Genomic DNA, 263,229 nt, shown 5'->3' on the forward strand with positions numbered 1-263,229 from the left:
ACATTCTGAATCAAGAGTAAATTATGCAAATGCCTTTGTACAGACAGCTTCCTTATCTTGAATAATGTCTCATCTTGCATGCTGTTTAATTAGTGGCTCAACTTGAGCACTGGAGATTTTGGACAAAGCAGGGTGCAGTGCCAGGAGGCATGTGGGATGAGAGAGGCCGTTGTGGGCTGGGAAGGCAGCCGGAGGGCAGCTGGCAGAGAAAGGGCCCAGATGTTTTCCCCGCCACCACCTTAAACTGCAACGCCTTCTGAAGACCTTTTGTCTCCATGTTCTCTAACCGCTGGTGAAGGCCGGTAAGTTTCCTCCCCCTTTTTTCAACACCAATGGAAATTCTCGGCGGTTTAAGACAGATTATCGGATACTGTGCAAAACTGCAAACACAGAGAATCACAGGAGATAAAAGGGCCGCTGTCCTTCAGCATGAAGGTGATCCTGTACTTACAGGTCCAAAATTATCTGGGGCAGGAGGACATTTTGAGTTGTTGTCGGGAGTTTTCTGCTTGGCCTTGGTGGGTTCATACACTCCTTAGATTTTGTCTCCAGGCTAAGCAAAGGCCCTCTGTTTTTAAAGCCATGATCCATCTCAATCGCACAACACCAAGGAAGCCAACCAAAGCAGCCCTTAGAAATTTGGCTGAATAATTTGGCAGCAAGCACAGAAACGCGTCTGTAGATGCGGAGGAATGCCAATGGGATCTTGCCAGTAGCCATGGAATCCCCAAACGCTCTCAATAGCAATGCCATCCCACTGCAAACTCTCTATGCCATCATTACTTGGTCCCTCCACTGTCTGAATCCTGCCTTGTGCTTCATCCTAATGTCATGACAAGACCTAAAGCCAACCGTGATGCAAACACGGACATTCTATGCCCACAATTTGTTTTATGTTACCACTATAGCCACAGAGCCACCCGCCCAAGGGAGAGAAAGCATAAAGGGCACCATCATCCATGTGCCTGCATTAGGCAAAGAAGGATGCCTCACTGTTTCAGCCATGCCTGTGCGCTGTGGTTTATTTCACTCTATCCACTGGCCTACCAACTCTTCCCAAGTCCCCCTCTTCTTCAGGACACTATGTGGTCTGGTACAACTTTTCGGTAGACCAGCAGCTCTTGGCTATGTTTTAAAGCAGCCTTCTCCAAAACGGTGGCTCCTACCAGATGTGTTGGGACTACATCTCCCATCATCATGCCCAACGGGGTGCTAAGAGTTGTCCTCCAATACATCTGGAGGGACCCGGGTTGGAAAAAGCTGTTCTAAAGGCTTCCTGGTTCCACCATCCATTTATGTTCTCCTCTGGAGATGGAAAGCCAACTCTGACATGTGCCACAGCTAGACAGGAGACATTGGACTGTGTCGTACCAGGGAACTCCAATGTTACAGGTTCTCTGCGGAAGGCCAACCTCAAATCAAATGGTCTGAGCCAAGAGACTGGTCATAAGCAAACCTAGAAAACGCAGGATTGGTTTTGGCCTCTACCCGTCGGAATGCCAAGAAAAGAGAGTAAACCCGGAGTAGGCAGCCTTTTGGGGGGCCTGTGGGCGGATTTGGCAATTGGAGAAAGGGTCCTGGGCACCACCACAAAATGGGCGCACTGCAGATGAAAGCCTCAGCCTGTCATTTCCTAAGAATCTCTGAGTCCCACATGTGGCCCAGAGGCGTTCATGGGAAAAGAAGATGGGAGCAGCTACCAGCCCTCACTTTGCTGCTGGTAAGACATTTTTGTTATTAAAAAAAGAGAGGGAAAAAACTCCTGCGAAACAAACTTAGGTAAGAAAATGCATTTGGAGTCATCTCTGTGGCCCGTGGAGCCAGGGAGCAATTCCTTTCGCTCTCCAAAACCAGTTGCCGTAGTTAGAGTTTCCCAAACGGCCACTGTTCCACCCATCTCTGAACGCGTCCCTCGTGGAACTTTGGGCGGTTCCATGCATTGACAAAATCCCTGCATGGAAGGCACTTCTGAGCAGGAAATGAAATCAATCTGCGCTCCTTCGCAGCCACGGGGGATTTTTCGCTGCGTGTCAACATGCGCACGCAGAAGCTGCGATCCGCCAAGGCTTTCCAGCATGGAGGCGTTGCGTGAAGCCAAGAGCTCTCCGCCGACATTGTCTCTGTGCATTTAGACCATGCGTAGGGGAGGAAGCAGGATTGCGCCTCCTAGAGCCCCCTCCTCCAACTCTATGGATGCCCCCAGCCCCCTTAACTGTATGTGTGTTTGGCAGGACGTCAGCAAAAGGGGACCCTAGGCTGTTCATGCATGAACCCCTATTTGCACTCATTGCACTGAACATGTGGGAGGGCAAAGCTCTCATGGGACACGCAATGCCACAGGGTGGTGCCATCATGCGTGGTCCCACTCCTTTCTCCACACCCACGATGTTGCTAGGCAGTTAAAAGAGTCAGGTCCCACGCCCAGGGGGAGGGGTCACAAATTTGCATTAAATTTGCATAAGCTCACTTATACCTAAATATTCATATTTAGAAATAATTGCTAGGATTTATTTACATTCCCCAAGCGGCAAAGCCGGCCAATGAACGTCTCATCCAAATCAGCTCAAATAAAATATATTATTCAATTAATTTGCACCCTGTTTGAGATTATCCCAATTCCCCTCCTGGCTTTTTCTCTCTGTCTCTCCCTCTTGGAGGAAAATTGCCCTTACCCCCCCCCCCCCCCCACATAAGCTTAGAAGAAAAGCTTCCATTGGAACCAATGGAAATTGGGTTTTTTCCTAAGTTATATTGCCATGCCGGGAGAGGTTGGGGGGGGGGGTTCCAGCATGAAAATCACCCCCTGCCCTGCATGGCAAAAGGTAAGAAAGCAATCTTCTGGCATCAACGCACCCTAAGGACTCTGGGTAACAGATCTGGAGCCCTGGAAAATAGATTTCAGGTCAGGGATCCATTGGCCCAGCAACGGTCTAAATGCACAGAGACAACGTCTGCACACGCCTAAAATGAATAAGACATGTGTACAACGGTCACTTATGACAGCAATATGTGGGACAGTCCTGTGTTTTCCAATTCTGCTTGGCTCTCTCTCAAAATGGTGTGTTGAAGAACTGCAAGGTACCTTAAGAATTCATTCATTCATTCTCCCTCTTTCCCCTCCTCCCTCCCTCCCCCCCCTCTCTTTCCATACAGTAGAAAACTTTAGTTCTTCAACTTCCTGGCAGATGTGAAGGACCACCCTGCCCCACGCCCTGCCACAACACCCTCTCCCCACCAGGAAATGAACAAGACATGCCAACTCCATCGGAGAAAATTCAGTAGTGCTACCCAAAAAAATAAAATTAAATCTAGTCTGTGAAACACCCCCCTCCCTCCCACCCACCCCACACACACACTCCTCCAACAGGTGGGTTTTCCTTGGGATAGAAGCTGGCCGGATGTGGCTTGTAGCTGCCGGCCACCACAGGATCCAGTCCCCCGCCTTCCAGTCTCGTTGCGCAGAAGTTCCTGAGGCTCGGCTGGAAGGGAAAGGGGACTTCCCGACTCCTCAATGGCAAGTTTTCATCCCTGATACATACGGGGATTCCTGCGGTCGGCAGTTGCATTCTTGCTGTTCAGGGTAATCTATAAAGTCCGGGGCGGGAAGACCCGAGACTACCATTAAAGATTTGTTCCAAATGGTGAAGGTGGGGCAGACGGGCAGGATGAAGCTGATCTCGAAGGTATGGAGATGCAGGGAGTTGGCCGGGTCGTAGAAGGAGAAGACGTTGTTGTCGTAGTCCAGGAGGACGCCCAGGCGCTTCATCTGTGGGTGAACGTCCACCAGCATCTCCTTGTTGTTGTGCCGCACGACAAAGTTGTTGTTGCAGCGGGAGAAGACCCAGGAGGAGGAGTTCTTACCAATCCACTCGTTCTTCGGGGCGGATTTGTAGGCGATACCGATGGCGTACCTGGAAGTGGGGGTGAACAAAGAGGCAGGTTCAAGGAGCCAGCCAGGGCAAGAGACAAGAACTGGAGCTGAGTAACTAATTTGACTCAGCCAGTGTGGTGTAGTGGCTAAGTACTGGACTTCAACCAGGGAGGCCTGGGTTCAAATCCCCACTTGGCCATGATGCGCATTGAGTTACCTTAGGCCAGTTGTTATCTCTTTCAGCCTAGTCTACACTACAGGGTCACTGGGTGGGTAATAAGCAGGAAGAGGAAACATGTATCCCCCCTTGAGTTCCTTGGATGAAGGGATAAAAATATCACAAGTAAGTCCCTGGTGAGTGGGCATCCTTGCCATTTGAAGTGTGGCAGGTGGAACAAGGAAATACCTACTTGGCGGCGGCACCAGACTGTGACATGCTCTCCTCAGGGAGACTCACCCAGAACCTACCTCAATGTCATTTTGGTGCCAGGCAAAGACTGCTTGTATTTCCAGGTTTTTCAATTCTACGTGCATTGCTTTTACACTGCTCGAGTCTGTTTTAATTCTGCTGACTGTTACTGTGGTATTTTCAATGTTCTCAGCTTAATCATAGAATAGTAGAGTTGGAAGGGGCCTCTAAGGCCATTGAATCCACCCTAAAGCATACCCAACAGATGGTTGTCCAGCTGTTTCTTGAATGCCTCTAGTGTGGGAGAGCCCCCTACCTCCCTAGGTCATTGGTTCCATTGTCGTACTGCTCTAACAGTCAGGAAGTTTTTCCTGATGTCCAGCCGGAATCTGGCTTCCTGTAACTTGAGCCCATTATTCCATGTCCCACACTCTGGGATGATCGAGAAGAGATACTGGTCCTCCTCTGTGTGATTAATACTTTGTTTTAATTTGTTTTATTGTAATTTTAAGTTCTTGCATGCCGCCCAGGAACCTGTCAAAGGGCAGGCTGTTAAACAACAAAGCAAACAAAGAAACACACAGAAATGCTGGGTTTTCTTGCAAAATGAAACTGCCCACTCATACACCCCCTCCTACCGTTTTCCTGCTAAAGCAACTATGGACGATTCCTAATTTCATGCTGCATCAAGTGCAGATGATGAGAAGACAATGGAGTGTGTCCTCGTGTTTCGCAACCCAGCTATGAAGGGATATCCTTCATCTGTAGGACTTACATTGCGAAGTTCAGTCGTCTTCCGCAGTGTCTGAGGAGTGGAACCTACCGTCTCAGCTCCCGTGGAAGCAGGCCTCTTCTTGGAAAAAGCTTAGACGTCAATAAAACGGCTAGCCTCTCCAAGGTGCGACCGGACTCTTTCTACAGGTTTCTTTAGATCCCAAGAACTGCGGCCCTCGTTACTTTCCATTCCGAGCTCTTCACTTCAGCAGGACGGCAGGGATACACAAAGAAAGAGCCACTTTGCAAAATCCTGTCCTCTTGGTGACTTGCCTGAGCACCTGCCTGAGCACTGAGATACATTTTTAGAAACTGAGGAGAGACATGAGAGCACTCTCCAAGTCCTTGAAAGGTTGTCACACAGAGGAGGGCCAGGATCTCTTCTCGATCCTCCCAGAGTGCAGGACACGGAATAACGGGCTGAAGTGACAGGAAGTCAGATTCCGGCTGGACATCAGGAAAAACTTCCTGACTGTTAGAGCAGTACGACAATGGAACCAGTGACCTAGGGAGGTCATGGGCTCTCCCACACTGGAGGCATTCAAGAGGCAGCTGGACAGCCATCTATCAGGGATGCTTTAAGCTGGATTCTTGCATTGAGCAGGAGGTTGTATGGCCCTGTGTGCCCCTTCCAACCCTATGATTCTATGATTCTATGAAACCCATGCAACAAGAGACTTCGATGGACTGTGCCCATACGTGTAGGAGATTGAATGTTCAGTCCTCTCCTATCATGCGGAAACCTTTCTGTGAGCAGAAAATGAAAACACCTGAAGCCGTTCCAGCCTAGACCTCTCTAAATGTGCTGGTTCTCTATGGCCAGGGAGGGCTTGGAACGCCATTCAAAAAATGTAATTTCCCCCCCATCCCACCCTTGCAGTCTAAAGTGGTACAGGCCAGGAAAGACTCTAGCCCTGGTTTTGCTGAACATGCCAGGCCGAAGTGTGTTCCGTAGGGGTTGGGAACCTCCAAGGGCTGGATTCAATTTCAGAGCTCTTGGAGGCCACATTTCAGTGCAGGCGGGGGCAAAACAAATTTTAAAAATCCAGCATATTGTAGCTTAAAGCACTTGCTGCCATTGCAGGATGGCTTTGTCAGGCCAAGTATTGGAAAAGAAAGGAAATAACTAGATTAAAACAGCGGTAGATTAAAATGTGGCAACCCTAAGCAAAATTACACGGGCTCTTTGGTTTAAGCACGGAAGATTCAAAGTAAATCAATTTGAACGGGGGGATATCAGGCATTTAGGAGATTTTGGTATTATGAGCAAGGTGGGATGCATGGTAATCCATTTCCTTTATTGTAAGTCCAAAGGTTATTTATGTCTAGATGTTTTATTGTGGTAAGGCGGGTCTCACTGCTTTTTAACGTCTATTGGAGTTTTAGTGTTTCCACTGTCTGAATAGAATAATGTCTTGGTGTTCGCAGTGATTTCTTTTGTAAAGAATTCTGTTTAAAGACAATAAATACATTTATTTTTTTTAAAAAAAGCAAAGAAGAAGAAGAAGCTGGCTGCCAGTAACTGAGCCTTCGGGGAGTCATTTAAACCTTTTAGAATGGGGAGAGGAAATGACACAAAAACTAGGAAACAACTATTCAATTGGCAGTTGGGTAAATGGGAAAGGTTTGCGGCCATCTTGGATACTTGGAGGGCTCAATTGGGATCATGGGGGTGGAGGGTGGGGGTGGCAGAGGTTCCCCCATCCCTGTAATGGAAGCTACAGAAGCTCCTTCTGGAATGACCTCCCCTCTGCAATACACCAGGTAACCACGAAGATATGCTTTTGAAGATTATTTAAAACTTGCTTGTTTACCTTGGCTTTTCCCAACCATCAAGTTATCTAAACACCGTTGTGATTGGGGAGAGCAACCCTATGGCCCCTAGACAGTGTGGGGTGTAGAATAGGATTGTCCAGATTCCTGGATCCGAGGCCGGAAACAGCGCTCCAACCTTGGACCCAGGAGTCTGAGCTCCCCTTCTCTTCCCCCCCACCTAATTGCAGCCAGCGTGGAGAGAACCGCGCCATCTGCCTCTTGTAAGAGTAGGGAAAGGGGCCGTGCGAAGCGGCCTTTGAAAACACTTGTCTAGCTAAATTGCAGGGTGCGGAGGCTTACGAGTCCCAAGGGCAGATCTAATAGGATTGCTCCCTTGACAATACCAATGTTGTAAAATATGTTGTGAACCACTTTGGGATTTTTAAAATGGGAAGCAGGATATAAATGTTCTAAAATAAAGAAATAAAGAAAGAAGACCTTTTTAAAATAATAATAACAACAACAACTGTCCAGAGAGCTTCGGCTATTGGGCGGTATAGAAATGCAATAAATAAATAAATAAATAACAACAGAGAGAGAAGGCTAGAATGAGGATCAGGCTTCAACATTACTAGACACTTTGTGCTTGAAGCATGCTGTTATGCATTTGGAGTCTCTGGGGCAGGCTAGGAGTCAAAACGAACTGATCGCTTGAGTTCTGCTACTCTCAACCACCAGACCAAGGTTCAGAGACAGCAACCTTGCAAAGCAACAAGAGGCCTGAGAGCCGAGCAAAAGCAACAACAGTCTCGCACAGGCGCTAAAGCGACTCTCTAGAGCTACCAGGTGGAGCCCCTCCCGCAGCCCCCTGCAAACCAAACCCAGTGCTTCGTGGGGGCAAACAAAAGAAGAATGGATGGCGGGTTGGAGAAGGGCAATTGGGGAACCGTGCGGGGGCCGGCCATGTTTCAGCTGCCTCCGCTGGAAGTTGCAGGTCCCTGCTGTGTCTTTGATCAATGCATTTCTGTGTGACACACGCCCGAGGCTGGTTCTGAATCGCAGCCGTACCCTAGCTCAATTATCCGCGCCCTCCTTCCCTGCAGCGCAGAGTGAGCGCCGGGTCTCTCGCACGTACCTGGAAGGAGTACACACAGCCGGCGCTGTTGCTGCTGCCGACGTGTATTTTTAAATGAAGCCCTCCAGCGAAGGAGACCGTGCGCAGACGGCTTTCAGAGAGACATACGTACACGTTTGCAAAGCAAGAGCAGTTCTCTGCAAGATTGCGCACTAATGAAATCTGTCCATCGCCTGGGCCGGCCATTTGGCATGCTGTCCTGTGATGCTTCACAGGACACGATCCCTCTGTCCCCATGCCAGGGCTGAAAGGGGGCCTTGGCTAGCAAGGGCATAGGTGGGGAGAGAAGGAGGTTCCTTGCAGGATGAACACAATAAGCCAGCGATCTACTCCTGGTGTTAACCCTGGATATTCTGTCCCCACTGCCGTCAGTAATGATCATGTTTTATACAGTGGTCAAGGCAGGTGGATTCCTGCATTGAGCAGGGGGTTGGACTCGATGGCCTTATAGGCCCCTTCCAACTCTACTATTCTATGGTTCTATGATTCTATGAAATGCATTTGGTCTTTTTGGGATCCCAAATTAAACTCACTGAAGGCTGGTCGTTCAGCACCTTGGATAGCTTCTTCAGAATTCTGACCGAAACCCAGAACGGATTCACCACCCCCACTGACTTCAGAGCCACTAGCCTCCACTTGACCAAACGACTTGGCTGAAGCGGGCCGTCACTTTCAGGGCTGTGAGACTGTGGGCCTGTTCAGATGACACGCTAACCCACCGTGGCCTGCTCAAAAATGTGATCCACAGTGGGTTAGCATGTCGTGCGGCGGGAGAAACCCCTTCCTGCGATGGTCAGTTACCCACGGCTGCTAACCGTCTTCTGCCAGATGGTTAATGGGCATCCACGGTGGTTCCATGTCATCTGGCAGGAAATCTATGGGCATTTCAGCCCATTTTGGCGAAAACGTACACAGAAATGGCGATGACCCTATAGTCTGCCAGCAAGAGCGATCGCCACTTCTGGCAATGCTCTTGCTGACATTTTCCCCCCCATCAAAGTAGCTGCTGGACACAGAGGATGTTGGGATGCATGAATTAACTACACAGAGCTGTACAGCACCATGTACATTGATGGTGCTATATAAAATAATAATAATAATAATAATAATAATAATAATAATAATAATAATAATAATCCACGGAGGGGTGAGTAGGGGAACCACGTGGCACCATGTGGTTCCCGTTAGTGCGGCGAGACCCTTTGTAGTGATTAGCATCCTGTTCTGCACCATGGGGTTCCCCTAACTACCCACCCTGCATATCTGAACAGGCCCTGTATATTAACCACAAAAGGGGTTCTTGTAGTCCCTGCCACAAGCAAGGGCTGAGATGCCCAACAAATACATGGATGATAAAAACAGCTAATAACCACAACAGCTAAAATAGAACTGCCACGTTCAGGAACAGTGTACCTCTAACTACTAGAGGCTGGAGACCAGCAACAGAGGAAGAGCCCTGCTTATAACCTTTCTGGGAATGTCTGGGCAGTGGCTGGCTGGAAACAGAAAGGAGGTTCCTTTGTGATCTTATGATTTTAAGCTCTTGGCTTGACTTTGGCTTCATACAGCAACACCAGGACTCTCTTAAATAGCTGTCTTTAAATTCTGTGGTCGGGGGCTGGGTGGGAGGAAAGGTCATACGCCAGCAGTGCAGAACAGCAGGCCAGGGGGCAAAATCTAGCTGAGTTTTCCCAGAAGGCCATGCTCCACACCTTTCCGCCACCCCCAAGCGTTTCATGTTTTCTTTTCTTTTATTCAGTTTTGTTCCCCATTGTAAAAGCTCAAAATGCCTCTCTTAATGCTTAGTTACTGACAGTAAGAGCCTTAAGCTACAACGTCTTGATACTTTAGCCCCGCCCCTTTGCCTTTGGCTCCTCCCCCTTTGCCTCCACCCACCACTGGGATGTGGCCGAGAGCTTCTCCGAAATGGAATTTGGCCCTCAGGATGAAAGGGGTTCAACACGTGCCAGACGTAGATGGGACTCCAAGTAAAGCAGAGGGTGGGCAATTTTTGGCGCTCCAGGTGTTTTGGCCTACAAGTCCCATCAGCCCTAGCCAGTACAGCTGATGGTGAGGGATGATGGGTGATGGAGGCCAAGCCTTCTGTAGTACCAAAAGTTGCCCACCCCTGGAGTAAGGGAAAGGAGCCCAACCAGCACTGGTGACCCACATCTGCAAAAAAGACTGCTTGTAGGATAGCCCAATGGTCTTCAATCAGTGGGTCGCGACACAAAAGTGGGTCACGAGAACAGTCCAGAGGAGTCAGGGCAAAGCTGTTGCCTCCATATTGGGCAGCTGGGAAATGGTGAAAGTGGGTCCCGTGTTTTGCAAGCTGGGAGTCGGAGGTGGGTCTTGGGTCTGGACCATTGAAGACCACTGGGATAGTCCATTTGTTCTACACTGGCTTGGCATCAGCAATGCAGGCACTTACCAGGTGGAGGAGCCCAGCGTCACCTCCCAATAATGGCAGCCGCTGTCGATGAAAATGTTGCCCGCTGCACCATAGCACCCTGTCCCGCTGAACCGCTCGGGCGTGTGGCTCTTTTTCAGGGAGCTCTCGTCCTTCTCCATTTGGAGCCCATCATTGGAGATCTTGAGTTTTTTGTGAGCCATCTTGGGGTCCAGTTTGAAGGGCTGGCCTGCAAGGACCAGAAAGAGATTGAAAGTGCAAAGCAGAAAACAAGCAAATGAATAAAAATGTTCCTCTTTCAAAACAGCTTACTTGCTTTTTTATTTATTTATTAATTTATATATAGGGCGTTTCCCCAATCTCAGGGTGAAAAGAGTTTTCCCCATCACCTTCCACCTGAGCCTTTTAACTGGAAACGTCCAGGATTGAACCTAGGACCTTCTGCCCCAAAACAGGTGGTCTCCCATGGAGCTATGCCCCCCTCTCCACTTGTTTCCACAAGTTGTGACTCAGTGCCGGCCTGCCTTTGGAAGTCTTTGACCCTTCTACAAAAGGCAACATCTTAGAAAAAGACTCACTGTCATGCCTCCACTGGAGGGATTCTCCTCCTTCTCTGAACAGCTAGAAATCCCTGAGACAGATGAAGCCATGGAGCCACCTCTATCAGGAGACCCGGGGGAGCCTGAGCCCTCAGGGGAGGAGGCCACGGATCTTCCTCTGCCAGAACAGGGGAGTTTTGCTTCAGAGGTAGAGGCTGAGTGTCCACCCAATCCCAGAGAACATCATTGCCTTAAGAGGCAGATTGGTAAGGTTTCTTTAAGATGAAACACCTGACTCCAAGGAAGAACTCTTCAGGAGTAAGGATTGTCATATACTGCGGCTGAGCTGTGGGTGAGGCTCAGGAGGCCTTAGGAATATAAGCCTGCAGTATCCATCTGGACTTTGCTAAAAACAACACCGGTTCTCAGCTACAGCTTCTGGTAGGAGGTTCAGGACAGATCAAAGGACTTCACATAGCACATCATATTATTATTATTATTATTATTATTATTATTATTATTATTATTATTATTATTATTATTATTTAGCACCATCAGTGCTGTACAGAGTAAAACAATAAAATAGCAAAATTATAGTCAAATTATAGAATTCACTTCTGCAAGATGAAGTGATGGCCACGAATTTGATTGGTTTTAAAGGGGGATTGGACAAATTCATGTAGGATAAAGCTACCAATTGATACTAGCCCTATGCTACCTCCCATATAAGAGGCAGTATGCCTATATACACCAATTGCTGGGGAACTTGGGTGGGAGGGTACTGATGTACTCGTTCACCTTGTGGGTTTCCCATGGGCACCATGTGAACAGAATGCTTGTTTAAATGGACCGCTGGTTTGATCCAGCATGGCTTTTCTTACATTCTTGTATCCTGACCTTAATTCATGTTTGGACCTCTGTATTATTGACCTTGGGCTTCTTCCTGATGCTGCCTCTGGATTCTCATTATACTTGCCTGTTATGCTGTACACTTGACCTTGGCTACATCCTTGACATATCTCTGGAAAATCTGTGTTTGCCTGTAAAAACTCTGTCTCACTCTTGACCTGCTTAATTGAGTCCTCCGTTGCAATTAACTGTGTGTGTGTGTTTGCATAGCAAACAGCTGAATAGGACACTCACGTTCCCGGTGATGGGACAGGATCAACTCACTGTCATAGAATCATAGAATAGTAGAGTTGGAAGGGGCCTATAAGGCCATCAAGTCCAAGCCCCTGCTCAATGCCTGGGAAGAATAGTAAGTCACAGGAGATGCTTCTCATAAAAATAAGGAATATGCTTCCATAAAATGGGCCTGTTCAGATGACACACTAAGCCATAATGTTTAGCTCAAAGTGCTTAACCACCATGGCTTAGCATGTCATCTGAACCGGGCCTATATAGGCTTATAGCACACCTTAAAGGGTAGAGCAATATGAAACCTTCTTTCATTGTATTTGTATCCTGTTTCCTCTAAGGAGCTTAAGTGTTTTCTCTCCCCCCCACCCCACCCCCTTTCATCCTCACAACAACACTGGAAGGTAGATTATGCTAAGAGACAACCATTGGCCCACAGTCAAGCAGTGAACTGCATCACCAAGTGGGGATTTGAACCTGGGTCTGACCCAACACTCCATCCACTATGACTACACCCCACTGGCTCTCCCAAACTTAGCGGGTTACAGGGAGAATGCCAAACTTTCATACCAGTTATATTGGTGGCAGATTTGTTTCTGGGCTCAATTTAAAGTGTTATTTTCCCCCCTTTAAAGCCCTAAACATTTTGGGCTTTACATGAAGGACTACAAGTACCCAAACAAACTTGCCCAGGCTTTAAGATCGACCTTAGCGGCTGTGATGCCTAGCCTGCTGTTGAGAGCGATCAGATTGGTGGGTACCACGGACGGGGCCTAGTCAGTGGTGGCCCCACATCTTTGGAACTCTCTCTCCCAGAAAGTGTGCATGGCCCTTAATTGGATTTTGTTCTGCTTGGCATTTAACTGGTGGTTTTACGCTGGCTTTGAGATATTTTTAACAGCTGCTGCGGTTTGAGCTGTAGATCTGTTGATCTTGTTTTAAGGCTCTGTTGTTTGATATATGTATTTTATTGACTTTTATTAGTTGCCTTGGGAGGGCTTGAGCCGAAAAGGTTGGATACAAATACACTAAATAAAACAAACAAACCATGCTACAATTTAGGAAAAGCAGCCGCCTGAGTTTCTCCTGCAGAGCAGCGTTCATGCCGAGCGTGCGAAAGGCTTGAGGGTCACACATGAAAATCGCCCAGATGCCTTCTTGGGATGGTTTTTGGATGCTTGCCTAGATGTGTCTGTGTGAGTTGTTGTTTTTTAAAATGCAACTAAAGAAATTTCAACTTTGCCGGCGGCCTACGGAGGCATTAACTGGAATGGCCCCGACTGGACACCGGCTCCAGTTTCACAGTTAAGAACGCATCCATCTGCTCTGGGGTTGCTAACAGACAGTCAGGGAGATGTTTCGGAGAGGGGCGGAAATGGAGCTGAAGACCAGGCAAAGCAGGAGAAATCAGATCTAAGTGGTTGGAGTGCCTTGAAGGTTTTATTCTCTATTAGCATTAATGGGAGTCCTCCAGGCACATTGCAGGGAGAGAACCAGCCCCCTTAAGTGCTGGTATAACAGACGCCCATGCATCCTTGAGTCTCTCTCTCCCCCACATCCACAGCCAGCACCAGTCACTCCCCGCAGCAAACGCTCTGTTATTACGCGGCACAAGAAAGCACGCCCTCGCGGCTTCACAGTAATTTTTCCACCACCGATGGAAAGTCGCAGCTTCAAGGGGGCTTTTTCCTCGCGCGTGGCTCGGGCTGCAGAAACCAATCAAAGGCAGAAAATGAGGTTTTTGGGAGCCTGCCGGGCAACGGTGGCGAGATTCAGCTGTCGGAGCGCACATTTCTGAAGACGGAGGGACGCCCTCCTCTACCGTTCCAGACAGTCAATCAACGTGTACACACACACACACACAGCTGAATTGTAACAACTGCATCAGGCTCCCATGCATTGTTAGTTGTGAGACCCCCTAATTCCTCGTGTTGTGTATCAGCTGGAGATTTTACTATATGTTTTTTAGGGCTTGACACAAAAGCCCCCCCACCCCCCCGGGCCAGAAACAGCTTCCCTGGGCCACTAACTGGAGGGAAGCACTGCAGCCACCTTAATCACGATAATGCATTTTAGTTGCCGCTGCCTCAAAAGACGGCTCGGAAACTTTTTTGTCGCTGCTGGGCTTCTAGTTGGGACCGGGCGATATAATCCGGCTTCCAGTCCATTTCTGAGCCCAATTCAAAGCAATGATGTTGACTAGGGATATCGCGGACGCCTGACCAGGTCCAGGAGTCCGAGGGACAAGCCAACATCAGCCCCTCCCTGGGATCCAGTTGCCCCTCCCTCCCCATAGCATGTTCATGGGCCCCCGGGTCGAGTGCCTGGCAGCAGTCTGCTCTCATCCCAAGCCTCTGCTGTTGTGCACAATGGAGGCTCCAGAAATTGTGCATTTCCCCCATTGTGTAAATGGGGAAGCAAAAAAGGAAAGGAACCTCCCGTGCAAAGCACTTGAGTCATTGCTGACTCCTAGAGGGACGCCTGCTTTCGCTGACGTTTTCTTGGCAGACTTTGTAGTGGGGTGGTTTGCCGTTGCCTTCCCCAGTCGCAGTTACCTTTCCCCCAGCTAGCTGGGTACTCATTTTACCGACCTTGGAAGGATGGAAGGCTGAGTCGAACTGAGCTGGCTGCCTGAGAACCAGCTTCCGCTGGGATCGAACTCAGGCCGTGGGGAGAGTTTCGGCTGCAGTAACTGCCACTTACCACTCTGCGCCACACGGGGCCTTTACGTAATTTCCGGAGCCTCCGTTGTCATGCACTATGTGGGCTCCTGACTAGGGCGTAGGGCTGCCAGGCCCTCACTGGATGCTTGCCAAGCTGCCAAAGCTCACACAGGGGTGAACAGCTGCAGGGTGAGCATCCCATGAGTCAGACCTGAGTGAGTTCGCCTATCACTAGCTGTTGGCTTTTAAAGCCCTAAGCGGATTGGGACCAGAGTTTCTAAAGGACCATCTCCACCCATATTACCTGCTTGGATGCTTAACTACTCTTCGGAGGCTCTGCTGCAGGTGTCCGGCAGGGGGCTACAGGAGAGAGGGTCTTCTCAGTTGTGGCCCCTCATTTATGGAATACCCTCCCGTAAGAAGTCTCACCTGGTGCCTACATTGTTATCTTTCCAGCCAAGGTCATCTTGTCCAGCCCCCTTCTCCATGTGGGATCCGCAAGGGATCTTTGGCCTGACCCAGAAAGGCCATTTCTTACCACATTCCTTACAGTCACTCCCCAAGCTGCAAGCAGGCCTGGAAAGGTTGTTTTTATTTTATTTTATCTTATACACCACTCTGAAATTTTGAATGGGGAGCGGTATATAAATATTGTAAGTAAATAAATACAGTGGATAAGAAAACGGGCCAGAACTGTTCTGAGCAGCCCAGGGGGTGGGGGAAATCGGTGCCCCACTGATCAGCCTGCTTTGCAGATAGATCTGTGACTCCACGTCCCTGAGTTCCTCAGAACCTGTTTCAGTTAATCTGCAACTGACTGTAACAGGCAGGCAGGCAGGCCAGCTTCCCCTCCGGGGTGTTCTTGAGCTTTGTGGCGTTACCAACTTCAATCTCTTAGCAAGGTTTAAGGAAAACGTTGAACAATATATGACAGAAGAATGTACACTTGTGTTGGTGTGTGTGTGTGTGTGTGTGTATAACAAATTGACTTCTGTTCCTCAACAGAACTGCAGAAGTCACCTGTTGGCGTTCAAGGATGGGATGAAGTCAGATTCGTCTAGCTCTCGAACCATAGCACAATTGATTGGTTTTTAGACACCTTTCAGTGTTTTAAGTGCTGTTGTGAAATGCCTCCAGGGGAAGCAATGTTTTAGAATGGAAATAGAAATATTTTCAATACAGACACCGGAGGTGTTGAACCTCCTTGAGTCTGAGGGCCGAATTCAATTGAGAAGAAGCTCTTGGGGGCCGCATTCCAGTGGTGGGTGGGACTGAAAGCACAAGGGGGTGAAGCCAAAGGAAAAGGAGCCCGGGGGGCAGGGATAGCCAATGTAATGTAGCATAATTTTTTTACTGCCAATAACCAAAAGTTAGGAGAGGCATTTCAACCATTCAGAATTGGGGGGGGGGGGACACGGAAAAACACAGAAAAGCTGGCAAAAGATGGGAGTTTGGGGGAAAGGGGTGTGGCCTTCTGTGGAACCACAGACAGTCAGATTGGGCTGGGTTTGGCCCACGGGCCTGAGGTTCCTCATCGCTCATGTACTATGAAGAGAGACTGAAAGAACTGGGCATGTTTAGCCTGGAGAAGAGAAGATTGAGGGGAGACATGATAGCACTCTTCAAATACTTAAAAGGTTGTCACACAGAGGAGGGCCAGGATCTCTTCTCGATCCTCCCAGAGTGCAGGTCACGGAATAACGGGCTCAAGTTAAAGGAAGCCAGATTCCAGCTGGACATCAGGAAAAACTTCCTGACTGTTCGAGCAGTGCGACAATGGAATCAGTTGCCTAGGGAGGTTGTGGCCTCTCCCACACTAGAGGCCTTCAAGAGGCAGCTGGACAACCATCTGTCGGGGATGCTTTAGGGTGGATTCCTGCATTGAGCAGGCGGTTGGACTCGATGCTCTGCTATTCTATGATAGATTCTATGATTCTATGACTGCACGCAAGGCACAGCTAGGGAAAGAAAAGGAGGTAACCACACAAATATTGCAGGATTGCACTCTGTGAAGATCTGTCCTGAATCTCCCACCATTCAGCTTCATGGCATGACCCCACTGGATTCTAGTAATAAGGCCTTCTGGATTCTGGAGCTCCTTCTGCTGGTGCCTCCCACAGAAGTCCACAGGGCAACTTTAATGAGAAGGATGGGTTATAGCTGAGCACCACAATACCGACTGCAAATATCTCTATCTGAACGCTCCCGGCCCTTTCATTCTCCTCCTCGGAGCCGGGAGATGCCGGCAGTTTCAATAGTCAAGCAATCTTCCCAGCGTGGAAAGGGCCGGGGCGGTGGAGGAGGCGCCGCTTCTGTTCACAGTCTCGTCTTACAAACCGGCAATATAATCAGAGGACTTCAAATTTCCGAGGCATTTCTCCCGAAATCCCTGCTCTGCCTTTGACAAGCGTAGGAAGCCAAAGGCTGACAGATCCACAGCGAGGGATCCAAACGGAGTCTTTGATTGGGTGCTCGGTTAATCTAGCAAACGGGTTTTTTGCTGTGATGCAGAGCGCTAAGCTCCATTCTAATAGCTCCGTTGGCTGACATAGGGAGCTGGTCTCACTACCCCACTTCCCACCCCCTGTACCCCTCGTTCCTTAGTAATTTATTGACATGAGTGAAGTCCCCTCCAAGGGAGAGTGGTCTGCAAGCAGTCAGCTAATCTGTCAAGCCAAAAATGCATCCTTCTTAGAGCCCGCACAAATATCCGAGAGAGAGAACGAGAACAGGTCTGGGCCTCAGCTTTCATCAAAGCTGAACCGCGCTCCCCCAACGCATGGGCGAAATTTGATTTGGTTTTCATTTTCACACACACTGTGCTTCCCAGAGAGCGATGGCAGCGGTGGCGGCCATAAATCATTTTAAACACCCAGTCAAGTGCGGAAGGCAGACGGGATTGAAACATCAAGGCGAGGAGAGAGAGGCAGAACTCCTGGGATGTTGGAGAGTGGGGGTGGTTCCCGGGACCTGTGGAAATTCAGGTTCTGCAGGCCCAGCAAGGCTGGGCCAGGTTATTCCAAACAGTAGGTTCGTGGCCTGCCTGTAGAGTGCACCTTAAGTGCTGGATCTCATTGCACACCCTTTCTCCCTCCCTGGAATCCAAACATGAGTTAACTGTAGGGCATTCAGCGAAGGAAAGTTTCCTGTCCCTCTCCTGTAGCCTCTCTGGAGGGTCCACCTGAATGTTGCAGAGTGAGCCATGCGGGGTGGGGGGGGGAGAGGGTTGGGGGCAGGCTGCCAGGTGGAAGAGGGGACAGGGAACTTTCCTTCCGTGAACTTCCTTAAGCTAACTTATCTCAGGATCCAAGCTGATGTCGTAACACCGGGATCATTCGCCATCATTTGCACACAAACTCCTTCCGTCAGCTTCTAAGCCAGCTTTTCCCAACCTTAGATCCCTGGGTGCCATTAGACTACAAGTCCCATCACCCCCAGCCAGCATGGCCAACTATCAGGGATAACAGCAGTTGTTGTCCACCATCTGGGTTGGAAAAAGGTTGCTCTAACCCTTTCTGGCCAAGAAGGACCGAACACAAAATGGATGGGGCCAAAAATACCATATATATTTTTACTTATTTCCCCCGTTGTGTAAATGGGGCCTTTACAGTTACCATTTGCACAATGGGGGAAATGCGTAATTTCCAGAGTGAGGGCGGACAGTGGGCGGGTGGTGGCAGTAGCGACAGGGCGAACTTCTGAGGACTCGAAGGCAGGTGATTTGCCCATCCCTAGGTAGCCATACACAGCAGGGAGAGTTTGCAGTGGAGGCAGCAGCCCCGAGCATGCCTTACATCTGCAAAGCAGCTTTGGCAACACAACCATATCATCATCATCATCATCATCATCATCATCATCGCATTTATATGCCGCTTTCTCCTCCAAGAAACCCAAGGCGGTGTACATAATCCTCCTCCTTTCCATTTTATCCTCACAACAACAACCCTGTGAGGCAGGTTGCGCTGAGAGTTTGTGACTGGCCCAAAGTCACCCAGTGGGTATCAATGGCCGAGCAGAGACTAGAACCCAGATCTCCCAACTCCCAGTCCAATATCTTAGCCACTACACCACCATGGCTTCCCCTCCCCGCTTGCGACCCGCTCGCAAGGCCCAGGCCTGGAAAACACGTACTGTTTGTCTTGAGCCTGGCCGGGTCACTGTTCCGGCTGCCAGCCTGGTTGATCGCCTTGACGAGGAAGATGTACCGCGTGCCACTTTGCAGCCCGTGCACCGTGTAGTGATTCTGCTTGATGTTGGGGACGATCATCCAGCTGTCCATGGAGTTGTACAGGCCTGCAGCAAGGAGGAGGGAGAGCACAGAGGGTGTAAGGAAAAGAGAGCAGGAACTCAGGCATGGGCCTGGGGGTCAAACTGGGCTGGCCTGGGGTTCCTCCCATGGCCCCTTTTCCCTGGCCACTCATCATTTCGTGGGTTCTCGCACTCCCCCATTTTGAAAGGCTGAAATGCCTCTCCTAAGCCTTGCTTGCCAGCAGATAGAGCTTTCAGGTAAAATAGGCCAGTATTTTCATCCTGGCCCTTTGGCCACGCCCATTTTGCCTTTGGCCCCGCCCACCACTGGCATGAACTTCTCCGAAATTAAATTCAGCCGTCGGGCTGAAAGAGATTCAACCCCCTTGGACATGATGGACTTTTGGCTTCATCTAGCTGGGCACGAATGAGGAATCTAGTACAGAGGTAGGTAACCCAGTGGCCTCCAGAGGTTTTCGACTACACTTCCCATAATCCTTTACCCCTGACCATGCTCACTGGGGCAGATGGGATTTGTAGTCCAAAACAGCTGGAGGGTGCTGCTGATCTGCTACAGCGAACCCGGCAGACAGGCAACAAAGTCAAGAACAAGATAAGTTGCACAAGTGAATCCCAGGATGTGGGTTATCTGGCTCTTCTTACAAGCCTGTGTTTGTGGAGATGCCTTAGTGATGGAGCAGCAGGAGATAACAGCTGTTGTTAACCACCCCGTTCAGCAGGACCAACATGGCATGTATCTCCTTCCTCTTGTAATCCCAGCAAGGCGCACAGAGCTGCCCTCATTCCCGGGTTAGGCTTGCACCTGAACATCTTCATCAGTGACAGATGAAACAAAGTGCCCGTTCAGACATTCAGGATATATCTCAAGAATGCAGCACTTCAAAATCACGTGCTAAAAATTCCCTGTGCATGGAAAGCTAGCATATCAGGGTGAGGCCAGGGCCCTTTCCCCCTGACCTGCTAGCTTTCCACAGGCAGGGTAAGAATTCAACCCTGATTTCTCCTCACCTGCAATCTAAAATGACCCCGGAGGACTATTCCACGCACTCTAAAATGATCCAGGAGGACTGTACCATGTGCTTTTCTGAACACTGATGCGGGTTTTTTTAGCTAGTGAATGAAATAACTCAAGTGATTTTGCTCTCATCGCTGTTGTAAGAGAAAGGATTAAGGGCCGATGGGAGGAGGGGATAAAAGGGACCCACAATGATAATGAGGCCATGATGGAATTTGAAGCTGGTGCTGCACGGATGTGTTTCATTACCTACAAACAACAACTGTCTTGGGAAGGCAGCTTCCCTGCAATCTCTATCACATCACATTAACCTGTGGCCGCTACACTATTCTGCCCTGCTGCTTAAACTCCATTGCTTTTCCGACCGGTTGCCTTGCAGACAAGCTATTACGAACCAGAAATAAGCCAGCCCACTCAGAGATTTGCCTTTACTGTATGGAGTTAGCAGGCTTACACACAAAGAACACCCTTCCCTCTTCCTCCTGCTCTGTAACGGCATCCTGTTATTTCCTGCTACTGTTGAGTCTCAATCCTTATTGCCATGCCAAGAGCTCAGGGTGAGTGCAGAAGCCGCTGGGTGGTGCCAGCTGTGCTAGGCATGAGTGGAGCCCAGTTGACTATAGCAACATTCAATTTTCAGCAGCTCAGAGATGGCGCAGTAAGCACAGATGCAAATGCCCACAGCCTACATCTCCTGCGCCGTCTGCTGAACTCTGCATGGATCCACTTCACCCACTTCCAGTGCACCAATTTTGCTTGTGAATTTGCTTCTGTTTTACACAACATCCAGCAAGGAGGTTCCCACCCACAAGAAGCTATCTTTTAAAAGAAGTCAATAAAGGCATTATTTATGACAGTAAGCCGATAAGTCCCTAAGATAGCATTTTCAAATTCTCTTCTCAAGAGCCCTGGAAAGAGAAACACAGAGGGAGAGGGAGGGGGAGAGGGAGAGGGAGAGGGGGAGGAGGAGGAAGAGGAGGAGAAAGAGAAGCTTTCCCACCCCAAAAATCTTTGCCATGATAATTTCCAGAGGCAAAATTTAGGAGAGTCCTAATTCCTATACCCCCTTTCCACCTGTTTGGTCAGGGGAGAGAGAGAGAGTAAATCCAGCACTGATGTTCCCAGTGCCGGATTTAGAAACAAGCCAAGTAAGCCATGGCTTGAGGCCTCTAAATATATTGGAAATAACTAAGATGTAAGGTAACTAAGACGAAATCACTTTGGCTTAAATACGTTGGAATGTCTGGTGTGTCTTACAGCAGAGTTGCCTTATAGAGAGAAATTGTGGCAACGCAGCATTTAGCATTGGAACCAGTTTTTAAAAGTTCACATCAACTTGCTTTATTAGTCCTTTTATACACATCTTCAGAGAAGGCTATGTAATACTGTTTAACTACAAGCAGCCCCTAATGTTGGGTGGTACTCTTTCATTACCCTTCCTTATATAATGTAATACACCTTTTCTCTTTAATTTTATGATATGGGGCCTCTGAAACTTGATAAAGTTTAGGGCTTAATCCAGCCCTCATAGAATCACAGAATCGTAGAGTTGGAAGGGGCCTTCCCCCTGCTCAATGCAGGAATCCACCTTAAAGCATCCCTGACAGATGCTTGTCCAGCTGCCTCTTGAAGGCCTCCAGTGTGGGAGAGCCCACGACCTCCCTAGGTAACTGGTTCCACTGTCGTACTGCTCTAACAGTCAGGAAGTTTTTCCTGATGTCCAGCCAGAATCTGGCTTCCTGTAACTTGAGCCCATTATTCCATGTCTTGGATGCTGTAGCATTCACTGAGCATGACTAAGATGCCATATTCCATTGGGTGTGGATACTTTTAAGGTCGCTGGAGAAGTTGGGGATATAAGCTAGCCTACAGCTACTTACTGATGAAGTTGGCCTGACCGGTGAAGATGGTGTACTGGAGCTCATATGAGCTGACGCTGAACTCATCATCTGAGATCCAGTGGACCGTGATGGTGTCATGGGAGGCAGTGCAAAGCTCTTCACGGACCGACGGAGGGTTGGGCGCTGTAGGGCACATAACAGACCCAAGATGTTAGCAGCTCTCTGGATGTGTGCTTTGGCCATGCCTTATAGAAAACATGAGAGTTTTGTAGCCATTTATTTCTTATTTACTTAAAATATCTCTTGGCCGCCTTTTAGGCCAGAAGCCTTCCCAAGGCAGCTCACAGCGCTAAAATTCATAAAACAGCTAAAATATTAAAAAGAGATAAAAAGAGAAACACAATAAAATAGAATATAAATAGCAATAAAAGCCAACAACGAAACCAGCCACATCAACAACAACAATCACAGCAACGACAGCAATCACGTCAAGAGAAAGCCAAGATAAAAAATTACGTTTCCAAGGCCTTCTTAAAAGCCTCCAATGATGGAGCAAGGGGGACTTCCGGTGGCAACTCATTCCAAAGGTGCGGGGCCGCTGCAGAGAAGGCCCTCTCACATGTGGTCACCATGTTAGCAGCTACAGATCAGAAACTTAGAAAAGCTTCAAAATATAACTCGTGGGAGGGGCAAGCACATTATCCCAGAGCATGGTCTGAAGGCGCATGAGGCAACCACCGTGCTGAAGTTAAGCAGTGCTGGGTTTGCTCAGTGCTTGGAGGAGAGAACACCTGGAAACCACATGTAGCCACCATGAATTCCGCAAAAGAAGAAAGGTGGGGAAGGTAATGGCAACCCACCCCAGTATTCTTGCCATGAAAACTAAATGGATCAGTACAACCAGAGATATGTCGGTATACCATCGGAAGATGGGACCCCCAGGTCGGAAGATGGTCAAAATGCTACTGGGGAGGAACAGAGGATAAGTTCAACTAGCCCCAGATGTGATGACGCAGCTAGCTCAAAGCCGAAAGGACGGCTAGCGGCCGACGGTGCTGGTGGTGAACAACGAATCCGATGTTCTAAAGATCAACACACCATAGGAACCTGGAATGTAAGATCTATGAGCCAGGGCAAATTGGATGTGGTTATTGGTGAGATGTCAAGATTAAATCTGGAGGTGACAGACTTGACCTTGGGGGAGCTAGGGGTGGCAACGGCCGACAGAAAGCTCTGGCGTGGGCTGGTCCATGAAGTCATGAAGAGTCGGAAATGACTGAACGAATAAACAACAATGGGATATAAACGAAATAAATACATAAATGAACAGTCCAGCCACTGCAGAGGTGCACTCACTCAGTCATGTACAGATCAGCAATGTCCGCTTCAGGACCAAGCTTAGAGAAATCCATTTCTCTCAAAGTCATTTGTGCACTTTGCTGCAGAAAAAGTCATTTGTGCACTTCGCTGTTGGTTTGGACCCTGCACCAGAGTGCTGATTGGCTGGCACCTATATCATAGCAATGGAACCACCCACCCTGCAATGCTTTTTCGAAAGGCTGAAGCAGCAGCAGGCCATTTTACACGTTCATATGCAGTTGCCTTCATTCAGAACTGTCAAAAGAGCACCTTTACACAGTGCTGCTGTATGTAATTACATGCTACTTTAATCAGTTAATTGACAGACTCATCTGCTTAAAAGCTAGACATCCAATTTACTGATGGTTGATGACCCAACTTATCGGTTCCCCAAAAAACCTTGCATTATACCGCTGTTAACGATTCTATGCAGAGACGACCCAGCACATTTGGGGTCCGGATGAGAAATGCCTAATGGCACTGTGCATGCGTCACTAAATACGCAGAGAGCATAATCCATTCCGCAGGCCTTGGTGAAACGAAAAAGCCATGCGTAACAGCACTATTTGAGAGAGGAACAGTGGCTCAGGGATGGAGTGAACGGAGCTCAATAGTCAGGCACCTGTTCTGCACTCTCACGGTCCCAAGCTCACTCTGACATTTCCAGTATTATTATTTTTAAAAAAAGATCAGGTAATAGGTGATAGGAAAGACACAATACCTCAGGCCCTAGCAAGCTGCTATCAGTCAGGTGAGAGAATACTGGGCTAGCTGGACAAGGAGTCTGAGCTGGTAGAAGGCAATATTCCAGTGGTACGGGGCCATCACCGAAAAGGCCCTTTCTCTTGTACTCATTAGAGTACAGTATTAAATAACCAGACTGGAAGGGCAGTGAGGGATATTCAGACATCAGCTGGCCACTACTCTCTGTCCCCACTCCCGGACAGGGAAAATTATGGCCATCGCCTGGCATCTTCTGTACCTTTCCCAGGATGACTTATAAGCCACTTATTTCATTTCCTGACCCGTCTTTAGATCTACTACAGGGCATTGCTGTGCAGCTTATGCCCATCAAGAGATTTTGCCAGAGCAATTTGGTGGTCCTCATGCATAAAGCGACAGATGGCTACACGGGGTGCCCATCCACAGAAGACAGGGAAATTTGATCTTGGTTATAACAACAAAATCTCATGCACACATTTGGATATAATAAGGTTAACAGACTAATTAAAACCAAGCTGCCCTGTCAAAACTCATGTGTATGTGTTTTCATTAAAAAAAAAAGTGGGGGAAGGGAGCCTAAATAGTATTTTAAATGGGAATCCTGGAAACAGGTCACATTTCTCTGTGGAATGTTAAATTTTAGTTAAACTGTGCTATGAGAAGCAATTGGATTTACAGACTGAAAGAGCAATTGTTTCCCCTAAAAGGCACGTGCTTGTTGGGGAGAGAGTTCTCCCATCTCTTTTCACAAGCTTCTGTAGCACTGAAGGAATGGTAAAGCAGACCAAGGTGGGGGAGGGAGGGGAGAGGGGGGAGAAGGAGGAAGGACCGGGGGGGGGTTGGAATTGCAGAATTGGCACAAACCTGTTAGATAATCCAACCCCTCCAGCAGTTTCTTCTCTCTGGAAAAATCTAAAGCAAAGTTTTCAAAGGCATCGTTAAAATTGATATCGGGTATCAAAACTTGAGAGGATGCGGTTGCCATGGCGACCCTGAAAGACAGAAGAGAGCATCAATATACATTAGGTGGTGTTTGCAACTCCCAGGTGGCACTTTGATTTTTGATTAAAGAGCTGCAAACAGCCTTCGAGCGATGTAACCTCCAGCAAGGGGGTGCGGGGTGCGGGGAGACCTTAAAATGCAAGATCTCAATTGCCTACGCAAGGGACTGGTGGTTGAGCGGTGATGCACCCACCCCACAATTCCCAAATCCTTTGTTGATCTCCGTAACAGCCATACACATCCCAACCTAACCCATGTTTTACTTCAACGTGTACCATGGGACCCACCTTTAATTATTATTTTTTACCGTCCATGTCAGGCTCGCCTCTGGGATTTTCTCTCTCCCACACACCTTTGTTTCTCCTGCCTATCTATATCCTTCCACCTTTTTCTCCTTTGCTTAAAAAACACACACTTCTAAAAGAGGAAGTAGTCTAGGCCAGCACGATGCAACCCACTTTAGGAGTGAATGGGAGTCACCCAGACTTTTTACGCTTTTTGATTGTCTGGTTCTCAAAGTAGGTTACGATGTTTCAAAACACAATTTTAACTATTGTATCTCCTTCCTGCAAGTTTCCAATACCTTAAAATGAGGAAGTGACTAGTTCTGGGTTCAAGGGGCTCAGGACCCGAATTTATTTCACAATGCCCAGAGCTTTTGCCCTAAGCTTAATTGCCCTGTTGGAGGGGGGGGATTAACATGGAGATCCAAGCTGGGCAGTGAAGGGTTTATTTATTTATATTTGTTTACCGCCTCACATTGGAATATTTCACAGCAGTGAACAGAAGAATAAAAACACTGTGTTAAAATAATTAATATTTTTAAAGAGAAACAGAGTTAACCCTGCCCTTCTCATTGGCTGTACCCCCTGTGCCCCCAAAACCAGCCTCCGTGGCACATCGCAGTTAAGTTTAAGGGGAAGCTTACGGCAGTGCCAATGGGAAGTTTCCCCCCCCCCCAAGCTTATTTGTCAGGCAGGGGGGTGATTTACAGGGGAGGCACAGCTGGCAAAAGGAGAGCCAACCGGTGAATTGTAATCCACCCTAAAAATCTCTCCACCTCACCTGGCATGACAATTAAGATGAGAAATAACGCTTCGAACAGTGCTAATGAAAGGTTGTTTTCTAAGCTTAAACGCTGAGGTCCTGTGAACTGTGACCCTTCAAAATTGCCCCCTGCATGGCAAATAAGCTGGGGGCAGGGCGGGGTGGACTTCAATTGGTGCAATGGAAGCTTTTTTTCCCTAAGCTGAAATGCATGGGGTAGAAGTGATTTTCTTCCAGCAGGAAGAGAGAGAGAGAGAGAGAGAGAGAGAGAGAGAGAGAGAGAGAGAGAGAGAGAGAGAGAGAGAGATGGGATGGGATGGGAAGGAAGAAGAGAGAGAAAGAGAGAGAGGGAGAGAGAGAGAGAGAGAGATGAGTGGTGGAGAAAGAGGGGAAAATATGGTGATTGCAGGAGAATCTTTTCCACGTTCCCCAGTAGTTCCTGTATAAGTTTATGGTTTGGCTCCTCGTGACCTCTGTGTATGTCCTTGCCCTGAGTTGTGGTGCTTGGAGAGTTGGTGCTCTGGTTTTGTCTTCTTCTGTGTGTGTCCATATGTGGGGGGAGGAAAAGCTATGGGTCCCCCTCCTTGGCTGTTCAGGTTATTTAACAGCCTGGAAGGGGGAGCCACCACCACCACCGCAACCCACATAGAGGGACAACCTCAGAAAGTCTAGGGCAGAGAAAGTAAGAAAGCCATCTCTCCAACCCTCCTGCCTTGACTCCCTCTTTCTACACTCCCTCTGGCTGGGTTCACACAATGCGCTAACCCAACAAGTGCTGGTTGTTGTTGAACCACGGGTTATCATGCTGTGTGAATGGGACGGCTATATGCTACCTTCAGTATCAGAGGTAGTAGGCCTATGTACCCCAGTATATGCTGGAGAACATGATTGGGAGGGTGCTATTGCACTCATTTCCTACTTGTGAGTTTCCCACAGACAGCTGGCTGGCCACTGTAGGAAGAGATCGCTGGACTGAATGATTTGATACAGCACAGCTCTTATGTTCTAAGACAGACGAAAGAAAGAAAGAAAGAAAGAAAGAAAGAAAGAAAGAAAGAAAGAAAGAAAGAAAGAAAGAAAGAAAGAAAGAAATCCTATGCATAAGTTGTACATAGGATTACAGCCATAGCTGCATGTCCCAAAAGAGCTAACACCCTTAGCCATCATCTCCTCTTTGCATATGACTAAAGCCTATTCTCCCTGCAAAGGCCTACAGAGCTCTTCCCGTGTCCCAGGAGCCGAAGAACACAGGTATTGTTCTGCTTCGGTTGTGGGTCAAGCCCACCAGTTGAAGACAACTGGCCCAAATTACACATATAGGGTTGTCAAACCAAGGGTCCATCCAGCCCAGCGTCCTGTTCACACAGCAGCCAACCAGCTGTTGAGCAGGAACCCAAAAGCAGGACACAAGTGCAACAGCACCCTCCCACCCATGTTCCCCAGCAACTGGTATACATAGGCTTACTGCTTCAGATACTGAAGGTAGCACATAGGCATCAGGACTAGCAGCCCTTGATAGCCTTCTCCTCCATGAATTTGTTGGGTCTCCCTTCAAAGCCATCAAAACTGGTGGCCAGCACTCCATCTTGTGGTAGCGAATTCCATAGTTTAACTATGCACTGTGTGAAGAAGTCCTTCCTTTTGTCTGTCCTGAATATCCCACCAATCAGCTTTATGGGATGACCCCATTGGATTCTAGTTTTTTGAGAGGGGGAGAAAAATCATAGAATCATAGAATAGCAGAGTTGGAAGGGGCCTACAAGGTCATCGAGTCCAACCCCCTGCTCAATGCAGGAATCCACCCTAAAGCATCCCTGACAGATGGTTGTCCAGCTGCCTCTTGAAGGCCTCTAGTGTGGGAGAGCCCACAACCTCCCTAGGTAACTGATTCCATTGTCGTACTGCTCTAACAGTCAGGAAGTTTTTCCTGATGTCCAGCTGGAATCTGGCTTCCTTTAACTTGAGCCTGTTATTCCGTGTCCTGCACTCTGGGAGGATCGAGAAGAGATCCTGGCCCTCTCTTGCTCTTGCTCTCCACTGGGTTGCAATCCCTCTTTAATGCAGGGCTTAATTGGGACAGGGCTCACTCTTGATTCAGCCCCAAGGCCTGCATGTGAAGCTCAGACCACCGGTCCATCAAGCCGTGTCCTGTTCTACTCAAATTGTCAGATGCTCTCTTGGGAGGTCTTCCCCAGGATCGAAAACCCTTTTAAACCGGGAGATGCCAGCAACTGAACCTGGACCCTTCTGCATGCAAACAGCATGGTGTGCCACTGAGCCAAACCCCTTCTCATATAATTCATGATTTCACACTAAGCTGTCTTATGCTGATTCGGAGCATGGACTCACTTAGCCCAATTCTGTCGGCTGTCTCAGGCAGGAATCTTTCTCAGCTCCTGCTCTTTGCAGTTCTTTTAGTCAAGAGAAGTCCAGGGACTGAACTTGGGTCTTACTGTATGCTCCACCAGTGTCCTGCTCCATCAGGGATTCCCGTGTCCCAGTGAGGCGATGGCTCGGGCAAAGAGGGAACAAGGTAAGGCAGCCAAGTGGTGCAGATGAAGGTTCAGGACCTTGGACAGGGCTTCAGGTACTGGCCCCAGAATGCTTGCCTTTGATTCAGGACCACGGCTAGCAACCTTGCAATGAGGCCAGAGACAAGTTACCCCAGCACTGGCCTGGAGCTACTGCCGGAATTTTATAGCCTGGCCAGGAAAGTCCTTCTAGGAGTTCCACTGCCTCACGTTTCTTAAAAAGCTAGTGAGTATTTTGACAACTCACTGGCTTCTTGGGCAGAGACGACAGCCTGAGGGGGTGAGATCTAGTTGAGGAATGCTACCCGAGGCCTTTCTGCTCACTGGAGGTCCGAGGTCCACTTCTCAGAGGACACTGGGATTTAGTGGAGAGTGTGCTGGATCCAAGGTTACTTAAGAGCAGGAGCATGCAACCTTTCGAGGCCTGTGGGCAATTCAAGAAACTGTCACAAGCACAGGTAACTTGCCCCAAAGACTGAAGCCAAGAAGTCCCAAAACACAACTCCTTTGAACCCGACACTTCTCAGCACCAGAAGAATTAATTTAATGAGGGAAAGGAAAGGAACCTCTCGTGCCAGCACTTGAGTCACTGCTGACTCCTAGAGGGACGCCTGCTTTCGCTGACGTTTTCTTGGCAGACTTTGTAGCGGGGTGATTTGCCGTTGCCTTCCCCAGTCGCAGTTACCTTTCCTCCAGCTAGCTGGGTACTCATTTTACCGACCTTGGAAGGATGGAAGGCTGAGTCGACCTGGGCCGGCTGCCTGAGAACCAGCTTCCGCTGGGATCGAACTCAGGCCGTGGGGAGCGTTTCGGCTGCAGTAACCGCCGCTTATGAAGTAATAAGAAAAACAGAGCTTCAGAGCCTGATGCTTCGCAAGCCACGGAATAACTAGCACCAGCTCATAGCAGGATTGGGAGGCAGAGTTTCTTTACAAGAGGGCAAAGCTCCCGGGAGAACCTGAGCCCTCACTTTCTCGTTGTTTGAAACTAACCACTGGTTACCATGGGTTACACATCTGATCCAGTTTGGCAGCAACAATCCGAGCGCGTGCCGTACGATATGAGCTTTTGCTCTTGTCCCTGGGCTGATGGAGCGGGGACGGCCCACTTCTTTATTCTCTCTGATCTCTTTCGGGGAGAGGAGGCCTGACGCTGCAACAGCAGCTCCCATTCCCAGCTGTTAATTTGGCTGAGCTGGAGACGCTGGCGTGTACTTCAAGGAAAGTTCTCATTAAACGGGTAAATAATTGAAAGCAACAAAATCCCAAACTCCTCCCTCTCTTGTGATGATGTTGGGCGAGCTACGCTGGGAGAAACAGGAGCAGAGACAAGACAGGATAGAGAAGCTAGCCAAGATTCAAGGTCACACAGAGCAGCTCCTCGCTGGGGAGCATGGCCGGGAGGGTGCCGTTGCACTCAGCTTCTGCTTCTGGGTTGATCCAGTTGGATGGCCATTGCGTGAACAGAATGCTGGATCAGGTAGACTCTTGGTCTGATCCAGCAGGGCTCTTCTGATGTTCTTATGGCTAGCAAGTAAGTGAGCTTCTGCTCAGAGAAGCCTGCTGTTGTCCTTGTTTTCTCCACCCATGGATGAATCCCTCCCTATAATCCGAAGCTGCTCCGGAAGCTGGAGCTAGTGCAGAATGCTGCAGCTCGGCTGTTGTCTGGAGCTGCCCCTTTCCAGCATGTAACTCCACTGCTGAGGGAACTGCACTGGCTGCCTATTCACTACCGGGCCAGGTTTAAGATTCTTGTACTTGTGTACAAAGCCCTAAACAACTTGGGACCAGGATACCTGAGAGAGCGCCTTCCAACCTGCCTGGTCACTGAGGTCATCTGAGGGCCTGCTCCTGGTGGTTCCACATAGATCCATCCTCCGATTGGAATCCACCAGGGGCAGAGCCTTCAGCGTGGTGGCCCCCCTCCTGTGGAATTCCCTGCCTCTGGAGGTCAGGCAGGCACCAACCTTGTACTCCTTTCGGCGCCTCCTGAAAACATCTTTATTCCAAGAAGCCGTTCTCTAACATGCAGCCTTGGATTTCTGTTTTTGTTCCTTTTAAAATTTTGTTTTAACTGTTTTATTCTGTTTTTATTTTCATTTTACCTTGTACACTGCTCCGAAATTTTTCTATGGGGAGTGGTATATAAATATTCTAAACAAATAAATAAATAAATAAATAAATAAATAAATAAATAAATAATATAACCCCAACAGGTGCATGTAATGCTGCCTGTATATGGAATATGGGTTCAAGGTCATCCTGGTAAAAGGCAGAAAATCCATCTAATCCCGTGTTGTCTACTCTGACCAATAGCTCTCCAGGGTGACAGGCAGAGGTCTTTTCCAGCACCTGCTACCTGATCCTTTCTTATCTAGAGATGTTAGGAATTGAACCAGCAGGGACTTTCTGTACGTGTTTCTGCAGGTGTTTGCCCATTGAGCTACAAAGAAATGTGGCTGAGAGAGCAGTGGTGGACAACTGGTTGCCCTCCAGATGTTTTGGCCTACAGCTCCCACGAGCCCTAGCCAGCACAGTCAGTGATGAGGACTGATGGAAGTTGTAGGCCAAAGCGTCTGGAAGGCCGCAAGTTGCCCGCTCCTGGCAAAGATGCATGGGGGATGTAGGTAGACTGGATTAGCGGCCTACAAACATAAGAACTGTGATGCAGGGTCAGACCACAGCTCATCCTCAACCCCAGTATCTTGCCTCTGACAGTGGTCTGCCAGACAACTATTAAAAGACTCACAATGGAGAAAGTCAAGAATTTGCCCCCAGCTTCTGATACTCTGGGTTACTTTTCTTTCAGTTCCATACTTAGCTATCATGGCTATTGGCCACTAACAGATCTACCCTTCAGGGTACGCCATCATCATTTTAAAAGCCACTTCATGCTTTTGTGAGAAGGGGTTCCCTAGGGCCCTGAGCCTTTGCTCTACAGCAGTACTTCCGTTGGCCTGTCCTGGGCCCATTGTGAATCACCTTCTTTAGATGACAGAGGTTTAATGTATCGGAGAGAGGATGAACGAAATTGCTCTCAACAATGCCATGAGTCACACTGCCTTGGGAAGAACAGCATCCCAAGGACCAAATAGTGCCACCTCCCCTCCCAATCCCTTTATAGCGGCACGATACCTCTCTGCCACGTTCTTTGCTGTCTGCAGGAACCGGGCATGGTCATTCTCCTTCAGGATGTGCTCGGCTTGGTTGATGAGGACGGTCGACCGCTCCAGGCACTGTCGGCAGTTGGCTACCTGTTGGGCCAGCTTCCTCAGCTTCATCACCTTGAAGAGGAAGACATAGGATGCTTAGCTGGAAACCCGTCAGCACGCAGGGTTTGAAGGCAAGGGCGGATGCCAGCACCAACAGACTGGCAAACGCATCTATGATGTTTCATTTGTTTGTTTATCCTGCCTTTCTACCAAGAAAAATGGCACCCAAGGCAGCTGAGAACCATAAATAAAGTTTGATTACAACAATAATAAAACTAATGCATTAATTTTTAAAACAACACAACCACCAGGGGGGAATAGCCAACCCAACAGACTGGCTTACTGGCCAAAGGCCACCTTGAATAAAGCAGTCTTTGCCTGCCAGTGGAAGGACAGCAGAGAGGGCGCAAAGCTAGCCTTCCTCAGCAGGGAGTTCCACAGCCTGGGAGCAGCCACCAAGAAGGCCCTCTCCTGCGTCACCACCAAACAGGGATCTGGAAACGGTCTGGAAAGACATCTCTTCAAGATCAAGATCAAGGGAAGAAGGGTAATGAAGTTGTAACAGGGTGGGCGGAGAAGGCTGTAGAATGGGAAAGTGCACGAGAGAACTCAATGGCAAGTCAGCCTGCCACTAGGGAACCCTCCTTGCCAAGCAGACAACAGGAAAGGAAGCGTTGTGGCCACCCCAAGCAGGCTCCGTCACTGTGGGGGATTTAGTCTTCTACAAGCAGAAATCGAGTGCAACAGCACCCTCCCGCCTATGTTCCACAGCAACTGCTGTACATAGGCTTTGTGCCTCTGATAATGGATACAGGATATCCCCCCGCCAGCCAACAGATCGGAGGGCACAAAGTTGGGGAAAGACTGACCTAGATTGTAAGCTCACTGGGACGGGGGGGGGGGGGGCTTGTCTTTGATTTGGCTTTCTGTTATTTTGCAAAGTGCCACGTGCCTCAAGAGCATCTATCTTGCTGCCAGCCACCAAGGAAAACAAAATCAATGAATCACTAATGATGGCTTTCTTGGACAAAGGGAAGAAGAAGAAGAAGAAGAAGAAGAAGAAGGAGAAGAAGAAGAAGAAGAAGAAGAAGAAGAAGAAGAAGAAGAAGAAGAAGAAGAAGAAGAAGAAGAAGAAGAAGAAGAAGAAGAAGAGGGAATGGTCTGGGGGAAAGCTGGTTGCTGCCTAGAACCAGATTCTGTTGCCAATTTCTTGCCTATCTTGGGGCCAAAGTAGACGTGATGCCACTCAAGGAAATGCCAGGGGCTGGTGTTCTAGTTCAGGACCCTGTGCTGTACAGGTGGGGAAGGAGGACTGTAACGCTTTGCTGTCCAATCTGGATCGTGCCCCCCTCCCCCACATCTGCCATTTACCAAAAACAAAACCCCGAAACACTGGCACATGTGCGGATGGCGTTAGTGGCAGCATATCTTGATCCGCCTTCCGTCAGCCTGCCTGGACTGAGCAACCTTCGCGTTTTATCCTTCCTCGGCTTCCTTAAAGATAGAGCATCAGAGCCGGATCCTTGTTGTTTGATCTTCCTCTTTTATCTTGCATCTCCTGTATTAATTATGCATTACGCTCCGTTAATTATGTACATGCGCCCAGAGGCGTTTGGTCGTATGGGGGTCTGTTCCAAGCAAAAAAAGATTTCAAAAAAGTTTGGCCACTGTGTGAACAGAACGCTGGACTAGATGGACTCATGTTCTTTTGTTCTTCTATCTTGGCCACAAATTGCTCTAGGTGGCCTTAGGCGAGCTACTCTTCTCCCAACTTCAACCTCCTATCTGCCATGTGGAGGCATTAACATAGAGATGGAAGGGACCTCAAGGGTCATCTAGCCCACCCCCGTTCAATGCCAGTTCTGCAATACAGGATGCAACTACAGCGTCTTTGACAGCCATCCAGCCTCAGCCAAATCACCTCCAGTGTAGGAGAGCCCACCTCCTCCCGAGGCGCTCCGATCTACTGCTGATCAGCTCTTGACACAAGGAAGGTTCTCCTAATGTTCAGTCAAAATCTGCCTCCCTGCTATTTCTGCCCCTTGGTTCTTAATCCTGCCCTCTGGAGGAACAGAAAACAAGCCTGCTCCATCTTCTGCCTGGCAGCCCCTTCACAGATGTTTGAAGACCCATGATCAAATCTCTAGGGGTGTGCTCCACTCCATTACGGATCACCGGATCCGAAGCGGAGCAGGCCAATCCAGACCGCCAAAGCCCTGTTCTGCAGCGGATCGGGGGAGGTCCGGATCAGCCCGAAGTGGCTCAGACAATCCAAAGCTTTGGAACTGGCCAGGTAAGTCGGGAGGAGAGCTTACCTGGCTCCCCCGTCCACCACCACTGCGGTCCGTGAGGCGACGGCGGTGGAGCCAGGTAAGGGGGAGGGGGGCTTACCTGGCTCTGTTGCGGTCCGGGGGGCAGCTTCAACTGCGGCCCAGGCCTGAGGCCTGGGCCACAGTTGAAGCCGCTGCCTGGACCGTGACAGAGCCAGGTAAGGGGGGGGACGGGGGCTTATTCCACCGCAGAGGCAAGTAAGTGGGGAGGGGGGCAAATATTGATTCGGACCTCCGGATCTCACTCTGGATCCAGTTCCGGAGCAGATCGGGGGAGGTCCGAATCGACCCGAATCAGTTCGGGATCCGAAGCAGTTCAGGGAGGGGTTGCACAGCCCTACAAATCCCCCTTTTTAATTTTCTCTTCTCCGGGCGAAACATATCCAGCTCTTTCAACCGTTCCTCAGAGGACTTGGTTTCCAGACTCTACACCATCCCAGACACCCTCCTCTGGATATGGCTCCAGGTTGTCCTTATTAGAATGTGCTACCCGGAACTGCACACAGCACTCTAGAAGTGCCTCTGACCAGTGCAAGACAGAGTGGGACCATGACGTCTTGCTAGACAGCAGCCCTGTACGGATTACCAAAGCAACGCATAGGAAGCATTTGCACTTCTTTTTGGAAAAAAAAAAGCATTTATTTTCTTTTTAAAAAGTTTATCCCTCACCCTTCTGCCTAAAAACGAAGAAAGAAAGAAAGAAAGAAAGAAAGAAAGAAAGAAAGAAAGAAAGAAAGGAAGGAAGGAAGGAAGGAAGGAAGGAAGGAAGGAAGGAAAGGAAAAGAAAAGAAAGGCACTTTAGGCAGTGATCATGCACTATATAAATGCTAGACATTACTCTCTTGCTATGGCCTTTGGCTGACGCAGCTGCTCAATAAGTCGAATGTAACACGGCGTATTATCCAGCTATTGCGCCAATTGGAAAATCAGAATGCCACCGGGCAGAGATGCATCCCTCTCTCTCTCTCTCTTTACCGCCACCGCTGGTGCTCACGTAGGAGACGCACCACTGGCCCTTCAGCCCACGCAGGCGGCTTGGCCCAATTCCGTCCCCAGAAATATTTGGGCTCTCTGGCACTCCGTGCTGAGCTCAACCGAGACGGCATGACAGCAGCTCTTCCTCATCAGCTTCTAAATCTGATCTGTAGAAGCTGCCCTGGGGCAGCTTGTCAGTTTGAAGTCCCGCTCTGACAAGTGATGGGAAGATGGCAGAGCCCTGAATGGGCCATGGGAAGAAATTCCTCTCTCTCTCTCTCTCTCTCTCTCTCTCTCTCTGTCTCCCTCCCTCTCTCTCTCTCTCTCTCCCTCCCCTCTCCCTCCCTCTCTCCCCCCTCTCTCCCTCTCTCCCCCCTCTCTCCCTCTCTCCCTCCCTCCCCCCCCTCTCTCTCCCTCTCTCTCTCCCTCCCTCTCTCCCTCTCTCCCCCCTCTCTCCCCCTCTCTCTCCCTCCCTCTCTCTCTCCCTCCCTCCCTCCCCCCTCTCTCCCTCTCCCTCCCTCTCTCCCCCCTCTCTCTCTCCCTCCCTCTCTCTCGCTCCCCCTCTCCCTTTCTCTTTCTCTCTCCCTCTCCCTCTCTCATGGTGCCTGTCACTTCCATCAAGGATGGCACAATTAACCCTCGCCCCGAGACAACCCTCAACACCTCCAGTACCATTACTTCCCAGAATGCAACCCCATTGCATCACTCCATCTCTTCCCTAAATACACCACCGACTTCAGGAATCAATATTCAGGCACCCAACCTAGACAAAAGCAAGAATGAACAATCCCAGTCTGGATACAAAGCCCTAGGAGGAGAGACTGAAAGAACTGGGCATGTTTAGCCTGGAGAAGAGAAGATGGAGGGGAGACATGATAGCACTCTTCAAATGCTTGAAAGGTTGTCACACAGAGGAGGGCCAGGATCTCTTCTCCATCCTCCCAGAGTGCAGGACATGGAATAATGGGCTCAAGTTACAGGAAGCCAGATTCCGGCTGGACATCAGGAAAAACTTATTGACTGTTAGAGCAGTATGACAATGGAACCAATTGCTTAGGGAGGTCGTGGGCTCTCCCACACTAGAGGCCTTCAAGAAGCAGCTGGACAACCATCTGTCAGGGATGCTTTAGGGTGGATTCCTGCATTGAGCAGGGGGTTGGACTCTATGGCTTTATATGCCCCTTCCAACTCTACCATTCTATGTTTCTATGATTCTAGTGAACAAGCCCTGGTGTTCACCCAGGAGCGCAACATCATTTCTCCTAATTCCCACCACCACCACCACCATGGATGTTGGAGGAATCCATCCAGGGGCTGACGTTCACCAAGCTTTCAGCAGCTTGCCTCCCCCCCCAGATTCCACCTTGCTTACCTGTGAGGTGACCCTATCTCAATCTGTATGGAGTCATGCCAGCTCATGGATTTCCAACTCTAAAATCGTCATTTATGCATATTTGCTGAATTTGTGCAAGCAACGGTTGTAATTTGCTTAGTTTTGCACAAATTTGCAATTTGCGCGAATTAAGCCTATTACAGATGCAATTCACACAAATTAAGGGCTGAAATGTGCCCATTCAGGGCTGAAATGTGCACATATTACTCAAATAGCAGTTGCAATCTGTGTAAATGGAAATTTAAGAAGGGAGGGAACCCTGAGGAAGTTCCCAGGTTTTGGAGGAGGAAACCATGGCTCGGTTCGCAAATGCAAGCCAAGCCGGGTGCTCTGGGGAAATCCGGTGAGCCCAGTCTTATCCCTATTCACCCTTTTTCTTCTATTTTGTTGCTTTAACATCAGGCCAAAAAAAAAAAAAGGTTTGCAGAACACGGAAGCTGGCTGAGACAACAGCTCTTCCTAAGTGAGCTCCACTGTAGATCTGTCCAGGGTCCTGAAAAAACATGCCTGGTCTGACTGTGACCTGACTTCTAGGAAGGGCAACTGCTTCATTTTGGACTTCCCTGAGAAACATGAGCCTAGAAACCTTGAGTTAGACAGGCCAGGAAGTTGAACCTTACCTGAACCAAGAATGGGACTCAGCCTTCATCTTTTCTGAAGGGGCCCATCCCAAGCAGTGAATTCCCTTGTGCAAAAGGGGTGGGGGCACGCTGGAGAAGCAAGTGCCGGAGAATTCATAACTGTGACTTCAATACGGATAAAATCTCACGCGGCGTCGGGATCCTTCTCTTTCAGACTGAAGGAGGCATGCAAAGCAGGCTCAGCTCGTGCTGATGGCAGATATGCTCTGCGATGGAGCTGCGCACTTACACCCGATGACAGCTTGATTTATGACAGATATTTCTGCCATTACTCTGGCCTGGGGTAACCGTGCTACCCAGTAATGGGTCCTGCCAAATGCAACTAGCAAGAAATTCACGCACACGCAAACACAGTTAGCCACCATACGTCAAAGCTGTCTTATTCAAACTCTGAGATGGAACAAACGCCGGTGTCAAATGCACCGTGAATTCATAACTGCACACTGAAATACCCCCGAGGGTGGCTGCAAAAGCAGGACTATAACAGGCTCCCAGGAGAAGATCTTCCAGCTGCAAACGCACCCAGCAACCCAACAGCGGTGGATTCCAGCTGAGAAACGGCAGGTGCAGGAATGGATTTCTCACTGGTACAATGATAGCGGAACATGCATTGCAACCAGGAAGTCCTTTGTTTGGACACCTCTGATTAAAAAAGGATCAGGTACCTGGAGTCAGGAAAGCACATTCTATGCCTCAGACCCTGGAAAGCTGCTAAAAAGAGAGATCAACTCCGGTGCTTGATAAAGTTGATAATGCTTGATAAAGCTTGATAAAGTTTCTCCGCTGTGGCACCCCGATTGTGGAATGAGCTCCCCAGAGAGGTCCGCCTGGCGCCTACACTGTACTCCTTTCGTCGCCAGCTGAAGACCTTTTTATTCACTCAGTATTTTAACACTTAATTTTAACTTAAATTTAAATTATACTGTTTTAACTCTGTATTTTAACCTTATATCAATTTTGCTGCGTGGTTTTATCCTGGTTGTGCTTTTTATATTGTATTTTGTATTTGTATTTTTAACTTGTTGGTTGTTTTATGATGGTTTTAATTTTTGTGAACCGCCCAGAGAGCTTCGGCTATTGGGCGGTATAAAAATGTAATAAATAAATAAAATAAATAAATAAATAAACGTGTTAAAAACTATTTTATTCTTTAAATCCAAAAATGCTCTGTAGAGCATTTATCAAGCACCAGAGTTGATCTCCCTTTTTAGCATCCACGCTTATTGGTGCGTTTCCCCCCCCCTACATTGGCATACCTGGAAAGCTGCTGCCAGTCAGAGTCATTAACAGGTGCCTACATGGACAAACCATCTGACCTGCCATAAGGCAGGAAGCTACTGTAGCCATGCATGGGGTAAGTGGAAGAGGTTGTGAATGGTTATGGAAATGTAATAGTGAGGTAGAGAGGCTCTTTTCAAAGGTGGGGGCCTGCCTAACCCCCTTACTCAACAGAAGGCAACAGGGTGTAGCGGAAACGTGGGAGACAATTACTATTTGGAGGAGCTGGTGGTGCACAACGCTTGCTCCTTCTGTGCCCAGACCTCCAGTTGAGGCTGTTGCTTTTAGTGGTTAACGGGGCTTCTTCTTGCCATGGCCGGTTACCTGTTTCAAGACTGAACCACTTGATTGGGTAGTAGATAAGCCTCTGGCAAGATCTCAGGATTAGCCAGAGTAGCTGGAATGGAATTATCTATGCTTGCCTACTGCCAAACATTCAAAGTCACTGGAGTACAGCCAGGGGAGCGGTTGGGATTCATATGAGCATAATACTAGGTATGAATCGCTTGGACACTGCCAGGATGGATCCAAACACAGGCTGATCCAGAAATGGACATTGGTATTGGAGTTGCACCCGGTATCGGAACCATGCCCATTGCCGTATTTTGAAGCGACGAAGCAAGCGTACGATCTTGCTTCGTAGCTGCTTGTTGCAATCCCTGCATTGCAGCATTCTGCTTTTCTGGGGCATTTGTTTATTCTTGCTTAATACAATCTTTAGCCTTCCCCCACTGGTGCGGTCATTCTATTCTGAATCCTTAAAAGATCCATTGCCTCTTGGCAACGCACGTGAAAAGCGCCTTGGAAATTTAACAAGTGACGCAAGGGATTCACAGCACTTCTCTCAAAGCCAATTCAAACATGAGTGGGAAAGTATGTGGTGGAATGCCACCTGGACAGTGCCACCCCAGTTTGCAGGTGAGGGAATGAAGTGTGGTAGCAATGGTTTGAAGCACCTTCATTGCTCTGAAAATACAACTGATTTTAACAGACTGGAGCAAAATGTTTGGGTTGTTGTTTTTGTTGCGTGTTTTATAAAGCATATCAGGGTAATACCGGCCAAGGTCAGTGCCTATTGTCCAGCAACCATGATGTCATTAACATAGCTTCCACACACATATAGTGCCCAGCACAGTTTTACAACGGTTTTGATGAAATATATTTGTTTTAAAATGAAGGATAAACTTATACTAGGAATGGGCGAACAGGCAATGTTTGAGTTCATTAAGAATCTCTGAGTTTATTAAGGATCTCCAAATTCTACCTTGAAAATTGTTTTGCTTTATTCGCATTGGGGGGGGCACTCGAGGTGGTCTTTTCCGAGAAGCGCCTCTCCAGAAGGTCTTAAAACCCAGAGACATTTTTATGGGAGAAGTTGTTTGGTCCCAAGCCATATAGGGGAAGAATCCACACATGTATTAATACCGTTTAAGAAGAGTCCTTTCAACGGTGAATTGAAATGTTTCAAAAGCACTAAAATGCTAATAAAGAGACATACCCTGCTTGGTGTGCCCCGCCATGCTGGCTGCAAAACCGAGGCGTTCACTCTCTTTTTCCTCCCTCCCTTGGCAAGCCTGCGGCGAGTGCTTTGGATTTTGAATAAATATTCAATTAATTGTTACTGTTCTGAATTGTATTGTTATTATCTTCCTTAGTGGGTTGTTGAAAACCGCTATTCTGAATAATGATTTTTATAGTGTAGGGTAGGGGGCACTGGGCATGAGTTTGTGGAACCAAGGGGGCAGTTACCTGAAAAAGTTTGGGAACCACTGATCTAAAGGAATGCCTCCTGCCATATGCACCTGCCCAGACCCTAAGATCATCTTCAGGGCTCCTTCTCCGTGAGCTCCTAACAAGGAAGCGAGGCAGGAGGCTACCAGGAGGAGAGCCTTTTTCACTGTAACACCCGGGTGTGGAATGAGCTCCCTAGAGAGTTTTGCCTGGCATCTACATTACCCCTTCCGACACCAGGGGAAGTCCTTTTTCTTTTCCCAGTATTTTAACATTTCGAAATAGCTATATTTTCAGCAGAAGGTCAAGGCTTTTCTCTTTTCCCAGGCATATGCAATGAGCTTCACCGATCCCGGATCTGTTTTTCGGTTTGACTGACAGCTTAAAGTTGTTTATAGCTATTTACAGTTGTATGTTCTTGTGTAGGCTGCATGTTTTTGTGGTTTAAAATTTTGTATCTCTCTTTTAATTGTTTTAATCTTATGTAAAACACCCAGAGAGCATGGGCTATGGGGGTGGCATAGAAATGCAATAGATGATGACGATAATGATGATGATGATGATGATGAGTATTTACCATCCTAGGCCTTAGCTAGACCTACCTGTTAGCCCGCGACAGAGGAGGGAAGATCTTGAGTGGTGTGTAACACGAGATCCCTCCTCTGTTTACATGTGACGCACGACGACCTCGGAAGGAGAGGCATCGTGCCTGACATTTTTTATTATTATTAAAGGACCAGCAGCTCACGAATGCTCGTGCGCCTAAGGAAAGTGGGTTTTTAAATTCAAATTACTTTCCCCGCTCCCCCCACTCTACCCTGATGGGTGCAGCACTCCCGAGTAGCGCTGCGCCCCATGCACGGCTCCCGGCTCCTCACGAGCAATCGTACAGAGCTGGCTCAACCCGCAGCACCCAGCCACACATTCCGCAGTCTCGGGCTCAGCCCGGGAGCACGGAAAAACCAGGACCAAAGAGGAGGGCGAGATCCCGGGGCAAGGGAGGGATCCTCCCTCCCTGATCCCGGGATCCCCTGTGCGCCATGTGGACACACAGGGACGATCCCGGGGATTGCTATGGCCCTAGTCTTTTATCTTGCTGTTTCTAATCTGCTTTTTAAACCTCCGCATTGCCGCTCGGTTTTATTTTGTGGTTTAAAACTTGATACTTAAGTTGTATTTTAAGGCGTTCTTCTTTGTGAACCGCCCAGAGAGCTTCGGCTATTGGGCGGTATAGAAATGCAGTAAATAAATAAATAAACGTGGTGATGGGAGAGAGAGAACAGGAAGCTAGTAAAGTGCAGCTGTGCAGAGCAATTAGCACCTTTCTCTCCGCCGGGCTGCCAAGCTCTGTTTGCTGGCATTGTCCCTGCCAATCTTCCCCTGCCCACCTTCATTCATTATGACCGGGAAACGTCAAGGCTGATGCCAAGCAAGACAGAGGCGCTATCGTTCCAGGGAGCAGCAGGCAGACTAAACTTCAAATGGCTGTTTGCACAAGGAAATGACTCTCCTGCTGGGACTTAATGGGCTGATGGATGGTTCGTTTATGCCCAGGCTCATCAAGAAAATGATCAGAAGAAAGGAAGAGAAAGGGGGGGGGGGGGGAACGGCTTCCAGATAGGAAAAGCTGCAAACACCTGGCATGGCAAGAAGGTGAATGGCACGATGCCCAACAGTCCCTGAGCACCAAAGAAGGGCGGATGGGCAGGAAAGGCCCCTGTTCTTTCCGGAGCAAGATGGGATTTCAGACATTCTTGACATCCACATGGAGTCCAACCTACAAGGGAGCCAATCTCAGATTCCTTACTCAAAGGCTGCCCAGTAAGCTGCTATTCAAATCTCAAAGCCTGGGGTGCACAACCTGAGCCCCCAGGGGCCGCACGTGGCCCTCCAAAGGTCCCAATCCAGCCCTTCCAGCATCGGAGACTTTCTGAACCATTTCCCATGCAATTTTCGAGCATGTTTCTGCAGGCTTAAGGACTAGAAACTTGATAACGGTGTGGGTTTTTGTTTGTTTGTTTAAAATGAACACTCTAAATTCTAACCCCAATATATAATCTGCAATTTTTCTGTGCTTCCTTTGGACTTAGGACATATACACTGCTCTACTCAAGGCCCTTGAGAGCAATTTGGCCCTACCAAACAGCCCACTTAAGCCCTGGGGGTGAAAACCACTGGGAAATAACTCTCACCCTTGCAGCTTCAGTATTCTACAGCTCTGGTTAAAATATCCAAGGGCCAAGTTAGAATTCGTTTTGCCCCTGTTCTTGTTCTTCCACATGTTTACTTGTCACCAACTCCTATCATGTTCACTGGAACTTAGGACCAAAACAGACATTCCTTTAAATGTGCATCCTCTGTAGTAGTTGACATTTTCTCTCTTTTATTTCTCATTTTTATTCTAGAGAAACTGCAGGGCCACAAATTCAAATCTTAAAAGTCCCCCTACTCCAGTGCTAGGGTCCTGATCCGGATCAGAGCCCCTGAGCGTACTCCCGAGTAAAAATCGGGGTGGGGAAAAGAAGTAACTAATAGACACATATTTAAGGGATTTTTTATTATTATTTTGGGCCCTTACACACAAGGAAGCATGCAAGGGAGCATTGGAGACCTGCTGGCTTCGATTTTGGTGAGGCTGTGAATCCATTCTGGGTTTCAGTCAGAACCAGCCGAAATTCTAAAAGAGCTCTCCAAGGTGCTGAACCCATTTTGCTGCTAGGCTTCAGCTTTGAGAGCTCCTTTAGGGTTCCGGCTGGTTCTGGACCCAGAATGGATTCACAGCCCCACCAAAATAAAAGCCACCAACCTCCACTGCAGGGGCGTGGAGCCCAACAGTGTAAGCTTAGGCATCTTTGTCCCTGGGGGCATAAGACCCTATTGAGTGCATCTAGGATTCCAGCCTATGTCCGTCTGATACGATCGCCAACAGTCTTTTGAAACTGTGGCTTTTGCTAATAGAATCCTCCATTCTTTATTCCCATATTTTATTTATTTATTTATTTATTTAAAATATTTATATACCGCTCCTCATTGAAAATTTTTTGGAGCGGTGTACAAGGTAAAATGAAAATAAAAACAGAATAAAACAGTTAAAACAAAATTTAAAAAGAAGCAAAAAAACAACAACACAGAAATCCAAGGCTGCATGTTAAAGAAAGGCTTCTTGGAATAAAGATGTTTTCAGGAGGCGCCGAAAGGAGTACAAGGTTGGAGCCTGTCTGACCTCCAGAGGCAGGGAATTCTACAGGAGGGGGGCCACCACGCTGAAGGCTCTTCCCCTGGTGGATTCCAATCGGAGGATGGATCTAGGTGGAACCACCAGGAGTAGGCCCTCGGATGACCTCAGTGACTGGGCAGGTTGGTAAGGGAGAAGGCGCTCTCTCAGGTATCCTGTTCCCAAGTTGTTTAGGGCTTTGTTCACAAGTACAAGAACCTTAAACCTGGCCCGGTAGCGAATAGGCAGCCAGTGCAGTTCCCTCAACAGAGGAGTTACATGTCGGAAAGGGGCAGCTCCAGACAACAGCCGAGCTGCAGCATTCTGCACTAGCTCCAGCTTCCGGAGCAGCTTCAAGGGCAACCCCACATAGAGCGTGTTGCAGTAATCCAATCTTGAGGTTACCAATGCCTGTACCACCGTGGTCAAGCTATCCCTGTCCAGGAGAGGCCGTAGTTGGCGAACCAACCGAAGATGGTAAAAGGCACTCCGAGCTGTGGCGGCTACTTGAGCCTCCAACGACAGAAACGGGTCTAAGAGTACCCCCAAACTACGAACCTGTTCTTTCAGAGGCAGAGCAACCCCATCCAGAACAGGCAATGAGCCTGTCTCCCGGACTCGGGAACCAATCGCCCACAGGGCTTCCGTCTTGCCAGGATTCAGTCTCAGTTTATTGGCCCTCATCCAGCCCATTACTGAGTCTAGGCACTGGTCCAGGACTTGCACAGCCTCACCTGATTCAGTTGTCACAGGGAGATAGAGCTGCGTGTCATCAGCGTATTGATGGCATTTAGCTCCAAATTCCCTAATCTCCAAATATCACCTTAATACTATGCATGGTTTCGTTAGAGCTCCCTGAAGTGTTCAAAATCACGCTTTATCATCCTTACCTCATCTAACCTCATGATAACCCTAGAAAGAAAATTACGGGTTCTCCCAGCAAGAGGGACCAAGGCTACCTTTAAAAAGATGGGTGCATGCAATAGGCACAGAGAACGTTGCCCTCTTTGAACTGAATCAGTGTGGCACAGCGCCTAGGATGAGCAAGACCCGGGTTCAAATCCCCACTTAGCTCCAAAGGTTGTTGGGTGACCGTAGAATCATAAAATAGTATAGTTGGAAGGGGCCTACAAGGCCATCGAGTTCAACCCCCTGTTCAATGCAGGAATCCACCCTAAAGCATCCCTGACAGATGGTTGTCCAGCTGCCTCTTGAATGCCTCTAGTGTGGGAGAGCCCACAACCTCCCTAGGTAACTGATTCCACCGTCGCACTGCTCTAACAGTCAGGAAGTTTTTCCTGATGTCCAGCCGGAATCTGGCTTCCTGTAACTTGAGCCTGTTATTCCATGTCCTGCACCCTGGGATGATCGAGAAGAGAGCCTGGCCCGCCTCTTCTCTCCTCCAGACTAAACATGCCCCATTCTTTCAGTCTCTCCTCACAGGGCTTTGTTTCCAGACCTGTGATTATCTTCAGTGTCCTCCTCAGAACCCCGCTCCAGCTTGTCTGCGTCCTTCTTGAAGTGTGGTGACCAGAACTGGACGCAATACTCAAGATGACACCTTACCAGTGCCGAATAGAGGGGAACCAGTACCTTGCACGATTTGGAAGCTATACTTCTATTAATGCAGCCCAAAATAGCATTTGCCTTTTTTGCAGCCCCATCACACCTTGGGACAGTCACTATCTCTCAGTCTAACCTGCAGCACTGGGTTGTTGTGAGGCCCAGAGGAAAGGTGAGTGGCCTTCTGGGGAAACACAGAGGCCAGACTGGGACCCCAAGTCTGAGATACAGCCCCCTTGTTTTTGATTCTCAGTGATAAAATGTTTTGTTGGCATTCATAGCCACTAGCACATAGGTAGCCACAATAAGGGCGTTATTTTTAACTATCTTTTGGCAAACAGCCATTCCTATTTCTGCTGGTCGGGCCCATTTCTGTAATCCCGCAAAACAGGACAAAGAAATCTAAGCCGTAACTGTTTTCATTCACTGATGGGACATTCAAAGAACTAACGGATTATGTCTTTTGCATCCCGATTCCCACAAATACAAAAGGTGAGATTGTACAGAGCATGATAGTAAAACCATCCAACTTCATAGAAGGATTACATTTAATTAAACTAGAATTATAAAGTTTTAAGAAAGAAATTGGGGGGGAATAGAATTCTGCAAACCCAGGGTAGTCCAAATAGTTGCTTGTCTTTTTTTTTTTCCTGAAGAAATTTTATTTTATCTTGAAATAAGGTTAACAAAATAAAGGTAACAAAAAGAAAAAAGATGTACATAATAATTAATCACAATCACTAAAGAAACAAAGAAATCCCCTAATTATCAATCTTCGTCTACAACTGATATTTTTATGGAATATTTATAATTAAATTGCCTAAGTAGGGCCTCAATTCTTAATAGTTATTTATTTATTTATTACATTTGTATACTGCCCAACAGCTGAGGCTATCTGGCAAGTGCACAATTAAAACTATAAAATACAGCAGATGAAAATGTAATATAAAGCTTTAAAAGTTTAAAAATATCACGTAAAGCCGAAATAAACCCAGCAGCAGTTATATTGTAGCCCGAAGAAAGTCTGTGAAAACAGACGCATTTTCGAGAAGCGTTTAAAAGATGTTACATAGTGCTGGATTTAGGAGCAAGCCAAGTAAGCCATGGCCTAGGGCCTCTAAATATGTTACAGGTAACTAAGATATATCATAACTGAAATTACTTTGACTTAAATATACTGGAAAGTCTGGTGTGATTTACAGCAGAGTTGCCTTCTATGAAGGAAGTGTGGCAACACAGATTAGCACAGATTAGAGCCAGTTTGAAAAGCAACTTAATTACTGCTTTTATACATATTTTCGGAAAAGGCTATTTAACACTGTTTAACCACAAGCAACCCTTAATGCTGGGTGGTACCTTTTCATTACCCTTCCTGTTATAATGTTGTTGTTGTTGTTGTTTACATTTATATACCACCCCATAGCTGAAGCTCTCTGGGCAGTTTACAAAAGTTAAAAACAGTGAACATTAAAAAGAAATATACAACATTTTAAAACCATAAAAAGCATAAAATACAAACAAAAACAGACAATGCCCATTTAAAAACAACTATTCTGGGGTCTGTTAAAAAAACTCAGCATATGCTGTTAAATGCCTGGGAGAAGAGAAAAGTCTTGACCAGGCGCCGAAAAGATAACAATGTTGGTGCCAGGCGAGCCTCGCCAGGGAGATCGTTCCACAACTGAGGGGCCACCACTGAAAAGGCCCTCTCCCTTTTTTCTCTTTATGGTATGGGGCCTCCGAATCTTGGCATGGCTTAGGGCCTCAGCATGTCTTAACTCAACCCAGAAGGTGGGTGCTGCTACAGAGAAGTCACTTGTATACGCCTGCCAAAGCTAAGGAAGGAAGAGTCAAAGTCGGGAAAGGAAGAGATATGTACATCCTGTCTCTTTGGGGAATTGCAGCCCATCCTATCCCAAGAGCTTGAGGCGGATCTGAGCAGATTCATTATTCTACCCCAGGGCTGTTGAATCTCTTTCGGCGCATCACGGTCTTACCTTTGTCTCTTTGATCTTGACAGCGATGACTTGTTTGCGCTGACGGATTATCTCCATCAGCTCATCACATTCCTCCATCAGTTTGGCCTCATGCATGGCTGTGTTTACCTAGCCGAAATATATACATACACATTTGTAAAATGAAAAATCAAGGCAAGCTGCATGGAACAGGATGGAGACTTTGGATCCTAGGGAAGAGAGATTGTCTGCGGTCTGTGGGCCAGGGATGGCATTTGTTAAATTTAAATGCTACAAAGCCTTGACATTTTTAGAATAGGCAGATGATTATTTATTTATTTATTTATTTATTTGTTACATTTTTATACCGCCCAGTAGCCAAAGCTCTCTGGGCGGTTCACAAAAATTAAAACCATAAAGAACATAATAAAACAACCAACAATCTAAAAATACAAAATGCAGTATAAAAAGCACAACCAGGATAAAACCACGCAGCAGAAGTTGATATAAGATCATGATAATAATTAATGTATATACCCTGCCTTCCTGCTAAAACTGTTTCTCAGGGTAGCTAGCAATAAAATACAGGCAATGCAGAATTATAATTAAAACGCAAAAACATTATTTAAAAAAAATAATTACACACATATCCAGCAAAACGCATCAATAAAAAAAGAGAAATTAATAGAACCCACCAGATTAAAACCTATTCCCACAATAAATCAACATAGAAATCAAATGCCTGCATGAATGTTTTTGCCTGCCAGGAACAGGACCAGAGATATGGGCTGCACAGTAGAGGCTGGTGACTCCGATGTCAGTGGATTGATGAATCTGCTCTGGGTTCAGTCAGAACCAGCCAGAACTCTAAAGGAGGAATCTAAGGTGCTGAACCCATTTTGGGGACAGGCTTCAGCACTTTGGACAGCGCAATCAGAGTTCCGACTGCTTTTGAAGGAAACGGAGAGCAGATTCACTACACCACTGGAATAGGAGCCACCAGCCTCAACTGGGGAGGGTGTTCTAATGGCTGGGAGCAGCCACCAAGAAGGCCCTCTACAGACAGACAGGCTAGATCAATCTCATGAGGTTGCGATTTTGAGCAGAGGAGTAGAAGGGCAGGGTTGGGAGAAGGGCTGCTAAACTCTTTATCTGCTACCTATTTTTGTTTTCCCAAATGTGTCCCCAGTTGATTTCCACTCACCCTATGAGATTCCAGGTGCGTGTGTGTATGCGTGTGTGAGAGAAAGGGTGGATGTTGAGCCATGAGGATAATTAAACATGCCCTCCACCCCTACGGTTCCTCCGTTTGCAACTGCTGCCTCCTGAGGATAGTTTTCATCATCTTCTTTTTTTAAAAAAAAAAGTTGGTTCATTACGCACACAATCTTCGATGCAGTGTTTAGTCTGTCCCTTAGCCAGAGTTTCTCGCTGGTCTACTTATCAAGACTTTGCTGATCTGAGTTACCAAGCAGCTCATAGTAACCAGTTCATCTGAACAAGCTTCTACAACGGCCGATGCCTTGTAAAGCGACTGATGTCTTGCAAAGGACTTAACTTTGATCAGACTAGACTATGAAGGCTCAAGGGTGACCCTGCTGCATCAAAGGAAGGTCCACGGGAGTAGAAGTCAAGCTTTCCCCCCGTAAGCTATCAAGTGTGAAAAGGATCTGAGCGATATGGCCCTATGTAAAATTCAGTTGCAAGAAGATGAAACGACGCCTTGCTTTGATCTAAAAAAGCTCAGCTCAAAGATGTGCTTTAATTGTCAGTAATAACGTTAGGATGGCTAAGGTGACGCTGACTGCAATTAAAGCAATTTTAATGTCTGCATCTGTTGAGGTTCTTTTCTTAAATGTAGACTAAAGGCAAGAATAGAGTTGGGTGATCAAATTTAAAGGGTGTCAGATCACATTTCAAAAGCAGGAGAGGGAGAGGGAATGAGTTCCAAAACCGAAATCTCCTCTACTCGAAACATTACAACTAGCAGGCTTGTAAAATTGCATGGGACCTGTAGGCCATCCATTGTTCTGGCGGGGGGAGGCGGAGAGGTGAGAAGCTATTCAGCTTCAGCCTTTTCGCTTGAACTTGTAGAAGTAGGAGGAGTAAAACTGGCCTCAAAGATGGCCAACGAGGCAAGACCAAACTATATCGCTGATTGCAATCTGAAGTTCAAACCCAACTGTTGATTCTTGGTTTGCTTGGTGTGCGTTTTTTCAAGGGCAAAAAAGCTCCAATGAAGGCATTTCTTTCTGGAAAACGAAGGCCCCAATGCAGCCAGATGTACCACAAAGCTCCCAAAAGTGACCCATAAGGAAAGTGTCATGGACCTAAACCCCAAACCCTCATCCTAAAAGGATTCTGACCTCTCATCCGCAGAAGAAAAGGCCCCTGAGTTAACTGTTCAGGGAGAAGTCAGGGTTAAAGAAAAGTGTCATGAGGCTTCTATCTCTTCAGGATCCAGCTCTCCAGAAAGACCCCAGGAACCTGCACCTTGAATCCAGAGGAGTTGACACTGCCGTCCTCAACTCTGAGGATTCCAGCCATAAAGACACTACCATGCCACATCATCACAGCCTGAGAGTAATAAAACAGACCAGGATTCTTTAAGAGAAAAGGCCTTAGTCAGTATGGAGGCTGGGATAACCAACCTAAAAGAATCTCACCCACCCATACTTAAGGCTCAGTCACAATCTGCTGCTTGTTGGAGCAACATACAGACAAGCCTGTCTGGCTTTCATCCTGAGCATCACTCGGAGCTTTCCATGGTGCTGTCCTCTTTCTATTCCTGCCTTTCTCGGAAACTTGACATGCCTCAATTCCTGTAAAGACCCAATCCATAGTAGAATTCTGAAACCCAGGCCTCACTAGTGTCTAACCATGCTTAGCCCTCACCCTGACAGACAGACCTGAACACAAAGAGACATGTGCTGGGCCTTTCACAGTCAAAACAGGGAAGATGCATTCTGAAAGTCTTCACTGCTTGTAGTAATGCAGCTAGCTAAGTTTAGATTCCAGACTTCATTATCTTATGTGTCTGTGTGGGAAGGGGGCTCATTAGATGGTAATGTCTATTACTTCATTTACTTTAAAATATTTTAATAAGCTTCCCTTCAGTTTTAAAGATTTCCTGAGCAGCTTGCAATTTGTAATAAAAAATAATAAAAATGCAGATGCCACAAGGTAATTGATTAAAACAGCAGAATTCTTGTGCTCTACTCAAAGGTTTTATGAATGGGGCATCTCATAAGAGCCTTTTACTATTCCGTGGAGTTTTATTTTCTAGCACCGTTTTGAGGGGTTCTGCTCCTTTTTGGATTTTTTGGCTTCCTTGCGCGGTTTTCTTCCTTCTTAAAAACCTCCTGACAAAGCTTACCATTTATAGTTAAAAAGCAATAAAAGCACAAAAATGGCAAGGAATTGCTAAAAGAGCAAAACAGCCTTCAACGGATGTAAAATACATTAAAAGTCCTGAGCAAATAAAAAGATCTGCCATAGAGGAGGTCCTCCTTCTGGTCACCACTCAAGCCACTTCCAAAGGTGGAGGCACCTTCAGGGCTTCTGAAGATGGCCTCAAAACTCAGGCAGAACAGTGTGACATCGGGAAGTCCTTTAGAGCAGGGGTGGTCATAAGGTAGATCTCTAGATGGTTTGGACTTCAACTCCCAGAAGCCCTGCCAAGCATGGTTAATGTTCATGAATGCTGGGAGCTGACGTTCAAAACATGTGCAATCCCCCACTCTTCCATTCCTTCTCTCTCCCCCTCATTCTCTTTCCTCATTGGATCTCTTTGACTTCCTGTCTCTCCCCCTTCTCTCTCCCCCTTCTGTCTTTTCCTCTTCCTATCACTCCACACCTCTCTCCTTCCTTCTCTATCCCTTCTCGTTCTTTCTCTTCCTGTCTCTCTCCCTTCTTTCTCTCCCCTTCTCTCTTTTTCCCCTTCTTTTTCTTCCTGTCTCTCCCCCTTCTTTCTCTCTCCCCTTCTCTTTCCCTTCCTGTCTCTCCCCCTTCTCTCCCCCTTCTTTCTCTTTCTCTTCCTGTCTCTCCCCTTCTGTCTCTCCCCCTTCTCTCTTTCTTTTCCTGTCTCTCCCCTTCTTTCTCTCTCCCTTCTCTCTTTCTCTTTCTGTCTCTCCCCCTTCTTTCTCTTTCTCTTCCTGTCTCTCCCCTTCTTTCTTTCTCTTCCTGTCTCTCCCCTTCTTTCTTTCTCTTCCTATCTCTCCCCTTCTGTCTCTCCCCTTCTCTCTTTCTCTTCCTGTCTCTCCCCCTTCTTTCTCTCTCCCTTCTCTCATTCTCTTCCTGTCTCTCCCCCTTCTTTCTCTTTCTCTTCCTGTCTCTCCCTCTTCTTTCTTTCTCTTCCTGTCTCTCCCCTTCTTTCTTTCTCTTCCTGTCTCTCCCCTTCTTTCTTTCTCTTCCTATCTCTCCCCTTCTGTCTCTCCCCTTCTCTCTTTCTCTTCCTGTCTCTCCCCCTTCTTTCTCTCTCCCTTCTCTCATTCTCTTCCTGTCTCTCCCCCTTCTTTCTCTTTCTCTTCCTGTCTCTCCCTCTTCTTTCTCTTTCTCTTCCTGTCTCTCCCCTTCTTTCTTTCTCTTCCTATCTCTCCCTTCTTTCTCTCTCTTTCTCTTCCTGTCTCTCCCCTTCTCTCTCTTTCCCTTCCCCTTCTTTCTCTCCCCTTCTCTTCCTGTCTCTCCCCTTCTTTCTCTCCCCTTCTCTTCCTGTCTCTCCCTTTCTTTCCCTCTCCTTCTCTTCCTGTCTCTCCCATCTTTCTCTCTCCCCTTCTCTCCCTTTCTCTTCCTCCTGCTCATCCTTGTCTCTCTCCCTCCCCATTCCCACCCAGCTGCTTCCTCTCCTTGCCCTCTCCTGCACAGCAATAACTGGGGAGGGGGGAAGGAAAGATCCCAGGTGAGCCAATGGAAGCAATTTCTTTCAAAGCTTTAATGCCACACATGGGGATTTGGGCAGGGAGGGTGCAACATGTGGGGAGAGGAGGCTTAAGTTTTCCTTCTCTAACTGTGACTTCCACCCCAAAATCCCCACCCCTTGCACAAGCAAGAATTATGTCTCTAAAAACACTGAATGCGGTTTATCAGCGCTCAGCTTGGCCCATCCTTTCCCCCCTCTGTCCATCCTCCATAAATGAAACAGAAAAGCAAAGGCTGGCATTGTTACCAGGAGGAAAATGACTTCAGAAGCACGGCTAAAAGCCAGAAGCAGTTAGAGAGAGAAACCATTCCCCCCTCCCCCTTTGGGTAGGCTGCCCTTTCAGCAAGGCCAAGAAGGGAATCGTCTTCCTGGATGCCTTTCATCTGCCTCGCTTTTGATCAAGCTGCTGGGTAAGCAGAAACACTGTGCTGCCTTCAGTGGCATTTCATGGGCCAGGACCTGGAGCAGCTGGAAAATGATGTCTCAGCAGGAGGAAGATTAACCTCGTAGGCACCTCTGAAAGTGGCTGAGTATGAGGTGACCAGTCATGAGATGCATGCAACGGGGACCAGAGAAAGGAGGAACCAGAGCAAAGGTGACTAATCTTGGATGGGAGCAACCAGGGTCAAAATCTTCACTCAGCTGCAAAGCCTTGGGCAAATCGCTGTTTTTTTGCCTTAGACAACATAGCTTGTATCAAGGATAATACTGGGATAATAACTGGCAACCCTCATCTCTATGTGCAGCTGCCCCATGTGGTGATCCATGGAACTGCAGGTTGGAGCATCTTCTACAGTAGTGTTCTCAGTACATACACCCTGATCTGCTTCGGAGGCCGATTCGGAACTTTTGAATCTGCCCTGATCCTCCTCGGGCTGCTTTGGGCAGGTCCAACCAACTTCGGATCCTGATCTGAAGTGAGATCTGCACATCTGAAGCAGGGCAGATGTTGCGCAAGGCCAACCAGGAGTCTATCAGGCTTCCTGCTCGCTCCCCCTAACCTGGCAAGCCTCTGCCCCTTTATGGAGGCTGTAGTTTGAACATTATAGCTAGAAAACAATGGAGCCTCCATCGTCCTTAAAAATGGCGGCTTTCATCAAGGATGGGCGACTGCCAGATGAGTCAGGTAAGTCCCATGGGTAGGTGGGGCAGCGGGGTGGGGGGTTAGTGTGCAGTTGGACATAAAATGTGCAGCTGGGGAAAAATGTGCAGTTGGAAATCTAATAATGTGCAGTTGGAAAAAGTGGTGACAAAAAAATAAGACATGTGTTACATGTATGTGTTTATTAAGAACTTAACAATAGACAAAGTCAGGGATGGCATGTAACACAAATTATATAAGGATGCAGGTGAAAGAGCCCTTGATGGTGTGACTGATGTTTTTGGGTCCTGTGACAGTGTTGCCTGAATAGATGTGGGGGCAGAGTTGGCACTTGAGCCTGTTGCATGCTCTGGTTCCTCTGTCTGTGTCTCTGTCCAGTGTACTGTTGCTGGTTAGCATCTGCTTCAGGTTGGGAGGTGGTCTGTAGGCCAGGTCTGGCCTGCCTCCCAAGGCTTGTGTGAGAGAAGTGTCTGTGCTGATGATGGGTTGGAGTTCACTGGTGATCCGTTGCAGTGGTTTCAATTGGGGGCTGGAGGTGACAACCAGTGGTGTACTGCTCTTGGTCTGTCGTCCTCCCTGGGTATCCGTATGGCCCTGTCAATCCGTCTTTATGTTTAAGGTGCTACTAGTGTTGGTGAGAATCTGTCCAGTCATGAAAAAGAAATAATGTGTTTGGCTTGGGCAGGGGCGTGGGAGGAGTCTGACAGGGCATTTGTGCAGTTGGAAATTTTGCTTTAAAAATTTTTTGCCTGTGGGGCAGTGACCCACCATTCCTCCAGATTGGGCCAAAGCAGTCGAAACGCTTTGGGCTCAGTCCAATCTGATCCAGACCGCTTTGGCCGGATCCAGGCCCAATCCGGATTTGGGCCAAGGAGGGCCAAATTGGCCTGCTTCGGTTCAGGATCCAGATGCAAGGCAGTGCCCAGCCCTTAGTTCTCAGGCTCTGGATTGGTCCTACCCAGGCTGGGCAGGATGAGCTATACAGGGCTTCATGTTTGGCCGGGGACTTTGCCAAAGCAACAATAGTCTTCCTGGTTCTTCTGGTGTTCCGGTGAATGTGTTGGCTCTTTCCTTGGCGAAGGGCGGGCAGGCAGACGCTCTATACATTCAGGGACACATCTCGGGCAGCGGCGTTTGGCTGTTGTCACCATGCTGCTGAATGAAGCCCCTGATCTCCAGAGACCACTGGGCTCACTCCATATATATTTTTATAAATTACATTGCTCCAATGGCACAGCCGTCCTCCAGCTAGTAGCCTCTTGGGGCCAATAAATTCCTTTGTGAGATTTAAACGCCGCGTTCCTTCCCCTTGCTTCAGGGCTGGTGCTTATGATTCTCTTTACAGCCCTGCCCCAGGGGCTGGGGACACCGGTTCGGCCATGATAAGTGGGGGGAGGTGGGGTGGGCAGAGCAGGGGAGAGGAGATTGATCCCTCTCCCACAACGAGTGACATTTGAAAATGAAATTGCTGTGAACAAAGATCAAATCTATTCCCAGAGGACAGATTGGCAGAAACAGGGAGATATTCTGGGAGCAGAAAAGTGTGGGGAGAGAATGGTACTGTTTTGCAGGCCAAATGCCTTCCCCAAGGGACACCACTATCTCTGGTGGGCAGAGATAGTGGGCTAAGGCTACCTCGCTGGTGTAGTGATTCCAAACCCTCCCACCGAGATGTGAGGCAACAAAGAGGCCCTCCGAGCAATCCACAAAATCTTTATTCAGTAAAAAAAACACTTCTTCACACCTGAAAGGCGTGTGAATGCTAGGAGCCATCTTCTAAGCTTAATTAGTCTAACAAAGCAAGGCAGTTGCTGATCAACTAATTGGACCGTTTCCCGCAGTGCCCAAAAGGCTTTTACCAGACTCCTCTTTCAGGGAGGGTTCACACTGCGAAACTTCTGACATGTCACTTGTCTGGCGGACTGCCTCCCACCAACTCTCAATTCCACCTGCTTAACCTTGCGGCGGACTGTGGGCTCTGTCAATTCCGATGTTCCCTCCCCTTTCGACAAAGACGGATGCTCCTGCAGGTGGGAGAAGATGATCTCTGAGCCTGGGCCTCCCGTTCGATGAGCTGTTGGAAAGCTTCCTTCCTGACTCCTGGAAAGTCTTGCGGAATTTCCTTCCCAACTCCCTTTCCTTGGCTGAGCTCCTTCTAGTCCTGGCTCCGAGTCTGACTCAGCATCTGAGACCAAAACAGGGAGCCTGAGCCTTATCCTGATAGTAGGACCAGACCAAACATTCTTTGCAAGACTTCTAACAAGCAATGAGCCAAACGTAGCCACATTGAAATTGGCAGCTGGTCTACCAGTGGGCCGTAACTACCTTCTGTCCATCCCTAATATCTAGCTCTGCTTTCAGTTATGATGGAAAAACAGAGTTTCCAACCCCCAAGGCCTGATGTGGAGTTTAGAATGCACTTGCAGGGAGAGTCAACATATAATTCCTTTGCTGGAGGAACTGCACTGGCTGCCTATTTCCTACCGGACCAGGTTCAAGGTTCTAATATTAGTGTACAAAGCCCTAAACAACTTGGGACCAAGGTACCTGAGAGAGTGCTTTCTCCCTTACCAGCCTGCCCAGTCACTGAGGTCATCTGAGGGCATGTTCCTGGTGATTCCACATAGACCTGGGCTCTGACTGGAGTCCACCAGAAGAAGAGCCTTCAGTGTGGTGGCCCCCTTTCTTTGAAGGTTAGGTAGGCATCAATGTTGTACTGCTTCTGGTGCCTCCTGAAAACATTGCTGTTTCAGAAAGCTTTCCATGAATGAGCAGCCAGACTGAGACCCAAGTTGGGCAAAATTTAGCCCATGGGCCTGAGGCTCAATGCCCCTGAACTAACTAAATAACCAATTATAGATCCGGCTGCCATAGATCAGTATCTCTACTTCCATTATTAAAAGAAGAAGAAGAAGAGGAGGAGGAGGAGGAGGAGGAGGAGGAGGGGGGGGGGAAGAAGGAGAAGAAGAAGAGGAGGAGGAGGAGGAGGAGGAGGAGGAGGAGGAAGGAAGGAGGAGGAGAAGAAGAAGAAGAAGAAGGAGGAGGAGGAGGAGGAGGAGGAGGAGGAGGAGGAAGAAGAAGAAGAAGAAGAAGAAGAAGAAGAAGAAGAAGAAGAAGAAGAAGAAGGAAGAAGGGAGGAGGAGGAGGAGGAGGAGGAGGAGGAGGAGGAGGAGAAGAAGAAGAAGAAGAAGAAGAAGAAGAAGAAGAAGAAGAAGAAGAAGAAGAAGAAGAAGAAGAAGAAGAAGAAGGAGCTTGTTCAAAGAACCGCTTCTTAATTTAGTAACTGAAAATCAATAGCCCATTAAGAAGAAACTAATTGCTATGGCTTCTCCCCTTGCACTGCCTTGGTAAACAAAGCAGCGAGCTAATTCACTATTAATTGTTCGCCTTTGGAAGGAATAAGGCATTAAAGTGCTTTGTTGCCTTCAGATGCGCTGGGCGAGGGCTGGTTGTTGATGGAGCCGCTGCCCTCGTTGCTTAATAGCCACCGGGAAGCAATAATCTGTTGGCATCTGCTTTTTACTGGGCGTAATGAGATGGCTGGGGGTGGACAGGAAGGGATGAGACGGCACCCTTGGGAAACCAAACAAAAAGGTGCTTGATTGGGTTCTTCGGAGATAAAGAGTTTCAGAGACTGCCTGGATAGGAAGGGGGCAATTTTCCTCCATGGGATTCAAGGCGAGCTCCTTGCTCCTTTGCTTTTTCGTTCCTGCCGTGTGCAAAGCCAATCCACCGCCCTCGAAATGTTCAGTGCCTGAAGAGGCTTCTGCCTAGTATGAGACACAGCCCCAACCATGCTCCATAACCACAGTTTAAACACGCCCACTAACCATTTGCTGCAAACGGAGTAGCGGCTTAACCATGGCTTAGCGTGTCGTCCGAACAGGCCCAGTGAAGGAAAATGAGCAGGGAGAGTTTGTCAAGAAGCAAGCTACCAGAGACACAAAAACGTGCAAGACGGCTCAGCGGGGAATGATTTCATGCATGTTTCTGTTTGTCAAACAGTCTGTACTAGGTGATGTACAAAAACGAAACGAACAGGTCCTTGGCTGCAGATTCACAATCTAAAAAAAAAAGATGTAAGGGGAGGTGGGGAAAAAGAGGGGACTTGAGAAAGAAAAAGAAACCCTGAACGAGCCAGGAGCTAAGGCTAAGACTAGAAGGAAGGAAACAGGTGGGTGCGATTTTGGTGGGCCTGCGGGACTTCAACTCCCATGATTCCCAGCCAAACTGGCCAATGGTGGGAGTTGCAGTCCAAGACCTTTGGAATGACTAGCTTGGGAAAGGCTGTTTTATTAGACGACGCTGAACAGCTGCCCACGCTGCTCCACGTTCTTGCATCACCTTGCAGAGGGTTTGGTAACCAGCACCCAACGACGGAATTCCCTCTGGCTGTTCTGCCCCTCACCCCAAAGCATCAACTGCTCCCCCACCCCACCCCCAGCACACAGGTACCATCATCCCCTCACCGCCACCGTGGATCCGTAAGCCAACACGTACCTCCACCTGCTGGCAGATCTGTATCAGTTTGGCCATCTGGTTTTCTAGCTCACTATTGCGCTTAACCAGGTTCGTGAGGTTCATCTCCAGTGTTTGCTGCCAGCACAGAAAAGAGAGAGAGGAGACAAGGAGAAGGAAAAAACAAACAAAGAATAAACATCAATAAGCTATGGAGACCAGATAAGGCAACCAAAGGGTCCCCAGTAACACAAACGCAGGGCATACAAAAGTCGGGCACGTCAAGGCAGCAGCAAAATTACCGCCTTCGCTGCCCAGGGCCAGATCTACAGTAGTCTAATAACGTGGTTATTGTCCATTCCTAACGTTGCTGTCTGTGTCGGTTTTGATAATCACAGGGCACACTATGGGGATCTAGAAGTACTTACATTTTCCCTTTATGTTATAAATTCATTAATCCAAGGCACACTGTTTGTTCTTCCGTTGTAGCTGTTCTCTGTCTCCTCTGTGTTTAGGCGAGCTTCTCAGTTTGCTCCGCCCACTTCCTGTCCCCCCCTTTGCTAACTCCGCCCACTTCCTGTCCCCCCTTTGCTAACTCCGCCCACTTCCTGTCCCCCTTCTTCCCTTCCTGTCCCCCCCTTTGCTAACTCATCTGCTCATGCTCGTAATTTCAACATGTGGAAACCAGGGTAGCAATTGGCTGATCACTCAATTCAACATTTTCGGAGAAGAGCTAACGTCGTTAGAACAGGGCACATGATTTCTAAATAAGCGCTAGTACTCAGCAACAACGAACTGGGACAACGAAATCAAGGAGGTAAGTACAATTCATTTACAACTGAAGATACAGAGGGTCATGTGATGCTTTGCGTCACAGTTGCTGATTCATAACGTTGCCTCGGCCGACTATTGCTGGACTCAGTGGAATGAGTGGTTTGCACCCATTATTATTATTATTATTATTATTATTATTATTATTATTATTATTTATTACATTTATATACCGCCCCATAGCCAAAGCTCTCTGGGCGGTTTACAAAAGTTAAAAACAGTGAACATTAAAAAGAAATATACAAAATTTAAAACCATAAAAAGCATAAAATGCAAACAAAAACAGACAATATCCATTTAAAAACAACTATTCTGGGGTCAGTTAAAAAAACTCAGCATATGCTGCTAAATGCTGTTCAATGCCTGGGAGAAGAGAAAAGTTTTGATCTGGCGCTGAAAAGATAACAACGTTGGCGCCAGGCGAGCCTCGTCAGGGAGATCATTCCATAATAGAGGGGCCACCACTGAAAAGGCCCTCTCCCTGGTTGCCATTCTCCGAGCTTCCCTTGGGGTAGACACCCGGAGGAGAACCTTAGATGCTGAGCGTAGTGTACGGGTAGGTTCATGTCAGGAGAGGCGTTCCATCAGGTATTGTGGTCCCAAGCCATGTAAGGCTTTATAGGTTAAACGTGTTATGGTGCTGGGGTGAACCGTGAGCCAGAAAGCCAAAGCCAGTGGGGGAAACCAAAGGGAAGGTTCATCTGAAGCTATTCCCCCCACCCCTGAGGTCAGATCTAACTAGCAAAGCCCTTTCATTGGGAAAACCAGGACATGCTTCACTAAGCAAATAAATGGGAACAAAACACATATAAATTGGTAACTCGTTGAAGATACATACTCAAAACACCTATGTTTCAAGCCAGGCGGGTCAGGGGGAATAAATCCTGAGTGGTTTGAAAGGAGCAGAATGACTTCCCGTCTAAAACAGGGTCATTACAGATCGGATTAGTGAGGCCCAGGAAGACCAGAGCAGACTAGGTGAAGCCTGTAAAAGAGAGCAGAGTCTTGCAAGGGGGTGAACGAGCACGTCAGAGTTCCTGTTGGTCAGCAGATAAGCTAATTCGGGATTGGAAGAACGGCCTGTGTTGAAAAGGGTCCTTTCTCACAGTTCTAGAGTGCTCCTGGATTGCTCTGGGATATGCAAGTGGTCACTATATGACCGGGACTTCCTGTGATTAGCTTTGGTTGGTATGCCAGCTGCCCCCATCCTGGAAAAGGCAGACTTGGCCCCAGTGAGACATGTCTTAGGCCGAGGGTTTAGCCCGGTGCGAGGCCCGGGCTCCCTGCTGTGTGTGCAGATGACGCACAGGGGATCCCGGGGTCAGGCCGGGCTAAACCCTCCCTTGACCCGGGATAACCGGATCCACTTGTGGCCCGGTTTTTCCACAGCCCAGGGCTGAGCCCAGGGCTGCGGAAGGTCTAGCTGGTTCCGTGGCTTTTCCCGGCTGCTCGCTTAATTGCGAGTAGCCAGGAGAAGCTGCGCACTGGGCACAGCGCTGTGCTGGGGGGGGGAAGAGATGGGGGCCAGGGGGGAAAGAGCGGACCCGGCGGGAGAGATGGGGGGAAGAGCGGAGCCAGGGTGGGGGGATCACGGACGGGGGGGCAGAGGGGGCATCGGACATGGTGGGCAGGTGATCAGGCAGGCGGGTGATCAGGCGGGCATGGCGAGTGGGCGGGCGATCGGACAGGGGGGCATCAGACATGGCAGATGGGGTGAAGAAGAATGGGGCCAGGGCAAGGAGATCGGGGACGGGGGGTGGAGGGGGCATTCCCCTTTAGCCCCTGTACAGGGGGCAAATTGAGTGGGATTAGTAGTAGCTGGGAGGAAACTTTAACTCTCTACATACAGTAGTCCTAATACTGTTTGGGGGTCCTGAACGCTTATCTGGAAGTAATTTCAAAAGTTACGTTCAGCTACATGCTAAGCATTTAAGCAGAATGTAGTTTAACTCCCACACACATTACAATCAGAAAGACTGAAAGGTTAAGCCAAGAAAACTTAAGAGTTTGTTAGGAAATCTGACTGTGCTTCCCATATTTAAATAAAGGATTATGTGCGGTTCTGTTGCTACACAAAATCATAATAATCTCCAATTCGTTGCTGCAGAAATTGCTAAGTATTCATGCTTTGTTGCGCCAGTAAATATTCAGATTATGCATTTTTATTCCTGTTTTCCCCCAGCTACCAGAATGTGGTCTTTGCATGCCTAGTATTTCCAGTCAGGGATATATAAACAGTGTGCTAAAAAGGAAAATAAATACATTCTCTGCCAAGGCAATCCAGCATTCAGGTTTCACCTTGTTAACTTGTTTTATTTTCCACTGAGCTGTAACACACCACATTTCACTAATCAAAGTCATCTCATGGATTAGCAGAAGGTACATTTCATCTACCGATAGATCTCTGTGTGTTTTGCAGGGGATCCGCTCAGCAACAGCACCAATAAAATGGTGTCCCTCCAACCCCCAAATTAGGCTGCTGAAATTAAGACAGCTTTAGGAGGGTGGGGTGAAAAACCAAGAATGGATTTTTATATCAAAGAGCTTCAAGTGTGGGCCAAGACTTTCCATTCCTTAATTCTACAGCTTTGAGCCACTCTTTTGCACCTGACTGACTCCAGTTGGTGGACCTTGAGATTCCAGTAAAAAAAAAGTAGATTCCAGAAGCCTGAAGTCTGTCACGCCTGATGGATCTGATAAAGCAGGGTACAATCTAGGAAACCTTGCACTGCAGTGACCCAGTTAGTTTCTTCATACTAATTTACGCAATATTAATTTTAATCGCATACACATCAATGGAAAACTGTTCAAAACTGTTTTAACCCTGCACATTCTTTTCTCCAGTCCGTTTTTTTTAATGTTGACCTTACAGCTTCAATCTTTTCCCCATAAAAGTCCCTCCCTGTTAGATACTTGATGTTAGTCTTTTATACGTTCAGCCATATATTCACACCCCCAATACACACAATGAAATTTAATCTAATCTGCAAAAAAGCAGGACAGAAGAAAATAAGGGAGAAAGGGCAGGCAATGTCAACCAATGGCCATCAACATAACCCTGCCTGTAGGATGCAAGCATCTTCTGACGCCTTGCTGTATGTCCCACCCTAAAAAGAGGTCCTTTTGGTGAGAATGCCGGACAGGGCCTTTCCTGTGGCAGCACCCTGGTTGCGGAATTCCCTCCCTAAGGAGGTTAGACCAGTTCCCATCCTGACATCTTTTCAGCAGGCAGCAGAAACATTTCTGCTCTGCCTGGCATTTAATCGTTTATAATTTGAGAATGAAGTTTTTAACGCCATGTTTTAATTCCATCATTGTTCAAATTGCTGTTGTAATATTTTGTTTTGTAGACAAGAATTAGGGTGACCATATGAAAAGGAGGACAGGGCTCCTGTATCTTTAACAGTTGTATTGAAAATGGAATTTCAGCAGGTGTCATTTGTATATATGAAGAACCTGGTGAAATTCCCTCTTCATCACAACAGTTAAAGCTGCCCTCTTTTAAATCTGGTCACTCTAGTATAGCTCCTGCACTTTAACTGTGGTGATGAAGAGGGAATTTCACCAGGTTTTCCATATATACAAATGACACCTGCTGAAACTGTAAAAGTTACAGGAGCCCTGTCCTCCTTTTCATATGGTCACCCTACAAGAATACAATTCACAAGAACACAAATACAACAATCTTACAAGCTGTACTGCACTGTTTTCCAAGATCAAAACAAAACTGAGTTACAAAGTACACATACCGCAGAGGATACTCCGAACTATAAGGACAGGTGTTCTTATGTATGTAGCCAAGGCACTCAGCATGTGGTGACCTGCAGCACTTTAAAGGGATACTACATTTCTTTTAGATAGCAACAGAAGTTCAAAGAATACTCAAGAGCAAGCTTATTACCAGGAGACCAGGATGCAACGGGTTCCTTATAATAGTAGAACCTGTTACAGTAAAGTTATAACTTCCAGATTTTCATGACGTCCCATAACTAAGTGCAGTAGAGTTGGTAAGTTTGGTGCTTTTGTATCCTTTCTGTTCGTGAATTGTATTCTGGTCAAGAGTGTATTTGTAGACTCTGGGGAACTTTCAAAGTGTGTTTGATTTGATTTTGTCGTCCGCATCTCTTTAGAGGCAAGGAGCTGTATAGAAATGCCTTAAATAAATATCAGACAAACAAAAACAAAAACGGGTGAACTAGAATATTTCTTTTATTGTAAGTTTTTAATTGTGTTTTTAATTTTGTGTGTGTGTGTTAGGTTTTAATTCAGATTTTATTGCTAGCTGCCTTGAGTTCCCCTTTTTGGTGGAAGGGCATGATATAAATAAAAGGAAGGAAGGAAGGAAGGAAGGAAGGAAGGAAGGAAGAAGTATAATACGAAACACTAGATATTCTTCCTGTTCCTTGTCCTTCTCTTCCAGCAGGCCTATCCAGAGGAATTTTAGGATGCTTTTAGGATGTTTTTAGGGTTTTTTTTTAACAGTATACTATGTTTTTAATCAGTATTTTATGTATTTCAGTATTTTATGTCTTTTATGCTTGCTGTTGTTCCCCGTCTCTATATTATTATTATTATTATTATTATTATTATTATTATTATTATTATTATTATTATTTGACCAATGCCAACAGTCTCTTTCCCATTCAACTAGCATCGGCACTGCAAAAGTCAACAGTGATTAATAACTGATAGCCCTGGAACAATCACCCTTCTTCCAAGCCCATTCTGTCTCGTGCTAACCGTTGGTAGGTTGCCATCTCTCCCCCTGAGTGCTCCGTGATGCAGTATTTATCAAGCAAAAACACAACCCAGACCAGCAGAGAAGCAGCCCATTTGAAACTATTTAAGATCTCGGCGGACGCACGGTGGACGAGTATTTCTGGCTATCAATAATTAAAATGACACTGCAATTCCATTTAAAAAAAGAAACCCCAACATGGTTCTGCTCCAAGAAAAAGAAAAACCCCACTCACAACCTGTTGTATGACGTGTCATGAAAACGATCTCTCATTAATATTGCAATTTCTGAAGTCAAAGGAGGGTTTTCCCCTACGGAGCATTTTTTTTTGTTTTTTAACTCAAGCTTGGCATGAAATGGAGGCTTCCATCTTTTAGCCTACAACTCGCAGCATTCCTGGCCATTGGTCATGCTGTCTGGAGGTGATGAGAGTTGAAGACCATGTATCTAACAACTGGCTAATCCATCCCTCTATCTAGAAAATGATTAAACCATCCCTCTATCTAGAAACTGACTAATACATCCATCTATTTAGAAACTGGCTAAACCATCCATTTATCTAGAAACTGACTAATCCATCCATCTATCTAGAAACTGACTAAACCATTCATCTATCTAGAAACTAACTAATCCATCCCTCTATCTAGAAACTGACTAAACCATCCATCCATCTAGAAACTGACTAATCCATCCATCTATCTAGAAACTGACTAATCCATCCATCTATCTAGAAACTGACTAATCCATCTAACTAGAAACTGACTAATCCATCCATCTATCTAGAAACTGACTAATCCATCCATCTATCTAGAAAATGACTAATCCATCCATCTATCTAGAAAATGACTAAACCATCCATCTATCTAGAAAATGACTAATTAATCCTTCTAGAAACTGGCTGAGAACCTTTGAGTGTTTAGAACAGCCTTCCCCAACCTGGCACCTTCTGGATGTTTTGGCCCACAACTCGCACTATTCCTGGCCATTGGTCATGCTAACTGGTGGGAGCTGAAGACCAAAATATCTGGAGAGCAACCGGTTGAGGAAGACTAGCTTAGAATTTCTCTTAAAAGCCTAAGTTTGAATCCCTATATATTTGGCCATGTTTGTAATGCTGAACTGGGTTTGCCACCTCTTTCTTTTCCTGACAGGTTCCTCATCTTTAACAGCTACATGGCTGGAAGGTAACGCCTGGTCCTCTCCATGCTGGGAATAGTTGTACCTATTGAATTTGGATGGTGCAGATGGGTTAGAATTTAGTTTAGTGCGGGGGGGGGGGGAGGGGGAATCTATGCACTTTCCAAACTTCTCTGATTTCTTCATAAACGGGATGGAAATTGATTGTTTTTAAAATCAAATGTGGAAGGAAACAAAACTGGCCAATTGGTCCATCCCTATGTTGGACACTAATCAAAATATTGTCAAGCATTCCATGAAGTCAAATATTAAATCTATCCTGGACTGAGGAAGCATGAAACAAATGCATATGAGCCATCATCACAGCGATACAGGTGCCAAGAGGTCTGGGCTACTACTAAGTCCAGTGCATTTGTCATTAAGAGGGGAAGTTTCTGGGTTATCTTTCACGAGGGTCTGTCAAGCTTGAAGGGGCAAGGTGAGGGAGAAGAGGAAGACTAGGGCTGTGCATTGCTTCAGGCCCAAAGCCCAAATCTGAACCAAATTGGCCTGCCTTGACCCAAATCCAGATCAGGACCAGATCAGGTCAAAGCAATTCGAAGAACTTCGGGAAGCCTCAGTTTGACTCGGAGTGATAGTGAGCTGCCACCCCCACCCGCGGGACTTACCTGTCCTCAAGGAGAGATGCTATTTTCAATGACGATAGGGGCCTGAGTCTAAGGTCTCAAACTACAGCAGCCGTAAAGCAACATTTCTGGCTCTCAACGAGGACAGGCAGCTTCTGGGCAGCTCAGGTAAGTCCCATGGATGGGCAGGTGCGGCAATAAGTCCAGGTTTGGGAGTGATCTGTGGGGAGTCCAATGGACTCCCAGTTGGTGGCATGCCCGGCTGATCAGTGGGTGCCCAAAAACCCACAATGGCCAACCCACTTCCTGTGTCCAGATCTCACTTTGGATCTGGATCTGAAGCTCCCCTAGTCGAATCAGGGCCAATTCAGAACTCCCAAATCTGCCTCCAAAGAGAATCGTGTGTCCGTGTCCATACACAGCCCTAATTGTCTCTGTAATTAGCATGATTCTTTCTATCCTTTGTTCCTGTTCTAAAATGAATGCTTTAAAGACATCGACAAGTTTAACCAAGTGAGCTTGTTTAAAACATGTCCCATGCAGGCATAAGGGTATATTGAATATTTGCTGTTTTCACAGAGCTAAATCTGCTATTCTAAACAAACTGCTATTGATCTTTTTTTAAAAAAAAGCCAGCTGGTTACAGCCCTTTACTATCATGTTTTCTTACAGCTCAATGCTATTAAGAGCATAATTTGACTAAAAACACAGAACATTTCACTTGCTAATTATCTCTCTCATCGGCAGCTTGGCAGTTCTGATATTCCAGCTTTGAAACAGGAACAGATCCTCTTTAATGTTTTAATGCAGCTAATGAAGGAAAATTAGCGGGGAGATTTTTCCAGGAAGCGAGCTACCAGACACACAAAAATGTGCAAGACAGCTCTACGAGAACCTGCGTTTCTTCCCGAATGACTTCATGCGTGTTTCTGTTTGTCAAGCAGCCTGTTTGATTTATGCTGAATGTCAATTCACAGAGAGCCAACAGACATTTTAATGAAAAGCAGATTCCTCCAAGTGGTTCAGAGGCTCTCAAAAATGTGAAACAATAATGGCAACAAATCTCTCTTTGATGTTCGCCTTGGTGCCAGGGCTGGCGTCAAGGGTAAACACAGTGGGGCACCTGTCAAGGGCCCACACCCCAGCAGGGGGCCTCCTGGAATTGTTCCTCCTCTTCTCCATGGTGACTTCCTCCTTCATCCAGACAATGGTGGTGCTGAGAAGGAGGAGCAGCAGATCCCACTGCCAACTTTCTTGTTGGCTCTCTGCCTGCCCAGCAATCACCTGCGGGATTGCCTTCTCCCATACAGTCCGCCCCACACACTCAGGTCCTCTGGGGCGAACTTACTTCAGTCAGCCATGACTAGGCTGACATCAGTTTCCCAGAGGACCTTTTCTTCTGTCGCCCCTGGATTATGGAACGGCCTGCCAGAGGAGATTCGTAATATTAACTCCCTCTGTGATTTTAAGGCAGCTTTGAAGACTAGCCTTTTCCGGCAGGCCTACCCAGATTAATGTTAAATCAAGAATTTTTAAAAAATATATTGATTCCTGCACTAATGTTGTTCCCCGGCTCGATCTAAAGGGAGAAGCAGGTAAGAAATAAAATTATGATGATGATGATGATGATGATGCAACTGGTGGCAATGAGAAAGAGGATGAGAAGCAATAGCACCTGGTGACAATGGTGGTGAAAAGGTAAACTCACTGTCATGTCTAGCCCTGCTCCCCTTGGGTTGGAAGAAGGTGTTTCAGGTGATCAAGCAGAATCAGACTCTGAAGTAGAGGAGCCGGTGCCAGACACAGGCCAGCCTGTACCAGTGGGGGAGAAAGCTCTCATGGGCTCTTCACCAGCTGGGAGTGAACCCTCTCCAGAGCTTATCTCGTCAAGGGCAAACAATACACAGTCAGTGGGAAGCCAACATTCTTCCAAAAGGGAGAGCATGGAGGGGTTAGCCGATCCTAGAGTACGCCGCAGATTAAAACAGATGGAGTGAAACGCGAGAGAAAGTCAGCCCGGCTTGCATCACATCAGAAGCCACCTCAGAACTACTCTCTCTGAAGTTAACACGTCTTGGGAAAAGGCTTTCTATTCTGCTTGAAACGGCAATTGTCTCACTTAGTTTGCATAGTTTTGCCTAGGGAAAAGTTCCTAGAGATTAGACTCTCTTCAGGTGGGAAGGAATGTTTATTGCTTAAATAAACTTTGTGGATTTCTTAGCAGGCCTCGTGATTGTCTCCCAAGAAGGCAGGAGGTTTGGAGAAACACGATACTCACTGAGGGAGGAGGCCTATTGAGGGTGTCTTGCCCAAGGGCTCTCAAGACACCAAAAAGGACAACACCCAAGAGTTTACCCCTATAAAAGAAAATAGGCCGGCTGCAGGCTGGCACCAACCAACAGGTTGAGACTCGGGGCATTACAAAAGGGCAAAGCTAAAGACACACTTGCCTTTGTCTCTTTTATTATTATTATTTATTTATATAGCGCCATCAATGTACATTTTTGTACTTTTGCGAGGGTCCTTGAGAACCCAGAGCCAGCCCCCTTGCCCCGGAAAAAGTGAGGATGCTCCAGCCCTTATTGAGTTTCATTGCTGCCAATCACAACTCCACTTGTGAAGGAGGACTGGGTCTGAATACCTTTGATAACTACCTAGAAGAGGACCTTTCTGCAGGTGCTGAAGAGCTGAGAAACGTTGCATCAGCAGAAATGGCCTCTGCGACACGGTGAGTGGTTTTAGATCATTGGTAGAACTCAGGGTTGAAGAACGTAAGAAGAGTCATGCTGGATGAGATCAAAGGTTCATCTAACCCAGCATGCCGTTCCCCACAACGGCCAACCAGAATGCCTCTGGGATGCCCACATGCAGGATGTGACGGCAACAGCCCTCTTCTGCAGTTCTTCACCAACAAGGGGTATTGAGAAGCATACTCCCTCTGATCCTGGAGACAGTATACGGTCGACAAGATTCCTAACCATTGGGCAGAATCCAATAGGGCATTTAGGCCCTTGGCGATTCCTTTCTGCCCCACCAATTCCCTTCTGCAAGCGATGGGTCCCGCCAATGCCATTGCACAAGCAAGACTCACTGCTTATGCAATGGTTCTTTATAGGACAATCTGAGCAAGTTATTGGACAAATTCCAGCAGACGCTGATAAATGGTAGCAATATTTATAAATGTTAATTAAGAGAATTGAACTTTTTATGCACATTAACCGCAAAATTGAAAGTAGCCTAATATCCCTGTAACATCTAATAACCCTTTAACTGTTGTAGCAGCTCACTTTCTGGCTTTCCTGGTCATTCAAGATCTGTATCTTGTTCTTTAAGGCAGCTCATGATTTGTGTCTTTCTTTGTCTTGTTCTTTAGCTGTAGACTTTCCAATCCACTTGCTTCTTGGGACCATTCTGTCTGAATCTGATATCATTCTCTCCAAATCCAGTTCTTTCACTGTCCCACTGACCAACACAACACCCTCTTCACTGGACCAGGCTTAACTCTTCCTCCTCCCTTTTCTAACCGCTTCTTAATTGCCCCCCCATCCATCTTCCTCCTTCCCAACATTCCATAATCATAGTACTATTGTAGTTTTTGCCACACTTACCCATGGGAAATCCAGCGTTTTCTAGGCAAAGCCCCAAAACGGGCAGAAACGTCCATTTCTGGAAGAAGCCAGGTCAGTGCAGCTCCCTTACGTGAGTTCCACCAACCTGCCTCCTTCCAGAAACGAGCATTTCCACTCCTTTCACATTGTTCCAGAAGCACCAAATTGCCGTTGTGCAATTGCCGTTGCGCAACAGAACTGCCAGGGAGAAGAGAATCAGCTGGGGCAGCCGTGTCCCATTGAATCCTGCCCATTGATAGCCTTATCCTTCATGAATCTGTCTAATCCCCTTTGAAAGCTGCCCAAGTCAGCAGCCATCACTATGTCTTGGGGGAGTGAGTTCTATCAATCAAGTACGTACCACACTTCCTCTTGTCATGAATCTCTAGTCAATCAGATTAACCGAATGACTCCCATGCTCTAATATTATGAGAGAGGGAGGGGAAATTGATCTCTAACTCCTTTCTCCAATACACAGTTTTATGAGCCTCTACCATCTCTCTCTCTCTCTCACACACACACACACACACGGCCCCCCTCTTTTTTTAAAAAAATGTTGTAGCCCAGGTGCATTCCATTAACCATGGTTAAGCAGCATGGTTTAGCGTGTTGTCTGAATGGGGCCACAGTGGTGCCATGGGCATCAGCATGCCCTCAGAGAATTTTCTTGGGGTTTCTGATGTCCCCTACCCTTCCTACGTTTGGGTGGTGTTGTTTTTTAATACCTACATGTTTTCCCGGCAGCTGGGTTCAGCTCAAAGCAGAGTAAGGTCCTGTAGCTCTTTCCATCCTCTTTTCCCATGAGTGTTTCTGGGCTCAGAAGCGTTCCCACAAAATGATGCTGGCTGGTGGCTGCAGGGTGACGCTTTCACCTGCAACCCGCCCATTTTGGGGTGGTGCCCGGGGCACTTTCTCAAATTGCCAAATATTTTTTCGCGCCCTCTTGACCGCCAAAAGACTGATTCTACAACATTGGAAAGATAAAACCACACTCCCTATAATGCCATGGATTGGAGACAAGGGCATTGCTAGACCTGCCGGGATAAGCCGGCAGGGAGGCGGGGCGACGGCGCGCTAACCCAGCCTCCTAGACGGCCGACGCGCAGGGACTACGGAAGCCCTGCAGCGTCTGCCATTTTTTTGTTTTGTTTTAAAGGGGCCACGTGCGGCCCGAAGACTCCGGACAAGGTAAGGGGTTTTTTTTTACTTAAGCTCCCCCATCGCCCTCCCTCCCCGTCCCCATCCCGTGTGTCGCCCTCCGCCCTCTCGTGTGTCGCGTCTGTCTCCCTCTGCCCCCTTCGCTCTCCCGTGTGTCGCGTCTGTCACCCTCTGCCCCCCTCGCCCTCCCGTGTGTCGCGTCTGTCTCCCTCTGCCCCCTTCGCCCTCCTGTGTGTCGCGTCTGTCTCCCTCTGCCCCCCTCGCCCTCCCATGTGTCGCGTCTGTCTCCCTCCGCCATCCCCCTCTCCTGCCGGTCCGGCCTTCCCCCCCATCTCCCCCCCTGGATGCCCCTGGCCCAATGGCCACAGTGCTCATAAGAGCGCTGTGCCAGTCCGTGGCTTTTTGCGGCTACTCGCGAGTAAGCGAGTAGCCGCAAAAAGCCACGGAAGTCTCTAGACGTTCTCTAGACGTTCTCTAGAACGTCTAGACATTCTCTAGACGTTCTCTAGAACGTCTCTAGACGTTCTCTAGAAGTCTTCCGCCGGAGCTGCGGAAAAGGCGCACCATAAGCGACTTCGCTTATGGCGCGTTAGAGGAGGCTTCAGTACGGCCTGGGGCCGGATTCCCCTGTGCGTCATGTGGACGCACAGCAGGGAAACTGGCTCTCAAGGCGTGCTAAGGCCTCGTCTAGCAAGGCCCTTAGCAACATTAGCAACATTTGAAAGAGTGGCATACAGGCGCCATTTATAAATCAACTTATACTCAGACATTTGGTCTGCCTTCACGGACATTTATGTGTAATTTATGCTATTTTCCCTTTCTTCTTTTTTGATTTAGAACGTTGTGATATTTGAAACTGAGGCTTTTGAAGTATGTTGTTGCATATGTCCATACTTTTCTTTTCTTTTTTCTTTTATGCTTTTTATTTTGTTCAATAAAATTCACGATTTAAAAATTGATTAAGAACATAAAATTGCCAAATATGTCAAAGGGCCTAAAAAAGTTGCCTGCTCTGGTTGTCACATCAGAAAGGCGCTTCAGCGTTTTCTGCATTTATTTCCATAATAATATCCTTTTTTCAGATGTGGTGACCAGAACTATGTAATATTCCAAGTCTGGCCGTAGCATAGATTTTCAAAATGGTTTTGTATGCAGAATGTCCCCAGTTCAACCTTTGGCATCTCAACTTCAAAAAGAAAAAGGTCCGAAGTAGCAGGGCTGAAGACCCCCTAGAGCAGTGGTCCCCAACCTTTTTGGCACCAGGGACCAGTTTCGTGGAAGACAATTTTTCCATGGATCCGGGGGGGGTGTTGAGGGAATGGTTTTGGGAAGCCACGCCTGCCCGCCCCCACTCCAGCATCCTGGCTTTGCTTCAGCTGGGTGGGCGCCCAGCCGAAGCAAAGCCAGGACGCTGGGACAGGCAGGCGGCTTCGGAACGGCGCACCCGGAAGTCGCTCTCCCAGAGCGGCTTCCAGCTGGGTGCGCCGTTCCGAAGCTGCTGCCCCACTCCAGCATCCTGGCTTTGCTTTGGCTGGGCAGGCGAGATGGCGCCCGGCACCCAGGTACGCTGAGGTGGGGTGGGGGTGGGTGGGTGAAAGCAGCTCACCTGCGCGGCCCGGTTCCTAACAGGCCACAGACCAGTACCGGTCTGTGGCCCAGGGGTTGGGGACCCCTGCCCTAGAGAACTTCCACCAATCAGAGTTAATAATGCTGAGCAAAATGGACCAATAGTTTAGTCTGGTATAAGGCAGCATCTTACAGCTATTAAAGACACAGGAACACTCTCCGCTCACCATCAGAATTAGGAATGTATGGAACTGCCTATACCCAGTCATTGGCAATTTCTCCTGTATCTATTTTTAAGTCCATTCCATCCTGTTTCCATTAATGCTTGCGTGTGTGTGTGTGTGTGTGTTTAATTCCAATAAAATATGTATATAAATATGTATTTAAATATGTAATTTTGAAGGTCCTTGCTCACAAAAATATGCATTTAGAAACATATTTATCTAAACGGACACATTTTATCAGCATTTTAAAACACGTCAGTACTATTTCTCCTTCATCTTTTAGCCAAATGCATTGCAAAATTTGGAGCAGTGAGAAATTGGAAGAGCAATTGCATTCTGATCCACAAATACGGAATCCCTCAAGCATCCCTCATCCAAATTGCCAACTCTTACTCTTTTAATGCTCGTTGCCAAGGAAAGGAGAAGGAGAAGAAAGTTCCAGGTTCTGTAATGATGAGAATGAACTTTTAGTTCTTAACACGGATCTTGGTTCTCTTGATTACAGATAAAAGCTCAAAAGCATGGTTCCAGTATGCCTGAAGGCAAATAAAAGAGAGACTGATATCTGTTTCTGAAATCTCATTATTTGGGGCAGGGCGTGGGAGTCTGCCTTAGGGGTTTTGAGTATTTAGGAGTGATAGCAGCAAAAGACTGCTCTGCAGGCTCAAGGGAGACAAACAGATGAGAAAAACATATTCCAGTCCTTGAGACTACACTCAAGATTTTAAAATGAGAGCGCTGCTTTATAGGGCCTAAATAATATTATATAAAAGAGCTCATGGACTGGCTACCGATCCATTTCCAGGTTCAATTCAACCTGCTGGACACTCATAGTACAAACCAGATGTGGGAAACTTGTGTCCTTCCAGATGTTTTGACCTTCACCTTCTATAGCCAATAGTGATGGATGGTGAGAGTTATAGGCCCAAAAAACTCCATGCCCTAAACAGTTTGGACCCAGAATACATACAGGATTATGGTAGCATTCCTGCTGCGATCCTAGTGAGAATTCCCCTTGTCCAAGGCCTTTCTCACCCCAGCAGGAACCCCCTTCCCTCACACACATTTCGTTTCACTGCCACCAGGAGTTTTAAGGCTCAGGTGCAAGCTTTACTCAGTCCTCTCTCTGTATGGACACACAGGCCGTTTCTACACCAGCTTAATAGTCCGGGCTGGTCACGGACGAGTCCCTGTGCATTCAAATGATGCACAGGGATTCCTGGGGGTGGGGGGGATGGGGACGGGTTTTCCCAGGGATAAATAAACCCTAGGAAAATCCGATTCTTCCCGCAGTCTCGGGATTGTCTGCCCCTGCTTCATCCCACCTCCTCACAAGTAAACGTGAGGAGGCAGGAAATGAGCATGGGGGAAGGAGCTCTCCGGGCACTCAGTGCCCATCGGGGCGGGGAGCAGGAGCAGGATGGTTTTTTAAAATAATAATAATAATAATAATACAGTTTTGTTGGAGCACAAGTGCGCTCATCTCCACTTTTTTTAAAAAAAGAAAATGGCGGGCGCGACATCCCTCCTTCCTCCCGTGATGTCGCCCGCCGTGTGTGAATCCAGGGGGAGGATGTCGCGAGCAGAATATCATGAGATCCTCCCCCCTCCCTCCCGGAAGGCCGGGAGGCATAGAAAGGGCCACAGATTTATGCTTCAACCTTATATTCTTTCTTTATTACCTCCCCGTTATGCAGCCACGAGCAGGAGGCATAGGATTTTATAAACAAAGAAAGCTTTATTACCGTATTTCTTCGATTTTAAGACACACTTTTTTCCCCATATAAACATCTCTAAAACCAGGGTGTGTCTTAGAATCGCGGGTGTGTTTATTATTTCTTCAAATCAAAGCTTTTTTTTCCTGTTGGTGGTAGTGAAATTAGTGTGCGTCTTACAATCGATGGCGTCTTACAATCGAAGAAATACGGTAATTACAATAATACATTGCTGAATAATAAACAAATAACTCTTAATAATTCTAATGATTACCCAATGTTTCCTAACGTTCTGTATCACACACTCGAATGGTCCTTGTTCAAGCACCACAGACCTTCACTGGGTCCTTAACTCCTCCCCTGACTCTATCAGTGCATTTCCCTATCTCTGATCTAAACCCTCCATCATCTTGTCCCGGTCAGCCTCGCACAGTCACAGCACCCAGGTTATATAGCATGCATACACTTTACCCCTCCTTCTCCCTCTCTCAGCCAATCAGCACCCACATGCAAATCCACCATTCTCACCCTAGAGATACTTAACCAAACCACAGATTTATAACAAGAACGCACAATCATAATCATAAACTCGGTATGTGCAGACATGTAACGTCCCAACTATCTCCTGCCTTTAAAAGCCACTTGCCCCTTAAAACCGACTGAAGAAGGTCTCCTGCGTATCCTGTCTGTATCTGAAGCACAGTTTGCTTTCTCTGTGTCGGCGCCTGGATTGTGGAACTCTCTGCTCTAGCAGATCCATCTGGTGCTCTCTTTAATTATCTTTCTCTGCCTTTTGAAGATTTATTCCGGCAGGCATTTTAAAATTGATCTGGCTCATCTGTGTGGGTTTTTGTTTGTTTCTCTCTCTCTCTTTCGTTCTCTCTCAATATTGTTTTCTAAAATTGTTTCTCGGATTTTATATCGTTCCGCCACCTTGGGCATCTTTGGATGAAATGACAGGATATACAATTTGCTAAAATAAAATAAAACACAGCAAGGGACTCTCCTTGTGGTTCCAGGCCCTAGTGAGAAAAGAAGCAGAGATGACAACTTGAAAGGCCTGGAAAACTTTCAACTATCCTAACTTTATCCACTGTAAGTAGGATGTGTCTTAAAGAAGAGCCATGCTGGATCAGACCAAGGGTCCATCTAGTCCAGCATTCTGTTCACACCGTGGCCCACCAGCCATCGGCCAGGGACCAACAAAGCAGGACATGGTGCAACAGCACCCTCCCACCCATGTTCCCCAGCAACTGGGGCACACAAGCTTACTGCCTCGGATACTGGAGGTAGCACATAGCCATCAGGTCCAGTAGCCATTGATAGCCTTCTCCTGAACAGCTCTTTTTTTTCCACTAGAAACTTGAGATCTGCTAAGCAGAGCCAGACACAAAATCAAGGCTCAAGGGGTGAAATCAATTCTCTATTGTCATTGTTCTTATTGTAGATTGTTACAAGGGCTTTTGGGTATATGTGTGTGTGCATAAGTACGTCTGCTTATATGTTTGTATGTACACATTTTTTATAAATTGTACAGTTACTGCACTTTTAAGGTTTTTAATTTATGTAAAGTGCCTAGGGAGCTTTGGTTATTGGCTATCAAAATGTAATGAATGAATGAATGAATCTACATCACCCCATAAATATAAATCTACTTCTAAATGGTCAGAAATTCGCACAACTCTAAAACTGGCCAAGCAACCAATTAGTACTCCTTTTTAACAGATGAGGAACATTGAGACTGAAAGATAATCAATTAGCACAAGGCTGGCTAATCGAGAGACTTTTCCCCCTGCAATTTTACTTGCTCTCGTTAAAGTAGTGGGAATTAGAAGCCCTTGTAAGATCTACTGCAAATCATCTAGAGATTTATCAGTAGATGTGAATTTACCTTGTCCCTGTTCCTGGGCTGGTGAATTTGTGGCTGTGATGAGATTTGAGCTAGGGACTTATTGGCTCATGCAGACATGAAATGGCAATAGTTCTAGCATGGTTACCAACTTCCAGGGTCCAGTTAGATGACTTCCCAATGATAGGGTGACCATATGAAAAGGAGGACAGGGCTCCTGAATCTTTAACAGTTGCATAGAAAAGGAAATTTCAGCAGGTGTCATTTCTATATATGGAGAACCTGGTGAGATTCCCTCTTCATCACAACAGTTAAAGCTGCAGGAGCTATACTTGAGTGACCAGATTTAAAAAAGGGCAGGGCACCTGCAACTTTAACTGTTGTGATGAAGAGGAAATTTCACCAGGTTCCCCATACATACAAATGACACCTGCTGAAATTTCCTTTTCAATACAACTGTTAAAGATACAGGAGCCCTGCCCTCCTTTTGATCAGCTTGCCTTTTGGCTACAGATGGGGGAGAAATTCATGCACACTTCTTGAACCAATACACGAACTGAACCAAAGTTACCTTTCATTATTCACTTTTCCAAATTTTGTGATGCAATTCTCCGTTGTTGTTTTTTTAAAAAAATGCATACAAACATACATATATGCTAAGGGAACATGCACACAAAAATTCATGAAAATGAAGTTTTCAAAATGCATAATATATATGGGGAAACTGTATGCAAAAATGCATGTATTAATCAAAGTACAAAAATGTAGATAATTAGGAGGAATTTACAAGAACATGCATACGAATGTTTGTGCAGGCTTTTTCAAAAAGCAAACTTATGCAGAAATTGGACAAAAACAAACTTAAGGTTAGAAAAGGGTGAGACTGAGAGATTCTGAAATTGGCAATTTTATCCAGCTCTACCTCTGATACTATGGGTTGGTTCAGACATAATGACAAACCCATCCCTGGCTTGCAGCAAATCACAGCTTTGCTGTTTCATCCAATGCAGAAAACTATGGAAACTACTGATCCTGGCTTGCTCTGTAAGCCAGGATCAAATTGTGGTTTCAATGCTACCAAAACAGGCTAGCACAAACTACAGTTAACCAATTAGAATGAGAAAGGAAGGTATCGTTTTCTGCAAACGAAGAAGGGAGGAATGGAACTGTGGCCTATGAGGAGAGTGCATGAGCCCACAGGTCCTTAAAAGGTTCACTTCCATAGTGGCAAACCATGGTTTGGCATTACATCTGAACCAAGTTCCATAAGTGTTTTGTCCTGGAATGCTAGTCTAAAACAATGGTGGTGAACCTCAGGCCTGTGGGCCAAATCTGGCCTGCTTGGGGTCCCATCTGGCTCCCTGGAGTTCCCCAGATGGCCCCACCCCCTTTCCTTCACTGATTATTTGGCACCTTCCCAGCTTTTGGAACTGGGTTTCTTTTCTCCATTCTAAAAGGCTGAAATGCCTCTCCTAAGCTTAGTCACCAGCAGTAAGACCTTTAAGCTAAAATATGCTGCTGGCAATTTTGTCTCTGCCCCCTTTTCCTTTGGACCTGCCCCCTGCTGGAATGTGGCCCCCGAGAGCTTCTCTGAAATCGAAAGCGGACCTCAGAGGTTCAACATGCCTGGTCTAAAATGATGTGCATACAGAAATCCTTCTAGGTGTCATTTCCTGTCTACAGAAGTACTCCAAGCCGCTCCGAAAACATGTACTAAGAACTGCCACTGATAAAAGAGCCCTGCATCTCCCCAGGTGTTAAACCCGCAATTAGCACATCGCAACAAACCCTGTGGAAGAGGAGACCATTGCCCATGTACCCTGCACCATCGTTGCGAGTAGGAGAACAACAAAAGCGACCGATATTAATAAGCCGCCGGCGACGGAAATGAAAGAGGTTAAAGAGAAGTGCCAGAATTAATGCTGAGAAGGGCTCCGAGGGGACCTCGGCCGAGCTATTCCGGCAAAATTACCGGGAGGAAGAGATGGCTTTAATAAATGCAGTGGTAGGGCAAGGAAGAACAATTATTTCACAGGAGCAGAGAAAAGCATATTTGGCTCATCATTTAAAGAGGGGAAGACTTGATGCACCCTCCAGAAGCTCACTTGGGACAGGCTAAATGCACAAAACGAAAAGCGAATGTAAAGGAGAGACCAAAATGCGCTGTGTGCTCTAAGACAGGGGGACATAGTGTGAGCCACTTTGAGCATAGGGCATCGCTAGACCAGCCCTATATCACGGGATTGTCCCGGGATTGTTCCTGTGCATCCAAATGCCACACAGGGGATCCTGGGGGCAGGCAAGGACGATCCCTCCATTTTCCTGGGATAACCCTTAGGTGTAGAAAGGGCCAGAGTTTACCATGAAAAGCGATGCAGAAGCAGGGATGGAAAAACCAGGGATGTTCAGGAAAGGAAAGGAAAGGAACCTCTCATGCAAGCACTGAGTCATTACTGATTCTTGGAGGGACGCCAGCTTTCGCTGATGTTTTCTTGGCAGGCCTTATAGCGGGGTGGTTTGCCGTTGCCTTCCCCGGCCATTATTCCCTTTCCCCCAGCTAACTGGGTACTCATTTTACCGACCTCGGGAGGATGGAAGGCTGAGTCGACCCGAGCCGGCTGCCTGATACCAGCTTCCGCTGGGATCGAACTCAGGCCGTGGGGAGAGTTTCAGCTGCAGAAACTGCTGCTTTACCGCTCTGCGCCACACAAATTCTTCAAACCTCACTTCGAAGCTCTGTTCAGCCCGCTCCCATTTTTGTTTGCAACTGTTTTTTGGGGGGTGTTGTTTGAACTGGAAAAGTGCACATTTCGAATGGGCAAAGTGGGTACTCCTGTGCACCTTTTTCAAAAGTGCACACTTTCCCTCCACTGACTAAACTGTGAAAATGCAAATTCTGGGGGAAAACACACATTTCAAAATGTGCATTTTTCATATCACTATCGCAAGTTCATGAGTGTTCAAATGTTTTTACCAAAAAATGTGTTCCGGTTCACATTCACCTTCGGGGATGCGGGTGGAATAAGTTCGGATGATCTGCGAACTGAAACAGAATTCTTGTATATTCCTACACATAAGTAAAATGGAGGACGGCACTGTACTGCAGAAAAAAAGCAGATTTTAATTTGTCATTTTTTTCATCTCTGAAAAGGCATTTTCATCCGATTTTGGTTGTGGTCGGCTAGATCACCAGAAAGGGCACCCAGAAGCACAGGGCTTGTAGGACCACAGGTCCAAACAACTGGAGACAGGGGTTCCCAACTTTTGGCGGCACATTTGGATTTTGAGAAAAGTCATGGGCGCTTTCACAAAATGGCCTCCAGGGTGCAGCCAGTCACAAAACGCCCATTTCACAGAAAGGGAATAAGCAAGTAATGTGATGAAGAAAATGAGAACGAAGCAGAGGTTGGAGTTTACTGCACAGCTGCTGGGTCACGATTGTTACAGTGCCTTAGGAATTAGACTTTCCCATTCACTTTGGAAAGCCGTGTGTACCTTGTCTTGTCAATGAAACGTCATTGAACTGGAATTGATTTTAACAGGAGAGACAAAGAATAGGAGCCCAAAGGACTGAGCAGAACTGCAATGTTATTCAGGGGCCATCACTGGACTTTTGGCAAATTAGCACATATTGGATTTTTGTCCCAATAGTGCTTTCCATACACTTTCTAACAGAGAATCAGACAGAAATTCCATGCTTCATTCTGCTAAGAGGGAGGGGGAGGGAGGGAGGGAGAGGAGAAACACATGCCAGTACTTAACTATGGGGGAAGATATTTGATTTGGGGAAAAGGTAAGGAGTCCAAGCCAACAGACCATAAGAGGACAGACATCATCTCATTTACCACAGTGTCTAACACGGTAGGCATGTTCAGACACTTGTCAAAAAGAAACACACGTAATAATAAATCAAGCTCAATAAATCAAGGAATAAAGGAATTCACTAATTGTAATTCTTATGTAATCGATATGCTTATGGAACATCTACATAAAACAGCCTAAATAGAAGCTCAATATCTAATGAAAGAGTAAAGGCATAATCCTATGGGTTCTGCCCCTGTTGACAGTCATCCCCTGAACTAGGAGGCTTACATTCCTTCTATGCAAGGTGGGAAGAACAGTGGAAGCAATCTTCTCAACTCCCCATCTTTCCGCAGTGCATTTTTCACTAGACAGGCTTTTTTGCACATCTAGCAAAGGCATTTTGGAGGGGTAGAAAATGAAGCTGATAGAGACTCAGGAGATCTTATATCCTGCCCCCTCCAGTCTTCTCCCCTGCCTGCCCACTGGAATGCTCCCTTTTCCATCTCTCCGAGGGAGCTTTTCCGCCCTGCATTTTTCACTAGACGGGCTTTTTTGCCCATCTAGCAAAGGCATTTTGGAGGGGTAGAAAATGAAGCTGATAGAGACTCAGGAGATCTTATATCCTGCCCCCTCCAGTCTTCTCCCCTGCCTGCCCACTGGAATGCTCCCTTTTCCATCTCTCCGAGGGAGCTTTTCCGCCCTGCATTTTTCACTAGATGGGCTTTTTTGCCCATCTAGCAAAAGCATTTTGGAGGGGAAGAAAATGAAGCTGGCAGAGGCTCAGGAGATCTTATATCCTGCCCCTCCACTCTCCTCCCCTGCCCTCCCACTGAAATGCCCCCTTTTCCATCTCTCCGAGGTAGCTTTTCAGACCAGTGTGGTTCTTTCCGCAATGACTGTGAGGGGGAGGTGGGGTCAGATCTCCAATTCCCCACTCCCAGGTCGAAGGGCTATGTCCAGCCTCAGAGCCAGGAACCCAAACTATCCTATTGCCCCTTAGACCGCCCAGAGAGCTTCGGCTATTGGGCGGTATAAAAATGTAATAAATAAATAAAATAAATAATAAATAGACACTATCTAGGCGCTATAGGATTGCTCCCTAAAAACACAATTTATCCAGCATATAAAAGGAGGGCATGAGAGTGTGTGTTATTTTGTGAGCGTCTGTGTATTAGACAGGGGGGGGGGGGGATTTAGGCAACTATATGCTATTGCAAATGCCAGGTATAAAAGTGAAGGGCTTTCCCTAAAAGCCACCAGTGCTACTTTACAAAGAGCACAACATCCCCACTGCCCAAACGGCAGCGCCTTACGCATTCCCCGTTGGGGCACTCGGCTAATTAACCACACTGCTCTCAAACAGTGCCAGCGAAAGCAGATGGGCTGGGAGAACCAGACGGTGAAGCTCCCAAGGCGCAAAGCACAATTTATCTCCTCCATGCATGGCAGCAAACTAAGTAGTTCTCTTCGGCTTCACTTCCCCCTCTCTTCTCTCCCCCGCCCACTCCCGACCCGGCCCGATTTCCATTGTAATACCGGGCCTTGCGGTTTCCCACACCCTCCACCCACCCACTCAAATTAGCAGCACAGAAAATGACATATTGATCTTGGCTCCATCTGAGCCCCACCAAAACAGAGGGGTCCGTCTGACGTGGGCTTATTTTTTCCTCGTCAAAGTTCCCAGGCTTCTTGGCAGGAAGCCAAATGCCGATAAACTACAGCATCAATAATCTTGCTTTCGTTTCCCAGTGAAATCCCGATGCCGCGCAACAGTTTGCTGCTTTGGTGCGTGGCCACTTGCTCCCGGGTACAGCGAAGGAGCACACGCCCGGGACGCAGACGCAGGGAAATGGCCCCAAATGCAGGGCAAGATGAAGACGGGTCTTCACCCTCACCGACAAATATAGCTATTTAGATGGCCATTCCCAGGGCTCTTGGAACATCGCAGGCAAAGAGAGCACCAAAGAGTGCGGACAAAACCCGAAAGACGGAAAGGGGGCTCAAGTGACAGGAAGCCAGATTCCGGCTGGATATCAGGAAAAACTTCCTGACTCTTAGAGCAGTACGACAATGGAACCAGTTACCTGGGGAGGTGGTGGGCTCTCCCACACTGGAGGCCTTCAAGAGGCAGCTGGACAACCATCTGTCAGGGATGCTTTAGGGTGGATTCCTGCACTGAGCGGGGGGTTGGACTTGATGGCCTTATAGGCCCCTTCCAACTCTACTATTCTATGATTCTATGGAGTGTGGTATTCCTGCCCCTAATGAAAGGAAAGGAACCTCTCATGCAAAGCACTTGAGTCATTGCTGATTCCTAGAGGGACGCCTGCTTTCGCTGACGTTTTCTTGGCAGACTTTGTAGCGGCATGGTTTGCCGTTGCCTTCCCCAGTCGCAGTTACCTTTCCCCCAGCTAGCTGGGTACTCATTTTACCGACCTCGGAAGGATGGAAGGCTGAGTCGACCTGAGCCGGCTGTCTGAGAACCAGCTTCCGCTGGGATCGAACTCAGGCCGTGGGGAGAGTTTTGGCTGCTTACTCCAGGCAGGAATCACCTTCTCTTTCACAAGCTTGGTTTCACTGCCACCAGGACTTTTAAGGTTTTGTTAATTGTCGTAATTAATAAAAACTGCAATGAAATTTGGTAACGCAGCAGTGGTGGCAGGGGGCCTGCTCCTGGCCTTAAAAGAACACCCACACAACTGCCGTAATACCTGGATCGATTCTGGGGTACCTGTATGGATTCTGGTTTGACTTAGGTAACAGTCAAACCAGATTGGAGAGTTTGGGCAACCCTCCAATCTGGTTTGACTGGGACCAAAGTCAATCAGGATCCCAGAATCAATACACTACCACGGAAGTCTTCATTCACTTCCCCACCCAATACACAGAGCTGCTTTTAGGAGCCAGGAGATACAGTTACAGGTTCCAAAGCCAGGTTGGCCCCAAACCGGTCGTTGTATGTGCAATGCAGGCGCCCTCTCACCTCCCCAACTGCCAGGCGTTCAATAGATATTTGTTCCACTCTTTCTTCTTTCCACCACTGCAGGCAGAATGCAAGGTTATTAATGGCCCTCCCAAATGGGTTATGTATAGCTGCAGGCTCAGGAAGGATCCCCGTCACCCAGCAGCACAAGCTAGATAGGAGCAGCTTTAAAGCGGGGAAGAAAGCCTGCAAAGTTCCAAATATTGAAGCTCTTGCTGTTATTCTGGAGCTGGGAGCCCTGAGACCAAGAGGCAGAGTAGGCGCTTCCCATCAATGAGCAATCTCATCAATGGCCCGCCGAGATGGCGCATCCGCTATTAAATAAATTAGACCATCTTTGCACACCAGGAATGTGGTCGATGGATCGCCTCTCTTAAATCCAGCAGCACTCCAGGGCTTCGGCGTTTGATACACAGACTTCTATTTGTCTCAGTCGTCGTTGCAGAAATACATGATCTTGAAAAATCAGAGCAAGGATTCGTAACTTGGTAGCAGCAGAGCACACGCTTTGCACGAAAAGGGTCCCAGGTTCAGCCCACGGTATCGCAACGTCAAAGGACCAGACGGCAGGTGAGGATGGGAAAGAGATCTGCCTGGACAATCGCAAGACAAGACTGGGCTAGATGGAGAACTACTCTGTGCTAGTAGAAGGCAGATTCCTACGCTCCAATGAGAACAGGGGCTTCCGATTTTGCCAGATTGTGAACACGCTTTCAGCCTCCGCTGAACTTCCTGTTACATACATACGTCATGTCCTCAATCTGAAACATACAACCGGTCAACTCATTGTGCCTCCCATCCACTAACAAATCTATGAAGCAGATGAAGGGGGTGGGGGTGGGACCCATGACTCTCCAGTTGGTGTTGGACTCCAACTCCTATCATCCCTGACCACTGGCTCAGTTAGAACGAGCTGATGGGAGTTGGAGTCCAACTACATCCAGAGGGCCACAGGACCCTCATTCCCAATTTTAAAGACAAGGATGGTGCAGGGATAATAGCCGGAGAAGCACATCCGTGCAAAGAAATAACTGTTGTGTTTCACAATCTACACTACTGCTTATGACAGTTTATAATGGTTATGACAACTGTTCAGGTCCAGGACACATTACATATAGCGTTTTCATAATGTTTTTAAAGTGTTATATCCTGCTTGGTGTAGATCGGGCCTCAGAGAGCTCCTGCTTTCAATGGGAGGCAAATGATGAGGCTTGCTAAGTAATCCACAAAGCTTTTATTAAGCACCAAACATCTCTTCTATCTGAATAGAGTCTAAGCTCTTAGAAACGTCCCCCTAGGCAAAACTATGCAAACTAAGCAAGACAATTGTCCGCTCAAGAAGAATAGGAAGCCACTTCTCAAACACCTGTAACTTTACAGCACCTGGCGCGGAGGCAGGTTCTGGCATAATCGAACCGACTTTCTCACGCCTTCCTTCCGTGCCGTGCGTTTGAGCTTCAGGTGGACCCTAGCATCAGCTAGCTTGTCAGGACGCTCACCTCCAGAAGAAACCTCACTTCCCACTGAGTGTGTAGGATATGGCCTTGAGGAGATAAGCTCTGGAGAGGGCTGACTCCCAGCTGGGGAATCATCCGTGAGAGCTTCCTCCCCCACTGGTCCAGGCTGGCTGGTGTCTGGTCCTGCATCTTCTAGTTCTGAATCTGATTCTGATTGATTACCTGGAACATCTTCTCCCAAAACAGGGGCAGTAGGGTTAGACATGACAATAACCCACATTCCAGCTGCTTCTCATAAGGCAGCTGGGGAAGGGACGATGTCAAGGACTGCGGAGTCCTCATTCTGGAAGGTGATGCTAGCAATCTTGCCCTCTCAACAGAGATGTGGCTCAGCACCATGGTGGCACTTGGAGAGGGTGCACCACTGGAACAACAAGCTAAGTGTGTATGGGAATGCCGTTTTTGTGAACATGCCCTCTTTATTTTATTTATTTATTTATTTATTATTTTATTACATTTATATACCGCCCCACAGTCAAAGCTCTCTGGGCGGTTTACAACAATTAAAAATGGTAAACATTAAAAGTATACAAAATTTAAAGACCATCAAAAACATAAAAACAGTATAAAAACAACAGTATCCATTTAAAAACAACAATTCTGGGGTCCATTAAAAACAAACTTAATATTGTTAAATGCTGTTAAAATGCCTGGGAGAAGAGAAAAGTCTTGACCTGGCGCTGAAAAGATAACAATGTTGCACATGCTAGCATGCGCCCCGCCAAAGTATTCGTAAATCGCCAAACATGTGGTAACATTCGATTTGCACAACTTTCCCAGTTCAACTACTTAAATTCTGCAAACTTTCCTAAATTGTGCAAATCTCCCCCATACACTGAATCAGTCCCGTTTTAGTCTATGGAGGAAAGTTGCAGGAATTAGGAAATTTGCGCAAATTTGCACAAATTTCACCCTGGACGGCAGCCGGATTTGCACAATCTTCCTGTGCGTGCAGAGCGAGCAGTGATCGAATCGCGGATGAGAATCGGGCACGAGACAAGCTCCAAGATGATTTTCGGAGTTCGCTCCTTCACAAATCCCTACAAAGAGCCACTTTAGATTGAAGGCACGTTATACGTTTTGGCTCTGCAAGGCGCATTATGCCATCAAGCTCTTTGCCAAGAGTTTTACTCACACTTCAGAAACTGCACGGTAGCAGAGCAACAGATTTACACCTCGGAGGGCCAGAGTCTGAGACATCTACAGATGGCAGCCCAAGTCCTCCAAATTCCTTTGGAAGTCTTGTCTCTTGCTAAGGTTTGATGCATGGCCAGCTATTTTACTTTTTTTTCTTTTTCAACACACACACACACACACACACACACACACACAGCCTTAACAAAGTTAAGGCTTCATCCTTTCTGATGCTGCAAGATCTATAATATGAATTTGGCCCAAACAGAGATTTGAAGCCAATAATAATCTGATATAAGAATACAGTAGTGTAGTGGTTCCCAATTGGGGGTCCACGGACCCCAGGGGGTCCGCATAACCCACCCAGGGGGTCCGTGGCACCATTCACATATTCACCATTCATTTCTGGAGTCCACTGACAACGAATTCCTACCAGAAGTAAAATATAACATCACTGAGCACCTGCGTGATTTACTTCCCTGCACCTAATCCTGAAAACTCATGGATAAGGAATCCTTTTGAATGTGGTGATGTACAACTAACAACTCTATCTGCGGAAGAGCGAGATGCACTTGCTGACGTGACTTGTGATGGTTCATTGAAATCGTTTTTCAAAGAATATAGACTGGACCAATTCTGGGTGAAGGTTTTTCCTGATTATAAGAAGTTAGGTGAAAAAGCTTTGAAACATCGAGTTCCCTTTTGTTCCACATATCTTTGTGAACAAACGTTTTCGACACTTTGTTATATGAAGAACAAGCGTAGAAATCGGCTTGATGTTGATCCAGGTTTGAGATTAAAAGTAGGAAATACTGAACCGGATGTGGAAGGGATTGTTCGGGACAAAAAGAGACATGATTTCTCCCATCACATTTAGGTTTAGTAGCTGCTCAACATGTCATAACGTGTTCAATTGTAAACTAGACGTTAGTAAAATTAAATTCAGCTTTATATTCCTAACTAAATCATTGTCATTTTTGCGTGGTAATATCCCAAATATCGCAAATTTTATGGTCTGTTTTTAAGTATAACTAAAATCCTTTGCTTATTAGGGGCTACCCCTTATTTTCTCAAAAAAATTGCTTCACACAGGTAACCACCAGAGAGATAACAATTTTTTCAAAAGTAGGGGCCATGGCTTGGCATTTGAAAAACAAGGGGTCCACAGTACTTAGCTAATTGGGAACCATTGCAATATTGTAAAGCTTATTACTTGAGATCTACTGGGCCAATTTCACTCATTTGTGTTTTAAACAGAAACTGGAGCAGTGCAGATGTGCAGAAAAAAATTAAAGTTTGAAAAAGTGAAAAGCTTGAGTTTTAGTAACAATTAACTTCCTCCACCCCAAAGAGGCAAATCAGCCCTTCCATCAGTAGGATGACTGGCAGCCCTGATTGGCCAATCAGTGTGGCGCGAAGGCAGGCCCTGGGCACAACTGCGTCGTTACGTTGCCGCCACCAGCAGGGAGGGAGGAGGCGACAGAGGCGGCCAATTGGGACGTGCAAGGGAGGGGTGGAGCCGGGCTGCATGCAAATTTCAGAAGTGGGGATTCCCTATGCATGAGACACATTTGCATTATTCATGATTCCCTCTGTGGTGAAGAGATTGAGGGGCAAAACAGTGAGAAAGGAGAACTACTAGCGCCCGCGGCGACATGGGCTACATAACAACAACTACATTAGTATTTGTATTTTTAACTTGTTGGTTGTTTTATGATGGTTTTAATTTTTGAGAACCGCCCAGAGAGCTTCGGCTATTGGGCGGTATAAAAATGTAATAAATAAATAAATAAATAAATAAATACAACAACAGTAATGATAAATCCTGTTTTAATGTAGATCTACCATCAGCATTATCAGTTAGAGGCTTATAATTAGTGAGTTCCTTTGTTTCTTTGATAATTTTGATTTATAATTTTGTACATCCTTCTTATTTTTGTTGCCTTTATTTTATTAATCTTATTTCGAAACAAAATAAAATGCCATGATAAAATAGCAACAGAAACAGCCTGCAGACAGGCAGCTGCAGTGACTTCCCAGCACCGAAAAGGTACAAGTAACGGAACAAAATGCAAGCTAAATCTCACTTGGGGCAACATCCATGCTGCAAGTGTACCCTGGACCTTAGCCCAAGCACCTGGGCCAGGGAACCGAAGAGCTGCCCATCACTTTCTCCCCAGCTGCACACCCTTGGCAGTTAACAGAGTGTCCCGGGCAAGGAGGGTTTCATCAATCAGCCGGAGAGACAGGCAGAACCGGCTGGCTGGCTGCAGCACAAAGGGACCAATTATGCTCCTCTTAAAGTCTGCTCATCCTTGGGCTTATTGGGCGACACGTCAAAGACGCGGGAAGCCCGAGGGAGCCTTGGCAGAACCTCATTACCCAAAGTGTGGCAGATCGGATAGCGAGGACCTCCAACCCGCCTTCCCCTAGACAGTTGCTATTCTCTTTGTGTTCTGGAACGGCACATTGCTAACCTTTGAGTTTGGGTTTGCTTTCGTGCGGGTTGTGCATGGGTTTTGGTTTGTTGGTTTTTTAAAAAAAATCCGTCTTGGAAAAAACAAGACCCAAATTAGTTGCAAGTTTAAAAAAGAAAGAAAGGGGGGGGAACCCAGGCTGTTGAGGTACGATAAGCAGAATCTGGAACACCAGCCGCCGTCGCAAAACCTCCCGAGGTTCTGGAGAACATGACAAAGTGTTTGCGCTTGTCAGAAAGACCAAAGCGAGATGCCGGCTGCCAATTTATGTGCAGAAGAGGCAAAGCGCACGGTAGAGGCCAATGCTATCATCTCTTGCCATGCATCCCTCCGGCTCGGCTGGTCCAAACACGCCTCTAGGAGTCCCATTCTGTCCTACTTGCTTTACTTTCACCCTGCACATCAAAGAGGGAGTGTCCCCGTCCAACTTAGCTGGGCTGTTGTGCTCTTTTCAATACCGAGTTCCGTCAGAGTAGGTCAACCTTCCCCATTGCTGAGTTTTGTCAGAGTAGGCCAACTTTCCCAACAATGCACTGCGTGAAGAAGTCCTTCCTAAATTCTGTCCTGAATTTCCCACCAATCAGCTTTATGGGATGACTCTGGTTCAGTTTCTAGAAGAATCATAGAATCATAGAATAGTAGAGTTGGAAGGGGCCTAGGAGGCCATCGAGTCCAACCCCCTGCTCAGTGCAGGAATCCACCCTAAAGCATCCCTGACAGATGGTTGTCCAGCTGCCTCTTGAAGGCCTCTAGTGTGGGAGAGCCCACGACCTCCCTAGTATTATGACAGAGGGAGAAAAATGTCTCCCTGTCCAGTTTCTCCACACCATGCACAACTTTGTATAACTTTCTCATTTCTCCCCTTATTTTTCTAAGCTAAACAACCCCAGAAGCAATGGCAAGGAGGCAACGTGGGACCAAGGGAGCCTGGAGATTGGACATGGTGGCTAAGGCAGATGGGAGTTGCAATCCAAAACATCTGGAAAGCAACGTGTTGGGGGGAAACTGCCCTAGAGCAGGCCTGGGTAACTCCAGATGTTTTGTCCTGCAACTCTCATCCATCCTAGCCAGCATAACCAATGGCGAGAGATGATGGAAGTTGCCATTAAAAACATCTGGAAGGGAACATGTTGGGGAAGGCTTCCGTAGAGCAGGGGTAAGCAATTCCAGATGTTTTGCCCTAGAACTCCCATCAGTTTGAGCCAGCAGTTTGAGTCAACCAAAACATCTGGAGGGCCACAAGCTGCCAGCCCCTTTACTAGAAGAACACCAACTGAGCACGTACCCTTAAAAGCAGCCCCAACATCATTTTAAATAAATAAAAGTAAATAAATAAAATATCTGGAGTGTTGACATCTCACCCACTGCAGCCAAATGTGTCTGAACAATTATATGTGATCAAGATGGTTAGCATCTAAACCAGTAGATTGTTACAACTCAGCCAAGTCTCCCAGACCGATGAGGGCTTTGGAGCACCACAGCACCTCAAAGCCCGTCAAGACTTCCAGCAGGCAAACACGGCTGTTCTGTTGGGACGGCAAAGAAACGACTCCTTCTAGAAGTGCTACTTTAAAAAATATCACAGAAAATTGGGAAGTGGGTGAATTGAAGGTCACTGCCGGGCTGGTTGTGGGTTTCTTCCCCCACTCGTTTTAATTTAAACAGGCCTCGAGAATGTCTGAAACCTCTCAAACCAGGGGACTTTAAAGCGGGGAGGGATGGAAACGTATTCAAGGAGATCAAACCCGCCTTCATGTCGTTTAAAATGCACAGTACGAATGGGAGAGTATGGAATCAAAGGTATGAGTAAGACAGCTGGAAGGAGCCAGTCAATGATGAAATGGTTTGGGTAATGAAAGTGAAAATCATCTGGGTGGGTAAAGTCAATGAAATATTTAAAGGTTTTTCCCCAAGAAAAGTGTGTGTGTGTGTGTGTGTGTGTGTGTGTGTGTGTGTGTGTGTGTAGAACAGAAGAGCAGCTTTAAAGAAGTCCTCGTTGCTCGGCATTAATAGCCTCTTCAGCCACAAACTCTCCAAGTTCAAGATGTTTACCACCTCCAGGGGGGAGCTTAGAGATTTGCTAAGGGAACCGGAAGGAGGATTCAGTAGAAGAAGCAGCCATTGATTAGTACATTCGGGAGTCTTGCACGATGTGCAAATCTATTTCCCAGTTAGACCGGAGTTCGCCGCAGAACCTGAGAAGACAAGAATCCGAAACGCCAGCTTGGGCACAAGCTAAGGCAACGTTCGAAACGTTACGGCAGCAAAATAAGCTAAACTGCGCAGCGCAAGGAAGAGGTGGGAAATATTTGGAGCAGACGCTTAGAGCGACCGAGGGATGCCGGCACATGACGACTCGTAAAGTAACAGAAAGATTACGACCAGGGACGGTGATCCAAGTGGCCTTGAAAATATGCTCCACTCTCCGTCACTGTGATCTTACGCTGTATTATCCAGTGAAGAACAGATCAATTCATTGAAAACCCATCAGTGATCAAAGCATGTGCAGGAAAAAGGGGAAACTCAAATATAAAGGCTTGCAAGGAGGCATTTGCTTGCCAGATGTTTTGGACTACAACTCTAAAAGGGGCCAGTCCCCACACCCAAAGGCTGGGGATTATGGGAGTTGCAGTCCAGAACATCTGGCAGGCCTTATGCGGTCTACTGCTTTAACTGTTAGGGTAGAGCAGAGCTGGGGAACCTGCAGCCCTCCAGATGTTAGACTACAATTCCCATCATCCCTGACCATGCCAGCTTGGGCTAATGGAGTTCAACAACAACTGAAGGAGGAAGGTTCCCCAGCCCCGGAGTAGATCTATGTTGCCTTGGCAAGCATGTGCTCCCAAATGTGCAGGGTTAGGGACAGGGAGAAATACTGAACCTGTCCCACAGCTGATTCTCCTCTCCAGATGCCCAGTCCACTCCCAGGCTGAGTATCCCCCAGGTGGCCTTATTTCCAGACTGAAAGCCAAAGTAAAGGAGAAAAATACGATTTGCAGGGGAGAAGCAGCAGGCATTGAACAGGTTAAGCACATACCCCTCCACTGATTCTCTCCAGCACAACCCCGAAACCCAATGATTCTCCCCTGCAAATGTCTACTTCCACCCACTGATTTTCCCCTGGCAACATACACCCCACCCATTGATTCCCCCTGCAAATGCCCACCTCCACCCACTGATTCCCCCTGCAAATGTCCACCTCCACCCACTGATTCCGCCCTGCAAATGTCCACATCCACCCACTGATTCCGCCCTGCAAATGTCCACTTCCACCCACTGATTTTCCCCTGGCAACATACACCCCACCCATTGATTCCCCCTGCAAATCTCCACCTCCACCCACTGATGCTGCCCTGTAAATGTCCACCTCCACCCACTGATTATCCCCTGCAAAGGTCTACCTCCACCCACTGATTCACCCCTGCAAAGGTCTACCTTTGTTCACCTCTACCCATTGATTCCCCTGACAACGTACAACCCACCCATTGATTCCCCCTGCAAATGTCCGCCTCCACCCACTGATTCCCCCCTGCAAATCTGCACCCCACCCTGTGTCAGCACACCAAAGCAAAGAATGAAATCTGATGAGTAAGCCCTATAACTGACATCTCCAGCCTGAGAGATATAAATATTGTGAGTAGTAACAGGCTGAATGGCAGCTGCAATTATATCCAAGGGAGCATTATTTTATTTTTATTTTATTTTATTTTCCTCGGCTGCAGATGTTACAATTTGCTGGAAATTTGTGCTAAAAGGAAGGTGGGAACACTCTGCAGATCAATCATCCTCGGACTATTCGGAGCAAAGAGTGACATTTTTAGAGTTACAATTTGGCTTTCAAAGACGGTTCCATAGCGTGATGGTGTCAGTAGGTCTATTTTATTTTTGGCATCGTTCCTGCCTTTTCGACTTCAACTAGATTTAATAGATAGCTTATCGCTCGCAAATTGGCATCTCTTCCTTCTTATGATATTTTAATGCGACGGCCTCGTGGCTTAAGCCATTAATAAATGAACTGAACGGTCTCCCCACCTGAAACGGACAAATTCTCGCACTGTAAGAGCCAAGAACTGCACTGGGTGCAAAGCAGAGTAGGAGTTATAGATAGATTTTAATCAAAGGTATGCTTGTATTTCTTGCTTGCTTTCCCCTAACACCCAGTTATGGCCCATTATGGCGAAGAATGGTATGTCCACCCCGTTAAACATGTCCACCCCACCTCATCTGGGGCATTAGGAGCTGCCCCATAGAAATGCTGGACAGTATGGAGATGCACCCAACTAAATCTCTCTTGGGATAATAAGCCAGTGTGGCGTAGTGGCTAAAGTGTTGGGCTGGGAGTCGGGAGATCCAGGTTCTAGTCCCCACTCGGCCACAGAAACCCACTGGGTGACTTTGGGCCAGTCACAGACTCTCAGCCCAGCCTACCTCACAGGGTTGTTGTTGTGAGGATAAAATGGAGAAGAGGAGGATTGTGTACGCTGCCTTGGGTTCCTCGGAGGAAAAACGGCGGGCTAGAAATGCAACAAAAAATAAATAATTAGGTATACCAGGGTGGGTGGGTGCTCATATGCAGAACCAAAGGACTGGTAGCCTCCACCTTGGCTGCTTTCACATTATTGTGCCAACTAGAAGTGGGGCAAAGAGGGCTACCAAGCCATAAAAGTTTTTGCTAAGACGGCGCTCTGACAAACCCAAGTTTCGCTGATTCGCACCTTTGACCATCATAACACCGTGTGCCAAAGAATGCAGTCGGTTAACCAATGTGCCAGATGACTAAATGCTGCATTTTATCCACACTGTGATATAAAATATCGGTCAGTGCATCTCCTCTGCGCCCCCAAAGCCACGCTTACCCCAGCTGCAACACCACCACCCATCCCCCGAGCTGCATTTCATGAATGGATCTGAGCTTTAAAATGTGCTTGTCAACATGAGATTTGCCAACAGTGCTTGTTCGAAAACCCCAAAAAAGAAAAACCCACACATGTCCGGAAGATGATTCAGAAAGTATAATCAACTCACAAACAATAGGAAGTCGCTATGGATGAAAGACGCAGATTTCGCATGGGAGAAACGTAACGCTCATGCATTTTAAGCAGCTTCGGCCGAGCGGCAAGGAACAAAAATGCCACCCTCTGTTTTAAGTGCCGGTCACAGATGCTTTGAAAGGAGCTTCCTCGCCAGGGGAGCCCGGATCCTGTTATGATCCTGGCCCCGAAGTTCACCTTCCATGGACTTGGCGATGCCTCTCTTGAACGAGTCTTTCATAGACTAATTAGCCACCGATGGCACCATGATAGCTCCTGCCTGCCTTTTCATTAATATTACTCATTAACTCCAGGTTGAACAGAGGCAGCGTCCAGGCCGCATCTTCATCAAAGTAACTGCTTCGTAGTCAAAGTAACTGCTTCGTAGCTGGAAACAGGGAAGCGCCTCTCTGTGCAATTCGGAACCAGCTGGGTTCCCTGCGATATCTGAAGAAGGAGCTTGCAATTCACAGGAATGACCGAGCTGCTGGGTCTCTCTGTGTTATTTTCTTTTTCTAGAAGCAGCTGCAAGGGAACCAGGTCGGGATTCTCCCCTACCAACTCAAACTGTCCCCCCCCCCAAAAAAGTGACGATTAGGGGTAACGTATAAGTACGATGTGAATACTCATTTATTCCCTTACAGTACATGGCTAACAGCAGTTTCTGGGGTTGGGAGTGGGGGGTTGCAAAGGGTGGAGCCGTAGCTTGGTGGTAGAGCATCTGCTTTGCATGCAGAAGGTCCTGGGTTCAATTCCCAGCCTCTCCAGGTAGATGGACCAATGGCCTGACTAAGGCAGCTTCCCATATTTCAATGTGGCCCTGTTCAGAAGACACCTTAAACCATGGCTTTAACCATGGTGGTTAAGCCAGAAAGCCGGGTTGTGTTCAGAAGACACCTTAAACCACAGCTTTAACCAGGGTGAATAAAGCAAAAAGCCTTATTCACAGTGGTTAAAGCCATGGTTTAAAGTGTCTTCTGAACACGGTCTGGCTTTCTGGCTTAACCACCATGGTTAAATCCATGGTTTAAGGTGTCTTCTGAACACGGTCTGGCTTTCTGGCTTAACCACCATAGTTAAAGCCATGGTTTAAGGTGTCTTCTGAACACGGTCTGGCTTTCTGGCTTAACCACCATAGTTAAAGCCATGGTTTAAGGTGTCTTCTGAACACGGTCTGGCTTTCTGGTATAACCAGCGTGGTTAAAGCCATGGTTTAAGGTGTCTTCTGAACACAGCCTGGCTTTTTGGTATAACCAGCGTGGTTAAAGCCATGGTTTAAGGTGTCTTCTGAACACAGCCTGGCTTTCTGGTATAACCACCATGGTTAAAGCCATGGTTTAAGGTGTCTTCTGAACACGGTCTGGCTTTCTGGCTTAACCACCATGGTTAAAGCCATGGTTTAAGGTGTCTTCTGAACACGGTCTGGCTTTCTGGCTTAACCACCATGGTTAAAGCCATGGTTTAAAGTGTCTTCTGAACACAGTCTGGCTTTCTGGCTAAACCAGCGTGGTTAAAGCCATGGTTTAAAGAGCGAAGGCAAGGAGAAGCAGAAATTCCCCCGCAGCAGGGGGTGGGGAACCATCTGAAGGCACTTCCATTTGCAGTCTTGGAAGCCAACCAGGTGGGATCAGGCGGGAGTCCCCAGAGCTTTCTCCTAGGCATTTCTCCTATTGGGCCTCTCCGATGACCCGTCACCTCCTCCCCGCCCATCACTTTCTCCCCTGCTCACTGCCGACACTCACGTGAGTGCCCCATCAGCATAATGGAGCAGCTCAGCCGGCTGCAATTGGGGCGTCGGCAGTCATCGAGAGCAGCAGGTGCGCTCCACAGGTGATGGCCCCCAGGCTGCAAGTCGAACAGGTCTGCTGACTCGTCTGACAACTGAAAGTTGAGTAATGCCGCCTCAGGGGTCCCAGTGGCAGAAACATCAAAGTCAGGTTTCCAGGAAATCTCCGAGTATCCAGGCAGAGGGTCAGGCCAATAGGGGGCATTCCTCCCACTGGGAGGAACCAAAGCTCCAGGGTGGAGTATATGCTTTGAACACAGAAGGTCCTAGGTTCAGTCCCCAGGCCCTCTTCTTCTTCTTCTTCTTCTTCTTCTTCTTCTTCTTCTTCTTCTTCTTCTTCTTCTTCTTATTATTATTATTATTATTATTATTATTATTATATAAATTGGAGAGCAGGTGGTAAAAAAATTCCTCTGCCTGAAACCCTGAAGAGCTGCTGCCAAGATAGACCAAGTCAGTCCCCTCAAAGGCAGCTCTCTGACACTCTCTCTCTCTCTCTCTCTCTCTCTCTCTCTCTCCTTCTCTCTCTTTCTCGCTCCCTGTGCAATAGCTGCTCACCCCCAGCAGGGGCTCTCTAGCTTTCTCTTGTGGTTTGTTTTAGCAGGCTGCCTGCTGCGATCTGGGCTACTTGAGGAGGCGGCTTCGGGGCTGGGGAGTCGGGAGACCTGCTGCTCACCAGCTGTAAGGCGCCTGGTTGGCAGGGGGAGAAGAGAATGCAATCAGCCTTGGGAAGGGGAGCCCAGGAGGCAACAAGCCATTTCACGCTGGAGCGTGTTCAGAGGAGGGCAACCAGGATGATCAGGGGTCTGGAAACAAAGCCCTATGACGAGAGACCGAAACAACTGAGCATGTTTAGCCTGGAGAAGAGAAGATTGAGGGGAGACATGATAGCACTCTTCAAATACTTAAAAGGTTGTCACACAGAGGAGGGCCAGGATCTCTTCTCGATCCTCCCAGAGTGCAGGACACGGAATAACGGGCTCAAGTTACAGGAAGCCAGATTCCGGCTGGACATCAGGAAAAACTTCCTGACTGTTAGAGCAGTATGACAATGGAACCAGTTACCTAGAGGTTGTGGGCTCTCCCACATTAGAGTCATTCAAGAGGCAGCTGGACAACCATCTGTCAGGGATGCTTTAGGGTGGATTCCTGCACCGAGCAGCGGGTTGGACTCGATGGCCTTGTAGGCCCCTTCCAACTCTACTATTCTATGATTCTATGATTATATTTCTAGACTGCCCCACAGCCAAAGCTATTTGGGGGATAGGATTCAGCACCTTGGTTAGCTCCTTTAAAGTTCTGCTGTTTCTGATTCAAACCCAGAATGGATTCAGGGCAGGAATGAAATCGTTGCCACCAGCCTCCACTGATCAAAACTAAAGAGGCACCTTAACCTTTTAAAACGGGGGGGGGGGGGACTGCAAGCTGAGGAACCCCCAAAGCTGGTGACCCCCCCCCCAAACAGCCAGTGGTAGTGGGGAAAGGACTAGGGGAAAGGGACGGGGTGTGTGGCCATCTGCAGACCCTCAGAGGGCCAGGTGGTGACCCGCGTTGGGCTGGATCTGGTCCTGGGGCCAGATGTTTTACACCCATGAGCTACACTACCAGGCGGCCACAAGTTGTACACCCCTGCGCACAACGTTTTGCTATCTAGCAGGCCAGGCGCTCCCTTCCCCCACCACCCTGCACGCCACAAATAAAGCTAATGGCGGGGATAATGGCAGGCGAAATTGCGCCAGTTCTTTAAAGCGCACCGAGAGCACATGCTAAGCAGACGTATAATTACAACTGCGGCGCCTTCATCAGATTATTAGCTAATTAAGCCCACAGAAATAGCAACGTTGGGCTCAGTTTTCTGGGGGTGGTAGGAAGGGGGGGGGACCCTTCCAACCTGTACTCCTCCACCGCCCCACTCATTGTGGGGTGATTCCAGGGAAAACAGCGAATCGCGCTGTCAGTGAGGAACCAGAAAGCAAGACAAAAGCGATCTCCGGAGGGTCACCAAGCCAAGCGCAGGCCGTCAGAGCCGATGCCCTCCGGGCAGTACAGGCCGGCACATGCTGTTCCTGCACAACGTCATCACTTATTCTAGCCGCAAAAATCAGAGCTTGTTCTCATCTGGGCTTTCCTCCCTCTCTCCTCCCACCCCCCCCCCCCACTCCGCAGAAAGCCTCTGCTCATCTCAGAAGCTGTAATGAGGTAGATAATGACCTGATGTGATCTGGAGCTAATGTACAATAGGAATTCTGCCCGATGTGCAGCGAAGCTGAGACAGGGCATTAGATCACTGGCAGCGGTTGATAATCCGCGCCCCTCCGGGCTGCGTTTGTCCTAAGCAGTACAGAATAGGCTGCGTCCCTTCCAGAAACTCGAGACAAGCCTTCAGGGAGGCACGCGGGACGGTGGCGCATCGGCGGACGTCCGGGGAGAGTCGGCATAGGCTCCCCTTTCTCTCTCTCGATCCTCAAGCTGGCTGCTACTGCAAGCGGCGTTTTAATTAGGGTTAGAGGCAGCAGAGGCTGGTGGCTCCGATGTCAGTGGGGTGGTGAATCCGCTCCGGGTTTTAGTCAGAATTCTAAAGAAGCTCTCCAAGGTGCTTGGATTCACCTTGGAGAGCTCCTTCAGAGTGTTGTCTGGTTGTGACTGACACCTGGAGCGGATTCACCACCCCACTGACATTGGAGCCACCAGCCTCCATTGGTTAAATGATGACCGTATCCTTCAAGTCGTGAATTACTATCAGCAGTAACTGCTAGCAGGTGAACCTCCATTGTTATGGGGCAGTAGATTTGAGGAAACATAGGAAGCTGCCTCATACAGAGCCTGACGCTCGGTCCTGACGCTCGGCCGTGGCTCTCCGGGATTTCAGGCAGAAGATTTTCCAGCCCTACCTGGAGATGCCGGGGATTGACCTTGGAACGTTCTGTATGCAAAGCAGGTGCTCTGCCACTATGCCACAGCCCCTCCAGCCCTGCCAAAAGATTGATATATATTCTTCCTCTTCCCTCCCCATTCCTTTTTCCTTGTGTGTCGTGTCTTTTTAGATTGTAAGTCAACGGGCAAGTAAGCCACTCTGGCAGCATTTCTGGCTGAAGAGTGGGATAGAAACATTTCAAATCAATAAATAATACCTTGGGCTATGATGCACCCTTACCATTTCGCAATCGAAAAAGGGAAATGTTAGAACCGACCACTGGATTAGGCATCCTGGCACCTGTATGTAATTTCGAAGGCAAGAGAGGAAGGGCCGCAAGCTGAGTGGTATAGCACCTGCTTTGCATGCAAAAGGTCCAAGGTTCAAGCCCCAACATCTCCAAGTAAGGGAAATGCCCCTGCCTGAAAGCTGTACCGCTGCTGCAAGCCTGTGTAGACAATACTGAGCTAAATGGACCAATGGACTCAATATAAAGCAGCTTGAAACCCTGCCTGAAACCCTGGAGAGCTGCTACTGCCAGTCAGTGCTGAAAATACTAGGGCTGGACGGACCAACGTTCCCACCCAGCATAAGGCAGCTTCCGAGGGGGTGGTGAACTGGTGCTCTTCTGCCCTGTTCCAGGAGTCACCGATCTGGGCACCTTCCTTTCCAGTTTCCACCACAGCGATGCTCCCGCTGGGGGCAAAATGCCAGGCGGCGTGCTCCAAATCCGCCGCGGCTGCCCCAGTCCCGTGCCACTTCCCATCCACGCCGTGATGGGTGCAGGTGGACAGGTTTGCCGGCGGCCTGAGATGAAACCGAGGGCGCCTCGCTCGCTCGCTCGCGTGCACGCATGCACGGTGCAGAAGGGACTTGTCAGGACAGGAGAACGGAGCCCGTGCAGAGGAGCCCTGGGGCTGCACAGCGCTCAGGCAGAGCCTCCCCTGTTCCCTCCCCCTGTGGCAGATGTGTTGCAAGAGCTCACTCGACACCACACCGCAGAAGGGAAGGCTTTGGTCTCGCCCAGGGTGCTCCCCAAACAGCTGCCTGAGCGCCGTTGCGGTTTTCAGCCAGCATCTGTGAAAAGTGTCAAAACCAACACGAGGGCTGTGTTGGGTTGAGGTCAGGCGAGGCCTTTGATGATATCATGGGGTGGAGGTTACTCCCGAGAGGTTGAGAAATGCCCGGGTTCAATTGCAGGTCTCAGGCTGAGTTGATGTGACCAAAACATCAACCATCACGTAGCCAGGAAAAGGGTTTTAATACAGGTCGGTCTGTCTCTCTCTCTCTCTCTCTCTCTCTCTCTCTCTCTCTCTCTCTCTCTCTCTCTCTCTCTCTCACACACACACACACACAGAGAGAGAGAGAGAGAGAGAGGCTAAAAAAATTGTGAACCGCCCAGAAAGCTCCGGCTATTGGGCAGTATAGAAATGCAATAAATAAATAAATAAAATAATAAATAATAAAAGCAACACTGGACTCCAAAATGCAGCATAAACTTTAACTGAACCGCATGTTTGGGCTCGCCAAATGACAGACATTTCTGCCATACTTTTATTCGCCCGGAAGAGCGTCTCCATGGGTGCACTGCCTTAATACCTGCACAGGTGATCCTGAGCGCCTGGTGAGGCAACGGATCCCAAGGCTCCAAAAGCCATGATACAATGCAAAGGCACACATGCAAAGGCATCCGAAAATAATAACCGATAAGAGTGTGGGCAGGGGAATGACAGTGCAAATTGAACATTCCCACCTAGGTTCCTGCTACACACGTACCACCTGTAAACAAATCGTTTCGCCCATCCATTTAGTAATCTGTAAACCTGGAGCCCTCTAGATATCGCTCCCATCATCCGTGTACAGCTCCCATCATCCCTGACCATTGACCATGCTGCCTTGGGATGATGGGAGTTGGAGTCCAACAGCATCTGGAGGACTGCAGTTCCCTACTCCTGTTTTAGAGAGCAAAGACCAAAGTATCAGCTACTGGTCATAAAGAATAGCCAGGTATCGGTGCATTGGTTGTGAGGCCCAAGGAAGGAGGGATGGACGCACCTCTGTCTGCACTGCGCACTGCTCACTGAACCCCTGACAGATGGCCGGCCCTATTTGTCTCACTGGACGAGCCGCCGCGCACTCCGCAGGCAACTGACAAGTGGTGCGACTCGCTTTTCGTCAATGCCCATTTACGGAAATGGTGGCCATCAAACAGCAATTTATGCAACATTACAGGCATGAATGGACCTGGCTGACTGCTGTTGAACAACGCACGGGCAGGTAATCTGGTGCCCTCTAGGTGTTTTAGACTGCAGTATCCATGATCCCTGTCCATGCTCAGCTGGGGCTGATGGGAGTAGCAGTCCAAACCCTTTGAAGGGCACCGTTCTGAGATAGAGAATTTTGGACTAGATGGACTGTGGCCTGATCCAGCAACTCGAAGCTTCTGCTGTTGGGGGCAATCCTCAATGGGCAGGGGGCGCCCAAACCTTCGAGAGGAATTGCGGGAGAGGAAATGTAGCGATACTTCCAGCCACGAGCTCTGACCTTTTCCGTCCTTGTCAGCTGCGAAGCTGGCTCACCAAAGGTCGCCTCTGCCCTGTGGAGGTTCTGCCTCTCTGGCCACCCGTGGTCTTCTTGCTTCCACCTGGGAAGTTGCCAGGCGCATCTTCCAGCAGCAGCAAGGATTGCAGGCAACTGGGAAGGACAGATCAGGAGAAGCGGCCATAGGTCAGTGATGAAGGTTGTGCTTTGCATGCAGGAGGCCTCAGGCTGAATTCCTGGCCTCTCCAGGGAGCAAAGATGGCAAAGACCCCTGCCCAAGGCCCCCAGACACCTGCCATGACCAGCCTCAGCTCGATGGACCAACACTCTCACTCCATGTAAGGCAGCTTCACATGGTCACTCAAGAGTAGAGGTAGGGAACCTGTAGCCTCCAGGTGGTGTTGAACTCCAGCTCCCATCACCTCCAGGCCAGTGATCAGGGATGATGGGAACTGAAGTCCAATATCTGGAGGGTGCCAGTTCTTCCTCCCCCTCACGTTCAAGACTGAGGAAGCACAGCGACTCTGAACTCCACGTTAGGCAAACTCCATGTTAAGCATTGTTAGAAATAGAATCGAGCATCCAACTGCCAGAGTCGTACTGCCTTCATACAAATCTACAGTACAACCAGACTTACAATACTGTGTGCAGTTCTGGTCACCATGCCTATAAAATGGTACTGCCGAGCTGGGAAAAGTGCAGAAAAGAGCCACTAAAATGATTAAGGGTCTGCAGCATCTCCCCTGTGAGGGAAAGTTAAAACAGCTAGGATTGTTTAGCTTGGAAAAAAGGAGGCTAAGGGGAGACACGATAGAGGTGTACAAAGTCATGCATGGTGTGGAGAATGTGGGAGATATTTCTCTCCCTCTCCCATAATACTAGAACCCGCGGTCAAACCATGAAGCTGATTGGTGGGAGATTCAGGCCAGATAAAAGGAAGGACTTCTTCGTAAGGTGCATGGTTTTGTAAACCGCCCAGAGAATTTTGTAACCCGCCCAGAGGTATAGAAATGCAATAAATAAATAATAAATAAAAATAAAATGGTTAAACTATGAAATTAACAAGGTGCGTTGATGGCCACCACTTTGGATGGCTTTAAAAGGGGGGTTGGATAAATTCCTGGAGGAGAAGGCTATCAATGGCTACTAGTCTTGATGGCTATGTGTGACCTCTATTAGCAGAAACAGTGTGCCTACAGTATGTACACCAGTTGCTGAGGAACATGGGTGGAAGGGTTCTGGTTCACTGTGTCCTGCTTGTGGGTTAGAATCATAGAATCATAGAATAGTAGAGTTGGAAGGGGCCTCTAAAGCCATGGAGTCCAACCCCCTGCTCAATGCAGAAATCCACCCTACAGCATCCCTGACAGATGGTTGTCCAGCTGCCTCTTGAAGGCCTCTAGTGTGGGAGAGCCCACAACCTCACCAGGCAACTGATTCCATTGTCGTACTGCTCTAACAGTCAGGAAGTTTTTCCTGATGTCCAGCTGGAATCTGGCTTCCTTTAACTTGAGCCCATTATTCCGTGTCCTGCACTCTGGGAGGATCGAGAAGAGATCCTGGCCCTCCTCTGTGTGACAACCTTTTAAGTATTTGAAGAGTGCGATCATGTCTCCCCTCAATCTTCTCTTCTCCAGGCTGGTTCCCTGGTCGACAGCTCGTCGGCCACTGTGTGAACAGAATGCTGGACTAGATTATCATTATTATTATTATTATTATTATTATTATTATTATTTATTTATATAGCACCATCAATGTACATGGTGCTGTACAGATAACACAGTAAAAAGCAAGACCCTGCCGCATAGGCTTACAATCTAAGCTTTTCACGGTCTAGCTCCTTCCTATCTCTCCTCTCTCATCTCACACTATTGCCCCGCTCGTGCTCTTCGCTCCTCTGATGCCATGTTTCTCGCCTGCCCAAGGGCCTCTACTTCCCTTGCTCGGCTCCGTCCATTCTCTTCTGCTGCCCCTTACGCCTGGAACGCTCTTCCAGAACATTTGAGAACTACAAGTTCAACCGCAGCTTTTAAAGCTCAACTAAAAACTTTTCTTTTTCCTAAAGCTTTTAAAACTTGATGTTGTGCAGACTTCTACTGTTACTTTCTACTGTTAGTTCTACCCTACCCTGTGCCTGTTTACCCTACCCAGTGCTTGTTTGCATTCTCTTCCCCTCCTTATTGTTTTATTATGATTTTATTAGAATGTATGCCTATGCGGCAGGGTCTTGCTATTTACTGTTTTACTCTGTACAGCACCATGTACACTGATGGTGCTATATAAATAAATAATAATAATAATAATAATAATAATAATAATAATAATAATAATAGTAGTAGTAGTAGTAGTAGTAAACAATGAGGAGGGAAAGAGAATGCAAACAGGCACAGGGAAGTGTAAATAGGCACCGGGTGGGGTGAAGCTAACAGTATAGAGTCAGAACAAACTCAATATTTAAAAGGTCTGATTCGGCAGGGCTCTTCTTAACATAAAGTGGCACACTGAGAGAAATCTAAACAGTTGCTTTCCCTTTAGCCATTGTACAGCACATCTGTGCACCGGGGAAGGCGACCTGTCAGCAAAAGGACAGCCCGCCGCCCGGAACATGGAGTGACGATCGTTTCAAAAGTGCTCTCTTCTTAACTGCCTGGTGCAAGCTTGATCATCCCAGCAGGGAACTCGATCAAGCGCACCTCAGTGCATCCAAAAACCCTTTCCCTGGAACTTCTCCACGCCCTCCTTGTTTGTTCGGAGGCAATCTTTGCTCACAAGGACTGTTTTTGTTCTCTCACACGGTGCTAATGCGCGCCCCGGCACGCAGGGCTGCGAGCCGCTGCCTTTGTATAAATAAATGTTAAAAACCCCAACGAGGCTGTACAAAGCAAGTTTCCTGTTCACAAGTCAGGTTTCATTTTCCTTTGAGAAATGCTTAAACACTTCTTCTTTTTTTAAGCAGATGAAACAACGCAATGCATCGCACGCGTTTGGAATATACCTACGGCACAAATTTATATCGGTTTTAACGTCGCGGCTTCTCTGAAAGTACACTGAGAATTACGAATATCGGGGTGGGAAGGAGGGAGGTGGGCGGTTGTTCATCAAACCTGCCAGCTTCTTTTCCCTTTTCCATGTGTATGTAATCGAGGAAAATGTTCTCCAAGTGTTAACGCCGGCAGTAGAGTATAGATCTCTACTGCGATGTACGGCACGCCTTCGGCTGCCCTTTGGTACCCCTTATTAAGAGGAAAGCAGCAATCTCCGAAGGCACATTGTGCCGTGGAGATGCTTAAGGGAACAAGAAACCAAATCAGAGAGATTGCTGTGATTCTCTCCTTGCTCGAGGAATAAAACAGTCCCCTCCAAAAACTGAAACAAAAATCAGCACGCCAAAACATTGTCGTTTGGGGAATAGAACCCAAACTCAAAGGATGTTTTATCCTTAAAGAATCTGAACCAGGGCGGGATTAAGACATGCTGAGGCCCTGAGCCATGTCAAGATTTAGAGGCCTCATCCACAAAACATAAAGAGGAAAAATAATTATTGCATTATAATCGAAAGGGTGATGAAGGGGTGCAAGCCAGCTATAGGGGCTGCTTGTAGTTAAACAGTGTTCGATAGCCTTCTCTGAAGATGGGTATAAAAGCACAAATAAAGTAAGTTGATTTGAACACCTTTTAAATTGGCTCTAGACTGTGCTTATTGCCTCTGATACTAAATGCTGTGTTGCCACGCTTCCTCTCTTTAAGGCAACTCTGCTGTAAGTCACACCAGATTTTCCAACGTATGTAAGACAGAACAATTTCAATTATAATACATCTTAGATACTGTCAATATATTTATGAGGCCACCCATTATATGGCTTATTTGGCTTCTTCCTAAACCTGGCACTGATCTAAACACAACTTTGAGATTGGGAAGGGAGGAAAAAACGGAGAAGGAATCTTCCTGAGTGCTCGAAATGTTGTGGATGTGCCTCACTTGCTTTACTTCCTTCAGCCAAGTACAGTAACAAGCTGCTGGATATACTTTCAGGATATGCTGTTCTCTCCCTTCAGGGACAGCTGATTTGTCATCTCCAGTGTGACAACTGCAAAATTGCCATGATTTACCAAGAGGAGTAAACTAAATAGATCAGGCTCCTCCTTCAACTGCCAACAGGCAGCAGCCATTCCATCAAGCTGCAGCAGAGGGAGAGGTGGGAAGGAGGGCCATTCCATCAGCTGTGCCAAAAGACTCTTTTGGAGAGACCCTTCTGCCTCTCTCCAAAGTGCTTCCATTCCAGCTGGTCATCAGAAGCACTGCTATTTAAACATTAAAAATTGATGCCTCTGAGTTTACTTTTTTTCCTCTTCCCTCCCCATGGCTTTTTCCTTTTGCGTCAGGACATACAGATCAGGAGTGCACAACCCGCCCACCACACAAAGGCTTTGATCTCCCCTACCTTCTCCAGAGATCCTCACGCAGATCTTTCCTTACCCACCACTGCTAGCAACAAGGAAAGAATAAGCAGTATCAGGTTCTTAAAATGATGAAGAGCAGCCCAGCTGGATCACACCACAGGCCTACCTACCCAGCGTCCTACTTCCGACCGTGGTCAGCTAGATGCGTTTGAGAGGCCCACAAAAGCAAGACACAAAGGCACATGTATCTTTAGTATATAATACTCAGAGATTGAGTGTCTCTTAACATGGAGGTTTTATTTAGCTGTTGTGGTTGTTGATAGACCTATGATGGATTTTTCAAATCCCCTTTTAAAGCCATCTAAGGCTGTGGTCTTCTTCGTATCTTGGGGTTTGTTGTTTATTCATTCAGTCGTTTCCGACTCTTCGTGACTTCATGGACCAGCCCATGCCAGAGCTTTCTGTCGGCTGTCGCCACCCCCAGCTCCCCCAAGGTCAAGTCTGTCACCTCCAGAATATCATCCATCCATCTTGCCCTTGGTCGGCCCCTCTTCCTTTTGCCTTCCACTTTCCCTAGCATCAGCCTCTTCTCCAGGGTATCCTGTCTTCTCATTATGTGGCCAAAGTACTTCAGTTTTGCCTTTAATACCATTCCCTCAAGTGAGCAGTCTGGCTTTATTTCCTGGAGTATGGACTGGTTTGATCTTCTTGCAGTCCAAGGCACTCTCAGACTTTTCCTCCAACACCACAGTTCAAAAGCATCTATCTTCCTTCGCTCAGCTTTCCTTATGGTCCAGCTCTCGCAGCCATAGGTTACTACGGGGAATACCATTGCTTTAACTATGCGGACCTTTGTTGTCAGTGTGGTGTCTCTGCTCTTAACTATTTTATCAAGATTTGTCATTGCTCTCCTCCCAAGAAGTAAACGTCTTCTGATTTCCTGGCTGCAGTCAGCGTCTGCAGTAAACTTTGCACCTAGAAATACAAAGTTTGTCACTGCCTCCACGTTTTCTCCCTCTATTTGCCAGTTATCAATCAAGCTGGTTGCCATAATCTTGGTTTTTTTGAGGTTTAACTGCAACCCAGCTTTTGCACTTTCTTCTTTCACCTTTGTCATAAGGCTCCTCAGCTCCTCCTCGCTTTCAGCCATCAAAGTGGTGTCATCTGCATATCTGAGATTGTTAATGTTTCTTCCTGCGATTTTAACTCCAGCCTTGGATTCGTCAAGCCCAGCACGTCGCATGATGTGTTCTGCATACAAGTTGAATAGGTAAGGTGAGAGTATACAACCCTGCCGTAATCCTTTCCCAATCTTAAACCAGTCCGGTCTGTTCTTACCGTTGCTACTTGTTCGTTATACAGATTCCTCAGGAGGCAGACAAGATGACTTGGTATCCCCATACCACCAAGAACTTGCCACAGTTTGTTATGATCCACACAGTCAAAGGCTTTAGAATAGTCAATAAAACAGAAATAGATGCTTTTCTGGAACTCCCTGGCTTTCTCCATTATCCAGCGGATATTGGCAATTTGGTCTCTAGTTCCTCTGCCTTTTCTAAACCCAGCTTGTACATCTGGCAATTCTCGCTCCATGAATTGCTGGAGTCTACCTTGCAGGATCTTGAGCATTACCTTGCTGGCATGTGAAATAAATGCCACTGTCCGATAGTTGGAACATTCTTTAGTGTTTCCCTTTTTTGGTATGGGGATATAAGTTGATTTTTTCCAGTCTGATGGCCATTCTTGTGTTTTCCAAATTTGCTGGCATATGGCATGCATCACCTTGACAGCATCATCTTGCAATATTTTAAACAGTTCAGCTGGGATACCGTCGTCTCCTGCTGCCCTTATCATAAATCTGAATATAAGAACTACCAAGCCAACAGCTTGTTTAGGCCAGTATGTTATTTTATTGCACGCACACACACGCACACACATAAACACACACATCCCTCCAACAAGCAAAAACAAACACTTAAAAAAAAACTAGCTTCAGGCAAGTTTACCCTGAGCATCACACACTATGCACATGACATAAATTATGCAAGTGCTCCTTGATGTTATCAATCAATCAAAATAATTCGTCAAAGTCTGTTCAACATTCCCAGAAGGGCTAATGCTTTATTCAAGACAGGGCCACCTTCGGTAAAGTTAGTCATTTTGTCCTAATTGCAAAAAATTATGGGGGGAGGGGCAGGGGGAGAAAACACCAGAAGGGAAAGAAGAAAAAGTAAATCCACTCTGGGATGCTTGAAGTGCACGATGCTTTTAAGATATTTAAGATTTAAATTAGTTAAATACCCCATCTCTCTCCTGCATTGGCGGGGTGGGTGGGGGCGCGCGTTCCAATCATTTTCCATTTTGCCTGACATGCTGAGAACCTCAGCAGCTTGTAACAATCATTTTTTATCATTTTTATTTTATTTTATTATTACATTACATTCCTGACTGTTAGAGTAGTTCGACAATGGAATCAGTTACCTAGGGAGGTGGTGGGCTCTCCCACACTAGAGGCCTTCAAGAGGCAGCTGGACAGCCCTCTGTCAGGAATGCTTTAGGGTGGATTCCTGCATTGAGCAGGGGGTTGGACTCGATGGCCTTGTAGACCCCTTCCAACTCTGCTATACTATGATTCTATGATCCCACCTTTTTTCCTCCAAGGAACCCAAGGTGGCGTACATAATCCTCCTCCTCTCCATTTTTATCCTCACAACAGCAACCCTGTGAGGTAGGTTGGGCTGAGAATATGTGCCTGGCCCAAAGTCACCCCATGAGGTTCCATGGCCGAGTGGGGACTCGAACCCGTATCTCCCGACTCCCAGTCTAACACTCTAACCACGGCACCACACTTTTCTCCAGCAGACAACTGCAAGGAATCATCTGTTGGGAATCCATCAGGCTTAAGACAATAAATTGCTATGGTGAGGGATGGCGCGGGATTCCGAGAGGGGGGTGGAGTCCAGCCGACTCCCCACCCCTTCCATGGACGGCGCCACTTACCCGCCTCTGTTCAGCTCCCTTGGCAGGCCGCCACCTTGCCTAAAAATAGCAGCTTGTTGCTTTACATAAAAGGCCTTTTATGCAAATGGTGGCCGTGAAGCGGCCATTTCCGCAGGATTAGAAGCGTGAACGGTGCATCCCTCAGTGAGAGACCGGGTGGCCATGCTCCTACCGACTGCACGGCAAACGGGCAGGCAGCTGGTGGGGGGTGTTCAGCGATTGGCGCACAGCACGGACGGAGGTGAATTCTTCCCTCCTAGCCACAGCCACCAAAGCAAACTGGGGCCAACGGCAGCGGACCAACATCTTCTCTCCTTTAGTGACAACTGATGCTAGAATGGAATCCTGGTTTCTACTTGCGGGGTTTGCAAAGCATCGGAACATAGGAAGCTGCCCTGTACTGAGTCAGACCACTGGTCCATCTAGTTCAGTATTGTCGACACTGACTGGCAGTAGCATTCCAGGGTTTCATGCAGGATTCGTTCCTAGCCCTACCTGGAGATACCGGGGATTGAACCTGGGGCCTTCCGGCTGCAAAACAGAGGCTCGATCACACTGAGCCACAGCTATTCCCCTATCGGATGTGTCCTCCAATCACATGCGTTGGTGGCTGAACGCAGGGCTAAAATATATGTGGATCCCCCATGTTCTGAAAAAGTTTATAGCTGTCACAGATCATGCCCCCAAATTAGTATGGCACTGTTGTATTAAGAGAGGGGGTGACCTCCTTCCCCTGTACCATTCCTGCCCTGTGTGGGACAATAGGACACTCTCTGGGCCACGTTATTTGTTCATTTACCCCAATATTGTCTATGCTGACTGGCAGCTGCTCTCCAGGGATTCAAACACAGGACATCCCCATCATCTGCGTCCTGATCCTTTTAAACCAGAAATGCCAAAGGAACCTTCTTCTTGCAAAGCAGGTGGTCCATCACTGAGCAAAGGGCCCTTTCCCTAAAGTTATCCAAAAGTTTTCCCCTGTGGGGCAAACGGCAGCTTCTTGAGGAGTGTGTGTGTGTGTGTGTGTGTCGGGGTGTGGGGGAATGACATAAGGTTCCCTCTCCCGGCATTATGGTCCAGATCTGTCATCTCCCTCCCAGAACACACCACCACTCTATTCATTATTTTGAAAACCACCCATCCTCCCACGGAAGCCATTGTTAATTTGCTCCCTGAGAAGTTGTAATGTTTGTGCACATTCCATAGCATCACCACCAGTTGCTGGGCTGCCCTCTCTTAGCTGCGTCGTATGCTTCCTCTTCCAATTCCTCCACCGCCCTGATGCCACCCTGTCAAGAAGCCCGCGAGTAGGATACAGCCCGAGGCACAGAAGCAGACATGAGGTTTTTTGCGGAAGCAAGGGACCCTTCCATTCCAATCCAGATCGCTCTTCCAGCATGGCCCTAGGCAAAACCAGCTAGCTCCTCTCGACGGAGAAACAAGCACTCAGCTGCCGAGAAGGGTTTGCAAATGGTGAGGGTTTGCTGCGCTGGTTTTCTGAAGAGCTCTGCTGGAGTGGAGCCCAGGAATAGCTTTTGCACTGCGAGTAAATCAGGAAAATTGAGCACAGAAGGTGAAAATGTAGCGCTATCGTCGTAAATTTGGAAGTACGGACACTCATCATAGGCACGTCCCCAAAGAGGGGCCAAAAATGCAGACATGGCCGAGTGGGGATTTGAACCCAGGTCTCACCCTGTTTAATCCAAGGCCTTAGCTAGACCTAAGGTTTATCCCGGGATCGTCCTGGGGTCATCCCTGTTGATCTAAGTGACACACAGGGGATCCCGGGAGCAGGCAGGGACGACTCCAGGACGATCCCTGGATAAAACTTAGGTCTAGCTAAGGCCCAACACTCTATCTATCACGCCATGCTGGATTTTGCCAGTGGGTTGTCTCCATATGCAGGGGGCCTGTTCAAGTCAACTTAACCAACCTTTTCAGGCAGCCATTTTGAGTCTTCCCTCAACTTTGCTATGTACCAATGTGGGTACAAGAGGCGGGAGGGAGGGAGGGAGAGAGGGGTGGAGGGATGGATGGAAGGAAGGAAGGAAGATAGAAGGAAAGTGCCAGTTTTGTTGATAATTTATGAGGCAATTTATTCCAATGATGCGCTTGACTGAAACACCTCACAGAGGGCTCTGCTATCAGCAAGCAGAGAACCATCAAGCCCGATGTACAAACTGCAGCAAAGAATTTCTTCCTTCCTTTTTTTTTTTAAAAAAAAATGTAAATATTGCTGCAAAGATGAGAGAAGCGGCAAAGGGGAGGGAGCTCAGAGCGCCGAAATGGAAATACGAGGTTCCAACGGCTTAAACGGAAAAAAAATGGCCTACATCAGCTTGGAGTGAACATACGGAACGGCCTCGTACAGCGCATTTGGTCTCTCTAGCTCAATGTGGTCTCCAATGACTCCGAGCGGCTCCACGGGGTTCCTCAAATAGTGGAATGGAAAACTTGGGGAAGGAGGGGGGATCGGATCCTGAAGAGGGCGCATCTGCGCTGCAACGTTTAGTTGCAGATCCCATTTGTGTTCCTGTTAAAGCCAGACTCCTAGGGGAAAAGGCCTCCCTGGCTTGGAGCAGTGGAAAAGCAACAGAGGGAACGGAGTGCTCAAATACAGTATTGATGGGGCTTGAACAGCAGCTGGACAATTGTAAGTGAGAGCATTAGGGGAACTCTTGCATCACACGCACATCATCTGCTTGAAGCTCATGTGGCAGACACTCTTGTGATTCTGCAATTAAGAGAACAATTGAGGCACTCAGATGAGTGGCTACTAGGAGGAGGGCTTTCTCTGCTGTGGCACCCCGGCTGTGGAACGAGCTCCCCAAAAGGGTTCGCTTGGCCCCTACAGTGTACTCCTTCTGTCGCCAGCTGAAGACCTTTTTATTTTCTCAGTATTTTAACACCTAATTTAACTTAAATTTAAACTTTGCTGTTTTAATTCCATATTTTAACCCCATGTCAATCTTTGCTGTGTGGTTTTAATCCTGGTTGTGCTTTTTATATTGTATTTTGTATTCGTGTTTTTAAATCGTTGGTTGTTTTTATGCTCTTCGGGGTTTTAATTTTTGTGAACCGCCCAGACAGCTTCGGCTATGAGGCGGTATAAAAATGTAATAAATAAATAAATAAATAAAATAAAAGAGCTGGGTGGGCATACGTCAATTGCAAAACAGGGCTGTTCTGCTTGGAGAGTTTAAGAGCCCCGCAGTGTAGAAATCTAACCCCACAGGCAGGGGCATGTAGAATCTCATTCAGCCTCATTCAGAGAAAGTCTTGGGGACCCCATGACAGTGGTGTGTGGGGCTGAAGGCAAAAGAGACGAGGCAAAAGACAACCCCACCCCATATTTGAGCTTAATGCTCTCACTGCCGGTAACTAAACCTTAGGAAAGGCATTCCAAGCTTTTCGGCACTCCTGCCGAAAAGCCAGGAGACCACTAAACTAGCAGCTGTCAGGGAACAGAGGGGTGAGGCCATCTGAGGAACCCCAAAAGAGCTACATCGGGGGCCCAAGTGGGGCAGTTTTAGCCCGCAACCCTGAGATTCAATACTCCTACATTTTAGCCTTGGAATGGAAGGAATGGAAGCAAGACGTTAACCCAAACATGGTGCGCCCCCGATGTTTTGGAGTACAACTCCCATAAACCCCCACCAGCCTAGCCAGTGGTCGGGGATTATGGGAGTCGGTAGTCCAAAATATCTGGAGGGCAGCTGGTTGGGACGAGACTGCGTTAAGCAGCACACGCTGTAACGTGAACCTCCGAAAGATCTCTCCCCTTGCGTTTGGGTGGTGAAGAAAAGAGGCGAAGCCTCCAGTTCTTCTGCACACAAGTCCACGCTTCGGAAAGCGGCAGTCTGAGGAGGAGCTGAAGACACCGCAGAAGATGCCACAAGAGGAAAATCAGAGCGGGGAAGTGCCGGGTTCCGAGCGCAAGGCTGAAAAGGGCCCTTCGCGACACGCTCCAGGAAACAGGCAGCGTCAAAGCGGGATCCCCAGACCTTTGGAGGGAAGAAGGTGCCAAATCCGCACTGGGGAGTGTCGAGGGCTGCCCAGCTGCCCACCACAATACCAAGGGAGAAATCTCTTCATTGGCTTCCAATTCACTTCAGAATCCAATATAAACTTCTCCTGTTGACCTACAAAGCTTTTCACGGTCTAGCTCCTTCCTATCTCTCCTCTCTCATCCCACACTATTGCCCCGCTCGTGCTCTTCACTCCTCTGATGCCATGTTTCTCGCCTGCCCAAGGGTCTCTACTTCCCTTGCTCGGCTTCGTCCATCTTCTTCGGCTGCCCCTTACGCCTGGAACGCTCTTCCAGAACATTTGCGAACTACAAGTTCAATCGCAGCTTTTAAAGCTCAGCTAAAAACTTTTCTTTTTCCTAAAGCTTTTAAAACTTGATTTTGCTCTGACTTTTATACTGTTAGTATTATTATTATTATTATTATTATTATTATTATTATTATTATTATTATTTGTATCCCGCCTTTTGCCCAATGCTGGGCCTCAAGGCGGTCTTACAAAGTTTAAAATATACATGGGGGGGAGGGAAACAAAACCATAAACAATTAAAAAATACACAACAAAATTATAAGACATTAACATAGATGGAGGGCTGGATTATTCGTCAAAGGCCTGCTTGAACAAAAAAGTTTTAGCCTGCTTCCGAAAGCCCATCAAGGAGGGAGCCAGCCTACTCTACCCTGTGCCTGTTTGGTGCATTCTCTTCCCCTCCTTATTGTTTTATTATGATTTTATTAGAATGTAAGCCTATGTGGCAGGGTCTTGCTATTTATTGTTTTACTCTGTACAGCACTATGTACATTGATGGCGCTATATAATAAATGTCTTAGTGGACGCTCCTTCTGCATCAAACAATCCTTCTGCTACCTAGCTAGAACCTCCTCAGCAGAATCCCTTTTGCAAAGACGGGCACTCGCCTGAGGAACCGAGCCTGGCAGAGAACTCTCGGCTTCTGCCAGCCTTCCCCAACCTGGCGCCCTCCAGAGGTGTCGGGCTACAACTCCCTTCAGTGGCCATGTGGGCAAGGATGATGGGAGTTGCAGTCCAAAGTCTCTCTGGGGTGCATCAGGTTGGGGAAGGCCGGATCATACATTAGGTTCCACTGAAAATGCACTAGCCATTGGCAGTGCCAGCAAAATGACTGGATGGGTTCCATGGCCATGTGGGCAGGGATGATGGGTGTTGTAGTCCAATGCCTCTGGAGCACATCAGGTTGGGGAAGGCTGGATTGTACATCAGTTTCCAGTGACAATGCACTAGCCGTCAGCAGCGCCCCCGAAACGACAGGATGAGTTCAAACTTTGCCCTGCCCTCGATGAAGTGCCCACAAAAAAGGCCCTCACGTAGAGCAGACCGAGAGGACTCCACCGCCACGGCTGGGTGCAACAGGTGCCATTGAAGGGGAATCTCCACTCCAGAAGCAACAGGCCCCTGTGCCCCCGAGGTTCACGCACAGAGACAGCTCTCCAGGAGAGAGCTTTCATCCCATCTGCCCGTCCAGGCAAGCATCCTCCTGAGCTATCATAGGGCGAGAGTGCGCTGCAGATGAGGCTGGGCCTGGAGAGGCAGGCGTGCATTAGAGGGCAGCGGGTGCCCCTGAGCTGTCAGCTCCCATCACAGGCAGCTACATGGTCTACCAGGCGCACCGGAGATGCAACAGCGATGTCTGCGAGAAACGCGCTCTCTGCACCTAAGCAATCGTTCACCGTAGCAAACAGCAAAAAAATAAGAAACCCAAGGTGAAAGCATCCACAAATGTTTCTGGAATGCTTCCGGGATGTGTGTGTTTGCACTTGGTTCTTGCTTTCCCCCTACATACACACACACAGCTACCAGCCTGCACCCCAAAGGAAATCCAGAAGCCAGAACAGAATTCTGGAGGGGCAAAAAAGCTCTCTTGAATAAAGGGTAAAGCAAGACATGCACACCGCGGAAGTCCATCGGGTCAAAAGTGAACCGGACACACACAAGGTTTCAGCAGGATTGAAGGAGCCCAAAGGTTTGCAGAAGTGCAAAAGATATTCATGGGGGGGGGGGGACTCAGGGGGGGTCAAACAGCCCAATGAGGACTGAGCATGCTCAGGGAGCGTCAACTGTTGCCTGACTATTGGGGAGGAAGGCGAGAGGCACAGCTTACAGCCAGGAACCTTGAACAGGAGTGCTCTACGCTGCAAATTTTTGCCGCAGCTCGCGCTTTTTACCAAGGAATACAACCTGACCCAATAGGAGCCAGAGCCCAGCCACGGCCACTGCTGCTCTGCATTTCATCTAATCTGGATCTACGCCAAGTTGGCAGAGTTCGAAAGAGTAAATGAGAAACTGTCGCCAACACCCTGCAGAGGGCCGTGCGGCTCTGCGTCCGATCGATCGCCACGTCAGCCGCCTCGCTTCAAAGGCGGAGGAGCGCAGGCACCCAAACCTCAGGGCTCCGGCCACCAGGCTGAAAACCTCAACAAATGTCACACATCTCTCCTCTCCGCAAGTTCTACTTTGGAGCTAAGTCAGGGGAATTTGGGCTGATCTTTCTATTTAAGTGGAGCAAAAGGAAAACACACACACACATCAAACCAGCAAAGCGCTTGCGGTATCGATTTGCTGTCCAGCTAATTCTGACACCGAAGGCTTTAGGACTCATTTTTTGAAGTTGGCTGCAAGGATACGTCGGAAATCACAACAGCAAGCTGCTTTTCCAAATGCAGGCTGGGCAACAAAGGCTTTCGCCACATCAAAAGGCAGGTTCAGCTGGAAAGTGGGCAGGAGGGCACACAAGGCACAATTCATTAAGCCCGGACTTCGGAGAGGGAGGAACTTGAATTACACTACCGTTGTTAGCAGGGTTATAGAAAGCCTATGATAAGAACACCAACCATTGGAGGGTGGTGACTCCAATTTCAGTGGGGCTGTGATGCCATTCGGGGTATCAGTCAGAACCCACTAGAACTCTGAAGGAGCTGTTCAATGTGCTGAACCCTGTCCCCAAAATAGGGGAAGCACCCTGGATTGCTCCTTTAAAGTTCTGGTGGGATCTGACTGAAACCCAGAATGGATTCACAGCCCCACCAAAATCGGAGCCACCGGCCTGACACAAAAGCCTTTATTCCCTACATAGCTATTCCGATGGGTGGTACTAACATCCTCCCCATCAACAACCCTGAAGAGCCAAAAATGTAAGGACTAGCCTTCACAAGGCTGAAGATCAACAGGACCATCCTATGGCTGCACTGTTTCAGGACTGTACCAGTTCACAGCCCCTCTTCTTTGGAAATGTGCGTGGCTCTTTCCTACGCTACTCAGGTAATAAGAGAAGCCCATTCTGACACTACACCCAATTTTCCCCCTCTTGGAAATTGGGCAAAATGCTGATCTGGGCAGAAGCGAGGGTGTTAGCTGGGACTTTTCATGTTAACTCAGTGGCAAGGGAAGGAACCGGGCTGACACACCTCCCACGCAGCCAACACAATGCAAGAAGGGACCCTCAGACCGTAGCTGTAGGATCTGTATTCTTCTTTTAATCGGAAGCCTTGGGAAATGGAATCCCATGAACCCCAGCAGGAAATGATGCTTCCTGAGCATGCTCAGAAGCACCATTTCCAATTGCTGTAAGGAGCCCATCTGACTGTTAGTACCAACACCCCCTTTGTAAGGGTAAGTTTGTCTGGGGAAGGGCTGACAGCCAGGGTTGGGCAAGACCCACACACACACACTTCTGGCTTTTTTAGCTCAGAAAAGACTCTTTTTGATGCTCCTTTGAGAGATCCAGGACAAATAAAAGGAAGGACTTCTTCACACAGCGCATAGTTAAATTATGGAACTCACTACCACAAGATGTAGCGATGGCCACCAATCTGGATGGCTTTAAAAGGGGGTTGGATAAATTCCTGGAGGCTAAGACTATCAATGGTTACTAGCCCTGATGGCTGTGTGCTATCTCCAGTATTCGAGGCAGTTGCTGGGGAACATGGGCGGGAGGGTGCTATTGCACCATGTCCTGCTTATTCATCCCTGGCCGATGGCTGGTTGGCCACTGTGTGAACAGAGTGCTGGACTAGATGGACCCTTGGTCTGATCCAGCAGGGCTCTTCTGATGTTCTTATGTCCTTTAAGCCGATAGACATTCACCTCTCACAAGGACCCAAATATTTCAGATGCTTAGGAGCCAACATGAAATGTCCAGATGCTTAGGAGCCAACAGGGTTTTTTTCCTTTAGTTCACAGTTTCCTGCAAGACCCCCATCTAAGCGGGGAAAGAGAAAGAACAGGGCCACGCAGAAGGAAACCACAACAGAGCCGGTGGTCAAGACATCAACAGAAGATGCCAACAGCTAGTCCACAGTGGCCACTTGGCTGGGAAGGGGGCAGGGAATAGACCCCCTTCATCTGATTTCCATATTCAGCTGCGAGGTGGCACACCTTCAACTAGCTGGATGGTTTAGCAGTAAACCAACTGGCTGGCAGACGAAAGCCTTAGCAAAACACACAAATTCTTTTGCATTTCCCCACTTTCAGAGCTGAGATCACAGGCAGAAGAGGAAAGAAAATATTTGATTAAACTTCACTGTACAGCGATTTCCTTTGGCAGGTGTTCTCCGCCAGAGGTAGGGAGCCAACGCGCCGTGGTACGCCCGAGTCCCATTGTTCCAGCGCCAGTCGGCACACCAGCACACAAACACAGATCAAAGCTTGACGTGTCTTTGGGGAACTTTTTAACCTGCATTTCCCAACTGGGCCGAGAAACAGCACAACATCCAGTTGATTTCAAAATGCATGCAGCTCGATAATTCCCAAACTTTTAAGAGGGAAAGGGCTTTTAAAAAGGGATAAAGATACATGAAGCTGGCATATTTGGGGTCCTATATTGTCGGGTGGGAGAAAAGGAAGGAAGAGCAAAGCCAGATTTTCCAAGCCCAGCTGGGCATGTTTGCAAAAGGACTCCTAGATTATTCAGGGCTGTAGGGTGGGAATTTTTCTGCAGAAAGTTTTCTGTGGAAAAATAAAGCAATGATGGGGAGGGGGGATTCCAAAATAGAACATTTCCCAGTGCTTTATTTTTCTCTGGAAATTTTTCCATTTCTTAAGTTTATTAGTAACAAGGAATGGGTGGCAATTGCATTGCAATATTAGGCAAATTTGCAAATTTCAAAGTTGTAATTAACATGTTCCAGGTGATTATCCCTAGCAAGTATGAGAGAGAATACATATATCATAGCATCATATAATAGTAGAGTTGGAAGGGGCCTCTAAGACCATGGAGTCCAACCCCCTGCTCAATGCAGGAATCCACCTTAACGCATCCCTGACAGATGGCTGTCCAGCTGCCTCTTGAAAGCCTCTAGTGTGGGAGAGCCCACGACCTCCCTAGGTCATTGGTTCCATTGTCATACTGCTCTAACAGTCAGGAAGTTTTTCCTGATGTCCAGCCGGACTCTGGTGTCCTAGAAATTGAGCCCATTATTCTGTGTCCTGCACTCTGGGATAATCGAGAAAAAATCCTGGCCGTCCTCTGTGTGACAACCTTTCAAGTATTTGAAGAGTGCTGTCATGTCTGCCCTCAGTCTTCTATTCTCCATGCTAAACATACCCAGTTCTTTCTGCCTTTCCTCATAGGGCTTTGTTTCCAGACCCCTGATAATCCTCATGGCCCTCCTCTGAACACGCTCCGTATATCATTGAAATACATGTTATGTCAGAGTGAAATGGAACGAATAAGTAGTGAGAGTGAAACTGAAGGTGCCCCAATAAAAGTGAGTTGAACTCTGTTGAAACAGACGAGTGGTTGTCAGCATGTCATGCACAGTTCTTTGGGCTGCTAAAATTGGCACAACCTTCCCCAACTTGGTGCCCTCCAGTTGTGTTGGACTACAAACCCCAGTATCCCCAGCCAGCCAAGCTAACTAAAGAATGCTGGGAGTTGCAATCCAAAATATTTGGAGGACTCCAACTTGGGGAAGGCTGAATTAGCGTGTCAACACATTTCATTCGCCTCGTTTCATTCTTACATTTAGACAATGTAAGGATAGTACATGCCACGATCTTTAATTTTTTATAAATATCCCAGTAAAACAAAATTCTACAAAGAGCATGCTCTATCTTTTTTCAAATGTTTCAGTTGTAGTCTAAAACCCCTGGAGGGCACAGGGTTGACGAAGGCTGTTCTAGCTCGTAATTGTCTTCAGGGATCAGTGGTTGCACTAGGTGTCTTTTCTAGCCCCACCTGGAGATGAACCTGGGACCCTTTGCTTGCAAAGCAGATGCCCTATCATTGAGCTGTGATCCTCCCCGTAAAAAAATAAAGTAAAATTCCAGTCCTCATGGTTTTGAATACAGGGGCTGGTTCAGACAGGGGCGTCGAAAGCTCCCTTTTACAGAGGCAGGCCTTTGGTCCTTCTAGCCTACCTGGAGATGACAGGGATTGAACCAGGAGCTTGTGCATGAAAAGCGTTGTGCTCTATCACTGACCCTACTGGCTCTTTAACATTAGCCAGACATTTTGGCCCCTGAACGACTCTTTTATGTAAACCCCAGATTTATTCACAGGGAGCAAACTCACAAGGACATCTCCAACCGCAAGAGAAAGCCTAGGCCAAGGCACAAGCAGAAAGGCAAACAAACAGAGAGATCAAGCCATCCGGGGAGGTTGTACAGTCTTATCATAAAATCATAGAATAGTAGAGTTGGAAGGGGCCTCTAAGGCCATCGAGTCCAACCCCCTGCTCAATGCAGGAATCCACCCTAAAGCATCCCTGACAGATGGTTGTCCAGCTGCCTCTTGGATGCCTCTAGTGTGGAGAGCCCACAACCTCCCTAGGTAATTGTTTCCATTGTCGTACTGCTCTAACAGTCAGGAACCTTCTTGTTTGGAGGTTACAGAGACCAGTTTGGAATGACATCCGTCGGGGATGCCCAAGGTGCAAAACACAAAAAACCAAGGCAGATCCTGCAAAACTGGCAAGGAATTGCCTCCCCAACACCAACACCAGCACGTAAGCAAAATATATCCACAGGGAACCAGAGAATTCTCTATGCCAGGCACAAGTATTTCACCATCCCCCAGAGCAACCTGTTATAATGGCAACAGCAAGCATAAAAGGCACTTCCAAGTCACCCCTGACCAATTGAAACCACCCCAAGTGAAGGCACAAGAGTCTACGTACAGTTCATCCTAGTTTGCAGCAGCCCCAAACATTAGGGAGCTTGTAGACTAGAGATGATGCCATCATGAATACATACGTATACACACACAGAGAGACACTGCTGCACCACGGAGGAAGACGAGAGTCATCAGAACGAAACAACGTGATTTGCAGTTTCCGGGTTATAAGGTGGTTCATCACATCAGGCCAGCCTGATGCTTCTAGACAAATCAGCCCCCTCGCCGCATGGTCTCTCCGGAGAGATAAATCAGCAAAACAACAAGGGAGGAGAAATTGGCAAGCATGGCTCCGGAGATGCAAAAGCGAAGCTACCACGGAGCAAGGCCCCAATGCCTGCAGAGATAAGCAAGTCCCAGGGAAATCACCTCTCAATGGCTCAGGCAAATCCCTCCCAGGGGCTAGCATCACACAGACGGCACCCACCCTGGGATGTGCAGCAGGAATTGCACAGTAACGAGTCTGATGCTCAAGCACAGCAGCACCTGGTGACAGAGGAAACGCACCCACACCAAACACCTCTATTCTAGGGTTGCCATACGTCCCGGAAAACCGGGAATGTCACGGTTTCCAAGCATTTCCAAAATGTCCCGGCCGGTCAGTCAAGAATCCCGGATTCCTGTTCCAGCCGGCCGGAGAAATTCCAACCTCCGAAATGGTGCCTTGAGCCTGCTCAGCGGAGTGTCAGTCTCCATATTGAAGTCTCCTCTAGCTTCTGAGAACTAGTGGAGAAATGTAATTTAGTGTCTTTTTTTCTGTTTGTTTGCTTAAACTGTTCTTTGCCTGTTGTTTATTTGCAGGTGCTTAAGTACTTTAGGCTGCAATCCTATGCATACTTACTTGGGAATAAGCCCTATTTAAGTTAATAGGATTTGTTTCTGAGTAGACACACATAAGATTGTCATGTTAGATAACTAAAGCTTAGATAGCTTGCTTGCTTTCCCTAGACCTTTACATATCGCTCAGTTGTTGTTGTTGTTTTAAAAAAACTAGCCCTCCACCCCCAAAAAATTGACCCGGTTTTGTGGATTCAGAAAATGGCAACCCTGCTCTACTCTCTAGTTACAAATCAACATACTGTCAGTTCTCAGCTGACTATCTTTAAGTAGAGATGTCGGAGAAATCCTTTTGCGGGGATGGAATTCAATGGGTTTTCCTGGATTCAGACACACCCACCCACCCATTTCATTCTGGTTCCCACTGCGCCACCTGACTTGATCTGCAGCCAGCTGGACAAGTTTGCGGATTCCCCCCCCCCCCAGGAATTTTGCACATTTTTCCTCCAAAGGTTTTGAGATTTGGGCAAATTTCTGGGCAATTTGCACCAATGTCTGAGCAATATGTGCAAGTTACGGCCGAATTTACGCATTCTGCTCAGAAATCTGCACAAATCACAGAACCTATGTTTCTGGGGTTCAGGGAAAAGCTGGCAGCTCAGCTTGCAAATGGAAATTGAGTCTTACACACCGCGGAATTCTGTCAAGGAAAAAAAAGTGGATTTCCCAGCGACGGACATCCTTACCTTCCGGATGCAGCTGAGGTGGGCATTGGCTTTAAAAACAAAAAACTCACCTAAAGAAATTCCTCAAGGTTTATCCATGATGGCTTAATGGAACCTCCCATGTACATGGGCAGCATACATTTAATTACCGGATAAACAACTGCCCGTCATTCTAAGCTTCCAGAACCAGAATGCCAAACTGAATGGAGCTACAGTCCATCCAGCAACAAAAATCGGACAAGTAGTTTAGAATTATAGAAGCGACCATTTATTTATTTATTTATGACATTTCTATACCGCCCAATAGCCGGAGCTCTCTGGGCGGTTCACAAAAATTAAAACCATTCAAGGTATAAAACAACCCACTTCATTGAGTCCAACCCACTTCTCAATGCAGATCTGCAATGAAGGATGCAATGGGAACAGCAGAGTTCCCCAAACTGGTGTCCTCCAGGTGTGTTGGACTACAGCTTCCAGAACCCCCAAGCCAGCATGTAGTCCAACATCCCCAGCTGGAACCCCCTGCTGCAGGCTTCCTCAACCTGATCTCGCACCCAATGGGTTGAACTACAACCCTCAGCATGTGTTGCACGGCTGGGGGATTCTGGGAGTTGTAGTCCAACACATCTGGAGGGCACCAGGTTGGAGAAGGCTGAAATACAATATCCCTGATAGATGGCCGTTCAGTTTCTGCTTAAAGACCTCCAATGAAGGACAGCCCACTGCCTCATAGGGAAAGCTGTCCCACTGATGAACAACTCTTACCATTAAGACGTTTGGCTTAACGCGTGGCCAAAATCTGCTCCCCTGAATTTCCACCCATTGGGTCCAGTCGTGTACTCAGAAGCAACAGAAAACACGTTTCCTCCTTCTTCTGCATAATAGCCTTTCAGATATACAGTATGAAGACTGATATCATGTCTCCCCTTCAACTTCTCTCCTCCAGGCTAAACAGACCCAGTTTTTTCAACAGCTCCTCATAGGACTTGGTTCCCACCACCACCACCAGCATCCTATCACCCTGTTCTGGGCACACTCTAGTTTGCCAATGGCCTTCTTTAAAAGTGGCGCCCAGAACTGGACACATAAGAACATCAGAAGAGCCCTGCTGGATCAAACCAACGGTCCATCTAGTCCAGCATTCTATTCACACAGTCAGCCAGCTGTCAACCAGGGACCCACAAGCAGGACACGAGTGTAACACTACCCTCCCATCCATGTTCCCCAGCACCTGGTGTATTCAGGCTTACTGCCTCTGATACAGTGTTCTAGATGTGGCCTGATCAGCACAGAATAGAACAGGTCTATTACTTCCCATGTTCTGGACGCTATGCTTCTGCTAAGTGTGTAAAGGCACAATCCTATGCATGTGTAGACAGGAAAAAGTCAGCATTGTTGGCTGGGGAAGGCTGGGAGTTGTAGGACTTTTTGCTGTCTTAAAATGTATAGAGGATTGTGCCCTCAGAGTAGTTGTCTACTCTGAGGGCACAATCCTCCTGGCGCCTACACTGTACTCCTTTCGTCACCAGCTGAAGGCCTTTTTATTCACTCAGTATTTTAACACTTAATTTTAACTTAAATTTAAATTTTACTGTTTTAACTCTGTATTTTAATCTTATATCAATTTTGCTGCATGGTTTTATCCTGGTTTTGCTTTTTATACTGTATTTTGTATTTGTGCTTTTAACCTGTTGGTTGTTTTATTATGCTTTTAATTTTTGTGAACTGCCCAGAGAGCTTTGGCTATTGGGCGGTATAAAAATGTAATAAAGAAAGAAAGAAAGAAAGAAAGAAAGAAAGAAAGTATCACAAAACTTTTTTTAAAAAAGAGGATAGGAGTAGCTCTCTTTGTTTGTCCCAAAAGCCCCATTTTGAGGAGTTTTTCAAATATGTGGGAATTCAAAATGGCTGCCGCCAATTTTTAAAAAAATGGTTGCCTCCTTTGCTATAACAGCAGAGAGCGGTTGAGGAGGCCGCCATACTTGCAGAGAGCAGTAGACTATCTAGCGAAAAAGACACACTTTTATGGAGTGGGCGAATCGTTGCTCCAACAGCTCGTTCCATTGGAGCAGTGCAGTACAGTTAAATACCCCCTCCAAAGAAACGGCAGTGATTGAAGCAGGCTTGTTAAAAATATAAAGTCTCAGCGTGTCGTTCCGCGCAATGCTGCTTTTAAACCTGAATTACTTGGGGAAACATTTGGGTTTCTTTCTTTCTGAATGTCTTGTAAAAAAAAACAAAAAAACACCAAATACACTTTATTTGAAAGCAGACCCAAAGGTTTAAAGGCATCCCATGCGGAGGAGAGAGAGGGGTGGGACGGGGGAAATCAGAGATTAACCCACCCTATGCATGTCTAGCTAGAAGTAAGCCCCATTGAGTTCAATGAGACTTACTCCCAAGGAGACATGCTAAAACATGAGGAACCATTTCAGGAAGCCATGTCTCTTTGAACGATTTGGTCAATTTCATGAATTTGGCCTTGAATCGTTGCTTCTCCCCAGCCCCACGGCACACAGAGACAGATATTAATTTGGTAACGTTGAGAATCCCTCCAAACAAAAGAGCAGGAAGGCTTGAACAGGAGCAGCGTTAATTTGTTTCCAAGTCATCTGGAAGGTACCTACGTGCCGTTGACCCCATTATGGCTGCGCAGTGGTGCTGCGTTGTTTATATGATGCAGCCGCCAACTCACAGCCACATCAGGTTCCCCTTCCGCCCCGGAACTGCGGATTTTTAAAGCATCCATTACCGCAATTTTTCCCTTTGCTCCAAGGTCACCACGTTGTTTCTCTGTGTGTTAGCAGTGGCCTCAGTTCAAGTGAATGATGTGGATGCAGCTCTGGGTGGATCGGGTGTGTGCAGGCATGCAGGGCAGGGCACGGGCTTGACAAACCGAATGGCCGCCAGCACTGCGGTTTTTCAACCAGACAGCCCACAATCCCTCCTGCCATGTAGCTTTATCATTTCCGCTTCACAGCAGCGATGCTGTATAGTTTTGAAGGAATCAGTTGCCAACACAGCATTGTATATATACACACACACACACACACACACACACACACACACACACACACCCTGGTCTTCTTCTATGCAGGGTTTGGATCATGGGATACACAGGGTTTGGGTCTAGGCTACCTGTGGGATCGCCTTTTCCCAAACAATCCACCCCGCACACTCAGGTCCTCTGGGAAGAATCTACTTCAGTCAGCAAAAACTAGATTGACAACTAGGGCTGTGCACGGAACCCCCTGAACTGCTTCGTGGCCCGATCCAGAACTTTTGGATCGGGCCCGAACCACTTCAGGTCGATCCGATCCTCCCCTGCTCCACACTGCAGAGCGAGATCTGGAGGGGCGGATCGAGATTTTGCCCCCCCTTCCCTACTTACTTGCCTCCACGGCGGACAGCGGAGGCAGGTAAATGGGGAAGGTGGGACAAAATGGGGGGCAAATAAGCCCCTCTCCCCCTTACCTGGCTCCGCCGCCGTCGCCACATGGACTGCGGCAGCAGAGCCAGGTAAGCCCCCCTCCCCCCCACTTACCACGGTCCGGCACTGGCTTCAACTGAGGCCAAGTACCTCAAAGGCAGCTCACAGGTAAGCCCCCCACCTACCCCCTTACCTGGCTCCACCGCCATTGCCACACAGACTGCGGCGGCAGGTGAGCCCCCCTCCCCCCCACTTACCTGTGTTCAGAGTTCCGGATGGAAGCAAACCGCTTCGCCTCGATCCGCAGCTCCCTCCACCCGATTCGGATCCACCTTTGGCGGAGGTGGATCAGGTTACTCCACTCCGGATTCGCAATCCGAATCGGAGCGGAGCACAGCCCTATTGACAACTGTTACCCAGAGGACCTCCTCTTCTGCTGCTCCCAGACTGTGGAGTGGCCTGCCGAAGGAGACATGTTAACTTAACAGTCTATTAGCATTTAAGAAAGCAATTAAGACTGATCTCTTCTGGCAGGCCTATCCAGTGGAATTTTAGGATGTTTTTAGAATGTTTTCAGGATGTTTAAACAATGTATATTATGTTTTAATTCAGTTTTATGTATTTTATATTTGCTGTTGTTCCCTGCCTCTCCCCAGAATGGAGAGGCGGGTAAGAAATAAATTTATCATTATCATTTATCATCATTATCATGGGCATGCTACTCAGACCCCACCAGACAGAAAGAGAGAAGCAAAAACAAGAAGGAAGGAAGGAAGAAACCAAAATGCAACCCCGAGGCATGAAAAATAAAGAAACTGGGCATCTATCCACCTCCAGCAGAACAGGGACATTTCAAAACAAGGAAGTCATAACATTAGCAGACACGGAGACAGGGATGCAATATGAGTGATGAGTTGATTTTGATCTTGCGTCCTCAGAAGACACGCTTATGCCCTCCAGAGGTTCAAAACCCAACCCAAGGCTAGGAAACAACCCCCTACCCCGCAAATAGTATCACATCCTGCCTTGAACTAAACATCCCTCTGATAAGCAGAACAAACAATCCTATCCAAAGGATGCACCCATTTGCCAGCAGCCTGCGGAAAGCTTAGCAAAAAAAAAAAAAGCTGAACGGCTTGCACTGCATCACTGCTCAGACTGGCTGCAGCAAAATGCACAAAGCTAAAGCAGACTCTCGCCAAACACAGGATGCGCAGCTGCAAACGAAAAGGTGGAAATTGCGACAGGAACAGTCAAGGCGATGCAGGGAGTGGATGGAGAAGTAGGCAGCGGTCTGATTGAGGAAGTCAAGCAGGATGGGTTTATTTTTAGCGCCGTCTTCTTCCAAAGAGATCGAGGATTTATGCACGGTTCTCGCCTGATTCCTCTTCTCCCATTCCTCCTTTAACCTCATGAAGATTCCTCCAGTAGGTAGCTAAGGAAGAGAGAGAGTTTGACCGGACCCAGGTCGCCCAGGGAGCACCACAGCTGAGCAGGGATTCGAAGCCAATTGTTCCACGCTGCAAGCACTACACCGCACTGGCTGTCTCGGTGGGTCATCTTGACCAGAGACTAGCTGAGTATGGATCTGCAGGATTTACCCGGCATGCTGGGGGAAAAGTCTACTTCTTTATTTATTGCTTTTCTATACCATTATTTTTAGAAGGCTCATTGACCAACCATTTCCTGAGACTGAAAATGAGAGGTATGTGACCTGGAAGCATTTCTTCTCTCCCCACCCCCACCCCTCAATCCCAGATTTGCACTCTGCACATGTGCAAAGGCACAGCTCAGGAGTAGAACACAAACTGGACGCCCACAAAGACATTATGTCCTTTCCTTTGGATGGACAGATTTCAGCGAGGCAGCTAGCCCATGGTTGGTCAAAGGGGGAACCTTTTTAAAAAAATTCCCCAGGCCTTCTAAACTCTTATTTTTTAAAAAAAATAAAATAAATCTAAAATCTGTTTATTTCTTGGTTTGTTTTTTGTTATACCGATTTTTTTCTCTGTTGCTGGAGATTTTATGCAGTATTATATATTATCATGTATAGTTTGTCTCATTGTTCTTGTAAGCTGTCCAGAGAAATCTGGTATTGGCATGTAAATATTACAAATAAACATTAATATAAACAAATAAATATGCTTCCCAAAGCTGGCAACAAGCAATAGTGCATCCACGTGTGAGTTTTAAAGAGCTGACAGTGGTTTGACACTTCCCTGCTCATGATATACCCACCCTTTTCTTTTGCTTCACTGCCCACACTGGTCAAACAGGTCTGGCAGGTTTTTAAAAGACAAAACCTGTTCATCAGAGGCCAGTGGTGGCCTGCACGTACATAACATGAGCAGAGAGACTTCTCCCCAACCACCTTTAATTCATTGGGGACAATTTAATATTGCTAGACTCCAGCCTTCACACTCCTAATTGTGGGGGGGGGGGGTTGCTTGGACAAGGGGGCCTAAGGGGGGACCCTTCCTCCTGGCCACTTTCGCCGCTCACCATTCACTTACCTTCTCCCCTGTGGGCACGATTCACACCACTGCCCAAAAGAGGAGGGCAAGGCAAGCAGAGGTTCCTTCTCTTTGCTCTTGTCACTGCTTGCATGCTTGCAAAACGGAACAGGCAGCAACAGCAAGAAGGGAACAGGAGAACAGGCAGTAATAGCAAAGAGGAGGATGTCCTGGAGGCTCTGGGGAGGTCAGCACTGGGAGTGCTGCTGGGGTGTGCATCTTAGCAGGTGCCCAACAATGGTGATGCCAGAATCTGGTCCTGTGTTTGCATCCCCAGTTAAAATGTTCTTAGATACCCGAGCTGCTCAACTTGAAAATATAGATTTTCTTCCACTGCAAAATGGACTGCATGGACTTGTTAAAAGCAATGAGAGCACACTCATTAGGAAATGAATCATGGGGTAAAAAGATTGGCCTTGTAATGGAAGCTCTCAACATCCAATCTTAGCCATTAGCTATGCTGAATTTAAATAGCTCCCTTGACAGGCTTGCAGAACTCACAGCTTCCCCAACACTCGCTCGTGCTGAGATCTCGTCCAACGTCTCCCAGAGGACCAAACTTTTGCGTCTAATAGATCCAATTTCTTTCTCTCTCTTTTTTCCCAGCCAAGCTTAATACATAAAGTTCAGTCAAACAGATGGCACTGAGGAATAAAGCCAGTACTTTATTCAAGGCTTGTACATTAAGAAGTTACAAAACATTTTCTTTCCTCCTATTGAAATTCAAACACAGCTCTCATAATTACCCTCCAAAGCTTCCTGGGTTACTAGAAATGAGATGCAGTGAAGAAAGAGGCTTTTGCCCTACTAAGGTAGAAAAAAGGTAATGAACATATAGCTTTAAGGCAGAGGCAGGGATCCTTTTTTCTAGCAAGGAGCGGGGCCTGCATGCCAGCAGTGGGTGGGGCCAGAAGTGGGTGTGGCCTCTCTCTCGCTCTCTTTTTTCAACACCCCTTTTCTTTCTTTCTCTCCCACTTCTCCCCACCCAGCAGACTACCAAGGGAAAGACAAATCACTCTTCCCAGAGGTCTGATCATTCACAGGCGGCTTTTGAAATTAGGCTATTCAACCCCTAGTACTACCGATGCCCACTCCAGCTTTCTGCAAACTTCTCTAGAATTTAATTATAACCTTCCTTAGAAGGTCTCCACAGCTCAGAGGCTGCAGAGGGCAGGAATTATTATTATTATTTATTTATTTATTTATATAGCACCATCAGTGTACATGGTGCTGTACAGAGTAAAACAATAAAATCGCAAAACCCTGCCGCAAAGGCTTACATTCTAATAGAATCATAATAAAACAATAAGAAGGGGAAGAGAATGCACCAAACAGGCACAGGGTAGAGTAAAACTAACACAGACTTATGTTGCAATGAAGTTCAGATCGAGTTCAGTATATTTGTTCCGGCCACTGGCCCTAACAAAAGAATAATCATAATAAATAAATAAATAAAAACAGAACACTCTAAATGATAAACCCATCAGGCAGGAAACAAAGAAATACATATGGAGGAACCCCACGGAGTAATAACAGTCTAACAATACGCAATGCTCAGCAGCGAACATCATAAAATACAATCTGGAATCTGAGAATCAAAGTACTTTTCATGCGGCTTCGCAGCTGCCAGGCCAGAAATAGCCTCTTACAATCGCAGGACGTTCACATTCGCAAACTTCAGCTAGCCCAACTTCTATGATTACCCCACACAAAGATCTATATATTTTTGACCCGATAATTTGGGTTTTCTGAAAGCTCTGCACAGGAAGCTAAGCAGATTCATGAGATATCATCAGAAAGGAACCAGATCCAAAAATCCGAGGGAAGGGCCGGCCCCAGGAGGGAGGAGAAGAACACGAAAAACGCCACTAATGGGCTTAAGTCCCTGAAGGGAAGAATTCCGTTGAACCCCAGGGGAAGCTTCTTGATGGAAAGCGTTCAATAATAGAACTGCCTAGTGGCGGTTTCTCTATCGCTTGAGATCTTCATGTAGGTGCTGGGTAGACATCTAAGGAGATTGTCCTACCTCTGGCTTCTTCCTCCATTGACCACAGGGTTGGACTAGATGGCCTGCAATAGGGTGTGTGCCAAAGGCAGCCCTGGATATACTAATACCGTATTTCTTCGATTCTAAGACGCACTTTTTCCCCTAAATTAACAGCTCTAAAAATGGACTGCGTCTTAGAATCGATGGCGTCTTAGAATCGAAGCAACACGGTAAGAGGAAAAGAGGAAGCTCCTGCAGCAGCCTCGAGCCATGCGAGCGAGGAGGAGCTGGGAGGGTAAGCGCCTGGTTTTTTGTTAGGCAAATTTATTCGTAAGTCCCATCGATTTCCATGGGACTTACTCGCGTGTCGTCGTCCCCTGGTGCAGAGACAAGTAAAGAGCGGGACTGGAGAGTTAAGCGTTTTAGCTCCTTAATTGCGCCTTCTCCTCTCTCCCCCCGCCCGAAAACATTGTTTACTCTTTGTTTCAACACACACACCCTTCTTCCTGCGCAAACGGCAGTTTCTTCTCTCACAGAGGGAAAAAAGAAAAGGACACAACCATTAGAAGAAAGCGCGGGGGGGGGAGGAGGTTGGTTGGGCGGTGAGGGAAGTATTTCTTTCATTCTAAGATGACTTTTTTCCCCAAATTAACATCTCTAAAAATGGGGTGCGCCTTAGAATCGATGGCGTCTTAGAATCGAAGAAATGGTAGATCTCTGGATGATCTGCAGTAGGTCGCCCAGAATTTCCGACTCCCACTTGCTGCACAACAGCAATAACTAAACGACTCCCCTCGCACTAAATTATTCTGTTGAAATGAAGATCGCTTGGGGTCATCGGGAGTGCAGTTTTGTGCGGAAGGGCTGCAAAGAATTCAGGTCCTGGGCTCGGAATTCTTCGATTCTAAACAAAAGTCTCTTGCACCATGCTCTGGCTAGAAGATCCCAGGCTTCTATGGGGGGAAGAAAAGTAGATCCTGCAAAGACTAAAGCCTGCCCACCCCAAAGAAATTGAGATGCCCACCCCATAGAAATTCTATGCCCACCCCATAGAAATTGAGAGCATTATCTGACGGCTTGAATACGTGAAAATGATATGGTGATAAACCTTGGAGGGTTCTGCCACGACACAGGCTCTGAACACCAGACCCGGCCGAGGCTACTCCCTGCTCAAGCTAAGCACCACCGCTTGATACGCCTGAGGCAAGGGATAAAGCCCACCTTCCTCCAAACTATCTGGAGAAAGGGGTTTAAAATGGAGAATGGATTTTAATATATATAATAATGCGCTGTGAGTTATATCTGCTGAGGTGAATGATTGTCAGAGTGGGTGTTAAATGTGTAAACTTAAGATGATAAATGCCAAACAGACACGTGGGATTTTTGTGGTAGTTTTAAAACTAAACAATTGAAATTTATTTTTAAAAGTTCGCAAGCTTTGTTTCAACTAAAACAATTAAAAACCTTTTTGAAACCTTTCATACAATCCTGTCACTCATTCACATACACGCTTTCCTTTTTCTCACACAATCACTCTTGAACTTTCTTTATTCTCAGTATTGATTAATATACTTCCACTACGTGCACACCACACTCTAAAGACACCACTCACTACACTGACCCTCAAATTTCCCAGAACTTAAGTACCATAAATACAGAGAGCACTACAGACTCTAAGAGTACCTAACAAGTCTCGCTGAAAAGATCTCTCAATCCCCTCCATCATTCCCTTATATATATCACTCCTCCCCCTCCCAAGACATTCTAACTCCGCCCACTCAGGCCAACATTCTAAAAACCACAGACTTACAAACTGCAGACATACATTTGGAATTGACTTGTGGGGTGTAACGCCACAGGTTCCACTCTAAATGTATAGCCGCGGCTCCTTTTGTGAACCAGTTGCATCCTACTGACGAAGAATTCTCGAAACAGGACTTGTACCGGACTACTGTTTATTAGACACTTTATGAAATTATTTATTAGACACATATTTATGAGATCATTGATTCTTGTCATGAATGTTTAATGGATGCCAACTTATTGTAGGCTTCATTATGAATGTTTGATGAACATCTTGTAAATGTTATCTATATGCCTGTCTTTTGTACATTTGTGGTATCTTTTGAACTATTCATCTATAAAACTTTCTTAGTACCTTTGTGGTTGAGTGTTATCACTCATATTGTACTACACCCCTAACTTTAAACACCTCTCCCAACTCTCAGCCTTCCCCAACATGGAACCCTTCGGATGTATTGGACCACAACTCCCATTCTCCCCAGCTAGCATGACCAAGAATTTTAGCCTGACACATCTGGAGGGAACCAGGTTGAGAAAGGTTGCTACAGAGTCGGGTTTAGGGAACTGGTGGTCCTCCAGTGGTTGTCAGGCTCCAGTTCCCATCCATCTCAACCAGCATGGCCAATGGTGGTGGATGATGGGGTTTGTAGTTCGTCTACGTCTGGAGGGCCACAGCTTCCACAGCTATCAGTAGAGATAGCCCTAGCTGCTTGCCGAAGCCTTTCTGAAAGCATTCAACCAGCGGCAGAGGAGCTGACGACAGCTTGACTAAAGGAAGCAATGCAGAGAAAGGACAAATAATGAAGATCCTTTGAGCCACAGCAGGAGACTGTGTCGAGTTTCATTTACAGCAGAAACATTTTAATTGCATTTAGTCACTCGGAGAAAAGCGGGGTAAAACGTTCTAAATAAAAAAAACATCAACACAAACTTGTCAAGGGAACGCAGATCCCCATGGCGGAGGCCGTAATGCGTATCTCGGCTTCCTTATATATTGGAAACCCAACCACACATTCTCCCGGAAAATTTCCGCTCTGAAAACATCCATTCCCTTTCCCCCACTTCTTAAAATTAATTTGCAGGCAACCAAGAAGCGGCGGCAGCGACGGCAGCAAGAGGAAGAAGGGTGAATAAAGGTCTTTAAAGTGTCAACGGCAGTTTATAAAGTAAGATTAATCAAGGCTGCGAGTCTTGAGAAACCGCCAGTTCACGGCACCTTGGAGGCATAGCCACAATTAAGCAGACCCAGTTAAGGGGGGCAGCAGATGCAGAAGGCCAAATGGCTAAAAAAAGCAAACTGGATAAGCGTTGGGCTTGGCGAGCCATGGAGAGTTTACAGGTCCTGGGGGTCGGTAGGGGAGAAGCACTCTCCAGCAACTCCGCTCAGGCAAAACCCGGAGGGAGCAGCTGCATTCGCACAAAACAAGACACAAAGCCAGAATCCTTTGGAATCCTGGCTTAGCATCCATGAGCAAGTGTGCTGGTGGTGCATAGTGCCCAGTCTCCAAGATGGCACCCATGGGCATCAATCTGTCCATGGACACCTCTCTCTGTACGCCTTCTGCTGCGTAGCGCCTCACCACTCTGATTTGGGTTCAAAAAAAGTGGTTTTGTGCTTCGGAGCTCAGACCTTTCTTTGACTGGGTTCGGATGACACGATAACCAATGGTGGGTTAAATAGTCAACGACGGGATAAATAATCGACGGTTGGCTACTGTGTCACGTGTCGGGACTTTTTCACACCATGGTTGGTTATCTGGCTGAAATAACCAACGCAAATAACCAACGCTGTGCAGAGTTGAATACTTGAACAAACGTTGGTTATTGTGTTGTCTGTTGGGCACCATTGACTATTTCATCACACACAGCTGGTTATTTTCAGCGACTACAGAGTTCCCTGGCAAGAGTGACCAAAGTGTTGGCTGCCGCTCTAGTCCAACTGGCAGAGCTCGCAATGGTTGATGGGATACCAGTGGGAGGACTGGGGGAGTGCCAATCAAACACACCGTTGACTAATAGTCAACCCGATGCTGCCTTAATCCACACCATGGTTGATAATAATGTCATGTGGGGAGTACCCCCTCAACAATCAACCATGGAGTTGACTATTAACCCACCATTGACTACTGTGTTGTCCAAATGCAGTCTTTTAATCTCACCATTTTGGCTTCTGGGACTAGCCATCCCCACCATGACAGCCAATTTACAAATGTGGGCAAGGTGCTCCCGTGGCAGTAATTCTGTGCCCACAACACCCACAATGTTTCAAATATGCCTTCTTGAGTCAAAAAGGTTGGAGACCCCTGCGCTAAACTTACCAGGACACAAAAACTTGGCATTGCATCAAAACCCAGACCCTGGCTTGCTGCTCCACTAACAACCGCAAATCTGTAAGCAACTTTAAACCCTGGGTTCAAGCTCCAATATGTTGGAGAGAAGATTATGCTAGATTTCCCACACACACACCCAACGTGATATTTTAACACTTATTCTCTTTTCAAGCTGGCTTTGTTTGGATTTCTCTTTTGATTCCTCCCTCGCCCCATGTAATTATTTCCCTCCCCTAGATTCCACAAAAGTGCAAAATAATTACAAAATAACATCCACAGAGCTTGACCGAGAAACTGAAATGCGCATGTAGTCATGCCACCCCTCCACATGCATACAGACCAGCTCCCAAGGGTGTTCTGCTAATTGCACCACTTGAAAGGAGATACCCAGCAGGGAGCAACCAATTATCATGATCATTCTCTCTGCAGGCAAAAAAAGGAAGAATTGGGTCTTCTGCCATTATGAAAGAACCCACACACACTTCCCAAATGGGCCTCTGCTGTCGTCCCTCTCCGCACACATGCTCATCTTTGACAGCCATGTGCTGGAAGCGGTGCAGTGCGTCAGGAAATATATATGGCTTCAGCCAAAGATCACCTGCCTCAATTTAAGGTTTAAGGTTTTTGTACTTGTGTACAAAGCCCTAAACAACTTGGGACCAGGATACCTGAGAGAGCGCCTTCTCCACTACCAACCTGCCCGGTCACTGAGGTCATCCAAGGGCCTGCTCCTGGTGGTTCCACCTAAATCCATCCTCCGATTGGAATCCACCAGGGGAAGAGCCTTCAGCGTGGTGGCCCCCCTCCTGTGGAACTCCCTGCCTCTGGAGGTCAGACAGGCACCAACCTTGTACTCCTTTCGACGCCTCCTGAAAACATCTTTATTCCAAGAAGCCTTTCTCTAACATGCAGCCTTGGATTACTGTTATTGCTTCTTTTAAATTTTGTTTTAATTGTTTTTATTCTGTTTTTATTTTCATTTTACCTTGTACACCGCTCCGAAATTTTTCAATGGGGAGCGGTATATAAATATTCTAAATAAATAAATAAATTTGACTGCTGTTCTGCAAAGACTCAGGCCTTAGCTAGACCTACCTTTTAGCTCACAACAGAGGAGGAAAGATCCCGCGATGTGTTTATCACGAGATCCCTCCTCTGTCTACACGTGACACGCGACGACCTCAGCAGGAGAGGCGTGGTGTCCGCCATTTTTTTTTAAGAGGAAGGAGCGCACGAATGCTCGTGCGCTAAAGGTAAGCATTTTTTAAAAAAAATTATTTAAATTCCCGCTCCCCCCACCCTACCCTCGATGGGCGCAACAGAGGAATCGCGCAGAGCCGGGTCAAACCGTGGCAGGGCTACACGTTCCGCAGTCTTAGGCTCAGCCCGAGACCGTGGAAAAACCAGGGCCAAAGTGGAGGGCGAGATTCCGGGGCAAGGGAGGGATGATCCCTCCCTGATCCCGGGATCCCCTGTGCGTCATGTGGACGCACATTGACGATCCCAGAGTTCGCCCTGGGATAAAGCCCCGTCTAGCTAAGGAAACAGTCTTCAAACACCCAAAACCCCTTTCCCAATTGCTGTGCGCGGCTGGCAGATTCCACCTCACTGCCAGCAGAGATGAGGTCAGTTGGAGGAGAATGAAGAACACTGAAAACGGACAGATAGCTTGCATCCATGAACTGGACTCGAACTCCTATAAGCAATGCCCAATGACTGTACAGAAGAATGCTTGCAGGCTCTGCTGCAAGAATGATCAACAGAGCCATCTGCGCATATGCGTGCATGGACAGCGAACATCCAAACTCCTGGTGAATGCCTGACAATATGGACACAGACCAATGAATGCGAGCCATCGTGTATGTGCATGTGTGTGCGCGCATGTTTAATGCAAGCCATCCTCTAAGCATGTCTAAAGTGCAGTATATAAATCTTCTTCTTTATATCAGTCAATCAATAAAAAGACCATTATCCATAAGCGTGTGGTTAGTCCCAAAGGGTTAAACAAAGGCATCTGTGTATTTGCTAAATAGATGCTCACCAGTTTGTAAGATTGCCCAAATCAGCCAAAGTTCTCCAAATTCCCTCTCAACACTCGTTCCTACTCGAGTCTGTATCAGATCATGTTCTTTTTCTTTTCGCATGGAAATATATTAGCATGGAAATATGTGCTAATGCGAATTAGCGTAAGTAGAACATTTTAAAAAATCTCAATTCTATCAATGAGTGGATGACAGAACAAAAGACACCAGAGAATCTGCAAAACACAAAATCTATACTTCTGCCTCCAAAGCATATGCCACACCATAGAGCTCTGCCCCTTCCTAACTTATTGAGATGGGCGGCATCAGAGCCAAGCACGCCCACTCCTAGTAGAAGGATCTCGTCCCCACTATATGAATCCCTGACATTTCTCTCTTCTTCATGCAACCAAGGATAAAGTCAAACCGGCAGCCTAACGCAGAACATAATTTCTGGGCAACTACAGATCCTAGCCAGGGCAAAACAGGCAAGTCTAGGCACTCACGCAAGGTTACACACAGTTTAATTTATTGATGGATGGATTTTCAAAACGTGTATACTGCTCCATATCTGAAACAGGTTCCGGAATAAGAATTAAAACAGTAAAAGATACAAATATGAAAACACCGTTATTATACTAAACAACACAGAATGCTAATAAAATACTTGGCTGTCAGTCAAGGAATGCTTCCTGGAATAAAACCATTTTTAGGAGGCTTCGGAAACAACACAGTGTTGGGGCCTGCCTGAAAGGGGGCCACCACGCTGAAGGCCCTTCTCCTGGTGGACTCCAAATCAGCCAGAAGTCCATGTGGAACCACCACCAGCATGCCTTCTGACAACCACAGTTACTGGGCAGGTTGGTAACGGAGAAGGTGCTCTCTTAAGTATCCTGGTCCCAAGTATAATATCTCATATCTCAAGACCAATGGAACACAGCAAGCGAGACAAAATTCCCCACATCACAAAGAGAATGCACTCCGTTGTGTAGGTAACGCGCACGCATGCACACAGGACTCTTGTGGCCCTTTAAAGTATTATCCTCCAACTTGGCAGCCTCCAGATGTTTTGGACTGCAACTTCCATCAACCCACTTGCTGTGCTGGGGATGATAGGGATTATGGTACAACACACCTGGAGGGCCCCAAGTTCAGGAAGGCTGCCTGGAGAGAATTTTTGACTTAAGAGAGTCTTGTAGCACCTGAAAGACGAACAAATGGATTCTGGCATAAGCTTTTGTGGACTATAATGCACTTCAGATTTCTATACGGCACATATGGTAGGGTGGGAAAGAATTGTAAACACAAAGGTCAGAAGGAAATTAAATGCAATCTAGTTAAATGTCTACAATTCTTTCCCCACGCCCACCACCATATGTACTGTATATAAACCTGGAACAATCCATAATACTCTACAGCAGCTGATGAATTGGGTCCCAGTCCACAAAAGCTTTTGCGAGAATGCATCTGTTGAGTCTTTAAGGTGCTAGAAGACTCTTTGTGGGGTTATCTTAAGAGACTTTTTTTGTATGACAAATGCCTGCTTCATCAGAAGCATGAAGTACTGTTTTCAGTGAAGTCTCTGTCTCTCTGTGTCTCTCTCTCTCGTGCACACACATGCATAAGTATGAGGCAAAGGAATGCAAACAGTAGGCCACAAAAGCCAGGAAATGCAAGAGGTACAGCCTATGACTGTAAGCTCAAAATGGACACAAGTTTAAATGCCGGCATTGGAAGAGAACACCTTTGCCTTGACTGAGTCCTCAATTCCCATTGCCCAGGCTGTGCCTTACCTCAGTCCCCCTCTTCACCACCTTGCCCCATCTCCCACGTGACCATAAACCTATTTCACCCCAGCCACCGTGACACCTTATCAAATTGTCTCATGTTCCCATAAAACAGAGGTGCAGAATCTCAGCCGCCATAGGAATGCAGCCCCCGAGAGCAACTCTGAAATGGAATTTGTGGGCCTGAGATGAAAGGGGTTCAACACCCCTGATTTATTTATTTATTTATTTATTTATTTAGAATATTTATATACCACTCCCCATTGAAAAATTTCGGAGCTGTGTACAAGATAAAATGAAAATAAAAACAGAATAAAACACTTAAAACAAATTTTAAAAGAAGCAAATACAGAGACTCAAGGCTGCATATTAAGGAAAGGCTTCCTGGAATAAAGATGATTTCAGGAGGCGCTGAAAGGAGTACAAGGTTGGCGCCTGCCTGACCTCCAGAGGCGGGGAATTCCACAGGAGGGGGGCCACCACGCTGAAGGCTCTTCCCCTGGTGGACTCCAATTGAAGGATGGGTCTATGTGGAACCACCAGGACCGGGTTGGTAGGGGAGAAGGTGCTCTCTCAGGTATCCTGGTCCCAAGTTGTTTAGGGCTTTGTACACAAGTACAAGAACCTTAAACCTGGCCCGGTAGCGAATAGGCAGCCAGTGCAGTTCCCTCAGCAGAGGAGTTACATGCTGGAAAGGGGCAGCCTCCAACACAAACCCATCCATCTGTCCCCTTCATCTCCCCGCACTCCCAGTACCGTACCTTCATCTATGCTGCTCCACAAGCCTAGAAGAATCTCTCCTACTGTTGTCAACCAGCCGCTTGCCTCTCCTTCATCAAGGGCAGCTTTCTAAGATGCTTAAAATGCATCTTTCTAAGGGTGCTTCCAGAAGAGGCGTTTAGCAAGCCACCTCCCTGCCTCGCTCACCGATTCTTCCTGGGGGTCCAGATGATGCAGCTGAATAAGCGCAAGAACAGAGCTGGGCACCATTAATCCCCTCCCCATGTTCACTTTGGGGATGATGGTCCCTTTTAAAAAGAACTCTTGAAAATGATGATCGCTAGCATCAAGAGAAGGATGCCAAAACCTCTTGCCTGGCCTCTTCCCACTTCCCTGACAGATCCCCCCCTATATATTTGTAGTGGCACAATTTCCCCCTTCCCGCCCCCAGTCCTGCTTTATATCCCCAAAGACCTCTTGCCATATAAACATCAGCGGCGCACCAGGAAAACCAATTGTCTGGGTTAAAATAAATAAATCAATACAAATTGGCAGGAAGGTCTGTTTATAAATGTTTCATCTGCTGCAGAAGGTTATTAGGATAATAAATCTAGCACTGCCCTTTTAATCTCCACGTACAATCTGCAAACTCGCTAAACCTCAGAAGTTCAAGAGTGACAAAATAGATCAAAACCCCGGGGAAAAAATCAGCTCATGGGACGTTAAGTAAATGTGTGATCTCATCCATGCGTTGATTCCTGGTCTCTTTGCGATTCACTCTGCCAGCTGTTAGGTCTGAAAGCTTTGATTTTTTACATCTGAATAGTGTAACTTTCACAGATTCTATCTCCCAATTACTGACTGGGAAACTTTTCCTTAAATTTGTGGGCTGTGATGACTCCAAACCTGCTATGTTTTCCGATGTCTCATGGCAGAGGAGGGTAAGAACATTTTCACGTTTGAGGCTCAAGGGCAAAGTACATCCAAAATGCAAGTACCCAGAGCGGTCTCTTACGCATAGCCGAGAAAGAGGAAATGCCGCACCCCAAAAAAGAGGGCACAGAATTGCATAATTTCATATGTATATGCAAATTGAAAAAGAATGACTGTAATTTACATAGAAATAAGATTCATCTCATCCTAACAAGGAAGACTGGGACCAGATGACCCTCTGCTGCTGTCCAAGTGCTAACTGCGAATGGGCAACTCCGAGCGCCTTGCTCTCCTTTCTTTTATTGTTAAATTGGACATTGGTTGGACAGCCTTCAGCTAGAGGGTGCCTTCGAATACTGGGATGTCCAATGGAAGCCATTCAAATAGAGGATTGTTAAGAATATAACATAAGAACACCAGAAGAGCCCTGCTGGATCAGACCAAGGGCCCATATAGGCCAGCACTCTGCTCACAGTCACTGTCACTCTGCAACAGCATGTAAGGCACCTTGGGTTCCTTGTAGAGGAAAACAACTCCAGGCACTCTTGAATGAAACGGATTATCTAGATCCATTTCAATCGGGTTTCAGGCCTGGTTTTGGAACGGAAACTGCCTTGGTCGCCCTGTGGGATGACCTCTGCCGGGAGAGAGACAGGGGGAGTGCGACCCTGTTGGTTCTCCTGGACCTCTCAGCGGCCTTCGATACCATCGACCATGGTGTCCTTCTGGATAGGTTGTCTGAGCTGGGAGTTGGAGGTACTGCGTTGCAGTGGTTCCGCTCCTACTTGGATGGCCGATTCCAGAAGGTGGTGCTGGGGGATTATTGCTCTGTGCCGTGGCTCCTAAGCCATGGGGTTCCACAGGGCTCTATCTTATCCCCTATGCTGTTTAACATATACATGAAGCTGCTGGAGGAGGTTATCCGGAGATGTGGACTGAGGTGTCATCAATATGCGGATGATACCCAGCTCTACCTTTCCTTTTCATCAAATCCAGGTGAGGCAGTGACTGTTCTGAACCAGTGCCTGGGCACGGTAATGGACTGGATGAGGGCTAACGCTAAGCCACGAATGGTGCAGCAAATGGTTAATGAGCATTTTTAAACCGGAGTTATGTAGCCACTTCTGTCTTATACTCATGTTTATGGTTTTGTGGAACTTTTGTTACTTTCATCAATTATGGATTTTATTATGTGCCTTTTTCTGGTTGTATGCCGCTTTGAGAGAAGTCCTGCCCTGAAAGGCAGCCTATAAAGATTTCAAATAAATAGATAAATAGCCCCAACCATTGCACTCACGGGAAAGTTGCTCCAACCCAGTTCATCCTTTGCATCAACCAAACTGTACACAGAACTCCCAAGTGTGGCCAGACCATGGAACTATATTCATTATACAAAAAACCTACGGTTTACAAAACAACGTTAAGGCTCTACAGTTTTCAACCATGCACCAAAAAGCAGGGAAATTGGGAGTTAAGGCTCACAAGCCTTAACGCCACATCCTCCCTAAAGAGGCAGAAAGTGCCAGTGAAATTCTCATTCTCCCAAATCAGATAAACCATGAGGACAGGATGGAGAATAGGATTTGCTGTGGTGACAGCGGAGTTGTGGAAAACTGATGACGAACAACTTAGGGCAACTTAGGGCATATATAGAGCTATGGAAAGCATAGGTGGACGGGTAAAGAGATTTAGTTCTGGGGTGCCCTGAATTGAATTGAATTGAATTGAAACGACAATTGTCTCGTTTAGTTTACATAGTTTTGCCTAGGGAGAAGTTTCCAAGAGATTAGACCCTCTTCAGGTGGGAAGAGAAGTTTATTGCTTAAAGAAAGCTTTGTGGATTACTTAGCAGGCTTCGTTTTTTGTCTCCTAAGAAGGTAGGAGGTTTTTTAAGAAACACGTCACCATGCATATGCCCGAGGCAACGTGCAGCCCTGCCCTAAAGCAAATAGCAGAGCCAGGTTCACACTTAGGGTGAAGAACTTCCTGCAACCGAAGAACTCTGTATCTTATCTTTGCTCCAAGATGGAAATGTCCCCTCGTTCCATGGCAAGGAGAACCGGAGCCACAACGCAAAGGCGCCATGTGTCCCAGGCTACCTCGCCCTCTTCAGCTTTTGATAAAGCATTTAATATTCCTCCCATAAATAGAATATATTTAATATTCAAGGTGCTCCTTCGCTGGCGTAATGAATATTCAGGTGGTGAATTAGCATACCACAGTGAATTTTGCATGGGGTACACCACGGAGCATTCTGAACACGCCATGTTCTTGAGAGCCTTTCTCGGGGCATGCAGCGGCAAGGATCGCGATGCACTCGGAAGAGGGGGGGAGAGGAGTTCATCAATATGCATTCCCCCACACACACCCCTCACCACTTGTTAATACACTCTGGTTTCCATGTTCGGGCTTTGAGACGTAGACAAGGGCTCTTATTCTGCCATTACAGGTTTTGCAGGTGCCGTTGGGGATTTGTCTGACAGTGAGATGTGCATCTTTAAAAAGTGTAATTTGAATGTCATCGTGACAGGAAATGTTGACATGCTTTTAAAAGAATTTCCCCTGCTGCACGTGAGGAGGTGAAACCTCTGCCCCCTCCCCTTCCCCATTTGGATTTGGGGATTCTAAACCTGCCATTGATTTAACCGCTACTGACAGGAAGGTATGGAATTGCCCCAAAATATGGTTTATTTTTGGCCTTTTCCTCCCACTACTCCACCACCAGCATATGGTTTGCCCCCTGCCCCCCTGGCCCATCTCTCACTTGAGTTCATCTGGTACAATTTGCTCAGCCAAAACCTTTCTCCAGTTTGACTTATTACGAACATAAGAACATCAGAAGAGCCCTGATGCTGGATCAGACCAAGGGTCCATCTAGTCCAGCACTCTGTTCACACAGTGACCAACCAGCCATCGGCCAGGGATGAACAAGCAGGACATGGGGCAACAGCTCCCTCCCGCCCATGTTCCCCAGCAACTGATGCACACAGGCTTATTTCATCTGATCTCAGGGAATCGGGAAGATGGAGGACAGGGTGGAAGAAAGCACCTGATCCTGCTTTGGAACGGTGGTTAAGGGTGCTTCCAGACAGACACAACCATTCAAAAGCCATTGCATGGAAATGGACAGAAGCAGCATTGGGGAAACATGGAAGGCATCCAGATGTGAGACATCCTCATCTGGGCCCATTATTATTATTATTATTATTATTATTATTATTATTATTATTTCTTACCCGCCTCTCCGTCTGGATCAGGGGGACAAGAAGAAGTATAAAATACATAAAACTGAATTAAAAACAAAGTATACATTATTAAAACATCCTAAAAACATCCTAAAATTCCACTGGATAGGCCTGCCGGAATAGATCAGTCTTGATAGCTTTCTTGAATGCTAAAAGACTGTTAAGTTGACGAGTCTCCTCTGGCAGGCCATTCCACAGTCTGGGATCAGCAGAAGAGAAGGTTCTCTGGGTAATACATGTCAGTCTAATTTTGGCAGACTGGAGTAGATTCTTCCCAGATGACCTGAGTGAACAGGGCGGATTGTACAGGAGAAGGCGATCCAGCAGGTAGCCTGGATCCAAAGTTCTGTGAGTGAGGCAGGGCACAATAGAGTCTCTTCTGGAAGCACCTGAACTCTAAATGGATGACCGGTCTCCTCTAGCAGTACGATATATCGAAGGGAAAGTATCCAAAGCTTTTATGGCGGGTGTGTGTGGGGGGGTGTTGAACCTCTTTTCAGTCCAAGGGTTGAATTCTATTTCAGGAAGCTCTCAGGGGCTGAATTCCAGTGGTGAGCGGGGCTTCGATCAATTTATTTATTTATTTATTTTTATTTATTTATTTATTTATTACATTTTTATACCGCCCAATAGCCAAAGCTCTCTGGGCGGTTCATCAAAAGGGGTGGAGCCAAAAGACCAGCACATATTGGCTTAGGTGAGTCATCTCAGCCTTTTAAAATGGGGGAAGGACGGCACACAACACTGCCAGGAAAACACAAAACGATTGGTTGAGGAAAAGGGGGAGGGGCTGGGAATGTGGCCCTCTGGGAAACCTACGAAACCTATGAAATTTACGCAAAGTTCCTGCTGAAACTGGGAAACATACATGGGAGAAAGTTGGGACAGATTTGGGGGACAGTATGCTAAACGCTACTTTTCAAATTACATAAATTCTTGCAAACCCTCTTACGGATTATTTGCACATTTCTCCACACAACGAATTTTTAAAAATCCAAATCTGTCTGTGAACAGCTCTTGGAACGAATGAAAACGCGCAACTCACGGAATACACGCGGGACAGACTTCACAAACCCCAAAAGTCCCTGGTGGACTTTTGCTTTCGGTCAGCTGTCTTGCATAGGAAAAGGTTTGCCTACCCCTTTCTTAAAACGTCCCAGCTATGGTGAGATGAAAAGACACCTTGGACCCAAAAGCGGGTCCCACAAGTCCTTGAAGGGCACATCTACACATTCGAGCAGAAAGCCCCCAGCAGAAGCTCATTCCCTGTGCTTTGTACATCTTCTCTTAATGACTGAGCTGGTTCCTCCTGTTCGCAGGCCGCGTTTAGCTGTGCTCAGCGCTGATTGGCCAGTTCCCTGTGCCATCACAAACCTTCTTCCCTCTGGAGCAATTTCTCAATTTTTAAAAGAGAGAGAGAGAGATCTGTGCAGGTACATACATGCTGTGGTTGAAACAAGGCAAGAAATGTGCTATCAAATGAACGTCAATACTGCGCTTTAAAAATAAAACACAAACAATTCATGCGAGGCATGGTGATGAGGAGAGCGACACAAGTGAATGTGTCCCTGATGGATTTGCCAAGTAATTATGCCTGTAAATGGCATTTTGAATTCCCCAACCCACCGTGATGGAGTACGCACCATGGTGTTTATTTGGCGCATGTCTGTATGCACCCAAGGAGTGCCATAGGTCCAGCCTTGTCCTCTGCTAGCAGCAGTGACCATCTGAGGCTTCCGGGGGGGGGGGGGGATAAAAGGCCTGGAGACAAAAAAGGTAGCTGTCGCTCATCCTTCCAAGCTAACAAGCTATCCCTGCATCTCTGAGGTTTGTGCCCTGCAGCAGGACGAGTGGCTGTTATCCCTCGAAGCGTCTGACCTCGCTATTCAGCTTGGCACAGCTTTTTTTCTACTGCAGGGCTATCTTTGACTTTGAAAGACTTTGTACAAAGTTCAAGCCTGGCAAGCAAAGAAAAAAAGGGGGGGGAACCAGCCCCACATGTAACCTACCAGGCCCACAGATGCAGCAAATAAGCTGAATCGCCTTTGCAAATAAGACAGCAGGGAAAACACGGGAAAGAAACCTAGTAATTTGCCCTTCTTTGTGCACGCTAAAGATGCATGGAGGATCTTGTTTATTTTATTAATTTTGAAGGTTTTTTAACCTGCCTCGAAGGGTGACTTACAGTATTTCCCAAAACACAAACATACAATTTACAATTACACACACACACACACACACACACACACACACACACCAGCTAATGGCTTTAAACACTAGACTGGAATAAATATGTCCCCAAGTTTTTTGAGGGGGGCAGGGTTAAGCCCGCAGTGATGAGGCCATATGTATCTCCCTGGGGAAGGAATTCCAAAGGTGTGGGGCCACCACTGAGAAAGTCCTGTTCCCAGAACCTGCCAGCCTAATGGCTCTTGCTGGCGGACCGGAGAGTGCTTTGATCTTAATAGAGCAAGCTCCTAGAAGTTGAAGTGGTTCTTCAGAAGACATGGTCTCAGACCTTTTAGAGATCTAAAGGCCAGAACCAGTACCCTGAATTAGGCCCAGATACTAAGAAGTGGCCACTGTAAACAATAAATAGGAGTAATACAATCCAAACATCTAGCTCTCACAATGTCCTAGCTGCCACATTCTGTACTCATTGCATTTTCTAAATAGTCTTCAAGGGCAACCCCACATAAAGCACATTACCGTAATCTAACCTGGATGTAAGCAAGGCATGTGTCACTACAGCTAGGTTAGCTTTCTCTAGATAGGGCCGCAGCTGCCGAATAGGGATGTATGAAAATTTTGTTTATGTTCGCAAATCGTATAGACATTTGCCATTCATAATGCTGAATGTGAATTAGCAGGAGTGAATGTTCTCCAGAAATATTCACAAATTCCCAAACTTGAGTTCACATTCGGAATAAGCACATGTCCATGCTTTATTCTATGGGAGGTTGCATTTGGGCACACTCTTTTTAAAAGTGTGATTTTTTCCAATTAAAACAACATTTTTCAAGAACGCAAGCAAACACGGCAAACAAGGCGAACCAAGCTTCAAGGTGGTGCTTCAAGAAACTTGGCGGTCATGAAAATTACTTTCACCCATCCTTACTGCTGAATGGGGCCAGCCCTAACATGAGGCAGAGTGAGGCAGTTGCCTCAGGCGGCAGACTGGGGTGCTATAAAAGGCCAGCAAACTGGTAGTTATTCACCTTGATTTTATTGATTCCTACTGCCACAGATGGGGAGCGGTGCTTGTGGGATTTTCTGCCTCATGCACTGAAATGACTTTGGTGCCTTTAGACACAACAGGTGGGGGTGTCATTTACTGCTCTGCCTCAGGCAGCAAAATGTTTTAGGCCAGCCCTACTGCTGAAGCAGCCTAGGCTGGTCACATTCACTCCTAGCTTGCTTCACAACTTCACAATGATGGACTTACAATCACAGTGGTTCAAGAAAGGAAAAAAATTGGATTCTCACCTCACACACGAATCCTTAAAGTGGCGATCATCTGGTCATAAGCACATGGAGACGCCATTTGCACGAAACAATAGGGTGACCATATGGAAAGGAGGACAGGGCTCCTGTATCTTTAAAAGTTGTATTGAAAAGAGAATTTCTGCATTTGTATATACGGAGAACCTGGTGAAATCTCCTCTTCATCACAACAGTTAAAGCTGCAGGTGCCCTGCCCTCTTTTAAATCTGGTCACTCTAGTATAGCTCCTGCAGCTTTAACTGTTGTGATGAAGAGGGAATTTCACCAGGTTCTCCATATATACAAGTGACACCTGCTAAAATTCCCTTTTCTATGCAACTGTTAAAGATACAGGAGCCCTGTCCTCCTTTTCATATGGTCACCGTATGAAACAAGATCTCCATGTCAGTCACGTACGCATGGCCACCCTTTTCCAGCCCTTGCCCTCAGGAGAAGGCCCCTCCGCACCTGCCACCGAAGGAACCACGGGGACGTGGCACAGGGCGCTTCCTGCCAAACCTAGAAATTCAAAATGAAGCAGTAGCCAGGGCCAGCTTTATATTTTATTTTATTTTATTTTATTTACAGACCAAAGATATACTCAGTCATGTCCTAGATTTATTCCTCTCCTAGCCCCTTCGAGCTATCTAGGCCAGCAAAATTCTAATTTGAATATGACTCACAATGTTAAATAAATTAAAGCCGATGGGTGTCCTCGCCAACAACTTTTCCAGCTTTTGTTGCTTAATGTCAGAGCTTCAAAGGCCAGCTTTTGAATGTTCGTTGGAGGCGGCGTTTCACCACATTAGCCCACTGGCTATGGAGCAGGAGGGGGGGAAGCAAAAAATCAGTGCTGTGCCTAGAGAGAGGATCAGGCTCAGGCTCACGGGCGTCTCATGCTGCAGAACTGATGATAATTGGTGTGCATGTTTCATTCGTTCTCGCTCGCTCGTTCCCACCCCTCCCATCTGCATGGTGTGGAAAGCTGGTGGGTTCCCAGATCCTTATACGTGCAGTTTTCAATGGCTCCGTGCAGATGCAAAACTGGGTCCCTGCAAACCATGGTTTGGAGATCTAGATCGTCTTCTCCAACCCATCTAGCATGAACCAGTCATGTTCCTTTTCTCTGTGACTTAGGCCTTAGCTAGACCTAAGGTTTATCCCAGGATCATCCCGGGGTCATCCCTGTTAATCTAAGTGACACACAGGGGATCCCGGGAGCAGGCATGGACGACCCCGGGACAATCCCGGGATAAACCTTAGGTCTAGCTAAGGCCTTATCATCATGATTCATTATTACATTTGCACCAATGCTAGTCACGGGTATCATTAAACAGGTTCCATCTTAACCAGGATTTGAAGCACAGTCTTCGAAGGAGGCTTGAAAAGCCTAGTTAAGAAGGAACTTGGTCAGTGTTACCCACAATTAGTGTTGGTGCAGACATCTTGAAAGCAAGTCCTCTCCATAGTGGCATCCACTTTCCAGAACACCCTCCCCTTGCGGGAGGGAGAAAATGGGGTGTTTATAAACACCTCCTGAAAACGTCCTTGTTTGTGCAATCTTTCTCTGGCTTGTAACTGATGTCTGGTGGATTCTGCCCAATGTCCATCTATAGCAGGAGGGCGGAACATTTTTCCTGTCAAGGATGGTTTGCGTTAGCTCAGCTAAAACTTGCTGGGATCTAGCAGAGGGTGTGGCCAGAGTCGTAAGTGGGCAGAGTTAAGGATATCTTACTTGTATTCCGATTACATTATTATTTATTAATTAAAATTATTATTATTATTATTATTATTATTATTATTATTATTATTATTATTATTATTCAGAACATTACATTTCTATACTGCCCAAAACCCAAAGCTCTTTTTTGTTCAGTATGCAACAGGGGAAGGAAGGAGATATTTACATCCAGGCATTCGCCTTCCCCAACTCCTTCATCAGCTTTGTAGCTGGGGGACAGAGTAAATCATATTGAAAACCCGGAGCAGGGCTGGTGAAGAGGAGCAGCTGGCGAGAGACCAGGGCTCTGGATTACAAGGCCTGGAGGCCCACATTGGGCTTCCAGGCTTGAGTACCCCATCCTTGACCTACAGCAGGGGTTTTGAACCTCAAGCCTGCAGACCAAATCTGGCCATCCTTCAAGCCAAATCCCGCTCCCGAGGGTCCCCTAGATGGGCCATGTGTTTCCTTCCCCTTTCTCTCTCCCCGCCAACCGCCCATCATTCGGGTGCTTCAGAGCTTTGGCCCAACTTTCCCCCACATTATTGTAAAAGGTTGAAATCTCTCTCCTAAAGCTTCATTACTGGCCGTAAAAGCTTGAGGCTAAAATATGCTGATACTTAGGGTGTTTGGGGTATTCTCGCCCAAACCCTTTGGCTCCGCCCCATTCTGCCTTCAGCCCCGCCCACCAGTGGGACGCAGCTCCCGGAAGCATCTCTGAAACGGAACTCAAGAGCATGGGCTGAAAGGGGTCACTGGTTCACAGAAAGGGGGACTTCCTGATCGGCCCACCAGAATGTCCCAAGCTGGGCCTAGAACGGGGTGCGTGAAAAATGCACACACCACCCCCATTGCTGCGATTGGGTACGAGCGACTTCCACGCATTCAGAGCACAGGCCTCAATCAGGCCCATCACCGCTTCAAAAGCTGGCAGACGAAAAAGCCCGATGAAAGGGGGGAAACAGCAGGTTGTTAACCTGTTGCATTCGGAGGCGGCGTGACGTTCCGAAGAAAGAACCGCCAGCGAGGGTTTCAAGTTCCCCAGCTGTTTCTGCTGGCACAGAATCCACCACCACCACCACCAGGCAACTCCATCCCTCCGCCGTGGTCCCCCTCCGCTTCTTTTATCTAGGTCAAGCTTTTACTTTTACGCATAATCTCCATTCATTTTTAATTTGATCTTTAGCCCTAATTCTTCGTAACTCTGAACAGTAGCCGGCTTTCCGTGCTCGCGTGGTGAGAGGGACCCGTTTTTCCAAGGCTCGAACAATTTGCTGAGCGTGCAAAAAAAGAAAGGGGGGAGGGAGAAAGAAAAACCAGAACTGGGTCGGGAGGGCGGGTGGAGAAGGAAGAGGAGCAGGCAGCAGGCATAGATTGTGCTCATTCATAGAATCATAGAATCCTAGAACAGCAGAGTTGGAAGGGGCCTACAAGGCCATCGAGTCCAACCCCCTGCTCAATGCAAGAATCCACCCTAAAGCATCCCTGACAGATGCTTGTCCAGCTGCCTCTTGAAGGCCTCTAGTGTGGGAGAGCCCACCACCTCCCTAGGTAACTGGTTCCATTGTCGTACTGCTCTAACAGTCAGGAAGTTTTTCCTGATGTCCAGCTGGAATCTGGCTTCCTTTAACTTGAGCCCGTTATTCCGTGTCCTGCACTCTGGGAAGATCGAGAAGAGATCCTGGCCCTCCTCTGTGTGACAACCTTTTAAGTATTTGAAGAGTGCTCTCATGTCTCCCCTCAATCTTCTCTTTGTTTCCAGACCCCTGATCATCCTGGTTGCCCTCCTCCTCCTTCATACACACAGACCCCTAAAAAACCCAGAAAAGGAGCAAAGCCTCCTGCATTCATGTAGAAAGGTGTTCAAACAGTAAAAGCAAAGCGTGAGAGTGGGTAGCTGAACCCTCTTCCCTGCAGTACCTGCCCTCCCCAGGGTTGTTGCCATTATTTGCAACTAAGATTGTAGTGCCTGAATTTGCTTTCCTTTTGCCCCTCCTCCTCCTCCCTCCCAATCCCCTTTCCTTTTGTGTCATGTCTTTTAGATTGTAAGCCTGTGGGCAGGGACTGTCAAGAAATACTTTTGTAAGCCGCCGTGAGAGCCTTTTTTGGCTGAATGGCGGCATAAAAACCCTTAAATAAATAAATAAATAAATTATTTTCCATTCTTCCTGGCTCCGGTGGTGTAGTAGAGCCAAGGTTCACAGGGACACAGTACAGGTACTTTTTAAATAGCAGGGACCCCGACCCCATCTGCCGCCCCCTCAGAATTCCCTGTTCCGTCTGAGCATAGCTACAATCCTCACAATAGCTGGCAGGAAATAAATTTCTTCGGCAACCATATCTTGTTCCCAGTTTCAATGCAAAGTATTTGGGGTAGCTTGGTCTGGAAGAGGCAACGAAGAGCCATGAGCTTTTCCCGAGACCTGTTCCAGGAGGAGATAAAACCTAGTAGAACTGGTTAGGCAAGGCAACGAAACCCTGTGCTCCGGCTACTACCTGCCCAATATATGAGAGTCCGCCACCCACGCACTTTCAAGCCTATCTCTACAGTCTTGAGGGCTAGGAACCTGAGAGGCTCAGGATAATGAATTCTATGCTCAGTACCCATTTCTCCACTGGCACTGTGAAGTCTCAGGCTAGAACCTCAGGAAGCATCTCTCTTACTGTCAATAATGTTACGCTTACTCCAGTCAAGGAAGCTCGTAGTCTTGGCTTTATATTTGACTCCTCGCTCTCCTTTATTCCTCATATTGAGGCAGTAGCTAAATCCTGTCGTTTTTTCCTGTATAATATTGCCAGGATTCAATCATTTTTGTCTGTCACTTCTGCCAAGACTCTTGTTCATGCATTGGTTATTTCTCGGTTGGACTACTGCAACCTTCTTCTCACTGGCCTTCCTTCTTCTCACATCAGTCCGTTGGTTTCTGTTCACCACTCTGCTGCTAAGATCATCTTCTTGGCTCGCCACTCTGACCATGTTACTCCGCCTCTGAAATCTCTTCATTGGCTTCCAATTCACCTCAGAATCCAATATAAACTACTCCTGTTGACCTACAAAGCTTTTCACAGTCTAGCTCCTTCCTACCTTTCCTCTCTCATCTCACACTATTCCCCCGCTCGTGCTCTTCGCTCCTCTGATGCCATGTTTCTTACCTGCCCAAGGGTCTCTACTTCCCTTGCTTGGCTTCATCCATTTTCTTCCACTGCCCCTTATGCCTGGAACGCTCTTCCAGAACATTTGCGAACTACAAGTTCAATCGCAATTTTTAAAACTCAGCTAAAAACTTTTCTTTTTTCTAAAGCTTTTAAAACTTGATTTTGATCTGACTTTTATACTGTTAGTTTTACTCTACCCCTGTGCCTGTTTGATGCATTCTCTTCCCCTTCTTATTGTTTTATTATGATTTTATTAGAATGTAAGCCTATGCGGCAGGGTTTTGCTATCTTATTGTTTTACTCTGTACAGCACCATGTACACTGATGGTGCTATATAAATAAATAAATAAATAAAAATAATAATAGCATCATGCCTGGATCCAGATCCAGCTGAGAGCCCCCTCCCTGCTGCTACCAGCTGTCACTGCTGAGGCTATTAGAGGGAGAGGAAGCAGCACTGTGTCCATGACCTGCTGAACTTTGCAACTAAGAATTTAGTGCCCAAATTTGCTTTTTTTTTCCTCCCAATCCTCTTACCTTTTGTGTCATGTTTTTTTAGATTGTAAGCCTGTGGGCAGGGACTGTCTTAAGAATTATTTTTGTAAGCCACCTTGAAAGCCTTTTTTGGCTAAAGTGTGGGATAAAAGTGCTATAATAAATATCTAAACTTCTGCAGCTTTCTTAAAGGTATGCCATTATTTAAATTGCATGGGTATGTCCCAGTCTTTTTAATAGTTCTCTTTGAATAAATGTTGGGATATTCTTAACTCTGCCCCGTCTGAAGCCTCAGAAATGGAGCGAGGGATAAATATGAATTAAGAGATCACATCACGTTGCCAAACCGGTCCCCTTCGGAGGATAGGAGATGGCACCTCTTTGTTGAGTCACACAGAATTCATCCTTAGGCTGAGATGTTCAAAGCAGGGAAACGGGTTGAAGAGGGGAATCAAGTTGCATTGTTAAGTTGATGTTTACCCAGCTATGCCTTCCACCACAAAAGGACAGAGAAGCAGGAATTGAGTTAATGCAAGCACTGCTAATTAGATTAAAAAGAGAATCTGCTGTTAACATCCCTCTGCAGGACAAAACTGGACATGGGGGCGGGGGGGGAAGCTATGTTCCCAAACGGTACGCACAACAACCAGGAATAAACCAGGATTGTACCATCAGCACCATCTGAGATAGACACAGGCTAACCCTAACCCTTAGAAAAGAAGACCAATCATAGAATTATAGAATAGTAGAATTGGAAGGGGCCTATAAGGCCATCGAGTCCAACTCCCTGCTCAATGCAGGAATCCACCCTAAAGCATCCCTGACAGATGGTTGTCCAGCTGCCTCCTGAAGGCCTCTAGGTCATTGGTTCCATTGTCGTACTGCTCTAACAGACAGGAAGTTTTTTCCTGATGTCCAGCTGGAATCTGGCTTCCTTTAACTTGAGCCCGTTATTCCGTGACCTGCACTCTGGGAGGATCGAGAAGAGATCCTGGCCCTCCTCTGTGTGACAACCTTTCAAGTATTTGAAGAGTGCTATCATGTCTCCCCTCAATCTTCTCTTCTCCAGGCTAAACATGCCCAGTTATTTCAGTCTCTCGTCATAGGGCTTTGTTTCCAGACCCCTGATCAGTTTGCAGACCACTGATCTCTATTGGTTATATAGGCTCAGTTCAGACAACACATTAGTCAACGCAGTGTGAAAACTCCACTCAGCAGTTGAGTTTTTAGGCAGTTCTCCCCCACACAACATGCTCTAACCCCACCGTTGTGACTGTGAGCTACCGTGGAGTTTAGTAAAATCCATCACAATGTTTGATTGACAGTTCCTCCGCCTTCTCCCCTGGTCCTCCCGATGGTACCCCATCAGCCATTGATGCAAAAAAACCAATCCCAATGGCTCTCCTAGAGCGGCACTCACTCCTTTAGCTGCTCTTGCCAGGAAACTCTGTAGCCAGTGGGAAAAGTCAACACAACACAATGGAAAACTCCACGGAGTCCGCCATACAATACACAACACAACAGTTGTGCAGGAACTCTCCTCTGCATAGCGTGGATATTCTGCGTTGAGTGTTTTCCAAAAAAAACCCTCCCCCGTTGCATGGAGTTTTCCCGCCAGAAAACACATTTCTCAATGGTGGTGTAAAAACTCCACCGTGGAGTTCCAAAACGACGTTGAGAAATGTGCTGACTGAACTGAGCCATTCAGTCTTTCCAGAGAGACGGTTCCTAGCGCTTCCAGTCCAAAGGCATTGTGCAATTTTTCTTTCTGTCCTGAATGGATTTTTTACGGTATGGAAAAAAACGGAAGCAGTGGAAAAATGCTGGAAGGGTTACAAATGAAAGACAACGACATCTGGGCCTCCCGTAACGTTCAGTGTTCAGGGCAGGAGAATTTGCACAATTTGGTCTAGAAGAATCCAGAAACAGATGCCCCCCCCCAAAAAAAAATAATAAGAGTAAAACATAATATAAGGTGGCTACCAAGAGGAGGGCCTTCTCTGCTGTGGCACCCCATCTACGTTATACTCTTTTCGACGCCAGGTGAAGACTTCTTTATTTTCTCAGTATTTTAACAGTTTGTCATCTTAGTTTAACTTTATTGTTTTAAATCTGTATTAATCTCTGCATTGCGGCTCATTTTTATCCTGGTTGTGCTTTTATATTGTACTTGTATACTGTGTTTTTATATACTGTTGTTTGTTTTATAATAGTCTTCACGGTTTTAATTTTTGTGAACCGTTCAGAGAGCTTCGGCTATTGGGCGGTACAGAAATGCAATACATAAATAAATTAGTCCCTTGAAATTGACTAAGCCACAAATTAGTTTTGGGAATGCACCAGCCAGGCAGTCAGCTGAAGGCAAAGAGATGGCATTACCTATTGGGTAGCTTGGATGAAGAATGGTCTCAGGTTAAGAACAAGAGCGTAAAGGACCGCAAGTGATTATTTTTCTCATCAACTGGCTAAAAGGGCTGGGACTAAAGTATCTCAAGTATCTTCTCCTCCTGCAAGAACTGGATCAATTTCTGAGGTTGTCCTCATCGCCCCTTCACCAACAGAAGCATGGCTCAACAGAAGAGGAAAAGGGCCTTCTCAGCTGCTCAAATTGGAATCGCCTCTCAAGTGATGTTGGACATCCTTTTTGCCTGTTTATGAAACAGGCTCTTAGGGTGCAATCCTATGCATGTTTAGGCAGAAATATGTTCTTCAATTCCCAACTTGCCCCAGCCAGCCTTTAAGAGCATTTGTCAGGTATAGGCTTTGTACCTAGCAGTTAGATTTATTAGGAAATGCTTTGAGAATGTCAGATGTTCCCTGCAAGCTTATTTATTTATTTAAAATATTGATATCCCGCCCTATATCACTAAGATCTCAGGGCGGCGTACAGATAAAAACATACAGTATAAAACAATAAATATACACAGTTAAAAACAAATTAAACCATGATCCAAGTTAAAACAATATATAATTTAAAAGCTATAGATACAGTTAGAACAGTGAAAACAATGTGCCAGTGAGTTTACCCATCAAAGGCTTTGTTAAAAAGCCATGTTTTTACTTGGCGTCGAAATGAAATCGATGTTGGTGCCAATCGAGCCTCCAAGGGGAGGGCGTTCCACAGTCGGGGTGCCACAACAGAGAAAGCCCTCTCCCTTGTCCCATCTTAAAGTATATGTTGCATTGGTGGGATGCGGAGAAGGGCTCCCCCAACAGATTTAAACGTCATTACCAGCACCTTGAATTCCGACCGGAAGCAGTTCCTATAGGAGTAGCTGGTTCACTCTTTTGCTTCGGCCTGGAAGCAGCTAGTTCTCTGGGAACTTCAAAGTGTTTTGGAAAAGGCGGGGGCCGTTCTTGGGAGTGGGTTGTAACATCCCGCCCTCTTGGCAGGTGGGCTTAGTTTACAGGTCAGAGGACCTGTCTGTCAAGTGGCTTTGAATAGGCCTTATATGCTGGCGCAAAAAGCTTTGCTAGGTTTCATCTCTCGACGCAACGCCTGACCTCCCTCCCGCTTTGGATTCCATCTCTGCTTGGGACTTTGGAAGCACTCTGCACATGGACGCTTTGCTATTTGGACTTTAGATATCTAAGAACTGTGCCATGAAAAGTAGTGAAGCTTTTCATAGACTTGGACTTGCATAGGCTGTGGATTCGGTGTTCTTGCCCAGACTCCGGTGGCAAGGAGTTCTTAGTCCTTAGCAGAAGGATGGGACTTCTGGGCCTGAGGCTTAACTTTTCCTGAAGTCGTGGTAACAAGGTCAGCTCAGTAGTGGTAGGCTGGGACTGACAAGTGCGTGACGGATCTCTCTGCCCGGCTCTGGTGGCTCAGAGCAACCTTTCCTGGGACTTTGTTTTAAGACATTGGCCATGTCCCTTTGAGGAGCCAGCGTATGCGGCATCTGGAGAAGCTCAAAGCTGAGATTGGCGTACCCTATTCACACACACCCCTCCAAGTGTTTGCCTTAAGGATCGTTTCAGAAAAAAGAGCCTAAAGCTTCCTAACCATCGTTCAGCTTTAAGTGTGTTTTGGAGACTCTGTAACCATTAAGCATGTCTACCGTGTGATTTCCTCAATAAAAGAAGTCTCACTGATGTGAGTGTCTCGTGTCAGCTTGCCACCACGTGTGAATGCCAGAGGGAACAAGCAAGAACCCGACAGCATTTTTCTGTCTAAACATGCATAGGATTGCACCCTTAAGAGTAAAAGGGGAGGTGCGGTGTGGCTTGCCCATCATTCAGATGGCAGGTAGGACCAAAAAGCACAAGGTCCTTTGGAGGAGAGCACCGCTCTTCCTATAGTTGCCACCTGCTGTGCCAGCTTCCTATTGCTTCATGTAGGGCCGGCCCTGGCTGTGCTGAAAAATGCCGGAGGACCCTATTGGGACCAAGATGGGCCAGATTTACCCACAGGCCTGAGGTTCTACAACCCGGTAGACGTACTCGCATGTACACAGAAAGAGAAAGTATGCTTTCGGATCCAGACCATGCCATCACACACTTTTATCCTGCCAATTCACTGCACCACTCTTCAGTCGAAGCAAACCTACCCCACCGCTTGTGATGCGACCGCTGAACGCAGACCGGTATAACCACTTTGCAAAGCACATTCCTCAGAAACCAGCAAGATTTCTGTTCTTGGCCTTAAAAGCTTGCATTAACCGCCGTGCAAGGTTCCCTCCCAAGCTCACATTTGCTTAGCGCAATTTAACACACAAACTAAGCGATGGGAATCTTATTTTTATCTGAAAGAGAGCAGAGAGGCAGGCATTTCTTGCTCTTTCTCATTCACAGCCCTGCTAGGTGAGATGGAAACGCACGGCACACAAGACGCTGCTTTATGCTTGAAATGACACACCTGTCAATGTAAAATCCCAACTCAATGCGCGTTTCACCACTTAAAGGTGACACGGAATAAAAATTCTTTGAAATTTGTAATTATTGAAAACCTTTGAAAAGCAAGCTAGGAGAGGAGGGGGAGGGGGGTTGGCTCAGTTCTGATCCTGCCTCCCTTGACAGTATCAGTAATATTTGCAGAGACGAAAGAAGCAGATTTATTTGCCTTTTGATTGCTCCCTTCCCAGGAAGGCTTTTTAAAGCAGGGGTATGACCTTCCTGATCATAGATACACCATCCTACATAACTTAGGCCACAACCCTATTTATGATAAAAAAAAAGTCCTGGAAAATGCTGGGAGATGTAGGACTTTTTTCTGTCTAAACATGCATAGGATTGGGCCCCAAATCAGTTGCAAGCTAGTATTCCAAGCTGTTAAGTTTTCTAAGGAACTTCTGCGAAATTGTTTTCATTTTGCCTTAATCTCTCTTTGTCCTGGAGAAATGTCATCATTGAAAAATTTAAATTTCAGCCTCGTATGTTTGGGGTTTTTAGCTTGGTGAACAGACACTTTTATTAAAAGAATTGTAAATTAGTATTCTGGAATGTTATCTTTAACTAACCTTTGTTAGCTTAGTCGTTTTCTATTATTTAAGTTAAATTTGTCCATTTTTACTTCTGTAATATGTAACATCTGGATCTCTCTGTTCTATTGTGATGACCTAGAGTTATAAACAGTAACACTGATGATGATTTTGACTTAGGCCCTTTCTACATCTAAGGGTTATCCCAGGAAAATGGAGGGATCATTCCTGCCTGCTCCCGGGATCCCCTGTGTGGTATTTGGATGCACAAGATCCCGGGACAATCCCGGCATATAGGGCTAGTGTAGACATGCCCTAAGTCTCTGTTTGAGAGTTAGGAAACTGGCCCGGGTTTAATTTTTGAAAACATTTTGCTCGTTCACTGCGGTTGCAGAAGTTGGCACTGGCCAAGTTTCTAGCTCTTAGCCTCAGTTCCCCATCTGGGAGCCCTTCCTCTCAATTTTCCAACGAAATATGCCACCTCAGGCACAGCCATGCCCCACTATGACCTTGCCGCCATCACTCCTGATGGCATCCAAGATCTGCCATCTGAGGTTGTTGCTTCAACTTACCTCGCAATAGGGCTGTCTCTAAGTGTAAATTTAAGGCATCTTTGCCCAACCTGATCCTCCCCAGATGTGAAGGGCTACAACTCTGTCATGATGGGAAAGACAGTCCAAGACGTCTGGAGGGTACCAGGTTGGGAAAGGCTGGCTGTAGTGATGGCCACCAATTTGGATGTTTTTAAAAGGGGGGTGGATCAATTCCTGGAGGAGAAGGCTATCACGGGCTACTAGTCCTGAGGGTTATGTGCTACCTCCAGTATCAGAGGCAGCAAGTCTATATACACCAGCTACTGTGGAACATGGGTGGGAGAGTTCTGTTGCACCGTGTCCTGCTTGTGGGTCCTTGGTCGACAGCTGGTTGGCCACTGTGGCCTTAGCTAGACCTAAGTTTTATCCTGGGATCGTCCACGGTCATCCCTGTTCATGTAAATGACACACAGGGGATCCCAGGAGCAAGCAGGGATGACCCCTGGACGATCCCGGGATAAACCTTAGGTCTAGCTAAGGCCTGTGTGAACAGAATGCTGGACTAGGTGGACCCTTGGTCTGATCCAGCATGGCTCTTCTTATGTTCTTATGACCATGTGCAGTATATAATGCAGTGATTAATAGCATAACTACACTGATTTGCTAGAGCAGTTGGCAATCTTTACGATTTTAAAATAGGCTCTCATAGTACTCACGTATAACGAAGGTCAGTGCTTTTTTGCTACTAACAGAAGCTAGAACAATACACAGTAATCGCTCTGCACAGTGTGTACTTTTTAGCTGATAAGGGATGGTTCTTTCTGTACTGTGAGAAAAGTATTTTACTGCTAAAGAGAAAAGGGCCCTGTTCTCTTTCTGGGTGAAGGGAAAGGTGTGTGTGTGCATGTGTGTGTATCTTCTAACAACCTGATGAGACCAGTTCTATAAAACCCTGAGCCAATTGCCCTGTTACCTGTTTTCACCTGAGAGGGGGGAAAGGTGTACCACCTGTTCAGGTAAACAGGCCCTGAGCGATGTTCATCAGCCACCACCACCCCCTTGCGAGGGAACCAAGGTGACTGAACTGAGAGTTAAGGACATGTACGTTTTCTTTGCTTTTATTGTATCTGCATCCTTTTTCCATCGATAAGCTCTTGTCATTCTTTCACACAAGTGGACTTGAGCCGTACTGGTCTCCTTGCAAGTGGTTAACGTGGGTCCTGGCTGGGCCAGGCCCAAATGTAACACAGTCATGCTGGTTGAGGATAATGGTAACAGTAATCCAACACATATGGAAGTCATTGGGTTAGGGGAGAGTGCGGCCGAAGTGTTTAACAGGTGTTTTTTGAAAATCTCCAGGCAGCCATCATGCTTCTCTACGTCAAGATTTATTCCACGCCTGGGAGCCATTTTGTGGTGGTGCCCACAATTCTTAAATTCCCAAATAGCCCCACAGGGCCAAAAATACTGGGGGAACCACCACCCCGGCCCTAGGGGGGGCGCATAGGAGAAGGCACCTTGCCCTAGACACTCTCGGACCTAGAGCTGGCCCTAAGCAGGCCTTCCAAACTGGGCAAACCTAAATTCAGTTCCCCACTGGACGCTGCATAGGGTATTCTGTATAAATTGAATAGAATAATAATAATAATAATAATAACAACAACAACAACAACAACAACAACAACTTGCTTGCCTGAAAGAGCGCGAATGGCCAATTAATAATTTGCAAAAATATTGCTGCTCAGGAGAATTTTGCATGCAGAAAGTCCCCCTGTTCGATCCCTGGCATCTCCCAGTAAGGCTGGGGAAATTCCTGCCTGAAACCCTGGAAAGCCATTGCTGCCAGTCAGTGCCAACAATACTGGGCTTGATGGAACACTGGTCTGAGTCAGTATAAGGCGATTTCTACCTTCCTATGATGGGACTACAGCAATTACAGAAACCTCCCATTGATGCCGCTATATCTCCCAGTGCCAGATGTTGAGGAGGCCGCCATGTTCGCTGCCTCACTTGTGGGCTGTCGAAAATGGCATCTGGCTGGCGGCTTGTTGAAGCAAGATGGACTCAGTGTCTGATGCAGAATGGGGCCATTTTAAGTGGGTTCTCCTTTGGCCGCTCCGCCAAGCAGTTGATCTCTCTCAAAAAGGGCTGGCACAGAAGACCTTTCCCACAGGCCCATTTGTAGATAAGTTGCGATTGATTTCAGCAACAAGGACTTGAATCCGGCCCATGCCTTTGGCAGAACGTTGAAAGCAAAACAAACAGAAAAACACACACGCACAAACAAATGCTAATCCCTGACTACTGGTGGATGAAGGACAGGACTTTACAGCGCTCCGTAAAGAACATACCACGTCAGCCGTTTCCTCTCCAAATCCAACTTGCCAAAAGCATCTTAGGCTTGTTTGAATTGAAAACCAGCAACAAGACTCTGGCTTGTTAAGGGAACAACAGTTCAGGAGTCCCAGTTTGGACGCAACGCGAAGATTTTGCTTCCGGGTTAGTTCCTGGTTAGTTTAGCCCAGCGGCAGGGTGACCATAGGAAAAGGAGGACAGAGCTCCTGCATCTTTAACAGTTGTATTGAAAAGGGAATTTTGGCAGGTGTCATTGGTATGCATGAAGCACCTGGTGAAGTTCCCTCTTCGTCACAACAGCTAAAGCTGAAGGAGCCCTGCCCTCTTGACCAAATACGAAAGAGGGCAGGGCTCCTGCAGCTTCAACTGTTGTGATGAAGAGGGAATTTCACCAGGTGCTGCATGCATACAAACAACACCTGGTAAAATTCCCTTTTCTATGCAACTGTTAAGGATACAGGAGCCCTGTCCTCCTTTCTATAGAGTCACCCTATCAGGGGTATTGAACATCAAACTAGGTAGCAAAATCTGGCCCACATGGGGACCAGAACTGGCCTTCCAAGATGGCCATGCCCTCTTTCTCCCACCTCCTGCATCCCGTCACCAGGTGGCGATCACTTGTGGTCACCTGGGCATTCCAAAAGCTTGAAATGCCTCTCCTAAGGCTGGCAGTAAGCTCTTCAAGTTCAAATATGCTGGGGTGGTGGTGTTGTATTTTGGCCCCATCCCTGAGCCTTCAACTCCACCCATTATTAGAATGGGGTACTGAGACTTGACTCTAAACTTGAATTCAGCCGTTGAGCCGAAAGAGATTAAACGCCCCCGGTTAACCACTCCGGCTGGCAAGAGGAAACAAACAGGAGCCATCAGGCCACGTGCCCCAGAACACTGCTCCTGAACGATTCCGACTCATTTTTATGTGCGAAAGCGGCCAGTGCCTCTGGCCATGCGCCAAGTGCCTTCTTCGTGCCACTGAGCGACTCTGTCTGAAACCAGAAGTCAGGGGTTTGAGCTCTCGTTCTAGAAACTGAGGATCAATAGCCCCTTAAATAAGCAGGTACAAACCAAAAGGTTAATTAGCAATGTACAGGCTCTAGGCACACGCAGTCAGAAATAAACGAAGTCTTCCCTGAAACCAGTTTGGAAAAATCCTCTCCATTCGAACTGGCATCAGGTGTCAGCTTTCCTCAAGGCGAGCAACTGAAGTGCATACCAGGCCTCACAGCTTAAAAATCTGACTTGCAAACATTTCCAAGGAGCTGAAATCGAAACAGGCAGCCTGATTGTGCCACAACACTGTGGGGTGTGTGTGTGTGTGTGTGTGTGTGCTATAAAGTCAGTCTTTTACAAATGCTTCTTGCCAGGACAGCTCGGCTCCAAAGACTCCTACGAACTAGACTCCCTGTCTCCTCCATAGCACATGCCCTCCTATTTACAAAATTCAGGGTCACGAGACAACCACGGTTCTGGCTATCAAAGTGCCATTTTTCAAGATGACGGGGAGACCCAGATTTTTTCTGGACCTACCATCATTGTGCAGGTTTTCATAGAATCATAGAATAGTAGAGTTGGAAGGGGCCTAAAAGGACATTGAGTCCAACCCCCTGCTCAATGCAGGAATCCACCCTAAAGCATCCCTGACAGATGGTTGTCCAGCTGCCTCTTGAAGGCCTCCAGTGTGGAAGAGCCCACAACCTCCCTAGGTAACTGGTTCCATTGTCATACTGCTCTAACAGTCAGGAAGCTTTTCCTGATGTCCAGCCAGAATCTGGCTTCCTGTAACTTGAGCCCATTATTCTGTGTCCTGCACTCTGGGAGGATCAAGAAGAGATCCTGGGCCTCCTCTGTGTGACAACCTTTCAAGTATTTGAAGAGTGCTATCATGTCTCCCCATAATCTTCTCTTCTCCAAGCTAAACATGCCCAGTTCTTTCAGTCTCTCCTCATAGGGCTTGGTTTCCAGAGCCCTGATCATCCTGGTTGCCCTCCTCTGCAATGCATAGGAGAGAGCCGCCTGGTTTTATATAGGTCAAGAACCAGACATTCCAATTCCCATCAGATTCAACGGAGCCTCGGTAAACTGCATCAAAGCAAAGCGTGAAAGAATTCCGACGGGAGCCCAGGAAGGATGCACAGATGTCTGATCGTCATCCCAGGACAGGACAGGTGAGATCAATCTGCAGCATGGACGAGTTCGGGGAGATGGGGAGATGTTCCCATGGCTCAATGTAAAAAGGCACTCCAGCAGTGCAGGAAGAAGGTTTACTTAGCTATGCAGACCAGCGGTAGGCCTCCAGGTGTGAGAAGACAGGATTATTTGAAATGCTAGTATCCTATCTTTCCACCCATGTGCAGCGCCAAAGGAAATGACAACTAAGTTAAACGCAACATAAATTAGCCCTCCCTCTCTTTAAAGCAGGAGAGAAAAATCTCTTTTTAGGTCCAAGAGCCAGATTTCATTTTGGAGACACTTTTCAGGGGTTGGGGATCAACATTCCAGCATATTTTCACTTAAAGATTCTTATTTATGCATTGCATTAATATCCCGCTTGTTTTCCTCCAAGGAACTCAAGGCAGCATACATAACCCTCCTCCTTTCCATTTCTATCCTCACAACAACATCCCTGTGAGGTAGGCCGGGCTGAGAGGCTGTGACTGGCCCAAAGTCACCCAGTGAGCTGCCATGGCCGAGTGGGGACTGGAACCAGGATTTCCTGAATCCCAGTCCAACACTCTACCCACTACACCACACTGCCTCTGCCAGTAATTAAGCCTTGGTAGCAGCATTTCAACTGCTACTTGGGAAGAAATTGCACAAAAGCTGGCAAACCAATGAATGATCAGTGGTTGGGGAAAAGGAGGTGGGGCAAGAGGAAGGGGTGGAGCCTTCTGGGGAAACCAAGAGGATCAGATCTGATTCCCCAAAGTCTAGGTTTTGCACTCCTGCTTTAAAGACTCCCCCAAACATCCCCCTAGTTTTCATTAGATATTTTCTTCCACTCCCAGTGGCCACCAGGAAGGCCTGATAGCTAACGACAAAGTCAGAGGGAAGGAGACATGGTTCTCTGCCAGGACACAGACCTGAACGCGCCTTTCAGCTGCTGTCTTTTCCTTGCACTGAGACCATAAGCCCTTGCTTCCTTCTAAAACCATTTCCAGGTCCCAAGTGGAACCCTACCCCAGCTTAAAATTATCACCTGCAAGCGCAGTGCAGCACAAATGACACATACAGAGAGAGAGAGAGAGACTGCAAGCGCCCGGAGACTTACTCTGTGTTTTTGCAGTCAGATCACACAAAACTGGGCCAGGGCTGGGCATGCAGCTCAGCAAACGGTGGATGACTAAGCTCAGAACCATTCTCCTGCTTTTGTGGTTCTGCTTTAACTCCTACAGGCATGCTTTAAGGTGGATACCTGCATTGAGCAGGGGGTTGGACTCAATGGCCTTATAGGCTCCTTCCAACTCTACTATTCTATGCTTCTATCCCATCCCAAATCCATACTAGCCCTCAGGACACAAGCCCTTCCTCTCAGCCAACAGGCAATGCTAGCCATGATTCCCATGCCCAGGGGTAGTACAGATCCATCCCCCCAAAATGAGTGCCCATTCATCCATCCAACCTGCCTACCTGTCTCCACCAACCCACCTGCAACGCTGCCTGCAGCTTCAGACAGCCTCTGCTGTTACCGCAATCTAAATTATACAGCACATGACTAAAGGAACAGTGTATATGGTGGCTGACTTGGGACCATCCAGATGTTTTAGCCTACAACTCCCATCGGCCCCAGCCAACAGAGCCAATGATGAGGGATCGTGGAAGTCATAGGCCAAAACATCTGGAGGGCCATAAGTTGCCCCCCACTGCCCTACAGAACCAGAATATGCAACCTAATGCACTCCAGATGTTTTGGACTTCAACTGCCATAATCCCTGGCCACTGGCAATGCCAACTGGTGCTTATGGGAGATGTAGTCCAAAACATCTGAAGGGCACCAACTTGCCCATCCTTGCTATAGTAGATGCCCATAGAAACAGGGAAACTGTGACCCCAGTTCCCTGGCTAATCCCAGAGCTGATTCACACAACTGAACTGAATGTGGGATTGACCTGGTGGGATTGACTGCTTCACCATAAAGTCAATTCATAACTATACCCACTTTTACTGATAGGAAGGAAACACCACTCACTGGTAGCAGTGGTCTTCAACTGGTGGGTTTGCGCCCCAAAAGTGGGTCACGAGATCAGTCCGGACGGGTCACAGCAAAGCTGTTGCCACCACGTTGGGCATGGGGGGGAAATGCGAAAGTGGGTCTCATGTTGCAGGTTGGGAGCCTGAGATGGGTCTCGGATCTGGACCAGTTGAAGACCACTGAATGGGAGAATGCCTGCTTTGCATGCAGAAGGAACCAAGTTCTATCTCAAGCAACGCAATTTACGGAGAAAAAAAGCATCAGGTAGAAAATGATTGGAAAGACCTCTGCCCAAAACCCTAGAGAACCACGACTACAGCAGGTCATGCTGGGCTACCTGGACAGAGAGTACTTCCAGGTGGACAGCTCGTAGCGCTAGCAACCGAAAGGTACTGGGCAGCTGTTCCCTCTTTCCCTGCTTCGGAGATCTTCGATGGTAAGAAAACAGTGGAAGAACACGGGAGGTTTACGAGTGAGAGACGGCAAAGTGTAGATCCCAGGTAAAACTCCCTGAGTGAGGCAGGGGGTTTGCACAATAAATTGAGAAGCACCCCAATAGAATCTGACCCAATATAAAGCCACTCCCTAAAGAGAACGGAGATGCAACTCAAGTCCCGAAACCTGGCCCGGCCGCCTTCTCCCCAATTCACTTCGGACTTGGGATTTGGCCGCGCAGGAAGCATAGAATCATAGAATCATAGAATCGTATTGTTGGAAGGGGCCTGAAAGGCCATCGAGTCCAACCTCCAGCTCAGTGCAGGAATCCACCCTAAAGCATCCCTGACAGAGGGTTGTCCAGCTGCCTCTTGAAGGCCTCCAGTGTGGGAGAGCCCAGGACGAGAAACCGACGCCGATCAACCCGGCCTCCTCCTCCCACCTCCGGCAGCCTCTTACCTTGAGCTTCTCAAAACGGTCACTCAGCGACGCCACTTGGTGATCCCGGTGCCGCCCCACCAGTTTGCATAAGGCACAGATGAGCTGGTCATCAGCCACACAGTACATGTTCACTTTCTCGTTCTCGTGCTCGAGGCAAGTCAGTCCCCGGAAGTGAGCGTCCGGCACCGGCTCCACCAGCCGGTGACTGGTGAACGGCTTCTTGTTGGGGTGGGTGGCCCGCAGGCAGCGGTCGCAATAGGAGACCTCGCAGGTGATGCAGGTCTTGACGGCGTCGCGCGGCGGGTCCTGCTCGCAGAACTGGCAAGCGATCCGGTCGCCCACCGTCGACATGGTCGGGCTCTGGCGGTAGGGCCGCTCGCGGCAGTTCTCGCCGGGGGAGTTGGGCCCGCTCAGGGAGGCCTTCTGGAAGCGGTCGATGATGTTCTGCAAGGTCACATTGCGCTTGAGGCCCTCCAGGCCCCGATGGTTGAGGGAGATGACATAGCGGCACGTGGGGCACTGGAAGGCACCCAGGGGCTCCAAGGATTCTCCGGAGGAGCAGCCGGAGGCCAGGATGCGGTGGGCGCAGCTGAAGCAGAGGCTGTGAGCGCACGGCAGGAGCAGGGGGTCTTCAAACAACTCTAAGCAAATTGGACAAGTCAGTTCCGACTCCAATGTTTCCATCTTTAGTTAAAACAAGCTGGCTCCGGCATGAAGAACGAGGGGGGCAGGTCAGCCGCCTGCAAGAGAAAACCGGGAGAGGAGAGGAAGAGAAGAGAAGGAATTATTTATCGGCATTTATTCCCCACTTCCCTCTAGCCTGCTTCGAGTGGCACTATTTAGCCTCACATGACCCCAGAGAGAGAGACAGAGACAGAGACGAAGGGACTTGCATGAAGCTCGCCAACAGGCCTCTCAGGGCTAAACCAGGTGCTATCGTAAATATGCTTACATTTGTGCAAATGTGCTGGGCCTCAATCCAGATCAGGACCAGCACACAGTAGGGGTGTATGTCCCTTTCCATGCAGCCACTTCACTCACACACACACACACACACACACACACAGATAAAAGGAAAGAGGAGAGAACTCTATTTCCACCAATAGAGGATCATAGAACAGTAGAGTTGGAAGGGGCCTCTAAGGCCATCAAGTCCAACCCCCTGCTAGATGCAGGAATCCACCCTAAAGCATCCCTGACAGATGGTTGTTTTTTTCACCTTATTCGTTTTGCCCCGGCAGGTGAGTGTGTGAATTTTGGGATGGGAGGAGTAGCTGGGTGGAAAAGTTTAAACTTCCCCCATCCACACGCAGTGGACCCAATCCGGATCAGGCTCCCCACATGCTTACACTAAGGAAAATGAAATGGATCGCCTTTAACACAGAGTCTCAATTAGCCCATAGCTGACGAGGGATTTAATCTGCATTTCCCCACGAGCAAGTCCCAAATTCCAGCCTAGGTGCAGGCAACTGGCATCTGCACCCCGCCCCGCCCCAGAGCATAACTTCGAATCCCAAGGACCTCTCCCTGATTGTGCTCTTTATCTGCTTTCCCCCACACCTCTATGAGTAGTCCTTTACCGACTGCGTGAACTAGCAACAGAAGCTCTAGCCAAGTTCTCCCCTAATTGCAACTCAGCTACCCATTCACTCCAAAGTACAGCCTGGCAAAGTGGGAGCGAGTAACTCAAGGGTCTAAACAGGTGGGATGCAGGAGTCTGGTGCGTGGGGAGGTTGCAGCTTAGTGACAGAGCAGCTGCTTTGCATGCAAAAGATCGCAGGTTCAGTGCCCAGCTTCTCCTGGGAAAACCCTTGTCTGAAACCCTGGGAAACTGCTGACAGTCATTTTAGAGTTAGAGCGTTTCTCCACCAGTGAATTATTGCACACTCGGGAAGTTTGCAGGTCCTTTACACAACAGTGCCAACCTCCAGGACATCTCCCGTGCTTCCACCCTTTATGTCACTTTCAAAAAGTTTGGAAATAAAGTGATAAGGAGTGTTAACGTGATATATCCGCAGCGCCATCTAGTAATGAAACATATGGAATTTACCGAGAGAGGAAGTCTTTGCTTCAAAGCATGTGTCTGCTTGTGTAAAGGAGCCGATCTATTCTGCAAAGAATCCAGAAGCCGAGTGCCAGTAAATTATGGGGTGAAGCCCTTAGTCAACACATTCCTTTATGTATTCCCTTTATTTGATAATACTACTGTCTTCTGTTTGATGCTGTTGTAAACTACGCTTTGGAGGGACAAGCAGGACACAAATAAATTATGATCATTTCCCCCTCCCCATTTTAAAGCGGCCCCCACTTGGGGCAGGGGTGAGGCTTATATCCGAGCACTATCATTGGCAGAGGTTCACGATTCCCGAAAATTCACAAACCCGATTTCCACGCCAGCACCAAAAATCTACGAGCCGATCAAAAGGGTCTCTGTTTATACAGTCAAGACAGTCAACACTTAAGCAGATTTTCCAAAGCCACCACAATATTATATATTCAGATGACCTATAAAATGCACACCATTGAGGACGTCCATTGAGAAAACAGCAATGCAGTTGGGAACGTCTTCATATCTTCAACCACATGACGGGACAATGTTTGTCCCACAGCTGAGACGCAGGTGTGACAAATATGTTCAAACTGAAGAGTCACACTTTTTTTGCGGGGGGGGGGGGGGGGGAAATAACAACAACGCAGCAAAAAGCCATAAAGCCTTCCCTTTGGCTAAAGACGGAAAACTGACAAGCTAAAGAAAGACAGCAAAGCCACTGCCTACATTTCTATAACCTGTGCAAAAGGCTGGCAATGGGATTTATGGGCAGAATCATGGTCTTTTCCCACCAACTCCGGCCCGCTCGCATTGGCAGCCTGTACGTTTTCAAGCCTGATTCAAGATGCTGGTTCTGACCTATAAAGCCTTACATAGCTCGGAAACACAATACCGGATGGAACACCTTTCCCAACATGACCCTACCCATATACAACGTTCAACATCTAAGGTCCTTCTCTGGGTGCCTACTCCAAGGGAAGCTCTGAGGACGGCAACAAGGGAGAGGGCCTTCTCAGTGGTGGCCCCAATTATGGAATCATCTCCCCAATGAGGCCCGCCTGGCGCCAAGGTTGCTATCTTTTCGGTGCCAGGTTAAAACTTTTCTCTTTTCCCAGGCATTTAGCAATATATGAAGAGCTTCATTGATCCTGGATCTGTTTTTACAGGTGTTTACAATTGTTTTTAGATATATGTTTCGGTGTATGTTGTATGTTTTTGTGGTTTTAAGTTTCGTATATTGTTTTTAATTGTTTTAATCTTATGTAAACCGCCCAGAGAGCTTCAACTATGGGGTGGTATGGAAATGTAATAAATAATACTAAAACGCAGGAGGACAAACAAAGTAAGGAGGCGATTAAAATGCTGCCCCTACTGAATTTTAGGAGGGTAAAAAGCTGCCATACGCCAGGTCAGACCTTATAATATTAAGAACTGGTGCCTGAGCTTTCTCATTTTCTTTTTCTCTCCCCATGCCTCCCTTTTTCCTTTTGTGTCTTTTTAGATTTTAAGAAAACCAAAGACAAAGATGGGGGGAAATCGAGGTTCCCTACCGTCGTTTCTCTGCCCCCACTCCTGTCCCACGATGCTTCCTTTTTCTACCCAGAGAAGTAAACAAAGACCACGTGGCCCATTCAGGAGCTGTTTTTATTATGCCGCTTTTCCTGCCCACAGCAGAAATTGCAGCAACATTCCATTCCCCCCCCCTCCCAAAAAAGTCGGATTAAAAGGGGTCCATTTTTGTGACGGAAAAAAAGCAAGAAGGAACGGGAAGCGGACAGTGGCATCTAAAGGACATGCGAAAAACCATGAGCGGACAGTAGCGAGCGTGCGATAAACACGCATCTGATGGATCTCAAACTCAATGGAACTCAGCACAAAATGAGAGGTGTGAAAGTTGTCACTCCTGGGGAAATAACACTACAATTTTTAAAAAAAATAAATAAAAATAAAATGGGCCTGCCAAAGCCAAAAATCACTAATATAAAGTGTACATACATACTGAATCAGAATTGGAGGCTTGCTCTGAGTTGACAAGAACTTTGGATTGAGATCTCATTTCCTTGATTCATCGGAACCACCTGAGGACATTTTCTCAGGGAAGAGAGCGGAAAATAACCCGCTGGCCGCTTGATTATCTCTTCCAAACACTCGCTATCTGACAGAAATCATCCAGAATGTCTTAATCAAGAGAATCCCCACTCAAACAAAAGGGGAGTGGGTTTTTTTAATGCCTCGAAAGTCAATTCACACAAAAATGAGGGGGATTAAGGAATACAGCTCAGCAATAATCATTTTTCTCACTCGCTATGGGTCCCTTTGACTTTAGTCTACGGTTTTCTTGGTATCTGGGACACCTTTTCATTCATATTTGTCATTTGCGGGGTTTAGATTGTAATCCCAAGAGCAGGGAATGCCCTGTTTTTTATTGATCTGGACGCTGCCGGGCCCTGCTTCGTTGGTGGCAGTTTACAGGGGTGAGGGAGCAGTGTCCAGGAAAAGATTGGCAAGCTTCACGACATCTTTGGACTGGTAGCACTAGGAGTCCTCCTTCCGGAAGCAACCTTTGTCTCTGATGACGGAGGGGAAGGAGAGATTCGGAAGAGGTTGTCCTGCACATTCTGAGTCAAATGAAAACTGTATTCAGATGCTCCCAACCAGATGCTTCTCCAGGAGGTGTGCTGATTCAACACACCCACACCGCAACCATGTTGGCCCAGTGACGATTCCTGCTAGTCCAACTTGTCTTACAACCCTATATCTCCTCTTTGATTTTTATTTATTTATTTATTTATTTTGCAGGAAGCACTTCCGGGCTATATTGCACAACCATCCCAGTGAAACTTGTTTTAGGCGTCATCCAAACCAGCAAACCCTGGTTCGTGGTTTGTTTGAAACTAGCCAGCTTGAAATTATGGTTGGCTTGTTTGAAATAAACACTCTGTTTCCTGACTCCTAGCTGAGCAGAGGAGAGAAGAGGAAGCTGCCCCAGCTGGGCTAGAAGGTACATAAGGAAACAAACTCCTTGCAAACAGAGGGCCTCGGGGCCGACAGAAGGGGTGACTGGGCTCCATGGCTTTATCTAGCTCATTACACCCACTTTTTGGAACCAATACAAACCAGCAATGAGACTTTGCCCCAGACCTGCTTATTTATGCAAAGAAGGTCCAATAGGCTATATTGAAAGAGAGGCGAGGGGGAAACAGGGCCATTCCACCAGTCCCGCCGAAATAATTATTTTCCTCTTCCCTCCTAATGCCTTTTTCTTTTTGTGCTGGGTCTCTTTAGACCATAAAAACCTACAGGTAGGGACTGTCCTGATTAATTGATTATATGTTAGCTGCTCTGGGAGTTTTTGTGTTGGGTGTGTGTGTGTGTGTGTGTGCTGGGAAGCAGCATTAAAAAAAAACACTTCAAATAAATAAACAAATACTAATTTTCAACCAGCTAAAACCCCATTTAGAATAGGATATTGGCAAATCAAAGTCAGGATAAAACTGCTATTCACTGTTCCCACGTCCTACACCCATTTTTCCTGGGGAACGACTAACCTGCCAGGCGCTGCGCTATCTTCGCCCTGGGAACACCTCAAAAGAACTGGCAACAGGGGTAGAGAGTACCGAAGGAGGGCCTGCCCAGGGATAGTAGCCGGGCAGGGCCGCCTCGTGCATCAACCACTACTTGCTTGCAAAGCACACCGAACGCTTTCATTCAGAGCCCTTTGAGGCTGGCTTTGATGTCTGCAATTGACGCGCCGTGTGGAATAACTGATTAGATTAAAATCTGCTCTGTTGACAGTAATTAATTCCCCATATATCAAAACGATAAAATATTAACAAGGGCTTACAAGGCAGTGGGATGCACTAGAGATCAACCGTGGCAAAAAGCCTTGCGCTGAGTTGTTCCACAGAAAAGCATCTTAAAGCAGCAGCCAACCCTTTGGGTGGGGGGGGGGGGAGATATTTGGTGTGGGGAAACGAGAAGAGACACAGTTAGTTACCGGAACTTCACTCACATCATCATAAAAGCATAATCATATCTCTCGCTCTTTGACCGTGTCTTAACTCGAGTGGAATTACTCCAACAAGGATTCCACGCTGGGAACAGAGATTTTGGGATGGGGTTAAGCAGCTGTGTGTGCTGACAGAATGACGCCGCCCTCCGTTCAAATAGCATCCAAGGCACTGCCTTACCATTGGTCTGTCAAGGCTTAGCAGCTCTCCAAAGACTTAGGGCCTGCCAAAGGAAGTGAGGCAGGTGGCTACTAGGAGGAGGGCCTTCTCTGCTGTGGCACCCCGGCTGTGGAATGAGCTCCCTAAGGAGGTTCGCTTGGCACCTACATTATATGCTTTTAGACGCCAGGAGAAGACCTTTTTATTCTCCCAGCATTTTAACAGTCTATAAATAAATTTTAACTTGGTGTTTTAAATTTGTAATTTTGCATTGCTGCTGTTTTGATCTGGTTGAGCTTTTATATTGTATTTTATCGTATAGTTTTATACTGTTGTTTTATACTTTGAATGTTTTTAATTTTTGTGAACCACCCAGAGAGCTCCGGCTATTGGGCAGTATAGAAATGTAATAAATAAATAAATAAATAATAAACGTCTACACCATGCCTTATCCCGGGGATCGCCCTGGGATCATCCCTGTGCATCCACATGACACACAGTGGATCCCGGGGGCAGGGAGGGATGATCCCTCCATTTCCCCGGGATAACCGGGACCGCAGGAGGTGTGGGCGGACGTCCCAGTTTCACAAGGAGCCGGGAACCAGGCCCGGAGCTCTTCAGGCGCTCTGTGCCCATCAGGGGGTGGAGGGAACGGGATCAGGTGTTTGTTTTTTACCTTTTACCTTTTACTTTTCACTGGAGTGTGAATGCGCTCCAGCACTTCTGGTTTGAAAAAAACATGGCTGCCGCCACAGGTGCAATGCCCGGGACGTCGCGCGGCCCATGTGGACCGAGGGAGAGGATCTCGCGATCAGCATATTGCGAGATCTCCCCCTCCCTCCCGGATCGCCAGGAGGTGTAGACACACCCTTAGACAGGAGTAGTTCTTAAAATGGCTAACCACATTCCGTTACATCAAAGAGGTCAGGGACTGAACCTGCCTGACACTTTATGTCGGGGATGCAAAATTTCCAGCCTGTGGGTCAAATCCAGCCCTCTGGAGTTCCCCAAAAAGCCACACACCCCTTTTCCCTTAACCGCTGATCATTTCCCGACTTTTGTGCAGATTTTTCTCCCCATTCTGAAAGGTTGAAATACCTTTCCTAAGGCTTAGAAGTTGGCAGTAAGAGCTTTAAACTAAAATATGGAGGGAGGGGTTATTTTGGCCACGTCCCTTTTTCCTTCTAGCCCTTCCTACCACCAAAATGCAGCTTCTCCAAAATGGAATCCAGCTCTTGGGTTGAAATAAACTCTCCACCCTGCCTTATGGGCTCTAACTACAAGTTCAACTTCAAGTGGGTTTATGTTTCTGATAGTTTTTAAATTTTGTAAACTTTTTAATGTTTACCATTTTTAACTGTTGTAAACTGCCCAGAGAGCTTCGGCTGTGGGGCGGTATATAAATGTAATAAATAAATAAATAAACAAACAAACAAACATCGGCTCCCATCAGTCCCAGTCAGCATGGCCATCGGCCAGGAATGCTGGGGGGTCATAGTCTAAAACAGGGCGACCCTATGGAAAGGAGGACAGGGCTCCTGTATCTTTAATAGTTGTATAGAACAGGGAAGTTCAGCAGGTGTCATTTGCATGCATGCAGCACCTGGTGAAATTTCCTCTTCAAGACAACAGCTAAAGCTGCAGGCGCCCTGCCCTCTTTTGTATCTGGTCATGGCTCCTGCAGCTTTAACGGTTGTGATGAAGAAGGAATTCCACCAGGTGCTGCGTGCATGTAAAGGACACCTGCTGAAATTCCCTTTTCTATGCAACTGTTAAGGATACAGGAGCCCTGTCCTCCTTTCTATAGAGTCACCCTATCAGGGGTATTGAACATCAAACTAGGTAGCAAAATCTGGCCCACATGGGGACCAGAACTGGCCTTCCAAGATGGCCATGCCCTCTTTCTCCCACCTCCTGCATCCCGTCTCCAGGTGGCGATCACTTGTGGTCACCTGGGCATTCCAAAAGCTTGAAATGCCTCTCCTAAGGCTGGCAGTAAGCTCTTCAAGTTCAAATATGCTGGGGGGGGGTTGTATTTTGGCCCCATCCCTGAGCCTTCAACCCCACCCATTATTAGAATGGGGTCCTGAGACTTGACTCTAAACTTGAATTCAGCCGTTGAATTCAGCCCTGTCCTCTTTTCCATAGGGTCACCTTTTCTAAAACACCCAGTGGGCAGCAAGTTGGGGAAGGCTACTCCCCGTCAACAAAGTCGCGACTGTTTCTGATCCGTTCGACAGCCAGCATAACCCATCCAAGATCTCTGACTCGCCCATAGCTCACAAACCCAGCTTCCCACACAGTGGCTATTTTGCTCCCAACGTTTCGCTGCCCGAGGCCCTTTTCATGACCTCCCCAACCCAACATCCATCCAGGCTGAGAAAATAGGGCAGAGATTGTGTTCCGTTTCAAGTGCCTTAGAAACAAACAGCGTGGCTTTCTCTAGGAGGACCTCGCCAACAAAGACGCATGCAGAGGCACAAGATGATAAACGCTTATCAACAGCGGCCATTACGGCACACACGGAGTGGATGCCGGGGCAATCACTGAGCATCGATGCAAACTGTGTGCTGACTCCAGACTTTCCGTTTTGTCTCAGCCGTCCCCAAGGGATCCATCAGAAGCTTTCATGCTCTTTGGAACTCTGCAGCAGCAGCTGATCGGGAAGGGGGAGTTGCAGAGGAAGGCTTATTCCCTATGCCTCTTCCCTCATTTGCATCCTTTTGCAGAAATCGGTGAATTCGCCTTCCGCCAACCACATGGCAACCCACCTGCGTGTACGGCTTGCAAACAGGCTTCCTCTTTGTGGCACCAGCTTCACTGAGCTGCCTTATGCCAGCCATTCTCTCTCTCAGTCTCAGCCCCATCAACTGCAAGATTGGGGGCGGGGAGAGAGAGAGCTAATAACACTGACCTACCTTAAAAGGCTGTTGCAAGAACATAAGAAGAGCCCTGATGCTGGATCAGACCAAGGGTCCATCTAGTTTAGCACTCTGCTCACGCAGTGGCCAACCAGCCATCGGCCAGGGATGAACAAGCAGGACATGGTGCAATAGCACCCTCCCACCCATGTTCCCCAGCCACTGAGGCACACAGGCTTATTGTCTCGAATACTGGAGATCGCACACAACCATCAGGGCTAGTAGCCATTGATAGCCTTTGCCTCCAGGAATTTATCCAACCCCCTTTTAAAGCCATCCAGTTGGGGGCCATCACCACATCCTGTTTTAGTGAGTTCCATAACTTAACTATGCACTGTGTGAAGAAGTACTTCTTTTTATTTGTCCTGGATCTCCCACCAATCAGTTTCATGGGATGACCCCAGGTTCTAGTATTTTGAGAGAGGGAGCAAAAGGTCTCCCTATCCACATTCTCCATACCATGCCTAATTTTGTACACCTCTATCATGTCTCCCCTTAGCCTCCTTTTCTCCAAGCTAAACAATCCTAGTTGATGTAACCTTCCCCTCGTACGGGAGATGCTCCAGCCCCTTAATCATTTCAGCTGCCCAAGGATTACTGAGATCCGTTTCCTTCCCTGCCAATGGCCAAAGCTCTCTGGGCGGCCCACAACATACAGTATACAGAGCTTTGAACCATTTTAAACCACTACATAAATGTATGAGAAATGAAATAAAATAATAAGAACCATAACAAAATAACAGCATTTCTTATGTAATCTATTTGTAGACGGCTTGACTAGAAAAAGATGTCGCAAGGCCATTTGCAGCTGAAGAGTTTCAAACACAAAACACCCACATTTAAATAATATTTAGAAGCAAAGGATACAAAATGTCTCAGTTAAAAACACACATTTAAAACGAAACAAAAACAAAATGTTCTCAGTTGAAACATTTCAAATCAGAGAGCTCACAATCCACAAACTGAGCAGCACAATCAGTCAGGGTAGGGTGAAAAAATAGGTCTTTAACTGGTGCCTAAAACATCTCCCCGTAGGCACCACCTGCATACCAGCAAGGGGGAGGTTGTTCCACAAAATGGGTGCCACTACGGAGAAGGCCCCTGTACAATCCACAAGGCCTCCTATCAGGATCTTAGCGATCAAGCGGAGAGGCGGGTAAGAAATTTATAATCATCATCATCATTATTGATCAGGCAAGGCAATCGGCCAGGTAACCTGGTCCCACATTGTTAAGAGCTTTATAGTCGTATCTGCATTGATTGATTGATTTACAGTTATATTCCTCTCCACATATAAACAGAGCGTTGAACAATTAAAAAAACAAAAGGAATAAAACAACATATTAAACATTGTTGTTTTAAACAGAATACCAATAATAAAAAAAGTAAAAACCATGTCTAGTCAATCGAGGGAGCAACAAAACGTCAAACCTGGCCGAGTGGCTAAAATAATCATCACAACAATAACAGCAGAAGAGCAGCTTTGCCAAAAGATGGTGGCAGTCTCTTGCTCACCTTGGGAGAGTTGCTGAATACCCTTCTGGTCCATGCCCTACCACAAACTGTCCAAGGACAGTGCCTTTTTAGTGGTAGCACCAAGACTTAAAAAGTCCCTCCCACCGGAGGCCTGTTTAGCCCCTCCCCTCTCAGCCATTCATAGGTTAGCAAGGCCTGCCTGGTTTAAGTGAGCCTTCTATCTCAATTAATTTTGTTACACCACGAACAATGAGTTCTACCTGGCTCAACAGTCATAGTGCTCTTTGAGCTGAAGATCAAAAGAGAGAGAGAACGCTTGTTGGTTGGTTTGATTGCATTTTAATTATAGTTGAACGCTGTTTGGGGGGCTTTGCCAAGAAGCAGTCTATGCATTTTTCAAAATTTTGAAAGAGAGCCACTGTGGTGCAGTGTTGGACCAGGAGTCAGAAGATCCGGGTTCTAGTCCCTGCTCAGCCATGGAAGCTCACTGGGTGACTTTGGGCCAGTCACAGACACTCAGTCCAACCCACCTCACAGGGTTGTTGTTGTGAGGATAAAATGGAGAGTAGGAGGATTATGTACGCCGCCTTGGGTTCCTTGGGAGGAAAAAAGGTGGGATATAAATGCAATCAGTCAAATCAAACGTGTATGCAAAAAAAATGCAATAAATAAATAAATATGTCGCCTAACCTTCCTCAGAGGGGGGACCCGAAAGGGAAACAAAAACAAAATAGGACAGAACCCCCATGTGAAACTCTAGTTTCACACAAAACTCCAAAAGCGGAAAATGTCTAGATTGTTATACCAAGAACTGGAGGTCCATGACTAGATTGACTAGATGACCAGAGAGGTCCGCCTGGCGCCTACACTGTATTCTTTTCGTCACCAGCTGAAGACCTTTTAATTTTCTCAGTATTTTAACACCTAAATTTAAACTTTGCTGTTTTAATTCTGTATTTTAATCCTATATCAATGTCTGCTGTGTGGTTTTATCCTGGTTCTGCTTTTTACATTGTATTTTGTATTTGGGCTTTTAGATTGTTGGATGTTTTATTATGTTCTTAATGGTTTTAATTTTTGTGAACCGCCCAGAGAGCTTCGGCTATTGGGCGGTATAAAAATGTAATAAATAAATAAATAAATAAATAAATTCCACGTTTCGTTACACTGCTTTCTTTCCTTTCTTTTTTAAAATCACATTTATATCCAGCGGACATGATTCTCCTCCCTAACTTTATCCTCTCAACACCCCTGCAAAGGGGACTAGGCTGAGAAATAGTAACTGTCCTAAACTTCATAGCGGAGTGAAGATTTGAAACAGGGTCCTATTCTGACACTGTAGGCCAGCCTTCTCCATCCTGGGGAATTCCAGACGTGTTGGCCTGAAACTCCCACAATTCCCATGCTGGCTGGGAATTATGGGAGTGGCAGTCCAACACATCTGGAATTCACCAGGATGGGGAGGGATGCTCTAACCTCTCTTGGGAGTATAAGGGCCCTAATGGAAATGAATTATTCTTTAACTGAGTGGTATAATGCCTATGTAACAGATAGACCAGCTTTGCCCCAGCAACAAGAAAGATCAGAACAAACAACTCAGTGCAATTGCCATAAAGTGTTGCGGACATCCAGAAGTTTGAATTAAAGACAGCTCCGTTTGCAACCCTGTCTTCCGTTCCTGCTACGGTGCGAGGTTGGCAATTCTATCCCTTTGTATTACCAGATCGATTTGTTGTAATATGTATTTGCCGTGGCCTTTGGCTGAACAATAAACCTCATCGATCAGGCTAACCTCTACACAGCGGCTCTCAAACTGCAGTGAGGCACCCAGGCCCAAGATCTGTTCATTCTACATTGCCCTTATTTCAGAACGGAGAAAATCTGCCAGTTGAACTCGCCGGGAAAATGAGCCTAAAATTAGAACGTAGGAAAACATACGGAACGGCGGCTTGGCTTGGCCGTCTGGTCTCTGAGCCTTTAGCAGATGTCATCATGTTACAAATGTCTCACTCCAAGCAAGGATACTCAGAACTTTAAAATAAACACGCCATTAGGAGATTATGGATTTTTCTACCAAGTTAAACAAATTTGGGAGATATAGAGGCATCTCTTGAATACTTCCCATTCTCGATTTATACTTTTTTATCCTAATTTGTCTTCTCCTCCTCGCTTCAACTGGGTGTTTATATGCCAAATGCTGCCGCCATCACTCATCATGGGACGTGACGTGCCAAAATTTGAGCCTGTATTCCCAGCACTTTCACACAGGTGTATGAACATAATTAAGAACAGTGCCAGCTCCAGGTTTTTGGGAGCGCTTTGGCAACACCCCCTCAATGGGCCCCTTTCCTAAGCAAGTCTATTGTATTTCAAATCTCTGCATTGCTGCTCGGCTTCATTTTTTTTTGGTTTGCACTTGTATACTGTAGTTTGAAGCTTTTACATTTTATACTGTGTTTTTAATGCTACATTGTGCTTTGAATTGCTGCAAACCACCCAAAGACCTTCGGCCATTGGACAGGATAATAAATAAATAAATAAATAAATAAATAAATAAAATAAATAAGGTGACAATTCAGGTTTCATAGAATCATAGAATAGCAGAGTTGGAAGGGGCCTACAAGGCCATCGAGTCCAACGCCCTGCTCAATGCAGGAATCCACCCTAAAGCATCCCTGACAGATGGTTGTCCAGCTGCCTCTTGAAGGCCTCTAGTGTGGGAGAGCCCACAACCTCGCCAGGCAACTGATTCCATTGTCATACTGCTCTAACAGTCAGGAAGTTTTTCCTGATGTCCAGCTGGAATCTGGCTTCCTTTAACTTGAGCCCGTTATTCCATGTCCTGCACTCTGGGAGGATCGAGAAGAGATCCTAGCCCTCCTCTGTGTGACAACCTTTTAAGTATTTGAAGAGTGCTATCATGTCTCCCCTCAATCTTCTCTTCTCCAGGCTAAACATGCCCAGTTCTTTCAGTCTCTCTTCACAGGGCTTTGTTTCCAGACCCCTGATCATCCTGGTTGCCCTCCTCTGAACACGCTCCAGCTTGTCTGCGTCCTTCTTGAATTGTGGAGCCCAGAACTGGACGCAATACTCTAGATGAGGCCTAACCAGGGCCGAATAGAGAGGAACCAGTACCTCACGCAATTTGGAAGTTTGATTGTAAGCCAACGAGCTGGGACTGTCTTGTTTTTTACTGTTCGTATGTAAGGAGTTCTGGGAGTGATTTCAGCTAAGACTGGCGTAAAATGTACTTTAAATAAAGAAAAGAATATCATAAAATCATAGAATAGTAGAGTTGGAAAGGGCCTACAAGGCCATCGAGTCCAACCGCCTGCTCAATGTAGGAATCCACCTTAAAGCATCCCTGACAAATAGTTGTCAAGCTGCCTCTTGGAGGCCTCTAGGGTGGGAGAGCCCACCAACTCCCAAGATAATTAGTTTGAGCAATTAAATTAAAACAGCTACTCCCCTCTCCACCTCCACCCACAAAACCCCACAAGCAGAATTCCTAGGAAAACAAAGAGCAGCCCAGCTTGTCTACCCAGCATCCTGCCTCCGACTGTGGTCAGCTAGATGCATTTGAAAAGCCCACAAAAGCAAGACGCAAAGGCTCTCCTTCCACATGTATCTCTAGCATACAATACTCAGAGATTGAGGGCCTCTGAACATGGAGGTTTTATTTCGCTGTCATGGCTAGCAGCTGTTGATAGACCTATCCTCTGTGATGGATTTCTCCAATCCCCTTTTAAAGCCATCTAAGCCCGTGGTCTCCTTCACATCTTAGCGTAGCAAATTCCTTATCTTAACTCTGAATATGAGAACTACCATGCCAACGGCTTGTTTAGGCCAGTATGTTATTTTACTGCATACACACGCAGAGAGAGACTCCAACAAGCAAAAATAAACACAGTTTTTTAAAAAATATATTAAGTATACACACACTCATGCAACAATGAAAATTAACCAGAAAGCTAGTTATGTCTTTTGCTCACAATATCGGCTAGACAGGCTGGCCACTAGACAAAGAGGTCATTTTTACACGTCCCCTGCCGTGTGCCTGCCTGTTCTCTCTGGCATTCACACATGCTGGCAAGCTGACACGAGACACTCACATCAGTGAGGCCGTAGCTAGACCTAAGGTTTATCCCAGGATCATCCCAGGTTCGTCCCTGCCTGAGCGCTGGATGCCCTGTGTGGCACTTAGATGAACAGGTTTGATCACAGAACAATCCTGGGATAAACCTTAGGTCTAGCTATGGCCTGAGACTTCTTTTATTGAGGAAATCACACGGTAGACAACCTTAATGGTTACAGAGTCTCCCAAAACACACTTAAAGCTGAATGATGGTTAGGAAGCTTTAGGCTCTTTTTTCTGAAACGATCCTTAAGGCAAACACTCGGAGAGGGGTGTGTGAATAGGGTACGCCAATAGCAGCTTTGAGCTTCTCCATACACTGGCTCCTCAAAGGAACATGGCCAAGTCCCAGGAAAGGTTGCTCTGAGCCACCAGAGCCGGGCAGAGAGATCCGTCACGCACTTGTCAATCCCAGCCTACCACTACTGAGCTGACCTTGTTACCACGACTTCAGGAAAAGTTAAGCCTCAGGCCCAGAAGTCCCATCCTTCTGCTAAGGACTAAGAACTCCTTGCCACCGGAGTCTGGGCAAAAACACTGAATCCACAGCCTATGCAAGTCCAAGTCTATGAAAAGCTTCACTACTTTTCATGGCACAGTTCTTAGATATCTAAAGTCCAAATAGCAAAGCGTCCATGTGCAGAGTGCTTCCAAAGTCCCAAGCAGAGATGGAATCCAAAGCAGGAGGGAGGTCAGGCGTTGCGTCGAGAGATGAAACCTAGCAAAGCTTTTTGCACCAGCATATAAGGCCTATTCAAAGCCACTTGACAGACAGGTCCTCTGACCTGTAAACTAAGCCCACCTGCCAAGAGGGCGGGATGTTACAACCCAGTCCGAAGAATGGCCCCCACCTTTTCCAAAACACTCTGAAGTTCCCAGAGAACTAGCTGCTTCAAGGCCGAGGCAAAACAGTGAACCAGCTACTCCCATGGGAACCGCTTACAGAGATAAGCTTGCAGAGAACATCAGCCATCCTCATACCATTTCCTAATAAATCTAACCACTAAGTACAAGGCCTATACCTGACATCCTCTCTCTCTCTCTCTCTCTCTTTCTCCATAGGAACACAGCAAGCTGCCTTATACTGATTCAGACTCTTTATCCATCTAGCCCAGTAATGTCAACTCTGGCCGGCAGCCGCTGTCCAAGGTTTCAGTCAGGAGTCTTTCCTGGCCCTTCCCGGTGGTGCCGGGAATCAAACCCAGGACCTTTTATCTGCAAAGCGTGGGCTCTTCCACTGAACTATCTCTCCTTCCTATCTCTCCTCTCTCATCTCACACTATTGCCCCGCTCGTGCTCTTCGCTCCTCTGATGCCATGTTTCTCGCCTGCCCAAGGGCCTCTACTTCCCTTGCTCGGCTCCGTCCATTTTCTTCTGCTGCCCCTTACGCCTGGAATGCTCTTCCAGAACATTTGAGAACTACAACTTCAATCGCAGCTTTTAAAGCTCAACTAAAAACTTTTCTTTTTCCTAAAGCTTTTAAAACTTGATGTTGTGCAGACTTTATACTGTTAGTTTTACCCTACCCTGTGCCTGTTTGCAGTCTCTTCCCCTCCTTATTGTTTTATTATGATTTTATTAGAATGTAAGCCTATGCGGCAGGGTCTCGCTATTTACTGTTTTACTCTGTACAGCACCATGTACATTGATGGTGCTATATAAATAAATAAATAATAATAATAATAATGAACCACAGCCCCTCCCTACACACAAACACACACACTAGAAAACAGTCCTGAAAGGAAGCCAATTGATTAAGCTATTTGTCCTGACAACATCAAACCCTTCCCCGTCATCCCTGACCCACCCCAGCGTGAAATGAAATACTCATTTGGTTTGGAAAATTTGCTGGTGTGGACGGGCTCCTGTCAATACAATGCCTTGGCTAATGTTTAAGCCCCACCGCTAACGTTGCAGTTGCGCGGTCTGATTGGATTAGCACTTTACCAGGAAGCAGAGACTACGGCATTTATTTATTTTTTAAGTAGGTCACTTGGCGTACAAGACACACTCGTTAGGAAGCCCTGAGAGCAACGCTCATCGCTGTTCAGGGCACAGAAAAATGAAACAAGCAAACAATCCAACCCAAACATATTATTTTTCTTCCCACGGCGTCAGGTGGTAAGATTTGCAGTACATTTGTTAGGATTTCAAGAAAAACTGCAAACCTCCAAGAGCAGCGGTGCTCAGACAGGCAGAGAACAGAATGGTACTTGACAGCAGTTACCTGCGCATGAAAGTTTTATGGGGAACTGTGAAAGGAGATGGGCTCCCTACATGTTCAGATGCTTTCAAACAGCCAAAGGTGGCCAAAGGAAATGTGCTAAAACCTAAGTTCTGTGTTTAAAGTTCTTGTTTAAACACTAGTAGGGCTTTTGCAATGGCAGTAACCACAGAGAAATTTCCTACTCTCCTCCTTCCCAATAGACATTAGTCTTCAAGCTATGGGACAGCAACTCAAAGCCCCTGGGACGAAACCAAATTCCAGGGAGGATACACACTCTCACAAACCGCCCCAAGGCAAGAGAATGTGGAATTCTATAATGCCCTTATCCTAAAGCAGAATGAAGAGCAGAGCATAAATATGAGTAGGGCTGCAAGTCAATTCAAGATATTTTAACCTATTAATCATACGAGTTTGTCCATTTATCGATTAAACTATTGACTATGGATATAATGCCAGTGTTTCTGAGGGCTCCTCTAAACGAGTGATTTATTGCACACCTGTGATTGGCTGTTTATGGAAGTTTTGGGGTCAATTTCATGATGTCGTCAACAACCAGGACGTCTCCTGCGGAATCCTCTAGGAATCCCAGGATAAAAAAGAACCACTTTTAAAGTGGCAATAGCCGGGAAACAGGAGGAGGGGAAGTATTCAAGTCAAAGCCCTTGTTGCCCTTCTCTTCCCGTGTAATGCAGCCCACAACAATTGCGCCAAAGAACCAGGAAGCAGAAAAGCCCGGGTAAATAATGTGATTTCCCTTAAAGTAAGAGATACTCTGAAGGAAGGCGTTTGTTGTTACGATGATGATACACACATGTGCCAGGGGAGGCATCACCAACTGCAAACTACTGCCAGCACCACAAATGGCAGCCAATGAAGTGGAGCGTGGGGAAACATTGTACGTGATGTCACATCACATCCTTTCCCCAGGGTAATCTCAGGGGACAGATATTTATTTGCAATATGTATATACTGCTAGACATCAAAGATTTTGGAGTGGTGAACAGCAGATAGGATCAAAGAATAAAACTCCATATTAAAATAATCACTATTTTTTAAAAAGAAGCAGAGTTCTGATAAAACCAAATTCTGATAAAACCACGGCCAATCACTCAAGGAAGACTTCCTGAAATAACAATGTTTTCAGAAGGCACCAGAAGCAACACAGCGGTCGTTTCTACATCTGCCTTTTTTTCCAGGATCGTCCCAGGATCATCCCTGTACATCCAAATCACACACAGGGGATCCTGGGAGCAGGCAAGGACGACCCCTCCATTTTCCTGGGATAATCTTTAGGTGTAGAAAGGGCCAGCGTTGGTGCCTGCCTGACCTCCAAAGGCAGGGAATTCCATGGGAAAGGGGGCCACCACACTGAAGGCTCCACTCCTGGTGGACTCCAATTGGGCCATAAGTCCATGTGAATCTACCAGGAGCATGCTCTCTGATGATCTCAGTGTCTGGGCAGTTGGGTAAAGAAGAAGGCACTCTCTCAGGTATCCTGGTCCCAAGTTCTTTACGGCTTTGTACCTGACTCAGTAGCGAATAGGCAGCCAGTGCAGTTCCCTCAGCAAAAGAGTTTCATGCTGAAAAGTAGCAGCTCCCAACAACAGCCGAGCTGCTGCGTTCTGCATGAGCACCAGTTTCCACAGCAGCCTTAAGGGCAGCCCCACATAGAGCGCACTGCAGTAATCTAGTCCGGCCAGATACGATGCCTTCCAGGTGTGTCGGACTACAGCTCCCATCATGTCCAGCCGGCATGGCCACTGGCTGGTGCTGGTGGGAGTTGCTGCCTGATGTCATGCTGGTTGGGGATGGTGGGAGTTGTAGTTGACACATCTGGAGAGCACCAGCTTGGGGAAAGCTGGTGCACAGTTTAGCCCCGGGTCCTCATCCCGAAGCCAGGCGCCCACACTTAAGTAACGTGTTCGCAGAATCGAACAGCCAGCCTTTAAGGGTGTGCGGCTTGCCTCCACTAGCCCTGCTCCATGAGGATGGCGTTGCTTCCAGCTGCCAGGAAACACAACTTTTTATTATTGTCTTCCTCGCCATTTTTACACTGGCCGTTTGTCTCCCGGACGGGAAAGCGACAGAAACAAATAGCAGCTCTCGAAACTCCTTTCTGCCAAAAGGGAGAGAAGCTGATAAACAGACCTGTAAATCATCTCGCCGTGCGCCTGGATGCTGGTGTTGGAAGCGGATTAGAAGCTGTACCATAAAAAAATATTATCATACAGAGGCAGAGTCACAACAATGGCCCAGGGGAGGAAAACACTCTTTCTGTTGCCAAAGGGCTCCATGGGGCAGATGGCAACTGGGGCAGCAGTAAAGGGATCCGCTCCTATCCCATTTCCTATACAGTACAGACCTCTTCCTAGAGAAAGCCCCTCTCATTTCTACTGCTGCTGAACATGAGAAGAGTTGCTAGAATGGCAGGCCTTTGGGGGTAGCAGATGTGGGGGAAAGACGGTGACCTCAAGAGGGTCCTGCAACAAAATGTTGCAGTGCATCCTCATCTGCTAACAGAAATTGTCCTGCTATGGGAGACATTTTTCTCCCTCTCCCATAATACTAGAATCCAACAGGGTCATCGCATGAAGCTGATTGGTGAAGAGGTTCAGGACAGATAAAAGGAAGGACTTGTTCACACAGCACATAGTCAAACTATGGAATTCGCTACCGCAAGGTGTAGTGATGGCCACCAATTTGGATGGCTTTAAAAGGGGTTGGATAAAGGAGAAGTCTATCAAGGGCTACTAATCCTGACGGCTATGTGCTACCTCCAGTATCAGAGGCAGTAAGCCTGTGTGCACCAGTTGCTGGGGAACATGGGTGGGAGGGTGCTGTTGCACCATGTCCTGGTTGTGGGTCCCTGGTCGACAGCTGGTTGGCCACAGTGTGACCACTGGAAGAGATAGACCCTTGGTCTGATCCAGCATGGCTCTTCTTATGTTCATGGTTCAAACCAAACGTTGTTGTTGTTCTTTTTAAAAGGCTTAGGGTGCAATCATATGCGTATTTAGATGGGGGGAAAGTCCTACAACTCCCAGCATGCCCCAGCCAGCATGGTTGGTTGGAGGGATGCTGGGAGTTGTGGGACTGTGCCCCCCTCCCGTCTGAACATGCATAGGATCGCAGCCTTAGTTTGCTTTGAGACTGCAATCCAGCACTAAAAGCATCACCCATCTCCAGCTTTGGCTGAGAAAATAAGAGTGTATTTGCTGGCACATGCATCACTGCATAAAAACAGGGCAGCAGCTCACTGGTATGCAGATCCCCCACCCACTGGTTCAGTCCTGGTATCTCCAGTTAAAAGGATCTCATAGCTGCTGATCAGTAGGCAATGGCCCAGTTCGCCCATCCCCAAAACACAGAATTTTATTTTATTTTTTTAAAAAAATCTGAATTATTGCAAACATGACAGCATGCTCATGCACACTGCCCAGTTGCTCCCGGTGCAGGCATGAGTGACTAAGCAACCCAGGGACGCTTTGTTCTGGGACTGTTTGCCATGACACGCGAACCAGGAACTCTGGCTTTTCTCTCCTCCAGCAAGCCAGAACAGGTCATAAACACAATAGCACTCTCTTGATCATGTTCTCCAGCAACCCAAAGGAAACATACAGCCATCATGACCTGTAGTCATTGATAGATCTATCCAAGGTGAATTTGCCCCCTTTGAAGTCATCCAAATGGGTGACTTCGACCACAGCTTGAGGACACAAAATAATGGGTTCAAGTTACAGGAAGCCAGATTCCGGCTGAACAACAGGAAAAACTTCCTGACTGTTATAGCAGTACGACAATGGAATCAGTTTCCTAGGGAGGTTGTGGGCTCTCTCACACTAGAGGCCTTCAAGAGGCAGCTGGACAACGATCTGTCAGGGATGCTTTAGGGTGGATTCCTGCACTGAGCAGGGGGTTGGACTCGATGGCCTTAGAGGCCTCTTCCAACTCAACTTTTCTATGGTTCTATTCCATAATGGTTCTATTTCATAAGTATGGTTCTATTATGGTTCTATTCCATAAGTATTCCATAATATGGGAGGAACTCATTCCTTTTGTCTGTCCTGAATTTCTCACCGTTCAGCTTCATTCGAGGACCCTGAGTTCTAATATTGTAAGAGAATGCGAAACAAACCTTTTTATCCAGTTCCTCCACACCATGCACAATTTTATAAACCTTTTATTATGTAAACCCTTACTCATCTTTTTTTTTCTAAACTACAAAAGCCCCAAACACTAGATTCTAGTGACTAGAACCTTTTCTGATCGTAAGATCATGCGAACATAAGAAGAACCATGCTGGATGAGACCAGTGTTCATTAGCCCAGGATTCAATTCACACAATGGGCAACTACCATTTCGGTTGACATTTTCTGCACTTTTCCCCCTCTACAATCTCTCTCTGAAGTCAGAATTGGGTTATTCTCTGCAAGTAACAACAAGATATGAAGCAGGTAAAGGAAACACACACACACTTCTCTCATTTCTGGGTATTATGGTTTTATATTTGGCTGTCATCCAACTTGAGCAGAAATATGATCTTAGCAAAGCCTTTAAAAGCCTATGAGAGCAGCAGATAGAATGCTCCACTTGAACCAGGAAGACCTGGGTTCAAATATCTGCTCAGCTGTTAAGTTTATCGGATGGGATTAAAATCACTACCTCAGAGCCTGATCAATCAAACACACTGGGTTTGTTACTATGGCAAAAAAAGTAAGCTACTTGGAAGGAGGGTGGGATTTATTTATTTATTTATTTATTTATTTATTATATTTATATACCGCCCCACAGCCAAAGCTCTCTGGGCGGTTTACAACAGTTAAAAATGGTAAACATTAAAAACTATACAAAATTTTAAAAACCATCAGAAACATAAAAACAACAGTATAAAAACAACAGTATCCATTTAAAAACAACAGTTCTGGGATCCATTAAAAACAAACTTAACGTTGTTAAATGCTGTTAAAATGCCTGGGAGAAGAGAAAGGTCTTGACCTGGCGCCAAAAAGATAACAATGTTGGCACCAGGCGAGCCTCATCGGGGAGATCATTCCACAGTCAGGGGGCCACCACTGAGAAGGCCCTCTCCATTGTTGCCAACCTCCGAGCTTCCCTCAGAGTAGGCACTCGGAAGAGGACCTTAGATGTTGAGCGCAGCGTACGGGTAGGTTCATGTCGGGAGAGGCCTTCCATCAGGTATTGCGGTCCCAAGCCATGTAGGGCTTTATAGGTTAAAACCAGCACCTTGAATTGGGCTTGGAAATGTATAGGCAGCCAATGCAAGCGGGCCAGAATTGGTGTTACATGCTCAAACCTCCCTGTTCCAGCTATCAATCTGGCCACCACATTTTGCACAAGCTGCAGCTTCCAGACTGTCTTCAAAGGCTTCCCCATGTAGAGGGCGTTGCAGTAATCTAATTTGGAGGTTACCAGAGTATGGACGACTGAAGCTAGGTTATCCCTGTCCAGATTCAAATATGATAGCTAAAATAAATAAAGGGAAAAGAATCTACCTTGTGCCAATGTCAAGAAAATGCAATAACCCACAGAAGAGCTTATAAAACTTGTTTCCTGGACTTTGGTAGTGAACCCTATGCCAAAAGAAAATACCCACTTGGCTCCATTGCTGTGAACTTCTTTCTTAAGAATGACACCGTATATCTCTACCATAACAGTTAACAAGATAGAAGTGTATAACTTCATTGATCCACAGGGAAGTGATGTTTTTGGCAAGTGATGCTACAGCCCAATCCGTAACCTCACAGTTAATGATTTTGCCATCCATCTGGGAGAGGGCACGTAATGGGGAAATGGCCCCTTTTCCTTTCCCAAGCCCAGAGTTTCTTTTTCCGCTCAACCGCCTCCTCAGTTCAGAATCTGAGTTTTCTAGTGAGATAAATTTGTGGTTTTTTTGGGGGGGGGTTAATGGGTGCTTGTTTTCAAGATGTCCCCCTTTTCTTTTAGCCAGCTGGAGTTACATGGGAGTTGAAGAGGGCAAAATTAATGCTATATCCATTTCTGAGCTTTCTGATGCCACGGTGTTTAGTGAGACAACACGCTAAGCCACGGTTATGCTGCTAACCATTTTGCAATAAATAATTAGTGAGCATGTTTAAAACCTGGTTATGAAGCCACCATGGTTAGGAATGCTTCACACGACACACTAAATCAGTGGTTACCAAAGTGGGCAGTACCGCCCCCTTGGGGGCGGTGGGATTGCATAGGGGGGGGCGCTAAGAGGCAAAAGGGGGGCAGGGGGGCGCTCAAGGTGGTCTTTTCTGAGAAGCGCTTCTCCAGAAGGTCTTAAAACCCAGAAACATTTTTATGGGAGAAGGTAGTTTGGTCCCAAGCCATATAGGGGAAGAATCCACACATGTATTAATACCGTTTAAGAAGAGTCCTTTTAACGGTGAATTGAAATGATTCAAAAGCACCAAAACGCTAATGAAGAGACATACCCTGCTCGGTGTGCCCCGCCACGCTGGCTACAAAACAAAGGCGTTTGCTCTCTTTTCCCTTCCTCCCTCGGCAAGCCTGCGGCGGGTGCTTTGGATTTTGAATAAATATTCAATTAATTGTTACTGGTTTGAATTTTATCGTTATTATCTTCCTTAGTGGGTCGTTGAAAACCACTATTCTGAATGATTTTTATAGGGTAGGGTAGGGGGGCGCTGGGCATGAGTTTGTGGAACCAAGGGGGCGGTGACCTGAAAAAGTTTGGGAACCACTGCACTAAATCATGGCTCACACAACACGCTAAACCATCATCCTTATCTCAAAATGCTTAACCACCGTAGCTTTAGCGTGTCATCAGAACAGTGTCACTGTCACTTTTTTTTTTTTTGAAGGGTGATGGAGGGATTAAGGAAACTTTTCGTTTAATTGTATCTTTGGGAAATTACATCAATACCTTTCGCAGTTCATTTCTGTGACAATATTATGAGTCGCCGCTACTGAAAAATAATTAAAGCAAGCTGCCAGTGACTCAATAACACTACTTCTTAGGGCCAGTGTCAGGGGTCGGCGTTGTTGGGCAACTGCTGAGGCCCGGTAGGGACCCACTTCCACTTTCAGGAACTCCTTGGCAAAGCGTTGCAGAGTGCAAAACAGAAAAGACAAAGTCCCCACAATGACAGCTCAGGAAAAAAACCTTCTCGGTATACAAGACCTAACAGAACCGCACTAGGCCACTGCGATAATTTTACAGTGTTTCTAAATAAAGTACTTGATGGCACACAAACAATCGTCCCCATTAATTTTATACAGGGTTTCTAAATATAGCACTTGATGGCACACAAACAATCCTACCAAAACCATAACAATCAACTAATATAACCCATATGGTTGTTATGATATCGGTATGATTGTTTGCATACCACCGAGTGCTTTAATTAGAAACACTGGCCTAGTGCAGCTCTGTTAATTCTCTTGCGCCTTGGGTGTTCGGAGCTGCCAGTGTGGTAGAGTACCTGCTTTGCATGCAGGAGGTCGCAGGTTCGATCCCCAGATTCTCCAGGTAGGGGCTAGGGAAGAATCCTGCAGAGCCATTGCTGCCAATATGATGGACTGACTCAGGCCCATTCTACACCTAAGGGTTATCCCAGGAAAATGGAGGGATCGTCCCTGCCTGCTCCCGGGATCCCCTGTGTGGCATTTGGACGCACAGGGATGATCCCAGGATATAGGGCTGGTGTAGACATGCCCTCAGTCTAAGGCAGGTTTCTGTGTTCCTATATTCCTTCTTGCTGCATGTTAACTTGCCCTCTCTGAATGAGCAGGCACTTAGAAGAGCAAGAAGAAGGAGCGGTACCCTCCATACACCTTGCCTCCAGGAGGTGGTGTGGATTGGGCCCAGCAGGCAAGACAAGCAAATAAGCAGCCGCAACAGTAACAAGTAGGAAGTGGATGCACTCAGGAAGATAGGTAGGGGATCCTTTAGTGTAGGGTGAGCATATGAAAGGAGGACAGGGCTCCTGTATCTTTAACAGTTGTATTGAAAAGGGAATTTCTGCAAGTGTCATTTGTATATATGGAGAACCTGGTGAAATTCCCTCTTCATCCCAACAGTTAAAGCTGCAGGTGCCCTGCCCTCTTTTAAATCTGGTCACTCTCCTGCAGCTTTAACTGTTGGGATGAAGAGGAAATTTCACCAAGTTCTCTATATACACAAATGACACCTGCTGAAATTCCCTTTTCTATGCCCTGTCCTCCTTTTCATATGGTCACCCTAGAACTGCCCCTTCCCCACCCCCCTCTGAGTTTGTGCAGTCCCAAGCAGAGACTTGGAAATGGCAGATAGTATGAGACCAGAACTGGGCTAGGAAGGGCTAGACCTCTAGGTGGGCAACAGGTCAAAGGCCAGAATTTGATAAGAACATTTTACCACTAAGAAGGGTGCACTGATGTCAGGCAAGGCACAAAACAATCACAGACCTGAGAAGCAAAATGAAGCCCAAGGCAGGGTGACCACATGAAAGGGAGGACAGGGCTCCTGTATCTTTAACAATTGTACAGAAGGAGGAATTTCACTTGTATGCATGCAGCAGCTGGTGAAATTCCCTCTTCATCACAACAGCTAAAGCTGCAGGAGCCCTGCACCCTTTTTGTAGCTGGTCAAGAGGGCAGGGCTCCTGCAGCGTTAGCTGTTATGATGAAGAGGGAACTTCACCAGGTGCTGCATGCATACCAAGGACACCTGCTGAAATTTCCTTTTCTGTACAACTGTTAAAGATACAGGAACCCAGTCCTCTTTTTCATATGGTCACCTTAGCCTGGGGACAAAAACTGGAAGGTCCTGGTGGTTTAACTGAGGTAAACTACTAGTCAGTGGAACCAAGACACCTCCATGCCAATTAGGAACTAGGAGCATTGCAAGATATGAGCCTTCAATGTTTGTGTGGACATTAAAAACACTTCTCAGCAGAAGGGGGTTTCTGAGGCAATGCTCACAATTACGTAAAATGCAAGAAGGGAAACATCGGACGCTACCTTAAGAGGCCTGCCATAATGAGACCCCTTATCAGCTATTCAACATGTCCAACACAGCACATAAAACGCAATTTCAGACTTTGTTGTCTTTTGAGGCAGCCGGAGGGCGGCTGTTCCATGAGAAAGTTTCCATTTCGTTGAGAAGAGAGAACAAGAAAAAGGCAGAGGGACGCTCCAAACGGAGTCAGAAGACGTTTTCTGAAGAAAAACAAGGAGGCCGCACAAAGGCCTTGCTAGCAGCAGAGGCAAACCTGTCTGCCAGGCGTTCCCTCCCTGCAACACTGGGGCCAACTTGGCTCAGCAAACGGAATTCCTCACAGCTTGTTCTCCCGCATTTTCATACAGGCCCCAACACGGTGGGAATAACAGGCAGCGTTTCTGAGCAATGCGTCAGTGTGGGGCATTTTCGGGCGGGCGGGCGGGCAGGCGGGCCCCTTCACCCAGCTGGGTTCGAGTTTTGGCACCAACATTACCCGCTGCAGAGGAAGGAGGCCTTAGGCTTTTGAGACGTCGAAATCTGGATGTGAGAACGTGCAAAGAACAGGGAACCAAATACGCCAGGCCGCAGACAAACCAATAAAATGGAACAACCTCTCACAGCCTCCGACTAAATGAGCTTTCAGTGTTTAGGGATCAAGTTTAGGAGTGAGACGACGTGAGCAAATGCTACTCCAGGGAGTGTTGCGTCGGAAGAATTTGAGAGACTCTAAAGTGGAAGCTTTAAGTACGTGTCAGATGCTGGAGCATAAACAAAATGCTCTCATGCAGACGGAGGCTGTAAATCTCCCTTAACAGCTCACCATCTCCCCCAGCGTCACAGGCAGCCGGCTGTTGCTCCAGCCCGTTTGGGGCAAGTCAAACATGAGCATGAAGGGCGTTGCCCCAGTGTTCAGCCATGTTCTAGCACACCTGACATCTCTGTCAGAAGTTATTTAAGACCTTCCGTACTCCCCCCTCGGGCCATGTTGATGCAAACCGTTCCTTCTCCCCACCACTATTTTTCTAGCAGAGGGCACGTCTGGATGGACAGCTCCTAGCACTATCAAGCAGAATGTACCGTGCAGCCTGTTACATTTTTCCCTTCTTAACAGATTGATATTGGAGAGAGAGAGAGAGAGAGAGAGGAGGAGGAGGAGGAGGAGGAGGAGGAGGAGGAGAAGAAGAAGAAGAAGAAGAAGAAGAAGAAGAAGAAGAAGAAGAAGAAGAAGAAGAAGAAGACATTTAAGACTACAACATCTGGACCCCCTGTAAAATTCAATGAATGAGGCAGAGTGATTACACAAAAAATCCACATCTGGAAACACCCAGATAACCAAGCTCTGTATGGTGGCCCCTTAGCTCAAGGGTGGGCAGAAAATAAATCTTCAGACGTTTTGGACTTCAACTCCCAGCATTCCTGACCATTACCCATGCTGGCAGGGCCTTCTGGGAGTTGAAGGCCAAAATACCTAGAGATCTACAGCTCTGCCTTAGCTCACAGCACAATAGTTTCCTCTCTAGATATGTCCCAGAGCATGGTCTGAAGGTACATGAAGGAGCAGCCTTGCTAAACCTAAACAGGTCAGGATCTGGTCAGTGCCTTGATAGGAGACCACCGGGGTTCTATGATGGAGGAAAGGCAAGGTATATATGAAATAAAAGTACATTAAAAATAATGTGCTCTCCAATCATCATCTTGTTCTACTTGATTCTACATCTGTTTTACCACATGACTGGCCTCTACAGAGTACAGCCTCCACACAGTGAGATTTTAAGTGTCCACCATGCCAGGCTGTTAATATGAAGATGACACAGCAGAAGGGCTTCACTTTAATATGTCATATTCAACTGTTTTCTTCACATGAAAATTGGAAAGCCAGCTCCTAGTCAGTAGGTGCTCTTGTTGACGACAGCGAGAACTCACACTGGAATAGGAGGACAACCATCTGTCAGGTATGCTTTAGGGTGGATTCCTGCATTGGACTGGGGGTTGGACTTGATGCCCTTATAGGCCCTTTCCAACTCTTACTATTCTATGATTCTATGAATAGGGGCAGAGCACATAAATAGTCAGATGTAACCTCAATGTCTGGTATTAAACTGAAAGCAGCCATTGCCTATGGATGCAAACGGGCATCGCTCTACACCTGCCATTTATGCGGTAATTGAAAGCCTTTTATATTTTGTCCTGGAAATCTTATAGAAGAATACGGGAGTGTAAGGTTGGTTACTCGAGATTTGCCAAACCGATTCTGCTCATTTTTGTTTTGAATTAAAGCTCGAGCAGTCCAGACATGCAGAAAATTTTGAAAGTTCAAAAATGTTCAGAGCTCAAGCTTTAATAGTAATTAATTTCCTCCACGGCAAGCAGGCAGGGCAGGCCCTCCGCCAGCAGGATGACGGACAGCCCTGCCCGACCAATCACTGTGGCGCAAAGGTGGGCCCCGGGTGCAGCCATGCAATTAGGCTCTTGCCACCATCAGGGAGAAGGGGATAGAGGCAGCCAATCGGGGCGTTTAAGCGTGGGAGGCGGGGCCGCACCACATGGAAATTTTGGAGGGCGGAGCCACACTCGCTTTATTCATGAGACCCCTCTGTGGTGAGGGGACTGAGGGGGGAAAAGGCAGGAAAGGAGCAGGAATACTAGCAAACATGGCGACATGGGCTTTATAAAAGTCAGGGTAGAAAAACAATTGAATTTAACACCATGAAGTGCCAATAAGGAACGACTTGGGATTCTTCAGAATAGAAGAGGAAAATGCAGCCTTTGGCTTTGGCCCACCCATGGCTTTTGGTTTCATTTTAAATTGTGAAAATATAAGATAACTAGGAAACCAAGAAAAACAGGAATATGCAGGGCTGTTAAGATGCCTGTGAAAGTAGCCTAGCTAGCAGCTTTCGGTTACCTAAAGGGAAGTGGCAGAACAGAAAGCCAATACTGCTTTGGGTTATACTATCAAGATGCATTATTCAAAAGACCCAGGAAATCATAGTAAGAGCTTTCTACTCAGTGCTGATAAGATTTTAACTGAAATATTCTTGCTCTCTTGCTCTCATTCCAGTCCCTACAGCTCAACGTGGCGACAGACTATCTGAAGCCTTCATAAGAACAGCCCTGCTGTTCAGGCCAGGGAAGGGAAGGAAAGGAACCTCTCGTGCCAGCACTGAGTCATTACTGACTCTTGGAGGGATGCCAGCTTTCGCTGACGTTTTCTTGGCAGGCCTTGTAGCGGGGTGGTTTGCCGTTGCCTTCCCCGGCCGTGATTACCTTTCCCCCAGCTAACTGGGTACTCATTTTACCGACCTCGGGAGGATGGAAGGCTGAGTCGACCCGAGCCGGCTGCCTGAAACCAGCTTCCTCTGGGATTGAACTCAGGCCGTGGGGAGAGTTTCAGCTGCAGAAACTGCTGCTTTACCGCTCTGCGCCACACGAGGCTCTGGCTGTTCAGGCCAAGGGTCCATTTAATCCAGCACTCCATTCACACAGTGGCCAACCAGCTGTCAACCAGGGACACACAAGCAGGACACGGTGCAATGGCGCCCTCCCACCCATCTTCCCCAGCAACTACTGTATACCGGCTTACTGACTCTGATACTAGAAGTTGCACTTATCCATCAGGACTAGTAGCCCTTGATAGCCTTCTCTTCCAGGAAGTTATCCAACCCCCTTTTAAAGCCGTCCAAACTGGTGGCCATCACCCACCCCAGCTAACCACAACCCTCTGGCTACGGTCTGTACCACCAGTCCAGCTTCAGGAAGGTTTGGGAGCTATTGCACACGACTATTGGCCACCAGCCTCAGCAAAAGCCTGGGTGTGAAGCGCAAGCAATCCCAACCACACTGAATTGGTCCTAATGGGATTAGATAAAATGATAGGATTTTACATGCCCAAGTACAGTATAGAAAAGTGTTCATGCAAGGAAGCATTACTCTAGAAATAATGAAAACCTATCACACAATATCTTTACTGGCTTAATCCAAAATGGCTTTTCTTGCTTTTAGAACCATGCTGGCATTCATCTGCACAGGCTTCTTGCTGTGAAGATAAAGCCATTGTTCTGCACATGTTGGGAGATAGATAGATAGATAGATATATAAATAAAGGACAAGCAAAGAACAAGAAAAAAACCAATACTCACTGCCCCAAAAACAGTTATGCAATGTGGGTTGTGTGGAAGAGGGTTACATTCTTCTTTGCACACATTGAAAAAATAGTTTGTATGATTCTTTTTTGAATGCTTTTAGAACCATGGGGGAGAAAAGGTCCTATAACTCCCAGCCTTTCCCAACCAACCATGCTGGGGGGAAAGTCCTACAACTCCCAGCATCCACCCCCCACAGCCGGCCATGCTAGCTGGGGAATGCTGGGAGTGTAGGAGTTTTTCCTGTCTCAACATCCATAGGATTGCATCCTTAAGTGCATAGCAAGACCCCTAAGTATGATCGCCTCATCAAAAAATACATTTCAACCAACACTGGGCTGAAGATTCCCCCTCAATGTTTTAATGTGATACAAGTGCTCAGGGCCGGTGCTACCATAGAGGCCACTCAGGCGGCCACCTAGAGCGCCAAGGTAAGGGGGGCGCCGAACGCCGCACCAGGAAGCTGCTCTCCCACAGCGGCTCTGAGAGGGTGGCTTCCAGGCGCGCCGTTCCGAAGCCGTCCGCCCCAGCATCCTGGCTTCGCTTCGGCTGGGCGCCCACCCAGCCAAAGCAAAGCCACATCCGCCCCCCCCCCCCTCCAGCGTCCTGGCTTCGCTTTGGCTGGGTGGGCACTCAGCCGAAGCGAAGCCAGGACGCTGGGGCGGAGGGGCGGGCGGCTTCGGAACGGCGCGCTCAGAAGTCACTCTCCCAGAGCGGCTTCCGGGCAGGAGCGCCGTTCCGAAGCCACCCGACCGCCAGCCCCACCCACCCCAGCATCCTGGTTTCGCTTCAGCTGAGCGCCCACCCAGCCAAAGTGAAGCCACACTCACCCACCCACCCCAGCATCCTGGTTTCGCTTCAGCTGAGCGCCCACCCAGCCAAAGTGAAGCCACACTCACCCACCCACCCCAGCGTCCTGGCTTCGCTTCAGCTGGGTGGGCGCCCAGCCAAAGTGAAGCCAAACCCACCCACCCACCCCAGCGTCCTGGCTTCACTTCAGCTGGGTGGGTGCCCAGCCAAAGTGAAGCCAAACCCACCCACCCACCCCAGCGTCCTGGCTTTGCTTCAGCTGGGCGGGCGCCCAGCCAAAGTGAAGCCAAACCCACCCACCCACCCCAGAGTCCTGGCTTCGCTTCAGCTGGGTGGGCGCCCAGCCAAAGTGAAGCCAAACCCACCCACCCACCCCAGCGTCCTGGCTTCGCTTCAGCTGGGTGGGCACCCAGCCGAAGCGAAGCCAGAATGCTGGGGTGGGGGCTTCGGAATAGTGCGCCCAGAAGTCGCTCTCCCAGAGCGGCTTCCGGCCGGGCGCACCATTCCGAAGCCGCCCACCCCACCCGTGTCCTGGCTTTGCTTCGGCTGGGCGGGCAAGATGGCACCCCGCACCCTGGTATGCTGGGGTGGGGGGTGTGAAAGCAGCTCACCTGTCTAGTGTGCAAAATAGCCTGGCACCGGCCCTGCAAGTGCTCCATCAACACACTAGGGCCTTAGCTAGACCTAAGGTTTATCCCGGGATCGTCCCAGGGACATCCCTGTTCATGTAAATGACACACAGGATATCCCGGGAGCAGGCAGGGATGACCCCGGGACGGTCGCGGGATAAACCTTAGGTCTAGCTAAGGCCACACACACACACACAACCTTTCTTCACTCTGGGAATACAGCAAGTTAACACCTTCCATTAATTTGGCTCTTTTCTTCAAATATCAGGGTGAAAACAAAGCACTGTCCTCTTCAATTAACCAACATATGGCAAACTTGCTCTCTGCACCAAGAATGTAAAGTAAAAACAGTAAGGGCAAAGCTATCCAAGAGAGCTCTCATTGGGTGATAGGCCTCTGAATGTTTACCATTTATTCCCCAGTCTCCTTTTATGCAATTTTTACGAAAACATTCCCATTTTAGACCCTCTCACTTGTACCTTACAGTTAAGATCTTCCTTTCCCCGACCCTCTGCCTGACTAACTCAAGCGGCTTAGCTTTATTAAAAAGAGATTTTCTAGACCATTAGTACGAGCACAGCCTAGCTAATACAGCTGTAAAATAGAGAATCAATGAGTGGACTCTGTGATTAACTTTGCCATTAAAAATGAATTTTGGTCGCTATAACGGCTCACCAGCCTATGGAAGTCAGATAGGTACATTTAATCCACTGCAGAAATGAAAGGAGATAAGACATGGCCAATCACCAACGGAGACTGTCTCATTGCCAATGCCTGAAGCGCCAATGGAGTATTTCCACAGGGGAAGAACTGCCCACTAAATATATGGGGGCAAGGCCTGCCCTACCATGAGGCAGAGTGAGGTGGCTGCCTCAGGCAGCAGATTTAAAGGGGCAGCAAAGTGTTAGCTATTCAGTTTGTTAATTTTTTATTATTATTTTTACTGCTAGAGATGAGGAAAGGGGCTTGTGGGGTGTTCTGCCTCATGTGCTTAAATAACAGGCCTGGCTTTGCATCCTATGCACCTTGACTCGGGTGGGAGAGGGCGCCATTTGCTGCTCCACTTCAGGCAGCAAAATAACTTGGGTTCACCCTATAAAGGAGCATCTGTCCAAAAGTACAGGGAGCACTCTATGAACATCCGCCAGTCATGAATGCTATTGCCCTGGATGCATCTCTACTGCAACTAGGGGAATCATTTGCAGCCCAGACTGCTATGCAGGAAACTTCCCTGGTTCAGCATCTGAGCAGTGGGGATGATCAGAGCCCAAAGTGGACGTCGCCACCCCATTCTTTCAGACGCCATCCACACTCCCACGCACTCCCATCTGTTCACACAAATCCATATACATATAGAATTACCATACCATCCCTATATCCTCAGCTGATCCATAGAATCATAGAATAGTAGAGTTGGAAGGGGCCTCTTAAGGCCATCGAGTCCAACCCCCTGCTCAATGCAGGAATCCACCCTAAAGCATCCCTGACAGATGGTTCCCCAGCTGCCTCTTGAAGGCCTCTAGTGTGGGAGAGCCCACAACCTCCCTAGGTAACTGGTTCCATTGTCGTACTGCTCTAACAGACAGGAAGTTTTTCCTGATGTCCAGCCGGAATCTGGCTTCCTTTAACTTGAGCCCGTTATTCCGTGTCCTGCACTCTGGGAGGATCGAGAAGAGATCCTGGCCCTCCTCTGTGTGACCTTTTAAGCATTTGAAGAGTGCTATCATGTCTCCCCTCAACCTTCTCTTCTCCAGACTAAACATGCCCAGTTCTTTCAGTCTGTCTTCATAGGGCTTTGTTTCCAGACCCCTGATCATCCTGGTTGCCCTCCTCTGAACACGCTCCAGCTTGTCTGCATCCTTCTTGAATTGTGGAGCCCAGACCGCCATGGCTGTCCTCGCTCGCCAGGCCCTGTCCCCGTCCTTCTTCCCCCCCCCCCCCGGTCCCCGATGCCCGTCCCTGTTCTTCTCCCCCCCCTCCTGCCGGGTCCAGTCTTTCGCCCGGCCCCCATCTCCCACCCACCCCGTGATTCCCCCCCCCCGGCCCGATGGGCACAGAGCTCCTATGAAGGGCTGTGCCCAGTCCGTGGCTTCTCCCGGCTACTCATGAGTAAGCAAGCACACGGGAAAAGCCATGGAAGTCGCTAGACTGAGGCCGGGGCTGCGGAAAAGCCGGGCCATAAGCGAATCCACTTATCCCGGTTCAAGGGAGGCGTTAGCCCGGCCTGACCCCGGAATCCCCTGTGCGTCATCTGAATGCACAGGAGGGAGACCGGGCCTCACAACAGCCTAACGCCTCGTCTAGCAACGGCCTAAGTAAAGATTAGCAAGTGGCAGGTCAAAGGCCTCTTCCCGTGGATGGCCGAGGGTGTGCATAATGTGTTTGCTAGGAGCTGAAGCTGGTGGAAATCAGTAGAAAGGGTTGTGGCATCAGGGAGGCACCTTCCAAAGAACTGGGCACATGTACCCCTAACACTGACATCTATGGATCATGACAATGACAGCTTTATTTCCGCACGCTGACGTGGGCACCTATTTTCCCCAGCAGCCTGTGGGCTTCAAGTCCCCAACCTACATTTCCATGCTGCGCGCATACGAGATGCAGCCACTTCATGTACACCGCATACGGGAAGTGGAGACCCTTTGCCTCCCCTACTGGGTTTTCTGCTCATTAATCAACACAGCCTAATGGAGCTGTTCGTTCAAACAGAATAAGCCAGAGCCCTCATTAAGCAGAAGCGTACGAGAGCTTTCTGGAAGGAAAAATAAAAAACACTAACTCATGCTGCCGTCAGGCTTACAAATCTAGGGAGGGAGGGAGGGAGGGAGGGAGGGGCCCAGCTGTAGCCCCCCACCCCACCCAAACTTCTACATCATTCAGGGAATTGCAAGGGATGAAGAGATCAATGCAGATCAACTGCCTGCTGGCTTCAAAAACAGAATGGGAGACACGCTCTCCTCAGCTGGAGACCACCTCCTGGGCTCTGTATGCATCCTTGGCCAGAACTTAACTAGCCAAAATCCAAGAAGACTTTGGGGAAGGAACAGAACTCAGTGGGAGAGCACATGTTTTGCACGCAAAAGGTCCCAGGTTCAATTCCTGACGTCGCTGCTTAAAAGAATCAGGTAGTCGGCGATGGGAAATGCATCTACCTGAGGCTCTGGAGAGGTCCTGCTAGTCAGAGTAGCACAGCCTTCCCTAACTTGGTGCCCTCCAGCTGTTTCGGACTCCAATCCCCATCATCTCTGGCCATTGGCTGGGGCTGATGGGAGTTGTACTCCAGAATGCCAGCTGGAAGACACCAGGTTGGGGCAGGCTGTGCTACTCTGACTAGCAGGACCTCTCCAGTAAACAATATTGGGCAAGAAAGACAAATGAGTCCCGTTCAAGGGTTAGTCTGAAAGGATGACCGCAAAACGATGGTCACAGAGAAGATGTGGGGGGGCACGAATGCTAGATCCAACTCCCACCATCCCCATCTGCTTCAACCATGCAAAAGTCTGAAGGGGGGCTTCTATGTGCCTGCAGGTGAATGTGCTTAAGGGTCCAGACAATCAGGAATCCTCGTAGAGCAGGGTTGCTGGTTGCATGGAAGCTTCCAAGTATGTTCACCCGAAGGTGCGTGGAAGCCCCCATCAGACTTTTGAGTGAAATGCATGAAGGTCAGGATAAAGCAGAAAGGGACAAGGGGGGGTAGGGGAAGGATGAATGCCAACGCGCACCCCCCCCCCCATCTTCTCTATCCCCACTTTTAGCATCACACATTCAGACAAACTCCTCAAGAGGATTATTGCCTGATCTGGCATTAGGCAGTTCCCTGTGTGCTGTGCCCAATGGTGAAAAAAAGGTACGAATACAATCAGACTATTGGCCCATCTAAGCCAGTATTGTTTACTCTGGCTGGCAGCAGCTCTCCAGAGTCTCAGGTGGAGAGAGGCCTGGAGATGCCAGGAACCGGATTTAGGAACTCCTGCATGCAAAACATGTGCTCCACACCAACCTCCTGAAACAATGGCAAGGAACAGAGGGAAGAAAGTGGCTCAGTTCAGAAAAGATGCTTCTCAACGGGGGTTGTAGAACTCCATGGTGGAGTTTTTACACCACTGTTGAGAAAGGTGTTGTCTGGTGGGAAAACTCCATATAATGGTGGAGGGTGTTTTTTTTTTAGGAAACACTCCATGCAGAATATCCATGCTGTGCAGAGAAGAGTTCCTGCACAATTGTTGTTTTGAGTGTTGTATGGCAGGCTCCATGGAGTCTGCCATTCCGTTGCGTTGACTTTTCCCACTGGCTACAGAGTTCCCTGGCAAGAACGGCGAAAGAAATGAGTGCCACTCTAGGAGTGCCGTCGGGATTGGTTTTTTGCAGCAATGGCTGATGGGACACCAACAGGAGGACCGGGAGGGGGGGAAAGAGAGGGTGGAGGAACTGTCAATCAAACATCACTATGAATTTTAACTCCACAGCAGGCCACAGTCACACAACAGTGGACTTGTGTGGGGAGTACTTCCTAAAAACTCAACCACTGAGTGGAGTTTACACATTGTGCTGACTAAAGTGTTGTCTGAGTGTTCTTCCTCAAGGGCCAAAAGAACCACCATTTAAGGGGCCGGAAAGGGCCCATCGACTTGAACTCCATGCCCATTGGCAAGGTCATCCCACCACCAAAGTTCTATCCATGCAATCAAGACCATAATATGCCCCAGAGAGAGGTGTTGCCCTTCAAGGGAGTAAAGAGGCAATAGCTGCTGATAATGCATGCAAGGATGTTGAGCCACATCCTGGAGGAGGAGGAGGCTTCTTTTAAAAGAAAAAAAACAGGAGCGGTCTGTCCCGTTCTGTGGTTCCTTGAGACTTGCAGGAGAAGCTGGTAACATCTGATGGAATCAGATAAAGGCAGGGAAAGCCCAGTCTAGTACCCATGATCAGATCACAGCAAGCAAGGAAAGATCAAGCAGATATAGTCCAGTCAAAAGTAAATAACACACCAGACAGCACAAGGCAAAAGCCCTCTTAAGCAGATGAAAACAGTACCCTGGATAGCTCCAAGTGGGCCCTGCTGGCTGGAGCTACTAGGACAATAGGAGGATGTTGTCCCAGCAAGGAGCTGAAGTCTTATATAGGCTGACAAGACCTGCAGTGTGATCAGCTCCGCCCCTCCTGAGGAGCTGAATGAACTGTTAAAGGGCCCTTGCCTGATTTTGCAGTCTTAGCCTTCTGCAAGGCTGGAGAGATGGTTCTGCTGGGGACTCACTTTCTGAGTAAGAAGATGACGGCTAGGCTGTGTCATCTAGCCAAGAGGACCATGAATAAGGTACTGACTGTTCTTCCCCTGAAGAAGCAGCCTATATCTCATCATCATCATCATCATCATCATCACCTCCTGCTGTACACTGGAGGTTTTGAGAGCCAGGAGTCATGACACAGTCACACCCTAAGAGCAAGCAAAACCTACCTATGGCTTCATCCCAAAGGAAAATAATTATTTCATTTATTCACCAGACGTGTATTTTCCCCCTTCCCAGAATCACAAGGGCAGTGTACATGAACAAGGGTCCACAAATGTTCTTGCCACTGGCAAACAATGATTTATTCTGGCAAGATTCCCCTGCCCTCCTCCTGAGCCTGGAGATGAGAAAGCTCTGACGTCAGAAAGATTCAAGCCATTGCACTGGGTTTTTAATAGCTTTTTTTGAAGCCTGCATGAGGTTTAAGAGATCCCCCCAACTTTCCCAAGCCTCAGAAGAAGGGCAGGGGATCATGTTGACCTTGCACGGACCCCCTGTGTGAACATGACAAATCACTGGCTTCTAAGCCCCCCCGCAAGGCCAGAATAAGAGGGGCAACTATTATTATTTATCATTTATAAAGCAGCACCATGGCCCTTTACAGAGTGCACAAGGACAGGTCCCTGCCCTGATCTCTCTTCGATCATCCCAGAGCGCAGGACACACAATAATGGGCTCAAGTTACAGGAAGCCAGATTCCGGCTGGACATCAGGAAAAACTTCCTGACTGTTAGAGCAGTATGACAATGGAACCAACTGCCTAGGGAGGTTATGGGCTCTCCCACACTAGAGGCCTTCAAGAGGCAGCTGGACAGCCATCTTTCAGGTATGCTTAAGGGTGGATTCCTGCATCGAGCAAGGGGTTGGACTCGATGGCCTTAGAGGCCCCTTCCAACTCTACTATTCTATGATTCTATGAGTTTACAGTCTAAAATTTATCACATGGGAAATGAAGCAGAGCTGGAAGGTAAACAAGGATGTAATATGCGGTTGCTTCCGTTGCACATCCTTAGGGTCAGTCAAAGGCTGAGATGTAGTAGAGTATGAACTACTAAGGGACAGAGTCAAAAACATAACGAACAGGTGGGTTTTGAGGAGCAATTTCTGGAGGGACAAGCTCAGCTTGGAAATGGGGAGAGGGCTTCCCCTGCAATTGTGCCAAGCCTCCATTCACAGGAACATGGGACATTATTCTCTCAGTATTTTAACACTTAATTTTAACTTAAATTTAAATTTTACTGTTTTAACTCTGTATTTTAATCTTAGATCAATTTTGCTGCGTGGTTTTATCCTGGTTGTGCTTTTTATGCTGTATTTTGTAATTGTGCTTTTAACCTGTTGGTTGTTTTATTGTGGTTTTAATTTTTGTGAACCGCCCAGAGAGCTTCGGCTATTGGGCGGTATAGAAATGTAATAAATAAATAAATAAATAAATAAACTACCATTTACAGCCTAGTGGACCATCTAGCCCAGTATTATCAACACTGACTGGCAGCAGTTCTCCCGGGTTTTCAGGCAGGAATTTTTCCAGCCCTACCTGGAGATACCAGGGATTGAAACTGGGATCTTCTGCATGTCAAACAGGGCCTCTACCACTGTGCTATGGCTCAGCATGACCTCATAGTAAGATCCTACACCTGTCTCTCAGAAGCAGGGCAGGGGCGACAGCCCGCACCAATTTTTCGCTGTTCTCAAGACCAGCCAGGGTTTGACGAACCCGGTACAGGAGGTCATCCCGTTTCATTCTCATATCCAGCTTTGTGGCTGAGCAAGAGTTTTATGCCATTTGTCCCCTACTCCAAGAATGCTTCCGGACGGATGGTTCCTAGCGCTACCAATGACGGGGTATGGTAAGGTTTTTCCGCCTTCATTTGATTATGTGCCGGTAGAGAACAGATGGAATATGCAGAAGGGGAACGTGGGAAGCTTATGAGCCAAAGAAGGCATCATACGAACTGCCCATAATATCCCGTGAATGGGACAAGGCAATGGCACCACTAACGCCTTGTCTGGAAGCACCCCCCCAAGTCCCCTGTCCACTCCATTACGATGGTTCCTGCCAGCATTGGCGCAATTCCACTATAATGGTTCCTGATGCCTGGCAGGAGAGCAGGGCACCCATGTTGACCCCGAAGAAGGTGCCCATACTGACGTCACCAGGGAGCCTGTCAAAATGAATCTGATTCTACCTTGAACCACGGGAGTCTCTTTGCTTCTGCTATTGTATTAAGAAGGTCATTGCAGAATTTCACATCTCTGAATAAGACCTCACGAGACAGGCATGTAAGAAAAACATTAAAGAGAGGGAAAGGGAGAGGCAGTGGATTTAAAGAGCTGGTCATGGGCACATAACATCAGCCCAGGCTTCCATATCGATTCCTCTTTGGCAATGAATTCAGAGGCAGCAGCTTCAGAGTTCAGCCTGAGCAATTGTTGCAAGCCAAAATTCCAAGCCTGGAAGTACTGAATGTGCATCACAAGGAAGCCAAGGCACTAAGGGACCTCTGTGCACTCAAGCAAGAGCTCCTTCCGTGGCTTCCATGGGTAGCATGATCCTTGGCAGAAAATGAGATCCTACAGTTATCAGTGCTAGTGCAGGCCGGTAGCTCCAATTTTGGTGGGGCTGTGAAGCCATTCCAGGTTTCAGTCAGAAACAGCCAGAACTCTAAAGGAGCTATTCCATGTGCTGGACATATTTTGGAGATAGGACTCAGCCTCATGGGCAGCCCCTTTAGCCCCTGGCTGGTTCTATCTGAAACCCAGAATGGCTTCGCAGCCCCGTCAAAATCAGAGCCACCAGCCTCCACAGATCAGTACACAAACCCTGCTCCAAGCACAGTCAAGGCCAGTCATCTCTGATAAAAAAAATTCAGGACCTCGAAACTACAGCAAGGGGGTAACCATGCGCAAATCTCTGAGGCTTGTCAATATCAGAATCTGCTTCTTTTCCTGGAATATTTCAAGTCTCCCGTTTACCCATTCCCCAACCATCACCACCACTGACCGAAAAGCTACACTAGGGACCAGAAAAATTCCCTACAATCCTGCCTGATTAAGCAAATCATCTGCCCTGGAGTTGGCCGTTCAACTGCCAAGCCGGAACAGGCCAGTTACACCATCTGCCGTTGACGCGACAGTCCCGGGTCTTTAAATAGCAAAGGGTCAATCGCAGGAGCTCAGAAAGCATGCATCTCTGTCCCAAAGCACATGCGTGCAGCACGAGCAGGGCACAAGACCATCAGCTGCCACCTGGCCCATAAGAACTGGGGAGAGAGCATTCTTCCAAGAGCTCAAAACAGCTGATCAACAGCAGCTTTGAACAGGAGAACGTCTGCAACAGAACCGCTCCCATAAACGCGAAGCGGCTCCCTTCTGCAACACAGGCTCAGCTCCGTTATGAGAAGCAGAGGGTGCAGCACTGGGCCATGCAACGAGAGCCACCGCCTCTCCCCATGCATTGATTTTCGCTACTCAACATTTCTGCCTGATTCTTTCCTTAACTGCTCATTAATGCTAAGGAATTCGTTGCAGCAAATAGAGGCACCCTGAGCTCTGCACCCGTTCAGCATCAAAACGATAAAGCAGGGTTGTCCAACCTCTCAGCCTGAAGTCCAGATTCAATTTCAGAGAAGATCTCGGGGGCTGCATCGGAGTGATGGGTGGGGCAAAAGGGTGGAGCCAGACTACCAAATATACTGACATATTGAAGCTTAAAGCTCTTAATGTCAGTGACTAAACCTTAGGAGAGACATTTCAATCTTTTAAAAGGGGGGAGGCCTGTGCAAAAGCCAGGATTGCAACCAAGCGATTGACAGTTGGAGGAAAGGGCATAGTCATTTGGGGTAACCTGGAGGCCGGAATGAGACCCCAGGTGGGCTGGATTTGGCCCGAAGAGGTTCAATAATCCAGCAAGAAAGCCAACCGTAAAATGAGTGAGTTTTAAGTAAGAGATAACTCAAGCCATACGGTGAAGGCAGCTGTCACCTTCCTCGCTCACTCCATCTGCCCCTTTATAGGCTCCCGACCATGAAGCAGCCACAGAGCTGCGTGCATCAGAGAACGGCAGACTTCCGGCTTGTCGGACCGTATTAGAACCTCAAGATCCAGCAACCACAGACAGCTGCAAAAGATGTACACCTAGAAGTAAAAAATGGGTAGGGTGTCTCCAAGCGCATTCTGAGCATAAGACTTTGTCGTCAGTAGCGGAACGGAACTGAGCTCACAACCTTCTACACAAAAATCCATTCCTAAGAACGTAAGAAGAGACCTGCTGGATCTATCTAGTCCAGCACTCCGTTCACACAGTGGCCAACCAGCTGTCGGCCAGGGACCCACAAGCAGGACACAGTGCAACAGCACCCTCCCACGCATGTTCCCCAGCAACTGGTGCATACAGGCTTACTTCCTGGTTACTTCCATCATGCTGGTTGGGGATGATGGAGCTGTAGTCCAACACATTTGGAGGTCACTAGATCAGGGAAGGCTGCTCTAAGCTTTTTTCATTTCAGCAGCCTAACTTAGGTGTGGAGGGGTTCGTTTTGTTGTTCCTATTGTTAAAGAACTGGAAGTCAGAAAACCTTGTCCAGACCAATCCAGTAGATCCTTTCTATCCATCCATGGACACAAACCAGCCTATCTGTACTTACTACGTATCACAACAACAACACTTCCGTTGTGATTCTGACAAGCCAGAAGCATTGTTAATTACCCTCGGGCAAAGACAAGACTTCCGGAAAAATTGGCATCCTTTGGGCTCAAAGGTCACAGGATGCTTTGGGATATGCAGCAATTATTATTATTATTATTATTATTATTATTATTATTATTATTTATTTATTTATATAGCACCATCAGTGTACATGGTGCTGTACAGAGTAAAACAGTAAATCGCAAGACCCTGCCGCATAGGCTTGCAATCTAATAAAATCATAGTAAAGCAATGAGGAGGGGAAGAGAATGCAAACAAGCACTGGGTAGGGTAAACAGGCACAGGGTAGGGTAGAACTAACAGTATAAAGTCCAAGCAACATCAAGTTTTAAAGGCTTTAGGAAAAAGAAAAGTTTTTAGCTGAGTTTTAAAAGCTGCGATTGAACTTGTGGATCTCAGATGTTCTGGAAGAGCGTTCCAGGTGTAAGGGGCAGCAGAGGAAAATGGACGAAGCCGAGCAAGGGAAGTAGAGACCCTTGGGCAGGCGAGAAACATGGCATCAGAGGAGCGAAGAGCACGAGCGGGGCAATAGTGTGAGATGAGAGAGGAGAGATAGGAAGGAGCTAGACCATGAAAAGCTTTGAAGGTCGACAGGAGAAGTTTATATTGGATTCTGAAGTGAATTGGAAGCCAATGAAGAGATTTCAGAAGTGGAGTAACATGGTCAGAGCAGCGAGCCAGGAAGATGATCTTAGCGGCAGAGTGGTGGACAGAAACCAATGGACTGATGTGAGAAGAAGGAAGGCCAGAGAGAAGAAGGTTGCGGTAGTCCAACCGAGAAATAACCAGTGCATGAACAAGCGTCTTGGCAGACGCGATGCAGGAGGAAGGGAGTTAAGGAAAAGGGGAGGTTCAATTTAGGCTGCTGCAGAAGCTGGAACTCACCCAGTCACACGAAATCCCCCAAGGGAAACGCAAGCCACCAGCACACACACACACACACGGACCAAACTCTGCAGACAAAGAACCGGCAAAGAATGCAACAAAATTCCAGGCCCACGCAATCCAGAACCACAACCAGGCCACTGTAAGCTGTTGCAGGCATTACTTTGCACAGCGAGATCCCTCTCAAAGCCCCCATTCACTGAACTGTAAAGCTTCAAATGTTGCGGGATGCAGATGTTGCGGGATGTGGCCAGGAAGGCAAAATTAACCACACAAAAGGAAGGAGAGACTTTAATAATATTTTTTAAAAAAAGAACGCTCATACCTGCATTGGTTAGAACAGGGCAGCAGAGTGACATGGAGAAACTCCAGGATGCAACCCTCTCAGCAGGCCTGCCCAGTCTCAAATAATCCAGAAGCCAACATGACCTTAGCTGCCAACAGTAACAGGAATCTATCGGTCTATATAATCAGTCTATTGCTCAACAGAAAAATAAATTGCAGGGTGCTCATGAAACACCTAGTGAGAAAACATCTTGTTTCAAACCTGGGAGCTTCAGGAATTTCTAGATCTTGGGTTAAAACCAGAAAATCCCCCACCTTAGTAGATTTGGGGTGCTGTCAGCGCAAGCAAAGCCCCTAGAACCCCACTGCTAAATCTTCTTGATCAACGTCAGGCTGCACTTCCAGAAATCGATTAATCCAAAGCCGTCCGCTGCAGCCTCGCACGTCCGTGGCGATTTCTTTTGCCCTGCCTTTGACTTCATGGGGGAAATCTGCTGTCAAAATAAAGAAACTTTTTGCCTCAACTTCAGCCTGGCTGGAGGGGGTGGGGAGGAAGTCACATCCCCTGAAACCGCACAAGCCTGTTGAGAGAAGGTTCGACTTTCTCCCTTATGTCGGAGACGAGAGACACGGCGGACCACTTTCAGCGCCTTGCTGACGCAACGAGGAACTTGCAAATGAAATGGAAACAGGGTGAAGATTTAAAGTCTCGGGTGGTCTAGCGAGAGGAGGGTGCAGCCGCAGCCGCACGCACGCACGCAGGCAACTCGGAAAGAAAAGAGAGAAGGGAGAGAAAAGCCAACCCACTAGGGGACAGCTGTGCTAAGCAGGTGACATGAGATGAAGCAAACTACAACTGCTCACAAACGAGGCGAAACCATTCGCGGCAATTACACACGCAGGCATCCTTGCCACTTCAGCATTTCAGTCCGGCAGTCACGCCTGGGAGAAAAACTTGTTCCAACTGGCGTTTACCTGGCATTTACCTGGCTGCGCACCTGCCCTCCTGCTCAGCTCCCTGGCTGGCAGCTTAACATAATCCCCTGGCAGGCTGATAGGCAAATATTGCTGCACTCCCAAGAGTCAGAGGTTTGCAGGTGGGCGAGAGCCGGAGCTTTCAGAAGTGGGATAATAGCCAGGAGGCAAGGGCAGGCGCTCAGGGGTCAGCAGTGCCATGATAAGGGGGGCACTGCCCGGCAGCCCTCCGGCAGGTCAGCCCATGTGTGTATGTGCCTACCACCACCCGTGCCAAAGGAGGCTGCCGGAGCCAAAAAGAAAAAGGCCGCCTTCCACCTGAGCCCTTTGCCAGCAAACTCAGCTCTGCAAAACAGCAAGGCGGCAAAGTGCCAGGGAGGGGGGAGAGAGAGGCAGATCCCTCTGCCAAAGCGGGGGGGGGAGAGGGGGGCAGGGATGCAACGCAAGGCCACTCCAGTCCCACATTCCTGTGCATGGGAAAACAGCACTCCTCCCCCCTCCCCACAACTCGACCAATCCCAAAACATACACATGTCTCTTCCTTCCAGTGCAACCTGAAACTGCCCTGATGCGCGCGCGCCCCCCACACCCCCGGTGCTTGCAGATCGGTTATTAACCCTTTCCTTCCCTCCACTTCTCCCAAACCACATTAAGTCCTAAGCCGCCGGGGGAGTCGATCCCCCTCCCAGCCCTCCTGGAGAAGACCTCTCCCCCCCACCCCCGCACCCTCGATTAACCTCATCTTGCCCGTGCAGAAAGGCTCGAAGCCTCCCTGCCACCCCTAGTTCGGGTCCAGCCCATCCGCAGCGTGTAGGACCCCCGTCCCGCACGCCGGCACCCCCGGCAGGACCGCCCATTCCTCTCGGCGGCGCCCGGGGGCGGTCGACGGCGAGAGCGCAGAGGCCGCCTCCGTCCGTTGCGCGGCCCGGGCCCTCTCGTCGGGGCGGTGGCCGCCGGCTGCCTGCGCGTCCAGGGCGCCTTTTCTGCTTACCAGCCGGTGCGCGGAACCTTCGCGCCGCCGCCGCCACCACCACCGCCGCCGCCCGGCTGTCATCTTGCTGGAGGCGCGGAGAGGAGGAGCCGGCGCCGGACACAGCGCGGAGCCGCCGGTCGGGGAGCGTTTGCGGCAGGCAGGGAAGGAAGGGAGGAAGGAAGGAGGGAAGAGGGAGGCGAGGCCGGCCCGGGAGAGGGGAGGAGAAAGGCAGCCGAGGCAGGAAGCCAGAGCCGCGCGCGCCTCCGCCGTCTCCTCCTCCTGCTGCTGCTGCTGCTGCTGCCGCCGGCGCTTCCCTCCTCTTGGCCGGCGCGTCCTCCGGGCGAAGGCGCCACGCGGATCCAGCGGCGCGCACCGACGGGCGGACAATAGCAGCGGAGGAGCCGGCCGAGGGGCCGCCCTCCACGTGCTGGGGCGGAGGAGGACGGCCGCCGAGGCCGCTAGAGGGCCGTCGCGAGGCTGAAGGAGAAGAAGAAGGAGGAGGAGGAGGAGGAGGAGGAGAAGGAGAAGAAGAGGAGGAGGAGAAAGAGGAGGAGGAGGAGAAGAAGAAAGGAGGAGGAGGAGGAGGAGGAGGAGGAGGAGGAGAAAAAGAAGAGGAGGAGGAGGAGGAGGAGGAGGAGGAGGAGGAGAACAAGGAGGAGGAGGAGGAGAACAAGAAGAAGGAGAAGAGAGGAGGAGGAGGAGGAGGAGGAGGAGAAGAAGGGAGGAGGAGGAGGAGGAGGAGAAGAAGAAGAAGAAGAAGAAGAAGAAGAAGAAGAAGAAGAAGTGAGAGGAGGAGAAGAAGAAGGAGAAGAAGAAGAGAAGGAGGAGGAGGAGGAGAAGAACAAGAAGAAGAAGAAGAAGAAGGGGAGGAGGAGAAGAAGAATTAAGGAGGAGGAGGAGGAGAAGAAGAAGAAGAAAAGAGGAGGAGGAGGAGAATAAGGAGAAGAGGAGGAGGAGGAGAAGAAGAAGAAGAAGGGGAGGAGAAGGAGGAGAAGAAGAAGAAGGGAGGAGAAGAAGAAGAAGAAGAAGAAGGGGAGGACGGGGAGGAGGAGAAGGAGAAGAAGAAAAGAGGAGGAGGAGGAGAAGAGGAGGAGGAGGAAGAGAAGAAGAGAAGGAGAAGGAGAAGAACAAGAAGGGGGAGGGGGAGGAGGAGGAGAAGGAAAAGAAGGGGGAGAAGGAGAAGAAGGAGGAGGAGAAGAAGAAGAGGAGGAGGAAGAAGAAGGGAGGAGGAGGAGGAGAAGAAGAAAAAGAAGAGGAGGAGGAGAAGAAGAAGAAGGGAGGAGGAGGAGGAGGAAGAAGGGAGGAGGAGGAGGAAGAGGAGAAGAAGAAGAAGAGAGGAGGAGGAGGAGAAGAGGGGAGGAGGAGAAGAAGAAGGAGAAGAGAGGAGGAGGAGGAGGAGAAGAAAAGAAGAGGAGGAGGAGAAGAGGAGGAGGAGGAGAAGAAGAACAAGAAGGGGAGGAGGAGAAGAAGAGGAGGAGGAGAGGGGGAGGAGGAGGAAGAAGAAGAAGGGAGGAGGAGGAGAAGAAGAAGGAGGAGGAGGGGGAGGAGAAGAAGAAGAAGAAGAGAGGAGGAGGAGGAGGAGGAGGAGGAGAAGAAGAAGAAGAAGAAGAAGAAGAAGAAGAAGAAGAAGAAGAAGAAGACATTTAAGACTACAACGTCTGGACCCCCTGTAAAATTCAATGAATGAGGCAGAGTGAATACACAACAAAATCCACGTCTGGAAATAAATTGATGTTGGGGAGAGAGAGAGAGAGAGAGAGAGGAGGAGGAGGAGGAGGAGGAGGAGGAGGAGGAGGAGGAGAAGAAGAAGAAGAAGAAGAAGAAGAAGAAGAAGAAGAAGAAGAAGAAGAAGAAGAAGAAGAAGAAGAAGAAGAAGAAGAAGAAGAAGAAGAAGCAGCAGCAGCAGCAGCAGAAGCAGCAGCAGCAGCAGCAGCAGCAGCAGCAGCGGGGGGCCGGGGGCCCTCCACCGTGGCCTCCCAGTGGCGGCACCAAAATCGGTGTGAAAAAGAGCCACCCCTTGAATCAGGATGACTTGGAAGGAGAAGGTCAACCCTAAAGCAGCCTCGGCACGGGTGGCAGCGAAGTCATTTTAGAGCCTGGACATAGGAAGCTGTCTTATACCGAATCTAGGGTGACCCTATGAAAAGGAGGACAGGGGGGCTCCTGTGTCTTTAACAGTGGCATAGATTTCAGCAGGTGTCATTTGTAGGCAGGCAGCACTTGGTGAAGTTCCCTCTTCATCACAACAGTTAAAGCAGCAGGAGCTATACTAGAGGGACCAGATACAAGAGGGCAAGGCTCCTGCAGCTTTAGCTGTTGTCATGAAGAGGGAACTTCGCCAGGTGCTGCCTGCCTACAAATGACACCTGCTGAAATCCCCTTTTCTATACATCTATTAAAGACAACAGGAGCCCTGTTTAAAAGTCATCCAAACTGGTGGCCACAGCAACATCTTGTGGAAGTGAATTCCATAGTTAAACTACGCACCGTGTGAAAAAGTCCTTCCTTTGATCTGTCCTGAATCACCAATCAGCTTCAAGGGATGACTCCATTGGGTTCTGGTTAGGAGGGAGGGAGAAAAATGTCTTCCTGTTGGCTTTCTCCATACCATGCATAATTTTGTACACCTCTATCTTATCTCCTCTTGCCATTGTTTCCTAAGCTAAACAGTCCCAGATGTTGCGACCTTCCTTCCTAGGAGAGTTGCTCCAACCCCTTTAATTAAGCTGCTCTGCATTCTTTCCAACTCTACCGTAGCCCTTCTTAGGTGCAATGATCAGAAATGTACAGAGTATTAGGGCTGTGCATGGACACACACACCCCAAACAGCTTCATGGCCCGATCCGGAATTTTCGGATCGGGTCCGAACCGCTTCGGATCAATCCGACCCTCCCCTGCTCTGCTCTGCAGAGTGAGATCCGGAGGGGCGGATCGAGATTTTGCCCCCCCCCCCTTCCCTACTTACTTGCCTCCATGGCAGGTGGCGGAGGCAGGTAAGTGAGGAAGGGGGGACAAAATGGGGAGCGAATAAGCCCCCCTGCCCCTTTACCTGGCTCCACCGCTATCGCCGCATGGACCGCAGCGGCGCCAGCGCCAGGTGAGCCCCCCTCCCCCCCACTTACCTGCATTCGGAGCTCCAGATGGAGGCGAACCGCTTCGCCTCGATCCGCAGCTCCCCAACCTGATTCGGATCCGCCTTTGGCGGATCAGGTCGCTCCGCTCCGGATTTGCAATCCAATTCGGAGCGGAGCACAGCCCTACACAGTATACCAAGTGCCGTTGCACCACTCATGTGTATACAGGGGTTTCTTGAATAAGGAACCTACATCAGCCCTGACCAATGGATTCCAGTCCCTGCTTGAAGACCTGCAGCAAAGGAGAGCCTGCCACCACTCCAGGCAGACCGTTCCACTGTCAGACACCTCTTTCCGTCAAGATGTTTCTCCTATCGATAAGCCCAAATCTGCCTCCTTCCCATTCCTATCCATTAGTTGTCATTCGGGCCCTCTGCCTCGTCATAACCAGCATCCTGTTCAAACGGAACACCTACCTCTCTGCATCTGACTTTGTAGCACTGCAGACAGAAGCCCTAACAGCAATTCTGCCTGTGCTTAACTGGGGAGCAAGTAAGCAAGTCCCATTCCGCTCAACGGACCTTCCTTCCCTCGGGAACACATGCATAAGATAGAGCACAATGTGATAGCACATTGTCTTTTTTCATTATTTTTATTTATTTATTTATTTATTTATTTAATTTATATAACGCCCCATAGCCAAAGCTCTCTGGGTGGTTTACAAAAGTTAAAAAACAGTGGACATTAAAAAGTATACAAAATTTAAAACCATCAAAAGCTATAAAAACAACAGTATACAGTCTGCATTTTAAACAACAACAGTTCTGGGGCCCATTAAAAAACAAACCAGCTTAGCATATGTTGTTAAATGCTGTTAAATGTCTGGGGCCACCACTGAAAAGGCCCTCTCCCACATATGTTTTTATGGTTCAGCGGATTGCTCAAAGTTGTCTCTGTGTAGACTCTCTGTTGTGTGTGTTGTATGTTTTTACATTTTGCATTTTTAAAATGTTTTAATCTTTGTAAACTGCCCAGAGATCTTCAGCTATGGGGCAGTATAAAAAAGTAATAGATGATGATGATGATGATGATGATGATGATCATAGAATCATAGAATAGCAGAGTTGGAAGGGGCCTACAAGGCCATCAAGTCCAACCCCCTGCTCCATGCAGGAATCCACCCTAAAGCATCCCTGACAGATGGCTGTCCAGCTGCCTCTTGAAGGCCTCTAGTGTGGGAGAGCCCACAACCTCCCTAGGTAACTTGTTCCATTGATGATGATGCATAGTCCCCACAATTTTATTATTATTATTATTATTTATTTATTTATTTATATAGCACCATCAATGTACATGGTGCTGTACAGAGTAAAACAGTAAATAGCAAGGCCCTGCCGCAGTGTGGGGAGATCATTAGTCCCATTTTACAGATGGGAAACAGAAGGCAGCTTTGCAGTTTTTGTTGTTTATTCGTTCAGTCATTTCCGACTCTTCGTGACTTCATGGACCAGCCCACGCCAGAGCTTTCTGTCGGCCGTCGCCACCCCTAGCTCCCCAAGGTCAAGTCTGTCACCTCCAGAATATCATCCATCCATCTTGCCCTGGGTCGGCCCCTCTTCCTTTTGCCTCCCACTTTCCCTAGCATCAGCCTCTTCTCCAGGGTATCCTGTCTTCTCATTATGTGGCCAAAGTACTTCAGTTTTGCCTTTAATACCATTCCCTCAAGTGAGCAGTCTGGCTTTATTTCCTGGAGTATGGACTGGTTTGATCTTCTTGCAGTCCAAGACACTCTCAGAATTTTCCTCCAACACCATAGTTCAAAAGCGTATTCACTGCAAAATGGGGCATGGCTGCTTTCCATATTTCCAAGTAACATCCAAAGAGCTAACAGCATTTACCACTCCTGCTTCCACCCAACATTCAGGCAGATAGAGCTCACCTGGAAAAGGCTGTCAGACCCCAAGTGAGCACAGCTGCTGCACTTGTCCTTAACTAGGAAGGAGGTTGTGGGTCAGGATATGTACCTTCCTCTGGCCCTCACTACCCATTTTGCCCACTTCAAGTTCATAGGAACATAGGAAGCTGCCTTATACTGAGTCAACCATTGGTCCACTTAGCCCAATATTGTTAACACTGACCGGCAGGGGCTCTCTAGGGTTTCAAGCCAGAGTTTTTCCAGACCTCCCTGGAGATGCCAGGAATTGAACCTGCATGCAAAACAGGTGCTCTGTTACACTGAGCCACTGCCCTTCCCTTTGGAGCAATTTTGCACCTGACCCATCTAGTCCAGTGGTGCACAACTGTGGACACACAGCCTGGTTGCTTGTGGTACTTGAGGCATCCCTGCTGCAGGTCAGCTTGATGTGACCTAGCAACTTTTCTCTGCCTTCCCCATCCTGGTGTGCTCCAGATGTGTTGAACTCCAACTCCCATAATCCCTCGTGGATAGCCATGCTGGCTTGGAATTATGGGAGTTGCAGTACAAAACCTCTGGAAGATGCCAAATTGGGAAGGGCTCCTTTAGCACAGAGATGTGCAGTCTCTGTTTTGGAGAACTGTAGCCTACCTTTACGGAGTTTCATTATTATTAATATTCTTTATTACATTTCTATGCCGCCCCATAGCCAAAGCTCTTTGGGTGGTTTACAGAAGATTAAAGCAGTTAAAATCAAAATATACAAAATGTAAAATCAAAAATACATATAGTTTATTTATTTATTTATTTATTTAGAGTATTTTTATCCCACACCTCAGCCAAAAAGGCTCCCGGAGCGGCTTACAATTGATCAGTAAAGAAGACAGTCCCTGCCCTGAGGCTTACATTCTAAAAAAGACATGACACACAAGGAAAAGGGGATGGGGAGGGAAGAGGGAGAAAATAAAAAGAAATTAAGGAGACTGTTCAGGCTGGTGCGAAAGCCCTGCTCCGCCCTCTCAGCTCCCAATGGAGGGGCAGATCAACAGCTCCTTCTTCCCCACAGGGTCAAGATGTTACCCCTGTCGGGGGGGGGGGGGTTCCAAATGAAGCAGGCTCTGATGGTCTCTGTCTGCTCACGTCTCCCTCGCAAGAACATACGTCTAAAAACAACTATGAACGACGCCTAAAAAGGAGCGGCGTAATATTGACTCCATCCACTTTCACCAATAACAACAGAACATCTCTTGATGACCCGAGCAAGCTGAAGCTCAGCTGCATCACAATGTGGCAAATTTATGCGCTAGTAAAGGCGGGTTTCTACTGCATAGAAATAAAGCCCGCATACGCACACCTTAATTCTAAAATCTTACTGCGCTATTAACAAGAACCACAGCCGTTCGCTGCCCTTTAATTATGACAAACTCCCAAGATACTTTCAGGAATCCACAACAAATGGCTTATGAAGGATCTTCCTTCTTTTCTTTTGTGTCTTGCTTGCTCCGTTTGTTTTTTTACCACCAGAATGAAAGCATAAAAGTGACAGGCGGAATTAGCAGAAACATTCACGTAGCATGGAAGAATTAGCTTTCCGACACCTGGCCGGGCTTATACAATAGGGGAGAGAAAACAGTCTCACATCATCACCTGGAAAATGAGTCAACTTTTGTGTGTGCATAATTTAGATTTGTTTTGGTTCGTGAAAAAGAATTGTCCCAGTTCGAAAGAGGCTAGACTGAAGAAATGGGTATTGGTGCATTTCTCTTAAAGTCAGGACTTTTCATATTCCAGTTGTACATGGCTAGGTATGCTATAGCCACCACAAGATATAGTGATGGCCACCAATTTGGATGGCTTTAAAAGGGGGCTGGATAAATTCCTGGAGGCAAAAGCTATCAGTGGCTACTAGCCCTGATAGTTGTGTGCTATCTCCAGTATTTGAGGCAGTAAGCCTGTGTGCACCAGTTGCTGGGGAACATGGGTGGCAGGGTGTTGTTCCACCATGTCCTGCTTGTTCATTCTTGCCGATGGCTGCTTGGCCACTGTGTGAACAGAGTGCCAGACTAGATGGACCCTTGGTCTGATCCAGCAGGGCACTTCTAATGTTCAAGTTCAGGAGTTTATCCAACCCCCTTTTAAAGCCATCCAAATTGGTGGCCATCACTACATCTTGTGGTAGTGAATTCCAGAATTTAACTGCGCACTGTGTGAAGAAGTCCTTACTTTTATTTGTCCTGCATCTCCATCCCAATCATCTTCATGGGATGACTCCATTGGGTTCAGGTATTTTGAGAGAGGGAGAAAAATGTCTCCCTATCCACATTCTCCACACCTTCCGTAATGATCCATCTGGTAAGGTGAAAAGACCAAAGGCCTTTCAAATTCCTAGTACGACGTCTATATATTTTTCAGGCAAGTAAGTATTTAATATCAAAGTTTGCTTCTAATATTTTTTTTTAACAAATACAGTTACACACATGTGCACATCCCTTCTCTTTTCAGTAAGGGAATCAAAATAATTCCTTGCCTGTGATCCCAAACTTGGAAGCTTCCTGTAAGCAGTAAGTTCACCATGTGTCAAGGCTGGTTCGCATATTGCACAGAGCAAACCGGGGTTTGCCATCAGGCATACCTTTGACAGGTTTATGGAGATGCCTGCATTAAGCTGCCTTGGAAATGGGACACCACCACCGAGAAGGCCCGGCCCTGCTAACTATTTCCAGAGGGAAAACAGAATGCAAGAGTGGACATGAGTAACCTGTAGCTCTTAAGCCACATGGAGCTCTAATTTCAAAAGTACTCTGGAAACAATCAGTTCAGACTTCTGGCAAGAGTCATCTTTTCTCCCCAAGTAGCCCATTGGAGAGAGGGGGAGGGAGAAAGAAAGGGGGTGGCAGAAAGAGAGTGAAAGGGGGTGGCAGTGAGAGAGAGAGAGAAAGGGGTGGCAGAAAGAGAGAGAAAGGGGTGGCAGAAAGAGAGAGAAAGGGGTGGCAGAAAGAGAGAGAGAAGGGGTGGCAGAAAGAGAGAAAGGGGGTGGCAGAAAGAGAGAAAGGGGTGGCAGGGAGAGAGAAAGGGGTGGCAGAGAGAGGGGGTGGCAGAAAGAGAGAGAAATGGGTGGCAGAAAGAGAAAGAGGTGGCAGAGAGAGAGAGAAAGGGGTGGCAGAGAGAGAGAAAGGGGGTGGCAGAAAGAGAGAAAGGGGTGGCAGGGAGAGAGAAAGGGGTGGCAGAGAGAGGGGGTGGCAGAAAGAGAGAGAAATGGGTGGCAGAAAGAGAAAGAGGTGGCAGAGAGAGAGAGAAAGGGGTGGCAGAGAGAGAGAAAGGGGGTGGCAGAAACAGAGAGAAAAGGGGGTGGCAGAGAGAGAGAGAGAAAAGGGGGTGGCAGAAGAGAAAAAAAGAATAGGGGGGCAAGCCACTGGCCCACTTATTGCTGGGATGTGGCTCCCAACAGGTTAAACCTGAGGAACTGTGATCCACAACAGAAAAGGGGGGAAAGGTGCACACATTGTGCATGGTTCTGCATGAAACTGCAATTCTTTATTTTTATTTTTATTCCCTCAGGGAGGCCCACCAGGCTATTAATTTGGACAGCCCTCTGATTAAAGTACACTTTTCTTTGTTCACAAAGGCTCATGATGATTATGAAGGAAGCCATCAGCAATTTTGCTATATATCTCTAGCGGAGACTTTGAAAATGAGACCCATGAAGTCTTTTATTATTCATCACTGCAGAGTAGGTGAAAACTTACGAGTTGCAATTCAATTTCTTTGCAATAAGCCCATCCGAAATAAGATGAGATTATATTTTAACTTCCGAAAGTGAGGAAATATGTTCTCTGCGGTTTAATCCATTGCAGCAAGGCTATTGGATAAATTTGGGTCATTGCTAACGATTGCTATTTGAAATGTATCTTTATTTAAAGGAATCAAATCCCAAACTAAGCAGAAGGAGAACAGAGTAAAAGGCTAGAATCATCGGTCTTCTTCTCTCATCAACAGGTACGACTAGAAATGTGAGAAGGTCCCAAGGCCAGCACAAACTAGGTTTGGTTTCCTACGGATGGGAGGACACTGGGGACATAACACCATTTTTGTAACGTTCACCTTATTTACAAAATACAAGTACAACATATGTTCAAGCAAACGGCATAACAATTCCTACAAGACAGCTGATCTGCTACCCCTGACAGTCACAACACAGTGACTGGGTTCAGACAACACGCTGCAGCCCGTTGTAGGTTATTTAACCCACAATGGGTCATGGTGCCCATGGCTGCTAGGTTGCATATCCACCCACTGCCTGGGGGTTGTTATATCATGTGTGGGATGTGCGAGGCTTAAAGAACCTGTACATAACTGTAAACAGCCTGTGGGTTATGTGAGGGAGGTACTCTTAGGGCGTTACTAGACGAGGCTCTAGCGCGCGTTACCTTCCGCAGTCACGTCGAGGCTTCCAGATGACGTTCACCAGGATCCGCCGTTATCCTGCGGTGAAGCCTCTTTCTCCCGACTTTAAAAAAGTGAGTTTTAGGGCGCCTTTTCCTGCCGTCCCGCGGTAATTTGGAGTACGTGTGGGAGGATGTGAGGTCACTGCGGTCCGCACTGGGCAGGAAAAGGCGTGCTAAGGGGGAGTGGTCAGCGGCTTCGGTCAAGCCGCCTCCGCCATTTGCGCGCAGTCCGCCAGCTGGGGCAGCGCGGCGGAGCGGCTTTTTTTTTTTATTCCCCCAGTGACAGTTTGCGCAGGAACGGAGGAACAGAAAAGTGGCTGGTGACTCCTTGCGGTGGGCAGCTACCGTGGCCGCATAATGGCGGTGCTGTACGCTGCCTGTTAGTGTGGGTACCAGGCTGGCAGAGGGCAGAGCTGTTTGTGGGCTGCTGCCATGGCTACGGCCAGATGTGGGTTGGCTCCTTGGGATGGGGCACAGGGCACAGAGGCGGTCATCGCCGCCGACACCTCAGAGGCATGATGGGAGATGTAGGCACAGAGTGGCCATGCAGACGATTGACCTCGGGTCATATGACACCCGCCACGACCCCCATCAGGAAGTGAGCGCATCAATGTTGACCCTCAACAGCACCAGCAGCACTTCAGCTGGCACTGGCACTGCCGCCGCTGCCGCCGCCAGGGCCGGCGGCGGCATCGCTGACGGCTGCGCAAGTTTGCGGTCTTTCGGACGTGCGCAAACCGTGCAGCGAGCGGAAAAAAAAGCCGCGGCAATCAGGCCGGTGTGGCTGCGCAACCGTGCTCGCGGCGGCAGCAGCACAACCGGCGCAAACTTCCGCCACAAATCGAAGGCAGGTGTGGATCATGAGGCGTCACGGCTGAACGGGAAAAGCCGCTTTCACCGCTCCTCAACGACGGAACACCCGGTAGGTCTAGCAACGCCCTTAGTGGGTAGTTCATCTGTCCGGCGAGGCGATGTTTTTCCGGTCCTGGACGGGATTGCACTCTCCCTAAAGAATCGGGTCCATAGTTTGGGGGTGCTCCTGGATCCAGAACTATCACTTGAGGCACAGGTGAACTCAGTGGCAAAGAGCACCTTTTATCAGCTTAGGCTGATATAACAACTACGCCCTTATCTGGACAGAGATAGCCTAGCTACAGTTATCCATGCTCTGATAACCTCTCGTTTGGATTACTGCAATGTGTTATACGTGGGGCTGCCTTTGAAAACGGTCCAGAACATATGGGAGGAGGCGTTCCTTCAAATAACCTGTCCCCAAACCATATAGGGCTTTGAATGTTAGTACCAGCACTTTGAATCGGGCCCGGACCTGGACTGGCAGCCAATGAAGTTGTAAAAGGACTGGAGTGATGTGGTCTCGCCGGCCAGTCCCTGTTAGTAAACGGGCTGCCCTGTTTTGTACCAGCTGAATCTTCCGGTATGTTTTCAAAGGCAGCCCCACGTATAACGCATTGCAGTAATCCAAACGAGAGGTTATCAGAGCATGGATAACTGTAGCTAGGCTATCTCTGTCCAGATAAGGGCATAGTTGGTATATCAACCTAAGCTGATAAAAGGTGCTCTTTGCCACTGAGTTCACCTGTGCCTCAAGTGACAGTTCTGGATTCAAGAGCACCCCCAAAATATGGACCCGTTCCTTTAGGGAGAGTGCAACCCCGTCCAGGACAGGGCAAACATCACCTCGCCGGACAGATGAACTACCCGCTAACATGAAGCTTTTCATTCCTTGCCTCTTCTAAGATGTGTTAGGTTTTTTATGGTGCACCAGGCTTTATGCTGCTTGGCTGCATGGTGGGCCAGAAGTCAAGGAAAGTGTGGCTTCCTGGCCCTGTGCTCACCCATTCACTCTTTTTCTGCCTATCCAGCCATTTCCTTCTCTCTTTTGGCCCCAGAGAAAGCCGCTTGGCCCTTGGGCAAGACGCCCTCAACAAGCCCTTTCGCTCAGTGGGTCTACCTTCTCACCACCATTGTCCCCAGCTGCTATTGCTCCTCATCTGCGGAGGCCAGCTCTGATTTCGGTAGGGCTGTGAATCCATTCTGGGGTTCAGCCAAACCGTTAAAGGATCTATCCAAGGTGCTGAACCTAATCTGGCTGGTGCTTCAGCACCTTGGATAGCTCCCTTTAGAATTCTGGCTGGTTCTGAATGAAACCCAGGCCTTAGCTCGACCTATCTGTTATCCCGTGATGGAGGGAAGATCCCGCGTTGTGTTTAACGTGAGATCCCTCCTCCGTTTACACGCGATGCACGACGACCTCAGAAGGAGAGGCGTCGCGCCTGCCATTTTTAATTTTTAAGGACCAGCAGTGCACGAACGCTCGTGTGCAAAAGGTAAGTCCTTTTTAAAATTTAAATTATTTTCCCCACTCCCCTCACCCTACCCCCAATAGGCGCAGCTCCGCTGAGGAGCATGCGAGGCTCCCAGCTCCATGCAAGGAATCGCACAGAGCCGGGTCAACCTGCGACAACCAGCCACACATTCCACGGTCTCAGGCTCAGCCGGAAAAACTGGGGCTAAAGTGGAGGGCAAGATCCCAGGGCAAGGAAGGGATCATCCCTCCCTGATCCCGGGATCCCCGGTGCATCATGTGGATGCACAGGGACGATCCCAGGATAAAGCCCCATCTAGCTGTGGCCCCAGAATGAAATCACAGCACTGCGTAAATTGGAGACATCAGCAGCTCTCACTGTTTCTCATCCTTTTCCACGTCTTTGCTACCACCGGCTTGTTTGACAGGCAAAGAGGCAGGGAGCAAGTAGGCAGTGTGACATCTCCAGCTCCTCCTTCTCACCATCACCGTTGTCTGGGCCAGAGCCAAAGCCAGGTGCAGAAACACGTGGCAATGGGGAACCTGAGGAGTGACTTCATCTCTTGTCAGTGGGCCCCTGCTGGGATGTGTGCCCTTGGCAGGTGCCCCATCATGCCTATCCTTGATGCCAGACTGACCCAAAGGCTCTACCAGGCTTCCGCCAACTTACATCAGTCTCTCCTCTCTATTCGGCCCTGGTTAGGCCTCATCTAGAGTATTGTGTCCAGTTCTGGGCTCCACAATTCAAGAAGGACGCATACAAGCTGGAGCATGTTCAGAGGAGGGCAACCAGGATGATCAGGGGTCTGGAAACAAAGCCCTATGAAGAGAGACTGAAAGAACTGGGCATGTTTAGCCCGGAGAAGAGAAGATTGAGGGGAGACATGAGAGCACTCTTCAAATACTTAAAAGGTTGTCACACAGAGGAGGGCTAGGATCTCTTCTCGATCCTCCCAGAGTGCAGGACACGGAATAACGGGCTCAAGTTAAAGGAAGCCAGATTCCGGCTGGACATCAGGAAAAACTTCCTGACTGTTAGAGCAGTACGACAATGGAATCAGTTACCTAGGGAGGTTGTGGGCTCTCCCACACTAGAGGCATTCAAGAGGCAGCTGGGCAACTATCTGTCAGGGATGCTTTAGGGTGGATTCCTGCATTGAGCAGGGGGTTGAACTCGATGGCCTTGTAGGCCCCTTCCAACTCTGCTATTCTATGATTCTATGTCCTTCAAACCACTCACGGAACATCACTAAAGTATCGAAAGACCATCCGATGTTCTAAGAGCAATCTCAGTTCCCTGAACACCAGGCCTTACGTAGCCAAAATGGCACCACCCTTGCATTGGAACACATTCTTGGGTACCCCAGGATTTGTAGAAAGACAAAAAATTCTTTTATTGGGGGGACGGACCCTAAGGGGAACCCAGAATGTGCTCATTGGTCTTCAGAAAGCTGGTGGCAGAGGGCACACCAGAAACCTAGGTGGTTACATAATGGAGTATCTGGATCAGGAGCTCTTCAAGCTGCCACGGTTTGTTACAGGTCCCACTTGTCTCCTAACAATTAGCTCCCATTCCGGGCTATTAACCAGCAAACTGCTTAACAAAGGAATGAGGCAAAAAGTCATAACAATATCTTTCCAAACCAGCCTGGGGGATGCAAGAGCAATTCTTTCAACTCCGTCAACCGGCAAAGCAGATGACTGAGATTGATAAAGTCACCCAGGAATCTTGTTCTGGGTTTGCAGGAGAAGCACAAATGCCAGCACGGCGAATCAGCAGCTTCATACATGCACACTCCTCATTTCATGAGGGCCAGCATCTTGCCTATGCGAATGGCCCATCACAGAGAGAACTTTCTCATATCGCCTCTCCTGCAACACAATCCTTTTCCATGGAGTCATTGACAAGTTCAGCTGCTAGTCAGTCTTCAGATCCCGAAAAACCAGATCACGTACATCTGTTTCTGAACCACTGCCTACCTCTTCAGAGTGACAGCTGAGAGAAAATATACATGTTTGGGTTCCCCTTCCCCCCCAAATTAATTTGTGGAGACGCTTTTGCCATTGGAGGGGGCCCGTGATGGTTTGCCTGGCCTGGTATAATTTTTTATGCACATCTTAATGATCTTCTAAATAATTGAACTACATTTCATAATATATTTAAATATTTTAAATGGCTTGAAATGCAAATTGTAAATTGTGGACAGGCGAGGGAGGAATCAATTTTTAAAGAACACTTTGAGAATGAATATGGAATATTTCCTCGCACAAGCTGGTCCTGTGAAAAGGACTTCGTAAATATCATCCAGTAAATGCATTCTTGGAGCCCGAAAAAAGCTGAGAATGGGTCTGATCCTAGAAACATTCATTCTGGTTATTAATGCATCCAATTATAACCTCTGTGTGTGTATGTCTCTATGTGTGTGTGTGTGTATGCGCACGCGCGTGCGCATTAACTTCTTTTTAAAGTTTATTTTAGAAATATTTTTACAGGTTTATAAAAAGCCATTTGACTTTTTCACTGTACAGAAGTGGAGCTGAACTTCTTTCAATTTAAGATTCTAATTCATTTTCAGAGAAATTCCAGTGGTGGGTGCAACCAAAAATACAAGCATATTTTTTTATCATAAAGCCCTCCCAGCCTTCACTAAGCCTTAGGAGAAGCATTGCAAATGAATTGGCCCAGTTGAAATGCTTCTCAATTTATAAATCACTTATAAATTCAGAAGCATCTCACCCCACACCCTGCATCCCACCCTCCGTGGGCCGCACTTTGCCAGGCAACCCCAAAATGATTTTTTAAAGTCTCTTTTTTTAGGGAAAAGAATGGCATCTCTGCACACAACATTTCTCCCTATGTAATAAGTCAATAAATACATTTTTAGGGGGGTTAGTAGTAGGTAGTAGGGCCTGCACCGGGGGCGTGGGGGTCATGAAAGTTATATGTTACCCACTCCTATTATACAAAATGTAGCAGGTTAATTTCTAGCAGGTTTGCAGAGATGGCCTAGGATATTTTGATGTCCAAGGCAGTACTTGAGTTTTGCATGTATTTTAGAGGCCTCCTTTTCTACCATGTCTCCCAAGTTCCTAATTTTCTCCCTAAGGCGCTTGTGAGCCAGGGTTGGGCCAAGACATTTTGCTGCATGAGACAAATGACAAGATGGTACAGCAGCTAACCAGACTCACTGTTGAATCTTACTTCAACTCTGGCAACAGGGCCCAGGATGTCCTATTTTACAGAGGACTGTTTTGGAGAGCTGTCAAAGGAGAGTCCTCTGTTTGAAGGTGTTCTCTGTTCTGAAGGGCTGTCCAGTCCAGGTTAAAGATCAAGGAGAGAAGGAGACCAGGAGGGAATCTACACGTCGTTGTGAGGGCACTTACATGCGCCCCCAGTGCGCCCCCACAACGACTGTGTAGGCCGAGAAAGAAGAGACGGAGGAAGAGGCGGGGAGGCGGCGGGGCAGTGGCAAGGACACGGCCGGTTCCCCAGCCGCTGCCTCCTCCGTCTCTTCCTCCGTCTCTTCTTTCTTGGTCTACACAGTCGTTGTGGGGGCGCACTGGGGGCGCATGTAAGCGCCCTCACAACGACGTGTAGATTCCCTCCAGGTGGCTTGAAGTTGCCCATCAATGCTTGACACCTGACTGGTGGTGGCGCTCCAGTCCTACCTGGAGATGCCAGGCATCAAACCTTGGACCTTCTTTACAGAAAGCAGGTGCTCTAGCACTGAGCGATGGCCCCTCCTGGTTTCAATATGCCACTTTAAGAAACAGTTGGGGAATTTAGTCCTGAGCCTGCTGGGCACTTGGTATCAATGGTTCTCCTGCTGCATCCTTTTCTGAAAGCCCAGCACACCAGCCGTTACTAACTCAGCCCCCTGTGAGGGACGTGCCACACCACTCCTGCCTCCCCTCCCCCACTTCCCTGCGGCCGCCGCCACCACAGCTCCATCCGCAGAATGTGTTGGAAATTCTGGAGCAGGTGGGTTGGGATGCCCCAGGCCAAAACATGCAACGCATCATCCCGAATCGCTGCCCGTTGCTTCTGCCTCGCTGTTCTCTTGCTCAGTGAACGAGATTTGCACTGCCTCCGTTTTTCATTCCTGTCTCATTTTGACTCAAATCGAGGCCTTCCAATGTCAGGAAATAGGGTGGCCATGTATCCCGCTTTATGGAGGACAGTCCTCTCTTTGAAAGGTGGCCAGAGGACTGTCCTCTGTCTGAAGATCTGTCCAAGTCGAGTTTAAAGATCAAGAACCATAAAATGTGTTGCCCATCCATAGTTAGCGCTTGGACAACAGATTGAACAGCCAGGCACATGGATCATGTTGCCACAGCCTTCTGTACTATGGTGGGATGTAATCTAATCCTATTTCAAGTATAATAACTATTTCTTATTATTATTATTATTATTATTATTATTATTATTATTATTATTATTATTATTATTATTGATTAACAATACACTAATACAATACTACAGTAATCACAACAACACAAGAAAAAAAACATAATACATAAATTGAATAACCTTATAACATTTCTAATTTGATATTTTTACATCATTGCATAACATAAGTGCATCCCCACCCCGGGATCTATTCCTGTTTCCAAAATCTCATTGATTCTTCTGGAATTTTTTATTTTATTTTATTTTATTTTTATTGATTAACAATATACTAATAGAATACTACAGTAATCACAACAACACAAGAAGAAGAAAAAAACATAATACATAAATTGAATAACCTTATAACATTTCTATATAATAACTATTTCTAAATATGCATCTGCACGAAGATATTAGAATATACATGTTTTATGCAAATTTATGTCCTCTTTTAGCCTCTTTTATTTTATTCTTTTAAATTATTTTATGGTGATGCCTTTTGGGGGGGGCAATTTGCGAATGGCCACCCTCTCAGGAAATTGAGCAACTGGGATATTGTGGGTGAGGTGCAATGGGAGGCAGCAGAAAGATGCACGGTTTGGATCATCTGATGCTTCAAAGAGACATTTGGAGCCCAGAAGCCATTTTTCTTAAAAGCGTGATCAAGGGTGCGAGATCTTTTCAAGGGAACATCTCTTGAATGGACTGAAAAGTTCCTCACCCTCCCTGCTTAGTTTGTCCTTTCGAATCAAAGCAGCAGCTGGGTTGGGAATGTCAGAGGTGAGGCCTAGCAAAGTTCAGGCCTGGTCCTTTTTAAAAACGATTTCACAAAACAAAAGTATGTTTGCTTCTTTGTGGTGGGGGGGGGAGGGAGGGAAATGTCGCATTGCATTAGCACACAGCCATGCCCAAGATGGGTCCTTGCATGTGAGGTTGTACCAGAGGAGGCATTTGCAGCACCATCATTCTGCCTAATTCTCAGAATTTTAGTGGAGGGGGGCAGATGCTGATATCGTCCGCTGGTAACTCTCCTATGCAGAGGGAGGGGTTCAGCATAGATCTGAGGTCTCCAACATGGCACCCGCGAGCCCAAATACACCTTCGGAACCCTCTCTTGACCCCCACCAGGCTCTGTGCCCCAATTTCTCTCCCTACTTAGGGTTCCTTATTTTTAAATTGGGCTTGGACAGCTCTCAAATAGACTGTACCTTCAAACACAAAACTGTTCTCTGACAGCCCTCCAGAGAGAAGATTCTTTCGACCTGAGGACTGTTCTCTGTTAAGTAAGACACATGGCCACCTGCCTTGGCTCTGATGTGTTTGTGTGTGTCCCTTGGCTCTGACCCCCAGCCCAACTCCTGACTTCCCTCTACCAGGGCTGGCCCTACCATTAGGTGGAGTGAAGCACTTGCCTCAGGCAGTAGATGATGTGGGGCAGATAATGGCATTGGAAGACAGAGCCATGTATGCAATTCAGCCTGCCCTGTGTCCCCTAAAGTATGCTATCGATGACTGGTGTTGAAGTAAGCTTCAACTGTGAGTCCAGCCTAGTTGGCCTCTGCACTTGGAATGGGGGGCCACCATCTTATCTTACACTTCAAGCAGCAAAATATCTTGGACCAACCTTGCCCTCTACTGCTGCGCATGGCTCAGCCCTGTGTCGGAGACTCCAAGGCTTGAAATCAGCCTTGCCTAGAGAGTTACCCTGAACATCCTGCGTTTAGGCCTCTGAACCAACTTCAGTTACAGAATGAGCAGTGGCATGCAACATCACCGCACATGATTGGGAGGCAGTGTGAAGTCTTTGGATCGGCCGGGCCTAGTATAAATACTAGGAAGCTGGCCAACAGGTTTGTGAACCTTCTCTAGTTTACCCTGCTCTGCAAGCTTTAAGCCCCTCATCTCAGGGACCTCTAACTGGAAGGTATAGATTACAATTGACCAGGACCTTGGCCTATTCCTGACTCTCTCTCTCTCTCTCGCTCTCTTTCTCTCTCTCTCTCTCTTGCTGTGTGTGTGTGTGTGTGTGTGTGTGTGTGTATGTGTCAACCTTCCCCAACCTGGCACTCTCAAAGCTGTTGGACAAGAACTCCCAGCATCCCCAACCAGCATGGCTATTGGCCATGTTGGCTGGGCAATGATGGGAATTGTAGTCCGACACATCTGGAGGGTGCCTGGTTGGGGAAGAATGGTGTGTATATATGTATATGTATGCCATTCTTTGCCCCCATGCACCCTGCTTCCATGGCCAGCTTTGGCCCAATTAACCCAGCTTCCTAGCTGACAGTTGTGCAACGAAGGTGCAGCTGGCAAAGGAAAAGACAGAACAACACCTGGACTTGGGTCCTCTTTCCCTGCATGCATGTCACAGCAGAGAGCGAGGGAGCCAGGGAGCCATTTTTCTTTTTGGCAAAGCCATTTACATAATAGCATTAAAATAATTGTGTCGTCCTGCCTCCGCCAGTGCCTTTCCTGCCGCTGCATCCACCACGGCTCTCTCTGAAGCCGTGCTAATTGGGTGCCTGGCGAGCGTGTGTTCTGCTGGCTCTGATTGGCGGGATCTGCCTCGGCCAAGGCTGTTCCGCTCCCCTATCTGTGAGACAATTACATCGGGGGATTCAGGGCCTGTGCTCAGCATCCCAAACGGATTGTGCAGCCAGGTGAAATTCACATCCCCCTGCCTGTATAATTAGACCAACCTTTTATTAGCCCGTGTGCCTCTTGCGGGCATCCAAGTCAGAAGCCTCCGTCAGAAGCCTGGAAATTGTGTACCGGCTTGCCTTTGGTCAAAAGGTTTATTGCCAGTGTTAGTCTATTCCAGAGACGCTTGATTATTGTAATTTTGTTTCATGATGTACAGGAATTAAAGCTTCTTAGTAAGTAGATTCATTGCCACAGGCTGGACCAGGTCTGCAGGGAGCACGAGACGTACAAAGACATCAGCCCACACCATCCACTCTTGGCTCCAGAGTTTCTTAAAGTATCAATACACAAAGATTTTCAATACTGGCCAGCCAGGATTAGCTGTTCTGGGAGACACCAGTGTAACAGGAACATTGGGGGCATGTTGTTCCCTTCAGCTTTTCAGTTCTCCTTAGTATTTCAACTGGTTCCAAAAGCTATTTGGGGAAAAGGTCACGTGTATATTCCTCTTACTTAAAACTCCATTGTTTTTCACAATGTTATGTGTTTGAATGAAGTGGGATTTAGAAGTTTATTGACAGTACTTGATATACATTTTGTACTGCAAGTAAGGGGGAACTGCTGAATCCCCCCAAAAGAGGAAATGCAAATGCCAGGTGTGATCTGATACCTGCCACACTTACCTGTGATTCATTGATTCTGTTGGCAATCTCTACCTTGAGGATAAGTCTAAACTCTGGACTTCATGCTGTAACATCTGGCCTAAACATTTTACTTTGCCTAATAAAAGTATTGCCCAAATGTGGATTTGGGTGGGTGGGTGTGTTTTCTCATGGATCAGCACGACTATCTTTGTTTTTGACTTGCTAATCTAGGCTCATGGCTGGAGATAAGAGAATAGGAATACAAGATGCTGCCTTAAGACATCAGGCTATTTGTCCATTTATCCCAGTACCATCTATACTAGTAATGCCTTTCCAGGTTCTCAGGCAGAGGACTTTCTCATCTCCTGCATTGTTATCCTTTTTCAAACCAGACATGTCCGGGACTGAACCTGAGTCTTTTGCTCTACCACTGAGCTAGAGCATTTGAGATGTGATTTGGCATTTGCAGCTCTCAAAGACATCAGGAGATCAGGAAAAACTTCCTGACTGTTAGAGCAGCACAACAATGGAACCAGTTACCTAGGGGGGTCGTGGGCTCTCCCACACTAGAGGCCTTCAAGAGGCAGCTGGACAACCATCTGTCAGGGATGCTTTAGGGTGGATTCCTGCATTGAGCAGGGGGTTGGACTCAATGGCCTTATAGGCCCCTTCCCACTCTGCTATTCTGTGATTCTATGCTTCTAAGACTTTCCAATTGTTGCTTTTTGTTCTAGTTGACAGACCTAAGAGACAGGAGGTAAAGATCTGGCCTGGATATAATGCCCACAAGTGGCCAGATACAAAATGAAAAAAGGAAGGAAGGAAGGAAGGAAATGCTGGGGTGTCTCTTCACACAGCACATAGATAAACTGTGGAACTCACTACTACAAGATGTAGTGATGGCCCCCAATTTGGATGGTTTTAGAAGAGGATTAGATAAATCCCTGGAGGAGAAGGCTATCAATGGCTATTAGTCCTGACGGCTATGTGCTACCTCTATTACCAGAAGCAGAATCCCTATGTGCACCAGTTGCTGGGGAACATGGGCAGAAGGGTGCTGTTGCACCATGTCCTGGTTGTGGGTCCCTGGTCGACAGCTGGTTGGCCACAGTGTGACCACTGGAAGAGACAGACCCTTGGTCTGACCCAGCATGGCTCTTCTTAAGTTCATGGTTGTTGTTCTTTTTAAAAGGCTTAGGGTGCAATCATATGCGTATTTAGATGGGGGGAAAGTCCTACAACTCCCAGCATGCCCCAGCCAGCATGGTTGGTTGGAGGGATGCTGGGAGTTGTAGGACTGTGTTCCCCCCCCCATCTGAACATGCATAGGATCGCAGCCTTAGTTTGCTTTGAGACTGCAATCCAGCACTAAAAGCATCACCCATCTCCAGCTTTGGCTGAGAAAATAAGAGCGTATTTGCTGGCACATGCATCACTGCATAAAAACAGGGCAGCAGCTCACTGGAGATTCAGGACAAATAAAAGGAAGGACTTCTTCACACAGCGCACAGTTAAGTTATGGAACTCACTGCCACAGGATGTGGTGATGGCCACCAATCTGGATGGCTTTAAAAGGGAGTTGGATAAGCTCCTGGAGACAAAGGCTATCAATGGCTACTAGCCCTGATGGTTGTGTGCTATCTCCAGTATTTGAAGCAATAAGCCTGTGCACACCAGTTGCTGGGGAACATGGGTGGGAGGGTGCTGTTGCACCATGTCCTGCTTGTTCAACCCTGGACAATGGCCGGTTGGCCACTGTGTGGATAGGGTGCTGGACTAGATGGACCCTCGGTCTTATCCAACATGGCTCTTATGTTCTTATGCACTTAAATCCCCTCATCTACACAATGACCCTGTTCAGACAACACGCTACACCAGAGTGGCTAAGCATTTTGAGCCAAACATTACGGCTTAGCGTATCATGTGAACCATGACTTAGTGCGTCGTATGAACCATTCTTAATCATGACGCCTATATAACCATGGTTTAAACATACTCACTAACCGTTTGCTGTAAAGCAAAGGGTTAGCAGTCTAACCATGGCTTAGCATGTTGTCTGAACAGGCCCAATGACAAATAAAGCAGGTGTGGTTGTTTTCTGGCATCTTCTTCACAAGCTAAAAAGGGGACAGAGGTGAGCATCCAAAGCAGGCACACCGGAAGAGAAACACGCTGTCAGGATACAAGAATAGATTTATTAACAAAAACGGGACAACACATAACACTGAAACGCTTTTTAAAAAGATATTAGTAAAATGTATTTGGTTTTAAAACAAGATTATATATACATAGGACCTTGTGGCAATATGTTTTACTAATATCAGTAACTAAATCATCGGGAAAAGGCATTTCAGCCTTTAAAACGGGGTGGGTGGGTTTGCAAAAGCTAAGGAAACACCAGCGGAGGCTGGTGGCTCCGATGTCAGTGAAGCGATGAATCTGCTCTGGGTTTCAGGCAGAACTCTCAAGGAGTGATCCAAAATGCAGAGCCCTATCCCCAAAATGGGATCAGCACCTTGGATAGCTCCTTTAGAGAGCTGATGAAACCGGGAGCAGATTCACTGCCCCGTTGACATCGGAGCCACCAAATGGCCAGTAGCTGGGCGAAAGGGAACATCAGAAGGAAGGGTGGCCACCTGGGGAACCCTAGAGAGCCATATTGGGATCCCAGGTGGTCTGGATTTGGTTTTTGCCGGGGTTTTGCTTACAGGCTGACCTGACCTGTCTTCTTTCCCACCCACCCTGCAGCTTGGATTTCAGACCTCCACAGCATTTTTACTTTTCCTTCTTCAACTCCCTCACTGCCATTCCCACTTTTCTTCCAGGGTGTGTGATCCGGCGTTGTGCAGCCTCATCAAAGCTCTGCTACCTTTTTGAAATAGGTCTCCTTCCTCCCCTCCTTTCCCCCCTTTCCCCAGGGCTTTGCTTTGCAACCTAGCATTCATTAGCCAAGACATTTGCCATCCTCTTTGCACTGCGAGGGCTCCTTTCTGCCAGCGCTTTCCCATTTCTGGCCCTGATGCCCACCCTTGGGCATCCGAACTTTGGCTTTGCTTGTCCACGGAGAGGCCAGTGAATGAGCGGGCTGAGGGCTTTGGTGGGTCTTTTGAAGAAGGAGGACCGGAAGCAAAGCAGCTATCTCGCCTCTGCATACATTTACTCCTGTCCCGGTTTTATTCATTCCTGAACCTCCTCTCCATCACTGGGTCCTTTTCTGCTTCTCTCCCTTTGATGATCTGTCTCTCTTTTTTCCTCTCCACACTCAAGCATTGATGCTGAAACCCCAAAGACATCCAGATCTCATCTACACAGCTGACATTTCTGTTACTTTGCCACCACAGGGAGCTTAGCTCAGCCTGTAGAGCTGGTTTGCTACAGCCTCATGTTGCCATTGAAACTGGGATTTGAAAGAGTCAATGACCAGCAGATGGGTTTTTTAAAAACCTATGAAAGAGGGGGAAGAAACCATTAATGTCTCTTTTTTTAACATGAAAAGTGTTATGTGCCATAATCCTGGGGTCTCACAAGGCATGGAGAAAGACCTAAGCAAGGAGGAGTTTGGGGTGGGTGACCCCAAACAGGACCCTTCAGGATCCTCTTTAGTGCCTTCCCAGCTGGAGGACGTAGGATTTCCCCAATCCTCTGATTCAGAGAATGAGTCCCCAGCTGCATAGCCACCTCCTCATTTTGCAGAAGCTTAAGAATCCAGCACGAGCCCTGTAAGGATTATAGCCAGCTCTTCCCAGAGGGCAGGGACTACAGCAGAAAAAGCCCTATAACACCCACTCAGATGACGCTGACCCTTTGCTGTGACAACATTTCCCTATGTTGTCTAATAAGAAAAGAAACTCTAGTCAGTCAAGACTCACTGGGAGTTCTCCACGATGCTGATCTGGTTGCCTGAACCTGTAAGCCAGGGGTGTTGAACCTCTTTCAGTCTAAGGGCTAAAATCCACTTCAGGGAAGCTCTTGGGGGCCACCGTCCAATGGTGGACAGAGCCAAAGTCAAGGGACAAGGAGAGAGAAAAATACCAGGATATTGTTACTGTCAGGAACTAAGCCTTAAGAGAAGCTTACTGCCAAGAAGTAAACCTTTTAGAATGGGGAAGAATGGCACAAAAGTCAGAAAACCACCCAATGATTGATGTTTGGGGGAGGGAGTGGGGCCAGGGGAAGGGGGCATGCCCTTATGGGGAACCCCAAAGGACTGGATTTGCCCCCTGGGCCTGAGGTTTTGAGCCCCTGCTGTAAACACTGTGATCATATCCGATGTACCTATACCAACTGTGACCATATAATGTCCCTATGCCTGCTACAACTATCCCTAATGATTAGGGCCTCATGTGCTGCTAGCTGACAAGCTTCCTCTCAAGTAAGTCCTCATCAAACTGGATCCTCTGGGTCAAGTCTGGAAGCCTGCCCTCTAATTTCTGAAGTATCAGGATCGATTGTGTCTACTCAGCGAACAGTACAAAAAACAACCCGAGTTGACCTGGTAAAAAATACACCACTGATTGTGAATGCTGCGCACAGGCATGTTTAGATGAGTGTGTTTCCTGCAATAAATAACAAAGCAGGAGGCAATTATGTCCTGATCACTGCTTCTATGTGTATTATGGAAATCTGACCATTTAAGTGTGTGTGTGTGTGTGTGTGTGTGTGTGTGAGAGAGAGAGAGAGAGAGAGAGAGAGAGAGAGAGAGAGAGAGAGAGAGAGAGAGAGAGAGAGAGATTTCAATTGTGTGTGTTTTGCTATTTAAACTCAAGTGCTGTTTGGTGCAGCGGTTCCAGTGTCAATTTAACACCAGGAAGAAACGTGACTCTCCACAAAGTCATTAGTCATTAAGCCTACTGGGCTACAGGTGGTTAGTTGACTTCAAGATATGTTTTTTCCTAAGTGCAGGGAAAAGAAACCCCTGGAAAATTTGGAGTCGGTGATCTTTTGTTGCTTGGGGACTTTCTATGTCCCACTCTTCTCCTTTCTTATGCAATCTTAGGTCCTGTGGAAGCACTATGGAGAGGTCCCTTAGAGGTCTGCCTAGTTCTGACTGAAACCCCAGAGCAGATTCATCACCCAACTGACATTGGAGCCAGCAGCCTTCACTGCTCGGGTCTCTCCAGCTGTCAGGACAAAGCCTGGTCTCTCTGGCATGTATCCCAAATTAGACGTGGAGGAGGAGGAGGAGGAGGAGGAGGAGGAGGAGGAGGAGGAGGAGGAGGAGGAGGAGGAGGAGGAGGAGGAGGAGGAGAAGAAGAAGAAGAAGAAGAAGAAGAAGAAGAAGAAGAAGAAGAAGAAGAAGAAGAAGAAGAAGAAGAAGAAGAAGAAGCAGCAGCAGCAGAAGCAGAAGCAGCAGCAGCTCAGCCAAGACAGGAAGCAGGAGAAGAATCAAGGAGAAATCTTCCCAGGAGCCTATCGGACAGGAGGCCCAGACTCAGAGATCATCCTCTCCCCTCCTGGGAACTCAGTCTTTGTCAGAGGGGGAGGGAACATCAGAAATGACAAATCCCAGAATCCGCTGCACAGTCAAGCAGGTGGAGTTGAGAGGAGGTGGGGGGGCAGTCTGCTTGGTTAACCACTCACCAGAGGTTACAACTAGAAGTTTTGCCCTGAGGGAGGGGTTCAGTTAGAGCCTATCAGCACGGTGGGGAAACTAGTTGATAGGCGACTGCCTTGCTCTGTTAGCCTAATTAAGCTTAGTGGATAGCTCCTAGCATTCACGGTTCCTTCAGGGGTGAAGAGATGTCTACTTGCTGAATAAAGGTTTGTGGATTGCATGGCAGACCTCTTTATTGTCTCACATCTCAGAGGCAGAGCTTGGAACCACGACACCATCCAAAGTCCAACATGCTAAACACAGCACGGCCCTTTGCCAGTTCACTATTCTATGACTCTCATCTCATCCTAAGAAATTAGGTATTATGCTATGAACCGCTGCTCTTTGATTCACAAAGAGAGAGAGAGACAGACAGAGAGAGAGGGGGGGGGAGAGAGAGAAAGACAGAGAGAGAGAGAAAGAGAGAGACAGAAAGACAGACACACACAGAGAGAGAGAGAGAGAGAGAGAGAAAGACAGACAGACAGACAGACACTGAGAGAGAGAGACAGAGAGGGAGGGTGAGGGAGAGACAGAGACAGAGAGAGGGGGAGGGAAAGAGAGAGAGACAGAGAGAGACAGAAAGAGAGAGACAGAAAGACAGACACAGAGAGAGAGAGAGAGACAGAGAGACAGAGAGACAGAGAGAGGGGGAGGGGGAGGGGAGACAGAGAGAGAGGGAGGGAAAGAGAGAGAGACAGAGAAAGTGAAAGAGAGAGAGAGAGAAAGACACACAGAGAGACAGACAGAGAGAGAGAGAGAGAGAGAGAGAAAGACACACACAGAGAGAGAGAGAGAGACAGAGAGAGAGAGAGACAGAGAGAGACAGAGAGACAGAGAGAGGGGGAGGGAGAGACAGAGACAGAGACAGAGAGAGAGGGAGGGAAAGAGACAGAGACAGAGAGAGAAAGAGACAGAGAGAGAGACAGAGAGAGAAAGAGAGAGAGAGAGAAAGACACAGAGAGAGAGAGAGAGAGAGAGAGAGAGAGAGAGAGAGAGAGAGAGAGAGATCAACCCAGCTCCCTGCTCTCTCGCTCACTCTCCTTGGGGGTGGGGGACCCAATGGAGACTGTCATGATGAGTGCCTCCACTTCCAAATTCACCACTATGCTACTGACAGCAAGTGCTTCTTCATCTTAGCATTAGATACCAGACTGCATGTCCCTGAAAAGCAGAAATCCAGCCTTGCATCTTCATGTAACCTCTTTGCGTCAACATTGTGAATCCCACCCTGCCTGCCATCCTTTGAGGTTTCTTTTCATCTCCAGGCCTTGACGTGCTCAGCATTGCCTGAGTCTCTGAGTTGTCAGTTAAAATCCTCTTAGAGGTTGCCCTGCTCTCCCTGGCAAGTTATTTTCGTTACTTAAAATTGACATTTGTCCTTAGCCAGTTTCAAGTCATATTTATTCTCTCTTATTCCAATACTCCGCTTGCCCAGAGGTTCTCAATGGCCAGTTCATCCCTGCCCCATAAAATCATGTCATTTCTCTGAACCATTGTGAGTCGCACCTGCCGGGCTGCTTAGCACCTAACTAGTTATATGGTGGACAATTCCGGAAACAACCCCATTCCAGAAAGTAACTTCTGGCAATAATTATGGGGGGGGGGAGGATGGGAGAAGGAGAGAACTCATAGATCACTTTAGCTCTTTGACTCCAGAGGACTTTGTTAAAGCCCTGCTGAGTGCTGACACATCCAGTTTGTTAAAGAATTTCAACTTTTTTTCCTCTTCCCTCCCAATCCCCTTTCCTTTTGTGTCATATTTTTTAGATTGTAGGCCTGTGTGCAGGGACTGTCTTAAGTAATATTTTTGTGAGACACCTTGAGAGGCTTTTTAGCTAAGGGGCGGTATAAAAGTACTATAATTAAGAAAGAAAGAAAGCCCTCCCGCCCATGTTCCCCAGCAACTGGTAATATACAGGCTTACTGCCTCTGATGGTGGAGATAGCACATAGCCATCAGGTCTATTAGCCATTGATAGCCTGCTCCTCCAAGAAGTTCCATGATCCCCTTGCCAGAAAGGTCATGGGATATCATAGAGAGGGATATTGCCTTCATAACCTGCTGTTTGGAGGCTTTTCAGAGGCAATTGCAAAACAGGATTCTGAACTGAACAGACCTTTGGTGTGATCTAGCAGTCATCTTTTTGTGCTCTTATGCCGCCCAGTGCATTGTCCTTAGCAGTATGCAAAACCTGCCACGCGGGGCTGGTGTTCCACCTTTCCACTGTGCACCCATCCAAGAGACACACATATGCGAAGAGTTCAGAGGCGACGGATGCTACATGAGCAGGAACACCTTCGCTATGGAGAACGTGCCCCTTGCTTTGAACCCTCCACACTGCCAGCTAATCAGTGTCAGTATTTCAGATTTGGGCAAGTAATGTGTTTAATATTGCATGCTCATGCTCCACTGCTCTGCGCAGACCAGCACGGACGGAACACTGACCTTCTGCGTTCCATAGCAAGTGCTCAGAAATGTGTTCTTAATCAAGGCTCCCAGAAGGCCAAGCATGGGACGGTGTGAAAAATGAAGCGTTCAAAAACCAGCGTCTGCCAAACACGGGGAATTCTCAACCTTTTCGCTTTGGATTAAACCTACGACGGCCTTGAAGAATGGTTATCAAAGTCCAGCTGCTTCATAAGTAACCCTTCCGTGGGCTGTGCAGTGCTCTGTATAATATGGGAAGAGGCTTGCCTGAATGAACTAAACCTTTCTCTCTACCCTTTGCAGCTTGCTGGTTAATCTGCCACCTGCACAATATAGCAACACAAAAGACACTTTCTCAGTGCATGGGCACATCTAGTAGAGTCTCTGTAGTTAATGCAGGAATTTGGGCCGGATTCTTACATTCAAGGCAGGCCAAGCGCATTTCCTGCAGGAGCACATAAGGCTGTTTGATGCTTTCCCACTTAATCAAGGTTCTGTTTTCAGGATGGCAAGGCAGGGAGCCCTTGAAAGCAGTTCCTCTCTCGTGAGACGGGTACAAGATACAGTTTGCATGCAAGACTGCGTCTTGGCAGTTCTTGCGCATAAATTGCTATCTAATCGGGCCTAATTTGGCAGAAAAGCCAACAAGGAGAAGGTTTTCGAGGCAATTACTATTGAGAATGCTACTTACCGTGTGTGTGTGTGTGTGTGTGTGTGTGTGTGTGTGTGGTGTGTTATTCTGGACTAGAGTTTACGCTGTATCAGGATGTATTGCTGGCAAAATAGCACACTGCGTTAGCATACTATGTTAGAGGGCAGTAGCTCAGTGGTAGAGCATCTGATTTGCATGCAGAAGGTCCCAGGTTCAATCCCCAACATCTCCAGGTAGGGCTGGAAAAAACCTTAAAATCCTGGAGAGTCCCTGCCGGTCAGTGTCAACAATACTAGGCTAGATGGCATGGCCTACCCTGAACCCCCTAAGCTAGCCTGCTGCCTTCAGGTGTGCCGGACAATGGTGCCCCATTGCCAATGTGTTGAAGAAAGATTCATCTATCAACCCTGGTGGCTTTTGTACATTGAATGGAAGTGTCATTTTGTGCTTTGCCTCGGGCAGCAAAATGTTTTAAGCCAGCCCTGCCAAAGACCTTCAAAAACTTGGAGCCAGCATTGCTAGGGTGACCAATATAGAAAGGAGGACAGGGCTCCTGTATGTTTACACGGCCTGGGGCCACAATACCTGACGGAACGCCTCTCCCGGCATGAACCTACCCGTACAATACGCTCAACTTCTAAAGTCCTCCTCCGAGTTCCTACTCTGAGGGAAGCTTGGAGGATGGCAACAAGGGAGAGGGCCTTTTCAGTGGTGGCCCTTCGGTTATGGAATGATCTCCCTGACGAGGCTCACCTGGTGCCAACATTGTTATCTTTTCAGCACCAGGTCAAGACTTTTCTCTTCTCCCAGGCAGTTAACAACATTTATTTATTTTTTATTTATTTATCATATTTATACCCCGCTCCTCAGCCAAAAAAGGCTCTCGGAGCGGCTTACACTTAGAAAAAAAGACAGTCCCTGCCCTCAGGCTTACAGTCTAATAAAGACACGACACACAAGGAAAAGGAGTTCAGGAGGGAAGAGGTAAAGAGAGAGAGAAATTAAGTGGACTGGGAAAAGGGCTGATGGGATTGTCCTGCTCCCGAAGGAGGGGAGTCCAACTGGAGCAGGTCCCAATGTTTCCTCAGCCTGCTCCTGTCCCCTCGGTCTTTCTTCTTCCTCACAGGGCCAAGATGGCAGTTTGCCCTGTGGGGGTGAGGGAAGAGTCCAACAGGAGCAGGCTCCAATGTTTCCTCGGCCTGCTCCTGTCCTCTCGGTCCTTCTTCTTCCCCACAGGGCCAAGATGGCAGTTTGCCCTGTGGGGGTGGGGGAAGAGTCCAACAGGAGCAGGCCCCGATGTTTCCTCGACCTGCTCCTGTCCCCTCGGTCTTTCTTCTTCCCCACAGGGCCAAGATGTGCTGAGGTTGTTTTTAACTGACCCCAGAATAGTTGTTTTAAAAGGATATTGTTGTTTTTATGCTTTGGATGGTTTTAAATTTTGTATATTTGTTTTTAATGTTCACTGCTTTTAACTTCTGTAAACTGCCCAGAGAGCTTCAGCTATGGGGCGGTATATAAATGTAATAAATAAATAATAAATAAATAAAAATAAATAACTGTTGCATTGAAAAGGGAATTTCAGCAGGTGTCATTTGTAGGCATGCAGCACCTGGTGAAATCCCCTCTTCATCACCACAGTTAAAGCTGCAGGAGCCCTGCCCTCTTTTAAATCTGGTCACTCTAGTATAGCTCCTGCAGCTTTAACTGTGGTGATGAAGAGGGAATTTCACCAGGTTCTCCATATATACAAATGACCCCTGCTGATATTCCATTTTCAATGCAACTGTTAAAGATACAGGAGCCCTGTCCTCCTTTCCATATGGTCACCCTAGGCATTGCAGCCTAGCCAGCTGCTTCCTATAAAACTTCAGTGGGCCATAAACAGCCATGAAAGGGTGCCCAGCGACAGACAGGTCCTCTGTAGCACTGGCAAAACTTTATAGAGTTGCAGAAAGGCATTTCATCTTCATTCATCACCGAGCGCAGATATATATATATATTTTTTTACTTTTTTGGCAAAACATATAATTCACTTTCATCGCAACCCATGAAATAAAACCCAAACACCGATGAATAAAATATGTCATCCAATTCATTTCAAGCCAGAGCCGCGAAGAGCCGCATGAGGGCCGCTGCGGATTTGGGGCGAGGGGAGCTAAGATATTGTAATGAAACATTCATGCATGTTTACTTAGGCTCCTTTTTCCATTTTCCTGGTTGCCAGACCAAGAATCCAGTCCGTCCGCCTGGCCGTCTCTGAGTGCACCTGATATACGGATGAAACAATTGCTATTTCTGGCAGGAGGAGGCAAGTGAAGCTGTGATAAGAGAAGAGTTTTGTTTTGAGAGACCTTCGATAACAGCTTTGCATCATCATACAACAGGCGATAAATGTGCCATTTATCACAGGGAAACCCGTTAAGTGCTATCCAATGAAGGCACTGCATGAATCGGCAGCATCGACCGGAACTTGCTACATATTTTTTTTCCCCTGGCTGTGCTTGGAAAATGATGATGGAAAAGCTTCATGATAACAGGGCAAACCAGAGGAGCAAAGCTCTCAGCATCGGGTGATGAGCTGTCTGTCAGAGTCAGCATCAAGGGTAAGCATGGATGGTACCTGACAAGGCCCCACGGCCCACAGGAGGCCCACTGACACAAGCTGCCTAGAATTACTCCTCTTCCTCACCATTACGACCTGCTTCTCCAGTTGCCTCTCATTCTGGCCCCAAAACAGCCATGGTAAGAAGAAGGAGCAGTAAGAACATAAGAGCATAAGAAAAGCCCTGCTGAATCAGACCAAAGGTCCATCTAGTCCAGATCTCTGTTCACACAGTGGCCAACAAGCCATTGATGAACAAACAGGACATGGTGCAACAGCACCCTCCCACCCATGTTCCCCAGCAACTGGTGCACACAGGCTTATTGCCTCGAATACTGGAGATCGCACACAACCATCAGGGCTTGTAGCCATTGATAGCCTTTGCCTCAAGGAATTTATCCAACCCCCTTTTGAAGCCATCCAGATTGGTGGCCATCACCACATCTTGTGGTAGTGAGTTCCATAATTAAACTATGTGCTGTGTGAAGAAGTACTTCCTTTTATTTGTCCTGGATCTCCCGCCAATCAGTTTCATGGGATGACCACGGGTTCTAGTATTTATGCGCAAGAACTGCCAAGATGCTACATCCACAGTAGCATCTGGTAACGAGGGCGGTGAGAAGATAGACTTCTCACCTCACCTCACCGGCGAGGTGATGTTTGCCCTGTCCTGGACGGGGTTGCACTCTCCCTAAAGGATCGGGTCCGTAGTTTGGGGGTGCTCTTGGATCCAGAACTGTCACTTGAGGCACAGGTGAACTCAGTGGCAAAGAGCACCTTTTATCAGCTTAGGCTGATATACCAACTGCGCCCTTATCTGGACAGTGATAGCCTAGCTACAGTTATCCATGCTCTGATAACCTCTCGTTTGGATTACTGCAATGCGTTATACGTGGGGCTGCCTTTGAAAACGGTCCGGAAGCTTCAGCTGGTACAAAACAGGGCAGCCCGTTTACTAACAGGGACTGGCTGGCGAGATCACTTCATTGGCTGCCAGTCCAGGTCCGGGCCCGATTCAAAGTGCTGGTATTGACATTTAAAGCCCTAAACGGTTTGGGGCCAGGTTATTTGAAGGAACGCCTCCTCCCATATGTACCTGCCCGGACCTTAAGATCATCTACAGGGGCCCTTCTCCGTGAGCCCCTGCCAAAGGAAGTGAGGCAGGTGGCTACTAGGAGGAGGGCTTTCTCCGCTGTGGCACCCTGGTTATGGAATGAGCTCCCCAGAGAGGTCCGCCTGGCGCCTACACTGTACTCCTTTCGTCGCCAGCTGAAGACCTTTTCATTCACTCAGTATTTTAACACTTCATTTTAACTTAAATTTAAATTATACTGTTTTAACTCTGTATTTTAACCTTATATCAATTTTGCTGCGTGGTTTTATCCTGGTTGTGCTTTTTATATTGTATTTTGTATTTGTGTTTTTAACCTGTTGGTTGTTTTATGATGGTTTTAATTTTTGTGAACCGCCCAGAGAGCTTCGGCTATTGGGCGGTATAAAAATGTAATAAATAAATAAATAAATAGACTTACTGAGAGAGGTGGGTCATGGAGGGTGTCTTTCTCCAGGGCCCACAGATAATTGGAGCTGGTACTGCTGCCTGTTTCTATCATGGGGCAGAACTAAGGTGATGAACTGGCCCATGCACCACATTCAGCATCCAAAGTTTTCCTCCACCTTTCTCCTCCGATGGAGGCACGGAGGGTGATAATAAGAGAGAGGGCCTTCTCAGTGGTGCCCCCCCCCCCCATTATGGAATGACCTCCATGACAAGGCCCATCTGGCACCAACACTGTCATCTTTTCAGCGCCAGTTAAAAATTGCCCTTTTCTCTCAAGCGTTTGGAAGCGTATAATGAATTTTAATCACATCTTGGACTGTCTTTGGCTGATAGTTTAAAATTTGATTTTTTTTTAGGCATATGTTGTCCGTGTGTGCGTTATCTGTTTATATGTGTTTACGCAAATGCTTTTTTGTACTTCGTGTAATGTATTTTAATGGTTTTTACTTTTTGTGAACCTCCCAGAGAGCTTCAGCTATGGGGCAGTATAGAAATGTAGTAAATGAAATGAATGAGGCTAAACCTTTGATAAGGCTTAGTTAGCCTTGGATGTGTGGTTGCTTCATTCCCAGGTAGGGGAGGACAGGTTAGCATCTTCAGTCATAGAGGACTGGAGAACCAATCCTAGGACAGTTCTTAAGACCAGGTGGACCTTATTGGCTCCTCATGTCACCTGATTCCTCTGGGTAAACTGGGCATAGTCTTTCCTCATGCCACTGTTGTGGGGAAGGTTGCAGAGGAGCAGCAAGGCTATCTTGGTCACTGGTGCACCTAGGGGTGACCACATTACACCAGTATTAAAATCCCTTTGCTGGCTGCCAATTAGTTTCCGCGCAAAGTATAAAGTGTTGGTTATCATCTTTAAAGCCCTACATGGTTTGGGTCCAGGCTATCTGCAGGATCGCCTTCTCCCATACAATCCGCCCCGCACACTCAGGTCCTCTGGGAAGAATTTACTCCAGCCAACAAAAACAAGGCTGACAACTATTACCCACAGGACCTTTTCTTCTGCCGCTCCCAGTTTGTGGAATGGCTTGCCGGGAGAGTTTCGTCAACTTAACAGTCTTCCGGAATTTAAGAAAGCCATAAAGACTGATCTCTTCCGGCAGGCCTACCCAGTTGAATTTTAAGATGCCTTTTTAATGGTGTGCTGCTTTTAATGATTTTAAACATTTTAAACATTTGAATTAGTTTTATGTATTTTATGGTGTTTTTATTTGTGTTGTACCCCACCTTGATCCAGAGGGAGAAGCAGGTAACAATTATTATTATTATTATTATTATTATTATTATTATTATTATTATTATCTTTGTAATGCAGAGAGGACAGTGCCTGGATCTTGTTGCCAAATTCCTTGATTCAATCCTGCTGGCACCTCACAGGGGGGTGGAGGGGAGGTAGGTGCCAGTAGAGGCTGGTGGCTCCTGTGTCAGTGAAGTGGTGAATCCACTCCGGGTTTCAGTCAGAACCAGTCAGATTTCTAAAGGAGCAATCCAAGGTGCTTCACAAGATCCAGGATTCTCACCTTGCATATCTCCTTTAGAGTTCTGACCGGTTCTGACTGAAACCCGGAGCGGATTCACTGTTCCACTGACATCGGAGCCGCCAGCGTCCATTGGCAGGTTCAAAGGAGGCATCGTTCAGGAGAAATGAACGAGAGAGAGAGAGAGAGAGAGAGAGAGAGAGAGACGTGAAGGAGAAGTCTGAAGGGGAAGGAGAGAGTGAGCAGACAGAAAAGGCACACACAAAAGGCCAGGGTAGCCGCTTACATATTACCAAACAAAAAAGCATCCCAATCTTCTCAAATCTGCAGATTTCGCAAGCATGACTCTCAGCTACAAAGAATTACAAGACATCTCTCTGTAAAGAGGAAACCGGAGACCAGGGCAGGATCTACACTACTGCTTATAACGGTTTGTATGGGTTATGACAACTGTTCGGGCCCAGGACACATTACATATACCATTTTTATACGGTTTTAAAAGTGTTATATCCTGCTTGGTGTAGATCGGGCCCAGGTGACCTTTGTGGTTGTTCAGTCTGCTATCCAGGTGCTCACTCTTGATGGACAACTTCAAGGCCCCCTGTTGCTTTATTTTCTTAGGGTTCTTTACCTTTGAACCAGACTTGGACCGGACAGACTTCCAAAAGGGAACACCTTCAAAGAGAGGACTATCCACTGTAAAATAGGACACACACACACACACGGAGACACACACACATACAGTTGCACAAGTGAGTAAAGCTTGCATTCGAAAACAGGGATGGGGAATTTATTTATTTATTTATTTATTTATTTGTTTGTTTATTTATTACATTTCTATACTGCCCAATAGCCGGAGCTCTCTAGGCGGTTCACAAAAACATGCAGTTCTCCTGATGTGGCTGGATTACAACTCCCATTATCCCTCACCATTAGCTATACTGACTGGGATTGCTGGGAGTTGCAGTTTCCTACCCCTGCTCTAAAATAACCAGCCATGTGGGCAGCCTCTGGTTGGGTAAAAACTCAACAAAGACACCAGCCACCAAGCTGTGCACATACTGAGAAAAGAGGGCCCACCCTTGAAGACTAGAGCATCTTCGAGTATGCTGAGCCCATCCACACACACTCTTCTGCCCATTTTAAATCACAGCTGCCTTCTTCTGAGCCTCGGCGTCTTTCCCTCCCGTCTCATTGGGGCCTGTTCCATGACTTGCTGTCTTCCCCAGGTGTCAGGCTCAGACATTTTTACTTCTGCTATTGTGAAGTGGCCTTTGAGCTCTGCCCTGGGAGATGGTCATGGGCAAAACATTAATTAGGGAGCAGAGATTGACAGAGGAAGCTGGTGGCAAAACAGAAAAGAAAAATGCAGACAGACACAAAATAGAATAAGCCATCCGGCAGCTGCCTGCCCGCTCCGGGTTGAACTTATTATCATTGCCTGACACTCTAAGCTCTCTTTTCTGCATGTTTTAAAAACAGAAATTACTTCTCTTGACAGGTTCAGCTTCCCCCAAGGTAGCTGCTGCAGGGCCTTTATCAAATCTTTTCCCCGCTCTGCACCTCTGCACAACCTGTCCTTTGTTGGGCAAATAGCAGGACCACAGGAAATACATGCTGGCATGGAATCGTAGAGCTGGTCATAAGGACAAAAGAAGAGCCATGCTGGATCCGGTGAAGGCTGGTGACTCTGATTTCAGGGAGGCCGTGAATCCATTGCGGGTTTCAATCAAAAACAGTCAGTACTCGAAAGAAGCTTTCCAGAGTTCTGAACCCTTCCCCCAAAATAGATTTAGCACTGCACTCTGATTATTATTATTATTATTATTATTATTATTATTATTATTATTTTATTATTATTATCATCATCATCATCATCATCATCTACAGGGGCCCTTCTCCGTGAGCCCCTGCCAAAGGAAGTGAAGCAGGTGGCTACTAGGAGGAGGGCTTTCTCCACCCCGGTTGTGGAATGAGCTCCCCAGAGAGGTCCGCCTAGCGCCTACACTGTGCTCCTTTTGTCGCCAGCTGGAGACCTTTTTATTCTCTCATTATTTTAACACTTAATTTTAACTTAAATTTAAATTTTACTGTTTTAACTCTGTATTTTAATCTTATATCAATTTTGCTGCGTGGTTTTATCCTGGTGGTGCTTTTTATACTGTATTTTGTATTTGTGCTTTTAACCTGTTGGTTGTTTTATGATGGTTTTAATTTTTGTGAACCGCCCAGAGAGCTTCGGCTATTGGGCGGTATAAAAATGTAATAAATAAATAAATAAATTATTATTATTATTATTATTATTATTATTATTATCTTTCTTTTCTCGCTCATGGTGGCCTAGACGGACATGACAGGTTTTGCCAGGTCATGCTGTCTTTTACTGATTCAGGAATCTCCTGACAACTGAGCATGTTTTAAGTCTGACTGCTTTCTGGAGGTTGGTATAGATGTATTTTGGCAGGCCCAGTTTCTGAAGGTTTTCTATATAGTCTTTTTATGTGATGCCGGTGACTGATGTGACTAATGGAATAATTTTGACCCTTTCCTGTTGCCGTAGTTCTTTAACTTCCACGGCCAGTGGTGCATATTATTATTATTATTATTATTATTATTATTATTATTTGCATTTCTCTACTGCCCCATAGCCAAAGCTCTCTGGGCAGTTTACAAAGATTAAAACATTAAAAAAAATATGCAAAATTTAAAAATGTACAACAGACAGAACATGCAGAGACAACATACATCTAAAAACAACTTTGCCTAATGGTTGGGCCAGCCCTGGCACTCAGAGAATCTCCTGCTCATTGCACTGAATGGGCCCCCGGACGTCTGCCCCAGAGTCCTGACCTGATGGCACCCTTAGATCCTGGAATTCAAGCCTGACTTGGCACCACGATCTCTGACCAATGGCATTTCACCCCTCCCGTGTCACAGATATGTGGGAATAGGGTGTGCGAGGAAAGTGCTCTCAACAACCTGCCGAATGGTATTTCCTGCTGGATAGCTCTACACGCCCACTTCTGAGCAATGCCTAGCCGTAAATCAGAAAAAGCAAGCAAAGCAACCCATCGGGAAACTACACCCAATTTCAGCCATAAACGGGAGGCAAAAGGCACTTATCTCAGGAATAAATTCTGCAAAACTGGGACCAGAGTTGACAAGCATTCATTATTCTTATAGTTTCTGTTTCAGGAGTTCTGCCCATAAGCACCTAGTTTCGGACAGAGTTTACCCATCTGTTTTCTTGCTGTGTGGGAGCAATTTCTCGTAAGAAATGACATCCCCACAGTTAACTGTAAAATTTGCACAAACAATGAATCACAGATGATGTAGCCAACCCTTTGATAGACTGAATTAATCAATAAGCCTCCCGTCACTAGAGTGCAACCTACACAGTCCTTGATTCATTTATGCTGGACGGGGAATTTTCCTCTCCATATTTAATCCTGAAGCCTGCAGTCCTAACTGTACCAACTTGGAAATGAGTCCCAGTGGACTCAGCAGGGTTTACTTCTCAGTAAACATGCATAGAGCTAGTATGCACATGAAACCAATGCAATTAGTCACGTGTGTTTATACGGATCACAGAAAGACCTAGGCCACCTTTCCCCAACCTGAAGTCATAGAATCATAGAATAGTACAGGTGGAAGGGGGCTATAAGGCCATAGAGTCCACATGTGTCGGACTGCAACTCCCATAATTCCTGAGAATAGGAAGCTGCCTTATGCCGATGGAGACCCAATATTGTCAACACTGGCCGGCAGCAATGGCTCTCCAGGGTTTCAGGCAAGATTCTTTCCTAGCCCTACCTGGAGATGCCAGGGATCGAACCTGAGACCTTCTGCATGCAAAGCAGGTACTCTACCACTGAACTACGCCCCATCCCTAAGCTACAAGTGGATGGCACCAGCTTGTGGAAGGCTGCTCTAGGTCATAGTTGTCATAACGTAGTGGAGGCTGGAGATTCTGATTTTGATAGGGCTGGGAAATCCATTCTGGGTTCCAGTCAGAACCAGCCAGAATTCTTAAAAAGTTATCCAAGATGCTGGAACTATTCAGGGCATATAGGGTTCAGCACCTTGGATAGCTCCAACCCCCAAACCCCAGGCTGGATTTACAGACCCATGAAATCAGAGCCACCAGCCTCCACTGAACCCATTGAAGCTGGGAGTGACAGCACTGCCTAACATTTGCCAGATTTAAAGAGAGTGGCGCTAAATATAACATGGGCAGAAGTCTGTCGAATACAGGGAGCGGGACGATTTGTGACTTGTCAGGAGCCAGCCAGACTAGAACCGGGAACCTTCGGTTCTGTGCACGGCTGGCCCATTGCGGAGCTTCTCACTGGCCAGTGAGGCTCTGGGCTGGCTCTGCCTTTCCAGGCTTCCCATTGGGCTCTGATAGACAGGAAGGGATATAAAGAGCTTCCTGTTTGGGCGGAGCCAAAGCAGCCTTCCTGGCTCTGCGTTGCCTTTCAGTTCTGACTCCTGGGCTCTGCTTCTTGGCTCCGACTCCCTGGAGCAGCACTTGGCTTCTGGTTTTCCTCCGACACCTATCTGAAGCTGAACCCTGATAGTGGCTGACAAACTGGAGGTTTCAATGCAGTGTCTCTCTCTCTCTCCAAAGAACAACCACACCTGCAACCGAATTGTGCTAGTTTCTGAAAGAAAGGAGGGAGGGAGGGGAAAGGAAGGGGAGTGCTGTGCAAGGTTTCTAAGCCCTTGAGTTGAAAGTGCAGGATGCTGTCCTGGGACATGCATGCACACGCACACGCACACACACACACACACTTTGACTCGCTTGGCTTCCCGTCTCCGTTGACTCTCAACCACCTGGTGTCAGCTCCTCTTATACGCTCCATTTAACCTTTGCTCAGTGGCCTCAAACCGTGCAGGCAGCAAAGGTCTCTGAAATGCCAATCCAGGGCTCGTGAGAGATGGCCTGATGTCACCTGGCCAGAAAGGACACAAAGAATGTCAAGTCTCCCTCCTCCATCACCCCTGAGACCCCAGGTAGAGAAGACATGGCCTCTATGCCAGCATCAGACTGAGAAAGGGGGGAGAGAACATTTTCCGGGGGGGGGGGTGGAGAGAGAGAGAGAGAGAGAGAGAGAGTCTGACCATTCCTGTAGGTCTCTCCATCAGGCAGAGGTGGGAAAATTCAATAGGTCTGGGCTGGGAGATCATGCTGGGATCTGCCCTCCTGATGATTATGATGATGATGCCATGCTCCCAGCAAAATAAACCCAGTAGTTTGCAGCAAATTCTGGCGACAAACCATCACTGCCAATATTAGGGTTCCTTCTATGTCCTGGACCCCTTGAACAATTCCTTAAAGATCTCTTGCTTTCTTAAGAGTCCCACCTTACCGTCTCCTTCCCGGTAATGTAGGGGTTAGGTTGTAGGCATGGGGTGAGTGACACTCCAGACACTTGTGGCTTAACACAACAGTTTACTAGTGAATTCAAACAAGCAGATTACAATTCAAGGTATTTAAGTCAAGAGAGCTGAGTGATGCAAAAGGCATTAAAGGAAAATGAAGCTGCAAAACCCCATGTACTTTTACCCTACGTTGCTAGACTTCTTCACACTGCTTCTTTCTGGTCCTTCCACACGCTCTGGTCTTTTCTGGTTCTCTCCTGGCTGGCTCCTCTCACTTTTTATCCCCTTTCCCCCCAAAAACAGAAAGTACTGTTTCAATATTGATGAAAAGAAATTCAACCAGAAAAATGAAACTCAACCAGGGAAATCAACCTTAACTGGAGAAACGAAACTATTCCTCTCAGAGATACCCCCTTCCCAACAGAAAAACCAAAGGCCTCTAAGGCCTGACATTATCTCTCTCCATCTGCTGGATGGATGGAGCTGCAGCTGTTTGGCAGGTGCAGAAAATAAGCCTCTTCCTTTTTTGCTTAGTGCGAAACCAACCATGGATAGAGATGGTGGCACCCAAGACTTCTCATCTCTTGTCCTTTCCTGCTGAGGAACCAATGGCCTTCCAACAGTCTGGAGAAGCCAGCTCCCTTCCAGAGAACCCATGCTCTTGTCCAAGACAGAGACTTAACCAAGAGAAAGGCCAAGTAGGGGGAAGGATGCTGTGTTCAGGCCCGCAGGCTGAGTCCATAGCAAGAGTCATGCTGGATCAGACCAAAGGCTTCTCCAGTCCAGCACGCTGTTTCCACAGTAGCCAACCAGATGCCTCTGGGAAACCCACCAGCACGACATGAGCACAACAGAACCCTCATATTCATGTTCTACAATAACTGGCATCAGTTCCTAGGGACGAACAGATCACGTCAAATCCATTCCAGGTTGTCAAGTGCATTTCATCACTGACGCAAATTCAAATTTCGCAAATTTGCACTTGCGAAAACGCACAAACCAATTGGCACGTCTGCGGGATCTGTATGACTCAGGAAAAGCCAGTCTGCTGTGGAATCTGCAGGTGGGATTAATAGAAATCCAAACTCATTCGATTCCATTGTGGATTTCTCCAACATCCTTATAGGTTCCCCACTACTGTAGGAGGAGACAGTGGCCCTGTTCAGAAGACACATTAAACCATGGCTTTAACCATGGTGGCTAAGCCAGAAAGCCAGCCGTGTTCAAAAGACACCTTAAACCATGGCTTTAACCATGGTGAAGAAGGCTTTTTGCTTTATTCACCATGGTTAAAGCTGTGGTTTAAGGTGCCTTCTGAACACAGCCTGGCTTTCTGGCTTAACCACCATGGCTAAAGCCATGGTTTAAGGTGTCTTCTGAATGGGGCCACTGAGGACAAAGTGCAAAGGGGAAGATAAAACAAATGGGTAGTAGCAACAGTACTGAGGAGGTGGGATCCCTCAGGTGGGTGGAGACCATCTTGCCCAAGTCCCCCACACCCGGAAACCCTGAACCAGCATGGGGCAACAGAAGGTTAAAAAGCAGAGTTAACATGGATGGCGGTCAGGGATAACATTACTTCCCACTTCGTTACCAGGGCATGCGATATTTTAACACGGGGGTGTTGTCCCTCTTTCAGTCTGAGGGCTAGATTCCATTTTGGAGAAGCCCTCAGGGGCCGCGTTCCAGTGCTGGGCAGGGCTGAAGGCAAATGGGCAGAGCCCCAAAAAATACCACCATATTTTCGCTTAAAGCCCTTTCTGCCAGTAATAAAGACTAGGGATGTGCTCCGCTTCTAATCGGACCGGAGAAGCAGTAGCGGAGCGGGGGGCTTCGCCTGCCCTTAAGGCGGAGGCGAAGAGGATTGGGGGGCCGGCGGAGCGTGGCGAAGAGGATCGAGGTGAAGGCGGATCCTTCGCCTCGATCCGGAGCTCCGCCGGAAAGGTAAGTGGGGTTTACCGGGCCCTGCCGCTGTCGCTGTCGCCCATGCGGCGACGGCAGCAGGGCCCGGTAACGCCCCCCGCCCTCCTCTCCCTTACCTGCCTCCGTCCACGGTCCGTCAGCGTCTCCAATTGAGCCCGTGGTTCCAGCAGGAAGTCTGGGCTGCACTTGCGGCCCAGACTTCCTAGTGGAACCACGGGCTCAATTGAAGACGGTGACGGACCGCGGACGGAGGCAGGTAAGGCCCCCCTCCCCCTTGGTCCCTTACCGGGCTCTGCCGCCGTCGCTGCATGGGCGGCGATGGCGGCAGGACCCGGTAACCCCCCCCCCCCGCCCTCCTCTCCCTTACCTGCCTCCGTCCGCGGTCCGTCAGCGTCTCCAATTGAGCCCGTGGTTCCAGCAGGAAGTCTGGGCCACACTTGCCGGGCCCTCCTCCTTACTGGGCTCTGCCGCCGTCGCCGCATGGGCGGTGATGGCGGCAGGGCCCGGTAACCCCCCCTATGGGGGGGGACCGGAGCTCCAATCCGGATCCGGAGCTCTGAGCGGAGCGGAGTGGGCACAGGCGGAGTGGGGGTGGGGCGGAGCGGGCCGATCCGAAAATGGCGGATCTTAAAGTGAAGCGGAGTGGGGGGTCCGTGCACACCCCTAATAAAGACTTAGAAACAGCGTATCAACCTTACGGAATGGGGATGGGATTGTGCCAAAGCTGGGAAAACACCAAATGATTGGTGGCTGGAGGAAAGAAGGTGGGACCATGGAAAAGGGGTGTAGCCATCTGGAAAACCCCAGAGGAATGAATTTGGTCTCCCAGGAGCCTGAGTTTCTGTGTTTGTTTTAACTGGTGGTGTAAATTGATGTGCTGAGAGACGGAGGGGGGGGGCTTTTCCAGTGGAAAAGGAAGGCACAGTTTCCTTTAATTCTTTTCCTTTCCTTCTCTCTCTCTCTCTCTTTTAACAACCTAGGTTCCTTATTTAAAATATACCTCCAGAATTTATTTATGAGCACACAATTTGTCACAGTAAAGCTGCAAGCAGGATTTGCGATCCGAGCTTCAAATTGGAACGTCGGAGGTTTTGTTGTCTTTTCCCCTAGCTGTATATGCAACCTTTATCAAATCATTCTTTCTTCTGCCACCATTCTTTTAAGATTTCCTTCCCCACCCCACCCCACCCCCCAGCTGAATGGCTGGGGATGGTGTTGCTCTATTTGCGAGGATTTTGCAGAAATCCTTTGAAGCAACCTTGGCACCAATTAGGGCTTACAGTGGCTTTGGAAGCTTCTATAAATAACATTTCTGATGAGCCGGATTTCTAATGTTTTGACACATTTTTCTTGGATATCTGTTGCTGGGAGGGAGGGGTGCTAGCATATATTGATTTTTTTATTCCTTTATTTATATCCTGCCTTTCCTTAAAGAGGTTCCTTCTATTCCCCTCTCCATTTTATATTCACAACAACCTTGTGATGTAGGTTAGAGTGGAGAATGTTATTATTTAATATGTTTATTTCCCACCTCTTAATACCAAAGATTATTGAGAAGATTAATAAGAATAAAATGGTGATGTTTGCCCTGTCCTGGACGGGGCTGCACTCTCCCTAAAGGATCGGGTCCATAGTTTGGGGGTGCTCTTCGATCCAGAACTGTCACTTGAGGCACAGATGAACTCAGTGGCAAAGAGCACCTTTTATTAGGTTGATATACCAACTACGCCCTTATCTGGACAGAGAGAGCCTAGCTACAGTTATCCATGCTCTGATAACCTCTCATTTGGATTACTGCAATGCATCATACGTGGGGCTGCCTTTGAAAACGGTCCGGAAGCTTCAGCTGGTACAAAACAGGGCAGCACGGTTACTAACAAGGACTGGCCGGCAAGATCACATTACGCCAGTCCTTTAACAATTTCATTGGCTGCCAGTCCAGGTCCGGGCCCGATTCAAAGTGCTGGTATTGACGTTTAAAGCCCTAAACGGTTTGGGGCCAGGTTATTTGAAGGAACGCTTCCTCCCATATGTACCTGCCCGGACCTTAAGATCATCTTCAGGGGCCCTTCTCCGTGAGCCCTGCCAAAGGAAGTGAGGCAGGTGGCTACTAGGAGGAGGGCTTTCTCCGCTGTGGCACCCCGGTTGTGGAATGAGCTCCCCAGAGAGGTCCGCCTGGCGCCTACACTGTACTCCTTTCGTCGCCGGCTGAAGACCTTTTTATTCTCTCAGTATTTTAACACTTAATTTTAACTTAAATTTAAATTTTACTGTTCTAACTCTGTATTTAAATCTTATATCAATTTTGCTGCATGGTTTTTATCCTGGTTGTGCTGTATTTTGTAATTGTGCTTTTATCCTGTTGGTTGTTTTATTATGGTTTTAAATTTTGTGAACCGCCCAGAGAGCTTCGGCTATTGGGCGGTATAAAAATGTAATAAATAAATAAATAAATAAATAAAATATACAAGCTGCAGGGGGGGAAATAGTGTCGTGTATCCAGTGTGGCATAGTGGTTAGAGTGTTGGATGGGGAGTCGGGAGACCTGGGTTCTAGTCCCCACTCAGCCATGGAAGCCCACTGGGTGACTTTGGGCCAGGGGTTCAACCACTAAACCACGGCTCCTCTCACTTTGCATGGGTTGCCCATTTAAAGGCTCACTTTCACTGTCACTCAGCATTGGCTGTGAGCTGTGCAGGGTCATACTGGCAGTGGGGGTCTCCTATGGTGACCATATGTCCTCTATTACATTCTACAACTGGGGTGCCACAGCAGAGAAGGCCCTCCTCCTGGTAGCCGCCTGCCTCCCTTCCCTTGGCAGGAGCTCATGGAGAAGGACCCCTGAAGATGATCTTAGAGTCCGGGCAAGTACATGTGGCAGGAGGTGTTCCTTCAGATAACCTGGCCCCAATCTAGAGGTGATTATAACCATCTCTAGTTTTGCATTTATGCTCATGTAAATTACCACATGCAAATCTTATGCAAATCTGTACCCTCTTCTGTTCTCTTTTTTTATGATGCTTAAGTGGCCACCCTATGGACATCTGTGTTTTGTGCATCTATGGTAAACCAGAGAATTCTTCCCGGCCTTTTGGTTCATTGAGAAAACTTGCAAATAAATAGAAGAGAATATGGTACCCTCTTCTGGTTGATGTTGGGACTTCAGGAGCTAAAACCTGATGGGAGGGATGCAAGGATGTAACTTTTCTAGCATCGCCTGAATGAAGCTCTCCCTGATTTATCCTCAAGGGCAAATGGAAGGAGGAGCTGACCTTTTGCTCTTACCCTGTACGCTTGGTTTAGGCCTCATACATATACCACACACCCACACATACACGCCCACACAATCTTGAACGAACAGGCTCTTTGTGAACATGAGAAAATTACCCCAGGACAAATGAAATGAACAAATGGAACTGGAGCCGAGAATTGTCCCACAGGCAGGTTTGTGATGGAAAGGTGAGGAAGGTGTAATTTGATTCAGGGAAAAAACCACAGATTCTTATTTTTGTAATGGTGCCGTCCTCTGCGATGTGGCCGGGGTAGGTTACCCACCCCCCTCTTGGGGGGGATGCCACCGGAATCGGGGCCACGTTTGGTATCCTTTGAAAGCCTTTTCACAAATACAATGGCGCCAAGTATGACAAACCTAGATAGATTTTTGTAGACATGCATTCCATAACTTGTTCAGAAATACACATGTGTTATATATAATAGCCTGCAGATTTTGTTTCTTGCATAAAAAAGGCACAGCCTAATGCTCGAAAACAATGCTTCCCCAACCTGGTGCTCTCCAGATGTACTGGACTACAGCTCCCATCATTCCCAGCCAGCATGATGGGCATTGCTGTCCAACACACCTGGAGAGCCCCAAGTTGGAGGAAGCTGCTCTAAAAGTTTGCTGCGGCCTTAACTTGTTCAGAAATACACATGTGTTATATATAATAGCCTGCAGATTTTGTTTCTTGCATAAAAAAGGCACAGCCTAATGCTCAAAAACAATGCTTCCCCAACCTGGTGCTCTCCAGATGAATTGGACTACAGCTCCCATCATTCCCAGCCAGCATGATGGGCGTTGCTGTCCAACACACCTGGAGAGCCCCAAGTTGGGGGAAGCTGCTCTAAAAGTTTGCTGCGGCATCCAAGACTGAAATACTTTTTTGCCCAAAGGAATCTCCATGCAGCACCCCATTACAAGATACATTATCACGACAAGCCTTCTCTGCACCACCCTCACAAGTGCCTCTATGCACAAGGCAGGCGGCTGCTGACGATGATCCAACCTTTGCGAGGCGGTGAGCATCTGGTCTTTGCACAAGCACATTTGATTAGCTGCAGAACCAACGGGGGAGCGTACGGCATTTTGCACATTCCCCTTGCGGCCAGTCCATCCTCCAAGAGCCGTCCACGTCGGACGCAGGGAAGGTAATTGTGGATGTGCACGCTTTGTTGTCTCAGGACCATATTAAATATTGATTTCCAGAAATCACACATTCAGGAATGTACACACTGCAACTGCACAGGAATCAATCTTTCCCTCCTTGCTGATGCTATCAGACCCGCAGAAGCAGCTGCTCTCAGAAGCAAGGAAGAGCTGGAATTATGGAGACCAGGGCCGGTGTCAAAAGCTGGCATGATTGGGCAGTTTGAAGCCAAAAGGAGCAGGACGCCAACCAATCAATGGATGCCAGTAGAGGCTGGCGGCTCCTCACAGCAGTGCGGTGAATCCACTCCGGGTTTCAGCCAGAACCAGTCAGAACTCTAAAGGAGCTATCCAAGGTACTTCAGAGGACCTACTTAAGATCAGGATTCCTGCAATAGCTGAGGTGGTGAGGTGGTGAGGGAACATCAGCCTCCATCATTTATTTAGTCCCCGTCTTCCTCTGGACCCAATCCAGAGCCAGCCCTACCATTAGGCAGAGCTCCGTGGCCTAGTGAGCTTCATGGCTGAGTGGGGTTTGAACCTGGGTCTCCTCAGTGCTAGCTGAATACTGAGGGCCTGTTCAGACAACATGCTAAGCCATGGTTAGTCCGTTAACTTGTTTGCAGCAAATGGTTAGTGAGAGCGTTTAAAATGTGGTTATGTAGCCAACATGGTTAGGAGTGGTTCACACGACATGCTAAGTCATGGTTTCATGACATGCTAAGCCCTAATGTTTAGCTCAAAATGCTGAACCACCTTGGCTTAGCGTGTTGTCTGAACAGGGTCTGCAAAACACCCACAAAGACCCTGTTCAGATGACACTCTAAGCCATGGTTAGGCTGCTAACCCTTTTGCAGCAAATGGTATGGGAATGTGTTTAAACAGTGGTTATATAGCCAACATGGTTAGGAACGATTCACATGACACACTAAACCGTGGTTCACGCAACATGCTAAGCCAGATTATTTCGCTCAAAATGCTTAACCACCATGTCATCTGAACAGGGTCAGTATATAGACGCAACTTACAAGTGGATGCATAAATAGATATTTGGTCTGTTTTTATTGGGCCGTGTTTAGAAGACACCTTAAACCACAGCTTTAACCACAGTGAATAAGGCTTTTTGCTTTATTCACCATGGTTAAAGCCATGGTTTAAGGTGTCTTCTGAACACAGCCCAGCTTTCTGGCTTAACCACCCTGGTTAAAGCCATGGTTTAAAGTGTCTTCTGAACAGGGCCACTGACGTTTAGGAAAATCCACTTTTTCTAGAATGTTGTAGCCAATTGAAATTGATGCTTTTAATGCATGCAGTGATAGAGAGAAAGAGAGAGATTCTTTACCCCCTTTTTTTTGACCTGGTTGTTTTTGTTGAAATTTGCAATAAAAATAATAATTTTAAAAATGCTGCAAAATACCTGCCCCCCTTTTTTTTAAATGAGTTGGCTAACAGGGCTGCAGAGCAAAGCTGAGCCAGCCTGCTACCACTGGCCAGGAAGCAGCACTGATCCACTTAATGGAAGGGTTAGGAGAAAATTAAGTGGCAATCTCCTCTCCTCATCATAATAGGGTTGTTCATGATTTTTTTAAAATGCTCTTCTGTACTGTAATTACACCTTATTTAAGAAAAAAAAATTAAAATGAGGAACTGTTCTGACAGATAGATTGCAAATTCCCAACTGCCTCAGGCAACCAGGCCCAGCAATGCTAACCCCAACAATAATTAACCTCCTGATTTCCTCTTGCCTGGCTGGGGATTTGCAACAGAAAGGAATTGGCCAGCCATCCCCATCCTGGTGCCCTCCAGGTCTTTTGGACTACAACTCCCAGAATCCTGCCTGGGATGTAGTCGAAAACATCTTGAGGGCATGGGGTTGTCTTGTGAAGTTGTCCCATTTGGAAACCCAGTCTGGTTTACATAGGGTGACCATATGAAAAGGAGGACCAAGCTCCTGTATCTTTAACAGTTGCATAGAAAAAGGCATTTCAGCAGGTGTCATTTGTTTATATAGAGAACCTGGTGAAACTTCCTCTTCATCACAACAGTTAAAGCTGCTGGAGCCCTGCCCTCTTTTAAATCTGGTCACTCTAGTATAGCTCCTGCACTTTAACTGTTGTGATGAAGAGGGAATTTCACCAGGTTCTCCATGCATACAAATGACACCTGCTGAAATGCCCTTTTCTATGCAACTGTTAAAGATAGTGGAGCCCTGTCCTCCTTTTCATAGGGTCACCTTACTTTACATGTAAACCCAAGACCTTTTTCAGAACGTCTTTCAGTCCAACGGCCAAATTCTATTTTGGGGAATCTCTTGGAAGCTGCATTCCATTGGTGGGTGGAGCCAACGGCAAAAATAGGCAGGGCTAAAATGCCAGCTTATTTTAGTTTAAGGCTCTTTTCCTAAGGTTGTGTTTTAAACACACACACACACACGCTCCTTATTAAACCTCAAATGCCCAACTGCACACACCAACCTAGTTCCCACTACACAAATGAGCTCTTAGGGGCAGCACAGAAGCCCCCCATGAGGTAGCTAGAAAGAACCCCGATTGCTGCTTCTACAAGGCCTGGGTACAGGGCCAGCCGGCCAGCAGACCACTGACCATCCACTCTACATCTTTCCAAAACATGTTCGTTGACTGAGTTTGAACTGGGAGTTCAGACTAGAACTGCGACAGCCAGTAATTAGCTGATGCAGTCTGGCTTTTCTCCAAAGCATCCCACGCAGAGTACATTGGAAGATGGTGGCAGGTTTGTAGCTGCAGGGCCGGCGCCAGACTATATTGCACCCTAGGCAGGCGTGTTCTGAAGCCTCCGCCCCGCCCCCCCCGCTCGCTCACTCACCACTCCCCTCGCTCGCCCACCCGCCCGCCCGCTCGCTCACTCACTCACCACTCCCCCCGCCCGCCCACCCACTCGCCGCCCCCCGCCCGCTCACTGCTCCAGCTCCCCCCTCGCTCGCACGCACGCCGCCCCCACTCGCTCGCTCACTCACCGCTCCGGCACCCCCCTCGCTCGCTCGCTCGCTCGCCTGCCGCCCCTGCTCCTGGCGTGCCGTACTGAAGCCTCCGCTTCCAACCCCAGCATCCTGGCTTCGAAGGAGCCAGGACGCTGGGGTTGGTCGGAGGCTGGGCGGCGGCTTTGGAACAGCGCGCCCGGAAGCCACTCTAGGAGAGCAGCTTCCGGGTACGCTGTTCGGCGCCCTCGTTTGCTTGGCGCTCTAGGCTGCCGCCTGAGTTGCCTCTATGGCAGCACCGGGCCTGGGTAGCTGTGGCGATACCCACCTTTCTGTCCCTTAGGTATGTCTGAGTTTGTATGTCTACTGAGTGCAGAATGTTTGACTGAGTGGGTGTGGCTGATGATGCTGTGAGAAAGGGGGAGGGAGGAGTATAAAAAGGTTGGTTGAGGGGATTGTGAGTGTGTTTTGTTTGTTTGGTGCGTGGTTTGGTTTCAGTCTGGGAGTTTTAGTCCAGCTTGTGCTTCGTGAGAGTGTTTGGTGTGAGGCGTGAGAATTTTAAGGGACTTGGGATTGTTATTTTGAATATAAAAATATGCAGGTTTGATCTGAATTGAAATACTAAAGATTTGTTAAATTTCAATAAACTTTGTGTTTTGTTACCACAAACCACACGTCAGCTCGGATATATTACCGGCTCTATTACAAAGTGTAAAAACATCTAAAAATACACCTGCTGTTCAGTACCTCAGTAATAGAACCTATTTCCCAAAACCCTTTACCTTGTTCCCTCACATATAGGGGAGAGGTTGTGTTATTTTTACCCTTTCCTCAGGCTTTTCAAGAGGTGGTGCTTGGCTTGAGAAGAGTGTGCTAGGCAAGGCCTTCTGTGTGAGGTCAGTGCCGTCGCAATAGCGTACTATCAGATGTTAGACTATGCAATGTGTCCATCCAATAAACCCTTTCTTAACTGGGGAGCGAGGCGGCTCTGCTCCTACCTTCTTCCTCCCTTTTAAGATTGAATTCTCGCCCTTTTACAGTTGCCTTCCTCAACCTGGTGAGTACAATTAGACTACAATTCCCATCCTCTCCAGGATGGTGGGAATCATAGTCTAACCATCTGGAAGGCAAGGGCTGCTTTACACCCTCGGAACACAAAAATGTGTTAGGAAGTCAATTTGCCTTTCTAATCTTGGTCCCACAAGTGTTGGTCCGAAATCTCAGGGTGTTTCTTCTCCAGAGCATATTTGCAGAGCCCTCTTGGGCATTTTGCCATCTGACAAGTCACATCACACACACACACACACACACACACACACACTGCCCGGCACATGCAAGATCTTTTCCAGCATGAATTCTTCTCGCTCTCCAGAGCACTCAGCAATTCCCAGCCTACTTTCTTATGCATCAATATTGGTTTTCTCCACAAATTTCCTATTTTTTATGGCTCTCCAATCTATTCCACCCAAAGAGCCGTCCAGTTCACATCCATACACAAAAGGCTGTGACCTTGAGTCTTTACTTCAAGGCTGTTCTACACACCCTGCCTTCTGGCTTTCTTTGCATCAGTTCATTGCAGCAGCTAAAATAAAGTTGTGCTCATATAAGGGGCCACCATTGTTTATGGCAGATATTCCATGCAGTTTCTAAATCTCCCAAGTCCAGCTTGTGCATACGACTCTGTACTTTCCAGGAAAGGGGGGGGGGGGAACAAAACCAGATTCAGTGTCTTCACTCCCACCCACAAGAACTGGATTCTGGAGCGAACTGAGCTGCCAAGTTCAGCACTGGGGGCGAGGGCTGGGAGACGCGTTCCCAGAAGTCTGGAATGCGTCTTATTATTTATTTATTTATTTATTATTTTATTACATTTATATACCGCCCCACAGCCGAAGCTCTCTTCCAGCTCCTCCCCCCAGTGCTGACGCAGGCCTTCTCCTGCGCACTAGCACAATGGTGCCAGCGTGCAGGAGAAGCCTAGATTGGCGCTGGGGGGGAGGAGCCGGAAGACGCATTCCGGACTTTGGGAACGTGTCTCCCAGCCTTTCCCCTGGTGAATGGGGGCCCAGTCCCGGTTACCCCTGAGACCTACGTTTTTCCGGAGGTCTCCGGGGTTTCCCGGTGCATCTGGTCACCCTATAAATACCTTATGCAAATTAGGTAAGGTTATTGTGCTTTTGCAAACACACAGGGAGGAGCAAAGTTGAAGTACCTCCCCCTACGCAACAGAAATACCACTCTCTCTGATTTTGTTGCTCACACATTTTCAAGCTTGCTGGTAGCCATGAGGACTAGAAACTATTATTATTATTATTATCATCATCATCATCATCATCACCACCACCATCTCTTTTTTCTCACTCATGGCAGTTTTTCTAGATGGACATGATGGGTTTTGCCAAGTCATGCTGTCTTTTACAGATTCAGGAATTTCCTGATGATTGAGCATGTTTTAATTATGTCTGCTTTCTGGATGTTGGTCTGGATGTATTTTGGTAGGCCCAGTTTCTGAAGGTTTTCAGTGTACTTTTTTGATGTGATGCCGGTGACTGATGTGACTAATGGAATATTTTTGACCTTTTCATGTTGCCATAGTTCTTTTCCTCTTCCTTTTCAACATTTTTGTTATTCGGTATCGCTGTGTCGATGAGGTATGTGTGTTTTTCTTTTTTGTCTATGAACGTTACGTCTGATCAGTTGCAAAGTATTGTTTTGTCGGTATGAATTGTTCTGTCTCAGTATATTTTAGGATCTGCATTTTCCAAGATTGTTTCGGGTGAGTATGTATAGTATGGTGTAGGTGTTTTGATAAGGTTGAATTTGATGGCCAGTTGTGGGTGAATTATTTTTGCAGCTGTATTATGTCTGCCTGTATAGTCCATTCCTGTCAGAATTTTTACATCCTCCTGTTACATGGTCTATTATTTCTTGGAATTGATGGCATTTCCTGCATAGGTCTGTTATTACACTGTTATATTTTTAATGTATTTTTGGTAGCTCTTGGTTGCTATAACTAGATCCTGTACAGCTATTAGGAATCATCATCATCATCATCATTATTATTATTAAAATCCAAGATTCTCAGGATGCCAGATGTCCTCACAGAGCACTCATGAGACAACCAGCACCTTACTGGTGAACATCTTGTAAGCTTCTGAGAAGTTCCTTAAATTCTGTTGACTGCGCAACAGCGGAGACATTACAACGAAGCCACATTCGTTGACTTGAACTACATTCAGGATCTGTTCTGGAGATTCTGAGCCTGATGCTTCCATCAGACTCAGTAGCACAAGCGTTTACAAGTTGGGACCCTGTCTAGACACTTGCCATAAAGGCCCTTAAACACATCTGTAAAAGTCAGTTTCCCCACCAGCCTGAGACATCAACTGACAAATAAAAAAAAAAAAACAGTGTTAAAGCTCCATAAAGTTAATTGGATCCCACCTCTTTCAAGGATCTGAAGCAGGCATTTTAGTGAGATTTAATTAAAATGGAAAAGATGCCGGATAGAAAAGAGGGGAATAGCAAGAGCAAAACCAGAGCGGAGCCAAACCCAGAAAAGACACCTTTGGGTCCAATAAGGAAAAGGCAGGTTGGAATGAAGCACAAAGCCGATCAGAGGGTGGCCACATTTACAGAGGACAGGCCTCTTTTCAAAGCTGTTCCCTATTTGAAAAGTTGCCCAAAGTCTAGTTTAAAGATAAGGAACCATTGAGGTCTTGAAGTTGCCCATCCATAGTTAGCACCTGGATATTGGGCGGAGCAAACACAGAGCTCAACTGATTGCTGCTAAGGCCATCAGAGGGAAAGGAAGTAGCAGCCAAGCACCTCTCCATGGTGCCTGGGTCCAGCTATAGCTGAGAGCCCCCTCCTTCCTGCTACCAACTGTCGCTGCTAAGACCATTGCAGGGAAAGGAAGCAGCTGCTGAACTTTGCAACTAAGAAACCAGTGCATGAATTTGCTGCTGCTTTTTTCCTCCTCCCTCCAAATCCCCTTTCCTTTTGTGTCATTTTTTTTTAGATTGTAAGCCTGTGGGCAGGGACTGTCTTAAGAAATATTTTTGTAAGCCGCTTTGAGAGTCTTTTTGGCTAAAGGGTGGGATAAAAAGTACTATAATAAATAAATAATAAATACATAGTCTCCTCCATGGATTGTATTTCGGTTTAGATTATCGTAATTCTAAATTTGCATCTATGCATATGCAAATTTGCATCCTTTCCGCACTCCCTCTTCTTTGTCAGTCCGTAAGTGGCCACCTTACAGAGGTGCTTGCTGAGGTTACTTGCCAAGAGAAACAGAAAGTCGCACAGACGGTCCTTCCTAGACACAGGGCCGCCCCTGCCATGAAGCAGAGAGAAGCAGCTAGCTTCAAGCAGCACTTAGATGAAGGAGGCAGGTGAAGGCAGGAACTGGTGTTTGAGCATTGCAACAAGATTTATTTATTTTTAATTCTAGCCTACGCCTTGGGTCACTGTGGTAGATGCCAACTTTTAAATTTGCCCTGAACGTAGAGTAAAATTCCCATTTCCAGGGGTGGGGCACACACAGCCTCAGTTCCATGGCCCTGGCCCCCACCCCCACCCACCCCACGGCAAAGAGCTCTAGGGGAAAAGCCCCTATTTGATGCCAAGAGAAGCGTTTTTCTAATAGAGGCTAGCCAGCGGAGGCTGGTGACGCTGATTTCAAGTTATGGCTAACTTAAAGTCACATTCATTTCAATGAGTCTACTCTAAGTAAGACATATGGTGGATTTTGCACGGTAGAACATATTCATGCATCTGGCGGTCCTTTCTGGCCCATGGCAACTGCTGACATGGCGTGGGATCTAGGCCAGCTTTCCTCAACTGTTGCATAAATTATGCTAATCCAAGTGGGTTCAAATCCAATATTGAGACACTCGCGAAAGATCACATGCAAGGCGTTGGGCTCCAAACGTTTATTCTCGAGAATAAGGTGACCTCTTGGCGCTCACGCTGCTAAATGAGGCAGGACAATAGCTTATATACTTACTTCCATGCAGTGGTCAGAAGGGGAATTGCAGATGAAATTGCCATGTGCTTTGTGTCTGTAGCCCCTCCCCTACTGGTGATGTGGCTAGGGGGCAGTCCCAAGGACTTGGCTGAGTTTGATTGGTCAGTTTCATTTGAAACTGACTTATGGTGTTGTCCTGGCAGTTAATCAACAATGTGGATTCAGCAGGATTAACTTAATATCGACTGGCAAGAAAGGGGCTTGGAAGTCACCTACATGCCACTTGCACGGGGGTAAATGGAGTTTTTACTGAGGGGCATCTGGCTACTCCCCTTCCCTGCCTTGTTGTGCCCATTTGCCTTTTCCAGGTGTCCCCAGGTGAGCTCCTGGTGGGGTGTCCTAGAGGGGGTGTGGATGCTTGTGTGTGTGTGTGTGTGTGCACGGATGGGTGTTTGCGTGTACATGTGTGTGGGTGCGTGTGTACACACGTGTCAGGGGAAATGGACATTCTAGATTTTTACATCACAACCAGATGTCCTCCAGATGTTTTGGACTATAACATCTATCGTCTCTGACCATTGGCCATGGTGGCTGGGGCTGATGGGAGTTGTAGTCCAAAACATCCAGAATTTACCAGATTGGGGAGGCTGTTCTAGGCTTTTCCTTCCAAAGAGAGAAAGCAGAAGGACTTGCAGGTAGACTCAAGGGTTGGCTGATAATTAAGATTCCAACCCTCCGTTATTGATCTGCAAGGAATAGTTGCAGACAAGTGTTGGGCTCTTGATCCATAGGGCAATGAGGAAGTCCCACAGGCCTGGACAATGCCCTGTGAGAACCGTGTGCACGCTGTAAAACATTCCCTGGAATCATTTGCAACGCAAAGGGGTTCCAGGGCAAACTGAGGATGGGCCAAAGAAACAAACCTTTATATTACTGGGCTGAGAAGACACACAGCGGAGACAGCTTCTGTGCTTGATGGAACATAAAGGAAGCTCATTCATATTCATGGCACCCTAATCTCCAGAGTCGCTGGAGCGAGTGGATGAAGCTGAAATTTACAGCACGGCTGCCACTGGTGATGGAGCGCTTGGTTTACCCACCACCAGCTCTAATTAAACAGGAAATTAAAAATGTTAACTCTGGCAGCCATCTCTGGAGGGTTCTTCAGGCATAAATTATACCTCGCGCAAGTTTAAAGGAGGAAAGCATTACGACCCTACTATACGACACATTGCGCACACCCTTATGTCTGGCCCAGTGTGCCGTTCAATCAGAATTCAACGTATTTTTAACAATTTGCTGGTTTGGGTAACGGGATGTGTGAAAGAGGAAGAGTCAGATCGACAGACAAGCTCAAACTTCGCATCATGCTGATGACCTGTGATCAATTTCAACATTATTTTTAAAGTGAAATGCTAGTAGGGTGGACGGGTGAGAATTTTATCTCAGCAGCGACACTGGATGAAGGAGGAACTGATCCTTTCCCCACCTTGGGCTGTTTTTGTGATCAATATTGGCCTTTATCAGGCTGTTTTCTTATCTACAGACAGGGCTGGAAGCAATATAAGAATCCTGTCTACATTTCACTAAAAGGAAAAAGGTTGGCTCTTGCAGTATCACTATATGAAGACCAGAAAAAGACAACGTGTATGTAGGGTGGCCTCTTATGAATCACCAAAAATGAGGTTACTGATTTGCATAAAATGTACACATAACTTATATGTATAGATGCAAATTTAGAAATGTAAATAGAAATACAGTACATCTCACAAAGTGTGGAAGATTGCAAACTGGGCCATTTATACACGAGGCATTTATTGTGCACTCTTCATTCCCTCCATACAATTGTTCACGGGTTCTTTAGACAATGACCCTCAGGTTTCACATCTCTGTCTAACCAGCACTTTCAGCAAGTTTTCTTAGAATAGGGAGGGATTTTAATTACAAAAGTGAAAGAAAGCACGATTTCTTCTTGTGTATTTGCACTCTTCTGCGACATCACAGTGCCACCACCTAGAGGTTATGTAGCAGGAAAGGAAAAGCTCAGATCTCAATTCTCCAACACAACCAAAAGTAGATAAAGAGCTGATTAACAGCTCTGTGTAGAAAAGCTAATGGTGACCTATTTAGTCTGCTGTCCAGGTGTTGTGGATCAGCAACGCCAAGATCCTCGTGGCTCTCTTTTCTTAGTGTTCTTTCTCTTTAAACCAGATTCAGATCAGACAGACTGTCAAATAGAGTATACTTTCAAAACAGAGTGCAATCCTCTGGCAGCTCTTCAAATAGAGGACTGTCCTCTGTATAAGCCACTCTACCTGTATTTCTTCTGCTACCAAGCAAAGGAAGATTTAAATCTTCATCCCACGTACCTGCTTCCCTCGGATTATCCCCGAAGTGCTAAACTTTCACAGTTGTTTTTGCTACCGGGCGACAGTGATCCTTTGCATACCAGGAAGTGAGTTCAAGGGGGGGAAATGCCAAAAAAAAAATCATTAAAAAATCAACAGATGACCCAATTCAGTTCAAATTTGGTATGCTTAAAGTTCCCCCTAATATCTATAACTGTGCCAATTTTGGTGTCTTTATCTTTAAAGATGACGCAGATGTAAGCATTTCTTTAAAACCCTGCTCCTGCACCCCAGCGGCGGCTCGGAAGATACGCTCAAAAAGTAGGGGCTAAATACGGCAAATCTTTTTACTTTATTGCACAATTATGGCAGGATGCATGGCAGTACTTCACAATCCAAGCAGATTATAAGGTGGAAAACTTCTGAGTCCTTTGCACGCAATTCGCAGTGATTGCACAGTATAACGCTGGTGTGATAAAGCTCTTTAATGGGAAAGTAGCATCAGAGAAGGTGATTGGGGCGTTGTAAGCCTTTCTTTTGTCTAAATATGCATAGGATGGCACCCTACAGGGGGAAAAATCAAGCAATTGCTAATTGGTAGACATCAGTAGTTAAGGATTTTTACTGGGGGAACTCCTTAACTATAGATGTCTAGCAATTAGCAGTTATGGATGTCTAGCAATTAACTAGTCGTTTCCGGCAGCTGTTCTGTTGCTCTTTATTACGGTAAGTGATGAATCTGAAGCTAGTTTCTAGAACTTACTGCATTTACCTTAAGGACAACCCACAGCCACTAAGAACAATCCACATATTAAGAAAGCAAATTATTTCACATATCAATACAACAAATCAACACAGAA

General features: G+C 47.4%; 1 protein-coding gene across 1 annotated transcript; it reads right to left on the reverse strand.

Annotated features, from left to right (window-relative positions):
• Positions 1–3,334: 3,334 nt before the first annotated feature.
• MID2 (midline 2) lies at positions 3,335–206,708 on the reverse strand. The gene is made up of 10 exons (XM_063141880.1): positions 206,622–206,708; positions 161,981–162,702; positions 57,292–57,387; positions 46,814–46,921; positions 31,615–31,763; positions 24,765–24,892; positions 21,858–22,001; positions 18,825–18,986; positions 10,376–10,583; positions 3,335–3,911 (listed from the first exon to the last, which is right to left on the reverse strand). Exons 2-10 carry the CDS (start codon positions 162,644–162,646, stop codon positions 3,509–3,511), a joined length of 2,064 nt encoding a protein of 687 aa, XP_062997950.1. The 5' UTR covers positions 162,647–162,702; positions 206,622–206,708; the 3' UTR covers positions 3,335–3,508.
• Positions 206,709–263,229: the final 56,521 nt, after the last annotated feature.

Source organism: Elgaria multicarinata, chromosome 15 (genome assembly GCF_023053635.1).
Source record: "Elgaria multicarinata webbii isolate HBS135686 ecotype San Diego chromosome 15, rElgMul1.1.pri, whole genome shotgun sequence".
NCBI classification, from domain to species: domain Eukaryota; kingdom Metazoa; phylum Chordata; class Lepidosauria; order Squamata; family Anguidae; genus Elgaria; species Elgaria multicarinata.

Bases quoted from the DNA above. Each gene is read 5' to 3' on its own strand.
- MID2 (XM_063141880.1), bottom strand. From the start codon at position 162,646: ATGGAAACATTGGAGTCGGAACTGACTTGTCCAATTTGCTTAGAGTTG. The intron at 10,584-18,824 runs GTACGTGTTTTC...TGGTCCTTGCAG, and splicing joins GGCCAGGCTCAAGACAAACA to GCCAGCCCTTCAAACTGGAC. The intron at 3,912-10,375 runs GTAAGTGCCTGC...CCCCACTTCCAG, and splicing joins ACGCTGGGCTCCTCCACCTG to GTACGCCATCGGTATCGCCT.